Below are 288,358 nucleotides of genomic sequence, written 5' to 3'. Positions count from 1 at the left end.
GGATGAGATTGCTTGGCTTTTCATTTTCCAAAAGTTTTCTACGGGTCCTTTAAAAGTGACATAAGATACCTTGCTCCAACTGCCTGTTATTTTATGCCTTACTGTAGAGCAAGTCTGCTCATATCCAAAATAATTAGACCAAATGTTACTCATAATAATTAGACCAGGAGAACTTTAGTTACACACACACACACACACACACACACACACACACACACATCACAGAGAAAATGAGACCAGGTCTGACATCCCCGAATGAAGAGACTGTTGCATTCAGAATTGTCTTCTACTATGATGACACCTGAGTGATGAGGGCAAAGGCAAGGAAGTGTCATGAAAAGAGGTCGATGGTTGGGCATTTCTCAGCATTAGAGGATCCCAGCAACCCTTCAATCACTGTCGCAGGCTCTCTGCCGCCTCTGTTCCTTCATGTTTACACGCACATTCACATTTCTGTGGGCACACACACACACACACACACCCTACCAAAACATTTCACTGCTTGCTGTCATATCAAATAGAAAGAACTGTCAAGCAGATTAAAAAGGAATAGATGAAGTTTCCAAAGGGGGGGGGATAATAGTAAAATCATTGAGAATTAACAACAACAATTAATAGAGAGAAGACAGAAAGGGAACAGACTAGGCAAAGACAGAAGGAGAAATCTTCAAAAGCAGTAATTGCATAGCGGCAACTTCATAATTATTTTCCCTGTCACATATTAATACAGATATGAGTATATCCGTGCACATGGATGGAAATATATTTCTTATCCAATACTGAGAGTTGAGACAACGTAAAAATGTTGAATTATGTTTGCATCGAATCATCTTCAAAATGCATCTCTATATGACAAACCTAGAAAAGATAATTATTTTAAATCGACCTTTTTTTTTTATAATGGAGATATAATGGACATGCAGTACTGCATTAGCTTTAGGTATACAGAGTAATGACTTGATATAGGCATATTTTATGTAATGGTTACCAATAAGTTCAGTTACGATCACCACACGTAGTTATCCATTCATTTATCGATGGACACTTAGGTTTTTCCATTTCTTGGCTATTTTAAACTATGCTGCAATAAACATAGGAGTGCAGATGTCTTTTTAAAATAGTGACTTTTTAAAAATTAAATAAATACCTAGGAGTGGAATTGCAGGGTCATATGGTAGTTCTATTTTTACTTTTTTAGAGACCTCTCCACATTCTTCCATAGTGGCTGCACAAGGGTTCCCTTCGCTTCACATCCTCACAAACACTTGTTATTCATCATTTCCCCCCATAGTTTTCTTTTTTATGATTTGAAAAAATGTTTGCTTCAATGATAGTTTACACTGAATATTATTTTGTGTTAGTTTCAGGTGTACAGCATAGTGATCAGACATTCCAGTGTCCCACTATTATTTCCAGTACCCAACTGGCACCACACACAGCTATTACAACATTACTGACTGTATTCCCTGTGCTGTGCTTTACATCAAATGACTATTCTGTAACTTCCAATTTGTGCTTCTCAATTTCTTTATCTTTTTCACCGTCCTCCAACCCCCCTCAACTTGGGCAACCATCAGTCTGTTTTCTGTATCCATGAGTTTGTTTCTGTTTTGTTGGTTTGTCTATATTGTTCTATAGATCTCATATATGATAAGTGAAATCATATGGTGTTTGTCTTTCTCGGACTGATTTATGTCACTGAGCATAATGCCCTCTGGGTCCATTCATGTTGTCACAATGGTAAGATTTTGTTCTTTTTTATGGCCAAGTAATGTTCCATTGTATATACGTAGCACGGCTTTTTATTCACTCGTCTATTGACAGGCACTGGGGTTGCTTTGGTAGCTTGGCTATTGCAAATAATGCTGCAATGAACATAGGGGTACATATATTCTTTTGAATTAGTGTTTTGGGTTTCTTCATATATACACACAGAAGAGGAATCTCTGAGTCATAAGGCAGTTCTACTTTTTATTTTTTGAGGAACCTCTGTATTGTTTTCTACAGTGGCTGCATTCCCACCAACAGTGCATGAGGGTCCCCTTTTCTCCACATCCTCACCAACACTTGTTGTTTGCTGTTTTAATGATGATAGCTATGCTGACAGGTGTGAGGTGATATCTCATTGTGGTTACAATGTGCATTTCTCTGATGATTAGTGACATCGAGCATCTTTTCATATGACCATGGACCATCTGCCTGTCTTCTTCGGAGAAGTGTTTATTCAGGTCCTTTAACTATTTTTAATTGAATTGTTTTTTGGGTGTTGAGTTACATAAGTTCTTTATAAATTTGTATATAAACCCCTTATGAGATGTATTGGCAAATATGTTCTCTCATTCACTGGGTTGTCTTTTTATATTGTTGGTGGTTTCCTTTGCTGTGCAAAACATTTTTTAGTTTGATGTAGTCCCACTTGTTTAGTTTTCTTTTGTTTCCCTTTCCCGAGGAGATATTTTAGAAAAAAACATTGTTTGAGAAATGTCTGAGATTTTACTGCCTGTTTTCTTGTAGGATTTTTATGGTTTCAAATCTTACATTTAAGTCTTTAGTCCACTTTGAGTTTATTCTTATGTGGTGTAAGAAGATGGTCTAGTTTCATTTTTATTTTTTTGCATGCCTCTGTCCAATTTTCCCAACACCATTTATTGAATAGACTGTCTTTACCCCATTGTTTGTTCTTGCCTCCTTTGTCAAAAATTAATTGACCGTAAAGGCGTGGCTTCATTTCTGGGCTCTCTGTTCAGTTCCATTGACCTATATGTCTGTTTTTATGCCAGCACCATGCTATTTTGCTTACCATGGCCATCTTCTTGTCATTTTGATGATAGCCATTCTAGCAAGTATGAAGTAATATCTCATTGTGGTATTGCTTCTCTTTTCCCTGGTGATTACTGATGTTAAGTACTATTAAATGTACCTGTTGTCCATTTGTATATTTACTTTGGAAAATGTCTTTTCAAGTTTTCTGCCCATTTTTACACCAGATCATTTTGGTCTTTTTTTTTTTTTTTTTTTTTTTTATTGCGTTGTATAAGTTCTTTATATATTTTGGATACGTGATTTGCCAGTTCTTTTTCCCATTTAATGGGTTCCCTTTTCATTTTGTTGATGATTTCTGTCTTCCACTACACAGAAGCTTTTTAGTTTGATGTGATAGTAGTATCTCCTTTTTTTCATGACACTGTGTTAGAACAATCACAAACTGATCTGCACAGTGTTCAATCATTTGCACAAAAATGGGGATTTAACCCAAATATAAGATTTCCTGATTATTTTTAAAATCAGAAGATCTAGTAACACTGAGGTCTCATTTCCACACTGCAGTAAACTGTGGCTAAGTGACTACTCCATTTAGTCAAAGAATTTGCTCTTTTGCTTATATTCCTACCCAGCTGCTTACATTCACTTGTGCTTCATACCTGATCCTCCCTGGCATCTACTTCTCTTCTACAGCATAGATTACAACCTAAAAAGGAGATTGAATGGTGATAGCATAGAACTATCAACCAATGGGCTTATAGCAATTCTAGAATCAAATAGTAGAGTTTTAAATTTTTAGATATGTATTTTTTCATTCATTCACTCAACGACTATGTACAAACAACTATGCTAGCCACCGGGATAGCAGTGAACAGATTCATAATCTCCTTGGTTTCAAGATGCTTGGAAACTAATGAGCTAAGCTGGATATGTAAATAAGCAATTAGAATGGACAAATGCATTTATGAGAAAATATAAAAAATGTCAGTACAAGGTGTTCTGAAGCCTATAGGAAGCTTTCAGAAAATAGAGAGAAAATCATGCAGTTGTGCTGTCCTGAAGGAAGGGGGAAAGAAGAAGGGACAGCAACAAAAGATGCTGAGATATTAAGTAACTAATAAAACATGTTGATTGAATTTAGCAATAAAAATATCTTCTTAGGAGAACTTGTTGAGACTGGAGTCTGTGGAATTGTGTAAGGGCAAGTCAGATTATAATAAAAAGTGGAAAGTAGGAAATGAAGACCGCAGTGTAGAAAAGGCCTTCGAAAGCTTGTCAGGGGGAGAAATATACAGTCTGGAATTCCAAAAGACAGTGTGGGTCTGAGATATTTTTTTTGATAGAAGGAAGAGCTAGAGATGGAATGTGAGGCAATCCAAGGAGTACAAAGAAATGGCTGAGGGTGACTGAATAGGCAGGTAGGACTGGGATCCGGAGAACAGAAAGGTTATAGTTACCCAGGAAGGCAGACAGCCTTCTAAGGTCACAGACAGAAAAGGTATGGACTGAGCTACATTTGAAGGTAACTGGAAGTTCGGTGAGTTCCCAACTATAAGCTTCTCCTTTCCCTGGTAAGTGGGAGGTAAAGCGATTGGGTCAAAGGAGCAAAAACATGTAATTGAGAGAAAAGAAGCAGGGAGTGTGCTTAGAAAATGAGGGTTTCGTAATGAAGATTGTAGAAGTGGAGCATTCTAGTCAATGACCACGTCCAGGGCGTGGTCAACACGCATCTGTGGCTGTTTCAAGTAGAGTCGAGATGAAGGTCTCTGGAAATGGAAATGCGAATGGACTGGGAGACCAGAGGGGTGGATAGATCAAAAAGAAGTTAAAATGATTGGAAATGAGACAGGATTTACAGAAGGAGAAGAAAACTTTGAGCCTGGTAGAAAAAAAGAGACCCGATAGATAACACAAAAAACAGAGATTGAGGATTAGCTAGACAAATGACATGAACTTCAAGGAAGGCTTCAGAAGAAAGAATCCAGTTCTGAAAAGGGCAATAGAGAATGAGAAAAACATGGATGTATATGGGTCTACATGAAAACAGCTTCTTAGGATTTCTAGATAACAAACTTATTTCACTAACAATGCACGTGAAATTATTTTAGTATATTTTCCACTTTATTTATACACATATTAATTTATGCCGAATTACCACTTAGATCTTGCATTTGTATTGAAAATGTCATAATTATTTTACTTTTATGAGTGGAGTGCCAATATCAGTAATAGGATGCCCAAATTCATTTTCTCCCATGCCTCAAAATTTAATGTTTTCAGTTTCCTAGCTTCCCTATTAGCAATTGCAATTCTGTCATGGTCACAAACCAGTTCATACTGTCACTTTGGTTCTGGGAAAAAGATTAAAGCTAACAGTTCTGAAAAACTTGTTTCAAATTAGATGGTGAGGCTTCAAAAACATGATATCATAATATTTATTATTTCAAGTCATTTTTTTTCTGTCCAGTTTATTATGCTAAGTTCATTGTTTTTGGAATCCAGAGAGCTCCCAAAGGAAATATTTCCTTGTCTAAATAAATTTAGTGAGCCCCCAACTGCACATTTTGGCTTCGCTTCACAGGTTTGAAAGAACATCAAGTCTCAAAGCAAATTTTTCTTCGAAAAGAAGTGAGTAAAATTACAGTTGACAGAATCATTTCCAACACCTGTAGGGTACGCCAATTACATCGATGTTCCTTACTGATATTTGAACTTCCTGTAAATGATGTTGGAGTAATCTGAATTCATCTAGGTAGGTGCTGTCTTTTCTTTTGGTAACTACAGGGAAAAGAGAAGTGATCCTGTTCACTTCCCATGCTTTTCAATCCTCACCGTCTCCTCCCCTTCTTCGTAATCAGTGGCCAGAATGATCTCCAGTCAGCTGGGCTATCCCACCTTGAGCATGCTGTCCTCTCTATTCAGTCTTCTCCACCAATCAGTCTGCTTCCTTCTTCAAAGCTCCCTTCGTCGGGGACTCCTCCTCCGGGAAGCTTCACTAGATTAATTCCACCAAAGCGTATGCATCTTCTGCTTTCAACTGCTTTCATAATGTTTGGGATTCAATGTTCTAACTTTTGTGAATTTTATCCAGATGCTTTAACATATGAGCACATTGGTGTTATTATTCTATCATAGAAAATTCACATAGGTTAGTTAATTGAAGTAATTAAAAAGATAGCTAAGTTTCATATATATGTGTGTGTGTATATATATTATATATATATATTATATATACACACATATATATAATATATATATACACACATATATATAAATACATTTTATTTTGTAAATCACATAATGGTTTTATGTTATGGTCCTTCCATAGATTTAAAATACATACATGCAATAAATGTACATTTTGTATATATAATGCAAAAATAAATTATAGTTAGGAAATTTCATGTCAAATCGACTTGTCACTGAAGGTGGGTCTTTCAAAGAATATTTTTGTCAATACAAAACATGAATCAAAAATGAATAATCAGTTAATTAACCTATCTTTTTGAGGCAAACTATTTTTTATCATTGAATTCCCTGAGCAGTTTGCTGAAATTTAGGTAATTGTTTAATTGGCAGTTTGCAGTTAAAACTAAATTGGAAGAAATATTGAATTTGGATGAACGTTTTTGCATTTGTGTTTTAATAGCTTCATTGGAGTATAATTTACAAAGCACAAAATTTACCCATTGTAAGTCGCAATTCAATGACATTTCATAAATTTATAGAGTTGTGCAATCGTTACCACAATCAAGCTTTATAACATTTTTATCATTCATACCAAAAAAAATCTCTTTGAGCTTGCTTTTCATCAATCCCTACTCCTACACCAGGTAACCGCTGATCTGCTTTCTGTATTTCCAAATGTGTTTATTCTGGACATTTGTATCTAGCTTTCTACACTTTGTGTAATGTTTTGAAGATCTAACCATATAGAGCTTATATCAATCAGCATTTAATTCCTTTTTATTGCTAAACAGTATTCCATTGCGTTTATCTACCACATTTTATCTAGTCACCAGTTGATGATTCATCTTTAGTGATAGCTAATATAAATAACACTGCTATGAACATACACATACAAGTCCTTGCATGTTTTATTTTTTATTGTTTATTAAGACGTGTTTTAATATTTCTTAGATCTCTAGGGAGTGAAATTGCTGTAATATTTGGTGAACTTATGTTTAACATTTTCAGAAACTAACCAACTCTTTCCCAAGATGTGTGTCTCATTTCACATTCCCATCAACAAAGCAAGAGGATTCCAGTTTCTCTATATACACACCAACACTTCATATTTTAGTCTTATTGATCATAGTCATTTTACTGAAATAACTTTGACAAAAGTGTATACGATTTGCACACTAAAACTACAGAATGTATATAACTGCATTGCCAACATTGTCATATGTTGTGGTTTATTGTAATGCAGTTAAAATAATTTGTCATTTGTCTTTTGGTTTCTTCTTGGCTCATTGAGGAGTGCTCTATTTTACTTTCCATGTATTTTGAGATTTTTCTGCTATCTTTCTGATACTGATTTCTAATTATATTTCATTGTGGTCAGAAAACATACTTAGTATACTTAGCATGGTTGCCCATTAAAAAAATTCAGAGTCTTGTTTTGTACGCCTGCATGTGTCTCTCTGGGACAACATTCTCATGCCCTTGAAACATGTAATGAAACTAATTTTACCATAAGTTAAATGATATAAACAAGAGTTCAAAGTTCCTAAGGCATACTTCTGGTCACAAAAACATCAGCAAACATCAAAATAAAAAACAAAATATGTCTAATATTTAACAGTGAAGTAACTATGAGCTCTGTATACATTAAGAAAGATGAACAAAAACAAGGAAGATAAGTCTTTACCAACTTGCTTATTTCAGTTCAGGGTTGCACGTGGTCAGTTTATGCCGACAGCTCAGGGTGCAGGGTGGGAACCATCCTGAACAGGACGTCCTTGCCTCTCAGGGGGACACTCACATACACCCACAGTCACTCAGACAGGGACAATTCAGACATGCCAATTTACTCACACATCTCGGGGAAGTGAGGAAGCCAGCATTCCCACAGAAAACCCACGCAGACATGAGAGAACATGCAAACTCCACACAGACAGTGGCCCTGGCCAGGACTTGATTTTTTTCCATCATCGATGTTAGAACAAAACAACGTTGAACAAAATGATGTTATTCCAGGGCCTGCTATATATCTTACTGTTATGTTGACCCTTTATCATCATGAAATGCCCCTCTTTACCTGTAGTAATATATCTCACCTTAAATGACATGTTGTCTGATATTAACAGAGCTACCCCAGCTCTCTTATAGTTGCTGCGTGCCTGAAGTAATTTTTTCAGCCTTTTACTTTCAACCTATTTATATCTTTGAATTGAATGTGTGCCTCTTTAAGACATCATATAGTTGGATCTTGCTTTTTTTAAAATTATTTTTGTTACAGATGTTTCTCCTTTTTGCCGCACTGATACCCCCTCCCTCCCCGCCCTGTCCCCAGCTTTGTTGTCCACGTCCATTGTTCATGCAGATTTACTCTTTATCCAGTTATACAATCTCTGCCTTTTAAGTGGGGTGGTTTATCTATTCAAACAATATAATTATTGATTTGGACTATGCCATTTGGTTATTTGTTTTGTATTTATCTTTTATTGTTCTGTTCTTTCTCTTTTACATTCTTTTTTTTTTTATCCTCACCTGAGGACATTTTTCCATTTTTTGTTCAGATAGAGTGGGAGGGAGGGAGAGGAAAAGAGAGAGAGAGAGAGAGAGAGAGAGAGAGAGAGAAACATCGACGTGAAAGGGACACATCGAGTGGCTGCCACCCGCACAACCAACCAGGGCCGGGGACACACTGCAACCAAGGTACGTGCCCTTAGCGGGAACCAAACCGGGGTCTCTCCGGACCGCAGGCTGACACTCTAACCGCTGAGCCAAACCGGCCAGGGCTCTTTTACATTCTTTGTGTTAAGCAAATATTTGTTAGCGTTTTCACTGTTGAGTTACTCTGTTGATTTTCTTTTAGTACATAATTTGACTCATTTACTTACTAATTGCTCTACAGATTACAGTAAGAATCATGATTTAGCAAAATATAATTCCAAATCACACTGACTTAGTTATGACAAAAATATTCTTTAATCTAAGATATCTTCCTCCTCCAATTTTCAGCTATTATTGTAAAATATATCTTTATGTGTTAAAAACCCAATAATGCAGCATCACAGTTATTCACTTACAGCTTCCTTTTAAAGAAGTTAGAAAAATATATTTGTGGAGTCCTTTATTGCAACCTACATATGTCGTGTTTCTAGTACTTTCATATAAGCTATCATCTGGTGGTACTTCCTTGTAGATTTAAGGATTTACTTCAGCATTTCTTACAAACCAGGTCTGCTAGCAACACAAGATCTTAATTTGCTTATTGGAGAATATTTTTATTTTGCTCTCACTTTTGCTTTTGCTTATAATGTATTTCTCACCGTCCAGGATCAGGGCGCCGGCCCCGGGGAGGTCCCGGCGAGGACCCTCCCGGTTGTAGATGTGGCCTCCGCCTCCCTGTGTCCCCGCAGGGCAGGGAGCAGAGCCAGCGGCCTTGACTTCGGAGTCATTCCTACGCAGAGTTCCTGTTTGGCAGCTCTCCCTTCTCAGCGTTTTCAACATAACAATTGCATTAACATACAATACACATACCACAAAGTGCATCGTCTTCAAAGTACCATTCAGTGGTCTGCAGTATATGAAAAAATTTGCGATTTGATCACCACCATCTAATTCCAGAAAGTTTTCGACACCTGAAAAACACCTCCCTGTTCATTGGCAGTCACCCCGCATTGCTGGCTCTCCAGCCCCTGGCAACGCTCACCTGCTTTGCTTTCCGTCTGCTCAGATCTGCCTGCCGGGGCAGCTCCTGTGATTGCAAGAACACAACACGTGGCCTTTGGCGCCCAGGTTTCTACGTACCGCAATGTGTCCAAGTCTTCTCCATCCTGGGGATACAGAAGAAGGTCGCTCCTTTTTGTAGCTGAATAATATCTCATTGTTTGAGTCTATCACATTTAGTTTATCTGTTTATCAGGGGATGGACATTTTTATTGTTTTTAGTTTTCATTTTTTTATTTTTAAGTATGTATTGAATTTATTGGGGTGACATTGGTTAATGAAATTATGTCGGTTTCAGGTATGCAATTCTATATTCGTCATCTGTCTATTGAATTGGGTTCACCATCCAAGGTCAAGTCTCACTGTTCCTAGTTTGTAAATAGTCATGCACTCCCTGCAGAATGGCTCTTGATCAACAACAGCCCATAAGCACAGTATATAATATTTGACCATGATAACAAATGACTACATTCCTGCTTTATGTATTATTATATCGTACTTGTGTTGTTGCGTTAGAGCGCACCCTTCCCACTGTTAGAGAAGCCTGCTGTGCAGCAGTGTGTGGTGTTAGGTCCGCGGCAGCAGCCTCATCCCTCTTCGTGTTTACCTCGCCTTTGATCGCGCCATGTGCGCCTGTGCTTGAGTTCATCTCCTGCTGTCTTAGAGATGGAATGTAGTTTGAGTGCGCGGTGTTTGTAAGGCCCAGCAGCGTGCAGTCCTGTCCTGGGCCTTCCCCTTCACTCACCGCTCACTCACTGACTCCCCAGAGCAACTCCAGGCTGGCAAGCTCCATTCTTGGGGAGTATCCTACATAGCTGTACTATTTTCATCTCCTACATAGCTGTACTATTTTCATCTCCTACATAGCTGTACTATTTTCATCTCCTACATAGGTGTACTATTTTCATCTCCTACATAGGTGTACTATTTTTATCTCCTACGTAGGTGTACTGTTTTCATCTCCTATATAGGTGTACCATTTTTTATCTCCTACATAGGTGTACTATTTTTATCTCCTACGTAGGTGTACTGTTTTTAATCTCCTATATAGGTGTATCATTTTTTATCTCCTACATACCATTTTTAAAAATCTCCTATACTGTATTTTTACTGTACCTGTTCTGTGTTCAGAGACATAAACACCATTGCGGTACGGTTGCTTATAGCATTCAGTACAGTAACACGTGCGAGGTTGTAGCCTAGGAGTAACAGGCTACGCCACGCAGCCTAGGAGTGCAGAAGGCTGTCCGACCTCCGTTTGTGTAAGTGTGCTCTGTGATGTCCACACAACAGTGAAATCGCCTAACCACACGTTTCTCAGAATATATACCCGTCATTAAGCAACACATGGCTGTAGTATGAATAAAGCTGTTATGACTGACTATTCATGTACAAGTTTTTGTGTGGACGTATATTTTAATTTTTCCTGGGCATTATCACTGGGAGTGGAATTGCTGGGTCACTGGTCACTATGCTTAGCTTTTTGAAAAATTACAAACTACATTCGAGAAGTGTGACCCCGTCTCAGCACTTTGAATACATTATTCCACCTTCTCTGATTTTCATTATTTCTGATAAATCAGTTTTCAGTTGCTTTTCTCTTTCTGGTTGCAAAATTTTCTCTTTGTTATTGACTTTCAAAAGTTCGACTATAATGTGTGTAGGAGTGAATCTCTGGGTGTTCCCCTTACTTTGGTTTTATTGACTTTCTTGAATCTATGTATCTAAGATGTAATGTTTTTTAATAATATTTGGGAAGCTTGGCCTTTTTTTCCCACTTTTTTTTTTTTGTGTACATGTTTTTTTCTCTTTTCCCTCTACTCTGTAACTCCTGGTACATGTTTGTTGGTACACTTGCTATTGTCCCACAAATCTCAGGGACTGAGTTCATTTTTTTTATAATCTTTATCTCTGTGTTCTTCTGATTGATCATTTCTGCGATCTATCTTAAAGTTTATTGATTCATTTTCCAGTTCAGAGCTTCTGTTGAGCTCAGTTATTGTAATTTCAACTTTTGAATTTCCATTTTGTTATTTTCTCATAGTTTGTATTTTATTTTATTATTATTTTTTATTGATTTTAGAGAGAGAGGAAGGGAGAGAGAGAGAGATGGAAACATTGATGAGAGAAACATCAATTGGCTGCCTCCTGCACACCCTCTACTGGGGATCGGGCCCACAACATGGGCATGTGCCCTGACCTCTGACCGGAAATCAAACCGGCAACCTGTTGGTGCATGGGTCGACACTCAACCACTGAGCCATACCGGCCAGGCATAGTTTGTATTTTATTTTTAAGATTACTTTGATGAGATGAGTTATTATCATATTTTCTTTTCAATATTTAAACATAATTTTTTTGCCCTGGCTAGTTTTGCTCAGTGGTTAGAGCGTCAGCCTGTGGTCCAGAGAGACCCAGGTTCGGTTCTCCCTAAGGGCATGTACTGTGGTTGCAGTTTGTCCCCGGCCCTGGCTGGGTGGTGCAGGAGGCAGCCACTCGATGTGTCCCTTTCAGGTTGATGTTTCTCTCTCTCTCTCTCTCTCACTCTCTCTCTCTCTCTTCCTCCCTCTCCCTCCCACTCTATATGAACAAAAAATGGAAAAATGTCCTTGGGTGAGAATAAAAAACAAAAAAACAAACAAAAAACACACAGTTTTCTTAAGTATATTTATAAGAGCTGCTTTGAGAGCTTTGTCTGCTACATGCAAGATCTGGAACAACTTGGAATCCATATTTATTCTATGCTTTTCCCTCAGTATTGGTTACACTCCCTGTTTCTTTGTTTCCCTTATAATTTTTTGTTAAAACCTGGAAATGTTAGGCAACATATCACACCATCTGGATTCCGAGTTCTTTTTATTCTTGTTGATTTTTGATGCAGTAAAATAGTTGTTTCTTACCAGTTTCCCTTTTTCTTGTAAGTATGAAAGATTTCATGTATTCAAAACAATCTATTACATATGGAATTTATGGAGCATTATAACAATATAAACACAATGTTTTCGATCCTGCAGAACTTGCAAATATACTTCACCCATATTCTACCCCAGTGCATTTTAACCCTCATGTATTTTCAATTCAATTAAAAAGAAATAATTTTTTTAAGTTTTGCTGTATATGTATGCATCCATAAAATGTATAGCTTTTTATTTTGTTTTTTAATGTTTAAAAATGCTGTTGTGATGTAGTCATCTGCAACTATCTTTTATTCTCATTTTCACTCACTTGTAATATTCCACCATGCCTCTTTAGTTCTCTCTTGATTGATATCTTCCTTCTTTTTTTTCCAATTGTGAACAATGCTGCTTCGAATATTCTTTTCTTGGTGTGTTGTTATGCACCTGCACAAGCATTTCTTCAAAGTACAAACCTACACTGTTTCTTGATCATTAGGTATGAACAAGTGCAATTTACAAGATAAAAAAACTAACAGTTCCCCCAAAATGGTTATGCCTATTTGATCTCCTATCAGCAGTGCATGAGAATTTTAGGTTTTCATATTCTTGCTCACACTTAGTATTGGTTTGTATTTCTAAGGCTTGCTAAAACTTTCTCCTCGGTGCCCCTTTAGACTTTCATTTCATGTCATCAGCAAGCACTGTTTTATAACCATCTATATTTAAACTAGTCAGTTGCAAGGATAATGAAAGAATACCATTATTGCTCTTCTCTGCTGTCCAGTGTAGTAACCACCCTCCACATGTGGCCGTTCAGTCCCTCAGTTGCAGTAGCTACATTTCTAATGCTCAGTGTGGCGTGAGGCTACCATATTGAACAGCATAGATGGGAAACGTTTTTCTCATTGCAGAATGGTCTATTGGACAGAAGTGATTTAAACCAATCAGCCTTCCCTACAGCCTATAGATGACACTGGATTTCTGAATAAAATGGGGGTTCTAAAAAAAAGAGGTGGATAGATGCTTGGTTTTCAAAGAACGTACTGTTTGCTACACGTGCTTATTTATACAGTAATCAATTTACAAAATATAAGTGTTTGCATGTAGATTAACAAAGAGAGCACCCTGCTGTGCTCATCTCTTAAACTGCAAAGGATCACAGTTATTACATATATTGCAAGTAGCTAAGTTGTAATTTTCTTGGTGCTATTGTTGCCAGGATTTAGCGTAGTTGATTAATGCAAGAAATGTCGTTGCATAGTCTAAACAGAAGTGGGAATAATAAGGTGCATAATGAGTCTGAGTGGTTAGCTGAAAAGAACTGAGATTGGCCAGAGCGCTGAATTGGAGGAAACAAGTACACAAGAGAACACCTTGTAGGCAGAGAGTGGCACATTTAAGGAAAATTACAGCACTACACAAGCCTTGTGGGAGTTTTTTTTTGTTTTTGTTTTTTTTCCCCTTGACTTTCCATCATAGGAAACGTCTTCATCAGAGGTCAGTCTGAACAGAAGAAAACTGAAAAACAAACTCGGTGGATCCGAGGCGGAATGGTCTTAGTACAGGGAACTGAATCCCAATTTCAAGTAAGAATAATGACTGATTTCGCCAGGGCTTCATCTGTGGTCATCTTCTCGTTGACATGGAAGCGGAGAAACTTACATTAACTTCTGGCTCTATTGTTCTGTTCTAAAGTCTAAGGGGAACAGTTCCCTCTGGTTCTATTAGATATTAATGAAAAGGGGAGCTCAGACTTCAATCCCAAGGTCGTTAAGCATCTATGCGAGTCGAACGGGATATTTGAAACATACGAAAGTTTGAAAACATCAAATAATTAGAAGAGAAGTCTACATTGTGTAGTATGGACAGTAAAAGAAAGCAGATCACGGGAAGGTCAGCGGAACTGCTGACAGCTCTGTGATGTACCACAGCCCGCCTCCCAGCACCGTTAGACACGCGGGGAGCACCTCCTTTGGGGGGAGCACGTGAAGACAGTAGATCACAGCCAACTTCTGAGGCTGCAGCTGCTTTCAGTCTTCTAGGACCTTTGAAGTTACCTTTGATTTTTTTTTAATCTTCATTTTATTTTCAGATTTTTTCCCCCTTCATCATATCTCTGGTGTTCATCCTTTCTGTGTTAGTCAAGGTTCTCTGGAGGATCGGTACTAATAGGGCATATTCATGGAGAGAGAGATTTTAAGACACTGACTCTGTGATGTTGGGGACAGCCAAGCCCCAAATCTGCAGGGCAGGCCAGCAGGCTGGAAATTCAGGTCGGAATTGATGGAGCAGCCTTGAGTCTGAATTCCACAGGGCACCAGGCCAGGAATGCAGGTGAGGTTTTTATGTTTCATGCTTGAGGACAAATCTTCTTTGGTGCATCTCAGTCTTTGATCTTCAGGCCTTCAGCTGATTGGATACAGCTCACCCACATTATATAGAGTAATCTGCTTTACTCAAAGCCTCCTGATGTCAATGTTTCAAGTGTTATTCACATCTAAAAATATCCTAACAGAAACTCTAGCCTGGTGGTTGACCAAAGAATTGGGTGTCATAGTCAACCAAGTCACCACACAGTTAACATCACACTTCACTTCCCATGTGTGCATCTGCCTTCCACCTCTGCCCTCCTGTCCTCATGCCTGAGCTGACTGAAGCAGACCCACCACCACCTCTGGCTGGTCTTCCTCCTCCTAGGCTCCCCCCTTTCCAATTCACCTTTCGGATGGTATCGCTATGTTCCTAGAGTATATTTGTTCTTGAAGTTCTCCATGATCTCACTCAGGACACTAAACTGATGTCCAGCTATTCACTGACTCCCCCTTCGCTCTATTCCTGGTGATTCTTACTCTTCTCCACGTGAGTGGCTCATTCTGTGCCCGTCTCATAGTTGGGCTGTTGTGTTTCCCCCTTTCATTTTTTAATACTCTCTCTATTATGTTTTCATTCAAATTATATCTGTTCCAATTCCCCTGATGACCCATTGTCTCTGGGCATTTATACCTTCTCTCACTACTAGCTTCTGGTTTGGCAGTCTGTTGCTCTCTAGTTTGGTACATGTTACCATTGCCCTCTTAATGAAATTGTAAGGTACTTGAATTAGGAATTGTGTTTCATTTCTCTTGGATGCCTCATATCACCTAGAACAGTGCTAGCCAGGGGTTGCATGAAGGATATAATTTGGTCATTAATTGATTATGGCAAAAGAAATCTACAACATTGTGCAATTTAAGCTTAAATGATACATAAAAGCTAGACTTGAGGACAAAAATAATGCAGCATTCTGGGTCCTACCTTTGAACTACTGAATGAGAACCTCTGAGGGTGAGCCCAGGAAACTATATATTTTGAAAATTGCCCAAGGTGATTTTGATTTTGCAAGTCTGTACATTGACATTCAGGAATTACTATATAGACTTCTTCCTATGTTTTAGCACCCTATTAATTTACAAAGGAGTACTGAGTATTCTTCCTTTCAGTTGCTCTCAGATCTGTTTCTGTCATCATTTCCTTGCATAGGGCTCCCCTCACTTTCTTACCTGGATTCCTCTGATGTCCTCTTACCTGTCTTCCCTGCTTCCCATCAGGCCCCTGTTCAATAGAGCCTCCATATTACAGTCAGTGTTTGTGCTTAAAATTTCCAAATTTGATCGTGCTATCAAGCATAAAATGCTTTATGTTTTCCTTTGTTTAGAACAAATTCCAATCTATTCTACAAGGCTTAGAAAGTTGTTCATAATCAGTTACTCAAAACAGTTTTATCCTCTCATGAATCTTTGCCTTTGCACATGCTTAAGAGACACATAATTCATGTCATTTGTCCAAGCAATTTTTGTGAAATTGATGCTATAGTCCAGGCACTGGCAGACACGAAGGGCCCCAATAGGAAAGACATAGTCCTTTAAACTTCTGAACCCTACAGACCAGTAGGAAGGCAGATAAGTAAAAACCTACTTAACAATAGCTATGATGGAATGAGACGGTAGTATTTACCACGACGGGACTAAGACTGTTGCATGAATTACCACTTTACATCTTCACAACTACACTATAGGAAGCTGGGCTAGAATCCAGGCCTTTGAATTCCGAAGCCCACATTCTTCACAGCTCTGTTCCTCTGCGGATATGTTGAAAGAATGAAGAGGAATCACAGTCATATCATAGGAAGCTTCATAAATCAGTCGCGGGACAGTATCCTGGATGAACAGAAAAGAAAATCAGATGACACGAGACAAATCTTTTCCTTTGCCCCTGCTTTATGTGGCACTGGAGCTAATATTTCACTTATTTTTATAGCACCAGAAATTAACCAAGTGCCTGTCATGTGACAGGTACCAAATAAAACTTGGCAGTTCCAGTTCCTCTCCTTCAGCGGTGTCAGATCACTTTGCCAGCCCTCATCGTGTCAACACGGACAGAGCTGTGTCTGAATTCAGGCTCTGGTCTTCTAGTCATCATTTGCTCTTAGAGTAGCTGTTTAACCTCTCGTTCTTCTCCTTTTCTGTAACATGAAAAATCCCATACCTTGTCAGCCATGCTCAGTTGTAACGAAAGGTGCAAGTAAGAAAATGACATAACCAGATTTGTGTTTGGGGGGAAGTAACACTAGCAAACGTGTGCAGTTGTGAAAATGAAAGCTGTCCATGGACAAGACCATAGTGGGAGCAGAGGGTCGGAGAGAAGACTCGCGTGTCTATGAACCACATGGTAGATCACGTAGGACTCTCTACTGATAATGACACAGACCTTGACATAACCCTAAGTTTCAAACTTCTCCCTTTTTATAATTCTCAATGAATTGGAATCACTCTGAGGCTCAGTCTACTGAATGAAAGGCTTGTAGACGAGAAATAGCTAAAATAATTCCTTATGGAAAATTCTATGATTTTGTAAGGGACGTGACTATTCAATGGGACAAGACATATTTAAGTTAATGGGTAAAATGCATAATTCTAATCTACAGAGGGGGAGGATTTTAAGTGGTCTAAATCTTATTTAACGCAGAGAGTTGAGAGAGAATCTATAATGAAGTAAATAAGAAATGTCAATGAAAGTCGTTTCTTATTTATAGAAATGCTTAAAATTAGTCTTTTTGAAGTCTGGCCTCAGAAGGCAACTAGGTCTCGAAGATGGAAGCTTCTGATACTGAAGAGTTGGGGCTCTATTCTGATTGTTCCAGGAAGCTCAACCACGTTCTAAATGGAGGGGTTGCCTGGGGAGTGTTAACCTACAAGAGAACACTAAGCCCATTGGGAAGGTTTCCTTCAGACAAAGTTCCTGAAGCTGCAGGAGGTCCAGGGAGAAATACCCCACTCTAAGAGAGCTCATCTATCCTAAGTTTGTCAAGAACACATTAACATTCTGGAGTTCTACAAAAGGGTAGCACTGAACACAAATTCAAATCTATTGAAGGAGCACAGCTACATAATTTTATCATCAAATTAGTCTAAACACTAGGCATTTAAAAAGTATGACTGATTTAATAGTCTGCAAATAAAATTGGCTTGGTATTATTACTTAAAACTTTGATGTTTTATTATAATTTAAAACTTTATCTAAAGTTTTATTCAAGATGCACTATTGAATAATAAAAAATGGTGTACGTTTTACCTTGAATATTGAGTTCTTCTAATCAATAAAATGACTTTCTTAATTACTCTATATTGAAAATCACATACTATGTAAATTTATTAAATGAAAGGGAAATCAATAAAAATTAGATAATTAATGATATGTGAAAGTATAAATGAAAATTTATGACTTCAAATAAGTGGAAGCTTATTATGATTATAAACATGAGTAAGAATGAGACCTAAAAATTAACTTGTCATATCTGTAGCACAATATGCTAAGCTTAATATTAATATGTTAAAATGTGATTGGGATTTATTATATTCATCAATAGTACATTTACATAATACAATTTGTAGAAGGCAGCTGGAGCAATGGTATTAAAGTAAGAGAGGAAAATTATATATATCCAAATTCCAGCATTATTGCAGTTGAAGCTAAGAACATTAGATACTTCCCCATAAGGGATTTTCGTTGGCTAACTTTTTCAGAATAGCACTGTTATATTTAGCTTGTTACTGTTCATAACTATCTCTGCTGATCTCTTGGGCTAATGTTCATAGTTTTTTTGTTTGTTTTTTACTATATCATTTCAGTCCTTTACAGAACATGTCTGGCAATGTGAAATTAGAAAGATATAGGCTTAATTATTGCACTGTTTTCCATACAAACAACTGTAAACCTCCTTTTGCTCCAGCCGGTGTATATGTTCCCTGTAGGGAACACAGTCGGCCCTCGTTTATCGCGGTTAATCAGTTCCAAACTCTACCACGATAAATGAATTTCCGCGAAGTAGGATTCTTTATACACAGTAGTGGTAGATAACAGAAAATTTGACATGAGTCAGATATTTCGGAACTGCGTTATGAGAGGGGGAACTGATCTTCCCTGGGGGTCACAATCCATAGCCATGTGGGAAATTGTACTGTAAGATGATTGACTATCCAAGAAGTTTCCAGAGGGAATCTGTATGTCCTCCATTTCTGGAAGATGCTGGTTCTGGGTGACCTATCCCCTTATGCTTGGATATTATGGAAGCACAGTAAGGAAGGAGTAACCGGAGATCAGACAAGACAGAAATTGACAGGTGTCCCAGGAAGAGCTAAAAGAAGAGAAAAAAAAAAAAGAAAAGAAAAAGCAGAGCTAAACAAACACACCTACATATAGTTCATCATGTGATAAGGGCTATGGAGAAAATAAAACTCTAAAGGGGGCTAGGGACTCCTCAGTGTGGTCTGTACATACTTTTTCATCCAGTGGTCAGGGAATGTCTTTCTGGGAGGATGACTGTAGAACAAACACCTGGAGGAGGTGAGGGAAACCAGGCAGACGAGATGCAGAGCTCAGAGGCAGAGGCTGCAGCAAATACGGAAGCCTGGGTGGCTACAGGGGAGAGCACAAGGAGACAATTGGAAGAGGCGAAGTCAGAGAAATAGCACGATTCTGTGTAGGGCCGTGTGCATCGGCACAAGGACGTAGAACCCTGGGGAGCTGTGTAAAGGTCCTGGGGCGGCCGGGGAGAACTCTGACCGACAGTTAATAGGATCACTCTGGTGCTGTGTGGAAAGTATGCAATAACAAGGGGAAGGGCAAGGCAAGGGCAGAAAGAACCGTTCAAAAGCTCGTGCAACAATTTGGTGAGAGATGAGAGCAGGTTAGGGTCTGGTGTTGGTGGAGGTGGCGAGAAAGAGAATGACTCCCAGGTTCTGTCCTGAGCAACTGGAAAGATGGGGTGGCCATAAACCAAAACTGAGAAGACTGGAGTAAAAAGTTATGTGGGAAGGTCAGAAGCTGAGTTTTAGGACATGTCAATTTTGAGATGCCTTTCAGGCATCCAAGTGAAGAGGTTGAATAGAGAGTTGAACTTGATACTGGAGTTTATGAGTGATCAATAATAAATGACATTTTTTTAAATGGTGGATGGTCTTTTCAGCTTGTCAGCTTCGTATTCTACCTCCTTTCCTCTTCGGCCACGTACAGGGAAACATTCCAAACAATGTACTATTAGTGGAGGGCTTTTCATATACAACCCAGCTTACGACTACAAGTGCATTTGCTCACCGTGGTGCCCTCCATGGCTCCCAGACACTAGCCAAGCATCTTCGTGCAAAGTATTTGGTGTTCACGCACTGAACTCAGTTTACCAAACAGTCCTCACGTGTATCCATCAACTCCACGCCCCACCCACTCCTTGCCGGGGGACTCGAATCTTCAGGTGTTTCTTATTAACATTTTCCTCTTACCATATGGATGATGCTTACTTTAAAAAAAGATAAAGAACAGTTTCACTCCTTAGTCCTGGACTGTAGAACTAACTCATATCATAAAGGCATTCATTGTATCTTGAGAATGGTAGGAATCCTGGTGCCAGACTTGGGGTTTTTATATTGTTAAATTTTTGATGTGCTTTTGGATGGTTCTCTCTCTTATTAGTACCTACTGATGATTCCATCTCAAGTCAGGTCCCAGAAATGTTGCCACCTTCCTTCTCTTCTTCCTTAGACTTTAAGTTTAGTTGTGCCTTAAACAAATTAGTAATGGAAATTTGTTTTTTGAAAAAGAAATCTATATGCTGATATATCTCAAAATTTGCCATAATATTTTCAGAGCACACATGGCTCCAAAATTTGGAGAAAGAAGTAGCTCATACATCACCACTACGCACCTATCAAATGGCTACTCTGAGTGCCAATTAAAAACTAGGGAGCCTAGGAGCAAAAGGTTCTTCTCAAGGATAAATGTCACCTGGCACCCAGCCGCAGAGTTCCAAGGAGAACGCATGAGGTAGATTTACTTTATTTTTTATTTTGTTAATTCTCACCTGAGGATATGATTTATTGATTAGAGAGAAAAATCAAAGGGTTGCTTCCCGTACTTGCCCCAACCAGGGCTCAAACCCACAACCTAGGTTTGTGCTCTGCCCAGAAATCGAACTCGCAACCTTTTGCTGTACAGGATGATGCTCCAACCAACTGAGCCACTCAGCCAGGGCAGATGTACTTTAGTCAGAGTAGCTGGTCTAAAAATACTTTGGGCTTTGAAAACTTCTATTTAGTTCTTTACCCGCTTTAGAAAATGAATAATTCTATCAGGATACCAATGACTCATCACAATTTATGGAATATTAGGGCTGAAATAGTTCACACTCTTCACTTTGTAGGTATAAAAGGCTAGCTGCAGATAAGTTAAATGTTTTGTATAAAGAAAACAAATTTTCAGTATAACTACTCTCTGCCTACTAATCAATACATTAGGCCCTTAAGTCTGTTTCTGACTCTACAGAGCTAATTTGTAAAAAAAAGGAATTGAAAGGAAAAAAAACAAAACAGATGTTTAAAGGAAAGCTATGATTTCTCTCCTCTTCCAGATTTGCTAACGTTCCAATTGAGCGATCTCGGCAGTGTTTATTGTTTAAACGACCTCTTGTTGACATTTTTTCTTTGTTGAAAGAGTCATTTTCTGAACCAAAATAGAATAAAATTGGATATCTATGTGTGTATTTATATGTGCAAGTAGCATTTTAGAGTTCTTTTGAAAAGGCTGTTTTTAAATGTGTTGCAAGAAGCTAGAATGGTCATGAGGGAAAGTCAAGAATCAGATGGTTTGTTCATGGAGACCACTAGGAATGCAGAGATCAACACAGGAAAGGATGCATAGATACCTACAAGTGTTGAGGTAAGAAAGAACATTATATATTCTCTGTATATATCTCAGTAAAAAAAAATGGAGCAGGGCAAAATTTTTCAGCACTGGACACACATGAGAAGCATCTGGGGAGCTTTTAAAAAATCCAATGCCTGGACCCCGCCCTGGACCCCGCCCCGCCCAAATAAATCACAATAAGGTGGGAACAGGACTTGGGCATCAGGACTTTTTTTTTTCAAGTTCCACAGGTGATTCTGATGGGCCACCAGGGCTGAGAGCGACCAAAGTAAGACAATAAAAGACCCCAAAAGGTGAGTGTTTGGAATGAAAGCAGAGCAACTCATTCCTCAGATGGAAGGATGAAGATGGGCTTGTCTGAATCTCAAGAGAAGGACCGGATTCCGCTCCTGATTACAGGATCTATTCTTTTCCCTCACCAAACAGTGAAACCAAAGACTCAGAGCACGTGCAAGGCTACCAGGGGACAGTTAATTCTGCGCCACTCTGGGGAGAAGTCCTTTCCAAAGCCACCCTTTCCAGTCACAATAGCATGGTTCTTCTCTACTTTCCACCCTCTGCCCAGACAGGGTTTTCCCACAACGAGCAATCCTTGCATTTCTCTGGTATCCAGGCTAGAATCTCATTCCTACATCACTTCCACTGTATTTGAACTTTTTGCTTTGCTGAAGAAAGCATTGCCATCATTCACCGCATATTTACGTACTATGTGCCATGCACTCTTCTAGATGTTGGGATATAGTAGTGAAAAAAATACACAAAAATTATTGTCATGCAGCACTTAACATTCTATGTATTCTTTTAATTATTTGATTGGCATATGTGATACTTTTAAATAGGTTTGTACATTTTATAGCAACCTTGGGAAAAAATCTCTCAGTAGTTGCTCCTGAATATCTTATGTTTTCTTTATAAATCAGAAAACTTTTCATTTTGTTCATTGATCAAGAAAGACAGAATTTTCTTGCTGAGGCTTGGGCAAGAACACTCAGGTTGCCTCCCATCACCCAGAGCCGAAGAGGTAGTAGACGGAGAAGTGGGGATAAATGCTGATAGAAGGGGGCTTGATTTGGGTGGTGTACACACAATATAATAAAAGATGTTGAGTGTAGAATTGTACACCTGAAACCTATATCATTTTATTAACCGATGTCATCCCAATTAATTCAATAATTTTGTTTTTAAAGAGTCTATGGCAGGGAGAATCAGGTCAGCTCAGATTGGCTTGTGTAATTTCAAACACTCAGCCAGGTCTTTCAGGGAACATGAATTTCCAGAAAGGGATTTTCCCAGAAGGGGCATCACTTTAAATTACACTTACATTTACATGCAGTAGGTAGGAAAATGTTCAATAGCCAACAGACTTTAAAAAAAAAATAAAAATCTGGAATTATTGCAGCTAAATATGAACAGGCATCTTTTGAAGAGTTGTCTTGTGTTTTAGCTCCAGGAGGGGGAAAGCTTTGAAATAGGAATGTGGCAAACTAAGCAACTGAGACTCAGTGGTTTGAAATACGTGATGAGACAGTGGTTCTCAGCTGGGAACCTCATCTTGCTCCTCTCCAATCCATGGAGATAAGGGTCACTTCCATATGCAGAAGGCAAGGCGGAGGTCAGGGCAACCTCATTGTAACGGCCAACTGAATTGAGCAACTTGACCCCAGCAGTCAAGGTGGCAAGGGTGACAGGACTAGGAAGAAAGGAGGTCACTGCTTCTGCTGCCACCTGGTGGGCTCCTTGTGATGGGGGAGGGGGGGGATGTGTGCTAGGCATCTACACTGAATTCACATTAGAAAGTGTAATTTCAGTGCAGTGAGTATGGCAGCTTTGTGGCGCAAGCAAGAGCTGAGCTCAGAATAATTTTGGGAGATGTAAATTGTGAAAAGATTGGAGATCAAGGAAAGCAAGAAAAAATAATTGCCATGAAAATAGCGCCTCTGGACTGAAAACGCCTGGAGCTCAGGAGTCTTCGTTCGTTTGTCTTTGTGCTTTTGCACAGTGCACAACACAAAGATGTCCAGGCAATGTCTGCAGAATAGGTGAAGAGCAGCAGCAACAGCAGCACGAGCTGAAGCAAGCTGGCCCCTGAACATGGCTCAGTATTTGTGCAGCTCAGTCATTGGACACTGGGTGCAGCTCAGTCATTGGACACTGGGTGAACGGTAGGGTGGCCTCCATCACGGCCCCATCCCAATGACCCTTGGGAGTGATTTTGAATGTTATGTACTTTCTGTCTTACTTCGCAACCTAAACCCTCCCTTTACTATGTAGCTTACCTAGAGGGAAGAAATAAGACTGTGACTTCATCTCCATGGTGAGAGTTCTCCTACCAAAAGGTGATGCGTCCCCAGAGAAGCCTGAACACATAATCTGCTTATTTGTCTGTCTTTCAGAAAAGGTTCTTGGCTCCTTGAGTTGGGGGTCATATCTTATTCATCCTTATCCTCCTCCAAATGTTTTGAGCAATTTTGAGTACATAGGAGGTACTTTCAGCATATTTGTTAGGTGGGTTAGTAAATAATGAATGATTGAGTCTAAACCAGGAATGATGACTATAGTGAACTTACTTTGATTTTTAGTAAATGCTTTTGTTTACCCATGGTGTAATAAATGTTTCCTAAAATCCACTGTTACAAAAATTCAAATAGATAGTCCTACAATATATAATATTACAGTAGAAATAATTACCTGAATCTAGAAAGGCCCATGTAAGCATTCATCAAAATGCTGGTTTACAGTAACTGGGCTAAACACACAAAAGCCCTGGAGAACTACACAAAGATTTAACAACAGGGATTCTGTCATATTGATGGCACCAGAAGGACAGCAGGTGACTTTAAAAGTGCCTAAATTGGCTTTTCCTGCCACAGGTTATAAATTTGGGGATGCTTTATTAAAACTAGAGTTTTACCAGCAATGAAATGTCAGGGTATCCCCTGCCAAAGGCCTAGGACAGTTCCATCTCCATTTCTGACTCCCATGTCTTCGGCCTGGGGAGGACAGGCCAGCTCAGGAGACACTGGACACATGGACCTTTTCTCATGTATAGTATAGTGAAGTACATGTAGAGTATGTAGTGTAGTGTAGTAAGTGTAGCATAGCATAGCATAGTATAAAATAGTAGAATACAATGTATAATATGAAATAGTGTACAATAGTATAGAATAGTGTAGCATAGTATAATATAGCACAGAACAGTATAGAATAGTACAGTATAGCGTAGTACGGTAGAGTATTGAATAGTATAGCACAGTATATTGTCGGTTTTCTCTTTAGATTAGGTGATATTTAATCTTTTCTCATGGTCAGTGGGTTTATAAAAACTATGATTTTACTTTTGAGAAATTAATCAGATGAAGTATATTGGCTGCTTTTGTTCTTAGCTTGTCTTCTCTGTTAACATGGCTCAGCAGCATACCCAGTGGTGAACTGTGGGAACAGGGGTGATGTTACAGGATTTGACGGATTTCCTTTGGGAGCAGCCAGTAAAAGCCCGAATTGGGTAGCCATTGCATGCGAGGCAATACGTGAAGTTCTTCAAAAAAGTGAAAAGCAAGTAAGAAAACACTTCAAGGAGTTTTTGGAAATCCATAACGATAATTTAAGCATTTTATAAAACAAGGTGTTTACTGATGGAAAGCAATGCTGTATAATCCAAGTTCATGCATATCTAGGGGGTTCTGGGGAAGTCCCCCACGTGGGGTAGGAAAGATTTCAGGAGGGAAAGACATGCTGGGCGAGGTATCCTGCGAGTCCTCTTTTGACAGGTCAGGAGCATGAGGTAGGGGAGAAGAGGGACCGTTTTGCTAGGCAGAGGCATCTCATGTACAAAGCACAGAGGCATGTTGCGTACAAAGATGACTAGTTGGAGGAGTGTCACTGGAGCGGAATATGTTTGGGGCAATAAGAGATTGGGTCAAATAGGCAGGGTAATGCGAAGACCTATCTCCTAAATGAGATGGAAGGTGGGTGCAACCTTGAGGTAAACGTCAGGCGTTGCTTAGTCATTTGGGAAAATAGAAGAAACCGTCTAAACCAGACAGCGCTCCCTCATTCCTGGTGCCCAGTGCTGGCACCCCTCATCCCTGACGATGTGCAGCAGTTCCCATGACGTCATGTCACAGCCGCCCTGCCCAATCAGGATTGATCTTCTTGCCCTTTTCAAAGCGCCCTAAAGCCCCTGGAGGAGAGATGCACCTGCCACTGTCGGGCTCAGCCAGCCCCAGATCTCCCCACGGACGGCACACACTGTCTGCAGAACAGCAAACAGATGCCCCGGTTCTTCGCAAATGAGCACATGTCAGAGACAGAACCCTTATCAGCTGCTCCAAAATCGCATTTTCACCTGCATCTGGGGTGTGTGTTCCTCTGTTTAGGTGGAAATGATTCTGAACATTGTTTAGGGGCTGCCTGTCCTTTCCGCCCCTTCCTCCCCCAATGATGTCATCTGCCACCCCTACCGAGAATTCGCCTCTAATTGAAAAGGTTACTCATCTAGTCCTGTCCGCTTTCAATGACCCTGGTCAGGAGTCCCTGTTTCTCAGAGGGGACGCCTCCGCCGGGAAAGGCGCCAGCTCTTGGAGGTCCCCTGCTTGGGCTCCAGAGCTTGCTCTCTCCACCAGCGCCGGGAACCAGGCTCATCTCCCCCTGCAGAGGATTCTGAGCTGCAGATCTTGTTGGGGGAGGAAGGGAGCAAGGGACAGAAGATGTACGGCGCCAGAGCCGGGCACAGCGGGAGCAGCCCTGAGCTCCAGCGGGACGCTTGTCCCTTAGTTACAGAAAGGAATTAACTAGCTGCCAGGCAGGTCCGTTCACGTCCCTGGATCTCATTACAACTGCAAAATGAGCGACTGGGACGACATCATTTTAAAAGGATGTCCCAGCTCCTGCGTGCAATGACTCTTCCTAGATAACAAGAAGGCCTCCGGAAAACAGACTCACTGAACGCACGTATTTGTTCTTAAGATATTTTTAGAATTTTCCATTAGTGTCCTACAGGCGCATGAAGGAGCAGAAGATCTGGAAAGAGGGGACCAAGAATCCCAAAGATCTGGTGATTTGCTCTGCATGGGTCCTATTTGGCTTGCGTTCTCCCTCCGCAGGGGCGAAGTTAGAAAGAGAGGGCTCAAACAATACAGTACAGTTTTTAAATCTGCCACGTTGTTTTCTAACTGTTCTGCTGGAACCACATGCCTTACCTGGGAACCGTTATCACTCAGAAAAATTGCTGCCTTTCTAGTCTGTGGCAAATATTTGAGAAAAGCAGTTGTTTACCCAAGGAGCAGCCGAATGCATTATAAAATGGCATGAGTGACTATGGAAATTTAGGAATCTTCCTTTCTTCCTTTCCTTACTTGTTTTAGCTCAGTGGTAACTGCAGATTAACTGGGATAGAAAACGTAACATGGAACCAAAACAATCAATATAGCTCTACATTGACCTACATTGACGGGAGGCCTCCCTGTGTGTGAAATGGGATTTATAAATCTGCTAATAAAAGTGTTCTGTTTTGTCCTGGCTGGTTTGCTCAATGGTTAGAGCATCGGCCTGTGGACTGAAGAGTTGTGGGTTCGATTCTGGTCAAGGGCACGTACCTCAGTTGCGTTTCAGTCCCCGGCCTTGGCCGGGGTTGTTCAGGAGGGAGCCAATCAATGTCTCTCTCTCACATCAATGTCTCTCTCTCTCTCTCTCTCTGAAGATAAATGGAAAAACATCTTTGGGTGAGGATTAAAAAATAAAGTTTTTTTGTTTGTTTGTTTATTTGTTTTTTTGTTTTAAGTCATAGGTTTTAATGGACTTTGAGCTAGCTCTAATGGCAGCCAATCAATGTCTTTCACATCAATGTCTCTCTCTCTCTCTCTCTCTCTCTCTGAAGATAAATGGAAAAACATCTTTGGGTGAGGATTAAAAAATAAAGTTTTTTTGTTTGTTTGTTTATTTGTTTTTTTGTTTTAAGACATAGGTTTTAATGGACTTTGAGCTAGCTCTAATGAAATATCAGGGAACAAAAACACTTGACATCTTCATTACACCTCTAAAATTAGTCTCAATCTGTCCTAAGTATAGCCAAATATTCCTAGGTTTGGGTGTCGTCTTTCTGTAAAACAGGAACATGGAACTGATGAACTTCATACAGTCCATACAAGGAGATAGTTACAAATATGCTGGTCACAACTTATGGAAAGAAATGCCAACCAATGAAAGCATTTACCAACGAGAGCAAACACAAAATTCCAAACAAATTGAGTTCTACCCAGTAATAAGTTCCTTGTGTTTATTTGAGTTAAGCCAGTTGCTGGTTACTAGCCTCAACCATTCACAATAAAGTAAAGCCAGTTGGGTGGCTTTTCCAGGGGGACCCATAACCCTGCCTCTCTTAAATGATGTCCTAGCTTTTGTCACTTTGGCTGTCTTTGCTAGTACAATTCAGAAAACTCAAAGAAAATCTCTGGTATTTTAAAATTAGCTATGTGGGAAAATTTAAATCATTTTGAAATAGTTAACTGTTTAATTAAATAAAGGAGTAGTTAATATATATTCATTTCATTGTAAGACCAAAAATATAAAAAGTAGAGAGTGAAACTCCCTCCCCCACCTGCCCAATCCCTAGCTCCATCTTGTCCCCAAGTAAATTCTGAAGCTTAACCAATTTTAACTGAATTTACACAAACCTGTTTGTATGTGTAGACAACTCACTTTATTTGTCTCTTTTAACTTGCTTTATAGAGATGCTGCTTTCTAGTGGGTGTAGGAGAGAACAAAATATTGCAGAAGTAGAAAATATCTTGTCCTATTGAAATAAAGAAAAGAAGATATTTAGTTTTATAAAGAAAAGAACAGACCTCTAAAAAGAAAACCAATAATGTCTTTGTTTTTTTGGGACGTGCCCCTAGCGGGAACTGAACCTGGGACTCTCCAGTCCGCAGGCTGACACTCCAACCGCTGAGCCAAACAGGCCAGGGCAATAATGTCTTCTTGGTGAAGTCACACAGTGGGAAATAACTGGCTTAACAGGATAACAGGATAACAGCATACTACTAAATCTTGGCAGTAAAGTCAAACATTATAATTGATTTTATTGTATTTCTGTTATGTTATTATTGTTACATTTAGTAATCAATTACAATTAAGGCATATTATAAAGTCAACTTTAGCTGCTGTGAAACTGATGATACCTGAAAATAAGGACAGCTATAACCATTTGTATTCTATGGTTTTAAAAATGCACACTGGAAACTGCATTAGTCTTGATAAGGAATAGGGTTGTGTCTTTTTTGTCTTCTTCTTCTTTATTTATTTTTGAGAGAGAGAAATGGAGAGGGAGAGAGAGATAGAAGAAACATTGATGAGAGAAAACATGGATTGGCTGCCTCCTGCATGCCCCCCACTGCGGATTGGGCCCACAACCAGAGCATGTGCCCTGACCGGGAATCGAACCAGTGACCTCTTGGTGCATGGGTTGACGCTCAACCACTGAGCCACACTGGCCATGTGTGTCTTTGTTTTTTAAGAGCCAGAAGTCTTAAAGATTTGAACTAAGCATGGTTTTAGGGGGTAGAGTGTGGTGTGTCTTTGCAATGGGGATGGTTTAAGGTTATATAAAAATTGTTTCTAGTGCTCTTATTTTGAAGCAGGCAGAAGGGTGGTCTGCTGATGAAATATCAGAGAACAAAAACACTTGACTGATGAAGCAATGCAAACGTCTCCTGGGATGTGCCTCTCCTGCACGAGTCTGGAGTATTCATGCCAATTGGAGATTGTCTTGTCCTCAGATAAAAATACATCTTCAAGTTCAAAAGGATGAACCAGAAGATTCAGGCTCTTCTCTATGATGAGCTGTCTGCAGGGAACTTTCATTCTCAGGAATCATTTGAGAGAAATCCTGACGACACTTTTGAAATTAAATAAAAAACCTGCTTCTACCTCAGACCAAGGGAATGGCTTTGAGCCATTTGAATGCTTCCCCCTTTGCTAATAACTTTGGAATGCCCTTGAAATGACTTCTTTACAAACATAAAATCTTTTAGTTTATTTTTACCTTGTTCTGTATTTAGTCATAAATTGTTTTGGTCATTTATTCTTAGGTTTTCTTTATTTATCCTTCTAGGTTTTTTAGCTAAATTTTATTTGTCATGCATTTTCCTTATCTTTTATTCTGCATATTGAGATTTTATATTATTTAACATTTTTATCTTACTTCATTGTTCGCTATTCTATTTTCTTATTTTTCACATTATATTTATTTTTTCTACTGTTTATTTTGCATGTTTTCTTAGTTTTATAGCATTTGATCTTACCATTTCTTTCTAGTAGGCTTTTTTTTTTTAGCCAATTATACTTATTTAATTTTAATAATTTACTTGATATTTAAGCAGAAAATTAAAAGTAGGGACTTCTGTCATTCTACATTTGGCACTGAACAGACTATCTAAAATTATTGTTTTACCTAGTTGCTTATTCTTTCAAACCTAACAACTAATCAGACTAGCTCAGTAGGTATATTTAGTCTCACTTTTTGGACTCATGTTTCAAAAATAACTGTTCACGTGGAGGTTAAAAAATTCTGACAACCACATTGTGGTTTTTGTTAAATAATTGTTTTTGGCGTAGTGTTGTGTTGCTTGGTACCATTATTCAAACTGAAAAATAAAGTTCAGTTCTGAAAATTTTTGAACATATGGCATCACCCATATAATTTGAGCTTTATTATAATCTATAAGCCACGTCTATGAAATTGTGAGCTAACATGATAAAGGGTGGGGAGGGGCGGAGAATGGTTGCATTATTGTCAAAATTATAATATTTAGGGATTTCCCACAAGAAAAAAATGAACAGTCTTTTCCACTGTCAGGGAAGCTACGCAGACTTAAGTCGTCTGCCCGCAGTAGTATGACGGCTGAGGAGCTATAGTTAAATGGTAAGTACATGATCTACAATGAAGAATGAGTTGATTAATTTAAATTATTTTGAAATTCATGCAAAATTTAATTGGTTGATTAATATGTATGCAAAATGCACTTAGCAATTTAGTCAGAATTAAAGGAGACTAGTTTAACATACAGATAGATATAACCCTAATTTCTCGAGTCAGAGTTGTCATTTTTTAATACAGTAAATAAAATGCTTAGCGTACTTTTGAGATTCTAGCACTATAGCAATCTCAAATGAGTATATAGAGTATATAATACTTTCAGCTTGGCCTTTGATTGCCCAAACAGATTTTTATAGTATTTTGTCTTTATTTGAATAAGAATTTTATTGCCAGGTTTACAGGATAGTTGTTTTGAAACAATTCGAAGCTGAATTTTTTTTGTTTGTTTCTAACATTTATGTCAGTTTCTTAAATTTAATTTACCAATTGCAAATTTATAAGTTGATGTTTTTCAACAAATATATGCAGTTGTGTAATTGCCATCGCTATCATGATATAAAACACATCTATCATCTCCAAAATTTTTCGGTCAGTTTTCTCCAATACCTCCCAGTAATCACTTACTACTTTCTATTATTATAGTTTTGCCTTTTCTAGAGTTTTTTTATAAATTGAATCACTTGAAATGAAGTCCTTTTGGAGTGAATTCTTTCATTGACCATTGTGGTTTTGATATTTGTTCATGATGTGGGGTGTATCAGTAGTTTAATTCTTTCCTGCATGAAAATGTGAAAAATAAGTCAACAGAGAAATGTAAAAATGCCCCTCTTTCTAATAACAGTGACCATTTTGGAACAACCATACTAAGGAGTCCAAAATATTAACTCATAGTCCTACCTTCAACTAACGCATGGACAGAGAAATGGGCTCCTTGCTCTGCAAGGAAGTAACCAGAAAGTGTAAGTGTGCTTAAACAAGTTCATCTTAACTTCTATTACTCCTCCAGCATAGACCTGTTTGTTTTTTATACTAAATTCACTTTTTAAAGTCTCTAGTACTTCCAGTATGTATATGCTTTGCTTCTAAAATAGTTAAAAGGCTTTTAAGAAATTCTTTCCTTGAAATGAAGGAAAATGCTCTTCCTGGGAATACTAACAGAAACTCATTCACCCTTGTCATTGTTTATCCTGCTGTTCTTGTTAATTAGTAGAGACATCTATGCTGACCTACTCTGTACTTGTTTTGTAGTATAACACTTTTTGCTGCAAATGGCTTAAGCTACAGTGAGGGTACAGCCTGGATTTCCTAGGGAATGACATTGATAGTCAAGCTGCATAAACAATAGTAAAACAAAAACACCAAATAAAAAAGTTATTACAATGAGAAAAAAATAGACAAGTGTTTATTCTTCATTCTTAAGCTTAGAAGCCAAGGCTCCTGCACTTTAAATTTTGTTCCATAATGTAGGACATAAAAAAAGGAGTTACGTAGTTTTGTTTCATATTACTGTCTATTATGAAATCCGGTTTCTCCCATTAAAAAAGAATTGCTATTTAAAAGCCAATGAATGAATTGAAAATGGAATAATGTATCAAATGTACCACAAGAAGGCAGAAAATGGGAAACAGAGAGAAAAAAAAACACACAAAAAACAGAGGGACAAACACCAAACAAATAATAAAATGATAGACATAGTTTTAAACATATTACTTTATTACATTATATACTAATGGATTAAGGCAGAAATCATCAGAATAGTAGTTAAAACTAAAAAACCCCATGCCATGAAAATAAATGGTTAGAAAAACAATATGCCATATAATCTCAAGCATAAGAAGGCTAGAGTGGCTATGTTTATAGTTTTAAAGCAAAGAGTATTACCAGAGACAAATAGGGACATTTCATAACGATAAATATGTCAGTTCATCAGGAAGACATAACAATCATAAACATGTATGCACAAAATGAGTGAATTTTAAAAATACATGAAGTAAAATTGGACAAAATTAATTTTGTCCATTTATAGTTGAAAAGTTTAAAGTCGTTGATCTGCAGTGGATGAAACAACTAGAGGAAAATTTAACAAAGACATAGATGATCGAACATAGATGACAATCACCTTGATCTAATTGATATTTATAGAGCTCTGAAACTTTAGAATATACTTTTTTCCCAAGTGCGTGTGGTACATTTACTAAGACAGACCATATGAAACCAAACAGGGTAAATTCTCTATCCAAAGCAAAATTAAAGTGGAAATAATTATATATATAATCACCAAATGTTACATACAAAATGATAATAAAAATGCAATGTAACAAAATTTGTATAATCAGCTAAAGTGATGTTTAGAGAAAATTTATAGCATTGAATGCTTGTGTTAGAAAAAAGATCTCAAATTAATTACCTAAACTTCTTCAAAATGATAGAAAAAAGATAAAAATGCACACAAAATAAAGAAGGAGAAGAAAGAATAAGAACAGAAATTAATCAAATATAGAACACAAACAGTAGTGAAAGCTTATTCTTCGAAAAGATCAACAAAATTTCTAAACCCCTAGGGACCAATGATGAAAAGGCATATAGGAAAACTAAATCACCACAGTCCTAAATGGGAAAGGGATTATCATTTGCAATCTTGTAGACGTTAGAAGTATAATTAGAGAACAATCTACAAAATTTATGCTAGAAAATTTGACAACTTAGATTGAAATGTCTTTAAAAATACAATTTAACAAAATCCACACAAGACAAAACAGGAAACCTGAATTTCTTAACTCCTTTGAAAGCATCGCACCTGTTATGAACATTTCAACCAAGCAAATTTGAGGCTAGATGTTATCATTGATAAATTCTATTAAGCAATCAAAAATTAATTAACATTAATCTAATCTAACTTTTGCAGAAAATATAAGAAACTTCCCCATTATGTCATGAGGCCTGCAAAACATTAGTAGCCAAACTTGAGAGCCACATTATATGCATAGAAAAATAAAGAGCAATATCCCTTATTAACACCAACAAATGCTTTAAAATGTTAAAAAATAGAATCCAGCAACATATAACAATGAGAAATTACCACAAAAAGCAGTTTATCGCTTTGAGGATGAAAGGGAGCCACATACTAACCTGACAAGTTCAGGAGAGACCTGTGTGGAGGCCTTACAAACTCAGAGATCTAACATAACCATAAAGGATGATCTGAAATGAAAACTATTTCACTAAAAGCAGTTTATGGCAAGTAGTCATGTCCTAGGCCAGTATTCTCCCTAACAAAGGTCCATCTTAACTGAGCCTATTGTCTTTTTGCATCTGTGATAATATGGAACGTCAAAGTACTTTTTCTTTTTCCAGACCTCTCAAAACACAGGCACTGCTCTGCGGAGACCTCAAATCCCCTCATTATTAGTGAGTTCATTGTTGACTGTTAACTCTCCTGTACCTTCCTATGTAAAACACGTATGTTCTATCATTTTTACTTTTCATCCAATCAGTGAGGTTTCTCTGCTTTGCTTTCTCCCGCCTCCCTGATCTATCACCAGTGGATTTCGTGTAACCCACTTACGTCTCCTCTTTTGGTTGCAGTGTATAAAACAAAGCATGAAACTGCCATTCTCTGGAGCATATCTCAGTCCGTTGACTTTTTCTTTCCAGCAACTCTCCACAATTTGGCTCAAATAAACTCACAAAAAATACTTCACAGGTTTGAATGCTTCTTATGTTGACATCTTGAAAGCAAAGTAGGCTTGACATTCAAAAATCAGTCAATGTAATTCACTATTTAACAGGCGGAAAAACCATATGATTATCTTGATAGATGCCCAAAACAAAACAAAGTGAAACAAAATTTGACATAAACCCATTGGTAATAAAAACTCTCAATCTGATGATGGGCATTTACAAAAAACCTATAGCTATAATCTTAATTAATGATAAAATATTGACTATTTCCTTCTTAAGAGAAGAAGACAAGGATTCTCACTCATACCAGTTCACTAAAAGGTGAGGCAAAACAAACAAACAAAAAATCAAATTCATCTAGATTTGAAAGGCAGAAGTAAAACTGTCTTGCTTGATAGATAATTTAATCATGATCATTTAATAGGAAATCCTTATTAAAATTTAAAACTACTTAAAGTAATAAACAAATTTAGCATAGTAATAAGATATAAAGTTGTAATACAAAAATCAATGGTATTTTATATAAAAGCAGCAAACAATTAGAAAATAAAATTTAAAACACAATTTCAGTTAAAACAAAGCCAGAAACACTCCTAAAATATTTAGAAATAAATTTTTTAAATCTTATAATACTTATATATTGGAAACTATAGAATACTCCCAGAACAAACCATAGGAGAGCTGCATAATTGAAAAATGACATCATATTCACACACTCAATGTTAAGGTGACGATTGTCCTCAAATTTATCTACTAATTCAGGGAAATCCCAAACAAAACCAGAGCAGGATTTTTTAAAATGTCTGAGTAGTTACTAAAATATATTTGGAAACACACATGATCTAGATTAGATAGATTAATCAGTAAAAATGAGGCAAGTGTCTCAGCCTCCTTAGGCATCAAAATGCAGATGGAAACCGTAATGAAATATCACTTACGCACCCATGAGAATAGTAAAATAAAAAAGACAGACAACAGTTGAGGATGTTGATTGAATGGAACTTTCATATGCTACTGGTGGGAGTACAAAATGGTATAAGCATTTCAGAAGACAGTTTGGCATTCAATGTACATAAGAATTAAACATACACCTAGCATACAAATCAGCCCTTTCACTCTAAAATATTTTCTCAAGAGCAGAAATAGCGTATGTTCACATAAAGACATGTATATGATTGTTCATAATAGCTTTATTCATAATAGACTCCAAATGGAAATGACTTAAATGTCCATCAACGGCTGAATGGATAAACAAAATCTGAACACTACTCAGCAGTAAAAAGGAAAAGATGTGAAAATAACAAGACACAGAAGAGTACATAATGAATGATTCTATTTATATAAAATTTTAGAGAATTCAAACTAATTTATATTGAGAAGAATCAGATCAGTGATTGCCTGGGATGGTGGGATGGAGGAACCATATATACGTGATCCGTATATAGTTTGACTGTGGCAGTGATTTCATGGGTGTGTAGATCTACCAAACTTACCTGGCTATACAATTTAAATGGATGCAATTTATTGTATGAAAATTGTATCTCAATAAAATTGAATTTAAGTGATAAGATGACTAGCTGAACACATCCTGAAATCTCCTTCATGGTTAAAAAAAAAAAAAAGAAAGCACCCAGTCAGTGTGGCTCAGTGAACTGAGCATTGTCCCAAGGACTGAGAGGTCCAGGTTCAATTCCCGGTCAGGGTACATGCCCAGGTGTCAGGTTCGATCCCCAGTAGAGGGCATGCAGGAGGCAGCCGATCAATGTTTTACTCTCACATCAATATTTCTCTCTCTCTCTCTCTCAAAAATTAATAAAAACATATTTTTTATAAAAGCAATGTTTAAAAACATAAAAGGGAGTCTTTGCATATGAGAAGTGAAGAGGTCTTGACAACAAGTGAAACCCCAGGAGAAACAGATGGGAACCCATTATGGTAACCCAGGGACAAGGATAGCGGTTCAAAGTCGAGGGAGCCTGTGCTGGATGGACGCCAACCATGTAGCATCAGGACAGGGTCTCAACATCTGTGTAGGTGAAGCCACTCCTTCCAGGTGGGCACGGCTGAGTGTGCTCTAACACCACGTGGAAAGGAACCAGCATCCGTTGCCTGGAAACGACCGTACCCAGATGCTCAAATTTGCAGCAAGATCTGAGGCTCCATTCTACTCCAGGGGGAGGAGCAGGATTACCCACGTGCAAAGGGATCCAGGTCTGTGCTGCAGGTGCAGGTGGAGGCTGAAGAACTGCACCACCAGCAAGGAACTGGAACCCTATGCGTGGGCACCCAGAACATGTCTACTTCAGAGCTGTGTCCCAAGACTAGCAGATTCACTTACAACTCAGCTACAAAGGTAGAGGAGATTTCCAAAATAATGACAATTTAAACATATACAGAGAAAAAGTACTCAAGACTATCCATAGGGTACATTGTGTGTGTGTGTGTGTGTGTGTGTGTGTGTGTGTGTGTGTGTGTGTGAATGTGTGTGGGTAGGGGACAGGGGTAATAAAAATGGTAATAAAGCAGATACCTTAATGAGGAGGGAGAAATGACCCCAAAAATAGGAAGAAAAGGAAAATAATAATGTTAAAAAAGACTAAAGAGAATGTAAGAAAGAAAGGCCAGATTTGGATATTTTCCTCAATTCAGAATTGAGTAATTTTCTCCATCTAATACCCCCCTCTAAGCTATGTTATCCATCAATATGTCTTTCTTATCATCTACATAATGATGATTCTCTATTTACATAAATTATCATATTTAAATATATGCTTATATATAAATAAATTTTAATATTTATATCTGGCATCTCCTTTGAGACACTACATTAATTTACCCCTGATTTGAATCTATCTGCAAAATATATCCACTTTCCTCCACTCCACTGTTCTTTCATGGGTTAAACCACCATCACCTCTTGCCCTGATTCTTATAATAGTCTCCTCACTATTCTCCTAGTTTCCATTCTTGCATTTCCTGTAAATGCTCAACACAGCAGCCAGAGAGGACCTTTAAAAACATTAATCAGAATCTCCCTCTCTTGGGCTTACAATCCTCCAATGTCTTAGTGAACATTCCCCATGAAAGAATAATTCATTTTCAGTGTAGGAAGGTACTGACTGGCTCTCAGAGGACATAACATTATACAGAGTGAATCCATTAGGTTAAATTCAAGACAATGAAGCAACCGTTTTAAATGACCTTTTTTATGTGTATGAATAGTAATTTGGGGTCATGTGAGGTAACCAGGAGAATAGCTTTCTCTGCTGTCTTCATTGGGATTTGGGATAGGACGGGGTGGTGGGGGTGGGTGTTGTATTACTACCATTGAACACAGCTCCAAACTCTGAAACAATATTGAAAAGCCCATTTTTTTCTTGGCAACTCCCCAGCTAGAGTGTGGGTGGCAGTTGATTTCCCGTATTCATTCACTTGGTGCCAAATTTCTCTGGTTTTGATTTGATCAAAATAGCAGGTAACTTCAGTGAGTGATAAGAAGTTTAGTTGAGGAGGAATAAACACAAGGAAGGACAGAGGTACCGTCAACCTGGTGTGTTTTTGTTTTTGATTCATTGACAAATGGGGACATCAAAATATTTGAGAAAATGTTTTATTTTTGGTGTAATTAGTATGGGTGATGTCTCTATTAGAGTTGCTGAAACCTCTGGGATCTATGAGAAGCTGTTAGCTCTGATTTACTTCTTTACAGAACGTTCAAGAGGGACAGGTCAATATGTCACAGAGCAGAAGACATTTTGGTTGCATCATTGACTTCTTCTGTTGGGACACTGAGAAAAAATGTCATGTAGGGGCAATTCATTGTTCAGAAGATGTAATTATAGAAGATAAAAATAATGGTGGCAAATGATTGCAGTAATGGCCCTCATTTTTTCACTAATCCTATAACCTTGCTCTTTGACAGTACCCTTCCATAATGACTCATGTGACTTGTTTTGACCAATGGGACAGTAGAAGATGTGACACATGGCCTTGCTGTTCGTGGATGCTGCCACTAGGTGAGTATGCCCAGACTAGACTCCTGGAGATCAAGAGACCATGTGGAGGAGATTGCGCATGCCCCAGCCAACAATTAGTCAGCCTCCAGCCTCATCAGAAGGTAGCACCCGACTGCAAAGACGTGAGTGACTTAGGTCAGCAGAATTGCAGGGCTGAGCCCAACCCAAAGTGTTCATCTGTAGAACTGTGCATGATGGTTCTGCCCTTAATTTTTAGGGTGGTTTGCTATGTAGCAAAAACTAGCTATGACACCAAGGTCAAGATAACAAATCAATTCTAAGGAGGGCACACTAATCCAAGATCCACAGACTATTTTATCCACTACTACAAGCCACTGGGTTGGTAGCCACTCTGTAACTTGGAAACCAGATTTGTCTCTGGGAACATTCCAAGTGCTAGGGAACGATTGTACACCCTTCTGCACAAGAGCTCACTAAACATCTCTTTACTGGCTGATGCGAGGAGTCGGGATAGTTTCAAGGCTGTTTTAATTAAAGTACTTTTTTCTTTTTGAAAGCTCTTTACCGTGAGGCTGTTCACATTGTGGTCTAATTCTTGCATGGCCTATTTCTTCGAATGGTATTGGTAACACTCCCTCAGAGACCTCGCTACCGATCACATGGAGACCTCTACTGAGAGGAAGAATAGCTGAGTCAGAGCTTACAATTGGCTGCAATGTCTCCTAGGGACCATCACAGCTTTTTAAATTCAAGAAGTCAGGTGTGAGGTTATGGAGATAAACTGGAGGCCAAAAAGCAAACTTTATTGCCTCTGAAATTGTAAGTACCTTGAAACACGCCTTCTAACAACGCAGCGGAGCAAGGGCTGCTGAGAGAACAGTGGCTGATGGACCAGCCTGGCACCCCATAAAAAGGAATATTCCTCAGGAACTATTCTGAGTGAGCCATAAGTAGTTATTTTGTTTTTCAGCGAAATAAAATGCAATACAAACCTTTAAACGAGTTCAGAATTCATCTATGGAGTCACGCCCAGGAGAACAGGTGTAGACAGAAGATACCGGACACAGTGCATAGAAGGTCATCTAGAAGTGACCGGTATTCTCCATTAACCCAAAAGCGCAGTCTAGGGGGTCCAAATAGCCGAAGGCACTGTGACAGGGTCTGTCCTGCAAACACGGGACTGAGTGAACGGGACCCATGAGCCCTTCCATCCACAGTTGAATGCACTGATGGGGTGAGAGTCCAGTGTGTTAGGAAATCCACTCATCATTCAATCTGACAACTGGATGGATGGTGACTAACATGGTACCGGCAATAGTACCAGTCTTTTATAGTCAACCTTTCAATGGAAGGAGTTTTCAAATCCCAACTTTTACGTTCAAAAGCTTCAGTTTCAGAGATACCAAAATGACCCAAATCATGTCTGTCCCTCCAGGGCATAAGAAACGGTGCTGGGATTCACTGGGCCAGACCACTTACTGAGGGGCTCTTTGAGCCCCCAGGGAAGGGAAGATATACTTTGAAGAGTCTTGCTTCCCACGCTGGCCTTTGACCACTGAACGTTTTATTCATTTTCAGTCTCCCTGACTCTTTAGGTGAGTTTGATTTTGCCAAACAGTTTCTCAGTTTTGTCTTGTTTTTCTTTGCTTTCTGTTGTTTGTGTTTTGTTTTGGTAATGCAGAACGGAGAGAATGGACAAAAACAACAACACAGGAACACAGTAGCACTTATTCTTGTTTGCTTACTTGATCAGATCTCAAGAACTCTCTTGGTCTCTCTCCCTCTCTCCCTCCTTCTCAAGTGAGTGCATTCTCTCTCTTGGAGAAAATGTGGGAAATTAATAAAGCAGAGAAAACAAATCTCAAAAAATCCAGAAACATTTCATTTTTGTGCATGTATTGAAAAGATGGGAGGAAGGACAAAAGAGAGGAGAGCTGTGGGTAGCCTAAAGAATTGAGAGACTTGGGGGGATTTCACCATGTTGAAGGGATGCAACGCGGCTGTGACCATGACACTTGCTTGGCCAGGAGTTCGGGAATTGTGGGGCAAGCAAAACAATTTTTGAAAAATTTCACTATGCCGTGTAAGTTGGATATTTTTTCATTTTCTTCGAGGGATGCCAAGACATTTGGAATTTCCTTTTATTTACACTGGTTGTACCTATTGAAAAATGACTTTAAATATTCAGTGGGCTACCTCTTTACATTACCTTTATCATAATCCTAATAGTATTAAACCAATAATTAATAATTAAATTTTTTCATTGTGAAATAATTACATAAAAAGTTAAGATTGAAAACTAAAAAAAAAAAAAAGACTTTACACCATGACTGAAATACCTGATATAATCAGGTAGTTGTTGAGAGGCAACAAGTAGGAAATTGTTTTAATTCTTTTTCCACAAAAATATTTTAACCCGCTTCTGCGGACTTTCGTAGTCTTTAATTAATTTAATTTAATAACTTCGGTAATGACCTCTTAGGCTGATTCCAGAGATTTCTACTCTCAGTTATTAAAACATCCAGGCTAATTTTAGTCCTGTTGAGTGTTTCAATCCTACATCCACACTCAGACTCCTTCCTTTCCTTCCTCTTGGTGTTTAGCTTCTCAAGGAAAGGAGGACTAATTAGGAGGAAAAGAACCTGCATCAGATTCCAGCAGGAAACAGAAACCATACTCAAAATAGGATAATTAAAGGGGAACTTATTCATAGGAGATATTTACAAAGGTGGGTTTAGTAAAACCAAAAGAGGGATAATGCACAGGGCTTAGTGACAGTTAAGCCCTTACCATTCCTGCAGGGACAAAGAAGGGCCCCGTGTAGTTACTGGGGACTAAAAGAATCATGCAAAGTCAGACACTCTTGAGAGTAATGACCTGTGTCGCAATGGCCTGTGTCAAAGGACACAGCCGGCTTGTCAAACCCCATAGGAAAGGAGTTCTAACTTTACTCTTCTCCCTTCAACCTCCTGCTACAGTGCTAACTTGGTCAAATGCAGCTGGAAGTCAGGTGTCACAAAAATCTATTCATGTAGTTCATGTAGTTGAATCTGCTGGGTCAGAAAATAGAGTGAAAATGCTTAAAGAATGGATCTTGACAAGAAAAAGGCATATGGTTATAGATATATATAGTCAAAAGGTATATACATATGCATCTATCTATCTGTCCATCCATCCACCTGCCTATCTATCTATCTATCTATCTATCTATCTATCTATCTATCTATCTATCTATCATCCAATTTATCCCATAAACCTCTGCTCTTGTTCTTCAGCTTAAGTGAAAAATTCATGTCTCCAGCACAGGAAAAGCAAAGGGTTCTACCATCTACCATAATAAGAAAGGGTTACATCAGTCAAGTTTTCCTCCTTGCTGACACCTAAATGTTAATTGCTGATAGCATTCTTCATATAAGGAACCAGAGTTAGGGAAAAGAGGAGAAAGGAAACAGAATCAAGTAATAAAACAGAGAGGTGTCACAGTTTATGTCTCTCTACCTGGTCATGAGGCCTAAGAAGATAATTACTGTTGCCAACTTCCACCACCCATTCTACATTCCCCTTGTCTTCTGCTGGCCCCCCAGATTTCTTTCTAAGTGTTTGGTTGTCTTGTTTTTATGTGATTTCTGAAAAAATTTTTTTAATTGAACAGACTATTGGATAAGGGAGTAATAAGAGGAAACCAGTTGAATTCTTTGGGTTCTAAACATAGCCTTCCTTGCCTTCATTATGTAGCAGCACTATAATTTTTCCCAGTAAATGGGATCAAACTCCAACCACTGACTCCTTCTCTGACTGTTAGTTCACCTTCATAAGGAACCCAAAATGGCCAGGAGGTGTTCTCAGCTTGAAATATATATTGGGAATATCACTTTTCCTGGTGGAAGCCCCTTGGGTAGAGGCAACTCCTTAGTCTACTAAACCTCAGTGAATTAAAACACTTGGGGTATAATTTTGTTCTTATAGTTTTATATGCTACTTTGCTTTGGCAAGTGGCCTTCACCAATCTGAGAGGTTATTAGTCCCATTGAGTTCAATGCACTCAGTGCAGAGTAGCCATTTCTAGCCTTCAGAGGACAGCATCCAGAGTGTGCTTCAGAGATATTATCATTCTCTCACAAATGCATTGCTTACAGCATGGTATGTTTCTCCAGGCCTATCTAGATGTTATGATCGGGACTGGCTGAGCATGTTGCACCGAATACATTTATTCTAATGTATTTCTATTTTCTGGGGCCTTTGGACTTTTTATTCTCTACAGTATGTAAGAGAAATTCTGGTAGTTTGACCTCCACAAATACAGGCCTGGCTTGAGTCCATATTTTGATCATTTAACCCAAAACCAAAACAATGAACCCACTCCCTGGGCACAAAATAATTCAGAATCTCTGGTAGAAGGGACATATGATGATGAATTTGCCCCAATCAAGTTTATGTTATATCTCCGTTGGACTAACACCATTGGAATCCACCTTCACACATACTCCTTGGGTACTTGCTGACATAAATTGATAATGTCTTGTAGTCATATTGACACAAGGATTGTCTTCTTCCAGAAAGGGCCTATCTCTCAGTCCAGGCAATATCTTATAGGTTAGAGGCAATGAGAAGTGACACAATATGTTCAGATAAGAATGGGCATCAACTTGAGAGTCAATCCTTAAAATATTATGTTTTTGCAGAGGAGGACAGTTGAGAGAAGATTTCTCTACTGAGAAAGGATGTTAAGAGGAATTTTGAAGTTTAAATTTCTCAGCCTCAAATTCTGGTCAAGACAGGTAAGACAGATTAGATTTACCCTCCAACATGGACAAAATTATGTAGTAATGATTTTCAAGATATTGAAAACAACTGAAATTGTGCTGTCACAAATATTCATGAAGCTTAGAAAACATCCCTGAGTTCAAATGGCCCGTAAAATTGATTTATTCTTTTGGTTTACAGGATTAATACATAAAAAATATTATCATGTTTTATTGGTTCAAAGCGTATGGTGTGGTTTTTAGCAATAATAACCCCTCTTGCCTTGGTAGCCTGGCTGATAAGGGCACATGGGATTAGGTAGATGGGTCAGGGTTTGAATTTTGTAGAACAGCAGGATTTCTATTAACCATGGACCAAATGTCTCCATGGATGTTTTGGACAGAAATGACTATCAAGGACCTTTTGACATGGACCAAATGTCCTCTAATTAACAGAATGGCATCTTAAGGGTCATTCCCATCTTCCTTCCAAAGCAAGTACCTCTGGACAATCTAGATCATGAGGTGATTCAGGCAATGCCTTAAATATTACTTCCATAGATAAATCTGGGTCTCCTTTTAAACATTGTTACAATAAGGTCAACTGGCGGTGAATGTCAGGAGGAGGCTTACTGCTTTCCAGAATAATAAAATGCAAATTCCAGATGTTTCTGGAAAGCTAGATAGTGATAACAGACTTTGTGCTTCTAAAAGTTTACTCAGCCTCTGCTTTTGTGCTTTTCTTGTAAAGAGAGAGAGAGAGAGAGAGAGAGAGAGAGAGAGAGATGTTCATGTGTTCAAGCGTACAACTTTAGCAATTGGACCCAAATCAAAAGGAAATGTTTTTACTAGTATGTGACCTCATACAAGGCAAAGATTAGGCAATCTTTTTCATGCTATGTGAATTCTCAAGGTGCCTAGACTTTCACCAGGAATATAGTGGATTTTCAGTAAATAATGACAGTTGATAAACATGACAGGCTGAGCAGAGAGATGATTCTTGGATTTGTACTTGAGGACTCACTCCTGGGTAGTCCAAGTACAACAAGTGCTCACTCCTCGTGTATTCTCTACTATATGCTCTCCCCTCCTGGTGCCCGGGTTACTGTGAGGGCCATTCATCTCCACCCTGCAAAGGAACTTCAGTCACGTGTAGGTCCTTATCATCAGTTTAGTTCGTAATTATGTTTGTCATCCAGTGAAAGTCTAATTAGCTCACCCATCCCTCTATCTGTTTCCTTCCTATCAAAACTGTTTAATTCATATACCTCTACAGTTCCTACTGCCTGCCAAGCCTTTCCACTCTTTCGCCCACCGAACATTTTCAGTTTGATCTCTACTTCTCATTGAAAGTCCTTTGACGCACTAGACGGGCCACAGTGGAAGCAGTTCACAATCTTAGCCTTTGTAGACGGCTACAGCTTTTATTCTCTATTTGATTTGAAGTTGGCAATGTGTCCATTGAATTCCCTGATCATTTCCTGACTTCCCTTAGCTTTGGATCTGTGACTCAACTGTCCCTCTATCCATTTTCTTTCTCTTGACACTCAGACTACCAGCGAGTGGTGCAGCCTCTACAGCCTCATCAGGAAAATGGGAACACTAATACCATCTAGCTCATAGGGTTGTTTTAGGGACTAAAGGAGTCAATACATATAAAATGTTAGAGAGTTACCTGCTATAGAGTGCTATATAAATACTATGTGTAAATATTAATAGAAATTATAAATGAATTTATGTACATGTATGGTATGTATACATGTGCAGACATATATGTATGTCTATATCTATTTATCTATCATCTATCTATCTATCTATCTATCTATCATCTATCTATCTATCATCTATCTATCTATCTATCTATTTATCTATCCATCCATCTATCTATATCATCTACCTATCTATTTCTTATTTAGCCTCCTCTCCTCAAATTTTTTTTCTTTTTTTTTTGTTTTTCATTTGGGAAATTTTTACCAACATATCTTTAAGTACATGATTCTTTTCTCAGCCATGTGTAGTCTAGAGATCAGACCATTGGCAGAATTGCCATTCAGGTGTTTCAGTTTATGGCTCCTGCAGTTTCAGGTCTAGAGCAACAGATATCAGCAGTGATTCTCTGTATTCTCCTGTCTCTCCGGATTTCAGAGTGGCAGTTTTCCCTATGACCACATTCTCTGATGGACCCAAGAAAAGATGTTGATTTCAGTTCAACTTGTTTCTAGTTGTAAGGAGAGGACTGACAACTTCTAATCTATTTATGTGTCAGAGCGTGGTGAATGAGAATACCTTGTCCATGGAGGTTTGAAAGCCACCCCCCCCCCCATCTTGGTCCAGTGTTTGGGAACTTTGTGATCCCTCTTTTAAGGTAATATAGTCAGTTCAAAATAGGTTTGTTTACTTTTTTTTCTCCAGGAAATAATTACTGAATCTCTACTGCATGCCAGCCACTGTTTTAGGTTATGAAGACACAGTGTGAACAAATATTTGAGGTCATCTATTTTTCATGTTGGCTAGAATTTCTACCAGCTCCTACCAGCTTCTTCAGGTTAGAACTTGCCACATGTTCACAAAAATACAACCCTTGTTCTTCCCATCTCTCTATCCACCAGGGAATTTCTTGTATTCCTCACATCCTGCCCAGACTTTGGAGCCCAGTTCAAAATCTACGTTGCTTAAGAAAACAGAACTTTTCTATCTATAGTGACCCTTTCCTCCTTTGTATTTATTTATACATTATTTGTTGAGGGCTTAATAACACAATACCTTGAATGGGGAGTTGTCTTTTTAAAAAATATCATCTATAGCTCAGTCTTCACGTACTTTGTAAGCAATCAGGGTGCGAGGACATGGCTGCTTTGTAGTACAGAAGAGACAGTGGACTACCACTGAAGAATTCAGCATATCCATCACTGGGAGCCACAAAGACTAAACACCAGAGGCTTGGCCGAGGTTCTGTGCTGCGTGCTGATGGCCATCAAAAGGGTGTGGTGAATTTCTCAAGCCCATCTGATTTCTATACAAGTGTAAAACTCTCATTTTTCTTTGAGAGCATGCCCTTTTCAGAGATCAAGACCCATGCTTATTATATCTTTTTGGACAATTCCTAAGTCTTTTGCCATATACAATAAATACTTGATAGGGAGCTATCAGATAATATCTGAAAGTGCTGATTGCGTCACAATCAATCATTTTATTTGTAAGACTATGTATGCATCTGCACTAAACCACTTCAACTCTTTCTTGTTAAAAAATAACTGCATGTTTTATAGGCATTTCTATAAATACACCCAATTTTATAATGCTTCCTGCAAATAACCAGTGTGGTTTCTGCACTATCAACCATGAGACACATATGTGTCCTGCACCAATCACTTGGACTTGCCAAGAAGTGTTCTTGATGAATGTGTGGAATGCCCTTTTTCCAGAGTCAAACATCTGGTTTTGGCACTAACTCTCAGGCCAGCCCCATGCTCAGCCCAGAAATGGAATGTCCTGCGTTTGCTTGGGCAGAAGCTGCTCACGCAACCCGCATTCCCAAATGCAAAGGCTATTGCAAAATTCATTGACGCTGATCTTAGGTGTGACATGGAATACTGTCTTCTTGCTCACTGTAGGTTTTTGCTAATGCCACCATCCCATATTAATCATTGTGTTACAAGGGAAGGCCAATGTACCAGCAGTCTCAAAAAAGAGCTAACTAGCCATTTCCATGTTGACAATCAAGAGAATACTGGTGGATTTCAAAAATTGTAGCAGCAGCCGAGCTAACATTTAAAAATTATTGACATCAAAGTATAACAATAGTAATATTATTTTCATATTATTTAATGTTTTATTATTAACCTGCTGTCAGGTGTCAAAATGGAAAAGGCAACCATTTGGGGTTTATGCTTAACTGTACCATATGATAGACAACTGTTTACTTACAGCATAACATTTATTCAACCCTTTGGCTAATACTATATTGTCGTGCTGAGCTGTGGGCCACTGGAGGAGAGTTTCAGCTGTATCCTAGATCTCCTACCTCCTACTGTATCTATGTGTCACCCTTTTTTTACCCCCAACAAATATTTATCAAGGACTAACTATGTGTCAGTCACTGTAGCAAGTGCTAGGGATATAGCCACGAATTGAACAAAGGCCCTACAGAAGTCAAGCAGGAGCGGATGAGACAATACAAAGTAAATGAACAGATAAACATGTAATAAATAAATAAAGTGAATCGAAATAGAGCGAGAGGATCATGACCGATGGGGTGACATCTAAGCACACACCTGGATCGAGGGAGGGCGGGAGGCAGCCATGTTCATATCCGGGAGCAGAAAGGGAGAGAGTGCAGAGTAAATGCTCGGGGTGAGAAACGTGTCCCACCTCTTCCACCGGAGGCCAGGAAAGCAGTGTGACCACAGCAGAAGGAGTGGGGCAGAGGTGCTGGGCAGAGGTGAGGTCCTGTGGACCAAAGTAAAGACTTGGATTGTTCCAAGTGTGATGGGAAGATACTGGGGGCTCTATCCAGAGAGCTTAGCCAAGCCTACCAGAGACAATCTGATAAATGTTCATTGAATGACAAAAAGAAAAAGATGGAAACTGAATTGCACATTATTCAAATCAGCAATCAATAAGGAACTTGAGCAGGACCAAGCGAATAGGATTATATCTCATTCTTTGCTCTACATCCTCTACATTTCTTTTGAAATATGTATTGGAGCCTCCCATACTCCCAGCCATTTTCTCTGTCTGAATAGTCACATTGAATTCTCCCATCAGCTACTACAGTGGGACAAGATTTCACCTGCATCAGCCCGGCTGACTTGGTATAGAAGGACCTGGACTCTGTTCCCACGTGTGCCTTGCCACGGGCTTATTTTTTGAGCCCATTATTCTCTTTTGATTTCCAGGACACAGCAGAAGCTCTCTGGAGTCAAAGAGGGAGCAGGTCGTCTGTTTCCTTGTACCCAAACCAGAGTGCTTGCCATGGCGTTCACGTGATCAAAATTGGGTTTTTGTTGTTGTTTGTTTTGGAGTTTTAATTTCATTGTGGGTATCTAAAACAGAGCAGGCAGCCAAAGTAGATTTTAACATTCTTACCCAACCTAGAGGGGGAAATATAGCCTTAGAACGAAGACAGATACAGATTGTAATTCTGAATCCTGACTCTGGTGCATGGGGGTAGGGGGTAGCGGGTGCGCAAGCTCCATTTACATGGCCACTGGCTGTTCGGGTGACTTGGGGAAATTTGCTTACACTTTCCATCTTTTTTAATCCTCACCCAAGGATATTTTTTTCAAATATCTTCAGATAAAGTGAGAGGGGGAAAGAGAGAGAGAAACATTGATGTGAGAGAGACACATTGACTGGTTGCCTCCAGCACGACCCCGACCAGGGCCAAGGATGAACCGCAACCGAGTTATGTACCCTTGACCAGAATTGAACCTGCAACTTTTTGGTCAATGGGCCGACGCTTTAACTGCTGAGTCAAACCAGCCAGGGCTGCTTACACTTTCTGTGCTTCAGCTTCCTCAGTGGCACAACGTGGAACACGAAAGTACTGTATTTTCTCCAGAGTTGCTATAATGGTTGATGTGTCGATGCTATATATATCCCGTGCTTAGGGAGTATCTGAAATACAATGAGCACAACACAAATATTAGTTATTACTATCATTATACTTACTGTGCGCCTTTAGAAATTGCTTAGCGTCTATGACACTCGTCAGAAAATTGGGGATTATTGATACCTACCTTACAACAGTAATAGGGTAATAAATGCCATGGTATGAGAAACAGCTAGCAGATATAATAAGCATTGCCTGACGTGTAATAGCAACAGTAACCCTGATATTGTTATTATTTGAGGGGTTTTTAAAGAGACTCATATTCAAGCAGAACTCTTGTGGTTCCTTCATACAGAAGAGTAAAGCCCTTCTGATTTATGATTTCTGCTTTTGAATAGCATTAAATACTAGATTCTCAATCTATACCATGGTCTCTTGTCCCCTTTTCATAACATATGTGGAATGGTGGATCCCAAAACAGTTAAAATGCATTTGTTTGCAAGCATCTGATCCAATGAATAAGAACGAAAGCATCAGCCGTTGTCAGGGAAGTTGGGGTTCGGTATTACTGGATTCTCCAGCTCACGGAGATGTCAGTGGTGCATGATCCTTCTGCCCTCCACTTGGGTATTTATCAGACTTGCACTCAGATTGGCTACCCTTGTGGCTGGAAGTTGTGTCACCTGTAGGCCCAGCAATGTCCAGAGGCAAAAAAGGAAGCTAGGAATATATGTCTCCGAAGTCCCCAACAGACTTCCTCCTATGTCTCATGGGCTGGAGCTGGGTCTTAGACCAACTGGGTCATGAGTTCATCACTAGCAAGAAGAAAAGGCCCACCTTGACCAGTTCACGCCCACCAGGGTTTGTTGACCTCTGGAGTCAGGGTAGGGTCATTTTCTACTGAGTCCCGCAGGAATGTGGTAGTCCCCAGAACACAACCAGAGCTCTGCCGTCAAGGAAGAAAGAAGAATAGAATGCAGGGTTGACATACTGTCTACTCTACATGACCAACAAACTTGCAAAGCTGCCGGTACTGTCCCCTAAAATATACTCATGCCAAGACCCTCTGTTTTTATGAACGTTAAGCACCGACCAACTGACTGGACAGTAGCTGTCCCCATGCTTCTCATTCTAGGTGACTACATGGATACACAGAGATGGTTTCCAAGCCTTGGATATTTTCAAAGCAACCTTGTCTTTTTAGATACCCAGAGACAAGCAGACGTTGTAAAGAATCTCCCATGAAGATTTCAAGAGTTCTGGGTCAGAGACTCTCTTATTGCGTTGAGCTGGGCTGTGCCCTCAAACCACGTTTCCACATTCCAGATGCCGGTGGTATGTGGGACACCAAGGTAGGAGGGAAAATTTGCTGCCCAGCGTATCCTTTTCGCATTTGTAGTAATACTGTTAGTGCTGTAAGAGGGCAGGGGAATGCTAGCCTTCTCCTTGTTTATTGAATGCAGCCTGCTATAAACTCATTTTACTTTCCCCAGAGCTGTATCTGACTTTCATCTGTGTTGGTGCCTCAAATACATGTCTGGCAGGACCAGCTGGAGTGGATTTGATACCAACAGAGATCACTTTCTTAAAAAGTAGTCAGTTGTGAGAAGCAATGAAACAGTTAAAAACTAGAGAGAGAACCTCTGGTTGAAATTTCTATTATAGAATCTTTTACAAAAAGTGTTAAGATGCTGAATAAAACCCATCTTAATTAAGTTGGATTTAATACTTAAATAGTAAGAAGTGGGTATTAATACTGGCTTACATGGATCTAATTTCAGGAAATGAGAAACTCATTCTTCCTTATCTACTATAGCCTCTCTTCTGCTATCAACACTCTAGTGTCTTTAAATATCCATTATTCATTACCAACTGCAATAATCCTTTCTCTGTTACCCTTCTCAACCTCTGCAGCATTTGATTTACTCATTCCCTTCTTGAACTTTTCCACCCACCCCTCTTGGGATCTGGACTAAACATATTCAAACTAAAAATGTCAATTCTGCATTATAAATGGAGTGTTGGAGCTGGTGGCCACTGGGAGCCAGTAAAGGGTCAGAAATAAGGGGTAGTTTCTGATGTACATATAGAAGACAAGCAATATGAGTCTACTACTGTGCCCGAGGTCCTAAGAGACGGACGCTCTTAGCTCAGAGATGTACACAGCTAGCCTGGAGCTTTTGGGGGCTCAATCCAGAGAAGAATAATTGCATCAAGAGCCCAGAATAAAGACACCAAAAGATGGAGGTGGAGAGGCCAGAGGAGCTACGGGATAATCAGGAAAGCAGAGAACTCTCCCACGCAACACAGATCATAGCAAGAACGTGACACGAGGGCATTATGATCATAGTTCAATTAATTGTAAAAAGTAATTACTTTCCTAGAGCCAGAGACAGTCTGTTGTTTGAGAGAAAGAAATTCTTTCGTCACAGTCCAAGAGTGTCCTCTCTCTTTATAAAACTGGCAGCTCAGGTGAGCAGGAAAGTCCTGAAGAGCCCTATACCAGGGAAACACAGTGTTAATTGGCACAGAGGATGTGCCACATGGTCATGTGACCCCGGCCTCTCCGATTTTACTCAGCCTACCATTCTTGAGGATTGACTATTCCTTTTCTATTCCCTGATTTGTCTCATCTTCTCTCTTCTATGATATAGCAGCAAGCGTCCGGCCTCTTCTCTCCTTGGTAATTTCATTCACTTTTCTGATTTCAAATCTACACATCTGTTTCCACCCTCACACCTAAGCTCCAGTTCTTCATTCTAATACAGCTGTCTCCATGGACTAGTGTCTGGATTGCCCATCTCAAGGTGAACGCTCCTTCTTCAGCAAAGCTCGACTTCCTGATTTTCCTGTCTCTTTTCATGGCACAGTCTTCTCCATCACCATGTCTTGAAACCCCATTAGTCTTGGAATATACCTTCATTTCTACTCTTCATGCAAAGAGCCTGCCGAATCCTACACATCCTGACTTCTCCACCTCTCTCATATCCATCCCCTCCTCCATTCCCAAAGCCATCACCTTTGTTCAGGCCCTTACTTCTCATGTAGTCTATGATTCCAGCTTCCAATGGCTTTTTTTCTTTGTCCTCGATAGCACTGTCATATTCATTTTCCTTAGGTATGTTTCTGATCATTCCCACTAAGGTTCAAACACCTTCACTGTCTCTTCATCACCCCTGCCCATACTGTAATTCTCACCTGATTACTGCAAAGGACGAACTAGACTGTTCACCACCTCCAGTTACCCTGACTCCCATCCATTTGGTGACCTGTGACCAGAATGATTGTTTCTAACATCAAATGTAAACTCATCAGTTCCCTGTGTACAGCACTTGATAGTTTTCTACTGTTTTAACATAGTTTTGAAGACCTTTCAAGACCTAGCCCCTATTTTTATCTCTGATTTCACCTCTTACTATCAGTCGGCAACTCTTCCATCCCCGACAACCTTCTTAGGATACAGAACAAAGAAGTAACTCATAGCAGATGGTCCCCCGAATCAGACGAGGCCGCTCATGTGGGTAGGCACCCACTTCCTCTGTAGAAATGGGCTTGAGGCCACTGTGTAAACAATGCCTGATGCTCTTTTTCCATGATGCCAGAAACCATGTCGGTTGAAAATGAAAATTCAGTCAATCATCTGGAGGCATCCCAAATATCCAGATGTTTGGCATCCTGGAGACAAAACAGCCAGATGATTTGAAAATAAAATTTCACTTTTCCTGTTAGAATGTGTTTTGGTCTCTGGTAGTTATCAAAGGAGCAAACATGCCCAAGTGACTTTCTCAAGAAGTGAGTTCCTGGTGGAATGAAAAACACCAAAAGGCTGAAGAGGAGTGAGGCCTGTGGTTATTGCACTTACAAGACTCTAAGAACAAGGCAGTCATCTGAATTGTTGTAAATCATTATTAACAATAATCTGCTTTGTTATTGGTTGATGCTCCCATAATTGTGTTGGTGGCTTCCACAACAAGGACTTCCGCAGATACCCTGCCACTCATTAGGCGCGTGTCCACGTACATTCCTCTAATGTGGCTCGGATGCCTTTTGTGTGCAATCCAATTTAGTTACCTAGGAGAATTAGCATTGCATTAAGGGTTATTGGGACTGACCTGGATCTCTTAGACAAGACAACCTGAAGAGCAAAAGAAAGGCTGATCCTATGGCAAAATTACTAATATTGCTTTTGCCCTGGCCGGTTTTCTCAGCAGTTAGAGCACCAGCCTGTGGACCAAAGTGTCATGGGTTCGATTCCTGGTCAAGGGCACATACCTCAGTTGCAGGTTTGATCCCTGGCCTTGGTAGGGTTCATGTGGGAGGCAACCAAATGATGTGTCTCTCTCACATCAATGTTTCTCTCTCCCTTCCTCCCGTTCATTCTATCTTAAAAAATTAATGGAAAAGTGTCCTCAAGTGAGGATTAACCACAACAAAAAATAATATTGCTTTTGAGTCATCCAAAGAAGAAAAATAAGCAACAATTTAATTTAACTCACAAACTGATACTAAAGCAAGAAGATGTCTTTCAACTTCTCTGAGTGCTGTAGAGAAGAGGCTTAAGAATTGTATCAAGAGAGTTCATGTAGCCCAAGAAACACTGAGGAGTTATATGTGAACAATCCCAAGAAGAATCACTTAAGGTAATTTAGACTTTGTGTCTGAATTTATTAAAAGTGAAGTTTATTTAAATGTTAAGTTTACAACATCTATTACTGAACCCTTCAACATTCTACAGATATTTGTTAGTGATTTAATGTTATCCAGGCTAATACACACTGTTAAGGGAATCAGTTGTAACCATTTGTGACTTAGAGAACCCTTGGTTAAGAAATGGCTGATGTTACCCTGGCCAGGTGGCTCAGTTAATTGGAGCATCATCCTGTACATCAAAAGGCTGCAGGTTCAATTCCTGGTCAGGGCACATACCTAGATTGCAAGTTCCATCCCCATTCAGGGCTCAAGTGGGAGGCAGCCAATCAATGCTTCTCTCTCATGTTGATCACTCTCCCCCCTCCCCTTTCTCACTCTCCAGAATTAATAAAACATATCCACAGGTGAGGATTAAAAATATTTTTTAAATGGCTGCTGTCACCCTGGCCAGTTTTGCTCAGTGGTTAGAGTGTTGGCCTGCAGACCCAAGGGTTGTGGGTTTGATTCCCAGTCAAGGGCATGTGTCTGGGTTGCAGATTCGAACCCCAGCCTGTGTAGGAGGCAACCAATTGATGTGGATACATCAATGCTTTTTTTCTCTCTCTCTTCCTCCCCATTCTTTCTCCTCCCTCTCTTCCTCCCTCCCTTCTATTCTATCTAAAAAAAATCAATGGAGAAATGTCCTTGGGTGAGGATTAACCAAAAAATAAACAATAAAATGGCCGCTGTCTTGGAAGCATGGTATCCCAGTAATGTGTGCGCAATTACTCAATGTTTAAATAAAGTTTCCATTGAGAAATTATCACCAATTTGGTTTTAGTGCATGGTGAGAAGATCTTCATCAAGAAGAAAATGATGGGAAAATTTTTGAGGCAGGAGATTAGTGATGCACATGAGGTGGAAGATGAACAAACACAAACCAAGGAGCCTATATTATGGTAGAGCAGCAATGGTAACAGGAACAACGACTCATCTAAAAGTGGAATGTAATCTAAGCAGAGAAGTGGTAACTCATTAAATTGCCTTCCACTATATGAGTATTGGGTTGTATAAGCAATCACATCACTGTGCTGTTTAAAAGAATGAAGTGTTTATTTCCTTTATAGAAAAATTAGTTGAATGAAAACACCTTGTGGGTTCATTGCACCAATTGCACTTGTAGCAACATCAGTCATATATTTTGGGGCATTCATCTGGCTAGTGACATGGGGACTGAAGCAAAGGACCTTTGAATGTTTTTTCAGCTCTAGAATTGCTGGATTATGGTGGAGAGTCTTCAGGTCTGTCTGGTCTATGTATAGGAAAGAGCTAGTATTCATGGAAACAGAACCCTTGTTTTTAAATTATAGCCCTAGGTCTTAAAGAATTTTACAAATTCTAAGAAACAAGATGTGGTTCTGCCTCTATGGGGCAGATGAGGGTATTTTATTATTTTAGAGGGAAGGTAAAAGTTGATGGTTTCCTGTGGGTAAAAGTTATTCCTTGGGAAGCAGGATGTAACTGAGAGACCTGTTAATTTCCATAGATATCCTGTCCACTCACGCACATGCATAGGAGTAATTAAGGTTCCTTGTGGAAAATTCTTTACCACATCATGTTGAGACCGAATCTATGGAATACACTCTCCAACATTTGGTTATGATTAGCTGCCACCAGTATACAATAAAAATTCACTCAGAGAACGAGGGTGCGTGCTGAGCAGAAGACTGATAGTTCTTTAAAGTTCTGTTCTATTATTAAATTTCTTCTGCTTTCATATTAAACTTCAATTAAATAGTCTCATTGGTTCATTGGAGTAGGTTTCCATTCAAAATGAACATTTGTCAGCAGATGCCTTTATAAACAGCTGTGGTTTTCTTTGGGTATATACAGTGTCATTATCCAGACCATCTGGCCATTCTACTGATGGCGTTTCTCATTCTCTCTTTCTGACATCTAATTTATTGTTTTTAATCTCCTTGATTTCTTTACAGAGAACTTCTCTCACACTTCACAGAACAACAACAACAAAGTAAACTGACAAATTACAAAGGTTACAGGAGGTGAATAGACCTTTCTAAAGGTCACTAAATGACCCGGTTGCTTTTCTTTTTTCTCTTTCTATTATAAAAATGTAGCCTGATTATAGAGAAAGGTCAACTTAATAACAGAGCAAACTACGTTCATATTTTTAAAAGAAATTGTTTCCAAATTTAAATATTTTCGGGGATTTATTTGATTTATTGTTTCTTTAATTTTAGAAACCTTGGCCACTTCTCAAATGATTAAGAAACAACAGCTTTGTTTTTTCAGTGCTTATCATGCTAGCTCATTCTTTACTTACCAGCACTTTTATTCAGAATCATATAATGATAGAAAGAGAGAGAGAGAGAGGAGAAAGAATGTGTTTGTTTTAAAAGCTCCATCCATGAGTAGCATAGGAACCTAAGAGTATGTACCCCTTTTAAATTCAGGTAAAAGAAGTAAATTTTTTAAATGCAGGAAATCATAAGAAATTAGCATTTACCTTAATGTGAGCCCAATATATAAATATATTGGTAGTCAAAAAAAGTTGGGGGAGGGTTGGGGAACATAAGCCACATCCTTATAATTCTCTTATTATGAATATATAAAATATTATTAAACTTTTATATTAAAGTCATGTATAAAGTTTTTAGCAAACTTATATTAGAAAGTAAAATGTTGAATATGAAATAAGACTTTATTTCCACAGTGGAGACTGAGTGTATCCATGACCGAGAAAACCCAGCAGGATCCCTTGATCATTATAAAATAAATAAATAAACATGTTTATCCTCTATATTGTCAGTGAAAAAGTGGGTTTCAAATTGGAAGAAAAAGGAAAAATTGTATATAAAAGTTCATTTTAAAAACTGATGATGTGGAAAAATTAGAAACAGAACGTATTTAAAGGTAAACGAGCATTGTACTTACTGTACATTCATTCAAATGACCAAATGCTTGTTTTGTTATCCCTAGATTATTTAAAATATACTTATTCTTAGAATACTTGTTAAAGAAATATTTTAGGAGGCAAAGATATGTCATAGAGATAAATAGGGAAGTGTTGAAGTTAAGCTTTTTCAAAGCTCCTTGAGAGTAATGTAGGTGCTAGGAAGTTTGAGCCCGCTCTTGTGAATAACATTGTATAAGAATTTACACTTATAACAATCAACAGTGGCTACTAACATCACAAAGAGAGACAATCAGACACTACACTCTTGATGTAGCTGTAACTACCTATGAAAATAAAATGATACTTAATACCAATTAAATAACTCTATCTACCAATTTACAGGAAATACAGAGGAGAGACACGTAAAATAGCACCCATGAGGACGCAATCAGCAAAATCTCAACTGTGGGAAACTCTAAAGGAGAAAATGCTCTCTGTTTAACAAAAAGATGAAAAGAAAAACAGATTGTAAAGGTACCTATAGATTAAAGAAACTTAGGAAATACCTCAACTAACTGCAAAGTATGGACATTATTTGGATTTAGAAGCAAAAAGAGAACTATAATAAAATTATAAGATGATTGGGCATATGATGATAATAAATTTTAATTTGTTAGTACAATAATGACATTGTGATTATGTTTCTAAGGAACAGTCCATTTTGTTTAGAGATGCATATTAAAATATTTAGAGATAATATATCTAGAATATTTTTAAAAATTTAAAAAATGTGTAGATGTTTTTATTGATTTCAGAGATAGAAAGGAAGAGGGAGAGAGAGAGAGAAAAACATTGATGAGAGAGAAACATCAATCAGCTGCCTCCTGCATGCCCCACACTGGGGATCGAGTCCACAACCCAGGATGTGCCCTGACTGAAAATCAAACCAGTGACCTGGTCCATGGGACGATGCTCAACCAACTGAGTCACACAGGCCAAGCTAGAATATCCTTTAAATTAATTTGAGTCGGGGCCAGGTGGGAGGGAAAAGATAAAAAAGATTGGATATAAATTGATCTTTGTTAAAGGCAAAAAAGCGATTCAGTATATGGTCTTATTCTCTCTATTTTTATATATGGAAGATATTCTGTATAATAAAATATATATATATTTTTTAAATGATTAGTCCAGGAGTACTATTATACCATATGCTCTTCAACAAAAAGCATTATTTTTAATAATGTAATAATTTAATATACAACGATCAAAACAATATTACAGTGTAATTTTAAAGACCTTACAGGAAAAGAATTTACTCACTTCCTTAGAAAACCATTGCATGACCTGTCTCCTGCATGTACCATGATGGTTCAAGTAAGGCAAAGCCCATGACTATGAAACCTGCAGTTTGCAATGCGTCATCATCAGGGGAGGTGAATTAGACAGAGGGGTAGTCATTCGAATGAACAAGGAACAGCATGACAAGTTGGTTTGCAGCATCAAAACTGCCTGTTTAAGCTTTTATTTTTCTTAATGATCAGAGGTGCCGTGTTGTCTCCAGTCTTTATTGTGTTTTGTGTGAGATCCATCACAGAATAAGAACTTTTGACTTCCAAAAGCAAGAACACAGCTTCATCTCCCCACATCCTCCATGTCAAAACCATGTGCTATCTTGGGGTCATCTTTCTGGATGTGAAGGTTTACCATAGATTTGCTGTAATCATCTGTAACATAAACTCTTTTGAAAGCCAAGCAACCATGGTGACTGCTGCTATTCATTCAAAAGTATGCTGGAAATCAGACTCTATTTTACATGGAAATAATGACAAATTCTACATGTAAAAATTGTTTTCTTGCCATTGATGTAAAAAATCACAGAAATTTAGCGAAAGATAAAGTGATATGGAACCAATGGTAATTTAATTATCTCCTCTTCAGACAATAGATTTTTTTTTAAAAGCAATTTTTAAATTGATTTTTAGAGAGAGAGAGAGAGGAAGGGAGAGGGAGAAAGAGAGAGAAACATGGATGTGAGAGGGAAACATGTATCAGCTGCTTCCTGTACTGCCCTGCCCCCCACCGAGATCCAGCATGTGCCCAGACCAGGAATCGAACCAGTAACCTTCCAGTGCACAGCACAACACTCAACCAATTGAGCCACACCAGCGAGGGCAGACAATAGACCCAAAAGGAAGACAACATTTTCACTCATTAGGGATATGCCTGCACATCACTGAATTGTTCTCCAGGTAAGGCTCTCTCCTGGTGTAAAAGGAAATCATGAGCTAAGGAAATAATATGAACACTTTTTATTTTTTATTTATTTATTTTATTAATTTATTTTTGTTACAAATGTTTCTCCTTTTTCCCCACTGATTTCCCCCCCCTCCTCCCTCCCCACCCTGTCCCCAGCTTTGTTGCCCATGTTCATTGTTCATGCACACATGCATATAAGTTCTGTGGTTTATCTCTCCCCCACCACCCCCTCCTCTGGGGATTGTCAGTCTGTACCCCACTTCCAACCATGTGACTTGAGGGTTGGAACTTTCCGTCCCACCCCCATACATCCTGGGAGTTGGAGGGGCTACAGATTGGGTCTAATCACCAATGGCTAGTGATTTAGTCAATCTTGCCCACGTAAATGAAACTTCCCTAGAAACCATAGGGACATAGTTCAGAGAGCTTCTGGGCTGGTGAACACGTGGAGATTTGGTAGAGACTTGGGAAGAGGGAATGAAAACTTCACCCTTCCCCATACCTTTCTTTCCTATGTATCGCTTCCATCTGCTGTTCCTGAATTACAACTTTTTATAACAAACTAGCAACCTAGTGAGTAAACTGGCTTTCTGAGTCCTTGTGAGCTGCTCTAGTAAATTAATTAAACCCAAGTGGGGGGTCATGGGAACCTATGATGTATAGTCAGAAGCCTAGGAGACAACCTGAGCTTGCAATTGTTATCTGAAGTAGAGGGCAGTCTTGTGGGACTGAGCCCTCAACCTGTGGAATCGGATGCTGTCTCCAGGTAGATAGTGTCAGAATTGCATTGAACTGTACAACACCTAGCTGGTGTCGGAGATTATTTGATGGTGTGGGAACCCACCATCAGAATTGGAGTCAGAATTGTTACTCCTTCAAATTCTTTTCTAATTCCCTTATTCTGTCAATGACTCACAATTCTCTTAGTCCTATAGGCTTGAAATTGTGCTATCATGTTTTATCCTTTCTTTCTACTTCAGTTGCAGTCAACAATTCCTGATGAATCTTATTTGTCAATGTGTTATGTGTTCCCCTCTTCCAACTTCGCTTTCAAACCTCACATCTGAGTCCTGCCTAATTGCTGAACCCTACTACCGACGTATGACAGCACTCCCCCTTTATCCACGGTGGATACCCGAAAATGCAGATAGTACCACAGCCTACAGAGAGGACTATGTTTTTTCCTCAACATACCTATGATTAAGTTTAAACTACTCCTGTGCTTTGGGGACATCCATAAGTACTTGAACACAAATACTTCAATACCTTCATAGTTGATGTGTTAACCGAGATGGCTATTAAGTGACTAATAGACAGGTCGAGTATACAGCGTGGATATGATGGACAAAGTGATGATTCACTTTGGGATGGAGCAGGACTTTATGGGATGTCATCTCACTACTCAGAACAGTGTACAATGTAAAACTAATGAATTGCTTATTTCTGGAATTGCCCACTTAATACTTCTAGACCCCAGTTGACTGAAACCATGGAAAACAAAACCATGGACAAGAGAACTACTGTACTGATAAAATGCTAATCTCATCACATCATCCTATACTCAAGAACCTTCAATAGTGCCTCGTTGTATGATAGCAAGCTTTATTTCTTTGCCTAGCAACCCACATTCTCCTAAATTTGTCCCTGAATAATCTATAGCTATTGCTTCCTTCTCCTCAGAATGAAGTTTTGCTCTGTGTTCACCTCCAGTCATCCATCATTTCCACTCTGTTCTCGAAGGCTACCTCCCATGATCCCTTGTTCTCTGACTCTTGGGTTTGGCCCACGGGGAGCACTGTCGAGGGGTTTAGTGTAAAAGAAATTTGCCTTTAAAGAAAATCTCAAACAAAATGGATTTTTGTCTCTCCTGACCAGAATCCCAGTGAATTACCTAGAATTTCAGAGTAAAAAGGGTTCATAAAACTTATATACTCCAACCCTCTTCCAAAGCAAAGCCTCCTTTACAGTAGTCCCCAGCTTATGCTCTCTCTTTCCCAAGAATTTCTTTCCAGCCTTCAGTAGTTTGCACTTTCAGAAAGTTCTTTTTTATATCAACCTTTCTATCTCTTCAGAGTTAGAAACTAACTCTGCACCTTTAAAGATAAAAGCCCAATTTTCCTCCATGGGGTAACATTTCAAACATTTTATGATAGCTATCACTTTGTCTTCTCTTCCCTAAGCTGGACATTTTTAAAACTGTCTGAAAGAACATATTTTTGTTGTTGTTAATCCTCACCAGAGGATATTTTTCCATTGATTTTTAGATGGAGTGGAAGGGAGGGAGGTGATGGGAGGGAGGTGAAGAGAGAGAGAAACATCAATGTGAAAGAGACACATCGATTGGCTGCCTCCCACACGACACTGACTAGGCCAGGGATTGAACCTGCAACCCAGGTATGTGCCTTTGACTGGGAATTGAACCCAAGACCCTTTGGTCCATGGGTCAACACTCTAACCATGGAGCCAAACTGACCAGGATGGAAAGAACATATTTCTTAGCCCCACAGAGCATGCTGACCGAGTCTTCTGGCGCTCACGACCTCGTGAGAACTCTTTTCTGGTGCTCCTGGTCTAGGTGCCCAAACGCTCTGTCATATGAACGCTCCTTAGAGTCAGTGGCCACGTCATTGATCTTTGTGTTCCCAGTGCCTTGTCCCAGTTATTTCATTTATTTTTAAACAAATAAATAGATGAATCCAGTTACTCTTTTTTAATGCTTTGAGTGTACCCCTTCTTCTCAGAAACGAGCTCAACAGTTCAAATGACACCTGACCCGTGTAGAGAGGACTTGGAACCGTACTTCTTCAAGATGGAACATCACACTCCCTACGATGCCGCTAGAGATTACATTAGCTTTTCCCCGAAGCCGTGCCCACTGTTGACACACACGAAATGCATTTTCAATTAAATTCAAACCCTTTTTTACATATTACATCCAAATGACATCTTCCTAGTATTGGTTGGTGCGGGAGCATTTCTTCTTCTTATCTAAATATGAGAATTGATGTTTATCTATGTTAAATTTATTTTTTCGGAATCTATCCAACTATTCTTTGAGATTATCTTGGATTCTGCTACTATCAGGCATTATATTTGTTATCCCTCCTACTTTTTTCCATTGTCAATTATGAGCAAGTTTTTATGATTCTTTCTCCAATGTATCGATAAAAGTGTCCGTCCATTCATTCATTCATGCAATGACTATTAATTGAGCATTTAATAAATGCAAGCGCTATTCTAGGTGGTGAGGATTCAGTGGTGAACAAGAGAGACGTGGTCTCAGCCCTCATGATGCTTATATCCTAGGAAAGTGGTTTTCCAACTTTAGCATATGTCAGAATAACCTGGAAGATGTGTTGAAGTGTCAATCATGACAATGGTTTCACCCCCAAAGTTTCTGACTTGATGGGTGTGATGTGTGTGGGGAGTGAGACTTTTCATTTCTTTTCCGTTCTTAGATGGTGGCCAATGATGCTGGCGCAGGGCACACCCTCGGAGGAGCACTGTTCCGAAAAGAGCTGCACTTTGAAATGCTAACAACCTGCTCATCAACAGACATAAGTTGAAGAACTGAGGACAGATTATTGTTTATAGAATACCCCAAGGTTTATTTCATTGATATGTTATTTGTAAATATAATAAAAGCAACAGGTTGACCATTAATTATGGTAAAAGCAATGGTCTGCTATATTAGGAAGGAGCTGAAGGCATACTAATGAAAAAAATCAAACCAAACTGCTCTTGGATAAATTAATCAGTTGATTTGATTGAAATAAAATATTTAATTTTATTCTTATGTAGCTAGAGTGCTGTTTTATTTGTATTTATTTATTTATTTTAAATCCTCACCTGAGGATATTTTTTTTATTTATCTTGAGATAGAGTGGGAGGGAGAGGGGGAGAGAGAGAGAGAGAGAGAGAGAGAGAGAGAGAGAGAGAGAGAGAGAGAGAGAGAAACATCGATGTGAAAGAAACACATTGACTGGCTGCCTCCCACATGACCCGGACCAGGGCCTGAGACCAAACCGCAACTGAAGTACGTGCCCTTGACCAGAATTGAACCCGCAACTCTTTGGTCCGTATTCTCTCAAGTGTTTTGTTCAGAAACTAATAAATAAGTGAGGATCAGAATGATAAATGATTTTCAGATAAGTGATCCATAGGTAAGTGGCAGAATCTGGACTTGAACTCAGGTTTCCAAAGGGGAACAGAGTCAATGGTATATTTAAAGCGGTGAAAGCTGACTTCTAAGTCATGATCAGTCTCCAAGATGATTATGTGAGTTGCCTAAAGTTTGAGTCACAAGTGCAGTTAGGCTTAGGCACCTTGTGAAATACGGAGAATGATTCATCCGAACCCTTGGGAATTTCCCTTAAACTCAGATCCTCAGCTATTGAACAAACTTGACTGTTAACAGCTGGGATCTGGCATACGGGCTTTGGGAAAAATTCAAGGGCTGGCCCACCCAGATGGGATCTGTTTGGCCCAGCTCCACTGTGTTCTGTGTCTATGGACTGCCCAGCTAGAAGAGGTCACTGAAGAGATGCATGGTGACTTGGAAGGTGGCAACCCAGGGTCCTTCCTTCAGCCTGCATTCAGAATGATAACTCCATCCAGACCTACCACAACGGGTTGTTTGAACCACCCGCGTGCTGCCCTGGGGAGAAGCCTAATAATTTTTAAATCAGCTTACTGACTCCTGACTAACACCTGCCTACACACACTGTCAAACTTCTAACATTTATTAGCTCATCAGATGAATAGCCCAGATGAAAGCCAAATGATTTTGCTTTCTTTAGGTCAATGACTTAAATTTTTTAAGTAGACATACTGTAATTTTTTTGTTTGTTGGTTTGTTTTTGTTTTGTTTTGTTAGTCCTTGTTTATTTTGAGCCTGCTGATAGCTTCACTCCATTATTTTATAGGTATTTATCTACCTTGGTATCTCCAAGTTCCACAAAAATGAAGGCTATTTATTTTATATTGTTTACATTAAAGTGAAGTGAAGTGAATATTATGTTGAAAAGGTTACACCCCGAACTGAACAACTGTAAGAGACTGGGTGATTCTATACATTCAGAGGGGGAAGAAGTGATGTATATGCAGTGACAAAGCAGGCTGCTATGGGCTGAACTTCCTTCCTCCTAAATTTGTATATTGAACACCCCCCCCCCCAATGTGGTAGTATTTGGAGATGCCCTTGGGCCCTCATGATGAGGTTTGGCCCCTTATAAATAAAGACACCAGATAATTTGCTCTCTCTTTCTCTTTCTCCCTGATCTGTGAGGACACAGCAAGAACACAACTGTCCACAAGGCAGGAAGAGAGTTCTCACCAGAAACTTGGCTATGCTGGCACCTTGGACTTGGGCTTCTACCCCGAGAACTCTAAGAAAATAAGTTTATGTTCTTGAAGCCACTCAGTCTGTGACATTTTGTTATGGCAGGCCAAGCTGACAAGACACATGCAAAGCATTTTAAATGAAACTTACATGAATGAAATCATCTCGACTAATACCACTCTAAGATTTTCTTCTGCAGATGAAACAAGTTCAATTTGATTTTTTTTAAAAGCCTAATTGTACTCGACCTTTGGATGTTGTGGAGACATGATCTGATTGTTAATTTTTATTGCATATCATTGCAGATATAATGTTTAGGAAAAAACAAACAAACAAGATGACTCTACATGACTTATGGTGCAATGTCCAAACCAAGCAGAGGGAAACAGTGGAAAACATTTATTCCTTCTCCTTTCTTCCACAAGAAGATCATTGACATCCAGAACAATGCCCAGAATCATAACTAATTAACTTGGACATACCATTCTTGAAGTATGTAATTCAAATGCCATGTGTATTCCCCTGAACTACAGCTGTCTCTTAATAGAACATGATAGGAAACTAAGTTGTGTAAAAGATTCTGAGGGCTGAGGAGGATATTGATTGGCAGAGACCCAGGCAAAGGCATCCTCTGAGTCAGTCGGGATGCTCAGATTTCCAGTAAAGGTTCCACAAACAACTACCTCAAGTACATTGACAGTCCCCTGCCAAAACAACAGCTCCTCTGTTTTCCAAAGCAGTACTTGTGTACAACCCATAAACAAACTGTCAAAGACGTTGTACATCTGGACAACACAGTTGCAAAGTTAATTTCGGTTGGAAGAGAACTATACCCCTGGTTTTAATTTGGGTGGAATTTTGATCAGGGAAAGAATCCTATTGTGGGCACTTCTAACGTTTCTATGGACATGTGCAACAATGCTACGAGCTGCCAGGCACAGAAGATGCTGGTGAATGAAACTGACATTTCGAGTGAAGTCAAGGAGAAACCGAAGGCTTTGTTTCGTGAGCCGTTCAGCCACCTGGACCAGCAACCTGGACATTTATCATCACATTCTAGACTTGGGATTTTAAGATTCATATTATGGAAGTAACTTTCCTCTTCTTATGTGTGCTCCTGAAATGTAGGTAGGCTGCCACCAAGGGGGGAATGTTGCCCAGTCCATGAAAACACTGTGCTGTTTCTCCTGCCTTACAGAACAGTGGTGAGTTTCTCATCATTATCAGAGAAGACAAGATCCTCTAGCACCTTCCCTGATTCAGAGCATTAAAACTGTCTACCTAGTCTTTCTCTTATTCCTGATATTATTGAGGTCCGTTAAAATCCAGTGTCTCCAAGGCAATGATATCAGAGAACCAAATGTGTCTTTCTAACCCAATCCTTTTTAAGTGAAAAATAAGCATATTCACAGTGACAGGAGTCACTGGAGACTAGACGTAATGGAGGTGAATGAAAAGAGTAACTTTCATGATGTTGCATAAAATGAACCCTATAAAAATCAGATTCTTTCTACCATGCTCTTAATCTTTCCTGCTTCTCCCCTGAGTAGACTCTGGTCAACTGCACAATACAGCTGCCTTCTGTTCTGTTCTTGCAATGGACTCTTGATAGTTTCCATCTGCACTTAGGACCACCTCTGAAGTCGTAAGTTCAGATTATTATCCCAGGAAGAGTTGGGGGGCCTTCAACACTCAACTATTAGGTGTCACCCCTGAACCCCTATCTTAACAGCTTTCATCACCATTCTGACAGAGGTGGCTGTCTACTTACACGAGGCTGGGCTACAATGTTTCAGTAACGTGGGCTCAAGATGTTGGCTTTTCAAATTTGAGTAAAGCCAACACACAAGATTCAAAGTTATAAATAGATGCATTTCAGAAACTATTCATTTTTACAAGAGTTGAAATTTTGGCTAAAGAACAACCACAATTTTCCTGAATAATGACAGCTCCCAGTATTAAATGTACTAGTGTAGAGAACCTATTTTTAAAATTTTTACCTGCAATGTACAGGCATACAAAAATATCCCCTTTTATATTATATCAATATTTCATACTCTTTAGGTATATTGATTCATATTATCCTAATAACAATTTTATAAACAATACAGAATGAGACTCATGCCAATTCTGTAGCTGTAGAATCTGAAAGAAATTAAGTGACTAGTATAAGGTATCATTGATTGGGAATTAAAATCAAAACTCAGATTATATATCAAGACCTGTGTGCTTTCTACTATACAGTGTCTATTTCAGAAACTTTGCACCTAAAAACACATGGTATCCATCGTTATTTAAAGACTAACTATCAGGAATCCCAACTATTAAGGACTATGAATATTAACTCACAATCAACAATAATGGTGTATCTATGACATACATAGTTTTTAATACATCATAATTGTCTGATTTTTTTTTTTACCTCTGCATGTCTTAAATATACCTTAAGCATAAGCACTGGCCCATCTTCATATGGGAAATATGAAGACCTATAAATTTTTTGGTGAATCAGGAGACAAAATTTGCTGTTAATCTCATCAAATTCTAACCCATTTCTAATAATTGGGCTTCTTAATAAGCTACGATCCTAAACCCATGTTCCAAATCTCTTTCCTCTTGCCCCAGTTTCGTCCTACTTGGAAGCCAGGCACTTAGTTCCTATGGTTTGAGGGACTTTTCTTGTCCCGATAGGCCCTGTGTCTTCACACAGCACTCATGACCCCCTGCCCAAGCACTTCCACTGTTCACAGCAAGACGACCTAGATATGGATGTCAGTCTTCCCGCTGGAACCAAGAGTGTGGAGACCACGGGTTTCGGAGTCTGGCCGTCATGGGTTGGAATCACTCACTTTTCACTTTCAGCCATTAGCTTTAACCTCTGCAGCAACTCCATGAGGTAAGTTTTTTTATTCCCATTTTACAAATTCTGAAACTAAGGTAAGTTACTTAACTTCCTGAAGTCTGTTTCATAATTTATAAACTGCTACCATTACTATTATTACTTAACCAGGGCTACTCTAATGTTGACTAGAAAGTGAACTGCCCTCCATCATTGCTTTCGAGGCTTGGTCGATTCCCCACAGCACATATCCAGTCTCCAGGTCGCCTTCTGGTCAGCTCTACTGTATGGAGAGCTGGACTTCCAGATTCCCCAGAGACAAATACAAATTGACAACGCAAAGCATGGGAGTTTAGATGAGCATTTTCTTGGTCAGTCTAAAGCAGCACGCACCTGCCATGGACTGTGAAATCCACGGCCTCCTCTTTGTACTTGGGACGAACATGCCTTTGCTTTACCTTGGTTATTTTCTGCCGTAGTACTTCTCAGTCATTGCTCTCTAGCATTATGCCGTAGATCTGTTTGTTTATTGTCAGGTTCCTTCTCATAAACAAAGGCTCCACCTCAGGAGAGGAAGGTTGCCTGTTCTGGTCACCTCTTTTTCCTCGGCACATAGAAGAGTACTTGGAACATGGTAATTTCTCAATAAAACTTGTGAATGAAGAAGGAAGAAAGGAAAGAAGGGAGATGGGGAGGAGGGGAGAGGAAGGGAGAAAGAACATGCTTAAGGTAAGGTTGGAAAAAGAAACATTGTTAATAATTTTGATAATAATGATATCTAAGACTTATTGAGTGCTACTCTGTTCTACTCTAAAATTGAGATGTGTGAATTAATCTAATGATGCAAAGACATATTAAGAGGTAGGTCAGATTGGGAAACTGAGACACAAAAAAGGTTAAGTAACCTGTTTATGGTCACACAACCCTTGATAGTGGACTTAGCATTCAAACCCAGGAAATTTAACTCCAAAGTCTGTGTTCTTAATCTCCACAATGTAGAATCTAATTAATTCAAAAAAATATTGCTATTGCTATTAAAGCAAGTGGCTTAACAAAATGATGCCAAGAAGTTCTCAGTATTGTTACTGAATTCTGTAAACTGAAAAATAAATCCTTTTTCTGTAGGCAAATTTACAGCAAACACTTGAGATAAGAGAACATGGAGAGAGAGAGAAAGACCAGGCGGAATTGCACATTTCTGTCCAGACCCGATATAAACTAATAAATCACAAACAATTCAGAGGACATCCTCCTGCAACTCTGAGGGTATTTCAAGGAACCTTCCCATCTGGAATCTGTGCTGATTCTTTTCATATTGTATTTCCCTGAGGATGACTCACAGGAAATTGAGGTTTCAGAAATATGTTGTGTTTTTTATGGCATGTTTCTACCTTCACTGCAGAAGTTTTATTTAAAGATAGTGATTTTGTGGTTGTGTTTTTTTCTCCATTAAGTTTAAAGAAAGAAACTCACTTTTTCAATTAGTCATTTTTTTACGACTTCTCTAATCATAAAAACACTTACACTTATATGACAACAATGATGATGGTGATGATAATCCTGGTTGATTGTGGTAAAAATATTGTAGTCAGTGATGGTAAAGAGGGAGGAAAAAACAACAACAAAAAACAATAAGTCCTCGATAATAGGTAAAATTCTAGTAAAAAAACAAAAAAACAGTTGTTGAATAACTGTTTTGTATTGAGCTATGCTACATATTGTGAGGGGTATATATGGCTTCACCCTGTCTCAATGAATACACAGTCTGCTGGAAGACTTGGGGGTAGACCAGTTGTCTCCAGCAGGGTGTGAAGGTGGTAGGTATGAAAATAGATACAAAATGCAGTGATCACATATTCACTGAGAAATGATTAATCCCAGTTGGAGGCTCACTAGAGCCTTGTGGAAATGTGGCATTTGAAATAGGTCTGAAGAGATTGTATAGACTTTTAAAAAAACACACCATGAAGAGTAAAGAAGAAATTTGTAAAGGTGGAGATGATGGAGGAGGATGCATGAAGAATGCAGCCAGCTCAGAGGTATGTCTCTTCTCTCTCTCCCTCCTTCCCTCTCTCTGACCCTATTTTCCTTCCTTCCTTCCTTCCTTCCTTCCTTCCTTCCTTCCTTCCTTCCTTCCTCCCTCCCTCCCTCCCTCCCTTCTCTACACACCTTATACACCACTAAATATGTAAAGAGATTCATTAATCTCCCCTCAGCAATCAGGGTGATACCCAATGCATGTGATAATAAATATTATTGAAGAAAAGTGGACACATTATGTAAAAATGGGAGCTGAGATAGATGAACAATGCTAATTTGTGGATTAAGGAAAAATTGTGCAATATCACTTACCACATGGAAGTCAGCTAAAAAAACATTTCTGAGCCACCCACCATAACTGCAAGAGATAAAAGGATGAACACAAATTTACAGAGTAAATTTCGTTTTCTGACTGTCGCTCCTAATAGACTGCGAGACATCTAGAAGAAGAACCATATTTTTATTCATTAATAGTCCTTTTAGTTCATATCTATGACACAAGAATGAAAGATATAGTCCCGGCCAATGCTGTGCTTCCCACTGATAGGGGAGAAAGATAGATAATGTAAAGTGTAGGCTGCTGCTGATTATCAGATGGCATGCGTGCCAGGCACTGTGCCAGGCAGTGCAGATACAGAATTTATTTGATGCACCCACCCTCTGAGGCAGATATGCCCAGCATTTTACAGAGGAATTTGAAGCTTAGAAGGCCAAGCAACTTGCCCAAGGCCAGATTATAAATGGCAGAGTTGAGATGAAAACTTTCAGACTCCCACACCTGTGCTCTTAGCTGTTCCTTACACAACTGTAGTGTTGGGAACAGTCGCTTCCCTGGTGGGTGCCCATGTTGAGCCTTAAAGGACGAGGAGGAACTGCTAAGGAAGAGAAGGAGTGGGGAGGACATTCGAGGCAAGAAAACAAGTGGTGCAGGAAACTAGGGCGCACGATTGGAGTAAAAAGACTCAAAGATGCGATTAGAGAAATAGAAACAAGGCAGCTTCTATTCGAATGCTGAACATTCAAATCAACTGGAAACCTCTAAAAGATTAAAAGACTGGGCACCTGTCCAGACCAGGTGAAATAAAGTCTCTGGTGGCAGGGGCAGGCATCGGTATTTTTGAAAGGTCCTCTGGTGATTCTGGCGCAGTGTTGGGGGACAGCCATTGAGCTGAAGTGGTAGGAACCACGGAGGGATTTGGGATGGGGAGGTGTGGTAAGTGGGTTAGAAGGGCATAGAGTATAGGCAGGGAAATCAGTTAAGAGGGGGCCAGTGAGTAATTATGAGGGCCAGGTGGAAGGAACGAGGGAAGATGTGTGAGAGAGATTAGGGAGTAAGTAGAACACTCAGGTTTGGGTATCCATCCGGTTACCCAGGCTGGATAAAATAGGAAGGTGACTCTTCGGTCTGGAACTTTATAACTAGTTAACCATGCTTTAGGTGTCATTTTCTTGGTTCAAATAGACAGTGTTGTATCTGTCTCCTGCATGAGCCCTTACATAAACATTGATTGTAGCGGTCAATTTAGGAATCCAATCCTCAAAGTTATTTTGGGATTACTTGGTTATGTTCTTGAGCTTGAATGCAGTATTGAGCTCCTTGCTGGTGGGAAATGGGATTCTGATAGCCCGTGGCACGAAGTTCATTACAGTTAATCAAGTCATTTCTCGGGATTGACTGATGAAGTATTTACCTAAGCAACTGCCTTGGGAACTGGGGACTCAAATTGTTGCTGCACTTGACTGTTATGGGAGTGAGGACACCTATAAAGACTGTGGACTGGGATGGATTCTCTGTGCTCGCAGAATGGAAAAGATCAACACAGGTCTTTAAACTTTCAGCTCAAGCCATGGTCAGAGAACCACATCACATGCAAACTGTACCTCAATACTCTAGCTACGTCCCCTAAGAGGGCCCAAAGACAACCCTTCCCTAAGCTATTGAGAAACACACACATATGAAAAGTACCTGCAACTTTGAAAGGTCTGTGATGACTCTCTTCTGAGGATGCCAGACCTGCCAAAAGCAGAGACCAACACTCGGTATCATGAAAGCGTCATTCCCCAGGAGGACTACCAGCTACCTGGTAACAGACTCATGACATTGGACTTCTTCCCACATGGCTACAGACTTGTCCTCGTTTAAATAGACATGTATTCTGGACATGGGTTTTCTTTGCTGCACCTCATGTTTTTCCTAGAACCACCATTCATGGACTTACAGAAGGTTTTTTTAAATTGCTTTTCAGCCGCTGGTGTGGCTCAGTGGTTGAGCATCGACTCATGCACCAGGAGGTCACCGGTTTGGTTCCTGGTCGGCACATGCCCAGGTTGTGGACCCAATCCCCAGTGGGGGGCATGCAGGAGGTGGCCAACCGATGTTCTCTCTCATCGACGTTCCTACCTCTCTCTCTAAAATCAATAAAGAAAAAATAGATAACTAAAAAATAAAATAAACTGTTGTTCATTTGTCATGGTATTCCACACAGCATTTCTAAAATGAAAATAAACAAACAAAAACAAAACAAAAAGTCAAATTTTTCAGCCAAAAAGGTAGCAGTGAACTCATACCTATTGTATTCATTGATTTTGCAACATTCCCTCATCACCCGGATGCACTGGCTCATGTAAGGTTGGAAGAGCATACTGAAGACTGAGCAGGAGGACCCGTTGGAGGACAATGCTTTAAGAGGGATGGGGTTTTAGCTTACAGGAGGCAGTATACGATTTGTATCAGAGTCACTTTATGAGGCCATTTCTCCCATCACCAGAACACACAGATCTGGGAATCAAGGCACAGAAGTTGGGGTGACTCCTCTCATTGTCACACTGAATAAGTCACTCACATAATTTTTTATTCTTATTCCTGTAACTTTGAGCACTGAAGATTTAGAAATTCGGTTCTTAAGCAAGACATTGTTCCACCAGAGGAACAGCAATGGTTCCGCTGAATTGGAAGGTGAGACAGTCCCCTACCATTTCAGGCTCCTTGTGCCACTGAATCAACCGACAGCAACAAGCATTCCTCTCCTGGCTTGGGGCTGGGGTGTTTGAGCCCAATTTCCATGATGAAATTCGGTTGATGTTATACAAAGGAGGCAGGAAGGATTATGTCTGGGACTTGGGAAATCCAGGGAACACCTCTTAGTACTTTTATATCCAACCATAAAAGTTAATGAAAAACTACTACAACTACGAAAGACAAACTCACTACGGACTCGGATCCTTTGGGAATGAAAGTGTATCCAGGGGAAGAACCTTGACCAGGGGAAGAACCTCGATCAGTTGAGCTGAATCAGGGGGAATGCGGAATGGGTATTAGAAGAAGGAAGAACAGAATATCTGGATGGGACTGAATTCAAGGAGTAAGTCATGTAGAAAGCTGCCCCCAGATGAATTCACTGGTTATTAGACTTTGTATCTTTTTGTTTTGGGAAGAGGATGATAATGTCTCCAACTGTAAGAAAGACAGTTGCGTGGTCTTAGGCAGACAGGGCATGTTTATATGTGTAACAGTGAACACATGTGAAGAAGGTGGAGTGGATGCTAAGTAGCCAGAGGGATGGATTGTGCCAGTTACCGCGTCACTGTGTTACTGCCCCCAACTCCAAATCCACCCTTGCGCAACCCGCTCTGCGACGCTGGCCACGGGCCACCACGAGCCACTTCTCTGCTTCGTCATCTGGCTCCACGTGAGGCTCTGCCAACAGAGGGCGCCAGAGGCAGATCATGAAATTGGATAAAGTGGAAGCGTGGCCCTTCCTCTTGGTTTCCTGTGGGTGAGTTACCGGCTTGTCACTTCTATGAGAGTCACCTCAGCAACACTCCGTTACCCCAGAGGGGGACTCCTGCATAGAGCAGTAGCTGAGCTCAGCTCGCAGTTGACTTGAGACGCCCAGAGGCAGCTCCCTCAGGCCCTCAGAAACGTCACGGGCCACGCAGCACCTCCCGCTCCCTTTTCAAGCTTCTAAGTCTTCAGAACTTCACCATCATCCTTTTCTGTGCCAGTGCTGGGGAGGAAGTGGCTCCTCGCGTGTGCTAGCTCTGTGACATCATACAGTTTTCTTTTGACACCTTTTTTTTTTTTACATGATTTCAAGAAGAATTTAATATGTTAACTTCAACAATACAACTACGTTCCAGTAAATAATTGTATTGAATGTACAGAAGCGGGTCCTTGGGCTGTGAACAGGAAAGCAATTTGCAATATACCTGACTTAGAACCAGAGAGGGCGAATTAGACAGAAGAGCAATCATGCTACTTCATCCGTGCAGACCAGGGGGTTTGCAGCATCAGAACTGTCCGTTTCAGTTTCTTCTCTCTTGGTGATCAGAGGTCCCACGCCGTGTCCAGTCTCTTCGTTGGGTTTCATGTGTACTCCATCAGAGAACGGGGACTCTTTGGACCTCCAACAATGGCAGTCCACAGCTTTATCTCCCAAATCCTCCGTGTGAAAAGCAGGTATGATCTTGGGGTTGTCTTTCTGAATGTGAACGTTAGCCATAGATTTGCTGTGATGATCGTTAACATAAAGTCTTTGGTAAACTGGATAGTGACACATTGCAGCTGTCCCAGCAGCAGCGGTAACTGCCACAATCCATTCCACACACACGCTGGAAGCGAGACCCATGGCGTGGTCCCTTGCAAGGCATGTGGACAGGACACTGGACAGAAACAGGCTAGCAGAGGCAGACTGAGTCTAGGTGCAAAAGCTCCCTTTCATTTTCATAGTTATCACCTTTATCCCCCCATAAAAATTTGTATTAAGTTTTCTTTGCTGTTGTTTTTATGTCTCTTGACTGGACTTCTACTAATAAGTAACCTTAAGTCTGTGTTGAATTCTATTAGGAAGGGCAGGGAACCACATAAATGAAAAAAGAAAAGGGAAATAAGAGAAACAGAGAAAGAGGAAGAACCATATTGGGATAAATTGGGATAGCTGGAAGAGAAAAAGAATTTAGAGGGCTGGGGTAGGAGCTGGGGGTAAATATCATATTGTGATTTTTTTTAAATGCCTTTGAGGAAGGAAGTGGATGTATGGGCCTTTGCTGCATGACCTCACATGAAACCCCTCTCTGTGTCCTTTCATCCAAGACTAGTAAAGATTTAAATTACAGTTCATGTTGGCCATTTGGTTATGTATGTCTTCTGAATGCAATACTCAGCTGAGACCAAACAGATGGCACAGCTTTACAATAGTTACATTTGGAGCTACGATGTGGAAATGGGACCCCAAGTCTATTCTCTGCAGCACGCCAGGCACCATGATGACCCCAGAACCGAGCCAAGAGGGAATGGCCACTGTTATTCTCCTCCACTTCCCGTGCAAGGGGGCGGGAATGCACTCGGCGTGAGACGGGTGGTCCTCCGAACGCTAGAGGCACGTTTCGAAGGCTGAATTATTTCAAGTCAGGTAATGACCACAGAGAATTTGACTTGTTTAGTGTTATGTGTGAGTTCAGTAAATTAACCAACTCTCAAAAGTCTGATGTACATTTTCCGGTTAATTTTTCACCTAGATTTCAACAGATTTATCAGTTTCTTAAGAAATTGATCCTCTCTGGAGAGAAACAGGTTTGTGGCAACCATGTTTCAGCGAATTAATGTCAAAATGTGTCCCTGTTCTGTCATCTGAAACGGACCTCCAGGAGTGAGCAGCTTGTTTAACCAAACTTTGGTAGAGACACTTGTTATCAAAAATGGACAATTGTGGGAGGAAAACAACACAGATGTAAGTGAAAATTGGAAAGTTCCAGAATGCCAACTAAACCATGAGGTTAGAAAAATACTGGAGCTTCAGTAGACTGTTTCAGTGTCCAAATTAGAAATTATTTGAGTTTTCAAAGCCACAAAAATCTCACTTTGGGGGTGGCTAGCATGACCATCTTTGGAAGAACCTATGGATGAGTAGAGAGTTCATAATTACACATCAAAAGGAGTAGAAATGGCCTGGCTGGTGTGGCTCAGTGGTTGAGCATCAACCCATGCACCAAGAGGTCACCGGTTCGATTCCCAGTCAGGACACATGCTCAGGTTGTGAGCCTGATCCCCAGTGAGGGGCATGCAGGAGGCAGCCAGTCGATGTTCTCTCTCATCGATGTTTCTATCTTTCTATCACTCTCCCTTCTTCTCTCTCTAAAATCAATACAGAAATTTAAAAATAAAAAAAAGGATACACAGTTAGACTAAAAATAGTCTATAAGTTTCCTCTGGTGTAAAGGAATTGTGTAGCGGGACACGTCACAGGAAGCCCTTCACTGTGGCCAGCACTGGGTGACATGGCCACACCCACAGCCGGCAGGATGGGTGCTCTGATTGGAGACACCAACACATCACGTGGGCTGGAGGAGGAGTATTTCCCCAGAGCAAGGCGGGGTGCTGTCTTGAGAGGAAGGGTGGAAAAGGTGCAGAACAGAAAAAGGAAGGCAGAGCCACTGAAAATTTGCATTAGAACAATTATAAAAGACTCCCAGATGCCTTGCACCTGACTTTCTACACAAACGGCAGAGATAGTTCTTCTATAAGGTTTGTAAGCTTCGTAGTTTGTTTAATAATAATTAAAGAAGAGGAATTTCCAGAATGGTTTGATCCAGTTAGTGGTGGCTGTGTACAATGGGATGTCACCAGGCCATGAAAAGGAATGACAGCGTACCATTTCCGACAGCATGGACGGGCCTACAGGGTACATGATGCTGAGTGAAACGAGTCGGAGAAAGACAAATACCATGTGATTTCACTTACATGTGGAAGCTAAAGGACAAAATAAGCCAACAAACAAAACCAAAACAGATTCATAGGTGCAGCAAACAGACTGATGGTTGCCGGAGGGGAGAGGGGTTGGGGGAGTCGGTCAAAAAGGTGAAGGGGTTAAGAAGCACCAATGGGTAGTTACGGAGTAGTCACAGCAAGTGAAGTACAGCACAGGGAATACGGTCCACAGTATTGTAGTAACTACGTGTGGTGCCGGGTGGGTACTGAAAATATTGGGGAACGCTTTGTAAAATATAGGATTGTCTGACCACTATGCTGTACACCCAAAACTAATACAAAAAAATATTGAATGTAAACTGTAAGTAAAAAATAAAAATAAAAACTTAAATGTACTTGTTGTACTGTATTTTCAGCTGTTCTGACACTTTCTGAATAAACAGCATTCTGACTAAATAAATACTGAAGTACCCTACCTAGACCAAAGAGAACCTAGCCTAGAGTTAACTGTAACTAGTTATTCAGAGTTTCGGGCGTTACCTTTGGAATACACTAAAATAAGTGTAATTATTAGAATTTTGTTTATAAATTGACTTAAAGTCATAATTTTTAAAAATCTACACCCCTCCAGATCTTAGAAGAAAAGAAATAACTCATAAACAGAGTTGTTAACCACCTGCTAACATGAAGGAGAACGCCCGGCAAGGCAGAGGGACCCACTAGCTAGTGATAACTCTTAAAGATGAGAGAATAACAAATACTAGTATCAGAAGTTAGTTATTTATTCTGAGTATTTAATGTATAACTTTGAATGATCTTAGATTAACTTATACTCATATATTCAAACAGGTGATACATAGACAATCAATTTATGTTCTCTTGGAAGTGATATATTAAGACAACAACAATGGCCCTGGCCAGTTTGGCTCTGTGGTTAGAGTGTCAGCCCGCGGACCAAAGAGTCGCAGGTTCGATTCCAGTCAAGAGCATGTAACTCGGTTGCAGGTGGGTCCCCAACCCTGGTTGGGGTCGTGCGGGAGGCAGCTACTCGATGTGTCTCTCTCACATTGATGTTTCTCTCCCTCCCTCCCTCCCACTCTATCTGAAGATAAGTGGAAAAATATACCCGGGTGAGGATTAAAAAAAAAAGACAGAAAAAAAAACAACCCTGGCCAAAAATAACACTAAATTTCTAACATTGTCTACTGAGCTCAATCTGCAGTCTCTCCACCAGGACGAGACCCTTGACCAAGTCTTTCAGTTCCTCAGAAGCTACTCTTCTATGTAGGGACTCTCAGATGACAGCTATTTATTTTTTCTCTAATTACAAGTTTGCAGTATAGTCTTCCTTAACTGGATGCCTTATTTGTAAAGAGCTCATTTGTCATGAGCTCCTGTCCTCTGCACACATTACCTACCCCAAACACACTCCCACAACTTGTCCGACACCTTGAGCTTCAGGTAGGGTTGCTAAGTGTTACAGTAAATGGTGGCCATTAAGTCCCATCCCGGGGAACGAAGTGATGATGACTTCCCCTCACAAACTCACGGAAGGTGACCCCTTCTGCCATCGCCAGCGGCGGCTCACAGCAGCCCCAGCCTGGAGCACGTGGAGCATCTGCAGCTCCAACTCCCTAAAAGTCACAGCTAGGTGGGTTCACAAAATCGGCCTCGCCTAGTCGAAGTATCTGGATATGTAAAAATAGATGGGCTGGAGGGTGCTCAGCAGGTGAGTCGGAAGTCACGTCCCTCAGTGCAATGAGGAGAAGCTGAGTGATGCCTTGGGCGGGATCAGTTACCGAAGACTGGAAATCGGCATCTTAATAGAACCAGGAAAGGACTGGACCTTTAAAAGAATCTCGTTAATGCTTCCTCATTCGCCATCTCTTCTTACAGATTGCAATCCTTAAAAGTGTAAACTTCAGCCTGGCTGGTGTGGCTCAATGGTTGAGCGTCGACCCAGGCACCAAGAGGTCGCCAGTTTGATTCCCAGTCAGGGCACAGGCCCAGGTTGTGGGCCCGATCCCCAGTGGGGGGCCTGCAGGAGGCGGCCAATCAATGTTCTCTCTCATCGATGTTTCTGTCTCTCCCTCTCCCTTCCCCTCTCTCTAAAATCAATAAAGAAAAAAAAAATTTGTAAGTGTAAATTTCAGATAAATCTATAAGCAATATATACAAAATTAATGAGAAATAAAAACTAAGAGGTGCAATTCTTATTAGCCTATGAGTAGTAAGCCTGCATAAAGTTGATTCTTATAATGTTCAAACTCTGTATTTTATTTGGAACACAGACAGCACACATTTCATAGTCCAAGGACACTCAGGATGGAACATCAGTTCTCTTGTTTATTCTGTTTTATCTTAAGTAAATTACTGGGTGTAACTAAAGAGACATGGATTGTTTCCTTACATGTATAAGAATAGTAAGATCCACTTTCTAATACTCTTGGAATGATTGTCAATATTTATAAAGTTCCTAATGATGCCTAAAATATAATAAGTGCCCAACAAAACTTACTGCCTGCTTCTGGGTACAGAAGAAAGTAAACAAATCCCAATCTTTCCAGGCAGCTGATTCACACATTTTCTTCCAATTGGTCAAAGAAGTAAGATTATATATGTCTGAGACTTGGGATGAAAACTCTTTCTATGTGAATTTAAATATTGGTTACAATTGTATTTTTCTATTACATGTGTCTTTTACTGTGAGTTTTCTCAATATTTTTGCAACATAATCCACATTTGGAATATCAATGAAAACACTGGGAAAATGACAGTCAAAATGCATTTTCTACAAAGATGTTAACCCACTTCAGTGTAATTGCTGATGCTGGTCTCTGCAGGAAATACAAGGTTTCAGAATTCAAGCAACTTTCACACCATTACTGTGAGCCACGCAAATGACTGACTGTAGAGATGACACAACATGTAGCTGTGATATGTATACTCTGAAAAATTATATTTTGATAATTAATAGCTAACTAGGCATCCCACTTCTATTCAGTAGATGTTAATCTCCCTCATCTGTTTTGCTCTTGTTCATATGTATACCTGACACTCCGTTGATCATCAGGTCCAGCAGGGACTGCAGTCTTTCTTGACTCTAAATTTCTAATCTGCTTCTGAGACGTGGCAGTTGGAATTGCCTTGGAGACAGATAAATAGCTGCTGTATGGGAAATTAGAGGAACAAATGTGCCACTTGGTAGCGTGCCAGCGTGCTTTCTAAAGATCTCCTGCAAGCAAGTGACAACTAAGACATGCCAAGCATGTTTACAGTCTCCACTGAATGAAACGCCACTCCCAATAGAACAAGTGTCCTGACACCTTTTGTTCCAAGTATTAATGGCCAGAGTGCCCTGGATTTTCCTCTCACAGCCTTGAATGGATCTTGGGAGCCTGAAATGAGGAGGAAAATGAAAATGACTGAATCCTCCTCCTGCCAGGATAAACTGAGCACTCATTCCTTCCCCAGCAATGCGGACCCAGACTACTTTTCATCTCTGAATGGCTGCACTGGTCATCCTCAGTCCTTTCCATTACCATTTCTACTTCTCATTGTAACACATCGATGTCAGTGGCCTCAGGAGATTACGAAAGAAGGCACCCCGACCTTGAAGGCACGACAGTATCAGAAGTGTTTATCTTAAAGGGACTACTCAGTTGCAGCCCTATCTTTGTAAGAGGGGGCAACCTGAGGTTCACTTTGCTTATCATTGTCACCAGGCTGTCACGCAAAATACACTACCATTTCTCAATATCTAAACGATGTCGTGAACTATGCTTGCTTACAGAAACCGAAAAGGATTTTGGACTGCAAAGACCAAGGTGCTGAGTGCAAAGACCAAGGTGCTGAGCGCAAAGACCAAAGTGGCGATGGACCATTGTGTGCAAAAAAGGACCGTGTGCAAAAGTGCCATGTGCAATCCAACAATAACTACGCATGCCTAAAGGAATGTAATCAGTCCCCTCCACAGCCTATAAAATCCAAAGGCTCCTCTCAGCCCGGAAGAAGGTGCCCTTAGAGCCTGAACTCACCCTTCTCCATTCCTTGATCAAAGAATAAAGTTTCTGCTCTGCTGTACCGAGTTCAGGCTCGTTCTATCGGTGAGAACGGCACTGGGCAGAAGGACCTTGGCTCAGGTCCCCAACACCGAAGGGCCAGTAAAATCATTACATAGTTGTGTGATCTTTACATAGTAGAAGGATTAGCAGCAGAATCAACACTAGAACACTTTCCATTCCACTGTGAATACTTTTTCCCAAATTCAGTCTAAGTGCCCAGTTTTTATGCTAAATATCCCATGGGACAATTTTCAACCAAGATTATCCTTGGACAAATTTCTTAGATGAAAAGAAATAGTGATTTTTTTAAAGGGTCTTTAATTCAATTCAATTTCATGAGCATTGTTTCGAGGTCATATTTTCAGTCATAATATACACATCATTTTTTAAAAGTCTGCTACATCAGCTCCTCCTTCCTGCCTCTCACTCCTCCACCTGCCTTCCCTCTCTTCCCCACCTCCACCCCCAAATGTACATTCCATATGTAAAAACTTAAGCCACTGTGTGTTATGAATGAACAACGTAAAACAAGGTACCTGTCTTCAAGGAAATATGATTCAACACTGTAAGAAAAGATGTATTATATAAATTATATATGAACTCCCAAGTAAAGAAAAATATGTTCTCTGTGAGAAGATAGAAGACATTTCTATCTCAGCGTATCATCACAGGATATACATCAGTATGTCCTTTCTTCAAATATAAACGTCTCTTATTTCCAGTGACCAATGGCTTCTAGACAGGACACTCAATCCATCTTGACTCTGTTCTTTGGACAAGGTTTGCGGGGTCATTACTAAGTATACTCAGCTCTTAAGGTTGACTCTAGAGATAGAGCTGGAAGAGGAAGTCACCAATATTTAATCACTACAGTTATGTTTAGCTTGTCAACTTTTCCATTCGATAGCTTTGGACCAGCCTTAGGTTTCTCCCTAAAATTTCAGGGAGATTTAAGAAAGCCTTGTACCTCTGGAACTCTGTGAGCAAAGCGGAGTTGTTTCAGTCAATCAGATGGACTATGAGGGATTTGCCTCTTACTGTTCTCTAAGCACATATTGGGGAGTGTGACGTAAGCCAGACCTTTGTGGTTGCTCTGACGTCGTTTATAAGATATACGTGCATACTTGCCATGTGCTGTACATCTGTGATGAGTATACAGGTATTTACAGGGGGAGGAGTTAAAGCATCGAGAAGCTCCGGGAGTTTACAGAAGTCATAGCAAGCACAAAAACCAATGTCATTTTGTAAGTTTTGTTTTAGTTTCTGAATAAGGCCCCTGACCATTTCATTACACTCTAGGAAGACACAAGTAGTGAAATCTGGGTCAGCCCAAAGCGTAACCAAAAAGGAATTAATGTACCCCTGGCATCCTCCTTCCAAGACCATATCATCTTCCCTGTTATTTCCCCCCGTAAGGCAAGATGCCTGCTGCCCAGGGCCATGCCCCACGTGTGGCCCACCTTGGCCAGCCCCCCTTCTCTGGACTGGAATTACCTTCCAGTTTCTCACAGAATTTCTGTCTGCTCACCCTTTCCCTTGGGGTCTTACTGGAATCTTGAATGAACTTTTCAAGTGTTAGTGGGTTATTATATATGTTTCTCTCTGCTCCACCCAATAGTTTTGTGGAAGTATATATATTTTTTGAATATAACATATAATATATAATATATAATATTTTATGTAAATATATAGGCACAATGCACTATATATGGTTTTATATGGCTTGTTTTTCATATATGCTTATTACTATAAATTTTGGGTATATGATACGTGCTTGTTAAATAATGATTTTTTTAATATTTAACAATAGCATATACACTTTTATGTTTTCCCATAGAGGTGCAATGTTTTAACATTTAATATTTATAATATTCACATTATAGTGGGCTGAATGTTTCTTCCTATAGTCTACTAAAAATACACCTTAGTTCCAGTTTTTTGATAAAAGCAACAATTCAGCTTTGCGCCGCACCCGAAGTTCAGATGGGTCTTGTCACGTCTTGCTCACCGGCGTTCTGTGCCTCCAGAAGTCTGTCTGGATGTGGCCGGGAGGAGAGGTGCAACACGATTTTAGCAGAGCGACAAAACGCCAGGCTCAGAGGAGAACACTGATTTCAGTTCAGCCTGGTGGCTGCCACTCCAAACCCACACCTAATCCAGCCACACGGACTCATCTCTGTATTTGGGAGGCATTGGACTATAAATAAAAACTAACATACTTTTGAAAAATTCAATTTCTCAGTCAACTATTCAGGTCTTGAAGCAAAACTGCTTTGGGGGATATGTTCCATTTTCCCATCAACAATGTCACAGCCTAAACAATGGGAGAGTCTCAGACATCACAGATGGAGTGTTTCATAAGAGCAGCAGAGGTAACACCATCAGAGAGATGGCCATGCCGAGTGAGAGAGGCAAAGCAAGATGAGGCTCACCAGGACGCTTGTTTGTGGGCACATGGGCGATACCTCTGGGAACAGCATTTGTCAGAAAGTGAGGACAAGACACCAAGGATTTCAGGTTCTTACTAATGATGTGGCCCCATTAACTCCTGTGATCTAATGACGACTGGGGAATCTGGTTACATAAGCAACACTTCTAAAACATCTTTGTATTTACAGATTTTTTTTTCCCCTCCCTAAAATTATTTTCTCGGGCTGACATCCCAAAAGTGAGAAGAATGTGTAAACACTGGGGTAATATTGGTCTCTTTTGAAAATACATTCACTTCTGGGGTTTTCACGAAACAGATCCTTTAGGAGACCAGTGGGAAATATATTTGGGGGCAAATGAGCCTCTGAAACCACTAATATTCCAGGCTATATCAATCTTCATATTCTTCCTTCTCAGAGGGCTGGCACTAATTAAAGCCTCCCCTTACTAACTTTAATGGATCAAAGAAAGAAATATGGCTTCTGAATAGATGTAATTGGATACGCTGTAATTAAACCAACTTATTTGAGATGATTGCATCTAATTTAGTTTCAGTCATTAAACATATAGATTCATTTCAAAGGTAAAGGAAAACTCCTGGCACATTTTATTTATGGTCAGCATCACCCTTGGGATCACCCCAGATCCTTCCCTACCTCTGGGTCAGTCCTGACTTGTTCAGTTTTTTTCTTATCTAATAATAGAGTCTCTTGGGATCTGAAAGGTAAATAATTCCTTTCTTGCAACTGGGCAATGAGATTGAGTAGAATATGTTGACCTGCAGAAATGATTCTTAGCAGCAGAAACAGAATTCCACAAATAATTCCACAGACATTTTCACCCAGATGCTCCTTAAAAAAACAAAAACAAAAAAACCGGTAAGTAATGAAAGGATGCATATCTCTTTTCATATTGAATAATCTTTTAAAAATAAGAGACATCAATTTTACTTGTATTTCCATGGTGAGGTGCAGTTATGATTTCTTGCCTGCGGTACAATGGTTCTTTTTGAAACCATAATTAATATTCCATGACAATTTGTAAATAGAATGAAAGTGAAAGAAACACAGCCTCAGGGTATCTATGATGTAGCCACAAAAATCACTGCCAAGTATGGGGGAAACAGCTCAAAGACCGCCTTGGAGACAATAGTCTGCAAGGATGAGATACCAGCCTTCAGGATGTAATATAGTCATTAAATCAAGACCTTTATACGTTACTGTGTCCTCATTACAAAGGACATAAGAGCCTGGGAATCAAGGGATGGACTCATTCACAGTGATTCCCTGGGAAACTTGCTGCTTCCTTTATCTGAGCTTTTCAAGGCTGCATATTCTGGTCCCCACAGAAGGCATGCCCTAGTAGGGTACATAGCGAGGATCCCACTGAAAGACAAACTTTGGTTGCTGCCAAGTACTTCAAACTCATTTTGTCCAGGTTTCAGCAGGTGAGAAGAACCATCTTGGTAAGAGTCATCAGCCCTAATTAGCAGGAGAGTGTAGGAGACGATGGAGGCATAGAGGAATATGTGTAAAACCAGTGCAATTCACTTTTGTGTCTCCTGGTACTCATTCATCGAATTGTGACTCAAAATGGACATGAGCAACACCCAACCTGAGGTGGATATAATTACCAAGAATTCAGAGCCTTCAAATATAAAGGTTTGGGTCACACCATCAGCTAAGCCACCAAGACCTGCTGAGGGTGAGGAAAATTTAATAGGAATAGTGGGTTAAAACAACAACAACAAAAAACGACTATTGATTGCAACCCCAAGACCAATTGCAGAAATGAGGGTTAAGTGTCCCTACAACCCTCCCTCTTATAAGTTTTGTCTCCACAGAACTAGCTCAAAATGGTCCTATTCTGTTAAAGGAGATACAGAATTACTCCTCAGAGACAATAGACCCAAACTGCAAGTCATGCAGCTGAAGTGTGCTCAGAGGAGGGGACTTTGACCTCCAGCTGCACTTGGAACCAAAGTCTTGCCCCCAACAGACAACACGGAACCAGAGGACCAGGACACAACCAGACCTTGAACAGCAGGACCCTTTCAGAGGGTCCATCGTCCAGGAAGAGCCTGTGTTGATGTCCTTTAAATGACCAAGCTCCAGGGTCCTCTAGTTCAGACTTGCCTGGCGGGTGCTTCCACATACCCGTTCCCCTGTACCCTGAAAAACCCTCCAACCCTGGGCTGGGGAGTTCGGGCTTTTGAGCATCAGCTCTTGTTCTCCTGGGTGGCACCGTTCACAATGACTGACCGATCTTTCTCCACTGCAGTTAGTGTTCAGTGTTGGGCTCTGTTAGTGCCGGGTGGATGAACTCTTTCTGCTCTGTAACATTTCCTCTCAGCAGGAGAGGGCCACAGGGACCATGGAGGGGTACTCCTCACCCAAATAAGTATGGGAAGACGGATGATGGCCACGGACGTGCCCTGCTCAGCTCCCCCTCCATGGAAACTGCGGCAGGGCACAGAGCTCATTGCCTCCAACTGCAACATCTTGGGCTCCACTCACGCCAGGTCACACCTCTACCAGGCTGTGCCCAGCCAATATCTGAACGTAGTGGGGTGCTTGGAAAAGTTGTTTCCGCCTAAGGTAGATTTTTTTAATGTCAGACTATGCCTGGGGATTCCACATCAGCCTGGCCAGAACTTTTAAAAGACTGTATTGTGATTTGAGGTTCTTCTTTCCTAAAATGTTCTTCCTTCTTCCCTCCCTCCCTTCCTCCCTCCCTCCCTCCCTCCCTCCCTTCCTTCCTTCCTTCCTTCCATAGATATCAGACTAGTACTGCAGTCGTAGATGCTCCTTGAATACTCCTGCTCCCTCCTCATTTCTACTTCATGAGTGTCCTCGCCCAGAAAGAAGGGCTCCTGGTGGCTAACTGGGTTCCAATGAAGAAGCAGAGTCTACCGCCATTTCTACACAGGGGCCTGCCACCCAAACTGCACTCAGGGAGAAACCTGCACTAAGCCGCCTGCCCGCACTGTGTTCCTGCCATCTGAGCCAGCCCTTATAAAGGCGCTCCTGGAATTTATTTCAACCAGTGGGACCGAGACTTTCCCCATCCAATCAGAGCAATGCAGCTATATCCACACACTCCCCCTCGCCAATAGCATTTTCACCCACCAATCAGGACAGTGCTTTTTGAACCAATAAAGCTACAAGTGTTTGGAGTCCTCATTTGCATAAGGACAGCCAATCAGGGACCAGGGGCAGGGACTTCTCGCTATGTAAGTTAGCTCCCTTCTGACTCAGGGAGCACACTTTACCTTTCCACCGAAGACTGAAGACTGTGTTTCTGGGCTAGAACATCCGAGACATCTCAGCAGAGCAGAGCTGTCTAGCAGGAGAGGGACCTTGCCCCAGGGCTGCAGGGTCCCAGAGCCACCTCACAGCTATGCTGCTCCACAACCCTGCTGTTTCATAATTGAGCTGTAACACTATTTAGCTCCCGCAGCCTTGTTGGTATCACCGCCATGCTGCATCACAATTGAGCTGTTTGCATTGAACAGTTTCATTCTTCATCACACCCCAAATTGGGTATTCTTGTTGGCATTGAATTGGCACCAACAACCATCAGTTGACATAAGTATTGTTAGAGATTTAATTGTTTTCCTTCTAAAGATATGTTGAAGTTCTAACCCCTACTGCCTTTATGTAGAAATTGGGTCTTTGCAGATGTAATCAAGTTAGGGTGAGGTCATTAGGGTGAGTCCTTAATCCAACAGGACACAGCTGTCCTTTATAAGAAGATAAATTTGGAAGACACAGAAGGAAGACAGAGGCAGAGATTGGAATTATGATACCACAAGCCAAGGGATGCCTGAGTTTACCAGGAGCTGGAAGAGACAGACGTAAAAGGATTTTTCCCTAGAGGCCTTGCAGAGAGCATGGCCTGGCCAACACCTTGATTTCAGACTGTTAGCCTCCAGAACTGTGAGGCAGTACATTTCTGTTGTTTTCAGCAAGTCTGTGACACTTTGTTATGGGAACCCTAGGAAACTAATACCAGTATTTCCTCGGATAATTTCTTGCACATCTAACCATTGTCATATTTGTTTGGAGGAGAAGGGAAGAGGAGTAAAAGGACTCCAAATATTTTCACTTCCTCCTTATCATCAAAATCCCACTACCCTCACTGGCTAGATTAGTTCTTCCATAAAGTCTTCTGTGAATCTCAAGACAAGTGAGATTTTACCTCCTCCAAATCTAGCAGTTTTTTTATAACTCTGATGACATATACCATTTTATGTCTTGTATTCTTTTTTGTACATCTCTTAATGAAAATTCTATTAAAAACTGGTATGTATTTTTTTTAAAATGGTATTAGACTAGGTCTGATTCTTTAAAATATTTTCCATAGAACTTAATGTGTGACATTCAGCAAAAGCCAGTTTTATCTGTTTTCAAATAAATGAGAATGGCATTAAAATGAGGTTCTGGGATTCTGGGATGGTAAATTGTGAGAGATTAGAGCAATCTGTTTAAATCTATGGTAATGTGATACATTCGATATATTAGAACATGGGATGATGAATTTACAGACCCTATAAAATAAAATGTAAGTAATATATAAAGTTAATTCTTCCCTCTTACTCATTCCAGTTATAACTTATAGTTTTTATTGAGTTATCCACATTCTCCACATCATTTCTTATTTTCTTCAAGCAAACATCTTTAAAATGACTGGCCGAGAACTCTAAACCGAAGCAGAGGGCAGCTCCTTGGCATTAACATCGTCATCATCACCCTGCCTTGTTCAGCTGAGCAAACTAACCCAAACAAAAAGTAAACATCCTTCTTTTTCCCTTGGTACGTGCCCCTAGCCATTAGGGCCCAGCGGGAACTGAACCCGGGACTCTCTGGTCCACAGGCCGATGCTCCAACCGCTGAGCCAAACCGGCCAGGGCCATAAACATCCTTCTTGATCATTTTCACAGTTTCATCTGAAAGCTGGAGAAGCAGGTAACATACTGTAATACCTGGGTCTACAATAGATTTGTCAGAGTTTATCTTAGGTGCACATCAATCTCTTCCAACTCGCACAGGGCAGTTGACACGCCACTTGTTTTTCACACTGGACAAAAAGGAATTGTAGATATTGTTAGAAATATTATTCATATAAAATATTTTCTGATGATAAAGTATATGCATATAAGCATGTGATAAATGTATACTTAAATATTGAGCAAGGTGGATCAAAAAAATATATATTGAGTAAGGTGGAATGCATTTCACCTGTACCTCTAATAACTAGTTTTTCTTTCTCTTTTTTTTCTTTTTTTTTAGATTTACATTTTTAAAGTATGCATAATGGGTTATAAATTATCAGAGAAGATCCATCCCAAAATTATTTTATTAGTTCACATTGTGAAAAGCTTGAACTTCTACTTAAAACCAAAAATGATTTTCTTAAATACGCAATGAGGTTCCGTTGGTTGAATACGAGTATCGCTGTCTGATGGATCTGTGCATACATTGCCTTCCGCCTCCATTTTGAAGATTCTGTACTTACAGAGTCTGCACACCTGTCCCGGGAATGCTGCCCGAGGCCACAATCATCACCTTACCCTTCCCACAACTGTCACCATGCTGTGTCTAAGCTGGGGTAATACTCTGGTCTAGAATGTTGTAACCATAAAAGTACCTCCTAATACAGTGTACAGAGAATGAGCATCATGAGTGTTATGTGAGGAATGATTAAGAATTTTAAAATATCTGTATAACTTTTTTTCTCTTTAAAAATGTGCAAGATACATTTGCAAAATTAGAAGAAGAAAAAAAACAAAGATGATACTTAGTTGAATGACCAACTAATATATATATATATCTGTTTTTCATGTTCTACATTTCTTTGAGTGAAAATAAAGAGTATAACACAGCATTTCCCCAATCATGTTCAATTCTACAGGATTATTGGCTATGGTAATAGGCATTATGCGCGAAGCTTCTGTGGTCAAGTAAAGAAAATGACGGATTAAGCCATGTGTGGCGGTAAAAACATGTCCAAGCACAGCCCTGTGGCTTCCTGCTTGTTCTCTCTCAGGTCACCCCTCCTCTGGGAAGCCAGCGCCGTGTGACGAGCACACTCGGAGGCGCGGTGGAAAGGTGGGTGTGTGTGCTGGTAACCTGAGGCCTCCTGCCCACAGCCACGTGGGGCCTTCGTATAACTGCAGCCCCAGCCAACAGCTTGACTGCAACCTCTGGACAGACCCTGAGCACACCCGCCAGCTAGACATTCCCGGATCCCTCACCTTCAGAAACCTTCAGAGACAACACACGTCTGGTTTAGGCTGCTCAGTGTGGGGGTCATGAAATAATACAGATTCTCACTATAGGACCTCTCAAAGCCTTTAGCTTACTGGTGTTCTGTGGTTCTTTAAGGGAGTTGGATATACTGTATGGTATTTCCTCCCTCCCTCCCTCCCTCCCTCCCTCCTTCCCTTCCTCCTCCTCCCTCCCTCCCTCCTCCCTCCCTTCCTTCCTTCCTTCCTTCCTTCCTTCCTTCCTTCCTTCCTTTATTACCACAAAACTTTCTTTTTTCCCCAAAGAATCCTGAAGGGTAGCGTTTCACGAAATGTTTTTGGGAGAGCCCGATACGGAGCTTTGATTCTTCACAGTCACGTTAACAACAGGTCGGCGTCCCTCGGTTAAGCAACAACTGCAGAGTGCCCACTGCAGAGAACGTTGGAAAAGGCCAGACGTACGAGGCTAAGGAGTGGGCTGAAGTGCAAAGCTTCCCAACATCTTTGGTCTTCGGTGCATTTCCTGCAGGGGGCAGAGGGCATTGCCACACCTGATTGGCAGAAAATTATCAAGAGCTGATGAAATAGATATTTTTCTGCAAAGCACCGCTGCCAAAGTAATTCATGGAAATTAGAGTTCCTCGTTGTAATGTCGGTCATAGCCATAGCCCATTGTAAGAAATTTTCGGACAAATGTTAAGCCTTTATAATTCAGCCTTGCCATGCAGAGGACATTCACACATTAATTGGAAATGTACTCAGTTCCTCCATGGAAACTCGGCCTCATTTGACTGCGGGAAATGACCATTTGGATTCAGACGAGAATAAGACCTTTCCAAGGGAGACCGCCCATTGCAGGAGGTTTCTTCAGGGAGCTGGGGGAAAGGCTGACAGAGGAGTTCAGGAATCTCAGGGTCCGAGGGTTTTCAGAAAGGCTTAGGCCACTGACCAAAATGCAGACCTCGCTAATGCAGGCTTGTGGCAAGAACAGCAGACGGGTCTGCTCACCACCTGACCACCTCCCTGGGTGATGATGGTTGCCCACGGATGGACAATGTAAGACTTTCAGACCACAATGTCAAAAATGGCTTCGATTCCACTTAACCTAACCATGGCAGCTCTCTGTTTAGCGCTTGAATTAAGTCAAGTCCAGGCAGAAGGAATTGCAGGCAACTTACCTACCTCCCCTTATTCGTTGGTTTCATTTCCTTGGTTTGGACACATTTTGGGGCTGAACTGAAAATGTTTCCTTTTCCACTTTGGCTGCCCAGAAACTAGGAGCCATCTAAATGGCTCAGTCATCACTTCTGTATATAAAATTTGTTTTTTCTTTTTTTTCTCTCCACCATGGACCTGACCTTCTACTCCAACATATAACTTCTGAAGTTGCCTTCAAAATCGAGCCCGAGCCAGCGATTCGGGCGCATGTGACATTTGCAGGGAAGCAGGTCTCTTGCTGGGCAGAGGATAAGCAAGGGTGTGGCCTCAGTCTGATCCCAGAGACACGTGGATGTAAGTTGCAGCACCTTAAGGAAATACGTCTGCCTTTTGTTATCCCCACGTCAGTGATCGGCTGTGGGGCGCCCACCGGGGGGAGGGGCTGGGGCTGGGCCGGGGCTGGATAACCTCCCAGGGATGTGGCTTCTGACCTGCGGAAGGTTGCTTTCCGAAAAAAAGGGGGGCGCTGGGAACTGTTGGCATAGAGCACTCAGGGCAGCAGGGGGAGGGGGGGTCACCAGCCCAGTAAACTGGAGAGCCACCTCAGATGCCAACAGTGTGCACTAGAAGGGTCATGTGCATTTTCATTTGTGTTTTTCCTTTTGTAATGTATTAATTCGTTATATTTCTCCTTTCCAAGGAGAGAGGATGTCCTGGGAACATATGGTAAAATTAATAGATCCAGATAGAGTGGTGTCCATAGGGCTTTAAAAACGCACAGTCTACGCGCTCTGCTGATGGAAAGTGTTTCCCACGAAGGAAATAAACAGCCACTGCCCTAGGACCAGCCAGACGTGACGCCTGACCAACGCTTAGGCTGCAAATGTTCTAAGACCTTATCTAAATCGTGAGAGGGTTTTTTGACTTGCAACGAAATACACCTAACCTATATATCTATCTCATTCAAAACTGCGTTAGCGTTTATTCATTCATTTCTTTCTTTTAATCCTCCCCCGAGGATGTATTTTTATGAGCGAGAGAGAGAGGAAGGGAGAAGGGGAGAGAGAAACATTGCAACACTGCTCGGTTGCTTCCCGTGTGCGCCCTGACCGGGGATCAAACCCGCAGTTTTGGGGTGCATGAGATGATGCTCCAACTACTGAGCCACCCCACCAGGGCTGTGTGAACGGTCAGAATATTATTATCCGTGTTGACGGTGGAGACCCACCTTGTCATTATTAACGTGCAGGCTTCTCCTGTAACTCCCACATTCATTTCCTAACACGGGAGTCCTGGCCTGAGCGCCTTTGAGGAGGCTCACTGCCCGTTGAGGGTTTGCACCTGGGCGACCCCACAGGTGTCTCAAATTCAAAACGTCAGCCTCCCCCTCAAACCTCCCCCGTTTTTCCCCTAGCCCACGCCCCTGATCCGAGCAAAGGGCACCGCATGCCCCCAGTGCCCTGGTGTGGTTCAGACCCCAATCCCTCCCTCGGGGAGCCCACAGGCGCCCTGACTTTCTGCTGTGCAGCTCGTCCTTCCCCTCAGCACCCACGCACCCTCTGCCAGTGGCCAGTCCCTGAGCACAGTTCTATGCACCTAACCCCCTAGGTTACCTTTGAGGTCACTCCAGGCCGAGATTCTGTGCGTGGTCTTTCAGGCCCAACTAAGGCCATTCCTGGGGAAACTGGTGTCACGGAGGAAGCTGCCCTTCCCACAGGCAACACACGGGGGTTTTCTGGACGGAGCTGCAGGCAAGAGCTCAGACACCGGTGTCCGTCCGCCGGATCCGCCTTGCTGAGGTCCCAGCTGAGGTACTCCTCCATCCCAACTCAGGGCTCCCCAGCTCCCCCTTCCCCCTGCTTCTGCCTCAGCCTCCCGGGCCCCTAAAAAGGCCAGAGCCCTTTGTTCCGGGCCCCTCGGCGCTGAGCAGAGTCTCTCCACCCGGGCCGCCTGTCATTGTCCTGCCAGGCCTGCCGTCTAGACAGCAGATGTCTGTTTGGCTTAGTACTTCTAGTGATTGGCACTTTAAAGGCTCTTGAAAGATACTGACTTGGTCGACCATTTGTTTGCACGTACAATGTAATCATTGAAGGGACTTGTACACTCGGCTAATCTACTTGTATGTGTCTAGACCTTGGCAATATTAGAGTCGACTTTCTCAATGCTTGTGTCAACTCTGAATCGCTGCACCTGACTGAGAAGCAAGACAGGCTAGTTAGATGTCTTGACAGTATCTTGATGCTATTATCTTTTCAACTCTGAAATATTTGGACATGGTAAAATTTGAATCTGGGCCAGACATTGCCACTGACGGATGCTTGTTTAAAATTTTTAATAAAAATACAGAAATATACAAAGAGTCTAATACAATATTTAAAGTCTAAACTGTTTTAAAAACAAAGGAGATCATATGATAAAAATAATCTACATATGACTCTATATTAATGAGATCGTGTAAAAAGGGATACCATCTACAAAGTCAGGCATCAAATGAATGAAAACCAATGTTTATTCTATGAGTTAATTTCAAAATTATACCATATAAGTGATTAACATTCTCTGTTGGATACAGTTCAAAATGTGTCTAATAATGGATTTCTTCCCAGACTGCTTATAAACTTAAGCATGAGAAAGCTTAATTTTATTTGGCAAAGATAATAAATGAGCATTTTGCTTTCTACTAATAAAGGCATCCATTCACTACTATTAAGCACATTTGTTTTGCAGTTAATTTCTAAACAAACTTTAAAGATTAGAGTATAATTGAAAAGCTTTGATAGTATCTATTGTGAGCCAAAATTTGGAAGTAAAATAATGAAACCCTTGCTTGTAAGGAGTAAGAGTATAATGACAAATAAACTACAAGTCTGTCTAGGTAAAGAATAGGCTTTGATGGACATTTCTCGTCGGCTAATAGGAGAAATACTTGCCATTTGTATCCAATTAGTACTAAGCTAGTAGAAGAAATCAGATAAATGTTGGTGGAACTGAGAAAATTTGGGATATTCATACACAAGGATCCTTCGGATGGTTACAATAGTTAAATCCCTGTTTTCATCTTCATTCATTTGTTCATAATGTATTTTTTGAGCATCTACTAGATGTACTTTGCTAGTATCTGGAAATAACAGTAAGTTAAAACCAATGAATTACATTCTAGTGGGAAAGACAGATAATCATCAAATAAGGAGGTTGATGAACATCCAATCATGACCTGAGGGAAAGAAACAGGACTTTATAAACTATATTATAAAGGTACCTGAATTGACAGCAGGGAAGGCTTATCAGAGAAAGTGATACTTGAGCTAGGTTTTGAAGGATGAGTAGGAGTTTGTTAGGTGAAAAAAAGCTGAAGAGCAAAAGGAGAGCAAGTATTCCAGGCAAAGGGAACAACATCAGCATAACCTTGTGATAAAAGAGAGAAACCCAGTGGGGCTCGAGTACAGAGCACCAGAGAGTAATGCAAGACGAGTCTGGAAGGGGTGGCAGCAAGTAGATCAAAAGAAGGCCATGTGAGGGACTGAGGTCTTCCTCCGCAAACCACGAAAGACAGTTAGTGGATATCAACTAGAGGGTAGCACAACCAGATCTGCATATTTGAAAGACCACTCTTTCATCGATGACAAAAGCAGAAAATGATGCAAAAGCAGTCAGAGTGAAATCAGAGCAGTGGTGGCTTGAGACAATGGCTCTGTACACATTCAAGACTTATTCAGGGTGTCAGTCAGTGGGGCTTGGTGATAGGTGGGTATGGAGTTAAAGGAAAGAAGAAAACATAAAGGATGACTTGCGCACCCAAATGGACCCAGTTGTCATTTGCTGAAATAGGTGACATCGAAGGAGGGCCAGGTCCAGGGAAACATGAGGGTCTTGGATATGTTGAGGTTTTTGAGACGGGGAGATATCTAGTGGGAGCTAGCTAGATGGATATGGAGCTCAGAGGGAAATCCAAGTCTAAAAACGCAAAAGAAGCCTGGCTGGTGTGGCTCAGTGGATGAGCGTCGACCCATGCACCAAGAGGTTGCTGGTTCGATTCCCGGTCAGGGCATATACCCAGGTTGTGGCTCCATCCCCAGTAGGGGGCGTGCAGGAGGCAGCCAATCGATGTTTTTCCCTCACATCAATGTTTCTCCATGCCATCTTGGGACCAACACAGGAGCGTGTGCAAGGTCAGTAAGTTTCACTGTAAAAGGACATTTAAGTAAACTCATGCTGAAGCCAAAATCTTACATTCATTTTAATGGAATTCTGGGTATTCAAATAGAGACATTTTTTACTTCACACAAAAGCAAACCTATACTCACACTTTAATAAGGAATGCAAACCACAAAGAAGTTATGATTGTACTAGAACAGTAAACACTTTTTAAAAAAGGAAAACAAAAGTAAAACTTGAGCTGGGTCTCCAGTTCTTAGGCATAAATAGCTACCTCAAGTCTTCAGAATGTCTAAACTATTTTGGTATTCCACCTAAAATTTCCCTTCCTCTGTTTGAACCGCTAACCTTAAGAATCAAAAGATTCTACAGATTCTTCTACACAATATGAGGTGGGCGTTGGTCTTTCTTACCTGTCACATGTTCCTTAGACTTTGATAAAGAAACAAAGCCCTACTGGCTGCTCCCCCTTTTGTTGTTCAGTTTGTTTGTTTTTGTTTTTGTTTGAAGACCAAGTCAAAAATTATTCAACTTCTTCTTGGCTTTAGAAGTCTCTTGTTTTCCTGTATTGCATGAGTGAAATGTTATTGAAAAACTGTGTGTGTGTGTATGTGTGTGTGTGTGTGTGTGTGTCATGAACTATGTAGCAAAGTACTATACAGATTTATGTAATAAATAGAAAGAACTCCAACATAACCATTTTTACATTTAGTACTTGTAAGGTGGACACAGAAACTTGCCTTGAATCCATGTCTAAGATTTCAGATCAGAGAGTTCCAAATCTTTGCTGATTCTAGTACTTTTTTTTTTTTTTTTTCAAACATCCTTTGGGGCAAAACTACTCACTCATACACTGGGCCAGTAAAAAAAATAAAGTTCACTAGAAAACTCTAGACTATAAAAATCATCATCAGTGTTCTCTATAAGAAGAAGTAAACAAAAGCTTGAGAGAGAAAAAAAAGATAAAATATGCATGCATTTTCAGATTTTGCCCAATCCTAAGGATAATGTTGAGGGGCAGTTTTAGGATATTTACTGAGCTTCGAGTTGCTTGGGAATGAATAAACAAATTTATGTAAGATACTGACAAGATGTGTAGTCCAGATATCTGGGGTACGAGGTCTGGAAGATTGATTGGCGACTACCTTCTACAGGCTTCAACTCCACAAGGATGTTTGGTTTTTTTCTTACAAAAAGCGTTCGGGTGCCTGTGCTCAGCATTCAGATTACTCCAGTGTCAAGACAAGGTCTAACAAGGACAAAATAAAATACTGATGTATCATAATTTAATGAAAACAATCTTGAACTTACTTAGATGCTATTTAAAATATTTCAAAAAATGAAATTTCAGGATATTTACTTTTGATAACAGCCACCAAGAAGAATATTCTGCACATATTTAACAAGGGTAGTGATCCTGCATCAAAAATATTTATTTAAAATTCAGAGAACGGGAGCGGGACGGAGGGATGAGATAAACCAAAGAACTTATATGCCTGTGTGCGTAACCAATGGACAGAGACAACAGTGTTTGGAGGGGAGGGGGCGCGATAGGGAGGAGGGCGTCTGGGGGGAAAAAGGAGAAACATCTGTAACAAAAATAAATTAATTAAAAAAGAAAAAGAAAATTCTGAATGAAGGAGCCACAAATACTCAGCATGGAAAAGCAACACCCTGCAGTTCTACTCAGTCAGATTCAGACTTGAATTCTCAGCAGCAAGCAGGAGACTCGGAAATGCTGGCTTTCATTACAAACTTTATTTGTCAGTACAATTCACAGTTTATACATGGTGCAGTCCACCACATGAGCTTTCAGAACCGTTACTAAGGAAACGGGTGTAGCTTTCTTTCCAAAAGAGCCTGGCCTTCTAAAATTTCAGTTAGAATCTTTTGAAGTTTATAAAAGTACCTTTAACAAGTTAACTGAATATTTACATTTTTAGCTTAAATTTAAATTTTGGAAAATAAGCATCTATTAAGTTGTGTGTTTATTTGTTTGTTGTTTTGTTTGTTTTTTTCAAAGATCCTGGGTTTATTATTAAGACTCTAATATGAATGCCACTTATATAGATACCCACCCCCTACAGTAAAAGAAATGTTTTGCAATTATATTTAGGGAAATCATTTTCCTTCTGCATTTTCAAAAATTATATATATACAATGTACAGCAGATCTAAGTATGAAAATAAAAGAAAGAGTAGCCATCTATTGGGTGCTTTCACTGAATTTCTTCTGAATTTTGGAAACATTCAAAGAGTTACAGAGTTACAGGCTATAAAATTAAAGTAAAAAGGTAAAATGGATTATCGCCTTTTCTATCTAAAAAAAAAAAAAAAGCTCTCAGGATCAAAATTGTGCTATAACAGCTTTTTCGCTACTGTCAGAGATGCATTAGGCCCGCAATCTGCATTTTCCTTGTGCAAAATCGCAGTCATCCCGGGTTCAGCTTCAGTCACAACTCCAGAGGTACCCCCAGGAAGGCTCGGCCCGTGCCCGGCCCTGCCGGCTGCATCGCCTCCCCTCGTCTGGCACATGTCACCCAAAGGAAAAAAAATCATATAAGCTCTGCATACACCAAAAAGCAAATCGATGCCGGCAGTATAATGTTTATTAGCAAATGCTCGTAACACATGGTTTGGCTGTCTGTTCATCAGAGTGGTAATTCACACCAGTTGTCTTAAATTGCCTCCAATAATAGCCACGTCAGAACAGTTTTCTTCTGTCCGATCATATATAAGTGTGTGTGTATATATATATATATGGGTTTTCTTCTTCCACCTTTAAAAACGTATACGTATTCATAAATGATAAATTCCAGTACTGCCTGCTAGGGAGAAGAGAGACAGGGAGCAGCCAGTTTTACTGGCCTGGTAAGAATCACACTGTCTATATGTACCGTTGGTACCTGAGACAAATAAATACTCCGAGGGGCCATCTGTGCACCTCGTTTCTCTGGAGTGCCTTTTACGCTAGGGTTTCTGGGTGTTGCTTCGATGTCCATCTAATTTGGCATCTACTCCTTCTTTGAGCATCACCACTTCAGTCATTTTACAGTTTCCAGCAAGGTATGGATTTCAAATGGGAGTCGTGGGATAAGGACTGCGGTGAGCCTAGGGGTGGGCAGGGAAGGAGAAACCAACATTAGCTAGAGAGGTTCTGTTTCTTCCTAAGATAAGGCACTGACAGAAAATTTCTTAGGTAAAAGGCTGCATGAGAATTTCTTGCCATTTACAAAAAGAAATGTTGTCATCCAGAAGTGGTCCATATCTAGGCTCAGTTAGGTAGATCCTGAAAACAAGGACTGATCCCTCGAAGCTACATGATGACCAGAAACCATTCTAATTCGTTCTGAAGCCTATGGCACGTTAGGAAAAAAGGGAGAAAAACAGTCTGGGCACCGAAAGGCATCAGACATTGCTTGTTTTATTCCACCGGTCAAAGAAAGTGGACCGTTCAACAAGCGTATCGAAAAACAGTGCTGGCTCAGAATGCCAAATTATCCTGGCGGTAGGTGACCGTGATGGGTGTATCTATGTCCCCCCCCTTTGGAGTTCATGCACAATTTAAAAAATGCTACCAGCAACAGTCTTAAAGAGCATATATAGAAGTCCTCACCTATGGCTAGCCTAAGGCTCTTCAAAGAGAGGGCTATTTCATATTTTCAATAACAGCAATTTCCTCCCCTGCACAGTGTGGCGTCAATCCGTTCAAATAGATACTTTCAGTTTTCAGTAAGGGAGGCAAGACATCCCTCTCGCTGGCGAGGTGGTTCACAGACAGGGTCCTCCTGCAAGGGGTCAGCTCCTGGTTGTGGTTCCCAGCCAGTTCTGCGGAGAGCTTCCGCTTAATGGAGGTGGCACGTTGGAACTTGTCATAGATCTCCACACTCAGCCGCCGCCTGGTTTCCTTGAACTCGGCCGTGACGTTGGCTGTCCACTCAGCAGCGTGGGCTCGGAACTCACCCACCTGGAACACAGAGGCAGAGACAAGACAAAGAGACACCGACAGGATGGTCAACATTTTGCACGCTGTACCTTCTGCTGGTTGGGTTGGGGGTGGGAGGTGAAACAGAAGACCAGGCTGTTGTTATACTGGAGGTCTGAGGATCGATGGAATGAGGCAAGATGTGCAGACCGAAGTTGCATTTTTATACAGCTATGGCTCTAAAAAGGAGTCTATGAATGTCAACTCTTTCCATCAAATTATATTAGAAGTACAAAATATGCTTGTTATTTGTGCATGAATCCCATTATTGAAACTTCTGATGCTGTTAAAAAAAAAAAAAAAGAAAAGCAATCTCTAACCCTTTAAAACTTTGTGAGTTTTTTTTTTTTTTTTTTTTTTTCATCTGTAATTTCAAGAAATATTTGGTTATACAAAAGGCAGCAGAAGCAGGAGGGTAGAATAAAGGCCTGGACTGTGAGCCCGGGTGACCCGGCTGGTTCTGAGAGCACCAAAGCTGTGTCCACGGGATATCCATTCGGGTTTTAGGACCAGAAATGGTGTGTGCAAAAGCTTCGTATCCACCTCATACTGCTCATTGAAGGAATCTGTTCACTAACTAAGCCACACAATGTCTTGCTTTTGCCTTCAGAGGACGCGAATGAGAACTGGCAAGTGCATTTGGAGGGCTATTTTAGAGGACGAGTGCGTCCAAGGAATGGTTTCTCAAGGGTGCCTGTGGGCCTGGCGAAGTGTCAGCCTGTCTGAGCTCTCGGTTCCTCCTTAGAACCGGCGTCTTCAGAACCACCTCCCAGGATGGCTGGGCTAATGGACTTCGCCCCTGGTAAGGGCCTATGCAGTTTGCACTGTGCACTTAACTTTGAAAGCTTAAATATATGTATATATATATTGCCCTGGCCCGTGTGGCTCAGTTGTTTGGAGCGTGATCCCATGCACTGTAAGGTTTCCGGTTCGATTCCCCGTCAGGACACATAGCCAGATTGGGGGTTAGACCCCCGAATGGAAGGCAACTGATCGATGTGTCTCTCATACATTGATCTCTCTCTCTCTCTCTCTCTCTCTCTCTCTCTCTCTCTCTCTCTCTCAGATCAGTAAAATATATCCTCAGGTGAGGATAAAAAAGAGAAAAAATAGCCCTGGCCGGTTTGGCTCAGCGGTTAGAGCATCCGCCTGCGGTCCGGAGAGACCAGGGTTCGGTTCCCACTAAGGGCATGTACCTCGGTTGCAGTTTGTCCCTGGCCCTGGTTGGTCATGCGGGTGGCAGCCACTCGATGTGTCCCTTTCACGTCGATGTCCCCCCCCCCCCTTCCTCTCTCTCCCTCCCACTCTATCTGTGCAAAAAATGGAAAAATGTCCTCGGGTGAGGACTAAAAAAAAAAAAAGAGAGAGAAAATATTGCCAAGGCCTAAGCACGAGCCATGTTTTCTCTGACCTCTATAAAATCATGTCTGCACGCTTGTGACTTAAATAACAATGACTAATCCCCTGGAAACTTGTGTAACTTGTATAATGCTTAACCAACGAGGCTTTAACAATGTAGACTACCTCCTAGAATAACCCCCTGCTGTGGGACACCCCCATTCCCTCTGCTGCTGGCATTTCTGCTTCCAGCTCGGGGAGCCCCACTGACCTCATTTCGTAAGTGACACGAGCTCTCCGGTACCGGGCAAGCAAAGACCTAGAGCTCTGTTCCTTTTTTGAACCTCTGCTGATTTTTGTTTTAAACGTCGATACGGGCACTATCACGAATGGTTTCTGCTACGGTCTGAATGTTAGTGTCTCTGCCTGGCCCCCAAAGTCCTAGGCTGAAATCCAAACCCCAAAGGTGATGCTGTTAGGAGGTGGGGCTCTGAGAGGTGATTGATTCATGAGGGTGGAGCCCTGGTGCATGGGATTAGCGCCCTTAGAGAAGAGGCTCCAGCGTGCTCCCTAGCTCCTCCCTCCAGGAGAGGACACAGCCAGAGGCTCTGGCTATCAATCAATCATGTTGGGGCTGTGATCCTGGACTCTCAGCCTCCAGAACTGTAAAAAATCAACTGTTCGCTGTTTATAAACGATCCAGTCTGTGGCATTTTGCTACGGTAGCCTGATCAAACTAAGTCAGTTTATTTAAGCTGACGATCTGAATTATAAGAGGGGTTATCCATGTACATATATTTCAATATGACATGTACATACACTTGGATAGTCACAGATGTATGTGTGTGTGTGTGTACACAAAAACAAAGTGGAAACTGTTCAAATATCCTCAGAAGGTGGCACACAGAAGATCAGCTCTTCTCCATCCATCCATCCATCCATCCATCCATCACATGTAGACACACATTTGGATGATCCACTCTTTTATTTTAAAGAGGTCTTTTATCTTCTACTTGTATTCTCCTAACAAGAAATAATTGCTTGTTATCTGCCTCTGGTTCTGAAAAATCAATGCTGGATAAATGAGGACTCCGTGGCACACATAATTGGCAAGATCAAGCATTCCTTAATCACTGAGGCAACTCTGAGGAACCTACGGTGAAAGAGGTGCTAAGTTTATAGCAATTAAGACTGAAGATTCTCACTGTTCCTTAAGGGACCCTGCCCCACCACACTCAGGTACAGAAGAGATTTTCCAATGTTTAATTCTGCTTTTCAGGGACTCTCTGCTTAGAAAAGCAAAGGCAGCATCAATCAGTGGTAAGAAACACTGAATCACTCTATACACATCGATAAATAAACCCCCAACCATTGGTATTCATTTCTTGTTTCCATCACTGTCCATCTGTTTACATTACGAGTTCCTGAGTTCAGAGTCTGTGTCCGGTACAGTTCATTGATGTGTCCAGTACAGAGAAAGCCCTCAGTAGAAACTTCTTAAATTGCACTTAATTAATAAATAAACACTAAATTTTGAAATAATACTTTTAATATAAAAAGTTAAGAGATTCTCTTGTTTCTATACCAGATTCAATTTAATTTTATAAGCTTTAAAACAATTTTTCTTTCTTTATTGATTTTAGAAAGAGAGGATGGGAGAGGGAGAGATATAGAAACATCGATGAGAACATCAATTGGCCACTTCCTGCATGCCCCTCACCGGGGATTTGGCTCACAACCTGGGCATGTGCCCTGACCAGAAATCAAACTGGCGACCTTTTGGTGCATGGGTCGACGCTCAACCACTGAGCCATACCAGCCGGGCTTCAATTTAATTTTAAAGACTTATAATTGCAGCCATATTAAAGATTGTGTTCAATATGAAAAGAAAATCTGACTGATATGGTCTTGAACAAAATTTATTTTCAAGCATATTATTAAATTCTCCTAGTTGACTCGACAAGCAGACAATCCTAACAGTGTAAAGTTTGCACTTTATAATAAAACAATAATTATTAATGAAAAATGAAAAATTCCAACTGACCTTTATTAGCACTGTACCAATGATTTTATAAAAAAGGAATTAACCTATTTTATTTGAGAATTTTCTCAATGTAAGAAGAACAATGCTCATATAGCTTTTTCTACGATGAGCTTTTCCTAGTAGTAAGGTTACTATAATAAAGGGAACAGGAAAGAATCTCCAGTTTTGTTTAAATAAATGTCTGTAAAAAGTATAAGAACCAGCTACTATATTCAATTTCTGCCCACAAATAAGTGATTAAACAAAAATAATCTCTGGCCTAGAAGACATCTACCTGAGTAAGCCCCTATATCATGGCTCAAGTCCTGGGGTACCCTTAGAACTGACTGAGCTAAAATTAGGTCTGTTTCCATTGGTTTTATTTTGGTCGCCAGCCCTTTACGGCCATGATCAGAAAGGCCATCGACATTCCCTGGCTCAGCCTCCCCTTTTCTTTAGCAACAGTCTCCTATTTTTTCTTTTTACCTTAAAAATGTTTTCTTATTATTAATAGCAATAGACTTTGCTTATCCAAAATTCAAATATTAACTATTTATTTGAAGAATTTTTCTATCTCCTCTAACTAGAATTTAAGATCTACATGTATCCTCAGCACCTAGACTATACCTGATATGAAGTAGACTTCTAATAAAATCTCTGTACAATGAATAAACACATCACGGAAAATGCATGTTCTCTGGAATCTTGCACCTCGATGATACACTTAACGACAGCGTAGCACACAGACCATCAACTGATTTTCTTCTCTGTATAATAACTTTCTTCCTTCTCCATTTTGATTATTATTAATATTTTTGCAAAAATGATCTTATAATAAACACATTATTTTACAAATGTTACCCCCCAACCAATTTTAGTCTTTTCCCATTAGTACCCATTATTCTGCCATAGTTCGTGTCAGCTGCCTAGCACTGCACAGGATGGTGGATATGAACTTTGTGGTGGTTTTTGTTGTTGTCATCATTGGGGCCTTTTTGTTATTGATAATAAAACCTCAGTGAATATTCTAGCACCCATGTCTTTGCTAATGTGTCCAAGTATTACTAAAAGTAGACATGCGGATTCAAAGATGAACATTTTCAGATTTCGAGGACACTAAAATTTCCACCTAATTCCCATTGTTTTCAAACTCAGAGTTTGCAGTCGTCCCAATAGGTCCTCCTTGTGGACAGTTATAACCTCTGTCTGTTCACAGCAGAAAAGTGTCTGATTATTGGCACATGCATAGAAAATTCTTTTATTAGTTTAATAATTTGAAATTTAAGTGGTCATGATAAATTGGACAAGGAATAAAAACCTTCCTTAGACCTGACCTGACTTTTCTTGAGAAGCGAGTTTCACGAAGTCCCCGTGATCTCTTAGGCTGCACTTACGACACACAGAGCTTTCTGTAGAGCCCAGGTGCTTCAACAAACTAGTGATTCCTGCAAATCAGGAAAAGGCTAAATGCAAGGAATGCTTCAGACATCTTTAATTTCTTATCTTTAATTGCACTCAGTCTCTGGAAGAGTCTGGTATTCTTTTCCACTTGGGGGGACACGTTTTTTCTAATCCTCTAGCATTCCCAAGGGTGGAAAGGTAATCTCTGGAACTCAGGAGGACTGTGGCCGGAAAAGTCAGAAAACCGTGGGGAGAGGTTAGCAGAAGCGGAAAGAGGGATGAGAGCCCCTGGCTCCAGCTCTATCGCTCACATTTTGGGTGACGATAGGTAAGCAACTGTATTTTTTTTTTTTTGTGCTTTGCATTTCTTATCTATAAAATTAGGATGGTAATAATCTATTTCACAGGAGAAAAAGTGATGTGCATGTATTCCTAAAAGGTAAAGGAGTACACAATTACTATGACAACGAGGCTGGTGATGATATGACTTGCCAAGGGTACTTTAAGAGCTTAAAGGAGAGTGCCAGATGCAGACTTGAAAAAATGGGACACTTCCCCCTGGACTATAATCCAAAGGTTCAAGAATCCAGTGGCAACATCGCCTGAGATCTCTTTGCATGTCTCACCAGCAATGCAATGGATTGCCTAACCTCTGCGTTATGCAGATCTTTACGTCATGAGGTGTTTTGAGCATGTTGAAGGCATAGGTAAAAAAATACAACTGGCCCAGCGAGTGTGGCTCAGTGGATTGAGCGTTGTCCTAGGGACTGAGAGGTCGCAGTTTAATTCCTGGTCAGGGCACATGCCTGGGTTGTGGGCTCAATCCCCAGTAGGGGGCATGCAGGAGGCGGCCAATAGATGTTTCTTCCTTACATTATTGTTTTTATCTCTCTGTCCCTTCCTCTTTCTCTAAAAAAATCAATTAAAAAAATCAATAAATATATTTAAAAAAAAATACAGCTGAACAACCATCCTGGATAGATACATTGGGTGATGTATTTCATCAAAGGAAGGCCAGGGCAAGAATGTTTATGTTTGCCTTATACTTACTATTACAACTGGAATAACATAATAATGAATTCAACAGATAACACAATGAACATTTGCTCATAATAAAAACTCTCATTTTAAAAACAAGTCTATGTCATGAGATGGGGTAAAATGTTGTTATGTCTATACAGTGCCTACTATGTGCTGGGCATTGTTCTTTTAAAAATGTTAACTTATTCAACTATCATAGCAACTCTGTGGGGAGAATTCTACTATGTCTCCCATTTCACAGAAGCAGAAACTGAAGCTAGAGAGGTTAAAACACTTAAGCGGCACAAGGTATACATGGAGGAGCCAGGAGTCGAACTTGGAGAGCTAACTCCAGCACAGCAGTCTGTCTCACCAGTACGATCATATTAATTCTAAGGATGGAACCCCTTTGGGTGAGTTCAAGAATTCACACATATGGAAATCCACCCTATAGCAGGTCATATTAGGCTATGGATAACTGCCATAATTTCCCAGATACAGAAAAAAAACAAAAGTTGACATTAACAGTATACACTAGGGCTACTTATCTAAACCACTAATGGTATCTTGTTTCCTCTCTACCCTGCCCTTATCTTTCTACTATTCTTCATGATACTGGATTTAAGAAATATGGTGCTCAAACTCAAAGGCTGAAAATACAAAGAAAAAAAAGAGAAAAATAAAACCAAACCAAGAGCATAAAAATAAAGAAAAATGACTTATTTCTTATTCCTTAAAAAAAAAAAAAAAATCCTGACCTTACTGAATAGTGATGTATTAATTACTAATCAAATAAAGGTGCCCTAAAGTACAAATTCTTATCTTTAAATGATGATAAAATTATATGTTCAAACTCTGAAGGTGCCTTTTTTTTTTTGTTTTCAAAGAATTTAAAGGTAATCCTTATGCATTAACATATTTTTGTTTCATTAGATTTTTATTTAAAATATCTTTCAAGAACTTAAATAGTATCTCATCTCCCTAACACTCAGCAATCTACACCACTTAGCTGGGGACCCAAATCAAGCAAAAATAGCTCCTAAAGGATCCCAATGAATGTTCCGGCTGGTCCTGCACTTGCCTCAAAGAAGAGATTTTCCCCTGGAGTCTATGCATCGTTGACTTTCACATAATTCTCACAGCCCAGGTGATCTGACTGACAGGACAAGAAGAAAGTGGAGTGCTCAGTCACCTGCCGTCTAAACCCTACTGGAACTGCTCTCATCCATGTCATTAAATTCAGTGGACCATTCCCTGCCTCATCCCTGCTGACCTTTACAGCAGCAAACAGCATGGCTGACCACGCCTCTCCTCAATCAGTCTCCACTCTGTTTCCAAGTCCGCAGATTCTCATGGTATCCTCTTACCAATCAGGTTAATTCTTCTCAATCAACATAGCAGGCTCATTTTCTTTTGCTCTCCCTGTAACGACCTTGTTCCTCAGGGATCTATTCTTCTCATTCCCCTTGGATGAGCATAGCCTCCAATTGTTTCAATAACCATCTATTTGCGGATGACTCCCAAATTCTTATTTCTAGGTCTAATCTCTCTACTGAGTATCTGCATAACTGACTGCTTATTAAGCATCTTCACATTAGATAATGCCCAGGCATCTCAAGCTCAGCATATATGCAAATGAAATCATTTAACTGCTCAAACCTGTTCTTACTTCATTTCTTATCACAGTAAATATCACCATTAACCACTGACTTGCCCAAGCTGAGCTTCAAGATAACCCTTTATTCTTCCTCTCACTCAATCTTTCATCAAATCCACTGAGTCTTGCTGATTTACCTTTTCTCTCGATTCCTTCATTTCTCTCCATTCCCACTGCATCCACTGGTCCTGCCCACCAGTTGGTCTCAACTGGATTACAGCAGCTGTCCTCACCAGTCTTGCTGACTTACGTCCACTCCCTCAAATGTTGTCCCCACAGAGCAGCCGAGCTGACACGCCCCATGACAAACACAAATCGATCAAGTACTTTCCTTACATTAAACAGTTCAATTGATTCTCATTTCAGTTAGGATGAAGTCCAAACTCTTTAAAGGGCTCATATGTACTAGGGTCTACCTATTGGTTTAGCCTCAATTCTAATCTCTGTCCTTCTAAGTCTACTCTTGGGAGCCATGCTGAACACTTATTTCTTATCATATGCCATTCTTTCTATTTTTTTTTGCCATTATTCATTCATTAGCTATTTTTCTCTCTGTTCAGAATACTGTTACCATCCTTCTCTAGTATTTTCCTTCTCATCCTACACTAGACATCCTCCTGGAACCATCCCCGACCCCCTAGACTGCACCAGATTCCTTTGCCACTGGATCTGCCACAGTCTGTACCACAATTTATTCCAACCGCTGTGCTAGTGTAATTGCTGTCCTGGTTTCATGGCAGAAGAGAGGACATGTCTGCCACATCCTATTCAGCATTTCTAGAGCCTGAAAGAGTGTACATAGTGGAAATTCAATACATAGGAGTTGGATAAATGAATCAACGGCAAACAAATCCAACGTGTTTTGGATCCATGCCCCAGTCTACTTTCTCGTGACTCTGATGGGATGATTCTGCTCCTCTCAGGAGGGAGATGCGGCCAGGTCAGTTCATAGTAAAAATTCGAAGTACATTTCCTCAAACTTTTTAGTCTTTGTAGAGACCCCTCACCACTTTAAGAAAATTATACTACTACTAACGCCTCATCCTCAGGGTGAAGAACATCATGCCTGTTGTCTAGATGTTTTAATCCAAATTGCCTTTTCCTTCCCTTTTCCATCATTCTCACCACTCTGCATGACAACACCTGACGAGGCTACCCAGAATCTCAGCTTCACCATCCCTATAAAATGTAACATTTGAAGATGGATTAACACTTTCACTTTATTTTTTTATAAATATTTTCTTTGTTAATCCTAACCCAAAGATTTTTTTTATTGATTTCTAAATCAAGTGGAAGGGAGGGATAAAGAGAGAGAAACATTGATGTGAGAGAGACCAAGGCCACGGATGAAACCTGCAACCCAGGACATGCCCTTGACCAGGAATTGAACCTGAAACCTTTCAGTCCAAGTGGCAACACTCTAACCACTAAGCCAGACCAGCCAGGACAACACTTTCACCTTAGAGAAATCATTATTTGTCAGCAACTATGAATACTTATTAAGGATCTAATAGCTTTACAAATTAGCACAGTCTCATGATTACAGAGGCCAAATATTTGTCTGCCCAACAGTGGGTCCAAACCCAAAAGTCCTCATGTTCTCTAGGTATCTCAAATAATACCAAAAGGTATTATTTACCCTGGAAATGGTAGCAAGAGAATTGAAAAACAAATACTTTCCGTATACTAACTTTTAGGGCAATTTTCCACATAAGGGTAATAGGATGGCTTAAGACAGATACAAGTTCACTGTTCTAGAAACCTGCAATTTATGAAGTTTACAGGAAACTCTTTTGTATCCAGAAGGAGTATGTATCCCTCCATTGACTCCAATCAGCCAACAACTTGGCAGGTACAAGGCCATTTATTTTTATTTTTTGGTAGTCCTACAATCTTTAATAGCCATTTTCTCCCTCTAGATCTTATCTATATTTTCTGTTCTCCTTGGCTTTAGTTTTCCTTCTCATGTAATTCTCAGTCAGCAGTGAATGATCATCACTTGTTACAGGTAAGCCAGTCCCTTCCACAGAGTCAGGACTGGATGCAGAACTCGATCTGAAACTCTGAGATGTTTAATCCCCAAGAGTCAACTCAAGTAGAGTAGTTCTCCTTTATCCGCAGTTTCAATCTCCTTGGTTTTAGTTTTCCATAGTTAACCATGGTCTGAAAATATTACATGGAAAATTCCAGAAAGAAAATAACTCCTAAATTGGGCACCATTTGGAGTAGCAAATGTAATGAAAACTTCTGCTGACCCAGTGGGGACGTGAATCATGCCTTTGTCCAGCATCTGCAAGCGGTAGACGCCCCCTACCCATAAGTCCCTTACTGGCCACTTTGGTTATCAGATCGACAGTCATGGTATCACCATACCTGTGTTCAAGTCACCCTTATTTTGCTTAAGAATGGCCCCAAAGTGCAAGAATAGTGATGTTGTCAATTCAAATATGCTAAAGAGAAGCCACAGGGTTCTTCCTTTAAGGAAAAAGGTCAAAGTTTTCCACTTAATAAGGAAAAAACATTGTATGCTGAGGTTGCTAAGATCTATGGTAAGAATGAATCTTCTATCCATGACATTGTGAAGAAGGAAAAAGAAATTCATGCTCATTTTGTTGTAGCACCTGAAGGTGCAAAAGTTACAGCCACAGTGCATGATAGAGCTAAGCGGAGGTGGAAAAGACATTAAATTTGGGCATGAAGACATGAACAGAAAACGTGTTCCAATTGATGACAATGTGTTGGTCTAGAAAGCATGAGTCTATACGAAGATTTCAGCAAGGGATCCCCTAAAACAAGTGACACCAAGCCATTTACTAAAAGTAAGGGATGGTTCCACAGATTCAGGAATAGGTTTGGACTGAAAAATATAAAAATTACTGGAGTTGACTAGAGTTATCCACCATTTCAGGCATCCACTGGGGGTCTCGAAATGTATCCTCCAGGGACGAGGGGGGACTGCTGTATTCGGATGATACTTGAAATAGCTGCAACTTTTCTTTTAAAAAATGTTCTATTGATGTGTAGATTGCAGCACTGTTTTTGATGTGGGCACAATAACATGAATAGACAGTCTTTTCCCTAAAGGACATTTTTAAGAGAATCTGAAACAAAGCTGAGCATTTAGGATTTCATGGCCACTAAGTAATTTTTTTTTTCACCAGGAATGAAACTAAAGGGGTTTTTCTCATCTTTGACCCTTTGACAGTAGGATTTTACTTTACTTTTCTCAGATACTTACGTACCCGAATGACTTGAAAAATTTCAGTGAGGGGTTGGAAACATTATATCTGTAAAAATAATCTGAACTCTACTTTGCACCCTTTCAGAGGTCGCTTAGACTAATTCCTGGTAATTATCATTAACTCATTTTCTGAAGTATTGACTTTTCCCTGTATTGCTGAACCATACTGTTAAAAAGAACAATTCAAATTATTCTCTTTACCAACCAGGTTAAAAAAAAAACTAAAATAAAATAATTACTAAGTGCCACATTCTCTTGACAGAACAGTACATGGTTTTCAGAAAAGTATATGTAATATTCGTAAGGTCTCCTTAATGTAAAGTGCTTTTTGTAGTTAGAAATTTCTGTACTTTTTCTTTTTTTTATCTTCACGTGAGGACATTTTTTCCATTTTTTTTGTTCAGATAGAGTGGGAGGGAGAGAGAGAGAAACATCAATGTGAAAGGGACACATCGAGTGGTTGCCACCCACACGACCCCAACCAGGACCGGGGACAAGCTGCAACCAAACGTGCCATTAGCAGGAACTGAACCCAGGACTCTCTGGACTGCAGGCCGACGCTCTAACCACTGAGCCAAACCAGCCAGGGCGAAATTTCTCTACTTCTTAATGTCATATATGTTAACATTAATGTATAAAGATTAGGCACACATGTTGTCATAAAAATGATGTCAAGAAAAATAATAATACTAGTATTAATACTATGATTTTAAATAATACCTTTCTTCTAAAAATTTGCAAGTATGATATATCACGTCTGCATACATAATGAGGAGGTGGGGCTGCGAAATCATCAAACACTCATTCTTTGCAAACTCAGCTTCTTGATTTCTTTCCCTGTAGCAACACACTGTCCTGTGTCACTGAACATCCCTGAAATTCTTCCCTTGGTCTGGTATTGGGGTTACTTTAACAATGATTTTATGAAGCTCACCTAACTTATACAATAGCTTGTATAAGTTATTATATTAAAATTCATAAAACAGCCCTGGCCAGTTTGGCTCAGTGGTAGAGTGTTTGTCCGTGGACCAATGAGTCTCAGGTTCGATTTTGATCAAAGGCACGTACCTTGGTTTCGGTTCTTCCCTGGCTGTGGTTGGAATCGTGCAGGAGGCAACCAGTCTAGGTGTCCCTCTCACATCAATGTTTTTCTCTCTCTCCCTCCCACTCTATCTGAAGATAAATAGAAAATTACCCTTGGGTGAGGATTAAAAAAAATAAAAAATAAAATTCATAAAACAATATAACATAATGTATGTACTTTTTATGAAATCCCACATACTCTTACATGCTTGAGTTATACAATGACTAGATATTTGCTGGTCAGTACAATGGACGCTCTATGATTAGGGGCGGGGTCGAGGGGGTAATCATCTGTTGTTTAAGTTCTTAAAGGTGTACAGCTGTGAGAAATCAGCCAAATGAAGGAACAGGCAGACACCTTAAAGCATTTGCCACAAAATATATGCATTATCTATTTAATACAATCCAGACATTTAATGATGTTTCAAAACTTATTCAGGAAACCTAGATTTAATAGTAGTTCACCTATAACAAAAGGGCATTTTATGTTCACTACAGGAATACAAGACCTGGCCACGGAGAATGGTTCTGTTTCCTTTCCTCTTCCACTTTCCTTCCTGCGCAGGTGGGCCCTGGACAGGTCAGCAGGGCAGGGAGGCAGCGCAGCGGGGCAGGCTGCAGTGGACGCCAGGGGGCGCTCCATACCAGGGGTGGCAGCCCAGTGTCGGCTGGCAGCCTGAGAAAGGCCAAGGGGGCGACCCTCCCAAGGGAGGCTCAGCATAGAGCTCTGGGCACCAGCACGGTGGGAGGGCATCCCTGCGGGGGTGGGGCGGGTGGCAGAAGTGGCAATTCAAGCCTGGCTACATACAAGGAGACTGAAAAAAAAATATATATATATATATATATATATATATATACACACAGCAACCACTGTAAGAGAGGGGAATTACAGATATAAAAGTGCAGAAAACGGGAAGGAACTCGTGCTGGATTGGAATGAGAGATCTCAGTATGAGCTCATGCTTTTCAAGGTATATAGATGGAAATGGGTATGTGCACGAATATAAAATGTATTCCTTAGCTCTGTCTGCTTGGAGCACCAGGGAGCGGTGACAACCCCATGAGCTACAAGCACCCACATCTTCATTTCCAAACACCATCCCCACTAAAAGAAACCATGATCCCTTGGAGAAATGGATGATTCCAGGGCTGGGGCAGAGAAATTGTTTAAGGTGAGCCTGGAACACCTTCTTGTGCCAGAAAGTAAAAAAAAAAAAAAAAAAAAAGCCCCTCCCCCAATTACGGGGATATGCCCAAAGACCCAAAAGATAGCTTGAAGTTCTCCCATTGGCTAAGACTACGGCAACTTGAAGATCAAAATAAAGGATGAGCCTGGCCGCTGTGGCTCAGTGGTTGAGCATCGACCCAGGCACCAAGAGGTCACTGGTTTGATTCCCAGTCAGGGCACATGCCCAGGTTGCGGGCCAGACCCCAGTGTGGGGCATGCAGGAGGCGGCCAATCAATGTTCTCTCTCATTGATGTTTCTATCTCTCTCTCCCTCTCCCTTCCTCTCTCTCTCAAAATAAAGAAAAAAAAAATCAAAATAAATAAATGATGACTTTAACAGACTGTAACCCATGGATTACAGCAGAAATCCACAAGTCCGTACTGATTTAAATGAATAAATAATAAATTGAGAGTTCAACGAAGAAAGGAACCACCATAAAATCTCCAAGTACCTCCCCACAAAACACCTATTCATTTTACAGACTAACTTTACAGTGAGTAAAATCACCTGCTTTTTCTTGTAAACTGTCGACCCTACATTTATCAAAATACTTAAATCACATATTAATGCATAATCATCGAGTTCAACAGGTACACTAAAGGTGATCATTTTCAAATGCAAAGCCATCAAATCCAGTCTGTATCCTTGAAATGTGAGCACACTGGAAATTCCATCGCAAGAGGTGCCAGATACGTATTCTTTTCTTCCATAAAAGCCAAAGGAAAAAGTCGTTTCGGCACCTCAGGCTAAGCGGGTCTCTGAGCAGGTGCAGTTCCACAATCGGCGCCAGGACAAGTGACAGATGAGCAGCTGGAGAGTTTTGGAGCGTGAAGAGGAGACAAGACTACTGAGGACAAGAGAAAAGAACAAGTCTTCGCTTTGCTGTTCTTTGCTGCGGTTATTTTCAGAGGTTCACACCTTTAGCTCTGAATATATGCTCTATCGGTTTAAAAATATCTGTCGTATTTGAACTTTGCAAATGGAATGTGGGAGAAAAATACTCAATCTGGTCTAAGCAGATCCAGGAAAATTACATTTCCAACTTCTTTTTCAAAGGGGAAATTGCTTCCAGAAGTCTCTCTCTCAGAGTTAACTCTCCCCTGTCCAGCTACATGGGTGTGGGTGGTCGACTTTTACAGAAAACCTCTGAAATAGCTGACAACCCATGGACGGCTGTTCACCTGGACCAAGATGAAATGCGGGAAGGAGAACTGGATTGCGACGTGCAAAGATATTCTCCAAGCACTGCTCAGGTAGGGAAAAGAATTTCACTGCCTTGGCAACTAGCTTTATACGCTTCTCCTTCCTAACTCTTCGAAGTGAGGGCAGTCAGGACAATAAAATTCCGGGAGAAAAAACACAACCTATAGCATTAGCACAGGAGAAGCGGCTTTGTTTTGAAACAGGTTACTGCCAGAGATTCTTAGTCTCTTCTCTGTCATGTAGACGATAATCTGTATCACATTAGTCTGCAGCTGTGTGGTCCATGTCAGTGGCCACGCCATTCTGGCTATTGGTGACTTCACATGTGGCCAGTCTGATTTGAGACGTTCTCTAAGTGTAAAATATATTCCAGGGATTGCCGTTTTATTACAAAAACAAAATGTAACATATCTCGATCATAAATTGCATGTTATTCAAAATGTCAGTTTAGATAGATTGGGTTAAGTAAAACACCTTATTTAAGTTAATTTCATCTTTCTCTTACCTTTTCAATGAGGCTAATAATAAAATTAAAGTTACCTATGGGGCTTGCTTTATATTTCTACCATACAGCCAGGCCCACAGAATGCTCTTCTGTTGCACCATCTTTACTTTTATGTTCAGCTATCTATTTTTTAATCTCCTCCTGAGGATATGTTGTTATTGATATTTTTTTTTTTTAGAGAGAGAAACAGTGATCAGTTGCCCGGCCAGGGCATTTGTGCTGTCTTTACATCGGACCGCAAAGAATTGCCCTTTTATTCTTTTATGAACGTGTCAAACTTTCAGGCAAAAAGCAGAAGGAATCATGTAATTTTGGAAAATAGTAATGCAAAGCCAAAAACTTCCCTGACTCAATTTCAACAAGTCAAAGTGGCAGAGAGGGTCTAATAACGCAGTCCACCCCACAAGTGCGCCACCTTTGCCCAACCCGGGACACCCCAGGGGTTCGCTCCACAGCAGGGGGCTTGCCGGCTTACAAGCACGCCACTGTGTCTCAGTTAACTGGACCACACTGTCGTGAGGCTACCTGAGAAACAGGAAGAAAAGCCAGAAAATACAAGAAGGAACAATGGGCCTATCCAGAAGGTGACAGCAAAGCAGGTGAGCGCTCAGCCTGGAAGAGCACAGGGCAGCACCTGGGTGTCATACCTGCGGGATCAGAAATGGCCTGAGCCCGCCTCCCCAGCTGTAGCCACCGATGGCTCAGAGACTGAGAATGTAGGGCAGACAATCCTCTGAATGAAGCGCGGGAAGCACCCATTGAGACAGGAAAGTCAAAGGGGTCCACCTTAATGTCCCCTCCGCAAAGGCAGCCTGATGGGCGCGCACCGGCCGCCCGCGGCCCGTGGAGCCTCCAGAACATCTGCTCAGACTGCATCAGCCTAGGGAGCGCCATCAAAGCAGACAACGACAGGGAACCCCTTCCCTCTCCCTGCCCCTTCCCCCGCAGGCTGACGTCCACAGACAGCCCTTCCACGACCACTCTATGCTTTAGAGAACACGATTTGCCCTGTTTTGGTCTGGATCCATCTAACAGACAGCTGGGCGGTAATGGGTTTCTATTACCTTCGTCTGGTTATTTTATGAGGCCCGTGTTACACTGAGTACGAAGCGGTAAGGAGTAGTCAGGAAGGTGAGAAAAGGCAGGGAGGAGCAGTGACAAATCCAATACCCCTCCCGGTCTCTTGCCAGTGTTGCTTATTATTTCAGGTTGGATGCCGACTGCAGCCCAGCTCCATTATGGCTCCGGTAAGCAGTGCTGAGTGGGGAGTGAGGTGGGCTCTTGCCTGGGTCTGATTATACATCTTCAGGGCTCGGGACAAAGCTCTCGGAGGCTCCAACGATCCCCAAGCTCCCCTCTTACCAGCCTCCTTATCTTCTCCTCCTTCAGATGTAAAGTTGGTTGCTTGTACGTTTTGAATAATGGAAGGTGGAAAATTGCAATGGTAAGAGAACAAGCAACCAATTAACCGATTCATTTTTCTCTAGTTTAAAAATCTCTACAAACTGCTAGACTGGTCAAGAGAGGGGAAGCCACACTCATAATTGCTTTGTGGGCCAAAATACCCAGCTACCTGAGAGCTTTTTCAAAAGACTCAGAATATTATTCATGGATGCCAAATGTGGACAGATAAAGTGCATTTTTAATAGTAAACAGGTTCACAGAAACGATGATGAGATACCTACATCTCAAGTTGTTTCTGGCTCAATTGGAAATGCTAAATGAGGCATAGTCGCAAATACACAACAGAATAAAATGGGTTCAACATAGGATATTTTTCAAATACTCAATTCTGGAACTTTCGCATTTCCCAAGGATTTTTGAAGCAACACTTTTGAGTGATGAGCTTTCAACTTATAGAACTTCTAATCAGGAAAACCTATCGTTTATTTGGCAAGGTAAAGGTCACAGAGGCGACCTCAAATTATATTTCTAACACTTCCTCTGTTTAGGTTAAGGAAGTGCTGTTTTATGAGATTCAGCTTTAGCATATTACTATAAAACAATGGCCATCAGTTCTGATAATTCCGTAGCTTACGATGCTTACAAAATGAGGGTGACTTTTTTGTGAAGTTGAGTGTGCTTATTGAAAATAAGAAGAGCCCGACCAGTGTGGCTCAGTGGTTGAGCGTCGACCCGTGCACCAAGACCGTGCACCAAGAGGTCGCTGGTTTGATTCCCGGTCAGGGTACGTGCCCAGGTTGTGGGCCCGATCCCCAGTGAGGGGGGAGGGGAATGCAGGAGGCAACCAAACCATGTTCTCTCTCATCGATATTTCTCTCTCTCTCTCTCTCTCCCTCTCCCTTCCTCTTTCTCTGAAAACCAATGAAGAAAAAGACATTTTCTCAATAAAGTGAGAAGAGCCCTGACTTGGTCAGTTTTCATCAGTCCTCCTTCATGAGACCCTGGGCCTTCATGAGACCCTGGGCGATGGCTCACCTCCCACTGCACGAAAAGAACTGTTTGGAGCATGAGCGTTTCCCCACTGGTCGTGTGTGGGAGAAGAAAATCGTAGTATCTCTTGGATATAAAACTCTCTAAAACATTTTTATTTTTGATAGGCTTTATTTATTTATTTATTTAATCCTCACCCGAGGACATTTTTCCATTTTTTGTTCAGATAGAGCGGGAGAGAGAGAGAAACATCGACGTGAAAGGGACACATCGAGTGGCTGCCACCCGCACGACCAACCAGGGCCGGGGACAAACTGCAACCGAGGTACATGCCCTTAGCGGGAAGTGAACCCGGGTCTCTCTGGACTGCAGGCCGATGCTGTAACCACTGAGCCAAACTGGCCAGGGCTTGATAGGCTTTTAACTACATAACATGCTAAAGCCAGGGATACTTTTATTCCAGTCCAGCCTAAACACCACACCGCATGGATGGACCTTGAGAGCATCGTGCTGAGAACGTCAGACAGGAAGACAAATACAGTGTGATCTCACTTACACGGGGAATCTTAAAAATGTACAACAGACTGATGACAGAGGTGGGGGGGTAAGGGATACAAACCTGCAGTTATAAAATCAATACGTCATGGGATGCAATAAACAGCATGGAGACTATCGTTAATAAAAATGTAGTGCCTATTTGAAAGTTTCTGAGAGAGAAGACCTCAAAAGTATCCATCACAAGAAAAAATCTTGTAACTATGTAACTATGTCTGGTAACAGAGGTAAACTGGACTAATTGTGGCGATCGTTTCACAATATATACAAATATCAAATGACGTTGTCCACCTGAAATCAACATGTTGTATGTATTTAAAAATATTAAAACATAAAAAAGTAAAGTTGCTAAGTAAAAAACACTTGGAAATATTAGGAAGTCAGCTAGGTATTCGGGAAAAGAGCATTTTGATGGAGGGAACAGTCATTGCAAAGGCACTAGGGCAGGGGGTGCCTGGTGTGGGAAGGACACCGAGGGGTAGGAAGGGCAGTGAGGCTCGGGTGGACTGGACAGGGACAAAGAATACTAAGAGAATAGGTTAGGGTAATGGGGGATAGATCATACAGAACCCTTATGCTATTTTAAAGACTTTAACTTTTCTTCTGAGAACAATGGAAGGGCATCAGGAAGCTTCTACACAGAGAATGCTATGATAGGACTAGTTTCAGTGGATTACTCTGGCCTCTTGGTCGAGCAAAGGAGGAAGGAGGAGACCAGTCAGGAGGTTCTGAATATTCCAGGTCAAGCTAATGGTGGCACAGAAAAGGATGATGGGTATGCAAGAAGCAGTTTTTTCTGGATATATTTGCAGATCAATACTATGGGACTGAATTTTTTTTTTTTTCAGATCAGTGCTATTAGATTAAATGTAAAATGGGAAAGAAAGTCAGAGATATCACCTTTTCTTTGCAGTTTCCCCCGGTTCACCCAATTGGATTTAATAATTCCATGTCTGTGAACCAAGGCACAAAAAGCACCTTCTCTCTGTCTCTATCATGGTACCTATCCCGTAGTAACTATTAGTACAAGTTTCTATACTTCCAATTGCCTATAAACTTCTCCTCAAGGGCAGAGGCTGAGATTTTTTTCATACCTCTACTCCCAATACCTAGTAAAATGCCTGACACACCATCACAATCAAAACACGTCTGATGAACAAACCAATCAATGATGCAGCAAAGCCACCTGCACGATGTACCTTTTGCAAGTGGCATAATAGTCCCCAACGTGCATATCAGAAACACTGCTCAGCACACTGTGATTTCTTCCAGTTCAAACTCAGACCACACTTACTGCCTTTTGGTCAATTCACATTTATGACAGTTTTCATGTTGCAATACACGTGACTTCAAATAAGGAAATCACTGGTCATCCTGCCCTGCTATCTATACATCCTTGTAGCCATCACTGCTTATTCAGAACCGTGTACTGAACACAAAACAGCAGTCCTTAAACTGAACCTACATTTAGGCTAAATCTGTCCAACAGGCTCTCAAAGTGTGGCAGAAATAGCACAAGCAGGAATAAAGGTGAATATGTATGCATATATATTTATATGCATTCATATATTGATGCATAAAGATGAATACATGTATACACATATATACAAACACTAGATGGCATAAAAATACCTGCACTAGAAGAAATACCTTAACTTCTCACAACAGGCACTAAGTAACGGAAGAGTCCATCAACACATAAATCTTGGCATTTGTGAGAAATTCCATGAAAAATATCATTATACACACAGTTTCCAATTTGGGAACTAAATTCCTTTCTATAGTAAGATTTCCCAATATTTATTTTTCTACCCAGCTTTAGGCAATATTTCCTACAAACATTTTGCTTAAAGGATAACTAAGTGCTTGCTGATACAGAGATTATAAAAATAGTAAAACCATACTGGTTATAAATAACTATGTGTAGCAAGTATAAACAGCTATAGGACATGAGAAGCATTTTGGTTTTTGTTTGTTTGTTTGTTTATTTCTAAAGGTGAAAGAACCAGACACTTCATGGGTAATAAGCACCACTTGTTATGCAGCTAGAGTGTATTTTTGTAGTTGGACCCTCTTCATTATGAAGGTGACTACTTTGGAGAACATGTTTTGTTTATTTGTTTGCCTTTCTCTGTGTCTATTTGTTTATTTACTCACAGACACAAAAGTCAAGTACCTATCCATTATTCTTAGGGACAACCTTACCTGAGGAAGCAATCCATATTAGCTGCTTCAGATGAAAATATCCAGGATCATGTTTAATAATTTAAATGGCTATCCCCTTTTGGGAGGAGAGTATATTTGCATATATATAAACATGTATAATACATTACACCTTGCATTATTATTGCATCAGCCTAGTTTTCTGCGGGGCTGGTTCCTGAGTGATAAGCAGACCCCTGCAATATGCCACCAGCCCAGGGGTTGGAGAGCCAGATGGCCAAGAGTGGACCCTGTGAGGAGATGATCAGTGGACTCTAGGAGCAATATTATCCCATTGCCACCATGAAGTTTTCCTTTTCTGCTATGTAAGTCCTTTAAATGACCCTCCAGCCTTCCACAAAGCTACAGATTGGTCCAGCCACACGTTAGCTGTGTTGGGGGGACACAGGAGGGCTCTGTGTTCACGACCCGAGTGCAGGGGCCCCAGAGAGCCTGCAGTGCCCGGAGAAGCAGAGAGGATGTGGCCAAGGAGAAAAGACTCGAGCAACAGTCCAGAGCGACGAGTGTGACAGGGATAGATTTCTGGAACATCCACATACAACAAACTGGGTCTATGCTTCAAGAGGAGATAATCAGTCTATATATAAGCAAAATAGAATTTCAAAAAGTGTTTAACCAAGTCACGACTAAAGAAAGTATAGCAGATATGTCTAGCCAAATATAATTTTGCCTAAAGTATACATTATAATCCAATGTAGAGAGTATCATATAAAAATTATACCCATACGCCCTGGCTGGTTTGGCTCAGCAGTTAGAGCATCGGCCTGCAGTCCAGAGAGACCCAGGTTCGGTTCCTGCTAAGGGCACGTACCTTGGTTGCAGTTTGTCCCCGGCCCTGGATGGGTCGTGCGGGTAGCAACCACTCGATGTGTCCCTTTCATGTTGATGTTTCTCTCTTTCTCTCTCTCTCTCTCGCGCTCTCTCTCTCTTCCTCTCTCTCCCTCCCACTCTATCTAAAGAAAAAATGGAAAAATGTCCTTGGGTGAGGATAAAAAAAATTATATCCATAGAAACTGGTTTGCAAATACAGTTCCTTAAGAATATTGGGTTGAACCACATGAAATTGTGATTCTTAAGGTCAAAAATAGTTGAGTATTAACTATTTCATATGGTTCAACTAATACATTTTAAAGTAATATTATATAAGGATAACCTGCTCTTTTATATCGGCGATGACTTTGGTACTATGCAGGTTAGTTTTATGAGACAACATCAGTTCAAGATTCTTTCCTTTGGAACATTTACACATAAAACAGATTCGCTGCTACTCAGTATCAGAGACAGGCATCTTTACAGGGACAGGCATCTCTGGTCTCCGTCAAACTTAAAGCCCACCTAAAGATTCCTTAAAAACCATTTGCTCTGTTCTACTTCAACTCTTACATGATGTTTCTATTTAAATAAAACCACTAGTGAGTCTTAAATAAGATAAATGCAGATAATATAATATCTTAAATAATATATAAGCAGATAATATAGCTAAATCCATCAGGGATTTGGAAGCTGAACTAAACTCAAACTAAATTCACCACATATGAGCATAGCGCATAAAGTTTAAATCTCCCAAAGTATTATTATTGTTGTTGTTGTTGTTGTTATTTTAACTCTTTCCTTGAATCAGCAACAGTGTTTATGGAGTTTTACGGGATTGGTAGGAGAGGAGGGTTATAATCTAGAACAGTCAGCCCCATAATCCTAGTGGTTTCAGGGAAAGGTTCATTTCTCACTCGTGCTAAATGCCCGGGGCTCAGCTTGTTGGGGTTCCTCGGGGCCCAGGCTGACACAGCACCCTGATCTCCTAAGGTCACTGTACCAGAGACAGCCCTCGGGGGGCTCACAGCACAACTCGGTCTTCCCACTTCCTCACGTCAGTTCTGCCCACAGTCCCTTGGCCAGAACCATGCACGGGGCTCACCAACCACAAGAGGAACAGGAAATGCGATGCTAACGTGTGTCAGGCGGGCCAGAGAAATGGAAACATTCCATGAGGAAGAACAGGGGTTCTTCTTTGTTCAGGAAAGAGATGTTCTATATCGTGTGTGCATGTGTGTATGCATATACACACAGATTATTAATTTGTTCTTGGTTCAAATCAGTTTGGGGCAGGAAGAATTAAATTGCCTTACTACAGATAGGGTGCCATCCACTGAACACTGAAGAAATCACCATCCTTTGTTGTAAAAGATGATCTAATAATTCCTGATTAAGCGTCAATATTTCTATCCCTCTCTTGGCTCCAACCAACCACAAACCAACTAATATTCTTTTAGAAAGAGCCATCTATAAAGAGGAACTGAAAACAAATTTATTTTGTTGGCTCATGTTTGTAAACATACTTGCTTGTGTTCTCATTAAATGTGTTTTATTTTTTATAAAATATGATTGATTTTAGCTCTGAATGTAGGCAAGCACAATCCATTGGCTCGATGCAGAAAGTCCAAAACCAATTTTAAAAGCAAAGTTCATAGTGGCTGCCTTTTCTAACACAAATTCTCAGAAAAGATGACAGTCTCAAAACAGTCCAAAGAGAAACGTAACATTATATATTGATGCATTAAATCCCTATGATGTGCTTTCTAGCTAAAGAAATGAAATTACTTATAAAGTGCTTTGAGGCAAAATCTATTAACTTACTTTCCTATTATGAACAAATGAATAGAAAAAATGACTCTGAATGGCCATTACCAGATTGCATTCTGTGAGATACTTGAAGCAAAAAGAAGATACAATTTATAAATAGTGAGGGTTCAACTAAAATCTAAAAAAGAAAACAAAAATCTTCCTGCATGTGTGTATTTTTTAAAGTAGCAACTGAAATATTCTTTCTTAGCATCAAAAAAGAAAACTACAAATGGATTCTATCTCAGTCACCAGGAAATCTGTGGCTCTAATTCAAGAAAAGAATTAAGATAAAAGCAATGGGTAGATTTAAGAAGCATTTAATGCAGAAACTAGTTTAAGTCCACAGAACATCCAACATATTTAAAATTTCTGGACGTACTTTTTTCCTAGGCCATTTTGGACTCTCTGGGTTTGCGATGAACTCCCAGCAATAATATACCATAATGTTTTCTTATTTATCTTTTTGTTTGCATTTATTTATTATTTCAACCAGTTCAGACAGTAAGCACTCACAACATTTGATGCCCATACAGAACAATATATGATGACATAGAGATGATAATCTTAGAACTTTAAAGGATTATCTGATTTGGGACAATATTTGATATTAATTTCTTTTGAAACCCATGAAGACTAGAACAAGCATTTAGTAAGCATCTGGCAAATTCCACCCCCTCTACTCACTGAATCTCTAAGTGGTCTCATAAAGGAGGTTAAATCTCATTTCATAAGAAAATGGAGATTCAGAAAGAGTAGGTATTTTGGTGAAGTTTGCAGAGTTAGTAAATAGTTAAGACAGAATTAAATCTCAGTTCTATGGGCTCCAAAGGCCATGTGGTTTTCAGAAATCATACTCATTTCTATTCATTTGAAAGAATGTGAAAACTTCAGGTTTCAGGATTCACTGATGTCTACGGTAACACAATTAGTGGCCAAACTATTCACCGAGCTCCTCTTTGTAGGTACATAGTAACAAATGGGTTAGATTCGGGAACTTTCTTCTAAAGTGTTGATATTATGTATAAAATAAAAAGGAGAAGAAAGACAGTAACAACAACACATGGCCAACTTCTTCAGCCCTTAGCAAAAAGGCTAGAAGGCTGGGCCAAGGACTCAAGTCACTGGGATGATCACCGATTCTACCACTTACCCACTGACTAGCTGTGCAAACGTAAGCAGACCACCTCACCTTCTTGTGCTTCTGTTTCCTCACTAGCAATTATTATTTGACAGCTGGGGACTTCACATCATTATCTCATTTAATACTTTAAAAAGAAATAAAGTATATTCGAAAAGAAATGTACTTCCTCTTTACCACTCTCAGATCCCGTTTTTGGTGTATATTTTGACTTTCCTCAGATTTGATCCACAAAGGTTCATAGTATGCAACACAATACTGAGACTATACAGAGACATAATCTGGGGTCTTGATTCTACGGAAATGACTGTTCATAAAATTCACTTGGACATTAGACATGCACTCATGTGTGAGAGTTACTGTTGCCTCAAAGCATAATGTGTGTTATATTATTATTTGTTGTTTTTTTTAAATTCTTCATTCCAATTGCCTATTTACTAAATAGCCAATAACTTGCTGATCTGAGCCTGGGTTGGAAAGAGAAGAAACTTGCTACTTGTCATGACTCTGCAGAACCAAATACAGACCATAGAGGAGCCTCAACGTCTAACTGCTCTGATACGACCCCCAGAGTATAGAGGGAGAGAAAACAGAGACCCTTTATATATGCCTGATTTTTAATGGCCCATTGTGATACTGCTGGCCTCTATTTCATTTTATTCTTACCTGTTGGCCAAAAAGAGTTATATGCATTAAAACATAAACCTGTGAAGTCTTATGGTCATTATATACTGTGCCCAGAGTCCAACTCCAAACAGCCACTTATAATTACATTAGTATCTCAACAAGAGGACAACGAGAAAACGAACACCAAGGAAAAATCTGGAACTAAAGAGTAATTCTCCCTCTCCCAAATATGTTAGAATCAAAGCCACAACTACAAAGTCTGAGGTACCCTCTGAAGATTAAAGAAAGGGAGGGAGGGGGAAAAGAAGTCAAAACGGGCTATTTTAAGAACTAATCAAAGACTAAGTGCCTCCTTTTTCCATCTCTAAAAGAAAAGTAAAAGCAAACATTATAAAGATCAATAAGAAAATACACCACCCATGTAATCCTTCTAATACAGAGATGAGCCTCAAACTACCTCAGGTAAAGACTTACTCCCAGAGCCTAACAGAGTGCTCATCAGATAGTCCTTAGTAAATATCTTTGTAATGAATGAATAATTGAATGGTTCAGGAATGAACTGGACCAAAGTCATCTCCTAGCCGGTCTCCATGCCTTCAGACTGTTCCCTTTCCTGCTGCTGTGACTCTCATTCCCCAGCTCACACCCCTCCACCCCCACCTCCCACCGGCCGTATTTACCACGCATGCACGCCCAGCAGTGCCCAGGATCAGGGCTGCTGCACTGCTCAACTCCAGGGGGCACTATTCACAGCTTTCTAGTGTTTGTGCTCCAAAGACTCCCATTTCCAAAAAATCCAGCATAAACTGTACTTGACATGCCTGCCCAGAGAAGTATCTTAGGATGCACTCCGTCCACTGCACAACTGCAGGAGGCAACCTTGTCGACTTACTTTACAAATCTTCATTAGGTGAGTTCATTGGTACTCACAACTTCCATTGTCATGGATGTCATGACCACCCGGGGCCCCCAAACTGTCTCTCCATCTCCCATCCTTCTGACATTCCAGGCATGCTTATCCATCATCTACACTGGAATTGGACACCATCGGGATGTCCAACACATCCATCAATTAAATCATGTCCAGAATCTCTCCTCTTCCCGTGTTTTAATGACACCGAAAGCTAGAATCATACATACCCTCCCTTTCTCTTGACTGCCCATAGCTAATGAATTACCAAGTCCTCTTCCATCTGTCTCTCAAATCCTTTTGAAATCCCTCCTGTCATCTCTCTGCCGCTGTAATAAGGTAACAGACCTGCATTCTATGCAATAATCTTTCCCCACGGACTTCCCACATCCAGCCTCGTTCCAAGCCGTCTCCTTCACTGCGGACAAGACCATTCGTTCCCCATACTTAACTTCCTTCAATGGCTCCCCAGGGCTCTCAGAATAAAGTCTTATTTCAAATAGCCTCTAAAGCTTTTCATATTAAAAGCACTTCTCCCATAAGAAATGATGATAAAGTGCTCCAGGGCCCAGAGTGCAACTCCTCTTCCTTGCCCATCTCCAAACAAGCTAAAGAGCCACCAAGCCCTAGCGTTGCTCGGAGAAGACCCTATGGTCTCTCCCCAGGGAACCAGCAGAAGAAAACCATATTCCTCTACAGTCTCAGGTGCCTGCATAATGTCGGGGCCAAATACAAATTCTGGAAACAGTCTTTCAAATATAAATTCTTGGCACTAGTGCTTCACAATCAAAGGGAGTTTTCTTAATACGATGTAAGGTCAACTTTCTAAAGTGAGCATCTCCGTGTGCATGAACACCTGCAGGTGAAGGCAATGATACTGGTCGGAAGTGATGCTTGGCTGAGGTGGTGTTTGTCTCACAAATGGACAGGAGGAGTCCAAACACTGTGGTACATGTACATCAATTCAAGAACTACAGAAATCCAGGCCTTCCCACCTGGCAACAGCAGCAACCTGCACCACGTTTCTGATAAGGAGACACCGGTCCCCGCTTGTTGGAAACCACCTTCGGAATTTTGTGACACATCTTATCTTTATTACACCCGCCTCAGGGATTAGTATTAGTGTATTATCCAGAACGCCTAAATAATCTTTATCTTCTAAGTGGGAACATCAATTCCTTGGAGGGCGGTACATGGCTTTAGAAAATGATAATTAGTCACAGCAATTCTTAGTGTTGAACGTGGACCTACTCTCCTTTCGAGATTTAAAAATAATAAAACAAATGCTTCTACAGAAAGTAGTATGTCTCCATGGAAACATCATTGAGGTCGTTACTATTTTCCTTGAGGAATGCATATCAACTGTAATCGTATGCAACACTTCAAAAGTCAGACGGTGGTGTTCCCACTCTCCATCTCCTCTCCAGCTATTTCAGGGGGATTAGCCAGACCAACATGGTCTATTTCAGCATGATCATCAAAAGCTATTTCTCCTTCATTCTAAACACAATATTTTCATTAAAATTGGTCTTCACTGGAAACAGAATATATTTTAACATAAAAAACAGAAATAAGACCACATATGATTAGCACTATGTGCTCATACTTAAGCAATAAATCATATACTTTGTATTTTTTTTAAATATAACAATTTATTTGTTATAAGATTGTCTTTAAAAGCTCAGGTAACAATGGAGTTTATCATTTGTCCAAATATTTTATTCAAGAAAAGCATATGTCTTAGCATTTTCAACTGGAAATTTGATGCTCTATATTACTTTGTATTTTTTATATTCTGTATGAGTTTTACTTTTTATTAGGGAATATTCCAATTTATCGAAATTATTTATCAATTTCATTCATCAAAATTGAACACTAAAAATAATCTCGTTGCTTCGGAACACTTAGAAAGTGTTTAAAAGTTGGCGTGTCTGGAACGATACAGGTTAGAAGGTAGAATACACACTGAACAGTCACGTGGCTTGGTTCACCTACGTAAAGATGACGACCAGGACGCATTTCTTTGGTTTCTATTTAATTACGCCCTTTTGTGTGCTATTTCACAGTGGAAATGATCTAATAACCTTTTTCCCAGTGCTATAGAAATTCGAGTAGTATTTCATTGATCAAGACTTTGGTCCTGATCATCTATAAATTATAAATTGTCTTTCCCTTTCTTTCTTTGCATTTTCTGTTGCATTTGTGAGCTGCTTTTGTGACTTCCCTAAACTGCCTTTGAAATGAGGAAACACACATCTGCTCCAGTGGACGGTTCCATCTCATCTGGCGCAACTGTCCGGAGCAGCTGCGGCCCCAGAGGGCTCAGGGCCTCGCTCACGGCCCTCATTCACATGAGCTTCCTACACAGGCAGCCACCAGACGGGACATGCTCCTCACAAGGCTAGGTAGAGGCCAAAAGGAAAAAGAAAAATACTTTACTGCTTCTCAGTGTCTAAGAGCATGAAAACACAGAGATACATCTCCAACTTCTGGCGGGGCATCATGAAGATCACTCATGAGCAGGCATACAAACTTGCTTTTCATATTAAATGCACCAATTAATGTAGAAATTGAAGTTTATTTCAAAGACTGGTGTTATGGCCTGAACTGTATTCTCCTCAAAGTCATATGTTGAAGCCCTGACCGCCCCCCATCCCATGTGACGGTGTCTGGAGATGATGAGGTTACACGAGGTCATAGGGTGGAGCCCTACTCCAGTAGCTCTGGTGTCCTTATGGGAACAGGAGAGTCACCAGAGTTCCCTCTCCCCACGCACGCGCACAGAGGAAAGGCCACACGGGGACAGGGAGAGAAGGCACCATCTGCAAGCCGAGGAGAGAGACCTCCCAGAACCCAACCCTGCTGGCACCTCCAGCTTCCTGAATTGTGAGAAAATCAATTTCTGTTATTTAAGCCACCCAGTCTGTGGCGTTTGGCTCCGGCGGCCCGAGCGCGTCCAGATGGTTACCTCATTACTCAGGGAAGTGTGCTGATGCTCTGTACCAGGGAGTCCCAGCTCCAGAGCACTGGTTTTAACAGGCAGCTTTGAAAACTTTCACCAAATATTCTTTAATATTCAACTAAATAGACCAATGCAATGCAGAGAAATTTTCCTCCCGTTCTTTATGTGCCTTGGTGGCTTGCAAACTGTGATCCATAGTAATATTAGTATGCACATATGCATGTAGGTGGATAGTATGTAGCATGTTGATAATATGTATATATTTGTGTAATATATATTTCACAAAATAATATTTTCCGTAATGATCTATGAGAGATATAGTCTGTTCAGTTCTGTTTCATTTAAAGATAAATGCATGTGGGTGTTTTTAATACTTTTTAAAAAATATGTTTTTGTTGATTTTTTTTAGAGAGTGAGAAAGGGAAAGAGACAGAAACATCGATGTGAAAGAGGTAACATTGATCAACTGCCTCCTGCACGCCCCCCACAGGGGAACAAGCCAGAAACCCAGGCATGTGCCCTACTGGGGAATCGAATTGGGACCTCTCAGTCCATGGGATGATGCTCAAGCCACTGAGCCACACCAGCTGGGCAAGCATGCACGTGTTTTTAAAAATCCATTTGAAAGAAAGCCAGTTTAGGGCTAGATGTTTGAGAAGTTCTTTTTTTAACTATGTCATCTAAAATAGTTCCTATTTCAAATTTGGTTTTTCCCTTAGCATCTCAAGATCCTTTAAAGTACATTAAAAATACATTATAGTGAAAATAACCACAATTCTCTCCCCCACCCCTCACACACACTGAGCCTGTCTAAAACTAAGGCAAACAGTTGGAGTTCTGTACAAAGCAGAACTTTTCACATGATTTAAATTAGAATGTCAAGCATATCGTCTTGCTGATTTGTTTATAATAAAAAGATTTTGGTTTCATGGTGCAACTAAGATATAGGTGAATGTAAACGGACTGAACATGTGAATTCCTGACTGAGAAGTATGTAACTTACCCAGGTAAGTTACACTGGGTAAGTTACACTCTTTCTAATTACCATAGGTACCTTCAGTATTCATAAGAAAGGATGTGACTTGAGGAGTTGCAAATAAAATCATTTGTTTGTGAGGAGTCATTATTTTATCATTCCCTATTTGATTCTGTTTCTCTTGGGTATACGTGTAAAGAACGGTGTTTATATTAATCAAAGATGTTGACACTAGTGGTCTTGGCCCTTGAACAGCAGACCATGAAATGGAGAGGACACTTAAAGGAAGACAATGGGCATTCGAGGGGCAGGTTTCATAGACTTGTCTGAAAAAAAAAAATTAGTGAAGTTGGCAAAGACCTAGAAGCAAAAAATACAAAATTCATAATAAAACACTACTCTAGCACACTCACACTAACACAGTACTTCTGCCTAAAAATATGAAATCAAAATTTAATTTCGAAACCATAACATTTCAAACTCAGATTTAACTTTAAATTTTCCAAAATGTCATGAGCCAAAATTCTCATGTCCAATTCTATATATACAATTGTTCGAAATAGGTCAAAGGATTTCTTTTTGAGCATCTGAAATTTGAATGGAAGGAAATTGGCCATAAAGCGTACAGCTCTGAGGCATACATATTTATGTACGCAGCTGGACCAGCACACATTTATGTAAACATAATAAGACAGGATATTGACTAACTTCAATATTATGTAATGCATTCATTTTTTCATATTACTGATATCTTGACACAGATATTTTCTATGGTATTTTACAGAATAAAATTGACTTTGTTTCTTTGAGGGGAAAAAAAAGGAAATAACAAAAAAATTTAATTGCATCTTGTTTTTTTTATTACAAATTCCCCTAAGCACTTAGATAGCATCTGGAACATAGACGTGTCTAGCATTTGGTAAGTGAATGAATTATAATTCATATGATAGCCTTGTACAACAAATTCATACCAAACAGAAATATTTAAAATTAAATAATGTCTAAATACTATTTTAATAAATGGAAAAAAATGTGTTTAACTTTTATTAAATTAGCGAAATAGAAGTGTTTTTGCAAACTTCTGAATTCTCACCTCTTCCTTGGTCTTTTTCGATATCACCCGGAGCCAGTCTCCAATCATGCTCAGGACCGCAGCAAAGTAAGCCAGCCCTACAAGGATCCAAAACCACACCACCGGCTTGTAGAAGTCTAGATATTCAATATCTGATCCACCTGTGACAAAGAAAACAAAGTAGAACAAAAAATCTTTAAATTCCTAAACATCAACCATTTAGGAATTTGCTAAAATTACTGACTGAATTTTGGCTTATAAACCATAGCAAGCTTGTCCATTGATCCGTGTTCTTTTTTTCATCTAAAATTTCTCCTTTTCCCCCAGGTAATCCTTATCTACTTTTCAAGAACCTGTTAAATAAGTACTTAATGAAACATTTCATTAATTCCCTGGGCCATAATGAGTTTCTCTTGCTCCTTGTTTCTTTTTCACTTATTACAATGTGTCTTATAATTAAGTCTAGCACTTGACTGCAAGCTGTCTTTCCACCTCTACTTTAACAAGTAGAAGCCAGAGATGACACTTTTTTGGTATGCCTTTCACTGAGTAAATTTACCTTATTGCCAACCAATTCATACTAACCAATCGGGACATACTAATCAATCAATTCAATGCCAGCCTGGACAGAGAGTAGTTCTTATTTTAAACGCATCAATACAATAAATTGATAACAAATTGCAGAGACAATGCCTTGGTAGGTCTCATTTAAAGCATAATTTGCAGGTGACTGCCATTCTCTAGTCTCTATTGAAATTCCCATGTTTGTCATAAATTTAAATCTCTAGGTCTCAAGAAAAAAAATCAGCAAAGGAACTCTTTTGTTTTCTTCTGATCTTCTCCATCCATTTGGTACAATAACTGCACCTGTGAGAATATGAATACAGTCCAACACATCCCTCCTTCAGAACAGATTAATGGGCCCTTATTAAATCCCACACATGAGCAGTGACTTTTTCACAAGCAGTGAAAACAAGCTCTCTCTTGAGAAATTCGTAACTTAGCCTGAGAAAGCCTCACACAGACATAACCATAGTGGGGTATATCCAGGGACAGTGGGAGAGAATAAAATCGTGCTAGGAGAAGACACAGAAGAAAGGATTTTCTTTAAAAAAATTTTTTTAATTGATTTTTTTTAAGAGAGAGAGAAAGAAACATTAATGTGGGAGGGAAACATGATCAGCCGCCTCCTGCACGCCCCCTACTGGGGATCAAGCTTGAAACCTGGGCATGTGCCCTGCCAGGGAATCGAACTGGGACCTCTCAGGCCATGGGACGATGCTCAATCCACTGAGCCACACCAGCCGGGCAGGATTTTTATGTCTGGAATGAGGAAGGTGAGAAGACAGAAAGTGGATCTTAAGTGATGAGGATCAAAACAGAGAAAAGGTTAAGTGGAAATGTATAGTATCCTCAAAACTTTTAGTAGTGGCTAACGCTACATATGGATGAGTGCTAGGGAGCAGATGGGTAGAAGAGAATCATCTAGAACAGGTAAACTGTGTCAGGTTGGAAGGACTGGCTCCTGTGGCGACAAGGAGTAGGTACAAGTGGACACGCAGGTAAGTCCTATGCTCCTGGTTGGCTACATGCACAGACGGATCGAGTGGCAGAAACGAAGGGCCGACAGGGAAGCCCATTAGAAATTTTTGTCCTGAACAAGCTAAGAAATTATTGTGCCTGAGCTGGGGCTGGAATAGAAAAAGAGGCATTTTGGAGGCAGAATCATCGGGCATCGACGACCAGTTAGCTGGTGTGATAAGTGAAAGGCCCTAGAATGACCAGAGACTCTCACGTGGGAGATGGCACCGGCAACTGGCCAGGAAACACAGGGGAACAGTGACTGAGAAAAGAGAGAACTAGTTTACACTGGGCCATGACAGGTTTGATGAGCTTGAGGCACAACAGGTGGAGATGCCCAGTAGGCTCCCTAAATACAGCTCTAACAGGGCAGAGCAGGGGATAAGGATTTTAGGATCAACAGCAAAGATACTGGGATGTTTAAACAGGGGCCATGGATGTACTCAATTCTCAAAATTCAACCCATACAATCATAAGAACAGCTACTAAGTAGCCAGTATATATTAAAAATCAAATATAATCCCATTGGCCAGTGTGGTTTGGTTGGTTGAAGCGTCACCCCATTGTACCAAAGTGTCGTGGGTTTGATTCCCAGTCAGGGCACATACCCAGGTTTTGGGTTCAATCCCTTCTCGGGGCACGTGCAGGAGGCAACCGATTGATGTTTCTCTCACATCGATGTTCCCCACCCCTCCCCCTTCTTCTCTAAAAGTCAATGGAAACATATCCTTGGGTGAAGATTTTTTTAAAAATCAAATATAAAAATTTGGCTGTAACATTCCTCTATATAAATTAGACTTTGAATTGCCTGACATGACATTCTCAAGTATTAAAGGGTCAGGGTAACAAGAGACCATTTTTCTATCAGGCAAATAATGTTAACTTCAGCTTTTGTTTGAGACAAGAAGTTTTAAGAATAGAGTTTCAAAGTAAATAACATAACCGGCAAAATATGATGAAAATGTTTTACCTTGTGCAGTGTTTTTTTTTTTTTTTTTAAGGCATTTCTGGGAAGGATTATGGAGGCTAAATGCATCTCATGATGGTTGACTTGGCCCCTGGGAGACTCAGCTCCACGGATTCACAGAAGTGACTGAAGAAATGTGTGTGGAAACTTGTTATATGATAGGCTCGCTAGCGAATTCTATTTTTCAAATGTTTCCATTTCAATAAAACCAAAATGACATTTTTTCCAAGTACTTTCTCTTTCAAAACCAGAAAATCTTCATCCAAATAGTTGTGACTCACTTAACACTTAAATTCACCAAGATGTTGATTTTAGAAGTGGGTTCAAGCTCAAGATGACTTTTTATAAGTCTTCTTTCTTATAAACAGGATGTCACAGTTTGAACAGAGTAAATTAGTTTAATCACTGAAAGGTTTATATTTGGGTGAAATGTTTACCCTGCCAGTTTCAGCAGATTCTGGGCCGCGGTTGAAGGGGTTGGGGGCAATGTTTTCCATTCTTAATTGCGACTCTTGAAATGACATACCAGCAGTGAAAATATCTAGGAAAAACTAATGTATATGGGAGTATTGTCAAACACCTCACAAATCCTGTTCACTTTCCAACAGCTAAGACTTATGGATTAATTTCCACCTTTTTCAATTCACTTGATCCAAGAATCTGACCCAAATTAAATTATCTGTAGATAAGTTGCTAAAAAGAGCTATTGGATTTTTTTAAATTTTTTTTTTAATTAGAAAGCATTCAAAAAATGTCTTGGCTGCTTTAAGCATTCATTTTAATCTGGCTACATTCACTCCATGGGTTCTTGCTTGTTAAGATTACACTGTCCTGGTCATTTCTCCGTCCTGAATTCACTTCCTATAAGTCCCCACCCCCAGGTCCACTCTGCCACCCCATCATTTTTGCTCTCTTTCCACAGACTCCCGAGACGCAGCCTGCAAGATGCTGCAGCCCACTGTCCACTCGGGCTCCTCACCCGCTTGGCAGGAATAGTCCCCTCAGTGTTTTCTTTGTTGCCACCAAAAATATGCACACAGATCCTTTCCATTTTAAGAGCTTTCTGGCTGATCATTATAGGCGAGCAGACAGATGGCAATAAAAATAGCAAAGGGCTGTGGGGGGAAGTACACAGGTCTCAGAAATCTCAGAAACTTTCCCAAGTAGTTACAGTCATTCTCTTCCCGACTCACGTATGACACGTGAGCTCTTTGCAATGGTGCCATTTCTCTGCGGACAGCTTGTCCCTGGTGCTCAGATAAGGAGCTCAGCCAGAGCCTAATGTCGCAGCGCACGCCCAGGAAAGGGACAGGCGGTCATTCCCGCCCAGAGCCAGTCTCTCCCCAGACGGGTCTCCTAAAACCTGGGGGTAAGCTGCATCCCCCTCCTGCCATTTCCACTGGCTTAGCACAGGGCAGGTAGTAAGACCTTTTGTCCATAGATTTAAGCCATATCTCCAACTGCCGTTATCAGTAATGAAGCTGACACCTCCATTGCCATCAATCACCCTCACGTCTGTTCTGAACTCAGGAGTGAAAGACGGGTGTGTGCCGGCTCCCTGAAATCTCAGCAGTAGGTGCCCCGCTTTTCAGTACCGGAGGCAGAGTCTCGGTCAGTGAAACAACGTGCCAGGTCCCACAGGAAAGGGGGCAGCGAAGCTGGAATTCAGACCCAGGCCTGCTTGGCTCCAGATCACAGGCTTTTTTTCACTGACCTGGTTGTCCCTGTCACCTATGAGCCCATCATTTATCCACACTGAACGGCAGACACCTAGCCGGGGCTGGAAACACGAAGTCAAGCAAGGTGTGCCTGTTTCCTTCAAGGGTCTAGCGAGAAACCAGGGGAGTCTGGGGATAAGCGTGATTTTATCAGAAGCCTCCTTACCTTGCTTCTGTCCTCATTCCAACAGTTTCTAGCCCTTGGTCCCACTCTTCTCTAAAGATCTTGAGCATATAACGCCCTCTCCCATTAACTTGCATTTTCTTTCCCTGTGACGCTCCTGAATCCCAGAATACTTACAAAGAAAAAAAAAAACGGTGATGGAAGGAGACCTGACTTGGGGTGGTGAACACATAATACAATATACAGATGATGTATTATGAATCGTTCACCTGAAACTTATATAATTTTATTAACCAATGTCGCTCCAATAAATTTAATAAAAAAATTTTTTAAAGATCTATTCTGGGAGTCATCTAGCCATTCTGGGCTAAGTTATCAACTCTATACCCCTCCTCTGGGTTTCTAAAATGATACATGTATTTTAAAATACAGATATAGTGCCCGGCCAGTGTGGCTCAGTGGATTGAGCGTTGTCCCATGGACTGAGAGGTCCCGGTTTGATTCCCGGTCGGAGCACATGCCCGGATTGCGGGCTTGATCCCCAGTAGGGGGCGTGTGGGAGGCGGCTGATCAATGTTTCTCTCACATCAATGTTTCTATCTCTCCCTTCCTCTAAAAAAAAAAAAAAATCAATAAAAACATATTTTAAAAATATATCTATACATAGATATAGACATAACATTGCTCTAAAGAAAATGGAAGCCATTTCTTATACTGGTCTATAAGTACTTAAGTTTAGCTACCCAATATTAATATCCATTTTTTTGGTTTATTTGACTTTATTTTTATTAATCAAATCCATCCCACCTTAATATACAGGGAGAAAAAGATTGTCTGCTTTAGTATACTTTCCCTTTTTTACAGTAAAGCAATTTAACTGAATGAGGTGTTTTCCCTGTGTTTCAAGGACCAAGAAAGAGGCTCTTACGGTAATGTTATAAATTCTGTTTTCTTTTTTACAAATGGAAATATGACTTTAATATTAAACAACAGCTCACCCACTAAACCAAGCTTCCCATATGCTACTGAGTCAGCAAAACACAACATACAAAAAGGTAAACCTCTCTAGCATTTGAACGTGTATTTTGGGAATTTAATTTCAGCATTCAAGATGTTCATTTGCTGTGAGGCACTTGGTCTGAAATTAGGAAACCTGCCATCAGAATGTCTCATGATCATAAAAGAAAGATCAACACACAGTCTCACTTACTCATCCTTTATGAGAATGGAAATCTACTGTACACGAGATGTACACAATTGCTATCCCAAGAAATTACCTGTATGTCTCAATCTAGTACACTTTGGAGTCTTTGTCATCAAATTTAACACAATTGACTGCCAACCTTTCTAAGCCACAACTATTCCTCACTGAATCATTTACATCTTTTTTTTTCCCTCCATATGTATCTACAATGCTTCTATACATCCATTCTGAATCCTAGAAGTTACATAACTTCTTGCTTTGTCCACAGTCTCTAAGACATCTGAGCCCTTTGGGTCAAGTCCCATTTAAGTGATCACATAGATAACTATCAATTCCTTTGTGAGTTCTCTGAGGGTCACTGGCTGACTCGGGTGTACAGACTCCCTGCAGAATTTTCCTGTACTGTCAAACAGAATAACTACCAGGACTGGTAATGGGTCCTGGATTTCAAACAGTCTTTCCCATAGGAATAGACCATCTTTATTACAAAGCGTTAGCACAGGACGGGATATATAATATGGGCTCACTACATATTTGAATGAATATACCTCCCTGGCAGAATAAACCTTCTCTTTCCAATCAGAGCAGTTTTTTCTGAGCCACTGTGGTGGTGATAGTAGTACTGACTGTTCTTTATTAGACCTCATGCCTTATCAGGTAGCTATTGAATTCCTGGCAAACTTTTATTCTGTGATCAGCTCCACAATAGCAGCTTTAATAACTGGCCTCTGACAGAGTTGCAAAGCTTTTAGGCAACATCAGGAACTGTTTCCTGCAAGGTCTCTATTAGAACAAACTGTTTTAGACAGAAAAAAAAAAAAAGACAAAAAACTTGCCATGGTTTTTCAATAGAGATTTATATGTTTTCATGATAAAAATCCCCTTCCATTAATTAAGCAAGCTCCAAGCACTCCACTCAATGAGTCATGTTTTCGGTTATAAGAGAAAGTAATAGTGTGGTTACTAAAAACGACATTTCCAATAATGACTCTGAAGATATAATTCCATCCCTGGTCTGTTTGGCTCAGTGGTTAGAGAGTCAGCCTATGGACCAAAAAGTTGAGGGTTCTATTCCAGTCAAGGGCATGTACCTCAGTTGTGGTTTGGTCCCCAGCCCTGGTAAGGGTTGTGTGGGAGGCAGCCAGTCGATGTGTCCCTCTCACATCAGTCTCTCTCTCTCTCTTTCTCTCTCTCTCCCTCCCTCCCTCCCTCCCTCCCTCCCTCCCTCCCCCTCTTCCTCTCCCTCTCCCTCTCCCTCTCCCTCTCCCTCTCCCTCTCCCTCTCCCTCTCCCTCTCCCTCTCCCTCTCCCTCTCTCCCTACCTCTAACTCCTTCTGAAAATCAATGGAGAAATATCCTCAGGTGAGGATTTAAAATAAAAGTAAATACAATTCCAAGAAAATTTAATTCTTAATATGAGATATACAAATATATTTTTCCAAGGCAAAAAATGTGATGCCAAATGATTATCCAACTCTGAAAATTTGTAAAAATTTAGTAAAGGTCAATGCATCAGAAGGAGAATCTTACCTGGGAAAACCCCAAATTATATTTTAATAAAGGAACATAAGGAATTAAACATAAAGCTTGATTTACCCAGTAAGCATTCGATAACTACATGTGAGATGAAGAAAATTTCATTATTCAACTAAACATACTAAATTTCATTGATTGAAACTCCAAAAAGACATATTTGAATAGGTAAATAAATTTATGTTCAGATGCAAAATGTGTTTTCGTAATATCAACCACGAAGATTTCTTAGAACATCTAAATTTTTGGCTAAAAAACGTTTGGTTTTTATTAAGAAAGCAGGTAACAGGAGCTCATAGTTTTGTAAGACTATGAATGTGTATCTGGCTTCCACTCATTCATGAACCCACTTGATTGACAAAGAGGAGTCTTTCTAAGGTCTTCCTAGGGCAGCTTCTAAACAACTCGTGGAAATACCTTCCTTGTCTTGCATGATTCAGTCTAATCCTCATAGTATATATTAAAGAGAAAACTAGCTTTGAAAAATGTCATAAATTGTGTTAAGTTAGGTAATTAATTAGACTTTTCTCCAATTCTGAAGAACCGCTATTTCCCTTAATCATAGACTTAGAAGCTTAGCTGTAAAATAAGCCCGAATACGTAGAATTCAGCGTTTCGCACATTTCCATATAACCAGCCTCAGTCTCTAAGGCAAGGATGATTCAGCAACTTTTTAACCCCAAACTTCTCATCAAATAAAAAACAAAATGACAAAAGTTGAGAAACAGAACACAGGAAATCAACAGTTCGCAAACATAATTTTGCGAACTGTTGAACTTGCCTCCATAAATTTGACTATAAGTCATTGTAGGCACTGCTAAAATCAAGTATATGATACTTTGCTACATAATTTACTTTCTTCTCACCTTTTAGGAAGGCTTAGTCTGCATGCAAGAGGGGTGTGTTTATTCGTGGGTAAAATACAAGTGCGGGACTTGCCCTGTGGCCCCCCGATGCTTTTTAGCCCTAGAGCATGGACTCTAGAACACTGGGCCGTCAGGAAAGAGCAGACACCAATCACCAACGTAGCCAACCAGCCACTGAAACACATCCCTTGCATAAATATAAATAAATTAAAATTCGTTGGGAGAGCTCTTCTTGCAGAAAAATGACTAAATGTGACTTCCTCAGTCACATACACAGAGAAACCTAAATGCTACGTTGTTTTGTCTTGACTAGTGGTCTCTAAATGCTTTTGATTCATTATCATCAGCGATGTACAGGGTTTGAGCATGCACATTTTCATATATTTATTTATGAATTAGAAATCTATTGTGTGCCTATTTATATCATGCATAAGAATACATAGAGCCCAGCTAGTGTGGCTCAGTGCTTGAGTGTCGACCCCTGCACCAAGAGGTCGCCAGTTTGATTCCCAGTCAGGGCACATGCCCAGGTTGTGGGCGTGATCCCCAGTGTGGGGCATGTAGGAGGTGGCCCATCGATGTTCTCTCTCATGGATGTTTCTATCTCTCTCTCCCTCTCCCTTTAATCAAAGAAAAAAAAAAAAAAAAGAATACATAGAACCCTAGCTGGTTTTGCTCAGTGGTTAGAGCATTGGCCTGTGGACCAAAGAGTCTTGGATTCAATTCTGGTCAAGGACATGTACCTCGGTTTTGGTTGTCTGGTTTCCTTCCTATGATAAAAGGGCTCACTCACTGCACCAACTTTCATGCTCATTCCCTGGGGATGAGACTCTGTTTCAGAGTTCTGGTCTAGAACACCACATCTTCATGTGTTGCTCTTGAAGTGTTCTTAATAGTTACACCAAGGTTACAGCCTGTATCTTAAACATGTATACATCACTTTCCAAAATGTACTCCTTTTCTTTTAAAAACACCACAGTTTGAAGACTCCAGTTCTCGAATATGTCTTCCAAGAAGTTCAATACGACAGTGTAAGTGAACCATAATCCCTGCTTTAACAGGCTTGAGAAGGGCACCAGCCAGTGAGTGTGCATCACGAGATGTACGACTCGGTCTTCTCTGGAGATATACCGCCCAACAGAAAGATGAAATGGTTTAAGTTACAGCAATGCCTCCTGTTTCTCCCCAGCAAGAATACCAAAACCAAGTGACAACGCCATCTGCACTGATATCTAATAGTAAGAGAGAAAGGTTTTAAAAAAGTAAACAACTGGTATTTCCTAAGAGGGGTACTTGCCTTAACTCAATGGCTGATTTTACTTAATCGTCACGAAACACCCAGAAGTAAAGACTATTTTTATGTTAAACTATATGAGGCAATTCTTTCCCAAGATCCTTTAAAAAACAATAACTCATAAGTGTTGTTTCTCCAAAGACTTTTGAAAAGGGCATACACTTCCTACCCAGCCTTTGCCACACACCTGCCCCTCATTCCAAAAACACTCCCTGGGCAAAAGGACCCAGCATGTAAAACTACAATATTAGAAGCAAAACAGCTACAAAATACATACGTTGAGGAGAGAGAGGTAAGTCTACAAAATGAGTGTCAACCTGCCTCTTCTCTAATCTACCCTCACACATTTGTCACTTTAATCCTAGCAAATTCCTCTGCTGATGATTAGCAAAGTGTATTTCTACCAGGTTTCATCATTTCTTCTGTAAAACTCAAATAATAAATCTAAAGAGGGTTACAAACAAAATAAATCCTAGTAATAATAAAGATGTTTATTAGACTAAAACACAATGCCACACAGATGCCACATTGCTACCCTCCCCCCACAATACCGTGCCAGGCTCTAGGCTCCAGGGTGCCCACTGACACACACAGGATGTTTGCACTGAACTTCCCTCCGCGGGCAATTGAGACTGGACACCTACTGACAGGCCACGTGACCTGGTCGATTCCAGAGTGTGGATCTCTTAAGGCAAGTTAAAAACAAATGTTTTCATCTTCTACAAAACCAGGAAGTACAAATATTTGCCCTTTTTTTTTTTTTCTAAGCCAGTTTATATTCTGGTCACAAATATACAACATTCTTTTAGGCTTCCACCCACATTTTTTTCGTTTATAATTTTTGGTTTTTTACAGTCTCAGCCCATGTGGGTTCTATACCAGACAGTGTGCCTATTGTCGAAAATAACATATAATAACATATACACTGTATTAAAGCATTGGAATTTGCTAAGAGAGTAGAATTTAAGTGTTCTCACCAATAAATAAATAAATATCTCTCTCTCTCTCTCTATATATATATATATATATATAGAGACACACACAGAGAGAGAGAGATATGTCAGGTGATGAATGTGCTAATTAACTAGAGAGTGAGTATCCTTTTACAGTGTATATGTGTATGAAATACCATGAGGTACACTTTGAATATCTTACACTTTTATTTATCAATTTTACTCCATAAAGCTGAAAAATAAATACAGCTATGCATTACCATAAAAATAAGTGTTAAAAATTAAATAAGACAAGCAATGCAATGCTGTTGGCCTAAAAATAGAAGATGTGTCACCCAATACGTATATATTCTAGTATTAGGAGACCTCATTAAGTCTATTTATAAAGTGGTACAGGAGCCTGAGATTAACATACTATAAGTGTAAGTTTTGCTATCATCACTGTGTCTCACATTCTCTTGTATTAATACACTTTCCACTTCTACTTAAGCCGAGTGCACAGTTTTGATGAGAGGTAGAAAAATGGGTGTTTTAAGGCAGAAGCCCTTATGGAGGTACACATGCCTGAGATTCTTCTCTCTCTATTTTGCTAATTAGAAAATTAAAATATCCCCAGCACAGCAGTGTGTCCCCCGTCCCAGGGCCCCCATCCAGCACACACAGGTGTCCGTAGTATTTTTGACCAAAGCAAAGCTTCACTCATGAACACGGCTTCTTCTTCAAGGATATGATACATTCTCCAAGAAGGAGGGCTTTGCCAGGTTAGACTGTAATGAACCAGTCGAGGAAAACATATGAACTATCGGCCTTCCCCGAGATTTTATAGAAGTACACAATATATTCTCTTTCTGGAACTATTTAAGTGAGAAGCTTGGGTCAAGAAAGAACGGTAAATAGCCAGAAAGTCTAAAATTCTCCTAAAATTAAATTAGGCTGGTGAGTTTATTCTGGAATGGTTTAGATTTTCAGGAGCTGATCAAAATGACCCATTTTGTGCATTATTACTTTTACCACAACTATAATTTATTTAAAACTGGAGTTATAACAATAATAATTAAATAATATAACAGGAAAGAAGAGAGTTGAAATGACAGAAATGTAAGTCCTAAGAGCTACAACAATAAAGCAAACAGCCACTAAAATAACAGATAGGAAAAATAAAATTTTTTTAAGTGAATAAAAAATGTGGACACTTTAGCTAAGGCCAAAAATATTGTCCTGAGAATTGAAAATTAAAGAAGGTAAACATCTTAGAGAAGTTTTTAAGTAGCTAAGAACATCAAAAGTTCACAAGTGTTTTTTAAACTACGTCATGAAAAGACCTAAGTAAAAAGAGCAACGATAAATTGAAATTCTTACTGCTAAAAAAATAATAATAATAAATTAAGAGGCAGATAATTTGGTTTCCGAAAATAGGGCAGGAGTATAAAATTTTGAACAACCAGTAATTAAATTTTTTTCATAGAATAAAAGATAAATGTTCAGCCTGGCTGGTGTGGCTCAGTGGTTGGGTGTCGACCCATGCACCAAGAGGTCGCTGGTTTGATTCCCGGATAGGGTACATGCCCAGGTGGTGGGCCCGATCCCCAGTGGAGGGCATGCAGGAGGCGGCCAATCAATGTTCTCTCTCATTGATGTTTCTATCTCCCTCTCCTTTACCCTCTCTCTCAATAAAGAGAAAAACATTTTTAAAAATAAAACAGAAAGAAACAGCATTTAATAAATAAATGTTCAACTGCACCCATCTGCTTGCCCACACTGTCATCAAATGACTTTGTTAGTGTCACGGATTAAATTGTGTCTTCCAAAAATCATGTTGAAGCCCTAACCCTCAGTTCTTATTTGGAACTAAGGTCCTTACAGATGTAATGACTTATGATGAGCTCATATTGGACTAGAGTGGGCTTTTAATCTGACTGGTATCCTTTGGACACAGTGACAGAGACACAGGGACAGGGCCGTGTGGTGACGAAGCAGAGACGGGAGTGACGGGGCGGAAGCCCAGAGTCAGCAAGGATTGTTGGCCTCCGCCAGGAGCTGGACAGAAGCAAGGAAGGACTCTGACAGTCTCAGGGATCATGCTCCTGCAGGCACCTTGATTTTGACCTTCGTGAGACCATGAATTTCTTCTGTTTAAAGCCACCCAGTCGGCGGTGCTGGGTTATGGCACCGGAGGAAACTATAGGGTCACTGTGTTGTCCTGCAAATCCAAGCGCACAGTCTAAGGGCCACGGGTTAGGAGAGTTGTGTGGATGCCCGGAAGAACTTACCTGCCACGTAGTCACCAAATCCGATGGTTGTCAGAGTGATGACCACGAAGTAAATGGCATCCAGGGCACTCCAGCCTTCTATGTGCTTGAATATGATCGCAGGCAGAGCCACGAAGAGCACGCAGCCGAACAGTATAAAGATGATGGTTGAGATGATGCGAATCTTGGTCTGACTGACATTCCACTTCTGGGGGGGTGGTGAGAGAGAAAGAGAAACCAAGATTGACTGATGACTGGGGCATGCATCAAGCTAAACTATATACACCACTATCAGCAAATTAGCAAGTGGGAATGTTATTTTATCCCCTTTTATGACTAATTTCTGATTGTCTTTATAAGGAAAAAAAATTGGGTATAGCACCAATAGCTCAAAACACACAATGCTAATAATGATGCCACTTTAGTCTTATATAGCTTTATAATGGGTAGCATACTCTCAAAAGTAAATACTTTTGCTCTGACGACAATTTCAGATTTACATCCTTCTTTCGTTTACCTGAACTATTCTTTAAGTATTTCTATTCTATAAGCATCCAATTGATTGTGGGGTAAACACAATCTAGAAGTACATGAAAATGGGAAAAAAAATTCAATCATGAATTAAACATTTACTACTGATAATTGATAAAATTATTCCCTCTCATCCTATCACATTTCCACTAACTGTTCAATTGATTCAAGTGCAATATTAAGAGACTTAAATTCTGCGGTTGCCTCCCAGGGGAACCAGATGAACTGTCGCTCTGTTCTATAGCCTTAAACTGTAAAACTAAATTCATCACAGTGACATGTAAGCAAGGATAAATCTCCCACACCCCCAAGCTACAGCTGCCATCGGAGGACCCATATTTTTCACCTCCTTCTCTTATCAGGAGTCTCCACAGTGTGACATTAAATGAAGTTAGTACAGAGAGCAGTTTCTCTCCAGATCTCCTTTTGAGATTAATCACCGGGCATTTTTCATCGCTGTCCTATCTACTGTGAAAATTACAGGCCACAGCCCCATCATAGAAGAGTCACTGCATTTTAGAGCCTGACATTTTTCTAGAAATGAAGATCAATAGGATGGAAAGTGAAAATAAACATTTCTCTAGTCCACCATCCTTATCACATATCAGAGAGCTCAATGAATTCACACTTGGAAAGTTCTCGCAAGTGTTTAGTAGTGAACGCAGGATCGTGTAGCCACTAACAGGCATGGAACTTGTTTTATTCGCTGATGTAGTTGCAGCACGACAAATACCACCCAGCGCCCAGCAGGCGCTCAGAACCGCGCGAGTAAATGAACATTCAGTGCCACCAAGTTCATGCCACTGACTGCACTTCTCAATGACTCCAAATGCGAGATATTTTTAATATCAATATAAGAAAAGCATAATGTCATAGAAAGGATAAAACTTCTGTTTTGGAATAATCATACCTATTCCACTCTAACAGTAAAAATATTTGAGAGTGAACTTTAAACTTAAATAGGAAACATAACTAATGCTAAAAACTGAAACTATAATTTAAACTGAAAAACCATACTCAAGAGTCTTATTTTATCCATACAGTTAAATGTGAAATGCTTTGATAAAAATTTTGTGAAAATATAAAACATTACTGAATAATAAATAAAATGTATTTGTGATAGTGGTGAGAATATAAATCATTTATAATCCCGTCCTCTAACACAATCCTTTTCTTTATCCATAATTTTCTTCAAACATAGAAGCTTGTAATCATGATAATACTATTATTTTTTACTTAAAATTATAATAGAAGCATTTTCATTTTATTTTTTCTCCTGAATGTAATATGGTCATGAACATCTTCAAATACATTACTGTTGGTTCTACTGAATTACATCACTTAGATAAATTTCTATCAGTGATATTACTGGATTAAACTGTATGATCACCTTTATTGTGTTTGCTACGTAGTACTCCATCCTTCACAGAAGGGCTATATAAGTTTACAAAGACACGAGCAACCAGCATGGCTACCAAAGCAATTTTTAAATAACAGAACATTGTCAGTCTTTCCTGGCTATCTCAAGCTTTCCCTCCTAGTATCTCTGGCTCTCAGAGTAAGGCCTCATTGGCAGTAGCACTATTCACATGAAATAAATGACAACAAGAAGATCGGAGGGTAAAATAACTAGCTTAGGCGAATATAGCTAGGGGACAATATATCTGGAATTTGAACTAGGGCTGTCAGATTTCTACTTTTAATGCATATTTTAAGGATTTTCTCATGCATTCATTCCTCATTTTTTCATTTATTTATACTCATTCACATAAGTATAAAGATAACTATACAGTAAGTTACATGCTAATAGGAGTACATATAAATTGTCATGGAAAACCCAAAAATGAATGTCTAACTGCACTAAAGTAATAGAAAAAGTGTAATATTTTAATAGATTAAACACTAACCACATGTAGCTAAAAGGCTACCATACTTACAATAAATGTATCTTCCACTTTTGCAATTCCTTTTCCAAATATGGTCCCTAGTTGGTCTCCAACTCCAGCCAACAAAAAACCAAAGAGGGGAATTCCCAGTAAGGCATAGATGATACAGAATATTTTTCCCCCTTCTGTGCGTGGTGAGATGTTTCCAAACCCTGGATACATTAAAAAAAGAAGAAGGGGAAGGGGAAGGGGAAGGGGAAGGGGAAGGGGAAGGGGAAGGGGAAGGGGAAGGGGAAGGAGGGGAAGGAGGAGGAGGAGGAGGAGGAGGAGGAGGGGGAGGAGGAGGGATGGGGGGAGGGGAGGGGGAGGAGGAAGAGAAGAAGAAGAAGAAAAAGAAGAATTATTCAGTTGTTTAAAAATGAGTAATAGTTTAAAACACATCACTTCAAAGTTGATTACAAAGTTCTGAAATATATCAATCACTGATTTCAACTAGTTAAAAAATCCCTTTGTTTAACATAAACTTTTAATATATTTTAATATAAAATACTCATAAGTAAACATTTCAATAATCTACAAATTATAGCAATTGTTCCAATTAAACTAGATAATAAAAACCGATGAGGTAACACGTGTAGCACAGCAGCTATTTTCATTAAATGCACTTCGGTCTCTACTAAAATCCTATTGACTGCACGGTTCTTGCTGCCATTTACTGACAAGAGTCTATTTCCTTAACGGGCTAATGTCTGGTCATGTTAATTCAGATTTTTCTCCCCATAATACTTCCATCCTTCTGTTTCTCAGCTTGGTGTTCATTGCTAGTCAACTCATCTACAGAGGGTTTTGGGTTTTTTTTTGGTTAATCATCACCCAAGAATATATTTCCATAGATTTTTAGAGGGAGTAGGAGGGAAAGAAGGAGAGAGAGAGAAACATTGATGTGAGAGAGACACACTGATTGGTTGCCTCCCGCACGACCCCAACTGGGCCAGGGATCAACCCTGCAACCCAGATACGTGCCCCTGAGCGGAATCAAACCCGTAACCCTTCAGTCTGAGGGTTAATGCTCTAACCGCTGAGCCAAACCTACCAGAGCTACTGAGGTGTTGCTTTTTAAAATTATTTTTGTTACAGATGTTTTTTCTTTTTCTTCCGTTGATTCCCCCCTCCCTCCCTCCCTCCCTGCCCTGTCCCCAGCTTTGTTGTCCATGTCCATTGTTCATGCACACATGCATACAAGTTCTGTGGTTTATCTCTCCCCACCACCCCCTCTTCTGGGGATTGTCAGTCTATACCCCACTTCCACGTCTCTGGGACTACCCCATTCTACTGAGGTTTTTTTAATGTATCTAATTTTCAAGAACTTTGCCTGTTTCTATGCCATGAAAATAATAATTATATTTATTTGTTTTTTGGTCTTGTACCATGTATTAACTCAATTCCTTGAGAGAGGTCCCACACTCCCTTTATTTAGGTGAATTTCTTCAAGTGCTGTAAATTCCCGTTTTCACACTTGGAAGCACAGTACAGCACAGATTGGTTAGTATGTGTGGCTGAAATGTATTTCCCAGCCTCAGTGAGAATCGTGGCTGACCTGGCGGCGTCTGTGAGTCTCTTTAAAGGAGTCTGGTTGAAGTAGCAACTGTGTTGGCCAGAAAGAAGGGCGCTGGCCTCCGACTGGGCTTTCCTGGGGGTGTGCTCCTCACATAACTCCCAAGAGAAGGGTCTCCCAGTCCTCACGGGAGCCGCCAGCTCCCACCACCGGCTGTTCTCGGGCCTGCCGCCTGCTCCGGGGACATCGACGACCAGCTCTGAAATGCTGTGCCCACATTTCTACTCTGGAGGCGGAGACCGGAGACAGCTACACAGTTCCACAAACCCTGCTTCAAGGCACAGGCTACTGACCACGGGCTCCCTTCTGGTCCCCATTTTGGTGCCTCCAGAAAATCTGTCTCCTTGGAACCCTCTGTTCCGCTTCTAGAGGGGATGTGGGCTCCTCGGTTCAAAAAGAGTTCACTGTCGATCTGAATCTACACGCTTCGCATCGCCCCCCGAATTCATTCCTGTGGTGCTTCCCTCCCTACACCTCCCCTGCCTTCCACCGCGAGATGGAACTGTCCCCTGCTGTTTCTATGGTCTCTGTCATCTCAGGGCAACTTTCCGGAGATGTGAGGCAAAACACACGTTTATATCGAACAGCGTGTAAAGTAAACTCATGTATCAGGGAGGGAATTAGATGTGTGGATGTAACAGTGTCTTTGAAGGTGTTAAGTGCTGATCATCTAATACAACATCCACAAATGTATAATAAGATATGCAGACATGATTGTTTTAGAAGTTTGCTTACAAGCCTACAAATAACTGATTGAGAAGGAAATCAGGATTAACAGCCTGTGAAAGGTTCACAATGTATGATAGCCCGTTCTGGATCCGTCACTCACCAGCCATGTGACCCTGGGCAAATTATTTCCTCATCTGGGGAAAGGGCATGATTGTCATTATTATCTACTTCATCGAGTTCTAAGAACTAAGTAAGCTATTACATGGAAAGTGCTTAGAAAATTCTATTATACTCTACGTGCTGAATATATGAGGTGGGGCAAAGTACATTTTACAACTGTGAGTATGCGAAACACAGAGTTTATTCTTGTATCATTTATTTATTTATTTTATTGTTTTCCATGTGAACAACCATATACCTACTTTGCCCTACCCTGTCTGTTAGGCGCTATAATAATTATTGTTATAATCACTATTGTAATAGAATAGTATTGGTAGAAGCAAAGAGTAGCCAGTCATGTGTTTAGCCCAATCCATATGCAAACTACTTAAGAGCCAGATGAATGGGTCACGATTACACAGCCCTCTCCGCTGTGTTCTGAAATGTTCTGACAAGTGCGGGTGGCATTCTTTGGAAGGAGCCTTGGCCAACAGCAGGCAGAGAGGAAAGCAACTTCTCACGCTCATGGTTGAAAGGATGGAGGATGTTTCTGCTGGAAAAGAAAGAGGACCGAGCATGGAAGAAGGCTGCTTTCAACTATCGGAATGATTAAAACATGGAAGAGGAAACAGACCTACTGTGATGCTCAAGGCAAAGAACAAAAGTAATGGGTACAAGCTACAGAACGTGGGCTCATGTTGGGGTAACTAAATGCCATCAGTGGTTATAAAAAGCAGGCAGGTCAGATAATCACCTGTAGTGTTTGATGTTTGGGACAGAGCAGTGCCATCGCCTAACCTACAGAGTATATTCAAATTTTGCCATTGTCCTGTTAAAGTCCTTTATAAGATTGTTTTCCCTGTTCCAGGGTCCAATCCAAGACTATGCATTACATTTCATTAGAACACCTCTTTAGTTTCCTTTAATCTCCTAGAATAGCTCGTACACAGCCTTTCTTTGTCTTTCATGACTTTGATGTTGTTTAAAGAGTACAAGTAAACACACTGTTACTTAAATGTGTCAGTTACACCCTCACAAATAGATTCAAGTGATACATGTTTGGCAAGAATACCACAGAAGTGATGCTGGGTCTCTCTCATTGCATCACTCCCAGGCACATGCTGGTTTGTCTTAGGTGATGATGTTGACTTTGATACTTGGTTAAAAATGTGTCCACTAGGTTTTCCCATTAAGTAGTTACTATGTTGTCCTTTGCAGTAAGTCATTTAGGAGGAAACACTTTGAGAGTACTTCAATATTCTATTCCTCCAACTTTCACTGACCAGTTATTATATCTGGAAATAAACATGTAAACAGTGCTAGAAAAGAAAACATGAAGGCAAATGAAGTAATAAGAGTAAATAAGAAAATAGCCATTTCAAACACTTCAAAAGAATACTACATATATAACAAGAATACCCTTTTAAAAATATATTAATGTGCTTTTCTATTTCATATAGAAGTGAAAAGCCCAGAATTACTAGCAGATCCCAGGGTGGGGAAGAAGGAATCAGAGGAGTGAGCGAGGTTCTCGTTCGCACGTGGCTACAGAAACCTCCGTCGGTTGTGAAAGACCCAGAAGTTCCCATTTAAGAATGGGAGGGGCTGAGAGCCCTGGAGTCAGGATGAAGAGCCTGCCATGGCTGGCACTCAAGACCTAGGGAAAACTGGCAGGACCATGGGCTCTGATGGAAGGGGTCCACACATTTAACTCGTTTACATCTGCCCTTATCTGCTAAGGCCTTGAAATGTTCTATGTGCAAAGGATCCATCCAGGGCACATGTGAAAAAGGCCCAGAAACCTTGTATTGAGGCAGGTTAGTAGGAAGCTAGGAAAATTCCTTGGCAAGTGAAATGGGGAAACTGAGACCAATAGCTAAACAGACAGCTGAGCAATTTAAAGCCAGCGAATAAATAGCAAGAACGTGTCTCCCTTAACCAAGGAAGCAAAAGGTTTACACATTCCAAGCCTCACTGAGGCCCACCCACCCAGGTCCCACTCCCCTTCCGGTGAAGTTCTCTGAAGGTAAAACTGACCAGAGAATGAACCGACCCCTTTATATGTTCATTTGGATGCATCAGCATAGCAAAGAACACACCTGGAAAGCTGGTGAATATTCTGACTGAGACCCCCCTAAAATTTCCTGCCCTTTAGAAAATAGATAAAAGCTCTTAAGACGAAGGACCCAGGGCATGCTGTACTTTCAGCCTGCCTGTGCCTTTCTTCTTTCCTCAGGCGTGTATCTTTGCTTTCTTTCTCTTAAGCTCTAAAGCTCCCAGACTTGCAACCAGGGGAGCAGTGGGCAGTGGCAGCTTGTCCTGGGCTATCCCCTGAACCTGTCCCCTGGGGCCCTCCTTCGGCCTGTGTAACTCGTTTCCTGAATCCACACAGCCCAGCTCCCTCATTTCTTCTGCCTCTGTGACTTTTTCTAAAGGGCCAAGGCACCTCTGACTAGGCTCACTCCTGATCTTGCCTCTTCTATTTTAAGCCCTTCCTTTGTTACATTGTCCCCAGCTTTAATAAACATACTCTCAAAATCACAAGGACTTTTATCTTAAAATCTTTCCTGCATGAAGTCAAGAACCCACACATTCCAGACCGTGCTGGGGCAGACCCTCCTGAGTCCCTGATCCCTTTCCACTGACAGTATCAGGGTTCCCTGAAGGAGACAAAGGCCATCCCAAAAGTTAAAAAGTCAGGGGATGTTGAAGCAGAACTGTTTGGGACAGTGCACCATTTCTGAACACTATCCAAGAACGGAACTCAACAACTTCAACCCTGTCCCGCAATGTGTATCAGCGAGCAAAGCACGGGGACAGGGAGTCCTCGTCAGCTCAGCAGGTGGACTGTTTTGACATGAGTTTTCTGGTTATTCCAGGGTCCTGCAAAGACCCCACAATGTTCTTCATTGCCTCTCCAGATGAATAACTACGTAGCCTGAGGCAGGGCAGGCATCTGAGTTACCTATTCCATCCCATTTTCTCTTTTTGCAAGAGGACAAATGTCTTCAGTTTTATCCGTAAGAAGTAACCTACCACCTGGAAGGAGCAGGGTCAAAAATAAAGAAACTTTTTTTTACTGTATTCTGACTGTGGCATTGCTACCGCTAGATTCTATTGTTTAAAAACAAAAGCCTAGCTGTCAGAGGGCTCCGCTTGGTCTGCACCCTGCAAGTTAAAACAAGGGCTCCAAGTTTCCATCCGTGCCTGGCTCAGATCCGGCCTGCAGGCGACTGGAGCATCTTCAGATAAGGTGACAGAGGATTTCCGCAGGAAGCCTCTTCCCATCACCGATAAAATGACCTCAAATCCAAAGAGGATTCTAGATATCAGGAAATCTACCTTCCATTGATAAAAAAACGGAGACCAGTCGCTTGTGGCATCTCCGTGCTGCATTTTTGTGATCTCCATCCCAAAGTCGGCAGAAGGAAGATGGACGCAGGAATGAAGATGTCTTCTGCGTCGCCTTCCACGTGGTTCTCTCGCCACCATTATGCTGAGCCCTCGAGCTGAACCCGCGCCGAGGGCAGCATCCCTCACTCAGTCACCTCCCCAGTGCGCACAAACAGTGACTTGGCAGTTTTCTGGTAAAGGGCACACCCTCGGTGACAGAATCAAGTGGCTGTTTGAGGGGATGGTTCCTCGTGCTTTCTCCCTCTCTCCCCTGGGTAAAGTAGGAGCCCACATCCCTGCACAGATTCACCACATGTGCTAACCAGGGAACAGATGCTGGGTAACTGACTTGATACTATTCATGGATTTATGAGCCTCAGATGAAAGGTATCCATTGACTCTAAGCCATAGTTTGCCAAGCTCTTAAAAATATTCATCTTTGTGACTATCTGGACTCTCTGACCCTTTCCCTGGCTAGTCGGCAGCATCTGCGAGGTGTGACAGATGGTTACAGCAAGATGAAAAAGAAACAGCATTAACTTGTGGTCTCCTTGAACTCCTGAATGAATGTTGTCACACTCAAAACGCTCCCCCTTGAGAAAGCAGCTGTTGGTTCAGGGCATCACGTATGCAGAACAACAGTGAGAGGCTGCCAGTCATCCTGCTTCCAGAGAGCCTGAGGGAACGGGCAGACGGGGGATGATGGGCATGGCCTGGGAGGGGTGGCACGGATGAGCCCAGAGGACGAGACCAAGGAGGGGGTCAGTGGTATACCACCGCGGGCCTGAAGATCAACTGTTAAACGTTCAGAAATTCTGCAAGTCAGCTGACTTCCCATCAGAATCATTTACCCTGCAGAAACTGGCATGCAGTTTGGGGCTCCCCCCTCTGCCACCTGCTATTTAGCAGCACCTTGCAGAATAAAACAGAGTCAAATGTAAGAGACTGTAAGCAGCCTGTGCCATTAATTTGGATGGCAGCCGAGCCAATACCTGTAAGCCAACTCTTGGCACGTATGAGTACATCACGCAGAACAGTTAGCATCTCCTCCTCACGCCACCTGCAGGGGAGGCCGGTCCCCACACAGCTGCTGTGAGTCCATCACAAGAGGACCATCCAGCAGGAGGCCCGTATCGGCACCCCGTCCAAACAGTCCCAAGTGGACAGTTGACTGTTCTGACAGAATGTATTACCACAGATAAACACTGCCTGCCTTCAAGCACTGTAAGCATTTATAATTATTTAATGACTTGCTTAATTTAATGAAACAAGGACACCATTAGACTGGGGTGGTTCTAATACCTTAGCAGCCTACCTAAGCAAACCCAAACCTCACCTAGTACATGCTCCAAGGTGAAGAAACCAAAACCGAAGGGCAGCCAATCACACACTGCCAATGGGGCTTTCCCTGCAGAGGCAGCCCCTCAGCCACAGCCAATCACAGAACTGCCTTGCTCTGCTTCCAGCTCTTCTCTATAAAGTCTGTCCCTGCCCCCTGCCAGGGGTCCCTCCGAACACTCCGGTCAGGTACGGCTCGGTTCAAATCTATTTTTGCTCAAATAGACTCAACATTTTTAATATGCCTCAGTTTATCTTTTGGCATTTGCAACAACCTATTTAATGTCAGTCTATTTTATATATATACATATAATATATATATTTACATATTATACACACACACACACACACACACACATATATATATTTCCAAGTAGCTTGCTACTTACCATAATTGACAACCAATAAATATTTCTTGATAGGCACATAAACCTGAAACAACCTCACAATATTTTAGAAAGATGGTAAAGATAAAAAAATATATACAGGAAGTATTTCTGTGTAGAAACTCATAAAAAAATGAAAATTTCTCCTCCATTAACTAATAAATTTATGATCTATGCAATCAAAATAACCCAGTTTTAAAATTTTACGACTGCATGAAATGATTCTAAAATCAATCTGGAATAAAATGAACAATACTAGTCAATAAATATTTAAAAGGAAGACAAATGTAAAGTTGACTTCCAAATTAAAAAGATGCTACCTACAGTTTTAATTAAGATTATGTGGCAAATTAATAAAAACTATTAAAAACATAGGAAAGGTTTCTAGCATGCAAATGAATGTAATTTTTTATATCATCAGATGGATTAAATTATCTAATGTTTTTTTAAATATGATCAAAAAATACCACAAAGAAAAGACAGGAGAGTAGGTCTCTAAGCATAACTCCCAGGGTAGAACCATAAAGAAAATGAAGGATAAATATGACTACACAAAAATACAATGATGCTGTATGTGAAGAGAAAAGCAAGAACACTATGTAAGGGCCAAACGTTTTTGCTGAGTCGGTGAAGAAAGACCCACAGTCTCTAGCAGGTTCTGCTAGGGTTTCCCTTGATCGGAGAGCTAAGCTTCCATTTAATTTTCGGGGCTGAAGTGGCCGGAATTCATCACGTTTGCACCTGTGATTTGAGACGTTCCAATTAAGTCTGCCAGCACAATCACTGAAACCTTAGGCTGTTACTGAAGAATACACCTATTACCAGAAAACTTCAAATATTTATAATGATTAAATTGATAAGCCCAAAATACAGTATTGGTTAAGTGTCCTTGGGATATTTCTGAAAGCCTGTCAAATAGCCAACTATCACAGACAAGTTTACTTCCACTGAAAAATGTCAGGCTCAACTTCTAATAAGCGATTCTTTTGGATAACAGTAGCCTTTCTACCCTCTGTGTGGGACTGACATACAGGAAGTAATACAGTTCAACTGTTTAGACCTGTTGCCTACAGCATATATACTTTGGACTAATGGGTTCTCTTTGTCTTCTGTGCAGTTCGTGAAAATCTTGCCTGTTAGCCAGCTCTCAATGGTTCTGTAGAACTTTATGATTACTTTTATTGACAATAGCAATGATAAAACCGCATTTACATAAACCCTCCTATAGTTAAACACACTTTTAAAAAATCTAAGTTATTCTAGCCCTGGCCGGTTTGATCAGCGCCTGAGGACCAAAGAATCATGGGTTGGATTCCAGTCAAGGGCATGCACCTCAGTTGCAGTTGGATCCCCAGCCCTGGTTGGGGTCATACAGAAGGCAACCAATTGATGTGTCTCTCACATCAATGGTTTTCTCTCTATATATCTGAAAATCAATAGAGAAATGTCTTCTGGTAAGGATTAAAAAAATATATATCTAAGCAAGTCTAATCCAAAATTTAGGAATGTTGGACTCTATTACCCCAATACCATGGAGAGAAAATTTAGACAAGAAAAAAATGCATATATTATTATCAATTCTATAGCATAAGTACTAAGCTGTACATAGAAAAGAAAAAATCAAATATCATCACGGCAATCTGTATGATTTAATTCTGGGCACTGAAAAATTGATCAATAAATACTACATGCCAATCACTGTGCTAGATACTGAGAACACAAATATAAAGAAAACACTGCTTTAAGAAATTCCAAATTATTAATAAAATCAATGAAATAGGCTATCTACCAACTTATCTTTGAACATGAGTGAAGGTAAGTACATAAATGAAGAAAAATATGCCACTCCAAAGCCAAGGATGGCAATATGTTCCTGACAAACTTCCTAAAATGCTGGGTTAGCATGATTGGGGTCCCACGTTTACTTTGATCCTGAGAATCGGTCAAATTAGGTCTATTCAGATGCTGAATCTATTCAGAGGCTAGAACTGCTCTCAAAATGCAGCATTGAAGCTCTAAAGGTTGGAGAGACCCAAGAAGAGACTTGAAATAACTCTGTACCTGGACGAAAAAATGTTCATGTACTACATCAGGAAATTCAGCATGGGACCCAAGGAAAAATGAAGAGGGAGAAGTAAAGGAAAATGAAAAAGAGAGTGGACTATAAATCATCCTACTCAACACGAGCCTCTAAACAAAACTCCATAAATCAATCAACTGCTAAAAAGCATAAATACCTCAGTATTCAAACTTAATTCATTCCGGAAGGCTGTTCGTAAACCAAATCATTTTTTACCAATGGAAATAATATCAATTGAATTAATCTGTTCCAGACTCCCGAATGACTCCCTGTTTTAACCTTTCTTATATGCAGCACACATCGAATGTACTCTTTAAGCTATAAATAAACACTTTAAAAACAAGGACATGAAAGGTAAATGAAAATATAACAAAAAGGAAATGAAATGTACAGTAAAAAATGAAAATTTAACAATGATAAGCAGCAAAAACAAACAAACAAAAAAACACGAAAATATTCACAGCACAGTTTCCTGAGATGTTAACAATGTGAGGTTTAGCATCTCACACTCCCACCTTCTCTTCTTTGTCACCTGAGAGACATGTGACTGATCCTACAGGTATCAGCATGAAAGGGTTGTCGGGCTGAGAAGTGAATTGTTTGAGATATTCAGTAACCTTTCAAATATCCCAAGGTCAAGTCAATGTACAAATCACCACTGGAGGAGGGGAGGGGAGAAGCTGGATTTTTCTGATTCCTTACATTTTTCACGTTGTTTGCTCCTTCTAGAATACAAGACTGGGGAGCAATCCCAAGCAAATGATAAGACCTGAAGCTTCAGCCTGAATACTGCTCGCCCTTGATACCTCATCAGGTTTCTCACCTGCCACCACCACCCAGGTGATACTGATCAGCCTGATGGTTCTTACGCAAGAATCCTATCAGGTTACTTTAGCCCAAATCCTCCCTCTCCCCTAATGTGGCCCCTTAGTAATTTTCAATCTACTGGCCCTACTTCCTGCTTCTTGATTATAATTTCCACGTGGTCTGGTTGTACAGCTAAGCCCAGCTCCTCTCCCCTTTAACAAACTTCCAGGGCAGTGGTCCCTGCACCTTTCATGAGAGTCCTGAAAGTCAGCCTCGCTGTTCTCTAACCGTGTCAGTGAATACTTCTTTCCTTAACACTCTGAGCAGTAAAATGATAAAACTCTGCAATTCACCTATCCTCAAATTACCCTAAGAGTAATGAAACATATAATAAATGCAGAATTAATTTTCTTTTTCATTTCAGAAAGTTGGGTCTTGGTAGATGTTAACTTGACGTGTCAAGAAAGCTTTGCTATCTTTGATCTATAATAATTTTCCTCAATTGCAAAGAGACTCATTCAAATTTATTTTCAAATACAGTGAGGGCATAAGGGTTAAGACCGTAGGCTCTTGAGCCCAAATATCTGGGTCTGAATCCTCGCTTTGCCATTCTGCCACTGAGAACGTTACTTTATTTTTAAAATCTCCTGGAGCCTCAGTCTCCTCCTTTTTAAAATGAGGATTATGAGCCCAGCTGGTGTGGCTCAGGGGCTGAGCATCAACCCACGCACCAAGAGGTTGACGGTTCGATTCCCAGTCAGGGCACATGCCCAGGTTGTGGGCCCAATTCCCAGTGGGGGGCATGCAGGAGGCGGCCAATTGATGTTCTCTCTCATCGATGTTTCTATCTCTCTCTCCCTCTCCCTTCCCCTCTCTCTAAAATCAATAAAGTGAAAAATAATAAAATGAGGATTATGTAAAATAACATTATAAAGAAATTAGCATGGTGCTTGGCACCTGGTGAGTCAATGAGTATTAGCTAGCTGACATCCCTTTCTTGGCCGTAAATAAAGCAAGGCTCAGGTACTGCAACTGATGCTCAGAATGTGTCCACTGTTGATAAAAATGATGCTGGTAATGGTGATGCTGATGATGCTGCTGCTTCACCCCCTCCCCGAAACATCTTTAACATAAGGAGTGAGCCAACTTCCTTTTTCGTGCTTTTTATTTTGCAGACGATACAAGGAACAAAAACAGCGAATACTTGATACTAATCAAATAATCCATAATGCAAGTGCTCTAAGTCACTGCAATTCACTCCTCATTGTCACAGCCAGGCAGGCACTGGCCACCGTCAGAATACTGCCCGTCATCAGCAGGCAGTAAACATATTAACTGCACCATTTGAGGGGGAAAAGACATCTACCATTTTATACAAAATTGTAAAGTGTCAAAGTTGAAATGGCCAATGGAAATCTAACCCCTTCATTACATAAGTATGGAAACTAAGGCCAAGGAAAATGGAAGTATTGGTGATGATTAGGTAGCATAGACTGAAGAGATAAAATGCAAAGCTGCTTACTGTTAAGTGCCTACATTTAATACAATTTAACTTGAAATCAGGGTGGCTATTACTTTGGGGCAGTAATTCAAAACTCATCAACTGCTGTCAATACTGGTCAGGAGAAGAGAGAGTGTGACAGCCAACCTACCAGAAAACTGCATCATTATGCACACACTGAACTTCGTGACGAGGACAGCTGAGGCTGCGTCACCAAAACCATTCAGGGTCATCAATTAAACTCAGCTGAAATTCAACATCCATTAGCATCTTTCCAGCTCATCTCTAGTCTGAGATTGGATTCCCGTGTCTTCCAACTCATTTATTTGTGTATCTTATTTTTTTATAAGAAGAAAACTAAGAATGTCCATTTACATGTTTAAAAGGTAGATCCTCAATATCCAAAGAGTAAGGCCATGTAGCCTCAATATCATATAAGTGTGTATGTCTCACACAGGGTAAAGGCAGACATTCTTTGCTTAATTCAATATTTACAAGTAAAAAGTGTCGGAGGACACATCAGATCCAGTGCTTCTCAAGCCGTTCTTCTGTAAATCACTTGCAAATTTTCCAGAGGCAAAGATGGCAAAGCCCCTTCACCTAGAAAGATGGAGTCTTAGTACTAAGTCTATAGCCATCAGGAGAGAGAGATGACTAGATATCATCACATCATCGGTTCATTTAAAATCTTCGGGAACACACCCATACGTTCCTTTCTCAACACAGGATGCAATACAGGTCAGAGGGTCCGAGTGCCAACATCGCAGCCAGGATCCACCCTGTTACGCCCTGTACTCACTGGGTAACTCGGGCACATTATATAATCTCTCAGCACGTTTATTTACTTATCCCAAAATGGGAGTAAAGACAGCAGCTACCTTATAGAGGTACTGCAAGGACGGAACCTTCACATGCAGGGAGCACATCAAACAGTGCACACTAGGTGCTACACCTCTTTGCCACTAAGCCTGGCCACAGTGAATTCAATGGAAAGAACTTTTGTGGCCCCCATCCCCACTCTATGTCCACAGATCAGAGAAATAAATAAAAACATGGGGGGAAAGGTAATGCAAAAAAAAATAGGTATCTTTTAGATTCCCAAATGCCACTTCCAGCCTATTTTTTCTGGTCTGTTTTTCCCCTAAGGCTACAGTACAATTAATTAACACATAACCTGCTCTATAGCCTACTTCCTTATTAAGTCCCGCATTAGTTATTGTGTCTACGTATTCGATGTACTCCGACCACCTAGAAATTCCTCAAGAGTTGCTCAATAAATATTTGCCAAGTAAATGACACACTAATTAGGAAGAGCATGTCTCTGGAAAATGGTATTACGCAGGGCCCAGAAGATGTCTGCAAACCACAAAGGAGAGAATAAAACATCCTGTCTAGAATTTGGAGCCTAAAACGAACAAGAAAGAATTAATTCACTGAGATCTAAAGATAAAATTAGGTGAAGAGAAAGAGATGGGTATGATAATAGTCTATGAAAGGAAGTTAAATGTCCAATTGCAAAATTAAAATCTGTACTCTGGATAATAAAGGAGCAGAATTGAGATTGTAGGGAGTCTAATCAGTGCTGCAGCTCACAGAATACAAATGGTTTTCCAGAATTATAGAAACAAATAAAGGTAGAAAGAATTGTAAGACATACATGATAATATAAAGAAAACAGAGCAGAGAAACAACATAAAAATTGTCAGTGTCCCTAAAGGTGCCCCTATTATTAGAACAGAATAATCGGAACCATAACTAAACAAAGGTTTTTCTTGAACAAAATAAGAATAAAAAACTAACAAAATAAATGAAACCAATACAAGATTAAAAGGAAATCCCTAATCTAAGAGGGGTGGGGGTGAGTTCAGGAAAACAGGTTACCACTAATAGAAGAAAAATCAGGCTAGTATCAAACTCCCCCTGGATAACAGCAAATGCCGAAAGAGTAGAGAAATATCTACAGTCTTGGTAGGAAAAAGTTGTGATCCAAGAATCTGACACTTGACCGTGTGTGCAAAAGAAAGCCATTTGCAAATATGCAAGTATTTATTTCACTCACACTGCAAAATTGACTGAGGACAATATAAACTCATTGTGAGATAAACCCTCAGGATAACAAGGTATTTCCATGGCATGCTGAATTATTTTTCTCCCAGTTTAAGGGACACATTTTGGATCTTACATCAGATGACATGAGAATTTAGATGACTGGATCGTGTTGTCTAGAGAATAAGTGAACAAAACTATCTTTTTCCTTCGCAGAAGAAAAGCAGTATACAGCACACATTCTACATGACAAATATATTAATTACTGTATCTTTGAAGTTCATGTTAAAAGCTCAAATATTTTTAGTTTGAAAGACTAATAAGCCATTCAGTGACAGCTATCTCCCGCCAACAAGCTCAGATTTATAACATCCATAAGGATCACGGGTATTAGCTTGTTAAATACCTCTAACAATCAGTAATCATGATATGATACCAACTATATCAAGCATATCTAGGAAAATGACTAGCATAAAAAACATGGTCATATCTAGTTATTTTCCTTTTCTATGCATTTCTGCATTTTTATGTTTTTATATTAATCACATATTACCATATACAAAAAAAGACCAATCTACATATGATAAATTTTTGATAAATAAAATAGGGTAACATCATATTTTTTAAAAAAAACAAGCATAGAAAAAAAGGACTATTATAAAGTGGTACTGGGCTCTGGCTGGGCAGCTTAGTTGGTTAGAGCATCATCCCCGATACACCAAGACTGCAGATTCAATCCCTGGTCAGGGCATGTATGAGAAGCAACCAATGGATGCATAAATCAATAAAAAGTGGCATTGGATAAAATAAATAAATATATGTATTATATGGTATATAACATTTAAATATCCAATGAGCATTACAGTGACAGACAACTAATGATCAACAAAAAGAATAAAGCTATGACATGTTCTTTTCTTTTTTCTTGAATTTGTTGGGGCGACACTGGTTAATAAAACTATACAGGTGGAATACTATGCAGCTGTAAGAAAGATAGATCTCTTATCCTTTGAGACAACATGGAGAGACCCAGGGAGCATTGTGCTAAGCTAAATAAGCCAATCAGAGAAAGATAAGTACCACATGATCTCACTTATTTGTGGACCATACTGAATAAAATAAGCTGATGAACAAAATAGACCCAGAGACACAGAAAGGAGTATGGTTCAGACAGACAGACCTCTGGGGGGGGGGTAGGGGGATGGATGAGATAAACCAAAGAACTTATATGCATGTATGCGCAACCAATGGACATAGACGACAATGCTGGGGGGCGGGGGGATGGGAAGGAGGCTGTCTAGGGGGGAAAAGGGAAAGCATCTGTAACAAAAATAAATGAATAAAAATTGGAAAACCTGAAGAGTGGAAATAAAACTATACAGGTTTCAGGTGTACAACTCTATAATAATATGTCATCTGTGTACTGCATTGTGTGTTCACCACCCCAAGAAGATACGACATGCTCCTAAATGGAATAATATGTGGGTGCTGAACCGATGAAGCACATCTTCAGGAAGCAATAAGAAAACAACCTCAGAATCTATTATTATGTGGAGACAGGAAGGTGGGGCAGCTTTCACTTGTGTAAGGAAGAGCCATGAATATATTAATCACACACACACACACACACACATAGATACACCAGTGATTTCTACAGTAACAGCAAGAAACGGTAACAGTGACTGTGGAGAAGGACAGAGTGGAACCAGCTGCAGGGAGCTCACCTGTCACTGTATATTCGGATACCACTTGTTTCTCATTTGTTTGTTTAACTGTGTAAACATACTCCTCATTGTATCTTTAAGTAAAATTATACAGCACTTAATTTTAAGTAAGCAAACCATTAATCCCTCACTATTTGCATGCCCAGTGTTGCCATATAAAAGAAGACGATGTATTTTTCATGTTGACGTAGGCAAAACCCCGAGCTCCAGTTGCCTTCATATCTTTCTTGCGTTCCCGGGAATTCTGAAAGGCAATTAGCACTACACATCTCAGACTCCCGGCAAACATTTATAAAATTAAACCAGGCAACAATGAAGGAAGACACAGTTTATTAAATGTGATTTATACTCAGGTCTATGCTAATTTTGTCTTCCTACAATTACTCATATTAAGAATGTCTTGATCATAACAATCTCCTTTCCATTATCATAATCCACAATTTCCATCCCCTAATTTATCTCCAAAGAATATGTTGACTTCTTTCTCTGCGCTTAAAATCTTGAAATTTTTTTCCCCAAAGTCTTTTTTTTAACCAAGATGACATGGATGGGGATTGGACTTTAGTGTTCTGAACTACATTTCTCATCATGTTTACAGAATACAACTCGGAATCTGCAGGAGTTTGGGGAGAAATGAAAATATTTGACATGTACTATTACTCAGAGCTCAGCAACAGAATAAGATTTTTTATTTCTGGAAACATAGTTTCACCTGGTTTCCTTTTGAGCTCTATCCTCAGTTCTCTACGTCATTATTTAATCTCCTAGCATCTAACTGAGCATACTGCTTCTATGTTTCTCATATGGTGTCTTCTCTGAATTTGTGAAGTGCCATAAAATCACATTTTTCATCTCTGAAAAGTAGAATTATTCAAGCCAATGGCTTTAAACCTCTCTGAGGATCTTGGACCCCTGGAGAGTCTGATACACACTGAGGAGCCCTTTCTCCAGAAACATGATTCTAAACCCTTAAAGCTTATCCTTATACCTCCCAGGGGATTACAGAAGGTAACTCACAAAGCTCATTTCAACCTCGATTGAACAATGAAGACAAATGGACAAATACAGCATATTCTTTTTTTCAAAGAGCAATACTATGTACATAGTAGTTAATTAAACATTATTAAACATATTATCCTTTGAGTTTTTGTAAAATCCTGTGAGACACCAAGCACATTTATTATTATCCACCTATTAGGGAGTTATTTAGACTATTCGCATGAAGGAATAGTCTAAGCTCAGAAAAGGAGTTCAATGATATAGTCAAAATCACACAGTGAATACAGATTAGAACCAAGACTCCAATCCAGGTCCTCTATTTACAAGTTTCCTTCTTTTTCCTTGCTTTGCACTCTTTTCTTTAGCTCCTGGTTGGCAAACCTTTCCTGTACAGGACCAGAGTAAATATTTACAGCTTTGCAGGCCATCCATGTGGTCTCTGTTGTAACTACTCAACTCTGCCGTTATAGCAAGAAGGTAGCCAAAGGTAATATTAAAATAAGTGGGTGTGGCTCCGCTCTGACAATGACGTAACAGGTGGCAGGCTGGATTTTGCCTACTGGCCACAGTGTGCTGACCCACACACTATTTTGCCTCAGCGTCACAAATAAACTTGGTCTTTCCATTTATTTTCCTAAATTTCCTAATTTTTTTTTCCTTTTCATTTCTTTCCCTACATTTTATTTATCATCATGATTCTGACCTTATTAAACAGTGATCATTACTAAAATGCTAATGGAACTCCTAAGCAAGATCATCAATAACAGCAAAATCTGTTGAAAGAAAGAAAGAAAGAAAGAAAGAAAGAAAGAAAGAAAAAAGAAAGAAAGAAAGAAAGAAAAGCTAAGATTATAATTTTACAAATTTATTTTTATTTTGACATCGCTTCCCTGATGAAACCACTGGGTGGGAAGGTCGTTCTGGAACACAGTCTCCTTCGATAACACAGTAGGAGCCAGGAGGCCATGTGAGAAGTTAAAGCATCCTCCGGCAGTGATGGGGTTAAGGAAGCAAAGTCTGGAAGGCTGAGCGTAGAGAGAAGAGTATGACGCGCAACTCAACTTGCCCACATTTGTTGTCTGTGTGTGTGTGTGTGTGTGTGTGTGTGTGTGTGTTTTAACCCACTCGAGGATATTTTTCCATTTATCTTCAGATAGAGTGGGAGGGGGAGAGAGAGAGAGGCATCTATGGAGAGAGACACATCGACTGGCTGTGTCCCACATGATCCCAACCAGGGCCAGGGACAACCGAGGTCCATGTCCTTGACCGGAATCCAACCTGAGACTCATCGGTTTGTGGGCCGACAATCTAACCGCTGAGCCAGACTGGCCAGGGCCCATGGTTTGTGTTTCTAAAATACAATGGGAAGTGATAGAAGTTTACGATTAGTAATTAATGGGCATTGTTTGATGACCTGTGACTTTCAATTGTTCATCCTGTCAATATAAGTCGGGGCAAAAGTAGATTTACACTTGTGAGTATGTGAAAGAGAGTTGATTCCCGTACTATCAGTTATTAATGACGGTATTATTTCTCACGCAGACGTCTGTGACCCTCCTTCTGCCTCACCCTGTCTCCCCCAGCGGGACTTCAGAACCGAGAGGTGGCGGCACGGAGTCCCTTTCCGTTCGGAACCGGTCATGTGCATTGTGCTTTCTGTGCACGCGAACCACGAACGCACATATGACCCGGGGGTGGCACAAATATTTCTTCTGTAAACATCATGCTATAGTTACGGTACCACATGAACAACAATGCCAATTATCCGAGAGTAAGACTGCACAAGTCTAAAAAGAATTTAAAAAAAAAAAAGGATTGGGGAGGAAACAAGTATGTCGCATCATTCAGCTGGAAGCAGACCGGCCCAGGCGAACGCTCTTCCATCCCTTCCTTATCAAGTGAAACACCTGAGACAGTTACAAGAAGTATCTTCCTGATAATCATCTCACCTAGTTTTAGTCCTAGCCAGAGCCAGACCTGCATAGCTGGTGGACAGTCAGAGGTTCTATAAAATCTATAATTTATGACAACAGGGCTGGGGTTCAGTGGTTAGGAAGGGGGGGAAGACAGGAAAAAAATAGATTCTGGATGTAGTCAGGGCATGAACTTCATGAAAATATTTTGCTTCCAATTTGGGGGTACTTTCTTGATCACAAAATGTTGATGGTGATTGCGTTCCAGAAGATTAAAAACAGGTTACTGGACACTTTTCCAATGTATGCAGATATATAGTAAAGCGTCCTTTGTTTCAGAATATAAGCGATTCCTGACTTGAACACACCCAAGACTACTATGCTGATACCATAGCCAGCCTGCCTCTCATGGGTAGTCCCAGTTTCTGTTAGATCTATAGTCTCTTGCTCTGTGTTCTTCTACTAGAAAAAAAGGAGGAGACCTAGAAGGAAGAGGAGGTAGGAGAAGAGGGGAGAAGGAGGGAGAGGGGGAGGAGGAGAAACTTCCTCACTCCTGGGAAGATTATGTCTCTAATCTTTCCCACTAGCACAAGATTCTAGGATTCTGAGTACTAGGTGCAGAACTGAACCCCTTTGTAACATACATATGTAGAGAAGATGATGAATCTATTTCATTATTGCTTTGGAGTCTATAACCCCAACAGTGCAATAATTCAGATTTAATGCCTATCTAATATACCTTTGAACTCTGCACTTTACTACTATTCGTAAGACATATTCTCTGAGAAATGCATTTTAACTTAGAAAGTAAGTAAATCTATGTGAAGATTTTGAATGGCAGGAACAAATGTTGCTAATATCCTGAGATAGGTTTCTATTTCCATTAACTTAAGTGGATGGGAAGAGAAACAGAGAATCAAAAAATAAACAACAACAACAAAAAAACAATTCCTTAATTTCAACATTTGTATTTCAACTGCCCAACACCAGAGTTACATATTTTGGAAAAAATAAGCATGCACTTTAAAAAACTGGCATAAAAAAAAAATGCAATGCGATAGTAGAGTCAGGGCTGGAAGTCACCTTGCAAGACAATCTCCTTCTAAGCTTCCTCAGAGAACCTTAACTTTCCCTTAAAATGGGTGTCCAAAATCCAAGATGCAGTTCTCTGAGAACAGCCAAGAGACCAGTGAAATGCCACAGAATTATGGGTGTACTAAATTAATAAAATAACAACCACCCACCAAAGTTGCAATGACATCATCCCCTAAGAAAATGCTACCTGTCAAATTCTACACCACTGCTTCAAGTGTATTCATTTCCAGGTTCAGATAGTGGCTCCCTAAGATTACAAAATTGAACAGAAAACACTTATAATTTTTCCCTCACCTTTTTAGTTGTAGTTTTCTACCATATCCAACAGAGAGGTCCTAGACTCCCTGCTGAAGACTTTTATTTATAAGGCTTTACAGCTTGCAATACACCCTCTGCATTTCCAAAATTGATCTCTTCTAAGAAGATAAAAACCTGGATAAAGTGTTTGTTAAAATTACTCCAAACCTTTCCGTTTCTTCCTGTTTTTCTTTTTAAATTTTGTTTTGTTTTTCTAATCGTTAAGCATAATGCTGAACAGGCAAAATACCGGCTTGCAGTAAATCTGTGGCAATTGTCATACAGCCTTAGCAATTCAACCTAGGTAAACGCAAACTACAAAGTCCCCGTGGCTGGTTCAAAATACAGAAAGACTAAACACAGAAACTACAGAACTGAATTCGGTCTCTGTGCTCCAGTGGCAGGAAACTGGAGTGCTCTGTAGCTAGAACAGCTACTCCACGGGAAAGCAGAAGTCTCAACACGATGCTTTGGGATCTCCCAGCTGCTGTGCAGACCTTGGCGGTGCCCGTGACCCATCCTGACACTCAGAGGTCATGGTGATGGAGGGACAAGCTTGGGCAGGTCTCGGCCCTAGCATCCCAATGGACTTTCCAATGGGAAAAATTTTATAGACTTAATGCCTTCAGGTAATAAAACCATCTTACCTCTTATTCCTATCTTTAAATTGACCTCAAAATAGAATACAGTTGTCCATTACATCATTTTGCCAACAGTCTTGCCTGGAGTGTAAATGATTTCCTATCAGCTTTCAAACCACAGAATTTAGATCACTACTCCTACTGTGGCAGTCTTCTAAGGTAAGTGTATCTCCATCAGTAAACGTTCTTTTATATCATCTCTCGGTCCGCTCTTCCCCCTCCTTAGAAGTCGACATCTCTCCTATGGATGAACGCAGTAACCTTCTCCCTGGCCTCCCCGCTTCCCCCCCTTTGTGCTCCCAAAGGCAGCCTGGGTCACAGTCACGACATGCCTCTCTTCTGCTTAGATCTTTCATGGCGTCCGACTGAATTTAAGACTGTTGCTTGACCTACCAGGTCCCACACACCCTGGCTCTGGTTGATCTTGCTAACCTTGCTTTCTCCCAGCTCTGCCGCATGGAGCCATCCGCAGTCCTCGAACCCGCGCATCTGCCCCTCTCAGAGGCTCTGCCATCGCTGCCCCTGGGCCTTTGCGCTCTTCTTGACCTTGTCCGGGTTTCACTTAAATGGCACCTGAAGAGTCTCCTTTAAAACCCCTCCCACTCCCTACCCGGCTCCGCTATCTACTGGCTGTCACTGCACACAAACTTCTTCTGTAGCATTTATGACCATTGATAATGGTCTCATTTTTTTTTTCTCCAATTTTTATTCATTTATTTTGTTACAGATGTTTCTCCTTTTCCCCTCCTAGACATGCCCTCCCCATCCTGTCCCCCCCACCCCCCTAACATTGTTGTCTGTGTCCATTGGTTATGCATACATGCATATCAGTTCTTTGGTTCATCTCATCCATCCCCTGCTGCCCCCCTACTCTGAGGTCTGTCAGTCTGTCTCGTTTTTAACATGTAATAACTGATTGTTGTTCTCTTCGACCCCACTGTGAGCTCCAGGTGCAAACTGCCCACCTGCATTCCTGGTCTGAATCAAAAAGTAAACAAAAACTGAGGTGTGTTGGGGGGGCGCTACTCCAGTGACTCTTCCTGATATAACACAACATATACAACCTTGGCCACTTCCTCCTTTCTCTTCGCAGGACCAGCTGGTACTCTCCAGGAAGCGCAAGTCTGCTGCCTAAAAGTACAGCTCAGTACCAACCTTTCGACCCCTCTTTATACTGTGTTAGTCACCAAGGCCTGTTGGTTCTGGCATCTAATTATTTTAGCATTTTTGTCGTCCTCTTTTCTTTCAACAGCACCTCCCATCACCCCAGTCAATGTGCTCACGCTCCTTCCATGGGTCCCCGAAAAGCCCTCTCAGCCGTCAGTCCCCACGTACCCCTCCTTTCTGATGCACCTGCTCACGTCTCAACCTGCCCCTTTCACTTGCCAAAGAAGAAGAAAAAATCCATGTTCTGTCTTACAGTAGGTCCAAAACTCACAAAAATCAACTGTACTTTTCCCATCTGAATCAGTCAATAATATTTCCCATTATTCCTTTAAACAATTCCTCTGGTCCACTCGAATACTTACTTTCCTATCCCCAAAATAAATCAAGCTCATCCCTCTTGTATTTTTGCTTGGCCATGTCAGACTCAGAGGCTCCTCCCCCCTTTCAATCCAACCCAAACTTTCTCTTCAATCACATTCAACGTCTCTCGTTAACCTTGTCCTCCCAGTTCCAGCCCACAGGCTCCTTCCTTTTTCCCAACTCCCAGAGCCCTGAAACCATGGTCCCGTGTAACATGTGACTGCACGGGTTTCTGTCGTTCTGCGGTTATCTTATACGTGTACATTTTACCTTGCAAATTGCACTGCAGGCCAGGACCGGGTCCTGTCCTCCCCCAGCAGCCACAGAAATAGCACTGGTCCAACAGGAGCTACTTACACTGACTTAACAATTCACATGGTCCTGAGCATGACTCCCTTCAACAACAAACAGCACTTCTAGGTAACTGGCAACCCCCAAATAGAACATACTGTCTCTGACCCCCGATCGCACCCACATGAACCCCCGACGCCTGAAACGTTCCCTTTCACCTTTCCTCACATGGAAAATTCCTAATTATCTTTCTAGTCCCAACGAGGACTCTGAGTAAGGAAGGGGAATACTCCTTGCCCCTTTTCCTACCCACTCACCTACCCCAATATCTGTGTACAGCATCACTCCCATCCAGCCCCATTAAATGCTCTTCAACATACCTGACGTACTATGGCAAACGATTACTGGCCCATTAGTCCCTCGACTGGTCTGTGTGAAACTTAAGCTCAAGTCATTTACCTCTCATCATTGCAGTAGCAGAGTGATACTATTTTATTATTTGTTGAATCAACAAGTGAACAACAACGTGAGTCATGAAATCGATGGGAAGAGCTACAAATTTGGTATAATAGGTATCAACATAGTGTTACATCATTTCTAGTGAGCCACAGTTCATACCATTTACAACGCCTATTTGTTTTTAACTCCAAAAACAATGATCAAGCATCTACTGTGTGCAGGCACTGGGCACACAGAGAAGACTCCAACACATAAAAATCCCTTGACCTCACAGAACTTGCGTCTAAGGTGAGAGAGGCAATGAAGTCTGGCTGTTTGCTCTGGCAGAGTTAGAAACCACAGCGGGCTCCGAGCAGAGTGTCCTCTGAGCAAGGATGCTCACACGGATGGGACGCCGGCTTGGACCAACGTGGTAGCAGTTTGAATGGTGAGCAGCAGTTGCATCATGGGTCGCCTTTAACGGCTGAGCCAACAGCTCTGGCTGATGGACCGAAAGTGAGGTGTGAGCGAGAGAGAGAGGAGTCAAGAATGGATTTGAGTCTGTGCAACTGTGAAATAAAATTTGGGAAGGGTTTGGAAGGGTATGATTTTGGAAAGAGTATACAGACATAAGAAGAGATTCTCTAAAATTAGTCCTTAAATTTTAGCATTCCACTTTGTGCAACTGAACTTCCCTTGGATGTATTTCCAGTGAAGAATAAGGATTCCTCTGGCCTCCAAGGCAAATAGGTAACACTGAAGAGAAAAATCTTGGATAAGCGCAGCCAGGGCAGCTCCCTGAGGCACTGCCTGTACCAGGCACCTTATAAAACCCACTGTGATTTCTTCTCCAAAACCGCCTCCAGTTCTGTTTTTAAATGACTGATACAATGCCACGAGTGGGCGAGGTGACCATTTCTATCACCGCTAAAAACCACGTCCAGGCTCACACTATTATCGTTAGTATTAGCAATTATACTTTAAATTTTTAAATGCACACCTATAAAAGAAGCCAAAATGTTTACGCAGCGCTAGACCATAATCCAGTCCAAGGTCAGGGGAGGTGGCCTTGACCTAAGAGTACAAGCTCATGAAATGAAGGTGGATGACCTAGAATGACCTAATTCACCGCGGACGAAGGCCTGAGAGAGAACAGTAGGAGATTTGGGCTGCCAGGCAGCTACCTAAACAACCTAAATAATCCGTTACTGTGCTTAATGGCTATAATTTGGGGTAAGGCTGGTAATAATGGTTTATTTTATTTTTTTCATGTGTTGAAGGAGATGTCTGCAAAACTTACTGAATTTGGGATTCGAAAAATGAGACTGTTTATAAACATACGATGCAACAGTAAGTCTGTATAATGACTAAGTCTGTTGTGGAATAATTGAGTGGTGGTCATGATGAGTTATAAGCTGGACTTTTGAGTCTTCCCTGGGCAGAAACAAACCATTCTCACTCAGTCTGTGAGTTTTTTTTCCTTCCAGACTCTAAGTAGTTTATACAATAAACAGTCATTTCCATAGTAGAAATGACTAAGATGTCTAAGCTCCAAAGGGAACCTGTTATTATGGTGAGAAATCAAGGTTGCCATTCTTCCAGATTTTCACAGCCACATGACTTTTGACCTAGCTAACAGGAAGGTGAGAGTAGACACAGTGCCTTGACCTCTTAACAGAGGCAAAGGTCAACGTGCTAAGGTATTTATTTCATCAGCAAGTGATCCGGCACAAAGAGGCATCACCGTGGGTGCCCATAATGATGGGTCCCTACAAATTCCTCTCAAAGGGGAATTTCCAGCAAAAGTTCATCCATAAATTTTCCATGTGCTTGTCTTTAGGACTTGGCTATAAAGTACTGATTCGACAACCTTATATACTTCGTTTGTCATTGGCAGTGACATCAAAGAATAAAATTACAATTTTTAGAATCTTAATTCACACCCCCAAATCAGACATCAGGCCTGGGAGAGAAAGTGTCATTGGCAGCACACACGGAAGGGCAGAACTTGGTTTTGCACCTATATTTCCTTCCATTTAAAATTCCTTCATGCCTGTGATGACTCCGTTTCTTTCCCTATCTTGAACGGTGTGCTCCAGGCTGACCACTTTCCATTCAGCAGGGCAGGTGCCACTCCTCCTGGGCCCCACAGCACAAGTGCGGGCTCCCGCCAGGGGTCTGCCTTTATGTCCTCTGGATGTTTCTTGGGCACTGAGTGACTAAGAGAAGAGACGTCATCTACACATACCCATCCCGCTGCCTAGAAGGTGCTGAGAGTGTGCACGCTCAAGCCTGAACAGGAGGCCACCTTCCACTACGTGACCCTTTATCATGATAACAAGCAGAGTAGTTCAAAGGCAAAACGGCAAGGGTTTACACTTGAATTCTTTTTTGTAATCCTCATAGTTCAGTGTTAAATTATATATATGTGTGTATATATACATGTGTATATATCTATACACATATATATGTATGTATACATACACACACACACATATATGCTATTGGAAATATACATAATGTATAAAAAGCAAGCCCTAAAGTAATTATAATAAACATGCCTATAAGAATAGGACTATTCTGTTGAAACGTAGAGTTAAAATTTATAAATTGCAAAAGTTGATATCAAATCATGAAAAAAAGTCAAAATTGTATTCCAACCCTTTCTTTCTACAACCAAAGAATCAAAGATGCAGGATGATTTAAAATCACTTGCCCCCCAGCACATACACAAATCGTAATTTCAAGCCAGTCCATGAGGTTCTTCTCCATTAGTCAAATAGCTGCACTGCACTCCAGTTTCACGTGTATTCTGAACTTAACTCAGTATTCTGGAATGATAACCAATTCATTTCCAGCGTGCCTTTGTTCAAACCTTAAAACCTTCTTTCCCAAATTAATTTACTAAAATCTAGTTGTCTACCTTGCAAACACCATTTTGATTGACTGTTAAAAAAAAAATTCAAACAAATGAATCTTAGCTCACAAGCTGTATGAAAATTAAAAACAAAATAAGTTGTCTCCTACCTATGGTGGTAATAACAGTGCCAGCAAAGAAGAAGGAACTTCCCAAGTCCCAGTGACTGATTTGATTGGAGGTGTTTCCTAACGGTATAATCCCTGCATTTATTGCTGCCACTATTTGCTGCAAGTTTAAAAAGAAATTCATCAGTACACAAGAATCACACGGAGGCATCAAACAGCATATATTCCACCCCAGATGACAAGTTAGACAAAGAGATTCAATTCTAAAGGTTTGCGTTTCCATTTAAAGAATACAATATAGATTACAACTTTATACCAAAGAATGTAATAAATGTGATTATATTTGATACCCGTTGACTGGACCTGCATGAAGCTTATCATATTGTACCAACATGCATTCATATCATCCAGTAACATACATAGTGACTTATTTACGTTAACAACTAAATGTAGCAATGCATTTTTAGTAAACATCACAGATAAAATATCAGATGGCAAACTACAGTTTAATAAGATATTATAGCTTCATCAAAAAACACAAGTATTCCCAAAGTCCTAATCATTTTACATGTTAAACATACGTAGCCAAGCCTGGGATGTGTGTAACTAGAGAAAGTAGATATCAATAGGATCCAACAAAACAGGCTAAGATGAGCAGGAAAAGGCAACAGCAATTCACTATCAAATTAAGCAAGTCCCTCTACATCTAGATTCTCAGAATCTCTGCGGATTTTAATTCTAGGACAACGAGGATCACCAAAGACCCGTACATGACAATCAGTCAACAATATTCACACAGGGACTCTGGGATCTGGATGCTGCCTGAGGAATACAGACAGACAGACGATGACATTTTAATCCCTTGTTCAACCATCAGGTGCTGGGGAGGGAAGGGGGAGCTGCATAGGCACTAAACACAGAAGAGAAAATGTGCAGTAAAAGAGAAACAGAGAGATTGTTCAGGTGAGACGTTTCTGTTGGGAACAGAGTTTCAGAAATCTCCATTATTTAATCTACAGATTTTAAAATTAGAGGAAACTTCATTTGATAGGCAAAGAAATTAAAAGCTGAAGAGGTAAAGTGGCTTGTTTAAGGTTACAGTTTACTGGCGAGTGGACGCACCACCCAAGAAGTGCCTGCCCAGCGAGGTGGAAGGAAGCTGGTAATCCAGCGCTCAAATGCAGTATAAAGCCTCGTCCATCTCGTACACTTTCATCTATACATTAGAACTTCCATGGTTAATTGAATTGTAATGCGTTACTTTAACAATGACATATGTTTGCTGCAAAATAATTAGAAAAATACAGACAAGTATAAAGGGGATAATAAAAATTATTTGTAATTCCAGAATACAGAGATAATGGCCATTATTTTTACTTTTTTTTTTTCATTTATTTTTTTTTATTAATTAATTTTTGTTACAGATGTTTCTCCTTTTTCCCCCACTGATTCTCCTCTCCCCCTCCCTCCCCGCCCTGTCCCCAGTTTGTTGTCCATGTCCACTGTTCATGCATACATGCATATAAGTTCTGTGGTTTATCTCTTCCCCGCCACCCTCTCTTCTGGGGATTGTCAGTCTGTACCCCACTTCCACGTCTCTGGAACTACCCCATTCCTGTTATGTTCATTATATTCCACAAATAAGTGAGATCATATGATACTTGTCTTTCTCTGTTTGGCTTGTTTCACTTAGGATGACACTTTCCAGGTCCCTCCATGTTGTCTCAAAGGATAAGAGATCTTTCTTTCTTACAGCTGCATAGTACTCCATTGTGTATATGTACCACTGTTTTTTTATCCATTCGTCTACTGATGGATACTTGGGCTGTTTCCAGATCATAGCTATTGTAAATAGTGCTGCTACAAACATGGGGGTACATATATTCTTTCTGATTGGTGTTTCAGGCTTCTTAGTGTATATTCCTAGAAGTGGGATCACTGGGTCAAATGGAAGTTCAATTTTTAATATTTTGAGGTAACACCATACTGTTTTCCATAGTGGCTGCACCAGTCTGCATTCCCACCAGCAGTATACTAGAGTCCCCTTTTCTCCACACCCTCGCCAACACTTGTTGTTTGATGATTTGTTGATGGCAGCCATTCTGACAGGTGTAAGGTGATAGCTCATTGTTGTTTTAATTTGCATCTCTCTGATGATTAGTGATGATGAGCATTTCTTCATATGTCTCTTAGCCATTTGTATGTCCTATTTGAGAGATGTCTATTTAGTTCTTCTGGATAATGGTCATTATTGTATTAAGGTATCTACTCCTGGTATTTTGCTACCCTTTCTACATAGTTGGATTTATGAAATATAGGAAATGTATCCTCTATTTTAATTACTCTCCTTTATGGAGTTTTTCCTTGTCATTACCATAGTTGTTTAATCATTGCCCAATAAAAAGACATAATGCTATTCTAAAGTTTGTCTTATTAAAACAAATGGTGCTGTGGACATATTTGTGTACAAATATTTTTTCATTTTTGAGTATTTCCTGAGATTTCTATAAATGAAGTTGCCACATTTACGATTATGAATATTTTGAAGCACCTGATATGTAGCTATCCAAGAAGGTTGTTACAATGTACAATCCCTACCCCAACAATTTACAAATGCTTAGCAATACTCTTACCTCTAATATTAATATTTTATTTTTACCAAATAAGAATTATTTCACTTATATTCTTTATTGTGAGTAAAGTTGAACACTGATGTTTCCTTTACCATATATAAATACACACAGATACACATATATACACATATATTCGCAGTTCAATGAAACTAGTTTTAAGTTCATTAATTCTCCTTATCTGACTCTCTATTGTAACTTTAATATCAGTTTGAGCAGGTCTCCCTGACTGTTTCTTAAAAAATTTTTTTTTTGCAGTTACTAGCCTATTATTCTTGCACAAACTTTAGAAGCCTTTAGTTAAATTTCATAGAAATTTTCATTTCCACATTGTTTAACATATCTGTTGTTTGGATATATGTGAAATCTATACATTAATTAAGGAGAATAAACTGTTATAATAGTGAAACTTCCCATCAAAGAGCATGGTATGAATCTCCATTTACCATGGTATGAGTCCCCTTTAATATTCTGAAATAGAGTATTTTTATATACTTCACATAGGTCTGTAAGGTTATTCTTAGGTATTCTATTTTTTCCACTTTAAATTTTAACTCGTTATTGCTGTCTATTGCCCTTTCTCTGCACCAGCAATTCTCAATTTTTAAAATCTCAAAACCACTTTATAGTCTTATAAACTATTGACATCAATGAGCTTTTACTACATGTAAGTTATAACTATTGCTATTTACTACATTTGTTTGCATTTCTAATTTTTGAAATGTTTTGATTAATTCATGCAAAAACTAACAATACTCCCATTACACATTAACATAAGTAACCTACTTTTATTAAAAATGGTTGTTTTCCAAAACAAATATTTAGTGAGAACAAGGGCACTGTTCTATAATTTTATAAATCTCTTAAATGTCTGGCTTAATAGAAAACAGATTCTAATACATGCTTCTGCTTTTAATATGTTGGGAGAGAACAACACATAACCTGTGGAAAACTCCATTGTACACGCAGGAGACAATGAGAATGGAAAAGCAGAACAAACAAACTTAGTATTACTAAGAGTATAGCTTTGACTTCATCAACCCTCAACCACTGGCTTTTCCCTTTCTCATCACTGTTCTTATTTCTTTTGTTTAACTGATTCTGTTTTCTACCTGGAAAACCGAAGTAAGCAAAATTATAGATTACAAACAACAGCATTTTAACTCTGTGTCTTTTGATAGCAATATTTTATTGCTTTTCGTCGCTTATTACATTGCCCAGTATTCTTGAAAGCAATGTTAAAGAAAAATAATGAGAACAGACGTCTTTGTTTTTTGTCACATAAAATCCTCAGTGACTTTGTTTTATCATTCACTATATTGACCATTGAGCAAGAAAATGGTATTTAATTAAATAATTATGAGCACGAAAAAATGAAAGGGACATATCAGTAAAACTAAAAAAAATGTTAAATGTCTTTGGAAATATCTGAAGATGGGATCACACACAAGGTAAGCACAGGCTCAGCGATCTCTAGCCTTATAACTAACTCCAAGGAACAACTTATGCTTCAGTAAAAATCAAAGTGGGGGGGGTGGACTTAGATAAACTATAGTTGCATCCAAAGCATATTTTTATATTTTTTACACATTTCTTCAACATTTTCATTTATTTTTTACAAACCAATTGCTTATGGTGTTAGGCAATGGGGAAGCAAGAGAAGTAAAAACATGGGTAATACAGATGAGAAAAGATAAGGCATATCTTTAGACTCCACCCCATTAAGTAGAATTATTTTATTAACTAGAAGCAAGCTAATTCCTCCAACAACTGACTGAATATAACCTTCATGACCAGCACCATCATTTTTTTTTTTTAGCCTGTTCTTTTGCTTGTTAATGATGAGGTGCGACATTACCCAGACACTTGGATAAGGTCCACAAATTATTTAAATGCAAAATAAGCAAATGTAGACTTACAAACAGTTATGCCTGGCAATGTGTGGGTTGGAAATGGTTATCACAGAGCTGTGATGGTTGCAACAGAAGCCTGAGATGGAACTGAGACTATGTCAAATCACTGTGAGAATGAGTCTACCATGAGGTCCTTTTTCTGGAGTCCTCTGGTAAATTTATTTTATATTTTTGTACAAGTTCCCTTTGTCAACTCCCACAGGAAACTGAATGCCCTTGGCCAGTGCACGGTCATACATCTAAGAGTCTCTGCAATTTCCACATCAATTCAGGCCATCCGATCATTTCACAAATACCTTCATGAGAGCTGTTTCTGTATCTGCCATATTATGTGACTAAACAATCACTTCATCAATAATAAAAAGTCACTTTCCCGTTAAAGGAAACTTTTGTGGACAATCAAGTCATGTTGGCAACTGATGAATAAGTTGAACTGTGTAGGTTCAGGTGAAGTGAATGTTGGGTCCTACGCATTTAATCCTAATATATTATTACCCGGGGTTCCAAACCTAAAATCTACAATAGAAGTAATAGATCTTGGTTGGATTCACACTCAATTTTGCTCTTCAGCTTAAAGTCAATAATAGAATGTGCATAACAAAAAGGAAGTTGAATATATAGTTATATAGTCAAGAGACTTATACTCAAGAAACATAGCTCTAAGAGGCTTACACTCCTAGAGATGATAAAGGTAATTACCCATAAAATTATGAAAATCTTAGTTTCTATGACAACAGTGGCTTTAGAATAAAGTTCACAGCATTCTATTGTGAATGTGTGCATTCTTAAATTATAAGAAGTTGATGTCTCCATGTCATATGGCTTTCTAGAACTATAATCAGCTTTAACACTAATCACTGTCGAGACACTTGTTCGTGACCGTATGAAATCAGCACACCCTCAGAACTCAAGGAAATTACTGACAATCATAAAAATGTCCCCGTGAGTTCAACGCATGAAATAATATTTCTAGGACCATTGATAATCCAACTAGGGAGCAAACAATTTCTTGAAAGTCACACCATGTTAACATATTATTCCACAAGTAGACTCTACTGCAGCTCTAGCTAATGATAATACTGGGTTGGACCATATAATATTGCCAATATCCAAGCACTTTTAAGCCTACAAAATGACAATTTCATATTAGCATGCAAAACAATGGTACTTATTTTTTCATGAAGAGTGTGTTTAAACATGCTAAATGTCATTGCAGTGTAACAATATTTATTACTGCCATGTTAAAAGTGAATTTCCATAAGCAGGAAACCTCATAGTAAACCAGTCTGTTATGGACTTATAGTTCTACTGTGAACAATATATACTTGTTGGTTTAAATAAAATCCTGTATGTCTGAGAATTCTGTTCTGGGGAAGCATGGACTAACTGTTGAATCCTTATTGGATATTCAAGATGTGTCCAACTTTGCATATATCTGAGAAATCAAGGGATATTATCTAATATTTAAGATGATTACATTTTATAGAAGTAACTTTGTATATTCATCTTTTGATATAAAACATTCCACACTGACATACATTCTAGCCTCCAATTCGATAAATGAACTTGAGATACATTCCATATAACTTCGTTTTTCAGAAATTCTATAGTTACACGAAGGTGGCATTTGTTTTTTATTTGTTCGGTGGCTTTTTTTGTGTTGTTTGTTTGTTTGTTTGTTTGTTTGCTTTGGGGTATTTTTTGGTCTAGAAAAAATAGAGGTATCTACATAAATCCAAAAAAGAAAAATTCCACAATTACATTCCATAGTTAAATGGACTATTGGAAGTATTGACAAAGGTGAGATTTTTCTAAACCTAACATCAATGATGTTTTTCTTTCTAAAACTCTTTATAGTTGAATAAAACTCACTAAAAAATAAAATAAATATATTTTTCATTTCATGCAGAGAAAAAGAAATGAAGTAGTACTTTTGCATATTTTATACAAAGCACAGGTGATTCAATATGCTATATTTAGAGTCTGGTAAAGAAGCAAGTTCAAGGTTTCCCCAGAGTATATCTTTTCAGCGAGCAAGGCAATATGCAAAAATGTTTTTAATCTATTGTTTTTGTTGGAAACAATTTAAATCAGAATCTAATTCATGGTTTCTTAAAAAGGCTTTCAGAGTCCTTGAATGTGTTTCCAAGTAATGGATGACCTAAGTTTAACCACACATTAATTAGAAATTCTTATAAAACACCCTTTTTTTAAAAAAAAAAGTCTTAATTCTTATAACTTCAAAAAGATAGTATTTCCTGCAGGAAGCAGTATCTGCACACCAACCTTTGGAAAACACCTCAAAAAGTCAAGATCTCGCTCACCTGCCCATGTCTCTCCTTCTACTTGGGGATTATGCCATGCATGTCAGAGCTATTTTTATACAGACTAATCAGTGCGCACCTTTTTTTCTTGGCCTTTTCAAAGTGTAAATTGCTTTCCTATGTAGACACCAAAGCTTAAAGTCCCAAACTGGGAACAACAGTGTTCACTGGAGGTAGATGTCATCAACAGGGTCAAAACCAAGAGACATACTGCTGGGTGGAGGGTTGTATCCCCCGGTTATATCCACTTTGAAAGATTGAAACAATCATGAAAGTAACATACGTAGTATTGGACATTTGGAAAAATAATAATAATAAAAATCACTCACAGTCCATAAAAGAGTTACTTTGCAACATGCACGTATTCAATTTTTAGTTTTGATTTTTTTTTTTAAGTTATAATCATTAAACCTGCTTTCAACTGTTTTCATATAACATAAGCATGTTCCAAGGCATTTTGGAGTCATCAATATCTCACTTCCCAGACATCAATATCTTGCTGAGTAGCTACATGTAACACAGTTTACATAACCCCTTCTCTATCACTGAATACATTTGCATAATGGCATCCAAGTCCGGTGACCATTTCTAAGTTGTTGCAGGGATATATCAGACGAGGACTGAACCGAAATACTGAAATTCTGCTCTTCCTGGAGGCTCGCGTGAAATGACCTGTGATGCAGGAAGGGCTAGAACACGGTCAGGACCCCCGAGTCCCTACGACACAGAAGGAGCCAGAAAAACACCATGAAGCCAGTATCCTGAGATGTGCACTTCCCAGCTGTACATTTTTCATGAGTTTTCCTAGACCCCAAAAGATGGTATGGCATATTAATATTCTATCAGAATATTCATCTGTCTATCTTTCTGGCCTCTTCCATCTCTGCATGAGTGGAGGGGGGGGGGGCGGACAAGATTAATAAAAGAAAAGAAAAGAAAAATAGAAGGAGGCTGAGTGAGAAGCCAGAAAGAAACAGAAGGGCATAGAGAAGGGAAAAAATAAAAGCTGCTGAGATAATAAAGAAGAGACATTTCTACAAGAATAAGCCAGGAACTTAATACAACTTATACTTACTCTATCTAGGAACTTTTTTAAAAAAGGCTGTCCTTAAAATAGGATTTGTGTGGGCAGAAAATCTGAGATGAAGGAGACACAGCCTTGAAGACAACTTTTTATACCATTTTGCCCAGGGCCTGCCACACTAAGCAGCATGTATTCAGGCGCTGTTTCTGAGGCCTGGTGTTCTAAACCGGTGGATAAAAATAGCCCAGAATGGAACAAAGGGAGTTTCAGTCTGTCAATTACATTCATCCATAGAATTTCCAAATTTGGAGATTCTGTTGGCTTTTTCAACAGAATGTCACTGATCTCTGCTCATTTGATTTTCCAGTGCACTTAAGCCTATATTTCCACAACAGCTACAAATTTAAACAGGTTTTATGGGTTTTAAAAATAGGTTTTAAAAACAAATGATTTTTCCCTTTTCTTCCTAAATATGTAACTAAAAGATCATAACAAGGATTGCAAATTTCAGCCTCTGTATACAATGCACAACAAAGAGACCAATTAATCCAATTTGTATTTGAGTAAATTAAACTTTTCACATCCCAAATTAGTCATCAGTAAAGGCCAACTATCACAAAACTAAAAAATATTCCAATAATATTCTGATAGTTCCTCTGTTTCAGGCCCTGTAAAATGTATGTATTTCTTACTTCAACTGAGTTGACTCATTGCCATTAAATAAATAAGCCTACAAGAAATGTATGTGCACCCAGCCAGTGTGGCTCAGTGGCTGAGCGTCGACCCATGCACCAAGAGGTCACTGGTTCAATTCCTGGTCAGGGGACATGCCCAGGCTGTGGGTCCAATCCCCAGTGGGGTGCATGCAGGAGACGGCCAATGGATGTTCTCTCTTACTAATGTTTCTATCTCCCTCTCCCTTCCTCTCTCTCTAAAATGAACAACAACAACAACAACAACAAAAATAATAAAGAAATGTATATGCTTCTAGCTTCCAGGTAAATTTCTTCATATACTGCGATTAAGTTTACTACTGACTTGCTAACTTGATGCAGAGAGAAAAGGAAGTCTTACAAAACTATCTGATATGTTTATATTGCTTCGTTCAACATCACCAAATCAAGATAGCAAAAATAGTATATGAATTACTTCCTAAAATGTAGTGATTCATACTCTTCCTGCTTTAGCCTCTTAGCTCTCCCCCAAGTCTCCCCATCTTTCTCAATTACACACCCATACACTCACCAGTTATTGTAAATACTGAATTAGCTGAAATCTATTTTGTTGAGAATCAGGAATGTGATAGAATTGCTTATACTTTTTCAAGCCAACGCCAACTAGAATGACAGAGCTACCTTTTGACAACTGTCCAATAGTTATTGCACAAAAATGCAATTAAACCCTTCCCTCGGGCACTTCTCAGACCGACTTCAGAGTGTCACTCCACAGCCATCAGCACCCAAAACGAGCCTGGCGTCTTTCCCCATGTTTCCTACATTAGTCACTCACAGCTGCTGTATTGTTCGTCTTCATTCGCACAAGGATACCAGTCCCCCAAGCATGTCCGAGTACAGCAACCTAGGAAGAGGCCATTGCTAGAGTGACCCTTTTATTGTATTTTGTTTTGTTTTCATTTTTTTTTTACTGATTTTAGAGAGGGAGGGAATGGAGAGGGAGAGAGAGAAACATCGATGTGAGAGAGAAACATCGATCGGTCGCCTCCTGCATGCGCCCCGACGGGACTGAGCCCGAGACCTGGTGTATGGGAGGACACTGGAACCAAATGAGCCACACCAGCCAGGGCACTAGAGCGATTGTCAAGGGACGATGGGTCACACACCTGGAGGAATATCAAGTTGAGCCAAACATCCTTAGTGATCTCCACGTCTCCTGCCCTCAAACTCCCTCAAACCAAGAATTTGTTTCTGCTGGTGGAAGGAATGGGCTGTTTAAACAGATGGAGCAGAGAGGGGGGGATGAAAAGCCACAGTAAAGCAACATGGAGTCTCTTGAGGGTCCAGGGGACTCACGAGGGGGAAGAGAGCTGCCATCAGGGGGTGACTGAATACAATGAACTTCACTCACTCACCGATCTTTAATCACCTACTGTGCATCTATCGGGTGTCCTCGAGATAGTTACCTCTCCTAAATAACTATTTGGAACCAGCACTGTAAGACTGAGGTGTGTCACCTTCTCATAAAAACAACCCTGTCACAATGATTATCCTTCGATACCAATACAGTATCACATAACAGAAATCAGATACATGTTATTTATCTTCCACAAAAGCTGCGGCATGAAGAGGTGAAATGGATCACAAGTACCAAATAAGTAAAAATAATAAAAACCAAATGAGTAAAAACAATACAATGTTTTAAAGATTTTTGTACTGTTTCAGTCTCAGGTCTTGGTATTACAGTTTAGCTAGATGGTGGCTTTGGTTGCCTAGTTTGGGGCATAGCTGTCCTTTATGATTTATTTCTATGTGAAACACTTTAACGGTCCCAAGCAATAAATACATTTATAATTACATTTTTTTAAAAAAAAAATCCATTCATAAGTTTGCAACTGGGCGAACATCCTGTTTATTTTATCCACATGTGCGTAATGCATCCCAAATGGTCACAGGACGTGTCTTTTATTACTGTGTCATACACAGCCTACGTGTTTAGTGTAACGCTAACTGCTCAAGAATTATTTGTGTCATGTTTGGGGCTTAATGATGTCTAAGCATACATAAAATCACTATCGTGGATTTGTAAACTAGACTACCAACGGTATATTACAGTTCCTGGTGAAGAGAGTGAGACTTGGCAGTAGCATTTGACATAGCTCATCTCTCCCACTTTGTAACATGTCCTCACTTGGTTCTCAGGACCACACTCTCTGTTTTTCTCCGGTCTCCCTGCCTGCTGTCTCATCCCCTCTGCCTTTGAGTCCCTGGTTCTGTTCCTCTCCATCCATCCACACTCCTCAGTGATTTCATTTAGTCTCATGGCTTCGAATATCACCAATATGCTGATAACTCCCAAATGATTCTTCACCCTGGACCACTCCCTGCTTGGGTGTCCAAAGGGCAACTTGAGCCAATCATATGCCAAATCGGACTCCTGAGCTCCCCCCGGCCCCAAAACCTGCTCCATCTGAGTTTTCCCCATCTAACTAACTGGTGACTTCTCTCTTCCAGTTCTTCAGGCCCAAAACCTATGAATCATCCTTGACTTCTTTCTCTCACACTTCACATCAAATCCTGTCAAGTTTATTTTTGACATATCCCAACTTGATCACATCTCATCACATCCGCCGATTCTGTCCTCATCCAGGTCACCACCATCTCCCCCCTGGATCCTTGCAGCGGACCCCCTTCAACAACCTGTATTCTAGCCTCACAGGACAGCCAGGTGGTCCTTTTAAGTTATGTCAGATCATGCCCCTGCTCTGCTCAAAGTCCTTCCATGATCCTGACACTGACTCCAAGTAAAATCCAAGATCCCTTACACTATTTACAAAGCTCTATGGGATCCAAGCCCCTGTCACTTCCCTAGCCTCTTTTTCACATACATTCCCTCTTCCTTCCAACCATATGGCCTCTGCCAAGATCGTGCCTGCTTCTGGGCTTTGCTCTCGCTCCCCTGGCTCCCTGGAATGCCTCCCCCCAGCTCTGCACATGCCTGCCCATAGCTGACCGTCTCCAGGTATACCCGTTTCACTGCACTCTGCAGACACTGTGGTTCTTTTACAAACTGAAGGTTTGTGTCGACCATGTCTATTGGCATCGTTTTTTTCCCAACAGCATTTGCTCACTTAGTGTCTCTATATCCCATATTGGTCATTCTCACAATATTTTAAACTTTCTTCATTATTATTATATTTGCTATGGCGATAACATGGTCCATGATCTTTGATGGTACCACTGTATTGTTTTGGGGCACCACCAACTGCACCTACATAAGACAACACACAATGGGTAAATGCTGTGTGTGTTCTATTGCGGAGACCAACGGTTCCCCTCTCTCTCCCTCTCCATGAGCCTCCCCACCCTCTGAGACACCACAAGATTGAAATCAAGCCAGTTAGTAAGCCCAAAAGGCCAACATGTTCACGGGAAAAGGAGAGTCACACTTCAAGCCAGAAGCAGAAACGATTAAGCTCAGAGAGGAAGGCATGTTGGAAGCCATGATCAGCTGAGAGTTAGGCCTCCTGCACCCGTTAGCCAAGCTGTGGACACAAAAGAAAAGCTCTTGAAGGAAATTAAAAGTGCTACTCCAGGGAACACACGGATGATAAGAAGACAAAACAGCCTTACTGCTGATGGGAAGGAAGGTTTAGTGGCCCGGACAGAAGATCATACCAGCCACGACATTCCCTTCAACCACAGCCTAAGCAGAGCAAGGCCCTAACTCTGCTAGATTCCCTGAAGACTGAGAGAGGCGAGGACGCTGCAGAAGAACAGTCTGCAGCTCTCGGAGGCTGGTTCATGAGGTTTGAGGAAAGAAGCCATCGGTACAACATACAAGTGCGAGGTGAGGCAGGAGTGCGGACGTGGACGTCACAGCACGTTATCCAGAAGGCGGCTGCACGAAACAGCAGATTTTCAATATGGACGAAACAGCTTTCTATTTGCCATCTAGGACTTTCGCGACTAGAGAAAACACGCAAACATGATGCCCGGCTTCAAAGCTTCAAAGGACAGGCTGACCCTCTTGTTAGGGGCTAATGCGGCTGGTGACTTCAACTTGAAGCCAGTGCTCACTTACCATTCCAAAAATCCTAGGGCAGATAAGAATTATGCTAAATCTCCTCTGCCTGTGCTCTATAAATGGACAAACAAAAGCTCGATGATAGCACCTCTGTTTACAACATGTTTCACAGAAGGTTTCGAGCCCACTGTTGAGACCTACTGCTCAAAAGAACAGATGCCGCCCTGGCCGGTTTGGCTCAGCGGTTAGAGCGTCGGCCTGCGGTCCGGAGAGACCCGGGTTTGGTTCCCGCTAAGGGCATGTACTTCGGTTGCAGTTTGTCCCCGGCCCTGGTTGGTTGTGCGGGTGGCAGCCACTCGATGTGTCCCTTCATGTCGATGTTTCTCTCTCTCTCTCCCTTCCTCTCTCTCCCTCCCATTCTATCTGTACAAAAAATGGAAAAATATCCTCGGGTGAGGATTAAAAAAAAAGAAGAACAGATGCCTGTCAAAATAGCATTGCTCATTGACAACGTACCTGGTCACCCAAGAGCTGTGATGGACATGCACAGTGAGGTTAATGTTGTTTTTAGGCCTCCTAACAATATCCATTCTGCAGCCCGTGGATCAAGGAGTCATTTCAACATTCAAGTCTTATTATTTAAGAAGTAGGTCTTGCAAGGCCATCGCTGCCATAGATAGTAATTTCTCTGATGGATCAGAGCAAAGTAAATGCAAAGCAGACACTGTGGTTCTTTTACAAACTGAAGGTTTGTGTCGACCATGTCTATTGGCATCATTTTTTTTTCCAACAGCATTTGCTCACTTAGTGTCTCTATATCCCATATTGCAGATGCCATTAAGAACATCCATTCAGGGTTCTTGGCAAGAGGTCAAAATAGCAACATTAACAGAGGTGTGAAAAAAGTTGATTCCAACCCTCATGGATGACCTTGAGGGGTTCAAGATTTCATGAAGGAAGTAACTGCAGATGCAGTGGAAACAACAAGAGAACTCGAGTTAGAAGTGGGGCCTGAAGGTGAATCTCTGCCGTCTCAGGATCAAACCTGCACAGAGGAGGAGTTGCTCTTATGGAGGCGCAAGGACCGTGGTTCCTTGAGATTGGATCTGCTCCTGGTGAAGATGCTGTGACGATCATTGAGATGGCAACTAAGGATTTAGAATTTTACATGAACCTAGTTGAAAAGGCAGCATCAGGGTTTGAGAGGACTGATTCCAATTCTGAAAGAACTTCTACTGTGGGCGAAATGCTGCCAAACAGCATCATGTGCTACAGAGAAAGCAGTCATGAAAGGAAGAGCCAACTGACATGAAAACAGTCAGAAGCCACCGCCCTGAGCAGTCAGCAGCCATCAACATCGAGGCAAGACCCCCCCCCCCCCCCAGCGAAAAGGTTATGACTCACGGAAGGCCCAGATGATGGTTAGTATTTTTTAGCAATAAAGTATTCTTAATTAAGGTATTTATAATGTTATGAGACATAACGCTGTTGTGCACTTAATAGATTACAGTATGGTGCACATATAACTTTTATATGCACTGAGAAACAAACAAACAAAAAGTGGGATTGCATTATTGTAATATTAACTTTACCGTGGTGGTCTGGAACCTAACCCACTCCAGGACATGTCTGTGTTATCTTTCAGATCACCACAGTCTTTCTCCCAGTTCAGTGCAGCACGATCAGAAGAAAACTCCCAGCCCCGGGCTTCTCCCTGGGAAGAAGAGTTGGAATGTGCATCTGATGTTCGGGGTTTTTAGGGCGTTGCCCACGGGACCGGTTTCCATCTTGCCTGTATCAGAGCACTGATGAGACCCAGCACACTCTAGATGCCTGGGGGACACGGAGAGCAACGGGAGCTGGGCATCCTGCCTCGGCTCCAGAGGACCCTGGTACAGCAGACAGAGGCCAACGCGGCCTGGGGACCTCTCCGTCATGGGACAAGGTAAGAGTGGAGCGTGTGTCCAACATTCTGACTTTATTGGGGTGCTGCCCGAAGGAACGGTTTCTGTTTCGCCAACACAGAGCCCTGATGGGATCCAGCATACTCGAGAATCCTGGGGACCACTGAGAATGAAAGACCTGAGTGGCATCAAGCAGCTCCAGAGAACCTGCAGTACTGCAGACAGACACCAGAGGTAGCAAGAGAGTATAAGCTCCTGAGAAAACCTGAGCACATCCATCTCCTTGGGGTTTGTCATGCACGAGTCCAGAGAAGACGAATCCACCACAAAGGTTGGAGAGGCCTCTCGAGCTGGGCTCACTGGTGAAGGCCTTTCCCTGTACATACTCAGTCTGTAAGGACGGAGAGAGGTGGCTGTCTTTTCAAATGGGTAGATCACAACACAAAGTGACAAGGCCCACGAGGAAGCATCACTCAAAGGAACAGAATAAATCTCCAGAAACAAAGTTATCAGAATGTATGTATTAATGAGGTTTTAAAGGATGACTACTGGCTCATTTGCCTTCCTTCCTATTAAAACACCGATCTTGGTCCTTGAAGCCATGCCATTATAAAGATTTCTTTTATCAAAAGAAATTCTACTCGCCCTGGCCGGTTTGGCTCAGCGGTTAGAGCGTCGGCCTGCGGTCCTGAGAGACCCGGGTTCGGTGCCCACTAAGGGCATGTACCTTGGCTGCAGTTTGTCCCGGCCCTGGTCGGTTGTGCGGGTGGCAGCCACTCGATGTGTCCCTTTCACATCGATGTTTCTCTCTCTCTCTCTCTGTTCCTCTCTCTCCCTCCCACTCTACCTGAACAAAAAATGGAAAAATGCCCTCGGGTGAGGATAAAAAAAAAAAAAAAGAAAAAAGAAATTCTACTCAAAAAGGGAAAAAAAATTGATTAAAGCAAGAGAGTTATAAGGGTGAGTGATATGACAATAAACAATGGGCAACTTCTACATAGAAAAGTACTGAATAAGCACAAAAATACTCGACCAGCAGTGACTATTAACAAAGCTGAAGTGGACTGCCTCTGTAGGGCAGAAAGAAACAACAAAAGAAGAGGTCATATATCCAGCTCGGTTTGTTGCCATTCCGAAAACAATGTAGCGAAAATGATCAGTCTCCATCTCGGGATTGTCTCCACCTGCCAAGGCCTTCAAGTTATGTTCACAACTCTAACCAAATCTGGGTGGTGCTAAGCGTTGGGACCATTTCCGAATTCACACAGTTTCCTCCAGCATTGTCCTGAAATCCCAGGTTTTTTTTCCCTGTCCACAGCCAAACACATCTCACTTCAGATGATAAGAATCAGACGGTTCAACCCAAAAAGAGGAGTGGGGTGGGGGCGTGGGAAGAAGGGAACAACAATAGCAAACACCCCTAACACTTTTTCAGCACGTGAATGCTGTACTGGATCATCTCTTTACTCCTCGCAGCCACGCTGTTTATAGGTATTCTTTCTGCAGCGCAGGTCAGTCATTTAAAGCTCAGAGAGCAAAACCACTTGTTCAAGAGGGCACCTCTAGAAAAGTACTCAACTAAAACACATCTGTCTAACCCCAAAGTTCAGGCTTTTGCCACTACTCCAGGCTACCTCCAACACAACCTGGAGCTCTTCTTCTGAAACCCAAGGCACTTGGGGATTCACTGAAGATGTTTGGTACCTCTTAGGGTGATGAGGCACAAAGAGATGGAGTGGTCACGATCTTACGTAGGAAGAGGCAATGGGATGGGTGGGACAATGATATTAGTTATTGGGTTACTGTCAATACTAAACATGTCACTATCATTTAAAAATACCTTTTCAGCCCTGGCTGGTTTGCTCAGTGATTAGAGCGTTGGCCCGCGGACCAGAGTCCCAGGTTCAGTTCCCGCTAAGGACACATACCTTGGTTGCAGTTTGTCCCCGGCCCAGGTTGGGGTCGTGTGGGTGGCAGCCACTCGATGTGTCTCTTTCACATCGATGTTTCTCTCTCTCTCTTCCTCCCTCTCTCCCTCCCACTCTATCTGAAGATAAATGCAAAAAAAAATGTACTCGAGTGAGAATTAAAAAAAAATTTTTTTTAAGTAAAATAAAAATACCTTTCCAAAGGAGCCTTTTCAAAATTTAAGTCATCTAAGTGAGATGCAGCAGTGTGTGAATGTGGTAGGAGCTAAATGAAGGTCAGAAAATATTAGCTTTGATAGTTTTGAACAAAACTTGAATAAGAGTAACTTGTTGTGTATTCTATAAACACAGAGGGCTATGAAGGGCAGAGGTAGCATTTGGGAATCCGCGGCAAGAGGAAATAAACGAGGAAAGGTCTTAGAACAAGAACTCGGATTAAAACCAATAATTTCTTCCCTCAATCTACTATTTCAACTCATTCAAACGATGTACAACCAACTATAAGACAAAGAAGAATGTTCTCAAACAACAACAATGTTCTCTTTCGTTTAACTCTCCTTAAAAGAAAGTTCTAGGGCTTCCTTCTTGTCCAAGATTCTTGGTTTGACTTACATTTTATGTAGAAGATCTACAACGAAAAAACAGCCATCTCCAAGGAGCCTCACTGAAATGTTTAAGTCATTTTGGGATTAAATTTTAAAACAAAATGCTTTTCTATAAAGATACTATTCTGCTATTATAGAGTAAATTAAAACAGAGTTAGTTTTCATTCAGAAACTCTGTTTTTCTGTACAGGTAAATTGCTTTTAGAGGCAATGATTAACACTGCTCCCTAGACACCCAGCAAGGGCAGTTATCAGTGACACTTTGGCTGGATTGAAGAGAGGGGCTACACCTTGTTAACCGTAAGGTGGGCCCACCACAGACTCAAGAGGAGCACACCACAGACTCATCTTCCTCATCTTACGATGGTCCCTGCCACAGTGAACATGCTCTTTCTGCCTTATGTTTTCCTTGCATTTGCCACAGTGAAGTGTCTCAGTCGGCAATGATCACTTAACCAGGATGGCCTCCGGCAAGGTCACCCCAAGTCCACGGGGTCCATTGGCCATTCTAAGGCAGGACACAGGGAAAGAAAGGGAGACGCCAGGACAGAAATACAGAAGAGCAGGGAAAGAAGAGAATGAAAAGGAACAATGGGAAGGAGAAACAAAGGGAAAGGAGAAGAAAGGATGTCAGATGCAAGAAAAGAGGGAAGAAGCGCAGAAAGGAGTCTACGCCGAGGAGAAGGGTGGACGAGGGCCCCCAAGGGCCCATCGGGATGGCCCTGCATTCAAGTTATCTACTCGAACTCTTACCCTTTCTTTCCCCGTAGTAAGTGGAGTAACAACTCCTCTGTGCCATTACCTGGATGAGTTCGTCCAGCTCAGTCGAGTTGACACAAGAGTGCTGGGAAATGAAGGTTTGCTTCTGGATCACAATGGTGGTCCTCTGTGAAATCTCATGAGGCTGCTCCAGCGCTTTGAACACGGTGGCTCCGATGATCAGATAGAGCACGACCACCAGGAAAATCGTGGAGACCGTCTTCCATTTCATAACATTAATGGTCGCGTCGCTCTCCACCCGAGAAGCAAGCACGGCGGGTTTCGTGGAAAACGAGAGCCTCGGTTTGGAGTTCTGAGCGGCAGATTTTGGATCCAGCAAGTCAGGTGCCGCCACTGACAACAACAGAGAAGGAGCGTTAGGTTGGAGGAGGCTGGGCTGGTCAAGGGGTCAGCGGAGGCTGGCTGAACTCTGCTCTCCTGGTGGAAGCTCTGGAACCTAAGCCAGAAATACACCCAGGACCCTATATGTGGGCTCAAAGAAAAGGGGCTGGGCCTTAGCTCTCTGCTGCTATTGGGGATCCAGATGGGAGGGAAACAACAGGAGGTGGACCAAGAAATCTTAAAAAAAATGAAAGCCTGAGGTCTTCCTAATTAATTTCCAAATGTCTGTCTGTTCACCATGCTAATCGACAAAGACTGACTGAACTCCTGTGAGTTGATACTAAAGTATAGATATTTGAATGCTCATGTAGAAGGCCCATGGATCACTCCCCTTCTCAAGTACTTAATACCCTACGCCACTGCAATCAATGTAAATAACATTCTCTATTTTTATTTAAAAATTCATTATAATAAAGGAATTGTATTATAAGTAAATCTGTGACCCAAACATTATGCTCGAAGTACATCATTGGTAATTTTTTGGTAATACATGATGGTCAATAAACCACAATAGCTCAATCATTTATTCTTGCTTTTTCTCTACCGTGAGCTCGTGATTAAGCATTCTCTATATTTTGTTACTCAATCTCTGACATGTTTATACAAACAAAAGTATTGCTACCCATTGTGACAAAAATCCTTGGTAGAGCCAAGACATGACAAGTTCCTTCCATTTCAACAGTGAACAGTATGTAAAAAAAATTAAAACCTTGTCTCACACCTTGGACCCTTCATGTTCTCTGTACAAAGCTAATTGCTCCATTAGAATGAAGTTATGTGTTCTCTTACAAATTCCCATATACTCTGAGGTGACTCTAAATCCATTTATTATTCATCTCAGCTGTTCAAAAATATCATTAATGGATTCCTTTTTAGCAAATACAAGAGATTCTAGACTTCTATTTGCTAAGGGGAAAATAAGCCATCTACCACAATATATTTGATTGGAAAAACAACATTGAACCAAAAGGCGTAATAGAATGGCCAAAAAATCAGGGACTTAAAAACACCACCAACTCAACTAGAGTAATCAATTTAATGTCCACAATTGTTATAGATATAAGTAAAATTAGTGTATATAATACAGGTTTAATAAAATGATAACCTAATCTAAAAGACACTTTGGGGCATGTGAGAAATCCCTACGGAATTGCGCCCAAATACCCCACAGGAACCTGAAATTACCTGAATAGAGGGTGTCAGTTTTCACATGGCTACATACTTTGCCCTCATGCCTCCCACTGAGTTAAATACAGGACTACCACAGTTTGAGTTCATAAAATCAATCTTCAGTTTCCCATCAAAAAAGAAGCTTTGCAAACAAAGCTATTTGAAGCACCAAAGCTAAAGCATCCTTGTAAGATGATGGCAGATAACAGAGGGATCCTCCACCAGCAAAGCTCCGAATGGTTCTGACTTTGAAGAGGTGAAGTCAGAGCTGTGATGAGGCAACTGTACCGGATGTATGTGGAGACTCCACATACGTACTTTACAGCTATTTCCCATGACCCCACCTGTTACGTACAGGTATGCACACAGTTCTCTCCTGAGATACTCACCTGTTCCGAATACAGCCCAGACTAGCAGACACCTTTAACATCTAATGTTTATAAAGGCACTGCATATGTGTTTAGTATTTTAATTTTTAACCAAAAACTTTTTAATAGAAATGCTAGTGATGGTTAAAATCACTGTCATCTGCCGCCTAGCCACCCCACCCGACCTCCAAGCTGCTTTATGAGTCTGAGTGAAAAATAAAGATCATAAGCTAAAATTAAGCCATTTTTTGAATAAAAATAACAAAATCACATAGAAGCTTAACATTATCTCTCTGAAAAAGCTTCCCAGGCCTTCCTTTCCAGTTCTCTGTCGTCTCCTATCTCTGATTTTTCATGTCTGTGGTCTCCAGTCTGTAGAACTGGAAAACACCAAGACTGTTTACCTGGATGCTCCCCAAATCCCAATCCTAAATCCCAAGCCAAACTAAGACATTACCATTATGTGCCTTTGGAAGAAGAGGACACACACACACACACACACACATATAGATATAGATATATATATTTTTTTAAAGATTGTGTGTGTGTTAAGCTAATACATTTCCTGGTGGAGTTTATTTTAAGCTATTGCCATATTCTTTAATTAGCAGAAACACATATCATGCACATTTGGCAGACAGAATGGGCAGAAACTGGTAACATAGCAAAATAAAATAAAACAGTCTCCATCTCCATCTAACATGGGGAACCCTCTGCGTTTCCATCTCTGTCCTTTGGTGTGTGATCAGGAAGAGAAGCTCCTGGAGTCAGAGACCGGCCCCCTCCACACACTTTGGGCACCATCACCACCTCCCTCCTCTGCCCCCAGCACACCAGCCTCCTCTTCACCCTGTTCCCCCATCCTCACCTAGGTATGTCTTCTGCACTCCGCCCCCGGGATCAATGGACGACTCAACACCAGGAGGAAGGAGCTTTTTTCAGCACCACTGCCTGTCCCACCACGCAACGGGCAACAAGTGTGGCCAGGGTCACCACGCGCCCGCCTGTCTGCTACTCCCAAGGGCGGACCCTCCGCCTCCTTCGGAAACTCCCCCCCAGGTGTCTCAAACCCATTCCCGAGGTAGATGCAAACCCCCAGGCGCCAGCGGGAGAGGGGGAGAGGAGCCAGGAGTGGGTCGGGGACAGGTTTGCCTCCAGCCCCAGATTAGGACCCAGCACCTTGGACGGGAAACGAAGGAGGAAGACGTCGTCCCCGACAGGCTGCGGCGGGAAAGCGCGGGGCGGGAGCGGAGGGGTCCCCGGGGTCTCACCTCCTGCTCTAGAGCCGGCTCTCTCCGGCGAGGCGCTGGGAAGCATGAGGCATGCAGCATTCGAAATGTTTTTGAAAGAGACGGACTCGAACCTTTCACAAACACGCCATTGTACTCACTTCTTATTCAGAGACGGGCTGCGCGCTCCGAGCTGCACGGGCAGGCATCTTCCCGGCTTTGTTTTACAAGGTGGGGAGAGCGGGGCTGGACGCGGGAGGGGGTGGGGGGAGCGTGAGAAGAAACGAAATCGCGGGAAGGAGGGGACACCGGCGGGCTGGGCAGAGGGCGAGGCCGAGGCCAAGTTGGGCTCGGGCGCCGCCGCCCCCGCGCGCGCCTGCGGCCGGGCCCCGGGTCACCCGGAGAGCGCGGGCGACCCGGGTCCCGCGCCGGCCCGCAGCCGCCGCCGCCGCCGCCGCCGCCGCCGCCGCCGCCGCGCGCTCCGCCCCGGGCTCGGCGCTGGCCCGGCCCCGGCGCGGCGCGGGGGCGGTCGGTGCGGCCCGAGCGGCCGTGCGCCCCGGCGTCTTTGTGCGCGAGCCTCGCTCAGCCCCTCTTCGCATGTCTTTGTGTGTCTCCCCGGCCGAGCCCGCGCCCCGTGCCCCGCGCGGGCTGCGGCACCGGCCCGGCCGCCCTCCGCGGCTCCCCCTGGCAGCTCGCTCCGCTCGCCCTGGCCGGCGCTCCCCCTCCTTTCGGAACTCCCTCCTCTTCGCCTGTTCCCCACACCCTCTCTCGCCGCCGGGCTCGCCTCTCCGCAGCCCTCCTCGCCCAACCCAGCCTGCATCGCCCTGCCCGGTGCTCCCGGCCCAAGCCCCGCTCGGCCCGCCTTCCCGCCTGGGGACGCGGCTCTTGGACTCACCTGCTGCCTCTTCTCCTCTCGGCCCCTTCCACTAACCCTGCCCCCCCCCCCGGTCCCCACTCCCGCTGTCTGGCACGCAGGGCTCCAGGCGCTCTCCTCCCCAGTCTGGGTGCGGGGGTAGAACCCAGATCTGGGGCGAGGGTCCCCAAGCCCTTAGTCCCCCAGGGTTGTACAGAGAAGGACCCTTTTGGGCGCCCTGAGACCCCTGGAGTGGGGGCGGTAATGAGGGTGCTGGCTTCTTCTAGTCTACGCCTGGGGAAGGGCTATCAAGTCACCAGCAACCCCCACTCCATTGCCAAGAGGGCTTGCCCTGGGCAAGGAGCTCTGAGCAGAAGGTTCTGGAGCAAAGGGATGGGGAACGCACCGGGAGCCAGGGCGAACACATCGAGGGATGCAGAGGGAATGGAGGAGAAACTGGTTAGGCGCTCAGAGGAGCCCCGTTTGCCTGGAACAGGGGTTGCGAATGTTTTCGGCAGAGCGGCGGGTGGGAGACCTCGGACTGTCCGACTGGGCGCTCCCCGCACACCTCCGCGTCCAGATCCCCGCTTGGCGAGCACCAGACCCCGCCCAGGCTCGTAGATCACGCGCGGGGGCCGCCGAACTCGCCGGGACGCGCGCGCGCGGGAACCGAACCTGCAGAGGAGGGATGGGCAGAGCCCAGGCTGCCGCGGTGAGAACACTCCCCACACACGCCGTAGCGCGACTTCTGTCCACTGTGGCCGCGGGAATCCCCAGCTCACCTCACCCTCCCACCTCCGCCGCTGTATGAGACCGTTTATCTTCCAGAAAGGCTGCTTGGCTGCATTGGGATCTTTACCTGGTAACAGGGAGGGCTTCCTGGTGGAAGCTACAGACCGAGAAAGGAGTGAAACTTCCAGGAGGCCGGGGAGGTAAGGGAGAGCAGAGAGACTCCGGGTGGTAAAAAGAACGTCACCCTTTTGCAGACCGTGGCCATCAATGATTTAAAATGTCAAATCATTTTTTTAAATTCGGGAATAGATTCAGCACCTCTTTCTCCTATTAAAAATGACCTCCTTGTTAATCATTCTTTCCTGCTGGAATTAAATATGTTTTTCCTGACTTCTGCTCTCAATAACAAGGTAATCGGATGTCCTTTCTAAAAGGTGAATCTGGTCCTCTAGCTCCGGCTTAAAACCCTTTCAGACTCTCTAGGTCACCTACAATCCCAGGCCTTCCTGGGTACTGTCCCCCCTCACACATTCCCCAGTCCTTTACTCAACCTTACATGAGCAAGACACTGTATCAGTGAGTTCTCCAGAGAAACAGACCAATAGGGTGTATGTGTAAAAAGACTTATTTTAAGGAATTGGCTCCCACGCTTGTGCGGGCTGGCAAGTCCATCTGAAATCCCTAGGGCTGCTCTGGCAGACTGGAAACTCAGTTGAGTTGATACTTCAGTCTTGAATTACTTCTTTTCTGGGAAACCTCAGTTTTCTTTGCTCTTAAGACCTTCAACTGATTACATGAGGTCTACCCACATCATCCAGGGTAATCTTTCCTTAAAGTCAACTGTGGTACATGGTAGCCACATCTACAAAAATACTTTTATAGCAACACCTAGCTAAGTTTGATTAAATAACTAGGTACAGTAGTCTAGTCTAGTTGACACATAAAGCTAACCACCACCGGTGTCATCCTTCAGGTTCCCAGTTGTCTGGAAATTTTTCCGGAATCCTGGCTATTTGCTCTCCAGGGGAACTTGTGCTTCTATCTCTGCACTTAACACATTGTGTTGTGCTTCTTTAAACTAGACTGTAGGCTCAAGGAGGGCATTAACCATGTCTCTCTGTTCCCCACAGTATCCACAATAACCAGTGACTGGCACTGAAAAGGCGTTTGATAGACATCTCAATAAAAGTGTGATTGCTGACATCATTCACCTGGTCTTGGTGTTTGGCACCCAAGGCTCCTACACATATAGGACCTGAGATGAATTCAGCACCCTCAGCATTATTTTCTACCCTATCAAAGGGTGTTTTTTTCCTTTTTTTTTTTTTCCTAGATGAAATGATTCCCAATCCCTTTGGGCAGTCTATTTAGGGGGTGGGGGGTGTTTTTCGCTTTTTTTCTTTTATTCAACAACTTGGTGACTCTCTTGTTCCCTCTGGGTCTTTTGCAAATGTAACCACACCTTGCCCAGCACTGGCCAGAGCTTACTTAGTTTAAACGTGCCTGGATCGTGCGTCCTTTTCCCAGACTCATGGGATGGAGGAGGCGCCACCAGTCCCAGTGCTAAAAGGCCGTGTTCCCTCCTTTTCTTCGCCAGTTCCTGTGTAGCATTTGTCTCCCACGTTCCCTTTAGCATTATTCTCACATTAAGCACATATGTATATAGAGTGTGGGGGGAGGGGTGGATTTACTTTACAGAAACATCAAAACAAGATTTTTAAAACAAATTTCGAAGTGTAGCATTAGCAGGAATCACTCACAAATAATTTGAGAGGACCAAGAAGCCCGTCTCCATCCTCATCTAGCCGGGCTAGCCGCTGCAGTCGCTGCACAGCTTCCTCAAGTAAGTACTCCTACCCCTTGAAGAGCCTCCTGTGCCAAACACACATTTACTCACAGTCTTTGAAGTAAGAGTCAAAAGGGAAGGAGACTAGTTTGCCTATCATTGCAGCTGGGGCAACAGGGAAATGGGATGATTTGTCTCCTTTAATTTTATGCCTGCATGACTCAATACATACAAATCCCATCAAAAGTGGAACAGAAAGACTAGATAGACTCGATTTCTTTATGCTGCAGGACACTCAACACCCCTGGATTTTATTTTAATGGATAGGAAAACCTGAAATATGTCATTTAAAAAGTCAGCTGCCCACATTCTATGCTGCCCTCATTCCGGTGCTCTTGGGGCTACTGTTGCTGCAACCAACAGTACAAAATCTACAGGACTTCACTTTTATGTTCATTTTCATTTCTGACTTTGGCCTACTCAAAATTCCATAGTTGAAAGAGGGAGCATGCCCCTGTCTTTCCCGTAATTCCAATCAGACCTGGAATTTTGAGGTCCAGGTAACTTCTGTGGATCCCTAACTCTACTCTTTCTAAGCCACATGAGTCTGGGGGATCCCTTTAGCTCTCTGGCCATCGGTTTCCTCATCTACGAAATAAAGATAAAACACTGTACTCACAAAAGATTGTTGCAAAAATTAAAGTGAAAAATATATACATATTTAATATTGTAGGTCCTCAAAAGACTTTTATTTTCTCCTGTGCTTGAGTGAACCCCATGAACCAGGGGCTCCTGGCCAAGCCAGACCATCAATAAATTCTAACTCTATAATGAATCTTGAAATACAATTTATTTAACCTTCTGAATAACACAATTGCACAGGTCTGAAGTGAGGAGCACTGTGGATAGAATAAGGTTGCTGCCTTTATTAAGAGGGAAGGTGCTAAATAAAGGCAAAATTAGAGCTCAGATACGTGCAATAAAGGATGCAGGGTTCTGGGACAGAATTCTAATGTTGGAGGGTCAGGGAAAACCTGGCTAAAAAAGGGACACCAAAGTTGGACCCTGAAGATGAGCAAGGGCAAGAGCTTCCTCAGAGGATGGGGCAGAATGTAGAAGGCCAGTGGCAGGGAGGAGCTTGGAGAATTTGGGGAGCTCAGAGAGTGAGGATTGGTGGTGGACAGAGAACAAGCTGGAGAGGTGCCAAGACCAGGTCGTGTGGCCCCTGGATTTTAATGAATGGGCTTGGATGACTTTTTAGCAGAAGACTAAACTCATCAGATGGCATGACAGGTGAACAAAAATGTAAGCGTGTAGACAGTGAATTTAGACATTATTGCTTTGGACCAGGTGTTAGAGTCATGGTGACTTGGATGGGAGGGGACAAAGGACATGAGAGGTGGTAGTAGACCCAAAGGGCTCTATGATCCATTGGGGGTGGGAGTGGGGTGGATAGTGAGGGAGGGGATGTGCATTTTCCAAGAGGTTCTAGTTGACTGTAAACTCGGGGGGTGGGGACAACAGTACAGGTAGTGCTTCAGTGAAATGCTTGCATGATGTGGCCCCTCTGAGGGGTCTTACCTTCCCCTCTCAGCTTGTGGGACCCATCCCTGCTTGTGGGTGCAGCATGTATCCTGGGTCTCAGCCCACGCAGTCATGAGACCTCGGTATCTCAGTTGGTTTAGGCATGGGCTTGTGAACCATTCAGCCAATGGAACTCATGCCAGAGTTTCTGGGAAAAGAGACTTTCATGCTTTGCCACTGACCTTGAACCTAGAGCCTTGGAGGCTTTTATGCCAGTAACAGAGGACCGGCTACCTGAGAATGGAGCCAACGCAGAGCCAGCAGGGCCGCGGCGACCAGATCCAGATGACAATGGTCGTTCAATCCCCTATATCACACTGCACCGCAGCTGCACACGTTTGCTTTTTGGATAATCCTTATTGTGTCGAGATTTCTGATACTAGAAATTAAGAGTCCTATTGGAAACATTGCAGTACAAGGAATTGGACAAGGTGAGAAATAATTTGCCTGTAAGTTGACCTGCAATGATTCCTGCCTCCTGGTATTCGTGCCCTTGGGTTATGCCCTCGCCTTGAATGTGGGCTGCTAATGAATAGAATACAGCACAAGTGATAAGGATAGCCATCCCTTCGATGATTGGGTTATAAGACCTTGGCTTCCCTCTTGAGTGCTCTCTCATCCCCTCTTGGATGGATACCTGTGGTGGAAGCCAGTTGTCATACCCTGAAGAGAGGCTCAGATGAGTAAGCCTATACAAGTCTAGTGTGGAGCAGGGGGCCACAAACTGGAGCACACGTCAGAATCTCACCTGGAGGGTTTGTAGGACACAGCTTGCCGAGCCCACCCCCAGAGGTTCTGATGCATCGTCTCCAGGGTGGGGCCCGAGAACTGGCATAAATGACAAGTCCCCATGTGATGCTGATGTTGTAGTGCAGGGGGCACACTTGGAGAACCCTGGATGAGAAATGGGAGTTGGGTTCCTTGTGCTCTGATAGCTCACAGTTACAGAGGCCCAGTAGACACTGGTGAGAAATTGGCTATTGGGTAACCCAGGTCCCCTGCCAACTAGTTTGGCAAATTGTGGCAGGCACTGGCACATAGCATCATTCATTCTCAGTCTTAAAGGTACACAGTTTAAAAGACCTTTCCATGCACAGTACCACCTACATGCATTAATCCATTGATGGTACAAGAAATATATTTCCTCACTCACTTAACTGTATTGATCAGGCATCTTCTGTGTACCAGGAAGATACTTTTCTAGCATTTGGGGACACACAGTTGCAAAGAACATACACCAACTTCCTGTAATCACGGCAAGAATGGCTCCAGTAAAACCCTGTCTGTGTCTATTTAGTAAACATCACTGAGCTGCAGAGAAGGTTTCTGATTAAAGTACCTCACCTTGAAATACAAAAAAAAGAAAAAAGAAAAAAATGCCATTGCTATAAAACTTCGCCAAATTCATCATAATCAGGCAGTTCAGTCTGTAAAAAGTAAAATTGAAGTCACCCTAAAATATATAACATTCAGCAATGTCTTATTTCATGGTTTTGTGTTTTGCTTACTCTAAAATAAACACATATACAGAAAAATATGAAGAAAGATAAGATTTTTACATGTAAGCAAGAATCTCATAACGGCATTTCTGAGTCCCATGTGATTCCTTTCTCGTTTTGAAAACTCATGTAAGTCAAAACACCCATCTTTTGCATATAAACATGAGTGTTTTAATCAGTGCACATGCAAGGGTTTATTAAAAATAAGCTAATATTCATATATCATTTTGTTCAACAGGGAATAAGATAATGAATAAGGGCCTTGTTAACAAAGAAAAAGAAAGAAAGAAATTCCTACGCAATGGCACTCTGTTACAATAGAGTAAATTCAAAAAAGATTAGAATTTTCTTAGTTTACAGAGAGGAAATTCTGCCCCAGATTGGCTTTCTCCTTTTAAAGCTCAGTATCATAAACTCTCACTAGGAAATGAACATTTTGCTGATGTTTCTAGACTTTAGCATTTTCTACCTCTGGCATTGCAGGTAATGACCCTGCTGACAATGAATTCATTAGATAATTTTTTAAGTCTGCCAATATTAGGCAACCCAATTACATCAAATATGATGCTTTGTATTAACATCAACCATAATCCAGAGAGAATTGGAGCATTTTCAGTTTTCCGTGATTGATTTCATTACCTAATGAATTTTCAGCACATCCAGTACTTTGTGTAAAACTCGTATTGTGGTGACATTTGCCAGTTCAGCGTTTTCCTTCACCTGAGATCACAAATTCTGATAGCAATGAATGTGGCTTGGTAAAGAACAAATCAATTCGATTGCTCTTCTAAAATGAAGTCACAAGAAATAAGAGCAATAAAAAAGCAAATAGAGTATTTGAAAATCCCCTAAAAACATTTTTGAATGTGTTCAATAACCAAAGATATTTTCTTTTCTTTTTTTTTTTTTACATGCTAGTAGTCACTTAGCCATCTCAGTTATTAGGTCAGTTATCAGAGATAACTTTTTAATTAATTAATTAATTAACTTATTTTTGTTACAGGTGTTTCTCCCTTTCCCCCATTGACACCCTCCTCCCGATCCTGCCCCACCCCTCGCATTGTCGTCTATGGCTATTGGTTATGCTTACATGCATATAAGTTCTTTGGTTTATCTCATCTCTCCCTCCCCCCTTCCTCTGAGGTTTGTCAGTCTGATATGTACTTCCATGTCCCTGGGTCTGTTTTGTTCATCAGCTTATTTTGTTCATTATATTCCACAAATAAGTGAGATCATGTGATATTTGTCTTTCTCTAATCGGCTTATTTCACTTAACATAATACTCTCCAGGTCCCTCCATGTCATCTCAAAGGATAAGAGATCTTTCTTCCTTACAGCTGCATAGTGTTCCACTGCGTTTATGTACCACAGCTTTTTTATCCTCTCACCTGCTGATGGGTACTCAGGCTGTTTCCAGATCTTAGCAATTGTAAGTAGTGCTGCTATGAACATAGGGGTGCATATATTCTTTCCGAGTGGTGTTTCAGGCTTCTTTGGATTTAAACCAAACCTCTTGATTTAACCATGTATTAATCTAGCTTTTCCTTATATCTATTTTGGGCCCATGATTAAACGAGCATTTGTAAGGCTTACCCAAGGCCATCTGCTAAATTTAAGGAAGAATTGAGATAAAAATCCATGCATCACCCAGGGCATATTCATTCTAGAAGAAAACCCCAAGACAGAGGAAAGCAGAATTTTGTGGAATTTCAGAGTTTGTGAAGATGGTTGCGTGATCTCCAAATTCTACAATGTAACCAAGGCAGAACTGCCACTACCAACACCTGTCCCCAGGAACATTCTCCTGTGGCTTCATCTGCTCTGATCTCCAATCTATTCTCCACACTGTGGCTAGATGGATCTTCTAAACAGAAAATCTGGTTAAGCTGAAGCCCTGATTAAAAGCACACATTAGCTTTCCGTTGCCTGCAGGACAGAGATCGATTCTGCCCAGGACAGCCCAGGACCCTGCACTTCTTTGCCCTATTAATAGAAACGCAAACAACATGAATCACAGGAATCACAACAGGTAGCATCTATGGGGCCATAGGTGCTAGCCATTCCTTTAAGACTCTTTCCTTCACTATCTCATTTAATCCTCATAATAACCACATGAGGTTAAGTGCTATTATTACTCAGAGAAGTTACATAACTTCCCCAAAGTAAGTCGATACGCCCTATTATACAGGGCCCCCCTCACCACGCTCCACAATTTTCTGTCTGTGGTAAAGCCATCAGCTGGTTTCCAATTTCTTAAATATACCCTGCGCTTCCTTCCCTTCGAGCCTTCGCACATACCCGTCCTGCTGGTTTAGGCCGTGCCTGTTTCCCTCGCTACTAGAAAGTACCTTCTACTCTCTTCCAGGCCTGGGCGAAAATGCACCTTCCCTGAAAAGACCCCCCGAAAGCCCCTCCCTTCCGAACCAGATCAGCCCTCCCGCCAGCATGCGCTCTCCCGCCCTCTGTTTTTGCCCTTTGTGATTCTGGTCACCGTTGTTATGAAACTATTTGTTCAAGTCATTATTTAGTAACTGTCTGTTCGGGCTGATGTAACAAAATAGCAAACACTTGGGCGGCTAAAAACACCAGAAATGTGTGGTCTCAGTTCTGCAGGCTAGAAATCGAGGTGTTAGCAGGGCCACGCTCTCCCAGACCGCCCCAGGAGAGCATCCTCCCTGGTGGCCTCTAGCTTCTGGCGTTGGCCAGCAACCCTTGGCACTCCTTGGCTGGCAGAAGCGTCACTGTGGCCCCAGGGCCATCGTCTGCCCGAGTCTTCACACTGTTCCCTTATATGTGTCTATCTCTGAGTCCCAATTCCCCCCTTTTAAGGAAACCAGCCATAATGGCTTGGGGCTTACCCTAATGACGTCATTGTAACTTGATTGTCTCTGTAAAGACTCCATAAGGTCACATTCTGAGGTACTGGGGTTAGGACTTCAGTATGTCTTTTTGGGGGATCACAAAACAGTGCCTAAGAGATGAAAGCAAGTCCCAGGAGGGAAGTTACCATGTCATCCTGTCCCTCAGCCACATTTGACACATAGTAGGCACAAAAATCAATGTCTCTGAAACGGATGACAGCCCATATTGAAGAGGTATTATTGGAAGAACTCTGTAGTTAACCAGGGCTCAGAAGCTCAGAGCCTCCAGCACCAGGCAGTGGCGTACGCGTCTGAAACCAGCCCAGTCAACGTGAGATGGTCTAGTCAGCTTTAGTTAATTACTGTCATGCGAAAGCATAGATCCACATTTTCATGAGAAGTCAGATATCCACATTGTTTTAGAAGGCACCTTTCCATTTCAAATAGAAGGCAGCTCAATTTTCAAAAATTAGCAACATTGGTGGCACTAGTACATGTGTACAGGCTGAACACGGTCCCAAAGCCCCTCGATGGCAGGCTCTGGGTTCAGGTAATATCCGAAGCCCCCTGAGGTCACATCTGCAATGCAACACAATGACTCTGTACTAGGTGATGAAACGTGTGGACGCATCTCACGCCAAGTACGGTCATGCAGCTATCCGCGCTTGGGCGAGGGGGGCGAAGGCCTCCCCTCGGCACAAAAGTTAAGGAGGAATATCATGAACAAAATAAGCTGTTGATAAAAATGATACAGAGATGTGGAAGTAGGGAACAGACTGACAGACCTCAGAGGAAAAGGGAGTAGGAGGGTTGGCAAGAGATAAACCAAAGAAATCATATGTGTCTATATGCACCATCAATAAACACAGACAATAGTTTGGGGAAAGCAGGAGGAGGGTGGGAGCAGGAAGGAGGGGGTCAATGGGGGGATAGAGGGGGGACATACGCCCTGGACGGTTTGGCTTAGCAGTTGGAGCATCAGCCCACAGTCCAGAGAGACCCAAGGTTGGTTCCCACTAAGGGCACGTACCTTGGTTGCAGTTTGTCCCCGGCCCTGGTTGGGGCCATGTGGGTGGCAGCCAGTCGATGTGTCTTTCTCACATCAGTGTTTCTCTCTCTCTCCCTCTCACTCTATCTGAAGATGAATGCAAAAAGTGTCCTGGGGTGAGGATAATAAAAAAAGGGGGACATCTGTAACACAACAATTTTTTTAAAAAGAAAAAAATAATAATAATAATTTAAAAAGAAAAATAAGCTTTGAAAGACAAAAAAAAAATCAAGATAAATATCTTACTGCAATATTTTTAAACTTGATCTTAATCTACAAAATCCATGAGGAACAGAAGTTCAAAGTCTGAAATAAAGGCAGGATCCCACGCTGCACCGCACGTGTGGGTCTCACTCCTGCTGCTGCCGGTTCACGGACACGTGCCTTTCCTGCTGCGTCACCCCGAGCACTCCCTGCATCACCCCCCTCCCCGGATGCCCTCTACGTCACGGAAGAAGCAGCCCTTCACCACCCAAAACTCTGTGCCCAAACATGCCCGGCACTGCTAACGTGGTGAATGAACTTCCCTCCCTGCGGATGCTCCAGGCGCCAGAGGGCACGTGAGGCCTTTCCTAGGCAGCCACTAAAAATACAGACCTTCTCCCCCCGCCTCTCCACAAACCCCTCCGCGCGATGATTCATGCCCGTGATTGGGTAACAACAGACGGCGCAATGTGAACACATGGTTGTCACATCCCCACAATCTTCTCTCAGACCTCCAGAGTCACAGGACATGTCGGGATCCCACCGCCACTAACATCACCCACTATGCAGATATCTCCATGAGCTGCCGCAGTACCCACTGGGAAAACGATTAAAACCAGCAATACTGCAAATCCCTGAAACTGTACTTTCAAGTAAAAACAAGAAATGATGAGGAAAGTTAAGCATGGCCCCAAGTTCCTGTAAAATCGGCTTCTTCGTGTTTCAGAAGATTAAAAAAAAAAGAAAAAAAAGAATCTGTAAGTAAACATGAATGTAATTTGATCAGGACAGTTACCTGATCATAGAGCCGCTGACGATACTCCTCTGCCAGACCTTCCCGACCTTCGCCTCTGATAAACTTGATCACAGTGGCCTTGTGCCCTGAGCGCCTTTGACACTCATGAGGATATGCCTGTGTGTCTGGCTTCCTCTCCCGGACTAAAAGCTCTCTGACAGCAGGTATTCCCCCTGAATTCTGTTTCGATTTCTTTGAACACCTAGTGGGTATTCCAATGTCTCTTGTGAATGAAAGACCACCAGTATCCCAGCACACACAAAATCACCAGCTTCTATGGCCACCAAAGAAGAACTTCATGGTAACTCTTGACATGTATCATCAAAAAGCATTTAACGCGCATCATGGTATTTTGTTACATTGAAAGTCACCATATTCCTGCCAGGCCCCTCATTACCCCCGGTCATTCTGTCATCACGAGAGTCAGCATGGTCACCCGGGAAGATGGCGAGCGGCCTAGATTCGCGTCCAGGCCCAGCCACTTGGTAGCTCGCTGGTCCTTGTTTCATCTGTGAAATAGGGGCGGGACATAGATCAACCTCCACTTGTTAGTGAGACCTCAGCGTCAATACTTGAAGACTGTTTAGAACAGTAAGAATCCGATAAACATCAGTCCCCATCAATACTATTGTGATAGCACGAATCGTGGAGAGAGGGCAACGGAAATTGGTCTGAGATAAGAAGTGAAACAGAAGGAAAAGGCCTCTCATCTTCCAGGGCGTGGCCCAGCAAACGTGACTGCTGACTTCTTTTTTTTTTTTTATCCTCACCCGAGGATATTTTTCCATTTTTTGTACAGATAGAGTGCGAGAGAGAGAGAGGAAGGGAGAGAGAGAGAGAGAAACATCGACGTTAAGAGACACATCGAGTGGCTGCCACCCGCACGACCAACCAGGGCCGGGGACAAACTGCAACCAAAGTACGTGCCCTTAGCGGGAACCGAACCCGGGCCTCTCCAGACCGCAGGCTGACGCTCTAACCGCTGAGCCAAACTGGCCAGGGCGTGAATGCTGACTTCTAAGAACCAAATCAGCAACTGGGATTCTGGAGGGAATCAGGGCTGCAGAAATGGGCGTCAAGTTGCAGCCTTTCTGTTCTGGATAGAAAAGGGCCCTGCAGCTCAGGCAACTCCTGTCTAGGGCAGGGAGCCCTCCCCGTGGTTCCCATGTAGGGAAAGTCCTTACCGGGATGCAGCCAACAAAGGATGGGTATGTGGGAGCCAGTTCAGTTAGAAAAGGAGGCAACAGGTGAGTTCACGAGACAATAGGTGGGAGCCCAGAAACAGACATGAAGGTCTACGCTTGCCACTTGGTCTACCGTGCACACACTTAGATCTCCCTTTGGCTGTGGCCCCAAAATTTCGAACTGTTGCTATCTGGTACTGTCCCTTAGATTGTGTTGACTTCACTTGCTGTCTCCTTAGCAACAATGATTGCTTTAAATGCTCCTGGGCTTGCTTGTTTTTCCCCTCTTTTATTGTTATCAATGCTGTTTTCTGTACACACATAAAACTCTTCCGTTATGCAAACATATGTTTGATTAAAGTAAAACTCTTGTAACCCCAAACTGTTGGTTGATATGGAGACCAACGTGTGCAAATAACATATAAATACAATAAGGGCCCCAGGAACGAAGTTTTCTATTGAGCCAACAGGGATAATGTGTATTTACCACTGTGACTTAGATATTCTACCTGTTCCCTCGTTGCTGATTTAGGAAAGATCTCTTATTACTATCACCTCAGCATCACATTATGCTCATTTTAATTAAAACTGAGATGTCAAATATTAACTGTTCTATTTTTAGCAATTACTGATGAAAATCTGTTAACATTATTGCTGATCAAGCACAGCTATGAATAGAATAAACTGGCTTTTCTCCTGTTTTTATATCCACCCCAACAGTGGAAGGCTAAGTTTTATGGAGATTTTACTTTGGATAAAAGTTGGGTATTAAAAAAACTTCAGTGTTTTCCATTAAAATTTCTCAAAAAGGGGAACCAATAGTGGACTGTTTATATCTCAACATGCCTTGCCAACCTTCTTGGTAATTAACTGAAGTGGGTTTTTTTGTATTTTAGGGTTTTGGTGTTTTTTTTTGCCTGTAATGATGGATGTCATTTGCACAATTTTTTGCCCATGTCATTATATTCTTTGTATACTGTATCTGCATATTTCGAACTGTTTAGATCTTAACTCCAGGTGTCTCCCTGCAGTAGTTGGCCCCAAATACTGAGTTTGGGATTAAGTATCCCTTTACTATGATTCCATACACATAGTATATGCTCAATAAAAATTGAACCAGTATTATTGTTTATACAGAAATATACTAAAAATTCCAGAGGTTGGGCAATAAAAATATAAAAACCAGACAGCCCTCTCTGTAAAGATTTAATTATCTATCTGGGAAGACAATATTTCGATGAAGAAAAATGATTATAAAAACAGACTTGGAAGGGACCAAAAAGGAAACATCTGCTAAGGTACATAATAGATATTTTTTAAGATAAATTATATGGGAGCATTTGTCAGTTATATTCTGAAGACCTCTCTCTGAGAACATTTTGTTAACAATTCATTTGCAATATTAAATAAGAAAGTTACTGTTTTTTAAATATATGTTTGTTGATTTTCAGAGAGAGAGGAAGGTAGAGGAAGAAAGCGATAGAACATCGACTGGTTGCCTCCTGCATGCCCCCTACTGGGAACCAAGCATGTGCCCTGACCGGGAATCGAACCCACAACCTCTTGGTGCATGGGTTGATGCTCAACCACTGAGCCAAACCAGCTGGGCAAGAAAATTAATTTTTGAGTCAACTATTGATGATTTCTTTGTCATTAATCTGGTCTAGATTTCATCAACATTGTCTGGTAAAGTTATCATCATAGAGCCCATCATTCTACTTAGACACCATTATATGTAAAATGATTATGATTACCACCCTCTATTGTGGAAATTGCTACATCTCGCTTTGCCTCTTGCTGGAGTTTCTTAGAGTAGGGACCATGTCACCTTCATGTTTGTGTCCTCAGCACCTAAAACCGAGTAGTTTCTTCAAAAACAAACACTTGTTGAAATGAACTCAAATATTTCAGCAACCTCAGAGGCTTTTGTATACATATTTTGTAAATTTTTCATTATGAAACATTTCAAAACAACAGGAAATAGCATAAACCTGGATTTTTTTTAAGTACTAACATTTTGCCATATTTACTTCAGATACATTTTTCTCCATTTTTGAGGGAAAACAGATTACAACCACAGTCGACTCATTTGTTTCTTCTCCCCCCACCCCAAATAACCATTCTCCTGTAGTAGGTGTTCATCCCTGTTGTGAGTGTAAATGTATCTTTCCAATGTGTGTATGCAGTCATAAAAAGATATAGTATTCTAAAACTTACACAAAGGGTATCACGTTATGTGAATTCTTTTCAATTGGCTTTTTTGTTCATTCAAAATTTATGTCATCAAGATTTATCCATGTTGTCAGCTGATTTCTCAAAAGAAACTTTGCAGGCCAGAAGGGAGTGGCAAGACATATTCAAAGTGATGAAAAACAACGACCTACTACTAAGATTATTCTGCACAGCTATCACTTAGAATCGATGGACATATAAAGAGTTTCCCAGACAAAAAGAGCTAATGGAGTTCATCACCACCAAACCAGTATCATATGAAATGCTGAAGGGTCTTCTTGAACGAGAAGAACAAAAATATGAACAATAAAATGGCAATTAATACATATCTATCAACAATTGAATCCACAAACAAAATGAGCAAGCAGAACAGAAACAAACTCATAGATACGGAGAACTTTTTGTTGCTTGCCAGATGGGAGGGGGCTGGAGGGATGGATAAAAAAGATGAAGGAATTAAGAAGTACAAATTGGTTGTTAGACTGATGAACCTCAAAGGGAAGGGAGGAGGGAGGGCAGGAAGAGATAAACCGAAGAACTTCTATGCATATATGCATAACCAATGGACACCGACAATAGTGTGGGGAAGGCAGGAGGGGGTAGGACTGGGGAGGAGGGGGTCAATGGGGAAAAAAAGGGGGAACATCTGTAATACATTCAACAATAAAGATAAGTTTCAAAATAAAAGATTTATCCATGTTGAGTTTGCAGAGGTTCTTCAAAGTGATCCATATTTCCTGGTCAAATTTAGAATAAAACTCTTTATCATCTAAAATCTAATACTTGCCCTTAAGTAATAAAATGAAAGAAGAGAAAGTTTTTTCCATGCCTTTCTGCCCATCAGGCTACCTCGGCCAGCCCTGTCCAGACTACTGTAACCGGGCAAAAATCCTGAGTCAAGAGCCAGGGTTTAGAAGCGACAGACAAGGAGTGATCTGTGCACACCTGCCCAAAGGCCCAGGCTGAGAACCATCCAGTAGTCCCCAAATTCACACCCAGTTCAGAGCATCTGGCAAGGAAAGAAGATGGGAATTTCTCCTTTGGAATTTCAAGAGAGACATCTTTCCTTCTCAACTTTTCCTCCAAAGACAGATAAGGTATTAACAGCCAGACCACCTCAGGACATGCGAGCCGTCCACTTTTTCCCATCAAATGAGGATGCATGGTCTCAGTGAAAACAAAGTAGTGACTTAGAAGAAGACATCTGCTAGTTAATTACATGCAAACTGTCCTAAAAGCATTTGCCTAGAAAATGTCCCTTTCCTCATTTGGCTCCTGGGTACCTAATTTCTCGCTTAATGTGAAACTAAAACATTGTCGTAATTTACCTCTAGTCGGTAGCCAGATGACTATTGCTATAAAAAGAACATTGGTTCCGAGGTCCTAAATGTTCCAATAAGTGTATTTCATGTACCTTAATGTATGAACTTAATGCATTAGTCAATTTCTTGCTTTATATCTTTTCTTTTTTTTTTCTGAAAATCTGACGCAGGGTAAGTTCCAATAAAATGTGTTTTAGAAATATTTAAAGAAGATGTCAGTTTCTCTGCAACTTCTGGTTCACGGGAATGTGGAGCTGAGGACACCCAGGTCCAAAATTTATGCTTTGGAAACAGGTAAAGTAGACGACAGGCCGTGGCTTTATAGGAGGGATTTATCTCATGGCTTCAACAAATGAGGAGGATCTTTAACACTCTTCTTCCATTTTCAAAGTTCTGTTTATACAGATTTTTGAAAATGCTTGCCTAAAGTACGTAGGTACATTTCTATAGGTAAGAAAGCAAAGCCTTGATCATATAATGTCTAATTCCCCAATTTAAAACTACTTTGAATAAGTGCTGTATTGCAATGTCTGTAAATCTACAGCCCCTATCATCTTCAATTTTCAAAGTTTCCCCAAATCAAATGATAACCCGATCTGTTTGATTAAACACAGCTAATATTTAAACGCTGTACTGCACAAACACAATAAACAAAGAGGGTATATCCGGGGAGAGCCACAGCAGGAAGAGGAAGTGAGACCTACTCTAGTGGAAGCTGCAAAGGAATTTAAATATAAGTAATACAATTACCAGAGACGGACTTCAGCCCGGACACTTGAATGTTAAACAGCCCTGCCCTCAATGAAGCTGAAGCTTGGCCTTGATGTTTAAGGAGAACAAAGAGCAGCCTCTGTTTCCCGGCCTCCTGGAAGAATGGCGTCGGTAGAAGTTTGGTCCTCCTCTTCCCTGACCCAGTCTCAGGCTGTACCTGCAGCAGGCCCTGGCTTTCTGAGGAAACTGCGTCCCCATGCGGAGCAGCTGGGTGTCCGAGCCATGCGCTCCCTAGAAGGCACTGAGCAAGTCCACGTGTGTTGGAATCACCCAGGGAAGCAAACACTGTTCTAGACATTGCATCCTGCAGCCCCATCACCAAGGTGATGTAGCCAAACATCCCATGTCTAGGACTTGGCCAGTGTCTGAATTTTCTGAACTATGTGAAATCCAGTTTTTTATGTTCTTTGGTTGGATCCATATTACACACACACACACACACACACACACACACACACACACTTGAGGCAATTATCCATAGCACAAAAGCTTTTAAAATGCAAAGTTGACATACTTTTGACTTATTTATCAAAATATTTCATCTATTTCAGATAAAGTTGGAATTTTAGCTTGGATGATTCATGTAGAACCTCATTCACTGCACATGTGAAGTTAATAGCTGACTCAGTTTACCAAAAAAAATGCTAATGGTCCAGCCAGTGTGGCTCAGTGGTTGAGCATTGACCCATGCACCAAGAGGTCACTGGTTCGATTCCCACTCAGGACACATGACCAGGTTGTGGGCCTGATCCCCAGTGGCCGGCATGCAGGAGGCAGCCAGTCGATGTTCTCTCTCATCCATGTTTCTCTCTCTCTCTCCCTCTCACTTCCTCTCTCTCTAAAAATCAATAAAGGAAAAAAAAAAATTTTTTTATTGCTAATAACCTGATAGATAACAATGATGTTTTTTCTCACTCATGTCACTCCCCACAGCGTGTTACTTTTCATGTGTTAGAACTCTACTCAAAGAGATTCATCCATAAGACCTTTCTAGAAACCGTCTATGGGCCTCTGGCCACCTTTAAGCTCTCACCTTTACAGAGCTCATCAGCTGCTAATTTGGGTTTTCCTGTGAAAATACTGTCAAGGGAGAAATTTTCTCATGGCTCTGTTCCTCTGTGCTCTTTCTCCATGTCCATTTGGCGTCCTGTCCCTGGGTTCCTATGCATCGCGGGACTCTCGGTGATGATACTCCACCGGGGAAATGAAGGCCAGTGTGCCGTGCGTTGTGTGCTTCCTCCATCCTCCTCCCAGTCGACAGGGACCTGGTCTGCATGCCGCTCTTTCAGTGGGTCCTGAATAAGACGTGACTAGCTTACATGCTGTGTTAATTCGTGATGGGTTCTTCTTTCAGGCAACGGAGGTACATTAAAAGAAAACTTTTCGCACAGTGTTGTAAACTTTCAACCTTTCTGGCAGGCTGATAAAGTGACTTAATAATCTGCAAGGATGGTTTTAGAGCATATGGTGACTGTTATAGCTTACAGGAATCGTCCAAATTATTGTTCACGAAGAAAAGTCTTACTGATCCCAACAAATTGAAGGGAACACAGCTCAAATAAAAGAAGAGTCTGTCTATTTTTAAGAAAGTTTAAAGGAATAGTCCCTTCTCTTACTTGGCTCCTAGAATGCTGACAGCAGGCTGAGGTCACTTCCCCGGGGCGAGGAAAAGAGGGTCCTCTACCGAGAAGCTGACAGCCCAGGGAGAAGTCTGTGGCTCACTGTCCAGCTGACCCCTACTGGGGAACTGCCACTCAGAGACTCACCGCTCCCAAGGGCTCCCCGACACACACACACACATTGCTGTTAGTTCTCATATAAATGGACCACCAGGGATTATCAAACAGAAGAGGGGATCTTTTAACACAAAAAATATTGGAACAATAGAAAACCAAAAATCTCAGACAAACAGAGACAACCCAGAGACCAAAAAAATTTTTCAGAGTTACCATAGCTATTATTCTGAGAGCTAAGAGAAGTAACCAGGTGAGGTAATCGATATGTTAATTAGCCTGATGGTGGCAATTATTTCATAATACATACATATATAAAACCATCATGTCGTATACTCAAATACATAGCATTTTTGTTTGTCATTTACACTTCAACGAAGCTGGGGAAAAAAGAGAAAGAAACCAATCTTTTTTAAGAGAAAATTCAATAACATAAATTAATAGTCAAAAAAAGAGAAGGTGGTCTTGGTCCTTGGGCCTGGGTTGATGGAGCACAGCAGTCATGGCCAGCCACATCATGCTCTCCAGCAGCACCAAGGTGCCCATTGTGGGGCGGGGCACCTGGAATCATCCTCTGGGCAAAGTGACAGAGCTGTAAAGGTGGAGATCGTCCTTGGGTGCCGCCACATTGACTGCCCATGTGTACCAGAACCAGAGTGAGGTGGGGGTGGCTATGCAGGAGAAGCTCAAGGAGCAGGTGATGAAATGTGAGGACCTCTTCATCGTCAGAAAGCATGAGAAAAACCTGGTGCAAAGAGCCTGCCAGAAGATGGTCAGCGACCTAAAGTTGAACTACCTACACCTCTACCACATTCACTGGCTGATTAGTTTCAAGCCTGGGAAGGAATTTTCCCATTGGATGGGAAAGGCAACATGATTCCCTCTGGTGCTGGTTTTTTGGATATCCGCGAAGTCATGGAAGAGCTGGTGGATGAAGGGCTGGTGAAAGCTACTGGAATCTCCAACTACAACCATCTCCAAATCGAGAAGATCTTAAACTAACTTGGCCTTAAATATAAGCCAGTGGCTAACCAAACCTGTACCTCACTAAGGAGAAGTTAATCCAGTATTGCCACTCCAAAGGCATTGTGGTGACTCCCTATAGTCCCCCTGGCTCTCCCAACAGGCCCTGGGCCAAGCCTGAAGACCCTTCTCTACCGGAGCATCCCAGGATCAAAGTCACAGCTGACAAGTACAATAAAACCACAGCCTAGGTTCTGATCCAGTTGCCAATGCAGAGGAATTTGGTCATGTTCCTATAGGTGGTGTAGTATGACCATGTTCCTCTGCAGTAGGGCAACCACCTGCAGAGGAACCAGCGAGGATGTGCCAGCCTGGCATTGAGCCTGAAGAGCAGTTTCAGTAGATTAACGATCTCTTCCAGTTCTCTTTGCCCTTTTGTCCAGCTCCCGAGGGAAAGTACAACCTACTACCCTTTTCTGTCTAGGTTGAATCTACGAAGTGAAAAATAGTGCCACTAGCAATTGGAATTTGGCTGCTTAGGACTGTGATTCTTTCAGCCAGATTACTCCTTGCCTCAAATAAAAAGTACTTTTGTGAGCTTGAAAAAAAAGGGGGGGGGGGATTTCCACAAAATAAGAACAGGAAGTTATAAAAGAAGACATTCAAAACACAAAAAGAAATTCTTATAAATCAAATTCTGATACCAAAAATAAAAAGTTTCAGAGAAGTTTAAGAAGGTACATTTGAGAATATTCTCCAGAAAGGGATAACAACATATACAAAGAATAGAAAATAAGAAAGAAAATATAAGATAGAGAATTATTTCAGGAGTTCTAGTATGAAAATAATGCTAATTCCAGAAAAAAGAGAGAGAGAGAGAGAGAGAGAGAGAGAGAGAGAATACACAAAATTTTAACAGAAATAATTTACATGAAATAATATAAGAAAAATTTCCAGAACTGAGATCCAAAATTCACCAAACTGAAACAACTCACAGAGTGTACAGCTCAATACATGAAAAAGCTAGAAACTGCCAGAACAATGGAGATGAAAAGAAGACCCATAAAATTTCAAGAGGTAAAAAAAAAAGGTCACATACAACAAATCAGGGTTCAGAATAATATTGACCTTATAACTATTAATACCAGAAATTGAAGATAATGTAGCAATAACTTCAAATTTCTGACTGAAAATGATGTCCAAATGAGAATTCTATACCTAGCTAAACTAATCATATGCCAATATAGAATAATTTTTTCAGACATACAAATTCTCAAAATATTTACCTAATAGGCTGAGATGACACACACAACATTTAAAAGCCAGCACGGCAGGACATTTCCCATTAGGGCAGAAAACTGACACCAGAATGCATGCCCATCATTAATGTGTGGACATAAAGTAGATTCTGCCCGGTTTCCATGAACTCTTTCTCAGCAGCTATGGGATAATATGCTTCAACAAAGCTAAGAAATAGAAGAAGGAATTGGAAGACATGGGGAACAAGATATAGAAGAGAGGTAAAAACAATTCATAAAATGGTGGTAAGCCCCAGGACTTCAGATAACAGACAGGGTTCAAGAGCAAAGGCTGTGATTCAGAGCCAATGTAAGAAAGGCTGAAGAAATGTCTGCAAATAAAAAATGAACCTGGCAGATTCCCTCATGGGTGATGCACTGAGGAAAGGTTTATACTTCTTTCAGAGGAACAACATAGTAATAGACACGTGGGAAGCTAAGCAAATAAAAAATAAGCAATTGTTAATCTCAGAGAAAAGAGAAGGTGCAGTAGAAAGGGAATATAGTCACATTTCCTCATATGGGTCACAATGAACAATATTTTAAATCATAATAATGAAAACACTGACTATTGACTTAACTAATAACCGTGGTATAACATCCTTGTACCTGTTCTCTACCTAACCCAATACATGCATTTAGTCAACAAATTCTAACTCACAAATGGTTTTTTTTAAATCGCCATTTCTTTTTCATTCCACTGCTTAGGCTGTCAAGTCTTAACTGGCGGCAGGAGACTCCAACTGAGGGATCAGCCCAGGGTCCTGCTGGGGTCAAATCCAGGAGCAGAATCTTGAACACTGTTAGGTGTGGGTGACTGACAGCTCATTGAGCCAAAACAAAATCAAAATGAAGCTGGGGAGAGTAATCAGGACAAAGAAGAGAAATTACTCAAAGAGTTATGTTACTAAAGACAGTAGTGCCAGCAAAGAGGCGGTGTGGCAAATTGGTCAAAACAGACCCTGAATCAGGTTTCTGTCGCTTGTCTGCTTTGTGATCACTCTGTCCTTTTCTTTCTCTCCCTCTAAAATGGAGACAAAAGTAGTCCTTTTCCTGTGGGGAAGTTATACGAATGACATAATTGGTGACATGTAAAGGGTTCAGAGTTGAGTCTGGCCATTGGTAAGAGCTCAATAAAGAATTATTATTATCATCACAGCGACTCTCTGGAGAGGGAGGAGAAGTAGCTTTTGAACGCGCATGGCATGTTGAATAGGAAATCCAGAAAGCCAGCATGCACGGACTTGTGGATGGGGAACGGTTAAGCAAGATACACATGCTACCTCATCCGTGGTCACCTGGATTGCTGCAGTAGTTGGTGCCCTTGCCTCCGCCATACCACTTTTTAATCTTTTCTCCCTGCTGTGGTTGGAATACCATCGCCCTGGAAACCCTCCAGTGGCTTCTCTGAGCCTTCAGGATAAAACTCAAGCTACTGGCGAGAACTAAAGGTTCTTCCGTTGCATGCTTCTTCAGTTGCAGGTTCCATCTTGCTGCCACGTCGTGACCCTCATCCCTGGCCCCACTACTCCAGACAGGCCAAGGTCTCCAGGGCTTCGATTCATTTGCAAAAGATCTTCTCGCTCCTTGACCCAAATCCATCTGGTGAACTCCCAGTCTTCTCTCAGAGCTCCTTCCAAGATGCAGCACGACCTTGTCTGTCTGTCCTGCGCTGGCAGGGAACTTGCTGGACTCCTCCTCCTTCTAGCACCATGTCCGTCCTTTTGTTTGTTGGGAGGTTTTTGATTATTGATACGATCTCCCTACTAGTAGTTAATCTGTTTAGGTTTTCTATTTCTTCACGGTCTCGGTAGGTTGTATGTTTCTAGGAGTTGATTTATTTCTTCTAGTTTGTCCAACGTGTTGGTGTACCTTTTAGAATTCTTATCTGACTGTATTACGTACATTGTTTTTCTGGGGTGTTCATTCTCTTTTGAAATCAGGGTCTATGTCTTTCATTTCTTTTACTTCTCATATCCCAGAATCTCTGACCAGTGCCCAACACATATTGAACGTTGTAATAAATGTTTAAAGAGTGAATAAATGTATTTAGCATCAGCAACATTTGCTTTAAAAGGCCAAAAGATTTCAAAATAGGCCTTTGGTTTAAACAAGCCTTCTGCGATCTTATTTGCACAATGGCCTAACCAACGATCATCTACCAGTGCTGATTGTGGGACAGCCTACGCCACGTCCCTTTATCACGGATACCGGTTTAAAGATTTTATTATGTATTTCTGGCATTAGGCTCTTACAGAGTCTGTTTGTCCTACCTACCTCCTTAGAAGTGTCCTTTTTGAAGCTTAATACCATATTCATTTCCCCAGTGTGTTCTACCTACATGTAAATGTTGGATGACTGTGGTATTATTCACACTGTTCAACAATTTTGGCTCATGAGCTGATCACGTCTTATGTTTATATCTCAAGGTATTTAAACTGATCAGAAGCGGTACTGAAAATAAAAAGGTGATAGCTATTCAAACCACTACCAGTTCTCTTTGTTTATTGCCCAAAACTCATCTTTTCCCTTTAGATTAAAGTTCCACACTCTTATCTGTGTCTTTGGTTTCCAGCATAATGTTTTGATTCCCTGAGAGCAATTTCTGACCTTCCGAACAGGCTTAGACAATTAACTCTGCAGAGACCTGTGCGGTATTTAATGAAAACCAGGCACTGGCTAGAGCAGAAAGACAGGATTTGCCATTAAAATCATATTATCTTGAAGATTGTTAGCACTTATTATTATACTGTAAATTTAGTTCAAACTGTCTTATACTTTATAATTTTTAGAGTTAAAAATTAGTGTTTAATTAAATCTTCTAAAACTTCAAGAATTATTTTCTTTAAAAAATAAAACAAATACTAATAGTCCCTTCCTTATCTCATCTATCCCTAATTTCCTAAATAATCTGTTCCCAAGGAGACAGCCTGAGCCAGTGTCTCAGGTTTAACCTCAATAGTTAAAACTAATTTATAAGGACAACCTATTATTATTATTATTATCATTGAAAAAAAGTACTTCTGGGATATTTTTAAAGAAATTCATGTCTCTTTTAAATCCATTCAGTTATCCAAACTAAAATATTTTACAGAAGGCCTCAAAAGTTAGTACTTTGGCCCTGGCCGGTTTGGCTCAGCGGTTAGAGCGTCGGCCTGCGGTACAGAGAGACCCGGGTTCGGTTCCCGCTAAGGGCATGTACCTCGGTTGCAGTTTGTCCCCAGCCCTGGTTGGTCATGCGGGTGGCAGCCACTTGATGTGTCCCTTCACATCGATGTTTCTCTCTCTCTCTCTTCCTCTCTCTCCCTCCCGCTATATCTGAATAAAAAATGGAAAAATGTCCTCGGGTGAGGATTAAAAATAAAAAAATAAATAAATAAATAAAAAAGTTAGTACTTTGAGAATTGATAACTTTTTTTTTTAATCCTCACCTGAGGATATTTTTCCATTTATTTTCAGATAGAGTGGTGGGGGGCAGGAGAAGGGAGAGAAGGAAACGTCAAGGTGAGAGAGACACATCAACTGGTTGCCTCCCACATGACCCCAACCAGGGCCAGGGACGAACTGCAACTAAGTTATACGCCCTTGACCAGAATCGAACCCGCGACTCTTTGGTCCACAGGCAGACACTCTACTGCTGAGCAAAACTGGCCAGGGCATGAATTGATTACTTTTTAATTCACAAGACCGTTTGCATACTTCACAGACTATCATAATTGTCTCAAGCTGCATGAATAATTTTTTGAATCATAAAAATCCCACACTAAAAAGAAAAAACTCATTCTTTGGAGATTTGTTAAAGCTTTTTTTTTTTAATCTTCACCCAAGGATATTTTTCCATTTATCTTCAAATAGAGTGGGAAGGGGAGGGGGAGAGAGAGAAAGAGAGAAACATTGATGTGAGAAAGACACATCAATTGGTTGCCTCCTGCACGACCCCTACCAGGGCTGGGGACCAACCAAAACCGAAGTACGTGCCCTTGACCAGGATTGAACCCGCGACTCTTTGGTCCGCAAGCCAACACTCTAACCACTGAACCAAACCGGCTAGGGCTAAAACTTTTATACATAAAAACATGTGATGTTATATTTCCAAATATAAATATATAACTTTTAACAAGAACATTGAAACTTAATTTGAAAAATAAACTATGTAAGTGCTGGAGAGATCACATTTATAACTAATTTAAAATATTAAAGTCTGTCCAATCTCATTTCTTTTATGTGGAAGCTTCAAGCAGATGCTTCAAAACACTGTGGGAATAAGCAAAGCCTTCTTGTTTGAAGGTGATAATAGATGGTAACAGATGAATCCATAACACGAAACTCTCAATCTCATGTAAGCTAGTTAACAAGTTATCACATCTTGACTGATGGGGTATGATGCACAGTTTTATGTATAAACACAATGTGTCTAACAGAAAAAAAACAGTTTAATAAGTTTATAGTCCATCATTAGATCTATGGTCAAATAAATCATAAGACATACATATTGTTGAACGTTACATGCACCTTAAAAATGTTTTTGAAGATATTTTAATGGCATGGGAAAATGTTCTCAATGTGATTAGATAAATATTTAAAGTGCTTAGAAATGAAGCACAGTACATAACATGATACACAAATTAGCTACTATAACATCAACTTAAAAGAACAAAGTTTTAAAAAGAATATACAACCCTGGACGGTGTGGCTCAGTTGCTTGGGCATCACCATTATCCTGTACACTGAAGGGTTGCCGATTCAATTTATGGGTCACGGAACATGCCTGGGTTGCAGACTTGATCCCCGGTGGGGGTGGTGCAGGAGGCAGCTGATCGATGTTTCTCTCTCCCCCTCTCCCTTCCTCTCTCCTAAAAAAAATCAATAAAAAATTTTTAAAACAATATACAACATGCTAACAATTTTGTATTAGATCTATTTCTGTTCATGTATGGTTGTACGTAATTCAACTTTTTCTAATGTATATATGTCTTCTGTAATCATCAAACCTATCTAGAAATTAAAATATATGTATATTGTCTTCCAATTGTATAATAATAAATTCTTAAACTAAATATTTAACTTAAATGGCTAAATGTCTTCCTACATGTATTCCTTCATGCTTTTATACCCACACCAACAGTGATCAACTTAAGACATTAGATACTGTGCTGATACTTAGTCTCCTACTTTCTGGAGAAGGTCATCTGCATTCCGTGAGCACCTCAGGCATCGGATTGAGGAACGTGTTTCAGTTCGACACTGTCAATGGGAAAAGTAACTCACACTACGCCCAGATCAGTAGGGAAAACATAGGTTCAGAATTTTGTACAGACAGCTGTGGTTCGAGAGAACTAGAACCACTCTGATCTTCCTCGAATCCCTTGCCTGCTACGTAGCATGAGAAAAAGAAAGAGAGAAATAAAGAAAGGGAGAGAAGGAGGAAGAGAAAGAAGGAGAAAAGGAGAGAGAGAAGAAAGACAGGAAGTAAAAAAGAAATAAAGTTCAAGTAAGTTTAAAAATCCATCTGAGCCAGTAAGGTCTACATCAGGCTGGTCTCTTCCAGAACATTCTGTTGGTATCAACTCTTAACACCCCCACCTCCACCCCACCTCCTCCCCTGCATGGGCACACACACACACACACACACACACACACACACACAGCCCTAGGGTCTTTTCCTCTCGGTTCAGTTGGGGTCAGGCCCTGCCTGCTCACTCAGCCTCACCTCGGCTCTTGCCGGCTGGCACCAGAGACCTCCTGAGCCTTGCCAAGTCTGCAGCCCGGGCAGGCCTGCTGGCTGCCTCGGAACCCCGGCCACAGGAAAGCGGAAGCCAGGCTGCGATCTCAACACCCTCGGGGAGTCCGGACTGCAGGATCCCAAGGCCTGCTGAGTGCGTTGGTTTGTCCTGTGGACTGTGTGGGAGGCCCTAGCCCACCTCCCTGTGGGGGGATCTCATCAGGAATGGGGACCAGAGCCAGAGAACTCTGTTGTGGGTGTTCCGTGGGCTTCTGTAGAGCACCCCTCTGTGGCCCTGGGGTTCAGACCAAAACAGGGAGTAAAGGATGCATTTCTGACTTTCCACCTCCCGTATCCTCCTTCTCTCTTACTTCTTCTCTGGGACTAGAGTAGAAGCACTTTTCTTTGAGGTCCCCCGTTTGTCTGTCACAGTCGCCTGTACATGAGATTCTGTGATCTGGTGTGCCAGGTTTGGCATTGAAACGGTTAGATATTTAGAGAAATCGTTCCCTTTCTGTAGTTTCTGCCTTTTAACGCCACTGACTGGCAGCAAGTCTCTGTTTTAAAAGTTGTGATATATGAGCCGAAATTCCATGTATCTCTTTATGTGTATATATAAATTTTTCTAAATAGTGTTTTGTTATTTCTTATCACTACTGACCGCATATTTTACTCATTATGAACTTATCAAATTAGGAGAGTCTTTCTGAATTAATGATTTGAATGAAATGTTGGTTACCTGTAAAGGATTTTTAAATTTTTTTCTTTATTGATTTGAGAGACAGAGGGGAATGGAGAGAGAGAGAGAGAGAGAGAGAGAGAGAGAGAGAGAGAGATTTGTTGATCAACTTATTTATGCATTCATTGGTTGATTCTTATATGTGCCCTGACCGGGGCTCAAACCTGCAACCTTGGAATATCAGGACGATGTTCTAACCGACGGAGCTACCTGGCCAAGGCCTACCTGTGAAGAATTTTAAATACTGGCAAAGATTCTGTATTCAGAGGCTGAATCCTCCGCTTGACAGATTACTTACTGAGTTTCTATTATCCGCCGGGCCCAATCTTTTTTTTTTTAATCCTCACCCGAGGATATTTTTCCATTTTTTGTTCAGATAGAGTGGGAGGGAGAGAGAGGAAGGGAGAGAGAGAGAAACATCGATGTGAAGGGACACATCGAGTGGCTGCCACCCGCACGACCAACCAGGGCCAGGGACAAACTGCAACCAAAGTACGTGCCCTTAGCGGGAACCGAACCCGGGTCTCTTCGGACCGCAGGCCGACGCTCTAACCGCTGAGCCAAACTGGCCAGGGCCGCCGGGCCCACTCTTGGCTCAGGGAAAAGACCTGTGGACGAGACAGGCAAGGCCTCCGCCCTCCTAGAGCTGGAATTCAGCGCACAAGGAGGCGTGCACGCGTGTCTGTCCATCCACACCCACACACACCAGAAAGACCAAGGCAGGAACGTGCTGTGTGGAGAAATAAAATAGGGCGCTGTGGTCCTGGGGACCGGATCCTCTGAGGCCGCTCAGAGGGACTTGAAGCTAGACTCTGAATGACAAGAAGGGGTCTGGCATATGAAGATAAGAAAGAAAAGAAACAGCCATTCAAATGGCCCTACAGGGGGAAAAAAACAAAACTTGGCAACTTCAAGAAACAGGGAGGAAAACATCTCCAGTGCGCTGGGGGCAGATGGCAAGGGGAAGGGAGGATGGGACCGGAGAGGCCCGGGGGTGATCACCCTCGTCAGCAAGGAGCCGGGTCGGACTGTGCTCCTGCAAGGGGAAGCCACTGGCCTGTCCGATTGGCAGAACGATTTTGTCTTTGGAGAAAGATGGAAGGAGGCAAAGCGGAAGCAAAGGTTTTTATAGAAATTTCAGTGATCACCCTGGGTGGCGGGCCGGTGAGACCGTAGGACAAAGGAAGTGGATTGTAGTGTGTGTTTTGGAAGTAAAATGAACAGGACTTAATGACGGCTGAGGGAAAGAAAAACAAACAGTGATTTCTTTGTTTTTGGCATTTTCTGGAAAGATGCAGTAGAGGTAGAGCGAGCACACGTGCATTCCACATCGGCAGAACTCACGGCCCTGGGGTCCGGGGTCACTCCGGCTTCAGCTCCTGGTACTGAAAGCACACGCGCAAGATGCATTTCTGTCCCTCCTAGGAGGGGGAGAGAGCACATGTCACAAACGTGAGGAGTGAGCACACCTGCTAGCCCGTGACTAGGTCAATGGAAAGTTTCTCTGGGGCGGGGACGGGGGAAGACAAAGAGATGGTATTCCTTGAAGAGGGGCTGCGGGCAGTTTCAATTAGGTCCACCTGGCAAGTAAAAAAAAAACAATCAATCTTGTTCATGTTCCCTTTTTCTCCTTTAAAAAAAATTTTTTTTTCTTTTTCTTTATTGATTTTTAGAGAAAGAGGAAGAGAGGGGGAGAGAGAGACAGAAACATCGATGAGAGAGAACATCGACTGGCACCTCCTGCATGCCCCCCACTGGGGGTCGGGCCCACAACCTGGGCCTGTGTCCTGACTGGGAATCCAACCGGCGACTTCTCGGTGCAGGGATTGACACTCAACCCCCAAGCCACACCGGCCAGGCCCTTTTTTCCCTTTTCATTCCTTATATTCTACTTTCCCATTCCTCAGGTTTCTTCTTCATTTCTCTCTCTCTTTTTTTACTTTTTAAACTTGTTAATTTGGCCCCTTATCAACATTATCACATCGTAATCATCATTATTAAGCCAGCACACCTGTATGGTCTGAATTACCTCTTGCAACCTCCCTGGGGGAGATATGATTAGCCCCTTGAAAGATCCCCTTGGGCTGGGAGAGACGAAGCAGCTTGCCCGAGGTCACCAGGCTGGAAAGTGGGGGAGCCAGGTGTAAACAGGTTTGTGTGACCCTGAAGTCTGTGTCCTCAGCCTGTTCTCTGGTGCTCTCGGCTCCGTTCTCTTCCTCCATGCTCACTGCTCTGCTCTCCTCCCCTCCCCCCTTCTTTCCCTCCTCCCTCTCCTCCCTCTCTCTCCCTCTCTCTCCTTCCTCTTGTCATCCCTGACTGCCTCCTGGCCTCTCTGTCTGCCCTTCTCTGTCTCTTCTTCCTTCTACTTTAGTCAGACTGACTTGCCTGGTCCTTCTCCCCTATCATGCTATTACTAATCTGAAATTTGATATTATTACAAAAAGAAAATGCAAGTCATAGGCTATTAAAGCTGAAAAAAACTTCAGTGGGAGAGTCAAGACTTAAAAGCAGGTCCTTGTAGCTTCTACTCCACCAAATCCTAACAGGTAAATACAAACCGAGGCAGGAACCATCTTTTTCCATTGTCACCTGTGCGGGTCCTGGCTTGGCTCAGCTAGAGCAGTGCCTTTGTGGGGACTGCTCTCTCTGCCCCAACCGCCAGGCCAGTCACTCTGCACCTGTGGAAACTTGGTCACACACCCCACCAGGGTTGTAAGTGTTTGAAAGATCATTGTTCACCTCCCCACATTACCCTCCATGTAGAATTCTAAGTGAAAATAACACTGAGCCAAAGAGTAAGAACGAGCATGTTTTACAAATCATGATCATCTATTATCCTTCAGTGCTTCAATATGCAAAGCTCAACTACATTCTAAAAAATGTTTGAACGTCTGCTTTGCTCTCGCTGCAGCACAGGCTTCATCTGGCCATTGGGTCATTCAACCGCATACTAGAGACAGCTGGAGAATGGCCCAGGGCATGCTAGGAAATGAGCAGCAGTGTATAAATCTAAAGAAGGTGATATATCACTCACTCTGAGCTAGACAAGTGAAAAGTGCCATTTACATGTAGTTTTTACAACAAACATTTTAGCTAAATACTAATATTATTCTTAGTCTACCCATGAGTCTCAGGGACAGTAGAAAAGGTTTCAGGAGTTGGATCTGGTTCTGTTGCCTCGACAGCCTGACTGAGCTTTTAAGGGCACATCCTGCCTTACAGACATGGTGTGAGCACTTCTTGTTCACAAAGGTTTATACATGAAAACATTTAGGCAACTGTGGCGTTATTGTCTTAGCTCATTTCTCTTTTTCTAAACAAACTTTCAGAAAGTCATTATGCCAGAACGGCATCTTCAGTCAGCACTTTTCATACATACAAGGAATAAATATAGTTGCTAGGAGACAAGCTATTCTAGATCTCCTCGTGCTCTTGGTGTTCCATGGTTTTTAGTCTGCAGGTAACATGACACAGTTTCGGAAATGAAATATGGTGTGAGTTCACCTTGAGGTGGCCTTAGGCTTTACATGTATGCTTTAGGATTTGCCACCCATAAGCCATTGTATATAAGAGAAATTTCCAGTAATTTGCTAAGCTGCCAAACAGGAATCTTTCAAGGGTGGTGTAGTCTATGACCACTGAATTTGTAGCCATTGCTCGGGTAGACCAGAAGGTCAATGGCAGGTGATAAGAGTTCCTGCTATAGGCCCAATGAACATTCGTACCAGATATAGAAATCCAACCCGAAGGAGAAGGGTTTAAAGGACGATGCTCCACCAACTGAGCCACACCGGCCAGGGCAAGGTGAGGATTTCTAAACACAGAAAGTAATTGGGAAACATAAAACACTTGTCTGAAGTTGGTATAAAGACAACCAGACACTGATAAATCTTAAGTCTTGCTGTGCTACTTTCCTTATGAGTCATGGTAATATACTTTAAGAAATGAGGAGCCATAGACACTTCTTCACATAACATGAACTAATTATTCATGGCCACACTTTCAGAATTCTGATGTATTTTAAATTTAATGATAAATTATGATAGTCATGTAATACACTTAAATAAGCAGTTCATTCAATTCAATTACATTGGAATTTTAATCCTATGTTTATTATTCAAATGAGTGATCTAGCACTTGAATTGTGTGATCAACATTCAAATTAGTGATTTAAAGATATGGTTTCTTGAACATTCACAGTATTTGGTAAAGACAAGTAAAAACAAATCTCGTGGAAAGAACATGCCAGGAAAAATGAAAAATTGTTTAAAATACATATGCACTGAGAACAGTCTTTCTGAGCAAGACATGATTGATGTGTGTGGGAAAAAAAAGACTGAAAAGTCTTCCTCTCTCATAATTTGAAAAATGTCCTCAGTCAGGTAATCGTTTCCTTGTCTCCACACATTTTTGTGGTTTGCATTATCACTCTGCATATCACTTTCTATTTATAGAAAGACACACTGGGGACCTTGACACAGAACGTGCAGACTTTTGCTCCCGCACAATAGCCCACAGTTGCTGCTTTGCTGTCCCTGGCTAATCTCAGCACACTGGCGGGTGTGCAATGCAGCCCACAGGAGAATCAACAATTTCAAAGGTGCACTCGGTACCGGCTGGGGAAGCTAAGTTACACTGAACAGAATACAGCACCTTTTATACTCATGTGATGAAGCATGTGTTCCTGGTGGAGGGATGGTGACGAAAACAAAGCAGCCTTTGAGACCTCTCAGAAACTTTTCAAATTGGCCTGGGGGGTTTGGCAGTCAGAGCTAACATTTAAAAGGTGCTGGCTTGTTTATACATCCCCTTTGACGGTGTCCTAACTGACTATCCAATTCCTCTCCACCAAGGAATGTGATGTTGAGCACTTGGAATTAAGGGAAATCTCAGCAACCATAGATTCCCTTCATCAGGGAATTAAAATTAAGAGAAAATAGCAAAGCTCCAAAAAACATAGTTTCAGCTAAAAAATGACAGGCTTTATGGTACCCATGCTATCATTCTTTTAAGGGTGAGGGCCATTTTGATTTACGGAGAAGAGACACCTTTGAAAAGTAACAATAAAAAAATAAGTGACAATACATGAAACCAAAGCCCAGCAGTCCACAAATACCTATCAAATGTTTTCTTTCTGTGGTTGTGAGCTAGAAACACAAACCAGAAGAGAGGAAGTATGCGTTTAGTTTTTCATTTGCCATTTCCTAGAATTTCCAGTACAATTATGCTTTGAGTTCAAGCAGGAAACGTCACCTTTTTTTCAGGTGAATTTTCTATTTTAAAAAACATACATTTAATATCTTCCACAAGCTGTTACACTTTGCCTTGTCCGTCTTCTCCCTTTCCCACCTGTTTGTTCTTTTTCTCTCTCTCTTTTTCAAAATTAATTAATTATTGTTACAAATGTTTCTCCTTTATCCCCCCTAGACACCCTCCTCTCGATCCTGCCCCCCCCCCCAGCATTGTTGTCTATGTCCATTGTTCATTTTTATTCATTTTTTTCATTATTCACTCATATTCATTGCTCGTTCAACAAATTTCCCGGTGTAGACCTCATGTCCTCATACATAGCAGGACATTACATACTTGTCAGCTGACTAATTGATTTCTGGTACCTTCCTACAAATCACCCAGAATTCCTAGGAAAGATGTTATTGTCACTATCATCCAAGAAGAATTTCCAGGAGACAGGTAGCACCCTTGTGCCTGGCAGGAGCTTAGCTGTCCATGCCTCTCCATGGATTTGTCCGTCTTGCCTCCACTGTACAGGTGGGAGCCTCAAGCTCATCATTCAATGGTCGAACCCAGAAATCCAAACACCAAAAGCCCTTCAAGTGAAACCATGAGAAACTCGCATTCCTCTGGGTTTGGGAGAAACAAGAAACCTATTGCTTCTCTCCTGAATCTACCCAGACAACAGAACTACCATTTCCAGAGAAGAAAGAATCTAGCACATGGCAGAAACCCAGAGAAACACCTACATTCATCATCTACAGCACGCTGCTTAAGGGTACATAATGGTCGTGATGCACAACTGCATGATCAGAATACAGCGCCTTTTATACTCATGCAATGGAGCATGTGTTCATGTGTTCGTGGTGGAGGGATGCTGTCAAAAACCAAGCAGCCTTTGGGACCTCTCAAAAGATCTTCAGGTGGCCCTGGGGCTGTTCCTTCTCCCATCACAAAATTAATGGCTAATAAACCCATTCATTGATGATGTCCCAAACCTAGGAATTATCAGTGATTCTTTTCCCACAACATCTAATCCAGGGTTTCTCAGCCTTGGCTCCACTGGCCTTTGGGGCTGGATAATTCAGTCTGTGGGGGGCTGTGCTCTTCAATGTAGGATATTTAGCCACATCCCCGGCCTCCACATACTGGTGGCACATCCCAGTCATGACAACCAAAAATGTCCCCAGACATTTTCAAATATTCCCTGGCGGTGGAAACAGTCCCAGTTGAGAACAAATGACTCTGACAGCAAGTCCTGAAAGCTGAAATTCCAAAATCTATCCTGAATCTACACATCTCTTCCAAGACCGCCATCCATCTGCCCCAAACCAACCACGCTCCTAGACCACTGCAATAGCCCATTTCTACGTCCCCTTCATTCCATGTTCTGCTGTGTAATCAGCACGATTTTTTCAAAACCTCAATCAGGTGATCTCACTTCTCTTCTTCAAACCTTCCATGGGCTTCTCACTGTCCTGGGAACTGCTCACCAGAGACCCTGCAGCAACTGCTCACCAGCCTTCCCCGATTCCCGGGGCTCTGGTTTCACCGGCTTGTATACCATTTTCCACATGCCAGGTTTTCCCACCTCGGGATGCGTGTACACACTCTCTTTGGAATGCTGACTGCTTTGTAGTATTCAAGGTTTGTTCAGACATCATTTCTCAACAAGTTCTTCCCCACAGTCCTATGTAAAGAACTCCTCTCTCCCCCAAATACGATATGCCATCACAGCAGCATCAATTTGTATTGTAGCTAGATCTATTGTCTCTATTTGAACTTACATCGCTTTTCAGTTTTGACTTGTTTTACCTACTAGAATGTCAGCTGCATAACATGAGGTCCCCTGACCATCATATTTACAGCTATATGATCCACGGCCCAGAGAACTCACTTGGAATATAGTCAGTACTTAATAAATATTTGTTTAATGAATACATGACTAAACATTATAAATAATAATGTGTTTTCTGCCCAGCTGGTGTGACTCAGTGGTTGAGCATTGACCCACGCACCAAGAGGTCAATGGTTTGATTCCCAGTCAGGGCACGTGCCCAGGTTGTGGGCCCGATCCCAAGTGGGGGGCATGCAGGAGGCGGCCAATCAATGTTCTCTCTCATGGATGTTTCTCTCTCTCTCCCCATCCCTTTAAAAAGCAATAAAAGGCCTGGCCGGTTTGGCTCAGCGGTTGGAGCATCGGCCTGCGGTACAGAGAGACCCGGGTTCGGTTTCCGCTAAGGGCACGTACCTCGGTTGCAGTTTGTCCCCGGCCCTGGTTGGTCGTGCGGGTGGCAGCCACTAGATGTGTCCCTTCACATCGATGTTTCTCTCTCTCTTCCTCTTTCTCCCTCCTGCTCTATCTGATCAAAAAATGGAAAAATGTCCTCGGGTGAGGATAAAAAAATAAAAAATAAAAAGCAATAAAAAACATATTTTAAAATATGTGTTTTCTGTTTGAAGGTGAGCATATTCTTTATTTAAAAATAATGAATAACTTTTAGATTATTAAATCTACTCAAAGCAATCTAAAGTTTTGAAATTTCACCCACAGTTAAAACAAAAGCCGTTTCATTTACTGCCAAGAGCCCACGTGATCTGGACCACTACTACCTTTCTGACAGGATTTCCTAACATTAGCATCTCTAAAAGAAACAGTTGTTTGTTTGTTTTTTAATCCAGTTCGAAAATGAAAAAAAAGACATGAAGAGACATTTCACGGAAGAGGATGTACAGACGGCAAATAAGCACAGGCAAGTATGATTCGCCTTGTTAGCTGTTAGGAAAATGCAAACCTAAAACACAGTCACACAGGAGATATCACTATATACCGACCAGAACAGCTAGAAGAAAACAGAGACAACATCAAATGCTGGCAAGAAAGCAGAGAAATCGGATCACTCCCGTTTTGCATATGGAAATGTGAAACAGCACAGTCACTCTAGAAAACAGTTTGGCAGTTTGTTATGAAACAAAACATGTCATTATCCTATGATTCAGCAAGTGAGTTCTTCAGCAACTGACAAATGAAAACTCATATGCACACAAAATCTGTGCCTCATGTTCACAGCAGGTGTATCCATCATAGTCACAGTGAAAACAACCCAGGTGCTCTCTTAATAGGTGAATGGTTAAATTAAGATACATCATGCCATGGAATACTACTCAGCAAAAAGGTACAAACTCTTGATACACAAAACTTGGATGCACCTCCAGGCTTGGAAGAATTCTTCCAGGTGTCCAGGTGGACACAGCTTGATCAAAGTAGATCTGTGAACCAGCCAATAGATTCGTCTCCCCGCCCCCCTTAGCTGGATGCTCAGTGGTAAGTCACAGCATCAGCAAAAAAAAGGAATATAATTTATTCTGTGTATTATTTGTCTAAAACACTAGTGACTCATTTGACTTGAATATAATTCACATCCAACATCCTGCAAACCTTGTTAAAAACCACACTCAGTGGTTAGAGCATTGGCCTGTGGTCCAGAGAGACCCGGGTTCAGTTCCCGCTAAGGGCATGTACTTTGGTTGCAGTTTGTCCCCAGCCCTGGTTGGGTCGTGCGGGTGGCAGCCACTCGATGTGTCCCTTTCACATCGATGTTTCTCTCTCTCTCTTCCTCTCTCTCCCTCCCGCTATATCTGAATAAAAAATGGAAAAATGTCCTCGGGTGAGGAAAAAAAAACCCACAAATCTAAAGGACTTTTTGTTGTATTTGTTGTTATCGCTTGTTTTGTTTCCAAGCGTGATTCTCTGCTGCACATAAGATCCGCCAGTGTTAGAAATGTAACCAGTAAACCACAGAGACCATAGCAATGTTATAGGAAACTTCCCTTTTAATCACTAAGCATGCTAAAAAACAACAACAACAAAATCCCTCATACCACTGGAGGTTCTCACGAGGGTGGCAGTGGTCAGGCTTGGAGAGGAGACACAAAAGTCTTCTCACAATATTTCTTCTTCAACCCGAGGATAAGTGCTAAGTTGATCACTTAGAGTGGCTACCAAATTCACAATTTACAGAAATAAATAAAAGCATCACCGCTTTGTGCAGCTCGTGGTGATGTCGCTATTGCAGAATAATTATGCTCAGCTCTTTATTTGCTGATTCCTGGTACGAAGAAGAAATATTGTTTTCTTAAGCCAGGGAGATGCCCTGGAAAGCCCAGCAGTATTTTGGAAGGATTGCCAAAGTTATTTAAAGTGAATAAACTGAAGTGGAAATATATCATTGAAATGTTCACTGAAATTCTGGATGTGTGATCGATATTCTTGATAAAAGTCAATGAAGAAAACTTAACGTTGTGGGGAATTCTCTGTATTTTTATCTGCAAACATTGTCTTCTTCCGAGTACATGAAACATCAGCTTATTTGTCTCCTTGATACGGATCTGACCCATGTTCACAAAATTTTTCTGTCAATAGAAATAAAGAATATAGCTATATTGAGATATTTTACTGTGTTGAGAGTATTAAAGGAAAATATGTTTCATCAGGTCTGTGACATAAAAGCTATATTTCTGCATTTTTAAAGCGAAAGGGGAAAATTTAGTGACTCCAATAATAAAAAGTAATTTTCAGAAGAGTTTGGAATATTTTCTAGAGATATTTGAAGTTTCAATGCATTAACAGAGGAAGCCAACACCAAATTTTGCTGAATAGCACTGATTAGGTATATTCAGTTGACTGTGTGTACTGAGTATGTACAAGGTCAGGGTCTTAGGAATCAAAGGGCTCTAGGTCTGAGTCTAGATTCTGTCATTTGCTAGATGTGTGATCTTGGGCAAATTATTTAATCTCTCTAAGTCTCAGTTCCTATACCTTGTGGAACTCATCTCTAAAATGGAGATAATAATCCAAACTACCATATTCTGTTGCTTTGAGAATTAAATTAGAAAAGAAATCAAAGGTCTGTAGTTTTCAAAATTAATGAAAAACGTTCAGTGCAATGGCCACATGGTAAGTGTCCAATAAGATACTGTTTTTATTAATACTGTCCAACCACCGATTACTAGAGGAATTGATGCCAATATATCTGTTTCTATTCTGAGAAAAATCTGTTTAGGAGAACATCAAGTGATATTTAATTTTTCTGTAAATTGAACTCAGGCACTTTTTTCGGTCATGATACTGAAATTTCCCATTTTGAATCTTACAAGGAATTGTATTCTTAGCCATTTTCAATCTTTTCTGGGCTCTGGCTAAAAAGTTTTGAAATGACATTTGACTTTATCGTCTTAGATAATTGCTAGAAAATCACTATAGAGATAGATTTTAGTTTCTCTTTTGTTACAAGCTTAATATTGAAATTGACCCACATTCTATCAAACTTTAATACTGCCTTGGATAAAAAATCTTGTGGACAAGCAATGTCAAGGCTCAAATTTATATCACATGGTAAAGTCAAGAAATATATCTTTTGATGTAAAATGTACTTTACCGTTGCCTTAATTTTTGTCATGTTATTTATACATTTTAAATTTTTATATAATATAAAAGAACATTGTGTTTCGTTTATATAAAGAGGTAGAAGATTTAAAAGTCTGAGAAAACTGATCTGAGCCCTTGAATATGGTACTAATTAAACAAAACTTATATCTGTTTATTCTAAGCTCAGCTTCTTCTAACAATGCTATATGTACTTATTTGCCTGTGATCCTTCAAAGTGGAAAGTACAAACATCAGAATGAGTAGTCTATATCAGAAAATGCAGTCTCCCTAAGTTCCATATTTTTATATACTAAGATCAGATTTGACCTTAGTCCAATACACTTCCCAACCATATCCACAACACCTGGAAAATATTAAACTGATATATATATACATTAATCCTTTAAGAATTTTTCTTAGATAATTCCTTTTTTTTTGTCAAGGTCCATCTCTATAAAATAGATTGCTGTTCTATTTCTCAAATCATATTTTCCAAATAAAATTCTTTAGTTAATAGAGATTTCTATTCACCCCAGGGGACAATTCTATTAGGCTCTATTTTCCTGGCTATGACCTAGAATTTATAACCTGAGTATAACTTAAGATCTAAATATTTGTTAATCACTCCTGCATTGTAATCAATTCTTGCTGTACTAGAATTTTCCATGACTACTTGAACTATTAATATGTGTAATCCATCACATAGAATGCTATAGAATTCTACTTGTTACATTTTGGAGCTGTTTTTACAATATAATGGATGACTGTGTTTTGCCAATGGTGAGTCCTTCAACAAGATAATTACTACAAATTGACTGTACTGTTATTAGCATCAAGGGACATATTCACAGAACACACATCAACAGTCGTAGAAGTCATGCATTTGTTAGCATGGCAAAGCCAGGAACAACAGAATGAACAATGTTATTTAGAGGTGAGAGCCCAGGAAAACCTGCTCAGAACACATACACCACTTTGGATAACTACTCAAGGACATGTTTTAAATTACATTTAAAGGGGTGACATTGGTTAATAGGATTCAAGGGCGTTTTTTATTCAAAAGTATTAGTCAAGGCCAAACTACCTATAGATCGTAGAAAAGGACTTTCAGATAATAATTCAAGGGCAGAATTTCAGATGCTATCTAAATTAAGCAAAGGTTAGATGTATACTCTGAGTTATTTTGTATGCATTTAGGAAAAGCCCAAGATATGCAAAATTCTTAAAAATAATTATATCAAGTATTAGTCACAAGGTCATCCTTTGATGAACAGCAACAGGCAAGATTACAGTTCCCTTTGAATTTTATTTTGCAAAGGAAAATTGTCACATTCAGAAAAAAGATTAGATCCCTCCAGCAGCTCATACAGGGACATAATTAAGGGTACAAAGACCCAGACAAATTACTCCCCCAGGCCATTACAGAGTTTTATATGAGACCACACAAGCTTACATTATTGCTAGTAGTTACTGCATCATGGTTTAGCTAATCCCAAATTTGTCTTTAACTCTGTTCATCTGTTAATAAATTCTTGCCAACTCACCATCAACACACACATGCACACACACACACACACACATGAGTTAACTCCTGGGTACCTAGTTATAGATCCCCAATTATGGCTCAATTTTCATATCTCCTCATCAAATTATGTCCTACTCTTTCATGATACTACTAATTAATCAATTAATTAAATTGACGAACTGATTACTTTGCCAAGCAATCATAACTTCTAGTATTCAACCTTACAAAATAAATATTATTATTATTCTCACTCTATTATCTCACTTTATGTCTCTGAATTTGAGTACTCTTAGACCTCATATAATCAAAGAACATTTGTTCTTTGGTGACTGGTTCTTCACTTAGCATAATGTTTTCAAGGTTCATCCACCTTGTAGTGTGAATCAGAATCTTTCCTTTTTCAGGCTGAGCAATATTCCCTAGTATATGTTCACCATATTTTATTCATCATTCATCCATCAGTGGATACTTGGGTTGCTTTCCTTTGGGCTATTATGAATAATGCTGCAGTGAACATGGATATACAAATATCTGTGCAGGTCCCCTCTTTTTTTTTTTTCATCCTCACTGGAGGACATTTTTCCATTTTTTTTTTTTTGTACAGATAGAGTGGGAGGGAGAGAGAGGAAGAGAGAGAGAGAGAGAGAAACATCGACGTGAAAGGGACACATTGAGTGGCTGCCACCCGCACGACCAAGTAGGGCGGGGACAAACTGCAACCGAGGTACGTGCCCTTAGCAGGAACCGAACCCGGGTCTCTCCGTACCGCAGGCGGACGCTCTAACCGCTGAGCCAAACCGGCCAGGGCAGGTCCCCTCTTTTAATTGTTTTGGTATAGACCAGAAGTGGAACTTCTGGGTCATGTGGTACTTCCATGTTTAATTTTTTGAGGAACTGCCAAGATGTTTTCCCAGCAGCTGCAACATTTTACATTCTCACCACTAGTGCACAAGGACTCCCATTTCTCCACATCCCCATCAACATTTGTTATTTTATTTTATTTCTGTTTGTTTGTAAACAGCCACCTTAACTGGCAGGATTTGGAAACTTTCCGTGGTTCATGTTATCTCCATCCACCATTAGAACGGACACCCGACCTCTGGTTCTGTTATCCCAGGAGGGCTCACTCCAGTTTCCCACACGTTCACGGGCACCCACGAGAGTATGTGACTCATGCCAGGTGCTTGGCAAACATTTATTACAGAGGAAGAGATTCGATTCGATTCAAGGAGAGTCTGAAATGGAAAGATTAGTTTGTATTTTACCCATTGGTTAGGTGGGAGTCATTATGAACTTAGAGAAAGTAAATGAGGTGAAAAATGGATACATGTTTTGGGAAATTTTTTTTTGGAGGTGGGTCCATAAAGAAGTTGGCAGGAACACGCGCAGGTTCATGAGAGAATAGAGTCAAACCAACCCAAGAGGAGTTGATAGAAGACAAGGGGAAGTAAAAGGTGACTCCAAGTTCATCATCTTGGGCGACTGTCAAGCGGCAGGGGCACTGACAGAAACTTTAAAGTTTAATGTAAACACAATGTGTTTGTACTTTCTACTCTGCTGCTCTCATTTTTAGGCACAACAGCTCCCTTGGTCCATCCATTCTATGTCTGCTGATGTCCTTTCCCAGGGTGATATTTTGGATGAGAATGTACTCTTCTTGGTGTCCGAAAATTACCAGGCTCTTTTGACTCCATCACTAACTCATCTTATAAAACTGGATGGAGCTTCTGTAGAAACCTTCTCAAGTCTGTTTTCCTACCCATTGCTTCCTGAACCCGCACCTCCAATAAAACAGCCTCTTTGGATCAGCCATGCGATTAAATAATTTCTTCAGTACTTATTCCTTTGTCTTTATGTCCTCTATGAATTTCTTCATAAACATTGTTTGTGAAACTGTGAAGTCCTAAGAAAAAAGGGCATTGCTTAGTATGCTCCTAAAAAGTCCCAAACCTGACATTCTAAACAAAACCATGTTTAGCAGGCTGTGCCCCTTACCGATTATCAGAACAGACTTGCAAACTCCTTGATCTATCTGAAGATCATCAATGGCGGAAAGGATGTCTTAATTCTCTGCATCTCCCAGACACATGTAAACTAAAGAATTCAGCACACAGTTTCGAGGACAGATATCCGAGTTTAAATCTCAACATTTTCAGCAAAATAATAATATCAAAATGGGACTATCTATGATTTTCTTGTGTCTATTTTGATGGTATACGGAAACAACATGAACCACAGAAAATGTCCCGACCTTATTTTAGGCAAGAAAAAAAATAGAAAGTTGGTCTTTCCTGTATCAGTTACTCACCAGAAATTAAATTTATATGTTCAAGTTTCATTTTATTTCATATTCTCTGAGCTCTTCTCACCAACGAACTACCAGTGAGCACGTAGTTTGAGGCAGACAGTCTGTTAAGCTCTTTAGATGGGCTATCCTATTGACGTATGCCATCATATTTCACTTCGGAAGTGGCATTTGTTATTTTCAGTTTACAGATAAGAAAACTGAGGCTTAGTGAGGAGAATGATTCCAAGTAAATCCCTAAGAGGTGGCAGAGTCACTTACTTAAGCTCCAAAAATATGACAAGGTAGAAAAGTGAAATGTGGCTTAATCCTCTGAATATTTAGTTCCTGAAACATTGCCCACTGATGCTGAGCATCCAATAGTTTCTCCTAGTCCAGCTAGGAGCGAGATGATAGACAAGGAGGGGAGTAAAGCATACAAATGTACAACTATCAAGAGAAGAACAGCCCTGGCTCATGTGGCTCAGTTGGCCGAGCGTTGTCCCAGGCACTGAAAGGTCACCGGTTCGATTCCTGGTCAGGGTACATGCCCGGGTGGTGGGTTTGATCCCCAGTTGGGGTGCATGTGGGGACAATGGCAGAAGAAGACAAGCCCGGGGTCAGAGGCCTCAGCGTTGTCCAGACCTGTTTGAGTCTGGAGGGGTTGCACAGCTGCCCACACAGAAAACAGTCCCTTCTTGTCTGCGGAGAACAGAACCTGTGCCATCAGTCATGTGGTGCCAAATGTTTTATTTGACCCTCCAACAGCCTTTAGGGCCTGATGTATCTGTGGATGTTCTTCTCACCTGCTATAGTGCTGGTGGCCACTGAAAACTGATAGCTGGCTGAATCCCAATTAGACACGAGAAAACGGTTTTGCCCAAGACCTCACAGCTAGCAAGTATCTAAAACACCAAATGGCTTCCTACTATGTCACACCAGCTCACTCCTAGTGACAGTGACTTCCCCCTTCATAAGCAGAGACTTCCTCTAAGTGGGTGGGTCTTTTGCTTGTATGAAGCTCAGGAACCCCGTTAGTCATTCAGTTGTGTAAATGGAGGCCCTGAAGGGTTAACTATCCTTCCTGGCATCATGGTTTGCTTAGGTGCAGAGGCAACTCTGGTAGAATCAGAAGGAATAATGTCTTTAAAGTCCAACAGGCCTAGGTTCAGATCTTAATCTTCCCATGGAAACTTGGACAGGCTAGGTGACCTAACCATCTGCTTTGTCATCTGTAAGATGGAAGTAATAATATACTTTCTTTATAGGTTTATTTTAAGGTAACTGCAAATATTACGTAGTACTTATTGATTGCGTGCCTTGCAACATGACTGTAAGGTGAAAAGTGCGCTGTTGTTCTGACAGATGAGGACAAAAGACAGAGGTAGGTTAATCAACTTGCCCAACATTTCCTAACAGTGAGGAGTTCAGATTCGACCCCATATCATATGGCTCAAAAGCATCACATGACTGCAGTATTATGTAAAGTACTTAGCAGAGGAACTGGACTATATCACACGCTCAGCTCAGAGCTCCTTCCATCACACCGTGCTTATCCAAGGAATGGCATTCCGCAATGTTCTGCAAAGTGGCACACCTGGATGGCTCGGCCCCCAGTTCATTGGCACGTGCCGCAGAAAATCAGTTTTCCTGGGAAGTGATAAACAATGACCGAAAAAGCCTTCATTCATTCTCCCTCTGTCCAAAACAGCCCAATCTCAGGAACCTCGGAGAGGATGAGCTCTCCAGAGGATAAATAAAAAATTATTAGAAAGCAGATTGTATGTGATGGCGATGATCCAAGTACTAAACTATTTATAGCCTTAAAAAAAAAAAAAAAAACTCTTGTGGAGAGAGAACTTAAAGAGAAAAGTTCCAGAACAGTCCATTAAACAGAATTGTGTGTGGTTTCTGACAATCATTTGTAAAATATCTAGAAGTCATAAGCTTTCCCTACTCGCTTCAAATCCAGGTTAAATGTTGTGATTTACCTTTCCTTTGAAACTGAGTGCCTCTATCAATTTACAAAATAGCTTGCCTTCACCTTACTTCCCTTCAATATCTAATTCTTCCTTGAAAATTATGTATTTCTAGTTTGGAAGACAACAAAAACATAACCATGGATAGGTTTTATTGGAAAACTGAAAAAGAGTCTCCCAAGTGGAGACACCAGGAAAATTGTTATATAACTCAGTGGCTTCTGTGACAAATGGGTTGCTGAAGCCACCCTTCATCTTTCGAGATTAATTTTGTTTTTAAGGGAGAAGTTTACGAACAGATGGAACTGTCCCCACCTTGCGAGAAGAACCACAGTCTGGTTGGCTTGTTAAAATAGGAGTATACTCAGGTTAGAGTAATTTTGCAGTCTGTAGCCCAATGCAGTTGATCAAGATTAAAAACACAGTATGACATTATGTTTAGCTTTATTGTTTGGACAAAACTCACAGAAATGGCTCCAAATTTGACTTTACATTCTTAGACGGTCGTCAAACAAAAAGGACTAATTACTATCTAATTTATATCATGTTTTCCTTCAGGAACAAACAGTAGGCACCCTTTCATTTCTTTTCTATTATCTGTTCAACCTCATTTCCACCCTAGCTGAAATCTTACTTCTTTTCTTTGATAGGGTAATTGTTTCCATGGCAACAATAAAAGATGTGAGAGTCTTCTCTGCTGCAGGTGAAAATAATCATAACATATTGATAAGCCATCTTAAAATTTCATTTTCATGTAAATGACCTTATGACAGAGAGAGAGAGAGGAGATATAGGAGCAAACAAAGTGGCATTCAGAAAGCAGAAGAGCTTGGAATTAAACATTTTCCCGTGATAAAGAAGGGTCAAACTGAGAGAGAATGTCAGATTGCCATGCCTCTTGATTAGATAATATAAGTAACAAATATTTCTTTAAAATTTACTGAGGAAAAAGAAAAAAAACTTCCTGTTTCAGGAAGACAATCAATTGATTCAGTTTCTCTATCCCCAAATCCTTTGGGGACAAAATCAAATATATAGAGATAAAAAAAATTAAATGATTCTAAAGCTTGTGTATAGTACAAAAAATGTGAGAATCTATAGCTAGAGTTTTCTAGACAATGTTTACAAATTTAAATTTAAAGAATAACCTTTGTTTGGCTCAGCAGTTGGAGCGTTGGCCTGCGGTCCAGAGAGACCCGGGTTCGGTTCCATCTAAGTGCATGTACCTCAGTTGCAGTTTGTCCCCGGCCCTGGTTGGTCGTGCGTGTGGCAGCCACTCGATGTGTCCCTTTTACATCAATGTTTCTCTCTCTCTCCCTCCCACTCTACCTGAACAAAAAAATGGAAAAATGTCCTCGAGTGAGGATTAAAAAAATAAAAATAAAATTAAAAAAAGAATAACCTTTGGACACTGAAATGAAAGGGGTTATCACCTTAACAGATACCAACTACACTTACCATCTGCTCTTAAGCAACCATTGTCTCCTGAGGGACCGCGGACTGCTGGTACCAACAGGCAAAATATGCCGGGGGAAGAGGAGCATGGATGATGAGTAGTGAATCTCTCCTTTGGGGACCTGACTGAAGCTCAGAGGACAACACCGTTGAGCCCTAGGGCAAGGAACTGAATGAAGTGAACCCTGGAGAAGGCTTGACCTCAGAGATCCCTAGATCCCTGGAGGGTGAGTGCATTTATGATGTCCCAAGTGAGATGCAGAGTCTCTCTCGTTTCTAAGATATAAAAACAAGTGGATTGAATTCTCTCCACCTCTGAAGTTAGGAGAACACGGGGAGGATGCTTCAAGCTGCCTTCTTACGTCTTGGAAGAGGATCAACAACCTGCCAGCTGCTACCACTGAACACGCACAGCTACCTCCTACCACCTTGGCTATCTCTGAAGGAAAGGGAGAGAAAACACAAATGACCGATACCAGAAATGAAAGAGATCAATACAGACTCTATAAACCTTAGAAAGACAATAAGAACATATTTCTTAATGGATTGCCAATAAACTTAGATGAAAATGACACTAATTATAAAGACTGACTTAGAAACAATAGACTACCATAATATTCATATCTAAATATTAACTGTTAAATAACTAAATTCATCATTTTAAAACTTCCCACAAAGACAACTCTTGGCTTGAGCGACTTCTTCGTTGCTGAATTCTATCACACATTTGAAGAAGAAATAATATAACCTTACACAACTCTTTCCAAATATAGTGGAAAAGGGACTACTTCATAACACATTTTCCAAGGTCAATGTAACTCGTATCTAAACCTAACATGGGCATTACAAGAATCCTAGAGCTACTAACATAATGAGAAACATCAAATGCTTTGCCCTCCCAAGAGCATGAAGAGGTGATGATATCCATTCTCACCACTTCCATTCAACGTCAAACTGACGTCATAGCAAGGGCAGCAAGGCAAGAGAAGAATAAAAGGTGTAAGAAATTGAAAGGAAGAAGTAAAACAATCTCTAGTACACATTACATGATTATCCACTTAGTAAATCTTAAGGCATCTATCTACAAAGTAAACATTAGAACAAATAAGAAAATTTATTAAGGTTGCAAGAAAGAAGGTTAGTAGTACACAAAAACAGTCGAATTCTTATATATTAGCAACAAACAATTGGAAAATAAAATTAAGAAAAAATACCATCAAAAATTGAAATACTGAGGGATAAATTTTATGAAAGATTATCAAGGTCTGTACATTAAATATTATAAAGTATTGTTAACAGAAATTAAAGGCAACTTCAGTAAATGGAAAACTACAAATGCAGACAAAATTGAAAGAATAAAGTCATATTACATACAAATATATGACAATTAATTTTAAAAGCTAGTGGGAAGGAATCATTTTTATGAAATACAAAAGGTATTCACATGAACCAAAATGGAAACTTTTATTGAGGAAAAGGAAACTTAGAGGAAATTTTTATTGGCCAATATCTACAGAAATGAACGGAGGGCAAGTAAGATCCATCAGAGATTTTCATAGCTGAAATCTATCAGAACTTTAAAGAACATATACTATTCCAGACCCCAGAAAATATGAAAAGCTTCCCAATTTTTGCTAGCATACAGCTAGCACAAAACTAGCATAAGTTAAATATCAAATCTTGATGAAAATAAATCAGTCTCACTTAGAAAAGTCCATGCAAAAATTCTAAACAAAATATTAACACATAGAATCCAAGTACATAGCAGCAAAACCCCTGAAATGACCGAGTAGGATTTATTCTAGATGTGAAGGAGAGGTTTGAATTTAAAAATGTATCATAATAATTTCATATTTTAGCAAATTGAGGGAAAACAATTCATGACCAGATTAATAGATGTTGAAATGACATTTGATAATATTAAAAGCCAATCTCAATAAAAATCTTCAGGTACTACAGGTAAAGGTAACCAATGAAATATTTACTAAAACCAAAAGTCAATTGTTCCCCATGTCAAAATAATAGAAAGAATCCAATGAAACTCGAGAATTAAGCAGAGATCATGGGATCGCTATGTCTATTCAATATTAGTTTAGAAAGTCTAGTGAAAACAATGAGATAAGAAAATTAAGTATTTGGTATAAATATTAAAAATGAGGACAGAAAACAAACTCTATTTTTGTGTACTTAAAAATCCTAGAGAGTTTTTAAAAAGAAAAACTATGAGTATTGATAAGATCATTCATGGCCCTGGCTGGTTTGGCTCAGCGGCTTGAGGACTAAAGAGTCGAGGGTTCAATTTCCGTCAAGGGCACGTACCTGGGTTGCGGTTTGGTCCCCGGCCCTGGTCGGGGTTGTGCAGGAGGCAACCAGTCAATGTGTCCCTCTCATGTGGATGTTTCTTTCTCTCTCTCCCCTCACCTCCCACTCTATCTGAAGATAAATAAAAAAAATATTCTTCGGTGAGGATTAAAAATAAATGAATGAGATAAGTTAATTTATAGAATGGCTGGATACCAGGTAAGCAGACTAAAATCAATAGATTTTTTCTTCTCTAGTAACGTATACTCTTAGAAAAAGAAAAAAAACATTCCTTTTAAAATAACAATAAAAACTGAATTGAATGAGAAAGGCATAGAACCTATGAGATCTAAAACCTTAATCTTATTAATCCTTGACCAGGATATAATTTAATTTGGGGGAGAAAAAGTATTTCAAAAAATTACTCCCCAAACTGGGTATTCATCCTCAAAATATTAAAATAATCATCCTATCTCATGTCATATATAAAATACAGGTAAAGAGTTCTATATAAATGTACTTTAATGTTTTATTTGGGCTTCTGGAGAAAACCTAGACACAAGCAAATAAAGAACTGCTTTGTGGTAGAAGACACAATAAAGAAAGACAGTAAACAAATAATAGATTTAGAAAACATGTTTGTATTACAAACGACAGGGCTTAAAAGCTATAATTATATGAAGAAAGCCTTCAAAATTGACAAGAAACAGACAACAACCTAAGAGAAAAATGAGCAACAGATATAAATAGGCAATTCACAGATGAACAGAACCAAAAGGCCAACAAATACATTTTTTAATTCACTAATGGGGAACTGGAAGCTGTTAAGAATAAACCATCTTAAACCCATCAGACTGGCAATAATTTTAAATAGTGATAATATTGTCAGGGGGAATATGTGGAAAAAGTATTTCCACATTGCTGGTGGAAACGTAAATGGATACAGCTCCTTTAGAAAGCAATCTGGCAACATTTATTAAGATTAAAAATAAATAAACCTTTTGACCAAGCAATCTCTCTCTTGGGTATATATCCCATAGAAATATAGCGATCAGTAAACAAAACTATGTGAGCCCAGATGTTTATTACATCACTCCAAATTGACAAAAATGTGTATACAAAGAGATACATTATATTAATCTATAGAATATAATATTCTTCAGATAATTCAGAGAATTTAGGTAATCCATAGAACACAATATTATTGTTTATATCTGCTAACCTGGAGGGATTTCCAAAAGCAATTAGTGAGAAAAGTAAGATGCCCCTCTCAAAACAAATGTGTATAGTATAGTTTCACTTTTGTAGAGCAGACGATGACAAAATATATATACATGTGTGTATGTGCACATGTGTACATGTTTACATGTGAGATCTGGTTTGATAATCATCGGGGACGTTATGGAAGAATACACGTAAAACTACACAAGTTAAGGGAAGGGGGTTTATACTTGCTCATGTTTACACTACTTGGTTTGGAGTCGAAGAGGCGAATATGGGAGGAAGGGAAAAGTAGGGACCAAAAGAACAAACATAAAAGGAAATACTATTCTGAAATGAAAACATTATGATCATCTCATTTACACAAATTTATAAGTTTGTGTGTACATGCATATTTTCTGGCCCCTATATATGTGTGTGTGTGTGTGTGTGTGTATATATACATAAATGTATATATGTATATATATATACACATACATATACACACACACACACATATATTGAGTGTACTTTTTTATGCACTTTACATATACTAACTTAACCTTCACAACAACCCCATGGGATTCAAACTATCCTTATTCTTAGTTAACAAATGAGAACACTAAGAGATTAAATAACTTCCCCAAAGTTACAGGACTGTTTAGCTCCGTGGCTTGGATTTGAACTCAGGCCCTGAAGCCTTGGTCTTAACCACTAGACATATTGGCTCCTAACCAACTTATGCCCAGGTCATATCCTTAAGCCAAATACACACTTGCAATGTAATGGCTATGATATGATTTGATTCCAGTAAAAAAAGAAACTCCTATAGCTATGTATATTTGTTTGATCAAGGAGAAAGGTATAGAAATCTCTGCAGGCTGTTAATTTATTAGGTCTGGAAGGCAAGAATGGATGTGAAGACACCAGTGGGCAATTAGCTAGAGACAGAAATATATATCACCGAGTCTCCTAAATAGTACAAAAATGTACGAATCACTGAGCCTTCTCCTCTTCTCCAGGACTTTGATATTTAAGCAACATGTGTTCAGTAGAAATTTCAGGCATGAAAAGCTTTATGAAGATGGTGCACAGGTAAGATTCTGAGAAGTCAGAGACGACCACGAGAAAAAGCTCAGGGCAGAAAACCGCAGGTCTTCCGAACGTATTCGCTGCGGGAGCCTAGGTGAGCACAAGCATTTTCGTATGAAAGCGGTGTTAACAGACCCGAGGCCGCATAGGTTTGTCCGGCCTTGAACGCCAGGGTTAGGAGCACACTGTTCTCTGAGCACGTGGACTGGGCACCTGCACCACTGGGCCTCCTAGAACTCTGAACGGACGCTGTGCGAAGCTGACAGTGGATGCTGGGCAGGCACCGGGCACGGCCCCAACCTGGGCTCCAGCCTGCAAGTCCTTGACCAAATACTGGCCCATCCAGAGACTGGTTCAGTCCATGTGACTTGTCCTCTGATCCAAACAAAGAAAGCCCACGGGGTGTCAGAGCAGGGCTTGGCCTGCAGAAACACTGCCCATCAGGGCCTTGTACCTGCCCCAGGAAGCTCATGCCCCGGCTGCTTTGCCAGAAGCCGAATAAATGCCGCACCCACAAAGGGGCCACGTTCATTTTCTCCAGCCCACTCTGGGCAGCTGGCTATGCAGCTGGCCCTTCCCCTCATCTGTGTCCTAACGACAAGGACACCGAAGGCAGCAGGAGTGAGTGTAGTGGCTGGGAGACAAAACCGGACGAATGAAACAGAGCATCACATAAAAAGTTAGGGCCAGCCATCTGGGATCAAGCATAACCTCTGCAACAGACCAGCAACTTCGCTCATCTAAATTTCCTCACCTTCAAAACAGAGTGCCTGCCCAGCCCGTGTGGCTCAGTGGATTGTGCGTCAGCCCATGGACTGAGAGGTCCCGGTTCGATTCCTGGCCAGGACATACGCCCAGGTTGTGGGCTTGACCCCAGTATGGGGAGTTGCAAGAGGCAGCCGATCCATGTTTCTCTCTCACAGCGATGTTTCTTTCTCACTTCCCCTTCCTCTCTCTCTAAAAAATAATAATAATAATAATAATAATAAAAAAAGCAAAATAAATAAAACAGAGTGCCTTGCAAACTAAACACTATTTTGTTAGACTGCTAATTGTTTTCAACCACTCCCAGTAGTAAAACAGATGTCAAAACAAATCTAGGAATTTGGTGCTTATGAAAATACATTTGCTGATTGATGGACTTTAGCTGCAACATATACCCTTAGATGTCAAATCTGTAACATGGCCAGGCTCACTGACTAAGGGCTCAACTATTGACCGAAACTGCTATGGAGTCATTTACCCTAAAATACTGTCACGTCTCTCCATTCTCAAAATGCTTCGCTGTAACCGAGTTCAAACCATGCAATAATATTAGGATGGCATACTTACGGCCAGGGGACAGATATTAAAAGGTGACTTATTAGCCCTGGCCAGTTTGCTCAATGGTTAGAGCCTCAGCCCTCGGACCGAGGGGTCACGGGTTCAATTCCTGTTCAAGGGCATATACTTGGGTTGCAGGTTTGATCCCCACTCAGGTCAGGGTCATGTGGAAGGCAACCAATCAATGTGTCTCTCTCTCACTGATCTCTCTCTCTCTCTCCCTCTCTCCCTCCCTCTCTTCCACTCTATCTGAAAAAAAATTTTTTTTAAAGGTGATTCATTAAAGGGTCACTGAACTGACTTGTTCAGCTATACACAGCTGGGCAATACAGCGGGAATTCTCTTTCTCAATGAGGGGTACGGAGAAAGAAGTCTTTGTAAGAGAGGGCTGGCTAGAGCCCAAAGAGCCCATGTTTTTCCAAGAATAAATTTTCTCCCTAATCTAACTGTACGGAGGGAAAAATATACAACAACAAAAACCAACTAAGCCCTAGAGTTCATGTAACGCAAGTTCACATCACGCAGGATTGATCACTTGAAAGGGTCCACGCAGCTATTTCGCAGTAGCAATAGCTCCATTAAAATGGAAGCCTCCCATCTGAGGGCGACTCCCTTCAGCTTAAGAATCTGCAGGAAAGCCATGTGCAAACAACCATACTATTCATACTGGAATATTGTATGACTATGCTCTTTCTCTTCTGCCCTACTAAGTCCTGTTTACTCTCGGGACTCTACCGCCGGTGATAAAGCCACCCCAGACTCACAGCCTCCGGGAAGGAACGAAGGACAAAGAAGTGAATCACTGATTTTGGAGTTTTCAGAAACCAAAGTCCTTATGTAAACATAAAGTTGGAAAAACAGTACTGTATAAAATGCAAGTCTTTTTCTTTTCTATTTTAGAGAACATAAAGGTTACCTGGGCTGGCAAAGGAGAGAACAATCGCAGGGAGGAAGAGATTAGATGCTCCTAAATCTTTGTGAAGGGGCCCCTGCTCTCCCCGAACCTAGGCCAAGTCTGGCAGGGGGAGGATGCATAGCCTCAGGCAGGTTTGGGGATTTCAGCAAAGCCTGTGACCTGACACTTGCTTCAGATGACCCCAGGAAGGCAGCATATTTCTTTAAAATGACTGTCACCCTGGCTGTTTTTGCTCAGTGGTTAGAGCATCAGTCCATAGATCGAAGGGTCATGGGTTTGATTCTTGGTTGCGGGCATGTACCAGGGTTGCAGTTTCGATTCCTGATCCCAGTTGGGGTCATGCTGGAAGCAACCAATCAATGTGTTTCTCTCACATCAAATTCTCTCTCTCTCTCCACCCCCTCCCTTCCACTCTATCTAAAAACCAATGGAAAAATATCCTTGAGTGAGGATTAAACAAAAAATAATAAACAAATCAAACAAAATGCACCATGCCCCTTCAGCATGGTAGTAGTGGAGTAGCAATGACTATACACAGTATCCAGCCAGCAGGGGACTGAAACAGCATCAGTGAATCACCTGTGGACCCAGAATGCACAAGGGAACAGACACAATTTCCTGGTCTCCGGAGAGGGGCTGGGAATTGCCAAGCAGACTTGAGGGGGCCTGATGTTTAGGACAAGGAAGATACAACCTGTGAGGACTCAGTGACCAGAGATGACACAGCAAAGCTGCCAAGGCAGATGTCCAAAGATCCATGCCAAGGACATGACCTGCAGAAAGCTCCAGAACCTAGAAGCAAACCCAGGATTTGGGAGGACCCTGAAACAATGGAAGAAACCTCAAATTGATCACAACTAAACTTCTATCAGGTGAAATAGGAAACCTGAAATAAAAGTTGAGTTCACTTAATAGGAAAGACACATTATATTTCTTAAACGCTCTGATTTATAGGCTGAGAATCATAAGCACTTCACACGACTACCTCAAGCATAACTTTTTCACTCTCCAAAGATAGATGACAAGTACTGTAAAGTTAAAAATATGTTCTTAATAGCCAATGTCCAATATCATCTATCAATGAAAACACATATTCTGTAATTTTTTTTTGAAAAATTGGGTCATTTAAAATCATTGACATAATTAAATCAAGTCTTTTCATCACTATTGAAATGTGATAATAATTTCTTGCAATAATCATACAGGAAAGCCATTAACATCTAAAGGTATTAATATTGAAAATATTTTTGGAATCCCTTTTTTGAAGTTGGCTTCTGAGATGGTATATGAACCCCCCAAGAAAGTAACTGTTATCACTAGGTTTCAACCAACTTACAAGCTATTCAAAGAAGAGACCTAAAGTCTTTGTAGTTAGACTTTATCTTTCATTATTAATAATATTTCAAAGCTTGATACACTTATTCAATAACTTTGGTCCCAAACATTATTTTTTTGTTGTTATTAATCCTCAATCGAGGATATTTTTTCATTGATTTTTAGATATAGAGTAGAAGGGAAGGGGAGAGGGTGGGAGAGAGAGAGAGAGAGAGAAACATTGATATGTCTCTCACATCGATAGGTTGCCTCCTGCATGACCCTGACTGGGACTGGGAATCGAATCTGCAACCCAGGTGTGTGCTCTTGCCCAAGAATAAAACCCACAACCCTTTGCTCCATGCACTGATACTCTAAGCACTGAGCCAAACTGGCCAGGGCTGGTCCCCAACATTATTAATGGTGTTCACAGCACAAAACCATTCTTCAAGAAAATCCTCATTAAAAGTATCCAGCCCTGGCCGGTTTTGCTCAGTGGTTAAAGCGTAGGCCTGCGGTCCTGAGAGACCCGGGTTCGGTTCCCGCTAAGGGCATGTACCTCGGTTGCAGTTTGTCCCCGGCCCTGGTTGGTTGTGCGGGTGGCAGCCACTCGATGTGTTCCTTTCACATCGATGTTTCTCTCTCTCTCTCTCTGTTCCTCTCTCTCCCTCCCACTCTACCTGAACAAAAAATGGAAAAATGTCCTCGGGTGAGGATAAAAAAAAATATATATATATATATCCAAAACACCACACTTCTGAAGGGTATCCAAAGGATTGGCAGAAATGGTACAAAATACAAACTCATTCAACAAGGGAGAAAAAGACAGATACTACTATGAACCTTAACCAATAGATCTATGGTGACTCCTGTTGAACAAAATCCTCCTGGCTTCTTTTTTCCCAATTACAATATACCAAGACATTGTGGTCTCCATTAAAAAGAGAAAACAAAAATATTGTGTCAAAAAGGGAAATAAAGGAAGAAGGGCATGAGAGGGTGATTTTTTTTGCAATATTTAACATACATTAATGCATCAGCACTGGCCAATCAGAACAGAGGCAGCAACTAATGGACACCCGTCATTAACAAGTGACAATGTACTGGGTATCTAAGCTGAGGATTAGCCCTGTTCACAGGTATCTTTCGAGGGGAGAAAATAGCTCCATTTTTTACAGAGAAATAGTTATTTTTCTCTATATAAAACAAACAGTCTCTGATGATAACCCACTTTTTGGAAGAGCCATGCATTGTTACCGAGAAGGCAAAAACAAACTGTAACAGTAAGCAATTTTATCTGGTCAGAAGGCTTTAAAGGCAAAGTAATGTCACTCTACGAGACAGAAAAGGGCCTACTACTTTTTTATTATAAACATGGTGTCTAGGTTCTATCAGAGAAAACTATGCTACATCCAGTTATTAATAATAGTATAATAAGGACCAAAGGGCTTCTTTTTATTAGAGACCTGGGACCTAGAAGATTATACTCCAGGGGGCAACAGGTGTTGCTTAGAGCGCTCTTTCCATTTTGAAAGAGAAAGGAATTCCACAAGTTTGCAGACCTGGCCAGTTTCATCTCTCACTTGCAGTGGTCTCTCTCACTCTCTCACCTCTCATCTCAGTCTATCTATCTGTCTATCTATCTATGTATCTATCTATGTATCTACCTATCTATCTATCATCTATCTATCATCTCTCTATCTGTATTTTTATCTCTATCTCTATGTCTCTCTCATTTTGCTCTTGACTCCTTCAATCCATTGGTCATATGGCAGCCAGGATGATCTTTTAAAACTGCAAATACAATCACATCTCTTCCCTGCAAAAAACTATTCAAGAAGTTTCTATTGCATTTAAAATAAAAGATCAAGTTCTTAGCATGACCACATGATCCTGAAGGATTGGCCCTGCGTATTTCTCTGACCTCATTTTGACCTCTCTCCCTGCCACCCATTGTTTCGCAGCCACCCAAGACTGAGTTTCTCCGCCCTCTGGCTGTGCACCTACACTCTCCTCATTGCCTGCCCTCGCTCGTTCCCATCACCCCGCAACTGCAGCTTAACCGAAGCTTTTAAAGAGGCCTTCCCTGAATCTCCAGTCAACGTTTTTCTTATCATTATAAGTTCGTGGACTGAAACATTTGAAGAATTTCAGTTTATTGCAATTATTATCCTACTAAAATTGTCCCAATTTTAGCTAATAGTACCCTTTTAAATGTGTTCCATATTCATGAACAAATGGCAGAGCCTAATTAGTCTGGACAGCTTCTTCACTGCATTCTATGATAAGATGGTTCATGTTCATCTACTCAGCATTTTTGAGTAATTTCTCAAAGTGTGGCAAAGCATGGGCTTAGGAGTCACTCCGTTCTAGAAAGGAGCTCTAGTTCAATGACTGAGAGAGGTCACCCGAGCGTCAAACCACGGCACCAGCCCCTTAGAGCTTAACCACGAGTCCTTGCTTGACTGCTACTGGATTGGGCACAATCCCTCCCCATTTCGGCGGATGTTTTCAAGCCGGACTTGCTTTTCAGTAACAACTGTTGACCACTTTGAGTTTCTGTTTTTCCCGTGCAGACCTTGTCTTTTTAAAAATTCCATGTATACCCAGTACCCAACAGAGAGATGAAGTACATAAGAACAAATCCCGTAAATAAAATTATACAATTATCATGTGTGCTCTAAATGAAAAGTATATTTTGCGATGAAAGCAAGTAGTCCTTTCAGTATCTTGCTCTTTTTGTCTTTCCCCTGCCTGGAATGTCTTTCCCTTCTTCTCCATCTACTCAGAGCTTAGAGCTCCGCAGAGGTAACAAGACCCCCTCCTCCTCGTCCTGGGACCCCAGGCACATTCATTACCCAAGAAGGAGCTGGGGTCTGCTTCAGTGAACATCTAAGTGCAGGGACGGACTAGCCTCACTGGAATTTCTAAAAAGACTGTGAAATACAAAAATCAAATTGCCCTTAAAACTGGGTCCCATGAATCTGTAGTGCTCAATTTACCAGTTATGTCTGTTATTCCAAAGCCTGAACAGCACCCCTTATTTACACACAAATCTTCTACCATTAGTAAACAGACTCATTTCTACTAGTGTCTATTATAGGTCAATGTTTTAAATTTTTAAAAAATGTTTCCATTACAATTGACATACAACATTATGTTAGTTTCAGGTATATAGCATAGTGGTTAGATATTTGTATAACTTATGAAGTGATACCCCCACTAAGTCTTGTACCCCTCTGATACCATACATAGTTCTTACAATTATTATTGACTATATTCCCTATGCTGTATTTTATTTACACCCTCATGACCATTTTATGTGCCAATAAAAACAGTAAGGAGATTCCTCAAAGAAATAAATACAGAACCTACATATGATCCAGCAATCCCACATCTGGGTATTTATCTGAAGCAATCCAAAACACTAATTCGAAAAGAGAGCTGCATCCCCGTGTTCACTGCGGCACCACTTACAACAGCTAAGGTATGGAAGCAACCTAGGCGTCCATCGATAGATGACTGGATTAAAAAGATGTGATACATATATACAATGCGATATTGGTCAATGCTTTTATCAAGGCATTTGTCTCAGAAAGCTAGACTATCTTGTCTCCGTGTGTCCAGATCCTTAACTCCTCAACCCATTCATTGTCTTACCAGTCTCATCTCTTCCTCTTTCTCGCTACCCCCTCTCAACATAAAAATTGAGCTAAAATTTTCTTGGGACCAAAATATAAACTGTGTTATTAAATTATCTCCCTCTCCCTCTTCCCCTGTCCCATGGTCAAACATTAAAATATATATTAGTGTAACTTTAATTTTTCCCTCCCCTTTCCTTCACCACCTCTGTTCCTTACCTCTACCTCACTTTCCTCCACATCCCAACCAGCTGTCTGCTGCCAACACTCGTCTGAAAGTATGGTCTTAACCACCAATTCAAAGGACGCCTTTTAGCCCTGTTTCCTGTTCTTACTTTTATGTCACTATGACACTCGATACAGTTGCTCGTTCTCTCGAAAGCCCCTCTTTGGGTTACAAACATCATTTGTTCCTAGATCACCACCTATGGCTCTGCTCGTTCTCAGCTTCTTTATTGTGCTCACCCCCGCCCCCCATTTCTGACCATCTGCCCATTACACACTGACGTCACCCAGTAGTAAATCCCCAGCCCCTCCGAAACACACCCACCTTACCACATCTATGGATTTACCTGATGATTCTGAATTTTTACCTCCAACTCTAGAGTCATATTTCCAGTGACATAATGGACATCTTCAACTAACATTTTGACACCTCAAACTCAGTACATTCGGCATCTTGTTTTCTTCTTCTTGGTATATCCGTTTAACTCACTTAATGAGTATTTATTAAGCTCTACTGTGTACCAAGATTGTTATAGGTAGGTACAACAGTGAACTAAACTGGAAAATGATTCCTACACCTGTGGAGCATTCGGCTTCGTTATGAAGGTTACATTCCAATAAGGAACCTAGACTATGGTTTCATCTAGACATTCTCATGGATGCACACCGTGTTCCTCACTCTCCTGGCCACAGCTACACAGTCATGCATCACAATCATTCATTTCTCCACAGCCATGATAATGGACAGTTACATTATTTTTCCTATCAAAAAACTTTGTAGGAAATACCATTAGACATATGACACTATCCACCTACCTATCTTAGAATACCTAGAAGTAGAATTGTCGGGTCTGGCATTACATACATCTATGATATTTACATACATTAAAAATTGTTTTTCATAAAAGTTTTAATGATTTTCACTGCCAACAGTAATTTGAGTCTTTTTCCCCAGACCTTTGATAACATAGATGTCAAAATATTTCCCTTATGATTTCCCAGATGTTTTTTTCTCTTACTGCATATGAAATTGAGCTTCATTTTATGTTTACAAGTCATTGATATTTACCTTACTTTATACTTACTTTTCTCTGTGTGTATGCATGCGTGTGTGTGTGTGTGTGTGTGTGTGTGTGTTTGCCTTTTTTCCATTTGATTGTTAGGCATGTTTGTGTTGGTTTATAGGATTTCAAGATATATATATATATATATATATATATATATATATATATATATAAAATCTCTTTGTCATGTTATAATTTGAACATATCTTTTGAATTTTTATAGTGTTAATTATTTCACAGATTTTCTTTCCAGTAATCAAATTTATCAATCCTTTTGTTTTGATGTGTGGCTTTTAATTCATGCTTAGAAAAAACTTCCCAACATAGGTTTTATTTTTTTAATTTAAAGTTTTAGTAGGTAACTAAATTTTAATTTATGTGGTGGAAGGGACAATATAAGAAATCTACTTCCTTTCTTTTTTTAAATGGCTGCTCAATCAACACAATACATTCGTTTAATTTGTGCAGCTGGCCATGGTATCAATGAAATCTCATTTCCTAAACAGATTTGGAAAATTTTATACTTTATTGGAATAGTTTATCCTCCTTAACATTTGGTAGCATTTACATACAGAACCAAAGTTGAATAGTTTCTATTGCCTGAGGTCAATTATAATATTTAGATTTTATTTCCTTTGTGTGGTTAGTTTTAGAAATGTGACAACCATTTCATTGAAATTCTCCAATTTATTTACATAGAAATTCATTATCAATCTAATTCTCATTCCTTTGTAGATAGTCTTTTTCCTCTAGCTGCTTTTAAGATCTTCTGCGTGCCTTTGATATTTTATAATTTACCATAATATATGTGGGTGTGTTTTCCTTTTGTTAACATGCTTGGTGTGTTATGTACCTGTGGTTGTGTGACATTCATTAGTTTGAAAAACTCTCAGCTCTTTTTAAATTTATAGTGCCTTTCCTTCATATTGTCAAAATTGAACTCCAATTGAACACTTGTTATGTTTTTTATTGTATCCTCCATATTTCTTAACTATTTTGTATTTTTCTTTGTCTCCCTTGTTCCATGCTCAGAATAATGTTTTTATACTTACCTTCCAATTCCTCTCTTCAGTGTTTAACTTGTTCATTGACTTTTGTGTTTCAATGATTATATTTTTCATTGACAAAATTTTTTGGTTCTTTTACAAATACACCTGTTCATCTTTTATAGATTTTTCATCCTCACTCATTTTATCTTATTTTAAGCATTTCATATAGAATTTTATATCCTGCATCATATAATTCCAATGCCTCAAGTTCTCTAGTGTCTAATTTGCTGTTTACTGTTTGTATTGACTCTCTGTAAGTGGATTATTTCCCAGGGTATTGGCTAAGTTTGGATTGCACACTCACATTTGGTTACACTTGATCCTGGGGCCCTAGACTGGGAATGCTTCTCTCCAGAGAGAGGCCAGAAGACTACTGATCTGAAACCAATGTGGCTCCCTTCCAGGGCTTCTGCTTAACGGAGCAGTTTCCAGTCGAGAGGGAGACCAGTCTGATCCCAGCACGGCCCTGCATTTGCCTCCAGAGCCATCCTCACTTTTACATTTGCTCAGTATTCTGCTCCAGCTCAGAGTTCTTATTTCTCTTTGCTTCTTTTTCTTTTTTCCCCCTTGGATCTCACCAAGTTTCTGCTAAACCCAAAGTGCATTAAATATCTTTGTTTTAATTTATTCAACTCTAAACCAACAAAGGTTGTTTCTTCAAGTGCTACAAATTAAGGGAGTACCCATGGAGGAGAAAAATATTAAAGACCTAAGGGCAAATGGTTCTGGGAGCAAAAACCCCCATCACTGGGAATTTTTTTTGCATATTTTTTCTTCATCTTTATGATTATTATTATTATTAATTTACTAATTTGCTTTTGTTACAGATGTTTCTCATTTTTTTCCCATTGACACTCCCACCCCCCAACCCCATCCTTGTTGTCTATGTTCATTGGTCATGCCCAATCGCTGGGATTTTTAACAGTGGAAAAAATGTCTATCTACTTATCCATGGGCTCATCCAGAAATGAACTACCCATACCTGGTTATAAATGAATGCAGAGTCACCTGCCAAAGAGTCCAGAACCTTCTGGTTTGTGTTTAAGCCTGAACTGCATGTGCTGCTGAAATTTCAAGCTGAAAAGCCCGAATTCTGCAGTATAGGATCTGAAGCCACCGAAAATCGCTCCATTGAGAGGCAACCACAGCCCAGTTCACACAAAGGACCACTGCAGGAAGTTAATCCTTGCAAAGTGAATGATTCAAGAATGCAACATTCAGGAGTACCATACACAGAAGACAACCCAGAGACTTAGAGCCCAGCAGAACAGAGAAGCCACGCCTTGGAAACCAGAGATAAGAGGAAACTTGGAAAGGAACTTTCAACTAGTTCTGTCTAAAATGACCAATGAGAAGTTCAGTAAGTGACCTAAGGTCACCCAGCTGGCAAGTTCAAACCAGGCGATCTAACTGCAGAGTTCTCTTTCCTAAGCAGCATATTGTGCTCCTGACTTCTCACGTTGTTCCTGAGCTGCAAGCATTGACTACCACACCAGACTTCCTGGCTCTCATCTCCGAGTTTAGAACTCTCTTCCTTAAACTGAGATTCTGATATTTGGCATCGCAATAACATCAAGGCAACCTACAATTGCACCATCAAGAAAACAGGAAGATAAACACAGGTTTCCACTAACCCTGGAAAATTCATCTGTCGGTGGAACATGGCTATTATTCTGCTCAGGACAGACATGGAAACACTAAGCACGCTCTCATCAGTTCACGGGAAAATTACCAGATGGACTCCTTGTATAAACATAACCTCATGACAGGGAGGTGGGGATGAGAGGTGATCCTGGCCGGATGTGACTTCGTAACTTACATCATACATAGATTATCACGTTCAACAATTTTTTGAGACCGTCTCAATGAATGTTATGAGTTACGTGTTTCACTTGCTTTTATTTATTTTACATTCTTTAAATGATCACCCTCTAGATGGAACAGCGTTAGGACAACGCTGATCACTCATTGATCTCTGTTAAAATAATACTTCGTTAATACTTTTACATTCTGAGAGTCAGAAAAGAGAATTTTTGATATTTTGCGAGGCCGGCATTACCCTGACTCAGTAGCACTAGAAAGGCAGGATAAGAAAAGGAAACTACAGCCTAATACCTCTCATGTACATATGTGTAAAAATTCCCAATTACTGGCAGATTTAATCTAAAAAACAAACAGACAAAAAACACCCCCACAATCAAGTGGGATTAATCCTGGAAAATGTAAGGCTAGTTTAACATTCAAAATTTAATCAGTATATTCCATCATATTAACACACTCTAGGAGAAAACCCACAGGATTATATAAATAGATACAGAAAATGAATTAAAAAAAATGAAAATCCACTCATAATAAAAATTCTCATTAAACTACAATCATATAAGTATAATAATTATAATAGGACACTTCCTTAACCTGATAAAGTACATTTACACAAATCTCTATTGTTAATAGCATATTTAAATTGACGATTAAATCTTTTCTCCCTAAAATCAGGAACAAGTCAAAGATGTTTGCTCTCACCACAACTGTTCAATATAGTACTAAAAGCCCTAGTGGGTACAATGAAGCAACTAAAAGTAAAAATGAAAAGCACAAATGTCAGAAAGGAAGACATCAAACTGTTTCTGTTCATAGACTGTGTGCATAGAAAACTAAATAATTTCCAGAAAAAGCTTCTAGAACTAAGAAATTAAGTTAGCAAATTTGCAAGACATGTGGTAATATACAAGAAATAAAAATTAAATAAATAACATATATCTATATACAAGCATTAAAAATTGAAAACAAAAATTTTAAGTATCATTGATAATAGCTCCAAAAATGAAATACTTAGGTATAAATCTAAAAAATGTGCAGATAAAAAACTACCAAAAAATTGTGGGAAAAAAAAATCAAAGAAGAGCTAAATAAGTGGATTGGACAGCTCAAATATGATTATAATGTCAACTCTCCTCAAATTGCTTTATAGATGTAACACGTATCCCAATAAAAATCCCAACAGGATTTTTGTAGATACTGTCAAGCTGACTCAAAATGGATGTGAAAATATACAGGATGTAGAAAACAACTCTGAGAAGAACAAAGTTAGAAGACTCACTACCTGACATCATGACTCACTGTACAAGCTATGCTAATCAAGACAATATGTTAGTGAAAGTATACACGCAGGAATAATGAGACAAAATAGAGAATTCAGAAATAGATCTGAAAAAATATATAGTTAACTGATTTTTAATACAAGTGCAAAGGCCATTTTCTGAATAAAATATAATCTTTTCCACAAATGGTGCAGAAACAATTGGGCATTCATATGCAAAAAACATATACTTTGACCCACAACTCATACCTTATGAAAAACATTAGCTTTAATGGACCTAAATGTAAAACATAAAATTATAAATATTCTGAAAAGGAACAAAAGAAAATGCTCAAGAGTTTGGGTTAAGAAAAAAATTTCTAGATACAACATTAAGAATTTGATCCATCTGAAAAAAAAAATACATCAACTGTACCTCATAATAACTAAAATCTGTTTCTTTATAAAAGATAGTTAGAAAAATGAAAGAAAAACTACAGTAAAATACCTTTAAATCACAAAGTCAACAAAGGATTTATACTCATAATTTAAAAAGAACTCTCAAAACCAATAAGAAAACAAATGTCCAGCAAAACATGGCAAATAATTTGAACAGATATTTCAACAAATAAGATATTCAGATTGAAAATTAGAACATGGGCCCTGGCCAGTTTGGTTCAGCGGTTAGAACATTAGTCCATGGACCAAAGGGTGCGAGTTCAATCCTGGTCAAGGGAATGGACCTAGGTTGCAGGTTCAATCCCGGGCCCCAGTCGGGTCATACAGGAGGCAACAAAATCAATCAATGTGTCTCTCTCACATCATGTTTCTTTCTCTCTCTATCCCCGCCCTTCACTCTCTGTAAATCAATGGAAAAAATATCCTCAAGTAAGAATTAAAAAAAAAAAAAAATTTACACATGAAAAGATACCATTTAAAAGCACAGTGAGATGTCTTTACACACTTATTAGAATGGCTAAAATTTTTTTTTTAATCTGACAATCCCAAGTGGTGACAAGGAGGCAGAGTAACTAGACCTCTCATACATTGCTGGTGGGAATGCACAAAGGTAAAAGTCACTCTGCAAAACAGTGTGACACTTTCTTATCAAGTTAAATGTAGATTTACCATGTGGTCTGGAATCCTACTTGTAGGTATTCATTTACCCTAGAAAAATGAAAATTTATATCTACACAAAAACCTATGTTTAGAGCAGATTATGGATAGAGCAGCTTTGTTCATAATCACCCAAAACTGGAAACAGCCTGAATGTTCATTGGTGCATTGATCAGCAAACTGGTACAATAAAATTCTGCCCAGCAATCGAAAAGAAATAAACTACTAATATTCACAGCACCATGGATGAATCACAAATGCATTCTTAAAGAAAACAGACTCAAAGGTTGTAAACTGTATAATTTTACTTACATGACATTTTCAAAAAGGCAAGACTATAGAGACAGAAAACAGGGAAGTGGTCCCAGGATTAAGAAGGGGGGAGGTTCTGCCTTGGTTGGTTTGGTTCAGCAGTTAGAGTGTCAGCGTGTGGACCAAACAGTCTTGGGTTCGATTTCCTGTCAAGGGTACGTACCTTGGTTGTGGGTTTAATCCTGCACCCCATTTGGGGTTGTGCAGGAGGAAATCAATCGATGTGTCTCTCTCACATTGATGTCTCTCTCTCCCTCTCTCTCTCTCCCTCCCTCCTTCCCACTCTATCTGAAAAAAAAATCAATGGAAAAATATCCTAAGATGAGGATTTAAAAAAAAAAAAAAAGAATGGGGTAGGTTTTGACTACAAAGGGGCAGCAAGAGGGAATATTTTGGGGCTGAAGGAGCTGTTCTGTATGTTGATTGTAGTGGTGGTTACAAGACTATACATTATGAAAATTCACAGAACTAAGCACACAAAAATGAGTGAATTTTACTTTATACCTATTTCTATATATAATAATATAAATATATATTTCTATATATAATACTATATAACTATAGTTATTTATATACATATATGTAGATATACATATATATGATATGCGTGTGTGTGTATAAAACAAATTTTGTGTTCTGTGAGCAGACTATCTCACCCTGAAGGAATAGGAATCCTATACACATTTTTCAAAAATAAAACAAAAAATATGAAGAAAAAACAGCAAGAACTTTTTCAGGATCGCACTACTCAGAGCTCTTAAAATCTCAAGGTGTGAAAAGTTACTGGTTGCTTTTCCACATGACTGTTCAATTTACCTTGACCTCTGACCTCGGGTTTCGAAAGACCAAAAACAGCATAATGGAAGCAAAACACTTCAGCATCATCCTGTTTAATGACCTGTAATCACAGCTCTATTAGCTTGGCTGCACTTATGTCTAACCTTTCGAGGCTGTTTCTCTCACAGGAGAAAGAAATAATAAGGTTAATACAGTCTGAGCAATGCTGATGCACAAGACCTTCTCTAAATTTTATTCTATTAAAACCATCTATTCAAAATGCATCAAACTATTGCATGGTTTCCTCTAAGCCTACATTTCCACGAAGTGCCACCAGCCAACAGTACTATACAGAACATGCAGTAACGTTAAGATTTTCAATGAAAAGAAAATTAGGAACTAAGCTTGAAAAAAATATTGCACAGGTAAAGCTACTGATATGAAAATAGCAACATATTTAAATCACCTACTGGGTAACTTGTGTATGATATTTGGACCCTACTATTCTATAGTTTTTTGTGTTCCTCTTGTACCTATAAAGTGTGGTTCCTACTGGCTAAGATTTTCAGTCACACTAAGAAAGACTTCTGATTGTTACACCGAGATCAACAAATATAACTATGTTGAGTCTAAATATCTGTTTATAAGATCTAGTTTATTAGCCTTTGAAGAGACATGGAGTTTGGTTAATTTGTCATATAAAATGACACGATATAATACTATACTATAGTATAGTATAGTATAGTATAGTATAGTATAGTATAGTATAGTATAGATACAAAATATATAAATAACATAAACTATATAAAATACAATTGTTCAGATCCATGTCATTTTAGCCAAGGAAGATGGGCAAGAGCACAAAGGTGACCTTGACTCCTTTGTAAAACACAAAGTTTAAATGAGTAAATATGAACACCGCACTCACTCAAAGTGTCTGGGAGCTACTAACAGTGGAGAAGACAGAATGCTTGTTGCACTGTATCTTTTTCTGTGTGTCTGGTTGGTTGGACCTCTGTGGATGATGGTACAATGCAAAGTACGAGTTTACGGCTCCTACTAAAGCATGAAAAAGCTAGATGAATCCTATATTACTGGATAAAAATCAGAGATGGTCATAAAACCATTAGACAAATTATACTAGATAAAAAGTTTCATTACTTCATATTCAACTTTCTCCTTAGACAATTCTGCTGAAACTCCGGGTTTATTATTCATATAATGCAGCAAATGAAGTAAATGCAGCATCCTTCTCTACATCAACAGTGAGAAAAAAATGAAATAATATATGTGGAAATGTTTTTGAAAAAACAATGGCATTCTATACATGCAAGATAATATTTTCTTAATAGTCACTGCTGACACTCTCCCAGATACATAATACCGTTCCATGTAGCAAATCTATCAGCTACGTTATTATTCCCTATCTGTGATGTGTAAACACCGCTTGAGCCTGTGTAAGCAGTAGTAGAAGAACGGTGGTTCTGCCGAGTGCTTTGCATTTATGCCAAGTGGACACAATAAATTAAATCCTCAAAAACTCCACCCACATAAAACTTTGGTTTTGCACACACCATAGAAAGATGTCATAGAAAATATTTGGAAGATGAACATTTTCAGTTCTTAAACTCTCAAGAAGCCATTCATTTCTTTCTTTTTCTTTCTTTTTTTTTTTTTTTGTGGTACGTGCCCCTAGCAGAAACCGAACCCGGGACTCTCTGGTCCATAGGCGACGCTCAACCGCTGAGCCAAACTGGCCAGGGCAAGAAACCATTCATTTCTGCTAAGAATGACTATACTGAATACAGAGGGTGTCTTAAGATGATTAGACACAGGATGAAAAGGGAAATTAATAAGTGGTAGCCACGCCAATATTTCCACTGCCATAATCGTCAAGGGCTACAGAACAGTTAATCAAATTGATATCATCACCTAAAACATCTCTAAAGAAACGACATTATTTCCCATTCACACATTCTGATGGCCGTTCTCATTCTTCTACTGCACATGAGGTAGCTTTGCTTTACGATTTTCTTATATTAGGAGCCCACGAGGTGAAGAATAGGTGTTTCTACTGAGTTACATATTTGGGTAGCATTTAGCACAATCTAAGAATATAGCTTATTTTAAACAGCTAGAATTACTAAAACCACAAAGTTAGAAAGGTAATGTAGTGTAGCCATCTTATCTCACAATTGTAACAGGCCAAGCTATTGATATAAATGATCTCATTCAATCTTTACAACAATTCTAAGACAGAAAAATGATTAACCTTGTTTCAGGTATGGGAAACAGGACCCTTGGAGTTTCAGTAATTTGCTCAAGCTCATACAGTTTACACGTGGGGGAATCTGGAATTCTAATACACATTTGTCTGAGTCAAAATGTTTGCTTTTCCCTCTATGATGAAACTCCTCATCTACCAGTGATAGGAAGTCATTCCTCTTGACACAACAAATCTTTGGACAATTAGGACAGATTTTTCTAATGTCGAACAACTAACTAGAAAAAAATTTACAACATGCCATAAAAATTCATGTTATCATTTGTCATCAGTAACCACATCCTGAACCTGCTAGGGGGTCTCGGCCTACATTTTCCTTTTGAAGATCATCTTCAAAATCTTAATCATTCTATGATATATTACTGACTTAGCTTTCTTATTATAATCACATGCCTTCCCTTTCCTTAAAAAGAGAAAGCCTTAGGACTTCACTCATGTTGCATCATTTCTTGATTGAGGGCCCAGAATTCTGCATAATAAATCCAGATGATTTTAGCCTGAAAAAGTTTCATGCAGAAAATATCAACCAACCTTCTAACTTTGAAAAGAACTTCCAAGTGATTCCTGTAGAATATTTTATTCTAATTAGATCTACCTAGATAAATTACCTATAAAATACACCTCTAAGTAGAAGACTGAACTGAACTGTTAAGGGATAACTGAAGCTTATCCATATGTTCTATATGACGATCCCAAAGTATTTTACCTTGGTGACAATTGTTGCTTAGTTACAGCCTCTGTGTTCCTACCCAAAGGATCCCATCACCCTTCTAATAAGATGCAATAAAACCACGTGCACAGCATTCTTGTTTTGTACTTTTAGTAGCATAAAAACATGTGTTCAGTTTAGCAAGTATCTACAGTGAGTGAGCTAAAAAAAAATCAGAGTATTAGAACAGTGTTATCTGACACCATAGAAGATAGAAATGGCATCTCTAATTAATTTACCATACCTCTCCAGCTCTCTCCCACTCAATGCTTTTCTCCATATTTTCTGTTTCTCTCCTCCAGAAATACTTGGCTTGACTCCAAGAGTCTCTTCAAGCTCTCGCCTCTTAGTTTATTTTTATGCCCCTGACACCTAGAAGCATGAGCTCCCCCATTTCAGGCTTTGCCAGTGTCTTGGCTTACCCATCAACCCTCAGCAGAGGGGGCTCTGAATTTGCTCATTCCAAGTCCCTGTGCCACAGACTCACGCTTGGAAATTACATGCCAATTCGAAATAAGCTGATATTTTATACACTGAATTATTCCAAAAAACTTTGATCTTTCTTAAAAACAGTAAGTTTGATAAACTCTTTTTATTTTCAAAGAAAAACAACTAAGAATAGAAATCAATTAGAATTTAAGAGAAATTCCTTATTGAAAACAGCAATACAATGTAACCTCATTATTACACAGTTCTTTGTTTGATGGAATTCAATCATACTCATGGATAAGTTTGCCAAGTAAAATGCTGATATAAAGTGATAACTGTACAATCAGGGTACTTGTATTACCCAACACCAGCATGTATTCAATATTCAAAAACGATCTTAAAGTATGTACTCTCTGCCAGGCACTAAAGGTGGGCTTAGCTATAGTTAATATTTACATAGGGTTATACTGTTGATTAGCTTGATTCACATTCTAAGACTACAACAATAGTCCTATGGACAGATAAGTCTTATATAGAGACATCTGAACAATGTTCAAACAAAACAGCTTACCAAATAAATATGGAAATGTAAAAACTAAAAAGGTCTTAGTTCCCAAGTTTTAGTTTAGACTCTCACATCTTTGTTTCTCCATTTCCAAGATTCTAAACCATCTCTACCCTACTACACAAATACAATTCATTGAGGACACAGTTCATATTCTCTCTAAGTCAGTTATAAATAATATGTCAATCTACATATGAAAAAAATGATTACAGGATTAACCATAACATGAAATCAAAGTAAACATAGTTTAAATGACCAGAATCCAAGTGGAATGGAATTTATAGATACGTATGTTGATCAATTTTACATTGCCAGAATCACACATCCCACAATTAAAGGCTGATATAATGTGCCTATTATATCAAATGTGCCCACATTTACATGCAATTTATTTCAGGATTGCAAGGTCATGGAAAAAATTTCAATAACCAACCCTCAGTTGGAACCACCCAATGAGTTTAATTATAGACTTGCCTATAATGAAGACTCCCTCTATCAAGTACTTTGCTTGGAAATCTACTTCACATACTCTAGAAATTGTGGAAACAAATCAGATACTTGATTATTGCTGAGATACTCACAGTAGAAGTTCCTTTTTGCTCGTGGGTTCATCATTTGGGGATGTTTCCATCAGGAATCATCATGCTTTTGATCTTTAACGCCGTTCTTCCTCCAAGGTTTCTTGTCTGTAATTTCCAAAACAGAGTCACTTGTACTAACAAGCCATCGTCCCATACTGTTTCCTTGTTTGTGTGACTGTTACCCTATGGATGGATTTCCTGTCCAAGAACACTCAAAAATGAACAAACACTGCTGTGTGCCGCTGAAATATCCTACTCAAATACTCTGTTTTTGCCGCTGGGCTCTGGAAGAAACTCCCTGCCTGAGATGAGGAACTATATCCCAGCTATCCCAGACAACTGAAAAGACAGACGTTTCTTCCCTGTGAATGAGCAGATCAAACTGCCAGCGTCATTTATTCTCACTAGTTTGTGGGTCAAGTACCACTACCCACAAAGCGTCCATGCACGGAGAGCCGTCTGAAGACCCTCCCAATCGCCAGAGTAACTATATCCCGACTACATCTTAAAATCGGGCTCAGTATGCTTTGAAGTGCATAATGTTTTCCATTCCTGAAAGGACAAAGAGATCTACATTGTCAAAGTTTATTTTTAAGCTCATGGGCTTGCTAAGTGCAGTGGCGAACAGGCTTGCCGTGCCTGTGGTACCATTGCTGGAACCGATTAACGCAAACAGATGAATCATTGGCTGGGGTCCACATCGGCTTTTATCCCCCCCCCCTTTTTTTTAAAAACCTTATCTAAATTGCCTGGATTATCATTTTTTAAAATCAAGAATGCTATCAGGTTTTCTAAGCTCGCTTGTTTTAATTTTTCAGTACAGAAGCAATGTAAGACAAATAAGGGGAAGTTTTCAAGTAGCTTTTCCTGAGATAAGGAAGTTAGTAACTCGAGGGGGATTCTGTTTCTGGAGGGATATTTGGAGACAGGAAAAATTACAACAAGTTTTAAATAAAAGAGGCAGATAAGGAATGAAAGAAAGTAAGAGAGGGAAGAGAGCAGATAAGAACAGAAATCGAGAGAGATGCCTTGACTATTAGCAATAATTCTTCGCATATTTTCTTATTGTTGGGGAAGCAAATTGCTCTGGTTTGTATAACCCCCTACCGGTCAGCTCAACCCACCAGAATCAGCCCTCATATCATCTGATACCAGACTAAGACTCATGGAAAAACATTATTGCTCTATTAAAGCCATAACAAAATACAACTGAGCAGTGAGCATTCGGGGGGGAGGGGGGGACCGGGGGGGGGGGTGGCCCTGCGGTAATACAATCCGTGTTATAGAATTTCTAGCCCAAATTTTAAACATCTGGTTTTGATATGATAATAAATGTGATAATGTACATTAAATACCAGTATTCAAGTAACATAATCCTTCCATCTGACTGAAACAATGCATGCTTTTCAAATCACATAAGAGAGAGAGAGATTAGATGGATAGACACTATTGTGTGTACATCAAATGACCCTCCCAGCCACAAAAATATGTGTACCCATACACAGCAATAGCACAGGAACTGCTGTCTTTCCAGAAATAAAGTAGGTCTTCACTGAACCCTTCCTGGACTCCCTTTTCTGGACGCTCCTTTGCACAACTGCACTGTTTTGCAGGAGACTTGAGATGGAGGGAAATGGGAGGGGGATGTGAAAAATAATAACACTAATTGGACCAGACGGAGATGTGAGCCCCTGACCTTTGCTGCATTAGTACCGTCTCATGCTATAATCTGATGAAGTACCTAGTCACCGGCAACTTGAAAAATAAACGAAATCGGATTAGCCCTATCCTGTTTAAATTTCATGGGGAATTAGAGTTCCTGTATTTCAAGTCCAAATATTACCATATTATTTGGAAGTAATTCAGGGCTGTAGACGGTGTTGGAGTCCCTTTCAATTGGCATTTGCTAAACTTTTACATTTGCTTATGAGAAGGCTGACAGAGTGACCTGGAGGCTGGATGTGTGAGGGAGCTGCTGAAACAAAAGTCATGCTGGGAATGACGTAGTTAATTAGGATGGGGTGGAGAGATACGGATGGGGCCACTGCTGATTGGGTGCTCATGGGTGTCAGAGAGGGAACTTTTTACAGCAGTGTATCATGCAAACCATTTCCGTTTATCAAACACCTACTATGCCCCGGGCACAGTACTAAGAACTCCACTTAGCCTGTTGAATCAATAATATAAATATGTACAAAGTAGAAAGGTAGCAAAGGTGAGGGAGTAGTTAATTATGTTTGGCAAGATTAAAGTTGATGTCTAAGCTGGATTTGGGATAGAAATTGGAATTTGCCAAGTAGCAAATAGGTTCCAAGCGATAGGATCAGCTTAGGCAATAGTAAGATGAGAGAAATGGAAAAAATTATTCTCAAAAACACAGATAATATGCTCTATAGGATTTAAAATTCTAGTGGAGCCCTGGCCGGTTTGGGTCAGCGGTTAGAGCATTGGTCTGCGGTCCAGAGAGACTCGGGTTCAGTTCCCGCTAAGGGCGCGTGCCTTGGTTGCAGTTTGTCCCCAGTCCTGGTTGGTCGTGCAGGTGGCAGCCACTCGATGTGTCCCTTTCACATCGATGTTTCTCTCTCTCATTCTTCCTCTCTCTCCCACCTGCTCTGTCTGAACAAAAAGTGGAAAAATGTCCTCGGGTGAGGATAAAAAAATAAATAAAATAAAATTCTAGTGGAAATTTGGAAAGGGCAAGATAATCTGATCCAGGTGTGTCCACCTGCCTCAACCATGTGAACCATCTAAAGGGAGGAAAGAAATCTTGTCTGCCTTGGGATCACCTATGTGCCGGGCACATAATGAACTGACTGCTTAATAAATTGCATCGGACTCCACCCTCCAGGAAAAATCACAAGAGTGCGTCTTGCTCCCATGGTCATCTGTATTCTGCTCTTTCTCCCAGCAAGAAGTCTTGCTCGAACCACATTTGAACACCAAGAATATTGAAAATGTATTCACGCCCTTGTTTCCTCCTGATGTTCAAAGCCTCATGAGTCAGGTGAATGGTATTTGAAGGAGCTGGCAAAAACCAAAGATCCCAAGTGCTCCTCCGTGGTTGGAGCCAAACCCAAACCTTTTGAAAGGCGTGAAAACACGCAGCCACATTGGCTTGGTTTTCCTTGCCCGGGCCGCCCTTCTTCCTGGTGCTGGCCAGCTCCGCACAGAAGTCTTGCGACATGAGCCATGTCCACGGAATTTTAAATTCTGCCAGAAACAAGAGGGATTGGAAATTTCATGAGAATGGTTATTCTTAGGACATTTCGATCCCAGATTCCTAACTTGTGTGGCTCATATAAGTATCTAAAGTGCACTGCCAAACCTTCTGAGGTCCTCAATGCACTTATTTCCACTCGCATTTCTGCATGGAGACCTCAAAGGAACAGTGAATGCAATGGTTTGTTGGGAAATGCTTTCTGTATGCCAGCCCAACCTCCCCCTACCCATGTGGAATGGCTTCGGAATGCCATCATAAAACAAACATGGGGTTTAAATGTACCCAGGATGTGTTCAATTTTTAGATGAGACGTGTTTACATCCTCCCCAAATAAAAATAACGTACCCCAAAGCAACCCTTCAGTTATTTTCCATTCTTTTACTTCTGGGCAGCTTCAAAATATTTTCTTGGCATAGTGCAAAGTGAGTCGCAGCTCAAGCTCTTCCTATAGGCTCCTTTCTTCTATATGCTTCCTATGAGAAAACAGGATCATAAATTCACCGAAAATCTCACTAATTGGGACACTATGTCAGACAATGCTATGGAACTATGGAACACACCTATGCCAAACTCAGTGGCTTTAAAACCATAGGCAATTATTGTGGGTGAGTATTGGATGGGTCTACATGACAATCCTGGTCTCCTCTGGGCTTGTTAATGCATCAGCTGTATGTTAGGTAGGTGCCTGCTGATCTTGGCTGGACTCCTGGATGATGTTTGGGGGTCAGCATCCTGCAGGCTGGTATAGGCTAGCCTAGCTGAGACAACAGAGCCCTTCTCCTTGAGTCTTCAGTCATACATGTCTTTCAGATCCCTCCAATAGGCTAACCCAGGTGTGGTCTTCCACCACCTTGAGTACATTTTCAGGGCAATCAGAGAGGAAGTGGAAATGTACAAATGCATTTGAAAGCCTCTGTTTAGGTCAAATTGTTAAGGTCATTTTGGTCAAAGCCCAGATACAAGGCAAGCCCCAAGTCAGTGTTAATAGGGCATCTACTACCAAAGGCTGTGGATATAGAGAAGTATAGAAAAGTGGGGCCATTCCTACACTCTGTCTACCACAGGTGCATGACTTTATACCTGGAGCCAAACAAGCAACATATCTGCATCCTTGTTTCCTCGCACCATGGCCAGACTTCAGTCCAGAAGCACACATGACGTGGGGTAAGACCCGGCTTCTCACAGCTGTCAAGGGGACCGGTGAGAGAACCCGTAAGTGTGGGGGCAGTCAACTCCCACAAGCAAACCTGGACCAGCAGAACCAGAAGAGAGCTGGTAGATAAATGTCATCTCACTTCTTTCCTTAAGTGCCCTGCTCAGATGCAGGATTTCGACACGCAGGCTGTCCAGACAAGGCTACACATGGTCAAGCAGGTGCACAGCTGACGGAGCGGCTATGTCTCTTTGTGGCCCTTGGTGAAACCGTGTCCACATGGTAACACATCATCTTGCGCTTGTTTTCTGCTGTTCTCTGCTGCACTTCCCTTCCCCCCATCCCGACTCCATTTATTTATTTATTATTTATTTTGTTAATCCTCACCCAAGGATATTTTCCCATTGATTTTTAGATTGAATGGAAAGGAGGGAAGTAGGGAGAAAGAGAGAGAGATGGACAGGGAGAGAGAGAGAGAGAGAAACATCAACGTGAGAGAGAAACATCAATGTGAGAGAGACATATCGATTGGTTGCCTCCTGCATGACCCTGACCAGGACTGAGGATTAAACCTACAACTCAGGTACGTGCCCTTGACTAGAAATCGAACCCAGGACCCTTCACTCCAAGGGCCGATGTCCTAACTGCTGAGCTCAACTAGCCAGAGCTCTTCCACTACCCTGGGATTCTCTTCCCAATAAAGCATTAGCCCTTGAGCCTTGTGCCAAGCTCAGTGTTCAAGGAAATCCAGCTGAGATAGCTGTTTATGTATATGTGTTATATAATTTTATTTATATATGTGTAATGTATATATACATGTATATACATGTGTACATATACACACATATACATATGTGCACATGTATACACATACATATATAGTTGTGTTTTATACAGAGATAAATATTGTTATATAATTATATATAGATATATATGATATATGTATGCAGATATCAATAATCATTTAGTTCCCCTTACTAGTCCATAGAACATTTCATACCACTAACCCAGCCGGTGTGGCTCAGTGGTTAAGCGTAAACCCATGCACCAGAGGTCACCAGTTCAATTCCCAGTCAGGTCACATGCCCAGGTTGTGGGCCATATCCCCAATGGGGGGCATGCAGGAGGCGGCCAGTTGATGTTCTCTCTCATGATGTTTCTATCTTTCTCTCTAGAATCAATAAAAATTAAACTTTTAAAAAATTCCATACCACTTAAAATCTGTAAGCCTTAAACATTGTATGGTGACATGAAACAAAATAGGACATAAAAAATTATAAACCCCAGTGTTTTTGTTTTCTTTCTATGGTTTGGTTTTGTTCTTTGCTGGTGGGAAAAAGAAAGCTTTATGGGAATTAGTAAATACAAACTTTATAAAATAGCCATAAACTTTTTTTTTTTTTTAATCCTCAACCGAGGACCTTTTTCCATTTTTTGTTCAGATAGAGCGGGAGGGAGAGAGAGGAAGAGAGAGAGAGAGAAACATCGACATGAAGGGACACATCGAGTGGCTGCCACCCGCACGACCAACCAGGGCCGGGGACAAACTGCAACCGAGGTACATGCCCTTAGCGGGAACCGAACCAGGGTCTCTCTGTACCGCAGGCCGACGCTCTAACCGCTGAGCCAAACCGGCCAGGGCTAAAATAGCCATAAACTTTGAAAAATGATCAATAAGAACAATGGTCCTTTAGGAATGTAGGGTTTTAGACTCTTAAAAGTAGACATAAATGAGATGAGCACCTTGAAGATTTTTAGCTTAAAATATTTTTTAGCTAAACGTAATTTTTCTGTTACATTTTGTGGGGCCTGAAAGCAAAGCTCTGCTTTAGTCTCTCTGCTAATCACAGAAGCCTATTTTAAAATAAAATGTCCCCCCGACAGTTCTTTCTCCGTGTTCTATTTTATGTCACCCTGGGTAGGTGACAAGGTAAACCTCTCATACCATTTGTAATACATTTCTCTAACAGAGGTAGCAAAAACAATAGATTTTTTCCAAGGATTTTGTTTTTATACTTCTTATCACTCAAATCTAAATAAAGGCATGTGTATTAATTTGTGGGCTGATAGTTCAGTATTATTGATCCAGATCAGTATCATTAACTTGAATTTTATATCAGATTTATGCATCATGTTCAGAAATCAGACCATTTGTACTTGGCTGATCACTGCTTCTGGGTGAAGAATTTAATATATACTTACACCCTAAGTGTCAACATCAACACCACGAGGAGAAACCTATGGCCCATAGAGCCTTGAGGAAAATCCTGCAACCTAATTTCAATCACAACCTTTGAGCACTTACCAAGCACGGAGACCAGGGAGGAAAAGCCACCGAGAGAATCTTTTGGGGAGAAGTCCTATTAGAATGGTTGGTCCTGGGCCGTGCCGCTGAGAGAGACTCAAGGGTGAAGAGTGAAGCAAAGGCTGAGATGAAGCCACCCTGAGGTGGCGGAGCAGGGATTGGGTCTCTGCCCACTTGGGGCAAAAGGAACTCCAAGAAGAAAGCAGCCTGAGTACAGTACCCAGCAGCCCTCCCGGAGGAGGCTGGAGCCCTGGTCTCCGGGGCCCCTCCTTTCCAGATCAGGCCCAGAGCAGCCAGATGGAGGAGAGATTCTACCACATGCAGAGGGCCCCGGGGGGAGAGGAACGGCCTGTTTCCATGGCCAGCCCAGAGCCTGGTGCACAATACGCATTCCAAGAAGCTGTATTGATCGGAATAACTACTTTTAGCTCTACGTGGGCAAGTTCGCTGTGACATTGAGCAAGTTACTTTCCAAATCTTCACTTGGAGCCTCAGTTTCTCCAGCTTTACAGTGGGGATAACGATCATTCTTACTCTCAGAAGAATTTCAAGGATGAAATGTACGTGTCATGTGATTTTGCGAATTCTAACATGCTAAACAAATTCAGGCCCCGCCGGTGTGGCTCAGTGGTTGGGCTTCAACCTATGCACCAAGAGGTCACCGGTTCGATTCCCGGTCAAGGCACATGCCCAGGTTGTGGGCCAGATCCCCAGTGGGGGGCGTGCAGGAGGTGGCCAATCGATGTTCTCTCTCACTGATGTTTCTAACTCTCCCCTTCTCCCTTCCTTTCTATCTAAAATCAATAAAGAAAAAAACTTTTTAATACAGCACACAATTTAAATTGTAGTATGACTCCAACATTTGCTGGACCACTTGCCCACAGTCATCTTGTTGAGCGTAACCTTAAATCCAATGTCATACCTTTGCGAGAGCCCACAGACTCAGTCTAGCTTTCTGCAGAATCCTAATAGTTTGCATCTTCAATCATTCGTGTCTTGACCTCCTGCCTAAAGCTTCAAAGTCCAACCTCTACCTCAATTTCCACTGAAGCGCGGTGTGAGCTACGTAGTTTCAAGGCATCAGGGACCATGAAAAGGGCACACCTCATGCTGCCCCACAGGGTGTCCCCTTGCCCACTCCACCACACACACTCCCTCTCTTCATCCTATACCTTCGCACCTGCTCACAAATGCGTTGTGTTTTTCTCTCACACACAAGAGATCCATTCATACCTAGGTCTTAGAAGCTTGGTTTTTCCTCACGAAAATTGGGTCTCTACCTACAAGTTCTCATATAAACTACTAATATTTTTTTTCTTCATATTATGAAACAGGATATAAATTTTTATATGAGATCCAATAAAACTATTTTTGAGTGAAAAAATGTGATTATAAACATTTTATTTTTCCTAAATGATCACTTGCACAAAATATAATACCCATGGTGGATTAATTTAATTCCCCCTTTTAAATGTTTGCATGGCTCAAAGCATTTCTCCTGTTTAAAGTTATTATATTTATATTTTTTCTCTTATTCTTGTGATTTTATTTTTTATTAATGGATACCTCTCCTATTAGACTATAAACTCCAAGAGTGTAGCAATTAATTCTAGTCTCATCTAACACTGAATCGTGGGTACCAAGTAATTAGCCTGGCACAAACTTGACGATTAATGTATTTGTTCAGTGTACAAATGAATAAATGAAATTATATATGCAAACCTATTAATTGCATGTATGGAGGAAATGAGTTATAGAGAAAAACAGAAAGAAAACCCAAGGCCCAGAAAAGTGAAGTGTCTTGTCCAAGGTCACACAGCCAAATGATAGCAGAATAATTTTAGCAAGTTTGCCATGCACACACCCTTAGCCCACTTGTAACTTTACCCTGCAATTCATTCTGATATCGCCCAACAGAAGCTCTATTATAAATCCAGTGATTTCACGTGGCTGGTGTGGCTCAGTGGCTGAGCATCCACCCATGCACCGAAAGGTCGCCGGTTCGATTCCTGGTCAGGGCACATGCCCAGGTTGTGGGCCCAATCCCCAGGAGGTGGCCAATCAATGTTCTCTCATCGATGTTTCTGTCTCTCTCTTCCTCTCCCTTCTTCTCCCTCTCTAAAAAAAATCAATAAAGAAAAAACTGTTTTTTAATAAATCAATCCAGTGATTTCTCTCATACCTGTATGCTTGACCGATGACATAAGTCCAGTCTCAGCTTTCCCTGACTATCTTCTTGTTGAGAGATAGCAAACTGGTTGGCACTTTACACGGAAAAATGCAACTTTGGACCTCTGCCCCTTTTTCTGAAATCGCTACTTGAGTGATTTAGGGCGGGGTATTCCTTGCATGCAGCCAACGAGAGAGCTGAGTTTCCACTTCTCGGGAGCACGTGGGAAAAAACCGTGCCGATGGACAAGCACTCGCAAGGGCTGGTAAAGACCACAGCAGGTGTTGGCCCCCTCTGGGATTTCAAAGAGCCCCAGAAATTTACATAAAAGGCAAAAGCAGGGAAGGAAAATCTGACTCTAGTTCATCACATTTTAAAAGAAGTCAGATGAGAATATAAATTTCCACTTGCAGCCTGAGTTTGGATACGTTTATTTATTTTTTCATTTTTCCAGCCTAAATACATAGGTGGAGCTGCCTGGGTGGCTGGCTCAGGAGTTCAGGAGGGTCCCTGTAAAATCTGCTACTGCAGACAAAGTTTGGGAAGAGGAGAGGAAAAGCCTAATTCTCATCCGAGGGCCTGGATTTCAAACCTAGGTCGCTACCCAAGTACTGTGCAATTAAAAAAAATAGAGACTGCAAATAGGAAATCCCTCTCACATCTGTTCACCCTTAACATATTTCCCAAAGATTTACGTATGTGATGGCGAACATTCACGAAATGCAATAAGGCTTCCCTATTTCTCACCAAGCAAGGGGAGATCATGCTTCTATACAGGGTAGAGAGATTATATTCTATTGGATGTGTTAATGTTATTCCCTGAAAAGTTGTTTACACATTGTAAATGGCAAGTCTTCTTTCCAACGATAAAACTCAACAGAGCCCTTCCAGCATAAACTCCAAATGAGCGTGGCTAAGGTCAATGGCATTTGCTATGAATAGACTTGCAAATAATCTCTAGCAAGTGATCCCCACCTGTGATTCCATCCTTTCTACACAACACCATTTAGAGCTTAGTGCGTTGCTTGCATACTCAAAAGGATGCCATAAATAATTTCTCACTGGGAAGGATCATTTTGAAAAGGTTTATAATGATAAAAAGAAAAAAAAAAAAACCTATCAGAGCAACCTCTCTCTGCTCCTGCAGAGAATAGGATAATTTCTCTCTTGCCTTCATTTTTCTTTCTTTTATACTACACCCTGGGTCCTGAAGCCAATGCTATTTTTTTAAAATCTATAATGGCCCTGCTTTGTAACTTGTTCCATATGTTTGACATGCTTCGTAAAATAATTCCACATTCGTTTCCCCAGCCTAGTGTTTGGATCGTGACATCTGTTTTTTCCTATGTTTTCATGATTTATTTTGGTGTCCGTGTGAACTTGCTGTATAATAGTAAAAGGAATTTGCTTAGAGTCCCTTTTCCTGGAATATCTCCTGGTGCCTTGCAAACCCATCAGCCTTCCTATCCACAGAGCATCCGACAGCCGCTACCACACCTTACTCCGCCACTCGCTAGTGCCCCAGCACACACACGTCCTTCCATCTCTCTGGACCTCAGTTTGCACATCTGTAAAATGGGGATGATGATGACAACTACTTAGGGTTCGGAGAAGGTTTAAATAAGTTATCATACAGTTTATATAAAGCACTTTGATCTGTACCTGGCACAGATTGAAGTGCTGCTTTAGGTATTAAAGCCAAGGCACAAAGAAAGGTCTTGAAGACCTGGATTTCTCTTCCTCTAGCACACCTTTGCTGGCCTTCATTTATCCACTCACTCAACAAATGGTTATTAAGTATCAAAAGATAAAATCAACACCAATTATAGCCATCATGGAAATTGATGATAAAGTCAGGAATACTAATCCTATCTTTACTAAAATTTTGATGTTACTTATTAATCACAGATTTTTGCTTTAACATAGACTTTTAAAAACATAAATATTATTTATCTTTTGATGGGGGGAAATGAGAAACATTTGTAAGAAAAAAATTAATTAAAAATAAAATACTATAAAATTTAAAAATATAAATATTATTTATCTTAATTACTATTTATCTTGATTAGTCGATGTGCACACCCCTAATTAAATTTTTTTGCCCCAAAGCAAGTGCCTCAACTTGCCTCAGCTAGTCCTTGTCCTGGACGATTGTGAGCTACACAGACCCCGTTCCAGCCCTCGTGGTCGGAGGGATGGGCTCAACCAAGTTGTCACAACAACACGTAGATTCTTCCCTATTAAAAATGCAAGAGTGGCCCTGACCAGGCAGCTCAATTGGTTGGAACATCATCCCATACACCAAAAGGCTGCGCGTCTGATTCCTGATCAGGGCACGTGCCGGGACATGTCCTTGAGGCAACTGATCAATGTCTCTCCCACCTCTCTCTCTCTCTCCCTTCTTCTCTCTCTAAAATCAATAAAAACATATCCTCAGGTGAGGATTAAAAAATAATACAAGAGGGTTATAATATCCCTTAGGCCTCTGAATCAGTGTAAATACTTCTTGAAATTAGGAGCCCAACTTCTCATTCGCTCATTTTTCAATAAATACATATGCTGTGTCTACCATGTGCCAGGAACTACTCTCGGCGCTGGGCAGAGCAGCAGACACAAACTTGTACTTCCATAGCATTTACATTCTAGCACAGAGGAGAGACAATGAACAACACAATAATTAAAATAGACCATATGCTATACAGTGTTAAGTCATAAGGAGAGAAAAAACATGGGAGAGAGAAACTGTGGGGGGGGGTGATTAAAGTGTTAGATGAGGACCTTCTTTGAACGGTGACTTGGGGGAAATGAGAGAGGGAGTGATAGAAATATCTGGAGAAAAGCAGTCAGGCAAAGAGAGGAGCTAGTGCTGAGTAGAGACCCTGAAATGTTTACGAAAAGAGAGGACATGGTGGCAAGAACGGGGTGAGCAGGTATTGCGGATCAAAAGGGTAATGGAGGGTTGATCAGGCACGACCTTTTAAGTCATTAGTAGGGCTTTGCTGTGCATTCTGAGTTAGAGAAAAATCCACTGAAAGGACTTGAGTGGGAGTGATGAGATCTGACTTACATGTAACAGGATCAGTCCAGGGCATGGACTCCTTGGAACAAGGGAAGGAGCAGGACCAGTCAGAAGCTGACTGCACACCACAGGCAAGATGTGATGGTGGGTTCAGCCAGGGTGATGACCGTGGATGGATGTTAGCCAGTCAAATGCTGGATGTATTTTGGAGGTAGAGCCAACAGAGTTTGCTGTCGTCATGGATGTGGCAAGAGAGGAAGAGGAGCCAAGGATAACTCAAGGTGTGGCCTAAGCAACGGGCAGAATGGGGTTACCATCAGCTGAAATAAAGATGAAAGAAGTCGGTCTGGGTAGGAATGTGCAGGAGCTGGGTTTGGACATGTTGATTTTAAGATGTCAATAATCCACGGAATGAATCTGGTGAGTAGATATTGGGATAGATACAGGTTTGAACTCTAAATGATATTTAAAGACACCGTACTAGATAAAAGCATGTATAAAGGGGTATAGACAGAGAGTTTAGTACTCAGAGAGTTTAGTACTCAGCTGTAAGGGGAGGTACTAACTTAGGAGACGGAGCTGGAGAAAATCAAGAGACTGTGGTGACTTGAAGTCAAGTAAAGAAAGTATTTGGAGAAGGCGGGTGCGATAAACTGTCAGGTGCTGCTGGTAGCTCAAGTACAATGAGAACTAAGCATTGCTCTTTGGACTTGGCACAGTAAAATGACAGGTAAGAGCGGATCTAACAGAGCAGTAGGGGTAAAAGCCTGTTAGTGAGTTCAACAGAAAAACAAAGGAAAAACTTCAGATTGTTTGGAGTTCTGCTGTGAAAGAAAGGTGAAGGATGGGTAAAGACCAGGGGGGAAGGAGTGTGAGGGATGTTTTTAATTATTGTTTTGTGTTTTAAAGTGGAAGAAATACTATCTTTTGTTTGTACACGGGACAGACGACAAAGGTATGGCAGATGAGGTGTGATGGGAAGTAAGTCTGGTCTGATGATGATGATGATGATGATGATGATGTGTGTGTGTGTGTGTGTTGTGGAATGAGTGAGAAAAAAAATGGTCTGTGGAAAGCAAGGAGGAATAAAGAGAGCAACACCCACATTCACGCGAAGCTAAGGATCCAGGGAAGGTGACAGGAAAACAGCTTCCCCTTTACAGGAAAGTCGTGTCCTTGGGAGACCTGGGCTTGGTTGGAGTCGTGGTTCTCAAACCTTAGCGTGCATCAGCATCATCTGGAGGACTTGTTCAGCTACAATGTCTGAGCCCCACCCCAGGACTTCTGATTGGGCAGAGGACGTGGGGTGGGTCCTGAGCATTTGCATGTCTCCAAGGCTCCAGATGATGCTGACTGTGCGCTTCCAGGGAGACCCAGTCCCCTCTGTAATGCAACAACGCGAAAGCCTCTCACGGGACGCTCTGTAAGGGCGTGGCTTTGAAAATTTGAAATCAACTAAAGCCTGGTCCATGTAGAATTAATTTCCAATTTTCATTGATTTTTTTATAAACCTTCAAAAATTCATCACTCAACACAATTCTGTTTCCTCATTATGTTGCACTATTTATAAGAATGTTAATTTCAAATATTGTAAATTTGTTATTTATTGGTTGAGAGAAATCAATGCCTTCTTAACCATAGTTCTAGTTATTTTCAGCCCCTTACTTGTTTTATCTATTCCTTTAACAATATTCCATTTATCTTGCAAACATTTCACTTGGAGCCGATTTATTGATTCATTCTTTTATTCCACAGATATTTTTTGAGCACCTGCTAAGTATCAGGCACCCAGTCTGGCCTTTGGAAAGCTACATTCCAGTTCAAGAGAAAGAGACCATGAACAAATAAATAAACACATATGCAATTCAGGTGGCAATGATGTTTACCAAGGTCAGTATAAAGCAGGGAAGGGGGTAAGGACGCAGTCAGAAACGGGTAGTCAAGAAAGGCTCACCAAGAAGGGGATGTTTCAGCAAGAACATGAGGAGACAGGGAAATGAGATGCCCAGGCGCAGAGCGTTCCAGACAGGACAGAAAGGGGCTCAAGACAGGAACACACCCAGCACGGTTAAAGAAAAGCACCAGTCCACCGGAAGGGGTGGGCAGGGAGGGGGTAAGGAGTAGATGAGGTCGGAGAGGCAAAAGGGAAGGTTGGGGCAAAGGATGATGTAAAGTCTTCAGGCCATTGAGATAGTTGAGGCCTTTCTCTGTGTGAACTGGGAAGCCAGTGGTGGATTTGAAGCAGTAGAGAGACATGATCTGGCTCACATTTTATTTTATTTTATTTTTATTTATTCATTTATTTTGAATTAATTAATTTTTGTTACAGGGATTTCTCCTTTTTCCCCCACTGACACCCTCCTCCCAATCCCCCCACCCCTCCCAGCATTGTTGTCTATGTCCATTGGTTATGCTTATATGCATATAAGTTCTTTGGTTTATCTCTTCCCTCCCCCCATTCCCCTCCTCCAAGGTTTGTCAGTCTGTTCCCTATGTTCATAGTAGTGCTATTTACGATATCTAAGATCTGGAAACAGCCCAAGTGGGTCTGTTTTGTTCATCAGCTTATTTTATTCCTTATACTCCACAAATAAGTGAGACCATGTGATACTTGTCTTTCTCTGCTTGGCTTGTTTCACTTAGCATAATACTCTCCAGGTCCCTCCATGTTGTCTCAAAGGGTAAGAGATCTCTCTTTCTTACAGCTGCATAGTACTCCATTGTGTACATGTACCACAGCTTTTTTATCCACTCATCTACTGATGGACACTGGGGCTGTTTCTAGATCTTCGCTATTGTAAATAGTGCTGCTATGCACATAAGGGTACATATATTCTTTCTGATTGGTGTTTCAGGCTTCTTAGGGTATATTCCTAGAAGTGGGATCACTGGGTCAAAGGGCAGTTCAATTTTTAATTTTGTGAGCAAATGCCATATTGTTTTCCATAGTGGCTGCACCAGTCTGCATTCCCCCCAGCAGTGTACTAGAGTCCCCTTTTCTCTGCACCCTCGCCAGCACTTATTGTTTGAAGATCAGTTGATGGCGGTCACTCTGGCAGGTGTGAGGTGATACCTCATAGGCGTTTTAATTTGCTTCTCTCTGACGATTAGTGACGCTGAGCTTTTTTCATATGTCTCTCGCTGGCTTGCATTCTAAAAGGATCTCTCTGGCATTTGTCTTGCAATGAATGCGTAAGTAAGCAAGCGGCACAACAAGTTGATGTTTCCCTCTCTCTCCTTTCCTTGCTCCCTAAAATCAATAAATAAAATAAAATAAAATAAAAAGTCTGCCAGGAGCAAGGGCAGAAACAGGGCGACCCTGAGGGGGAGGCCTTGGTGATCATTCAGGCAGGAGATGAACATGGCGTGGAGGGTGATTCGCAGTTGGGGTGCCAAGAAACAGCCCTGGAGCTCTTCTGAAGGGAGAGCCAGCAAGAGGAGCTGGGGGTTAGAGGTGAAGTGTGAAGAGAGTCGAGGATGACTGCAAATGTTGACACCTTGCTGAACAGAACTGCCGTCTACCGAAAAGCATAGTGTCCTGGGATGAAAATAGTACTCTGGGTTCATCTGTACTGAGATGGTAGTAAAAGCCATGTCCTTGCGAACGGCTTTCACCCAGTGACCTCGCCCAGAGAGTATGGAGTGGAGAGAGCTGAGCCCAAGTGCCAGCCTTCCAGGGTACGGAGTGGTGAGAAAGAACCAGCGCAGGAGACTAGGAAGGATGGCCACGGGCTGGAGGGGAGACGGGGAGCACGGGGCTCTCAGGCAACATGAACAATCTTCAGGGAGGAGGGGTAATCGGCTGCCTGTTCTATTGGACTATTAGCTTCGTGAGTATATTGCTTTGTTTTTCTGGGATACACAGTAAAACACACCATAACACAATGACTAAGGTCCAAAAACTACAATCACATAAGACACAGAAGCTCATTACTGATAAATAAAAAACAAGCAATATCAATATATACTTTCCCAAAACAAACAAGAGTTAAGATGGTACAATTCACATGGTATAAAACCCATTAAACACAGATTTAAGGAAATCCCTAAAGATCAAGAGTTACTCATTTCCTAATGTCTCCTCTTCCCCACATTACAGAGAAAAACAGAACCTGCCAGTATTTAGGGGTGAGGGTTGCAGAACCAATCTCCAGCCTTGTTATCATGGGATTAGAAATTATTCTCATTGGATCCCTCAGTTCGTTCCACTAAATCATACTCCTGCTTCGAGTCTTTTTAGTTAATTTATCTGCTTGCCTTTTCTAGAGAACTTGAGAAGAGGTTCTTGCTGAGTACCTTCTCACCTATTTGAAAAGTACACCTGATTATTAATTTGTCATACTTAATTTCTCACTTTTAAAGGTCATCAAATCCTAAATTTTAAGTCATTCTGCAGACCTGAAGACTTGTTTCTGCTGGTAGAAAAGATACTTTGTTTGTTTTAATGTATGTTTTGTTTTCTTCTCTGAGAGCTTTGTAATTTCTCTTAATCTCACTGATGTGTATAGGTGGCCTCTATCTTTCTACGTGGTCTTCGGTGGTCCCCTTTCCATTTGTTTCTTATTTTTATTTTTATTATATTTTTAATCCTCACCCGAGGATATTTTTCTATTTATCTTCAGACAGAGTGGGAGGGAGAGAGAGGGAGAGAAAAGGAGAGAGAGAGAAACATCGATGTGAGAGGGACACATCAACTGATTGCCTCCTGCACGACCCTGACCAGGGCCGGGGATGAACTGCAACCGAGGTACATGCCCTTGACAGGAATCAAACCTGCGACTTATTGGTCCGCGGGCCAATGCTCTACTGCTGAGCCAAACTGGCCAGGGCACAATTTATTTTTTAAATCTTTATTGTTGAGAGCATTACAGATATTCTCGGTTGTGGGTTTGAAATTATACAGTTTGCAACCTTTTGAGTCTGTTTTCTTTCGGAATGCACTTGTGACTCATACAGCTGTCCCCCATTTTCCCCCATTGTTCCCCTCCACCTGATCCCCACCCTGCCTCAGGCCTTCACCGGCCTATTGTCTGTGGCCACAGGCAGTGCATAATATATGCATATAAATTCTTTGGTTAATCTCCCCCTCTTTCTCCCACCCCCACCCCACCTTCCCTTTGAGATCTGTCAGTGTGTTCCATGTTTCCATGCCTCTGGTTTTATTTTATTCATCAGTTTATTTTGTCCATTAGACTCAACAAATAAGTGAGCCCATGTAATATTTGTCTTTCTCTGACTGGCTTATTTAGCTTAGCATAATAGTCTCCAGGTCCCTCCATGTTGTCTCAAAGGATAGGAGATCTCTCTTTCTTACAGCTGCATAGTACTCCATTGTGTATATGTACCACAGCTTTTTTATCCATTCATCTACTGATGGGCACTTGGGCTGTTTCCAGATCTTAGATATTGTAAATAGCACTACTATGAACACAGGGGTGCATATATTCTTTCCAGTTGGTGTTTTGGGATTCTTAGGATATATTCCTAGAAGTGGGATCACTGGGTCAAAAGGCAGTTCCATTTTTAACTTTTTGAGGAAATTCCACACTGTTCTCCACAGTGGCTGCACCAGGCTGCATTCCCACCGGCAGCGTACTAGAGTCCCCTTTCCTCCACACCCTCGCCAGCACTTGTTTGTTGATTTATTGATGGTGGCCATTCTGGCAGGTGTGTGAACATTTCGTCCCTTTACTTCTTTCTGTTTCATTGTTTTTTTTTTATTTCAATTAATTGGATATTGGAGCTCAATACTGATCCTCTGTACCTCATATCTTTTTACTATATTTTCTGCATTTCTATACCTTTTACTTTATGATTTTGAATTTTGTATAAGTCGCATGTTTGATTTTTAAGTTGTCTTTCTTGGTCTTGGATTTTCTGTTTTTATAGCATCCTATTTTTATTTTATGATGCACTATTGTTGGATTTCTTTGATGATATATATATATTTATGGTTTGTTTTGTTTTCTTTTACTATATTTTTGTGCCATGAATTATCTATTTACTGTCAGACGAGGTCTTATACATGTGTATCTTGGTATTTGTTTTGCCTTTTGCAAATGAGTGGTGATTTTTGGGTATCGGTTCATATATTTTTTTAAATTTTATTTTCTTTATTGGCTTTAGAGAGAGAGGAAGGGAGAGGCAGAGAGCGATAGAAACACTGATGAGAGAGAACATCAACTGGCTGCCTCCTGCATGTCCCCCACTGGGGATCTGGCCCACAACCTGCACATGTGCCCTGACCGGGAATCGAACCAACAACCTCTTGGTGCATAGGACGATGCTCAACCACTGAGCCAGGCTGGCCGGGTGGGTATCGGTTCATACTGAAGAAGGAACAAGAGGAGAGCGGCCTGCAGTTCTGTGACTGCGGGCAGCGGGTTGGAGCTGGCCTCAGGCTCGGGTGCTCTGGCTCCTGCACCAGGGGGCTTTGCTCCAGAGCACAGTACGCACCGCCACCGCCACCGTGCTCCCTAAAACATTTCCTTCACTTTCTCCTAAGGGGAAAATATACAAAAACCTGTAACCATAAAATTCCTCAGAGAAAACAGAGGGCACGCTCCTTGGCGTTGGTCTTGGCAATGATTTCTTAGATTTGGCACCAAAGGCGACCAGAGCAACATGAACAAGCAGGACCAGATTAAACTAAAAAGCTACTACCCCATAGAAGCCACCGATGAAGCAAACAGGCAACCTGCAGAATGGGAGAGAGAGGGACAAATAACGTTTCTACTCACAGGTTAGCACCAAGCTCTCTAAAGAGTTTCCACAACTCAGTAGCACACCACCAAACAGTTCAACTAAAAAATGGGCAGAGAAACCGACTAGACATGTTTTTCTAAGAAGACACAGAAATGGCCAAAAGGTACATGAAAAGGGACATCACTACTCATGAGGGAAATGCAAACCGAAACCGTAATGAGATGTCACACCTGTTAGAATGGCTATCGTTAGAAAGGAGACAAGGCCCTGGCCGGTTTGGCTCAGCGGTTAGAGCGTCCACCTGCGGTCCGGAGAGACCCGGGTTCAGTTCCCGCTAAGGGCTTGTACCTCGGTTGCAGTTTGTCCCCGGCCCTGGTTGGGTCGTGTGGGTGGCAGCCACTCGATGTGTCCCTTTCACATCGATGTTTCCCTCTCTCTCTCCTTCTCTCTCTCCCTCCCACTCTATCTGTACAAAAAATGGATAAATGTCCTCGGGTGAGGATAAAAAAAAAAAAAGAAAGGAGACAAGGAGTGTTGACGAGGCTATGGAGAAAGGGAACCCTCGTGCACTGTTAGTAAGAATGTAAGTTGGTGCCGTTAGTAGGGAGGTTTTTCAAAAATTAAAAATAGAAGTATGTGATTCAGCAATTCCAATTCTGGGTTTATAGGCAAAGGAAATGAGAGCAGGATATTGAAGTGATACCTGAACTCCCATGTTCACTGCAGCATATTTTATAATAGACAAGACACGGAAACAACTAACGGTCCATCAATGGACAAGTGAATAAAGAAGATGGGAGACAGGCCTGGCCGGTCTGGCTCAGCAGTTAGAGCGTCGGCCCGCGGACCGAGAGTCCCGCGTTCGGTTCCCGCTAAGGACATGTACCTTGCTTGCAGTTTGTCCCCGGCCCTGGTTGGGGTTGTGTGGGTGGCAGCCACTCGATGTGTTTCTCTCATACTGATGTTTCTCTCTCTCTTCCCCCCTCTCTCCCTCCACTATATCAAAATAAAAAAATTAATAAAATAGAAGATGTGAGATAAATACATATATATATATATATATATATATATATATATATATATATATATGCCCAGCTGGTGTGGCTCAATGGTTGAGGATTGACCCATGGACCAAGAGGTCGCCGGTTCGATTTCGGTTCGGGGCACATGCCCAGGTTGTGAGCCCAATCCCCAGTGGGGGGCACGCAGGAGGCAGCCAATCGATGTTCTCTCTCATCGATGTTTCTCTCTCTTTCTCTCTTCCTCTCTCTCTAAAAATCAATAAAGAAAAAAATACATATATATACATATTACATATATTATAAATATATATTTTTGTCAAAATATAATATCTATGTTTATAAATATTATCCATCCAGGAGAAGGAGGGCCACCCTGCCGTTTGTAACAACATGGATAGCACGGAACACCTGGAAGGTATTAGCTAAGTGAAATCAGCCAGATAGAGAAAGACAAGTTCGGCAGGGTGTCACTCACGCACGACAAGTTTGGCATGGTGTCACTCACGCGCGGAACCTACGAACAAAAGGCAAACGCAGAAGCAGCGAGCGGAAGAGGGTTGCCAGGGACGCGGGCGGAGCAGGGAGAGGCTGGAGAAAGGGGACAGACTCGGAGCGAGAAGAGGAATGAAGCCTGAGGAGCTAACGTGAAACGCGGGGACTAGGGTTGGCAACACTGTGTCACGGCACTAAGACTGGCTAAGTGATTAGGACGCAAATGTTCTCACCCCGAAAATCAAACAAATACACGTGTGAGGCCATGGAAGCATTGTTTTCCAGATGGTGGGAATTCTCTCACAACGTGTGCTTATATCAGAACTTCTCACAGTGTATACGTGCATCTAATCACCATGATGTGCACTTTACAGATCTGATCATTTTGTCAGTGATACCTCAATAAAGCTGGAGAAAAACAACAACAGGAAAACAAACCAAGAAAAGGAAAACTTTTTACCTGAGCAAAGAAGACACCCAGACGTTGTAGCGGAGGGGGGGGGGGTTGACTGCCCCACCACAGACTGTCAAATGATTGCAGCCTTCATCTGAGCCTCGAGTCTCCCTTCCACCCTCGGCTCACCCGGGGACCCAGACCCCACACTCTGCAGCCTCCCCAGGTTCTGCTTGCTCAGGCTGTGTGTACTTTAGGTTGTGACTACCAAATCGAAACCTTCTATTTACTGTTGTTGTTTTTTTATCCTCCCCTGAGGACATCTTTTTGTTGTTGTTCAGATAGAGTAGGAGGGAGAGAGAGAGGAAGAGAAAGAGAGAGAGAAACATCGACATGAAAGGGACACATCGAGTGGTTGCCACCCACACGATCCAATCAGGACCAGAGACAAACTGCAACCGAGGTACGTGCCCTTAGCGGGAACCGAACCCGGGTCTCTCTGGACCGCAGGCCGAAGCTCTAACCGCTGAGCCAAACTGTCCAGGGCACCTTCTATTCACTTTTAATCTTCCAGAAATGTGCTGCAATTTCACATCCATTGATGCCCCTCCTGCTTCCCTTGCTATTTTTGATTTTTTTTTTTATAAGGAATTACAAATCAAATGACAACCAGGACAGGGAAGATAAAACAGCTTTCTGTCCCCGAGTGTGGAAGAATTCTTCCACTAAAATGGAAGCATTATCTGCCCCCGGCCAGCTGACCTGGGAGAAGAAAATACAAGTGTTGACAAATCTTTGATTTGCAAAAGTGGCCACATATATAAACTTCCATGAAAAATAACCGGTTTCTGAATGTTGGACAACAATATTTTTTCTGGATGCTCTGCAGGCCCATCACAATATGGCCACTGGCAGGAAATAGCCCTGAGCTTGCCAGTTTTCAATCTCTGATTTACACCCTTTCTAAGAAAAATTCTTTCTCTGCTCTTATCATAATGGATTCACAGAGAAGAATGGAAACTAATACAGGTGTTCAGTCTGCCTCCAAATGTAGGACTTCAATTCGATATTACCTACAAAATCTTTGAACGATGCCCAGTGCATCGGAAATGGTAAGTATTAACTCTTGAATTATTATTGTGACTATTTAGGACCTCTAGTTGTATCGTCATCCTGCAAAAGGCAACAATGAGTTCTCTATTCAAAACCAAAAATGGGGCCAGGCGGCGTTTTCAGAGGTCACAGCAAGTCTGTGTGTCTCGATCACTGCAGCACGCTAAGGGATGGCCAACAATTGACTGTCACCCTGACGGGGGCTGGAGAGGTGACATAAAATACCTATTAAGTAGGTGGTTGCCAAAAATACACCTTAATAAATTCTAATTATACCCTAAATCTTGGCACTCATTTCTCCTTAGAAGAACCTAGGAAAATTCCATGCCAATTTCCATAATGCTCCCAGAAATGTATGTCAAAGACGACCTGACATGCCTCTACATCATTCAAAATTGTCTCCCTGAACATTTGTGGGGATTTTCAAGGGCACAAAAAAGAAATATTAAAACATGCGCGTACATGCACAGTCACATATGCATATACACCCATTTGCACACATAAGCAGGCACACACACACATAAACACACACGCAAGCGCACACATTCTCATTCTGCAGCCACATCAAGGTTTCAGTGGAGTTCTCCAGACTCCTGCAGCCTTTTACATGAATCCACCTTGGTGCTTTTTTTATTATTATTTGTCAGTGATCTGTCGCATCAGCCAGAGTTTTTGAGCCAAGTAACATTCAACATTCAAATACAGAAGGAGTTGTCCAACTTGTGGACAGAGCCTGTCTTTCTCTGGGGTCCTCAGGCTCCTTTGTGCAGGACCCAGTGATCACGGGAGGCGCCACCTTCACTCCAGGGCGTTCTGCAGCCGAGCGTCACCAGCCTTCCAATGTCCTCCCACTGCTGAGAGTGCCACTGATGGTTGGCTTTAGTGACAACTCATTTTTTTTAACAGCTCTGGCCCTAATGAGCCAGAGTAAAAATTCTGTCTTCTCCCCTCTGTACGTTTACAGAGAAGAGTTGAAAGCAGGGCCTCCCGGGCTGCTCGTTTTAGTTACTTATGCTGAGGCCATGGAGCAGCAGCAGCAGAAACAGAAGCATCATTTGTTTCTTACGCACCTGTGATGTGGATGTGCTGGGGCCTGGATGGCTGGACCAATCCTGTTCCAAACTAAAAACTGCGTGTGGGAACAAATGAGTTTTTCTTAGATTTGGTTTTTCGATTACAGTTTACATTCAATATCATTCTTTATTAGGTTCAGGTATACACATAGTGGTTAAATTATCACATACTTTACAAAGTGATCCCCTCAATAAGTCTAGTACCCACCTGACATGATACATAGTTATTACAATGTTATTGACTGTATTCCCCATGCTGTACTTTACATCCCTGTGACTATCTTATAACTACCAATCTGTGCTTCTTAATCCCTCACCTTCTTCACCCAGCCCCCCAACCTCCCTCCCCTCTGGCTACCATCAGTCTGTTCTCTGTATCTATGAGCCTGTTTCTGTCTTGTTTGTTTGTTTGTATTTTTTCTTTAGATTCCACATATAAGAGAAATTATACAGTATTTGTCCTTCCCTGACTGACTTATTTCACTTAGCAGGATACCCTCTAGGTCCATCCACACTGTCACAAAAGGTGTCTTAGTTTGTAAATGATAGTATTAGAACCAGACCCAAGATAACGCTCTGCAGGACTGGCCACTTCTGTCACGTGACTTCTCTGCATCCGTTTTCCACCTGGAAAGTGGGGAACCAAACTCATGGGCTTGTTTTCAAAGTCCTACTAGCTGCCCGGGCTGGTTTGGCTCAGCGGTTGGAGCATCGGCCCGCGGACCAAAGAGTTGTGGGTTTGATTCCAGTCAAGGGCACGTACCTTGGTTGTGGTTCAGTCCCCGACCCTTGTCAGGGTCATGCAGGAGGCAACCAGTCGATGTGTCTCTCTCACATCCATGTTTCTCTGTCCCCATCCCCCTCCCTCCCTGCTCTGTCTGAAAATCAATGGAAAAAATATCCTTGGGTGAGGATTAAGGAAAAAAAATAAAGTCCTATTAGCTAAATATAATTATTGCCACTCCCCAGATAAGGAAACTAATGTTTCAGGATATAAAAAGAGCTTTGTACTTACTATTGATCGAGAAATACTGAGAAGGTCTTTTCCCCTCCCCCCTTTGCTCAACTCTGTGTGTCAGGAACTTACAGCCTGATGATAACACAGAGGGACATTTAACATTGCAGCTGGGAGCAAAGATGTCACAACTGTGGTCAGGGAAAAACAGTTTCCCCAGGAAGAAACAGGCAATGCTCTCATTGTGATGGAAGGACGATTGGAGAATTGAATTCGCCATAAACCTGTGCACCTCCTGCTGAGTTCCTCACAGTGAAGCAGTTGAAAGGTGTTTGAATGGAAGGACAGCAGGACACTTGGGAGGGACGGCCAGATTCAGACGCCAGAGAGTCCGTGTGGGTGGATGTGGCTGTGCTCAGGACGGAGCAGTGTTCTCAGAGAATGGGAGACACTGTGACGACAGCCTCAAGCTTGGGTACCTAACAAGCCCTTGGAAGGCTCGCTAAAAACATACATTTAGATTTGTGTGTCCTGCCTGGAGAGTTTCTGATTCAGCGGGTCTGGGGTGGGGCCTGTTCATTTGCATTTCTAACAAATCCCCAGGGGGTCTTGATGCTGCTGGTCTGCCCTCTGTTCTTGTCTGTGTCCTTATCTCTTCTGAGGACACCAGTCATATTGTCCTTATAAGTGGCTGAGGGACCTAATTTTAACTAAACTGCTCCTTTAAAGACCCTAGCTCCAAAAACAGTCACAATAGAAGGTACCAGGGGTTAAGACTTCAACATACAAATCTGGGGCTTGGGAAGGGACACAGTTTAGCTGCAACAGCCAGTGAATTGAGGGTGATGAGCAAACTCTGCCGGCGCAATGACACCGAAATCACAGTGAGCCAGGAGCCAGAAAGCCGATCCCACACCTGAGCAGACCCCTCATGTCATCCATGGAGTGTGCCCACAGGGGACAGGTAGCACGGGGAGATACCCCGGAGGACTTTGTGAGCCTGTGGACAGATGACACAGACACAAACTTCAGGTCTGAAGGATATGGTACTTCTTTAAGTCACTAAAATAGCCCGGCCCATGTGGCTCAGTCCTATGGGATGAGAGGTCCTGGTTTGATTGCCGGTCAGGGCACGTGCCCGGGTTGCAGGCTTGATCCCCAGTGTGGGGTGTGCAGGAGGCAGCCGATCAATATTTGTCTCTCTCTCTCTGAAATAAATTTTTAAAAAATCTGTTTGCAGAACACATTAGTTTAACTTACTTTTAATTAGTTAAAGCCCAAATACGTTTTAATTGGGGAGCAAGGGTCAGCTAGTGCGTTTCTGAGTGGGGAGTGTTTAAGTAGAATGAGTCAGCAAACCTTCTGGAAATTAAACTCATAAGCTTCTGCACGGGGCTCCGGCATTCACGCTGTCCAAACAGGGCTTCTCAGCCTCGGCGCGGTTGCTATTTTGAGCAGAAGAATTCCTCGTTGCACATGTGATCGGGGGGAAGGGCTGGCCCCGTGCATTGTGAGACGTGAGCAGCACCCTTTACCTCTAGCACTAGATGCCAGTAGCTCCTGCCCCAGCTGCGACAACCAAAAATGTCTCTAGACATGGCTAAATGCCTCCTAAGTGGGGGGGAACATAAAAGAATACAGATTGTTCCAGCTAGGAACAATTGCTTAATTTGGGCACTATAGCAAAACCCGCCATAGACTGGGTGGTTTAAATAACAAACGTTCATGTCTGTTTCAGAGGCTGGAAGTCCATCCAGGTGCCAGCAGATTCAGCGTCTGGTGAGGCCTCGCTCCCTGGTCCCCAGACAGCCCGTCTATTTGCTGTGTCCTCGTGGTAGGAGAGCTCTCGGAACCTCGTGGTGGCACTAATGCCCTTCATGAGGGCTCCAGCCTGGTGCCCTGAACCCCTCCCACAGGCTCCACCCCCTAACACCCTGGAGATCGGGTATGTGACTTTGGTGGGACATATTCAGTGCAGAGGTGGTCCCATTTCGTGGATTCCAGGCTCATTGTCTCCATTCTCACAACACATCTGTGAAACAAGTGTCATCCCCACGTCTCACTGATTCAGAAACACGGACTCACGGATGCTGCTCACTTTCGCACACCTAAAATGTGTGCCTCTCGCCCTGGCCGGTTTGGCTCAGTGGTTAGAGCGTCGGCCTGCGGTCCGGAGAGACCCGGGTTCGGTTCCCGCTAAGGGCACGTACTTCGGTTGCAGTTTGTCCCCGGCCCTGGTTGGGTCGTGCAGGTGGCAGCCACTCGATGTGTCCCTTCACGTCGATGTTTCTCTCTCTCTCTCCTTCCTCTCTCTCCCTCCCTCTCTATCTGAACAAAAAAAAAATTTTAAAAATAAATAAATAAATAAATAAAAATGTGTGCCTCTCATTCTCAAACCTACAGCCTTTTTAGAGGGCTGTCTCCAGGGGCTAGAATAGAAAGGAGGATCATCAAGTTTCTGTAACTGACTGGAATTTCCAGAATCAGGATGATGAAAACGTCTCCGGTCCCAGCCCAGGAGGAGAGATCGGGTCTGGGAGAAAGTGGGGCCCGTCCTCCCACCCAGGCGCGCGCATCCACAGCTCGGGGCACCCCCGAGGCTCGCTCTGCTTGCTTCAGCCTGACAGATACCTGTCAGGAGAAGCTCAGGCTGCCAGGGTGTGGAAAACACACCCAGCCCTCTGCGATCTGTCAGGCTAAGCACAGCGTGTCAGCCTGTCAGTGCTGTCAGGACGGTGCCAGACTGATGGGGGTGTTTTCATCAGGAAATACTTGGTGTTAGCAGGGAAGCCCTTTCGGGAATCAAAGTCCTGGGGCTTCCTAGCTTTTTGTGTTGTTGTGTTTTTAATGTTTCTTCAGTATCAGAGGTAAGTCATCCCTTCAAGGAAGTAAAAGAATAAACTATCTGTCTAAAGCATGATCAAAGAAGGGGCTGCAAAGGCTGCTTGGCCAAGCAAAAGGGACACTCCTTTATTCATCCATGTCACAGCTTTCATGGGACACCCAACGTGTGTTAGTCTTGGGCTGGGCGAGGACACTAGTCACAGAAACAACGCAGCCCATGTCCACATGGTTCTCACTGGCTCCGCCGTGGGGCGCTGCATCCGTGAACCACGACACAGTGCTGGCGGGTCTTTGATATCACAGGAAAGGCTAAGAAGTCATATAAGGAACAAAATGAACTGGCAAGCCCTGGTCAGTGTAGCTCAGTTGGTTGGACGCCATCCTGTGCACCAAAAGGTTGCTGGTTCGATTCCCGGTCAGAGCACATGCCCAGGTTTTGGGCTCGATCCCCAGTAGGGGGCATGCAGGAGGCAGCCGGTTGATGTTGCGCTCTCACATTGATGTTTCTCTCTCTCTAAAATCAATAAAGAAAAAAAAATGCCCAGCCGGTATGGCTCAGTGGTTGAGCATCGACCCATGAACCAAGAGGTTGCCGGTTCGATTCCCAGTCAGGGCACATGCCCAGGTTGTGGGCCTGGTCCCCAGTTGGGGGGCATGCAGGAGGTGGCCAGTCGATGTTCTCTCTCATCGATGTTTCTATCTCTCCCTCTCCTCTCCTCTCTCTCTAAAATCAACAAAGAAAAAAGTAACAGGGAATAAAAATTCAGAGATGCCTTCCTTAATTAGGTCATGGTATGAGCTAGTCAGTCTGCTAGTAATTCAGAATGAAAGAAACCCACTGGAATGAAATTATAATCCTGTTTGATTCTCCCCCTACAATCCATCGTTTAGTTTCCATCGCTTCAGTGTTATTCAAGCCAGACAACTTTTTTAAATCACCACCCAGCGTGTGTACCATTCTTCTTTCAACAATTCTTGGCAATTTGTCGTATTTGCAAACTGTTAACCTATCCCGAATAATGACTTTTCCTACTTCACGTTTTTATTCTTCTGTGTTTACCAAATGCCCTCACTTTCTTCCTGATTTTTGTTGTTTTCATTGCTAACTATCCAATGTCCCCTCCCACTGTAAATGCTCTACTTTGCTCTCAGATTGTCTGGGATGCATTTGCCTTCTTTCTGGCAAAGAGACACTGAGAACTAAACAGAGACAGACATGTTATTTCTGACTCTGCTAATTTTACCGAACTGTGGCTGCCACACCTACCCAGGTGAGGTTTCAACAAGGACTTGTTTTCAAGCCTTGTGTGTGCAGAATCTAAATGGAAGAGAATTGCATTGACCTATTTTGTCCTTTCAATGTAAAATGGCAACTTGGCTTTGAAGCTGCCGTGTACAGAGCACCCCCCTTGGTTTTGAGTTTAAACTAATTATAAAGGAGACAGATTAGAAGCCAACAGTAGGGCTGAGCAAGTTGACTCAGTCAGTGAAGTTAATTTGCCACAAATAAAAGGCAAGACAAAATTGGAGCAAATAAAGCCAGTGTTCAGAAGCTGGTTGTTTATGAAGGGATGGAGAAAACTAAGAGCTGTTTATGAAACAGCTTTTTAAATTCAAATAAGTCAACTTGATGTATGAGACAAAGCGATATGGTCAGATCATCTCCTACGAATCTTTCCCCAGCTTTTTGGGGCAAGGCAGGAGCCACGAGAGGAGAAGTGTGCTCCGCCAAGCCCCAACTGGTCCAGCACGTGTCCTGTGCTCAGATAGAACTGGGCTGAGCAATTCAGGTGCTCGACACATCCAATAAGAGGTTGGAAGAAGTACAAAAAAATAGTCCATTTCCCTCATTTATTTTCCATCTAATTTTTTCTCTCCTCTTGTGGATAACAAAGCAGAGTGCTCCTCAGTCATTTCTACCCACTCAACAGCAATGAGTAAACTCCAAAAAAGAAATATCAAAATAACTACTTCCTTCCCCTACACACATCATCTGCTTCAACCAAACTGGCAAGACATTTGTCAGGCATGATTCTTAGGGCTCTACATTTATATACTGTGTGCTCTTATAATCCACATGGACACCCATGAAGCAGGTCTTAGCATCCTCATTTTACAGATTAAGAAATCGAGGCTCAGAGAATGTCACTTGCATGTAACCCAGGGTCACATGCATCCACACTCAGTGTTCCAGCTGTGATGTGAGTCGAGGCCAGTGTAACTCCGTCCATCCTGTCATGTTGCCATCTCTCTCCTTGGGCCCGCCATACACATTCCTTCTGGAAAGCTACCCTGTTCATCTCCATTCACCCAGTCCTCATACATCCTCATTGTCTTAACTCAACTGCCATCTCATTCACAAGCTCATTCCCCCCTTTCTGATAATCCATTGCTCCTCCTAAATCCTCTGGGCTTTCCCCCTGGCATTTACCAAACGCAACCTTCTGCCGTTCATCTGTTCTGCAGCAGGGGTTAGAAGCCAATGTAAGCTGTTTATCCACTGAATGTTTAGACAGTTTTAGGCTGTAATACTTTATGCCAAGAAGCACAATGACATAAACAGGAATGTCTCATCAACCACTCTATCCCCAAGGCCTAGCAGAGTAACTGGCACATAGTAGGTGTCAATATACTTTTATCAAATAGATTTATTTGTAGAGGGACATTGGGATTGAGAAAGCATGAAAGCTATGTGCCTAAAAAGCAGAGAAGCACCTTGTGAAAGTAATTTATTGTCATCAAGGTCATCCAGGCCCATTAGGTCAGTGTGGAAGAGAAGGTGTGGTTTTTAAGTTCCACCTGAAATATGCTTTTCCCATTGTTCCTTGGCTCATCAATCATCACCCTACCCAAGAATTTAAACTCAGTACCTGGAACTTAGAGTTCATAAAGTAAACAAATAAAAGCGCTGCTCTATTAAGATCTCTGTAAGGCACAGAACATACAAAGTGCTGTATCTTTTTAGCCCAGGCAACAGACCAATGCAACAGGTGGGCACAGAAGGCATTTTCCTCTCCCAATTAGAAAAGTCACTCAAGAGGCAGAGGTCTACGAGATGTAATATGGGACAAGACCATAGAAGGCTGATTTTGAAGCTGGACTGATCTATCCATGGAGAGAAAATGAGAGAACAACATTACAGATCAGTGCAGGCAAGGAACATCCCTGAAGAACCAAAAACAGGAGAGAGAACATGGTAGCCTCTCAGGGTGGCCAAGAGACCTGCCCATTAATGCCTGATGAGAACTTCCAGACTCCACCTCACCTGTGCTAGTTAGCACAAGTGAGACACTTTCTCTGAGCTTCCTGAACTCTGGGAGAAATTTCAGGAGGGAATGGTAGGGTAAAGTATACA

General features: G+C 41.0%; 2 protein-coding genes and 1 pseudogene across 4 annotated transcripts; 1 reads left to right on the top strand and 2 right to left on the bottom strand.

The window, feature by feature from the left end:
* Window positions 1–72,892: 72,892 nt before the first annotated feature.
* On the bottom strand, window positions 72,893–73,270 carry LOC118636984 (CDGSH iron-sulfur domain-containing protein 1-like). Its single transcript, XM_036271994.1, has one exon. The coding sequence runs from the start codon at window positions 73,268–73,270 to the stop codon at window positions 72,893–72,895; it is 378 nt and encodes a 125-aa protein (XP_036127887.1).
* Window positions 73,271–96,275: 23,005 nt separating this feature from the next.
* KCNK2 (potassium two pore domain channel subfamily K member 2) lies at window positions 96,276–258,639 on the bottom strand. 3 transcript variants are annotated; one of them, XM_036272696.1, is made up of 7 exons: window positions 189,374–189,563; window positions 186,206–186,516; window positions 168,417–168,534; window positions 142,522–142,682; window positions 140,075–140,261; window positions 127,587–127,726; window positions 96,276–97,368 (listed from the first exon to the last, which is right to left on the bottom strand). In XM_036272696.1, exons 1-7 carry the CDS (start codon window positions 189,417–189,419, stop codon window positions 97,051–97,053), a joined length of 1,281 nt encoding a protein of 426 aa, XP_036128589.1. In that variant the 5' UTR covers window positions 189,420–189,563; the 3' UTR covers window positions 96,276–97,050. The 3 variants fall into 3 exon arrangements, with proteins under 3 accessions (XP_036128589.1, XP_036128591.1, XP_036128590.1); XM_036272698.1 differs by having other exon boundaries at window positions 96,830–97,368; window positions 189,493–189,607; XM_036272697.1 differs by lacking the exon at window positions 189,374–189,563 and adding an exon at window positions 258,539–258,639 and having other exon boundaries at window positions 96,976–97,368.
* LOC118637605 lies at window positions 208,439–209,198 on the top strand (annotated as a pseudogene).
* Window positions 258,640–288,358: the final 29,719 nt, after the last annotated feature.

Source organism: Molossus molossus, unplaced genomic scaffold, assembly GCF_014108415.1.
Source record: "Molossus molossus isolate mMolMol1 unplaced genomic scaffold, mMolMol1.p scaffold_m16_p_20, whole genome shotgun sequence".
Lineage (NCBI taxonomy): Eukaryota > Metazoa > Chordata > Mammalia > Chiroptera > Molossidae > Molossus > Molossus molossus.
This window is presented reverse-complemented; position numbering and strand designations above follow the sequence as displayed.

Excerpts from the sequence above, each read along its gene's own strand:
- LOC118636984 (XM_036271994.1), bottom strand. The coding sequence starts at position 73,270 with ATGGGTCTCGCTTCCAGCGTGTGTGTGGAATGGATTGTGGCAGTTACC.
- KCNK2 (XM_036272696.1), bottom strand. The coding sequence starts at position 189,419 with ATGCTTCCCAGCGCCTCGCCGGAGAGAGCCGGCTCTAGAGCAGGAG. Across the intron at positions 127,727-140,074 it reads ATTTGGTGACTACGTGGCAG|GTGGATCAGATATTGAATAT; the intron begins GTAAGTTCTTCC and ends TCTTTGTCACAG. Across the intron at positions 97,369-127,586 it reads CGAAAAAGACCAAGGAAGAG|GTGGGTGAGTTCCGAGCCCA; the intron begins GTGAGAATTCAG and ends TCTGTGTTCCAG.